Source organism: Salmo trutta, chromosome 6 (assembly GCF_901001165.1).
Source record: "Salmo trutta chromosome 6, fSalTru1.1, whole genome shotgun sequence".
Classification (NCBI taxonomy): domain Eukaryota; kingdom Metazoa; phylum Chordata; class Actinopteri; order Salmoniformes; family Salmonidae; genus Salmo; species Salmo trutta.
This window is the reverse complement of record NC_042962.1, coordinates 21051897-21301980: the sequence shown is the minus strand read 5'-3', so window position 1 is coordinate 21301980 and position 250084 is coordinate 21051897. Positions and strand designations below refer to the sequence as shown.

Sequence of the window (250084 nt, the reverse complement as noted above, 5' to 3'; positions counted from 1 at the left end):
AGGATACTTTTATCAATATATTCGGCTCCATTTAATCTGACCCGAAAAATGCTAATTAGAATAAAAGTAGAAATCATGGAAGACAAATCCCTGCTAGCTCCTGCACATCATCTCTAGCTGATACCTTTGCTAACAGGTATTGTGTCAATTTAAAACTTGCACAAGACCGTTCACAGAATAGTCAATTTTAAAGAAATGTAGCCAATATATACATGAATACATTTAGCTAACATTAGATAGTTAATCCAGAGATTCTTACCTTCACCTCGATTTGGCAGTCTCGTCCAGATCATCATGACAGTGGAAGATTTGAAGGGGTGGCAGGTAACCTAGTGGTTAGGAGCGTTGGGCCAGTAACCGAAAGGTTGCTGGATCGAATCCCCGAGCTGACAAGGCAGTTGACCCACTGTTCCCAAGTAGGCTGTCATTGTAAATAAGAATTTGTTCTTAACTGACTTGCCTGGTTAAATAAAATAACAATAGCCACATTAGCAGATAATTAGCATTTCATTTTTGGGGGGTTAAATACAGGTGAATGAATATATTGATAAAGTCACCTTGTCCTAGAGAGATTTACATGGTTATCAAAATGTCACACCAGGTTTTATGGGTATTATAACTCATACTGCGCCACTCTATTAGCCTTTCATATACAAATCAAATGTATTTATATAGCCCTTCTTACATCAGCTGATATATCAAAGTGCTGTACAGAAACCCAGCCTAAAACCCCAAACAGCAAGCAATGCAGGTGTAGAAGCACGGTGGCTAGGAAAAACTCCCTAGAAAGGCCAAAACCTAGGAAGAAACCTAGAGAGGAACCAGGCTATGAGGGATGGTCAGTCCTCTTCTGGCTGTGCCGGGTGGGGATAACAGCACATGGCCAAGATGTTCAAATGTTCATAAATGACCAGCATGGTCAAATAATAATAATCACAGTGAACAGGTCAGGGTTCCATAGCCGCAGGCAGAACAGTTGAAACTGGAGGAGTTGCACGGCCAGGTGGACTGGGGACAGCAAGGAGTCATCATGCCAGGTAGTCCTGAGGCATGGTCCTAGGGCTCAGGTCCTCCGAGAGAGAGAAGGAAAGAAAGAGAGAAAGAGAGAATTAGAGAGAGCATACTTAAATTCACACAGGACACCGGATAAGACAGGAGAAATACTCCAGATATAACAGACTGACCCTAGCCCCCTGACACATAAACTACTGCAGCATAAATACTGGAGGCTGAGACAGGAGGGGTCAGGAGACACTGTGGCCCCATCCGATGATACTGCCGAAAAGGGCAAAACAGGCAGGATATAACCCCACCCACTTTGCCAAATCCCAGCCCCCACACCACTAGAGGGATATCTTCAAACCCCAACCTACCATCCCGAGACAAGGCCGAGTATAGCCCACAAAGATCTCCGCCACGGCACAACCCAAGGGGGGGCGCCAACCCAGACAGGAAGACCACGTCAGTGACTCAACCCACTCAAGTGATGCACCTCTCCTTGGGACGGCATGGAAGAGCACCAGTAAGCCAGTGACTCAGCCCCTGTAATAGAGTTAGAGGCAGAGAATCCTAGTGGAGAGAGGGGAACCGGCCAGGCAGAGACAGCAAGAGCGGTTCGTTGCTCCAGTGCCTTTCTGTTCACCTTCACACTCTTGGACCAGACTACACTCAATCATAGGACCTACTGAAGAGATGAGTCTTCAATAAAGACTTAAAGGTTGAGACCGAGTCTGCGTCTCTCACATGGGTAGGCAGACCATTCCATAAAAATGGAGCTCACAGCTGTATACAGCTGTTAAGTAGACTTCTCTGGCCTTGTCAGTCCTCTCCTCTTTCTTTCTCTCCCTCTCCACTTCTGGTGAGGGTTGGCTTTCCACTGGGTGTTCTTTTTACTACCACCCTCCAAGACCATTATCTTAATGAGGAAGTTATTGAGCCAGCAATTTGTTTACAAACAGTAGTTCCACTTGCCCATTGAGGAACTCATGCCTTTGGTTCTGGGGTCTGGGTGGAGAATGATACATTATATTTGTCAGGAACACAATAAGGAAGGGATCTATTCACTGTTTTCTGCCAAATGACCGTTGGCTCATAAGTCTGGGAGCTGGCTACACATGATCTGTTCAAATTCCTTAAAAGTGGATCTTTCCTCCCTTCCTTGAAGTAATCACTGATTACACCTGATTGTACAGGTGAACGCAAGGCCTTCACCTCATGGCATTCACCTGTCCAGCCATTTCTAATGAGTAATTACTTAAAGGAATGAAAGAAGGATGCACTGTAGCCGCCAGACTTGTTTGACACTATATAAAACTTGATACGTTGAAGGCTATTTCTTTGGGAGGAAGATATTCACTCCAGCCTGATGTTGCCAGTCTGAGGGAGGTGATGAACAGCTATGGAGCACAGCTCTGTGGTGAGTGCAATGAAATGATATATGACTATTTATATAAGCCTTCTTATTTGGTCTGGTTGTAAAGTGTGGTCTCGCTACTTGAAATATGCCTATACCAAGTATATATTTATTTTTAACCACTTTATTGGCCTATAATATTGTAGCCTACTATTCAGAAATGTCGGCCTAATATGAAATAGCAAAAACTGGCACTCAAATCAAAACATAAAATATTTAGAAGGGCACCAATGAGACATCTCAATTAACTTGTCAGAGAAATGTTGCAGTGGATTTTCTACCAGGCCCGTTGTGTTAATTGAGATTTAAATGTCGAAATATTTCAAAGATGGTATACTTATCTAAATTCATCTTGTGTTGAGCGTCTTAATTGATGTTTCCAGAGGATTAGAAGTTCTGACTGACTGGGAAGCTTTTAATGACAAATGGGTAGTGTAATTAGTTTAATCAAGTTGTTAATCAAAGTTGTTGTTATTTAAGATTTCGCTATGGAGGTGCAAACTTAATTGAGCCTAAACATTTTTGACAACGCATGATGGCAGTCCTACCTAATTAGGCCTATTCAAGACAATTCGTCTCAAAGTTAACCCATCCCTCAAACTCCATTATCATGCGCTGTAGACCTACTGTATATTTTGCTAATGCATAATATTAAGCCTAGTTCTAAACTTCAACGTTAATTCAGGGGTCAGCCAATCATTGTTGTAATTCAGTCTGAGGATTTTTCTTGTTGTGCCAGAGCAATGTGTATTATGCATCTCTCACTATAACCATGCAGAGGGGACTGGTGTAGAAACACACCTTTCAGAATGCTGTCGTTAATGAAGCATAGCACCAATTACACAATGAACATGGAACAGAATAATTGTTGTGACAGACAGCTTGACAAGCTTCCCCTCCAACAGCTATAGTCTACATTCGAAGACATGCACCCCCATATTAACTGTCTCTCTGGAAGCCGTTCCAGGTCATTTTGAGTAACTGATGCATATTGATGGGAAGTATTGCAGGGCTGTCAAGTAGTTCACATTCAGAGAACTGGTTGGTGCTGCATTCTGGAAATGATTAGGTTAATCTGCACTGATGTGGAAAAATATGGAAGAAAGCAATATGGTGCATGTCTATTTGTAGGTTTTGTAGCAGAGGTGGTTCGCTGAACTATGCTTGAATGAGTAACCTTGCCTGAGACCTGAAGACTTGCGTTAGCTCCCCTGAGCTAATCCCTAGGCTTTCGTTCAGTTGGTTGACACTGTCTTGCGGTGCACAGACGGCCCAGGTTCAAACCCAGTTGGTCAAAGTTTCACAGTTCTTTCACATCAGTGTAGATGAAGGCAAGGAAACGAGTAGAGGGATCATCTTTAGGCTACTGACATTTCTGACGTTTCTACTGCGATTTGACTGAACAATTATTTTTCAATGTCACTGAAAATATTGTCCTGTAGAGGGCAGCATAGCCTATCACGATGTTCAGACTGTATCTATCCTATGTCTGCGGTGTCTATTGTCTGAGGCCAATAGCACAGGCTTACAGAAGGAAATTGGGTGGGTTGTGATATTTACATTTAAATTTAGTACATTTCCTTGGAAACTGGTGGAAAAGGCTTTCATCACAAGGGGAAAGCATGTGACATGTAATCACTGTGGAAAGAACTGGCTCGGACACAGGTTCTACTAAATCCAATCTGTCCTTGTCATTGGACCTGGAAATGACTAGTAGAAAACCCTATAGGACTACTAATCGAAAACCCTCTGGAAATAGAACCAAATGATGGGTCATCAGTATTATCAATCAGTAGCTGGTATGCATTTCCTTCCTTTTCGTTTCGATTGGACTATAAGTTTTCCATTTCTCTGTGCCAGCTCTTTGCAGATTTTAGTGGAGTGGCTCCATGATATGGACAAGCTCTCTGGTAACAACACATTGACTGAGAGTTATAACCCATAACTACCAAATCATTGTTATTCGGTCGGGATAACAACTGAAATGGGAGACAATGAAAGATTAAGGGAGTGCTTTCTTTGTGCTCTCTCTCATCCTGTTTTTCCCATTAGCACTGTCTGTGTTGATGCTCCTGCAATTCAATCACACAATCAAATTAAAATTGCAGCAAACCACTGAGTCCATTCCAATGGGCAGAACTCAGATCTTTCTCTCTCTGTCTTCCAAATGCAGCACCGGTTTTCTAAGTAAACAATTCTTCAAAACAACACCAGAGCCCTTTTAGTTCACTTTTAATCAATTATTTATTTAACTAGGCAAGTCAGTTAAGAACAAATTCTTATTTACAATGACAGCCATACGCTAACGATGCTGGGCCAATTGTGCGCTGCCCTATGGTACTCAAAATCACAGCCGGTTGTGATACAGCCTGGAATCAAACCAGGGTCTGTAATGACGCCTCTAGCACTGAGATGCAGTGCCTTAGACCGCTGCACCACGGGAGCCCAATTACACAATTAAACGTGTCCAAATGCATTAAGCCATCTGTTATTATTGTTGTTGATATCCCTTCTCTAGCAGGATCCCAGGGTTTTGTTCATTTGACTTTGTCAGGGCCGGCTCCAGGCATAAGCGACATAAGTGGTCGCATAGGGCCCCCAGCTGCTAGGGAGTTAATAACATGGCTAACTTAGCTAACTAACATACATTTTGAGAAAACAAGTTATATTAAGCAGCTAGCTAGCGTTAACAACATATAGTCGTCAATGAGGCTGAGAGATAGCTAACAAGCTAACAAACAATGTAACAAAAGTGTAATTTTGGATTTGAAAAATACTCCAACAGGCTTTGCATTTCAGGAATCACAGTAGAAAGTGTGATTCCTGGTGCACTCTTCAGTTATTTAAGCATTTAAACAATATGTTTGTTTTTTTAAGAAAACAGTTTTTCCCACTTCCCTCATTGACTTTCATGTGTTTCAAACATGAGCTTGTCAGAGGTGTCGGACTTGACGACAATTGCTATCGATTGGAGTGCAGCAATTGGTTGTCCAAAAATCTGGGGAGGGGCTTAGTGAAGGGTCAATTAGCTGACCATTAGCCATGTACATTTATAGATTGGTAGTTAGTCTAACCAGCTATCTAAACTTGTAATATTCATAGTCGAATAAAGACCATGCATGGAGACAGTTACCTAGGGGCCCTGACCTCCAAGGGGCCCCCATTGATTTTGTAAGTCATTCTCACTCAGACATCATATTAACATGGCATGAGTCATGTCAAAGTGTGTAGAATTGTAGGAAATTGGCTTTAAAACTGCAAAAACGTCTATCTACCCCATGGCAAAGTGATGAGAATTGCAGGAAGTAAAACGGCACATTTTTTCTCATTGTTCCATGGCCAAATGAGTAGACTTGCATTACATTTGTTATAAAATTGCAACATTTTCTCTCTGCTCCATGGCAAAAATATGTTGAATTGACAGAAATTAACTTGTGTATGTATTTCTCTCCGCCGTCAAGAGGGGGGCTACAAATGTTTTGCCGCGAGGTGGGGGGCCCCAACCAAATCTCACTTAGGGCCCCCAAAAGACTAGAGCCGGCCCTGGACTACACAGTTTGCAGGGAAAACTAGCTTGACTTGCACCAGATTCATAAAGGCCCTATTTGCATAATAAGAATAGCCTTCGGCTTAGTTCGAAACCCCTTCAGCATATAAAAGAGGGCCAAGACAAGAGAAGGCAGTGGTCTGATGTCTTTAGTAATGTTCTTAGTCTGACCTAGTGTTCATGCCAGCCACTGTTGTTGTGTTCCACAGTGTCTCAAGGAGTCTGTCCCAAAAAAGCAGTATTCACTCTGTGTCCCCATACTCTAGTATGGCTGGGCTCCAATTCTGCTTCCATCATCATAAATGTAGCAACAAATTCTATGCCTGTGTGTTTTCCTCTCTACTTTACAATTTCTTACCCATTGCCATGACAACTAGCGATATCACTCTGAAAGGTCTGAAACAGTCTGCCTCGTGCTAAATTCTCTAGACTGTTTAGTTCCACATGCTGGTGAATTCGAACTGGTGTTGCACAATGGCAGGACTGCGGGAGGTCCCTGGTTGTACCCTACAGAGTTGACTACACAACTCAGCCTGTCGCCTTTGATACAACTAGGGGGCCTCATCACTGGCTCAATGGGGGGATAATTGTTGCCTTTGAGGCTGACTGTCTGCATTCAGTACTGTAGCAAGGCGGACCAGAAGGCAGGAACTTTCTTTCCCCGGTGGCACAAGCTATCCCGTACCCTCGCCACAGATGGTGTACTCACAAGTCAGATTGAGGGTATCCTAAAATGTGCACCGTACCATACCACTGGCCAGAAGACACACTACAGATGGGATATGTCATGTACTGTAATAAGATAGTGTAACATCACTCACGGTAGGATGATGTGACACAGAGAATTAAGCAAACTGTACAACAGAGAAGGGAGGCAGGACTTCTCCCCCAATTACAGCGTAGAACACTAGGATGTTTGACTGAATGGATGTCATTTGGAGCAAATGATGAGACTGAAATTGAATTTGTAGATTCTCGCTGCTGACTCCTTGGTGAGCTTGGCCCACTGTTTCAGAGTCGGCTCAGCTCAAAGTTCATTTTGAGCTGTTTAAGGTTCCCTTATACTCACTTCCCAGATGTCAACCTCCCAACATCAAATACGACCCCACTACCAAAAGTCTCTTAACCTCTACTGGGGAAAAGTCAGATCTACTCCTGGCTGGGCCAATCAACTGACCAGGCTTTACTCAGGATTTTGGACTATTAGAAGAAAACAAATCGTACTCAGGCCCATTGTTGCATGAGGAACAAGGTCACCAATGAGGATCAACCTCTCAAGTGAACTATCATTTGGGCAGTCTTTTGTCATTCCAGGAGAAGCTGATGTTCCTGTATCTGAAATGTCTACTTGGTACATATCGGCATGTGACAATAAACTGTACAAGGTTAATGTCTGGAGGTGGATCAAGGGGTGGGTGGAGGGGGATGTATATTCTAACAAATGGGCTAAGGTCCAATGTACACAAGCAGCGCCCGCCTCCAAGCAATGTCCAGGACCCCTGGGGTTAATCAGGGCTTAGTTTGATGGTTGTTGTTGTGTACTTTTAAGCTTACCCTTATTAGCAAATATTTCCTATGATGGTTATGGCTGTCAGACTCAATCTAACATGATCCACGTGTTAGTCTCTTGACAGACATTCAATATTTGATTATGGATTCTTAGATTATACCCTTGCAAACCCAGTCAGTGGGAGATTTGAGAAAAGTTTTGAGTTATGCGCATTTCACGTTAGGACACATGCCGTTTGTGATAATTCCGAGGTTGGGGGTTTTCTAGGGCAAGGTCGAGGTCTTGATCTAGCCTGTAATTGGTTGTGTGACAGCAGGATCACAGCGACGGCTACGGAGGAAGGCTGCTATCGCTCATTTTCATCACATTGCAGCCCTGCAGGTAGTCCCCAGTTGCCTGGCAATATTAGAGAGAAAGAGAACACACCTGACTCCCTGGAGTGAATGGATACAGTGATACTGATCAAATATGATGGGGCTGTGTGGAATGATGCTATCGAACACAGGGGGATGATTGGGAAATGTGAGGGTAACGTGGTGAGTGGATATCTAATCACCCTGCCGCTGTTTCCTCGTTGTTATAGCAAGGCACATCTTATCAATGCCCTGTATATCACATGCTTATCCTGTGCTATGTTCCTCCACACTATCCTAACGATGGGGTTAGGTGTAGTTGGCTATGTTGACAACAGAGCAACAGTGACACTATAGCCTACCCCCATTATGTATCTACACAAATCTATAGGATGGATGTTGTCATTAGCTAGTTTTCTGCGGCTAATGTCAATATCCTTTTTGTCCCTGCTCTTCCACTGACCTTTCCTGGTTAATAACCCAATTCCACCAACTCCTCCACAAATAGTACCCTGACTTCACCACATTGTACAGAGTGTAGACTTCAGTGTCTATCTCGTGGGACTTATCCGACCGATGTGTTCATTTTAATGGATCGTCCTTATTAGTGTGGCACAAAAGCTTCTGTATAACAAGCCTTTAAGGAAGGGCTTCCATCAAAGGCTAACACAACAGATATCTTTCTCTCTCTACCCCATCCTTCCCTTCGACCCCTGCTGCAACCCGCCCCTTCCAAATCACGTCTAAAGACAGACTCTCATTATGGAACGTGAGTTAAGGCCACAATGCTCTCTCCGGCTTAAAGCATCCCTCCACGGTAACGGTTGATAAGCAGGCACACTTTTCCACACCACTGTGATTTCCTCCTGCTGTAGGGAGGAGGCTCAGATCCCAGGCTATGCAGCATGGGTGCAGCAGGGGTGCTGGATCTGAGCACGGTTTACTCTCACCGCCAGGAGGGAGAGGAACGACCGTCTCCTCAAATGAGATGATCAGCTCTGAGTGGGGACCCAGAAAGATAAGGGGTTTAGAGCACTGCGAGGATTTGTGTCGATTTCGCTAGATTTGAATGCATGTCTGAGTCTAAGTCTCTCCCAGTCAATATTACAGTCTCCGAAGACATGCTGTTTTAACTGCAGCTTCAATGGTGAATCTTATAGAACCCACTGACCGCAGATGTAATTAGTTAGATTCATTTCATAATTCAAAGGTTATAGAATGACTCCATTTCAAGCACTGGATTTAAGATAATTTATTCTGACTTTTTTATTCTGGCTTTGCACTGTGTTAATGAGAATAAGATGCACTGATGCCGAGACTTTGCCATAGGAGAAAGCTTGGGAAAATGCACTGCAGAAAAACGTTTTAAATGCAGCGTCTGTTTGTAAGAACAGACAGTAGGTAGCATCTATAATTCAGTAAGACAAGACAGAGACCAGTGTTCTCAAAATTGCTTGACTGACAAAGTTCACATTGAGGCCAAGTCGCTCTCTTGTATTGTAGGACGCCGCAGCTTTCCATCTAAAATCACAAGTTATTACATGTTTTTAGGCTAGAACAAATCCTATGTGAGAAGCTTCCAGATAAAATTATTGGACGATTCTTTCCGAATTTCTCCTTGCATAGATACCCAGAGCTTGATAGTTACTATCCAAATGTGGATGGGTCATCACATTGTAGAAGAACTTAATCCATTTAAGAAGAATTTAAACGGATGAATTGAAAAATGTAGAGGTTTTCATGTTATGTAAAAAGAAATCTGCTTACAAATGCTGATTGTCCTTGTAGAAAATGTATGACCCAATTCATGATATCCAGACTCTGATTGTGTGGGAAGACAATATGAGCACCATTTTTACTGTCCTCTTTGAGGTGGAGAAACGGTGGAGTGTGTTGTACATGTCGAAAAAAAGCTCAAGCTTTCGCTCTGGAATATAGCAGCCAATATATTGTAAATGGCTGCAGAGATGCCATTTACCTGTTTCATAACTCACGAGAGCCATTAAATGGCATTACTGCAGCCTGATTCCAGACAGCAATTGTATAAAAAGTAACAATTACCACATGACAGTATAACAAGAGAAGGAAACTGATGTGGGGGAAAAGGGTTGGAGCTGTATGCAGTCTAAGTACTTTGACAGGGAATCTGTCAAGCCACTCTTTAGATTTGCAGGTCATCATTCTCCTATTTTGCCATTTACGTTTTCCAAATGAGCATGCTGGTTGTCCTGATGGTTGATTGCAATGTGTTTGTGTTACAAGGCTTTTATTGTTCACCGCAAGTGGTCCTGTCAAAAAAGGCATTTGATGGCCTACATTTATGCACTGATTATGTGCTGTATATGAGGCTGTAGGCCTACACCATACCAAATCACATTTATTTGTCACATGCACCAAATACAACAGGTGTAAACCGTACAGTGAAATGCTTACTTACAAGCACTTAACCAACAATGCAGATTTAAGAAAAAGAAGTGTTAAGTAAAACAATTGATAAGTAAAACATTGAAAATAAAAGTAACAAATAATTAGTAAGCAGTAAAATAAGAAGCGAGGCTATATACCGGGGGTACCGGTACAGAGTCAATGCTCGGGGGCACCGGTTAGTCGAGATAATTGAGGTAATATGTACATGTAGTTAGAGTTAAAGTGACTATGCATAGATAATAAAGAGAGTAGCAGCAGCGTAAAGAGGGGTCTAGGTAGCCCTTTGATTAGCTGTTCAGGAGTCTTATGGCTTGAGGATAGAAGCTGTTAAGAAGCCTCTTGGACCTAGACTTGGCGCTCCGGTACCGCTTGCCGTGCGGTAGCAGAGAGAACAGTATATGACTATGGGTGGCTGAAGTCTTTGACAATATTTAGTGCCTTCCTCTGACACCGCCCGGTATAGAGGTCCTGGATGGCAGGAAGCTTGGACCCAGTGATGTCCTGGGCCATACGCACTACCCTATCTAGTGCCTTGCGGTCGAAAGCCGAGCTGTTGTCATACCAGGCAGTGATGCAACCAGTCAGGATACTCTCGATGGTGCAGCTGTAGAACCTTTTGAGGATCTGAGGACCCATGACAAATCTTGTCAGTCTCCTGAGGGGGAATAGGCTTTGTCGTGCCCTCTTCACGACTGTCTGAGTGTGTTTGGACCATGATAGTTTGTTGGTGATGTGGACAACGAGGAACTTGAAGCTCTCAACCTGCTCCGTCGATGAGAATGGGGGTGTGCTTGGTCATCCTTTTCCTGTAGTCCACAATCATCTCCTTTGTCTTGATCACGTTGAGGGAGAGGTTGTTGTCCTGGCACCACACTGTCAGGTCTCTGACCTCCTCCCTATAAGCTGTCTCATCGTTGTCGGTGATCAGGCCTACCACTGTTGGGTCATCAGCAAACTTGATGATGGTGTTGGAGTCGTGCCAGGCCATGCAGTCATGAGTGAACAGGGAGTACAGGAGGGGACTGAGCATGCACCCCTGAGAGGCCCCCGTGTTGAGGATCAGTGGGGCGGGTGTGTTGTTACCTACCCTTACCACCTGGGGGTGGCCTGTCAGGAAGTCTAGGATCCAGTTGCAGAGGGAGGTGTTTAGTCCCAGGGTTCTTACCTTAGTGATGAGCTTTGAGGGCACTATGGTGTTGAACGCTGAGCTGTAGTCAATGAATATCATTCTCACATAGGTGTTCCTTTCGTCCAAGTGGGAAAGGGCAGTGTTCAGTGCAATACAGATTGCATCATCTGTGGATTTGTTGGGGCGGTATGCAAATTGGAGTGGGTCTAGGGTTTCTGGGATAATGGTGTTGATGTGAGCCATGCCAGCCTTTCAAAGCACTTCATGGCTACAGACGTGAGTGATACGGGTCGGTAGTCATTTAGGCAGGTTACCTTAGTGTTCTTGGGCACAGGGACTATGGTGGTCTGCTTGAAACATGTTGGTATTACAGACTCAGTCAGAGACAGGTTGAAAATGTTAGTGAAGACCCTTGCCAGTTGGTCAGCGCATGTTCGGAGTACACGTCCTGGTAATCCGTCTGGCTCTGCTGCCTTGTGAATGTTGACGTGTTTTTAAAGGTCTTACATCGGCTACGGAGAGTGTGATCACACAGTCATTAGGAACAGCTGATGCTCTCATGCATGTTTCAGTGTTACTTGACTCGAAGCGAGCAAAGAAGTAATTTATCTCATCTGGTAGGCTCGTGTCACTGGGCAGCTCGCGGCTGTGCTTCCCTTTGTCTGTAATAGTTTGCAAGCCCTGCCACCATTTCTTTTACCATTCGGCCATCAGAATTGCCGCCAATGCTCCTTATAGGATACATCACTGCACTCTGTACTCCTCTGTAAACTAGTCATCTCCCTATACCCGTCGCAAGACCCACTGTTTGATGCTTATTTATAAAACCCTCTTAGGCCTCACTCCCGCTATATGAAATATCTACTGCAGCCCTCATCTTCCACATACAACACCCGGTTCTGCCAGTCACATTCTGTTAAAGTTCCCCAAAGCACACACGTCCCTGGGTCGCTCCTCTTTTCAGTTCGCTGCAGCTAGCGACTGGAACGAGATGCAACAAACACTCAAACTGGACAGTTTTATCTCAATCTCTTCATTCAAAGACTCAATCATGGACACTCTTACTGACAGTTGAGGCTGCTTCATGTGATGTATTGTTGTCTCTACCTTCTTTCCCATTGTGCTGTTGTCTGTACCCAATCATGTTTGTGCCATGTTTTGTGCTGCTACCATGTTGTGTTGCTACCATGTTATTGTTATGTTGTGTTACTACCATGCTGTGTTGTCATGTGTTGCTGCCTTGCTATGTTGTTGTCTTAGGTCTCTCTTTATGTGGCGTTGTGATGTGTGTTTTGTCCTCTATTTACTGTAACGAGTGCACTGAGAGTCGGGAAGCAGTTTCAGGCAGTGAGTGTTTTAATAAATAAATAAAAGAAAGAATGAACACGATAAGCAAACAACGCACCGACATGAAAACAGAGTCAATAGCACCTGAGGAAAGAACCAAGTGGAGTGACAGATATAGGGAAGATAATCAAGGAGGTGATGGAGTCCAGGTGATTGTCATGAGGTACAGGTGCGCGAGACGATGGTGACAGGTGTCATAAGCATAAGCAGGATCATAAGCAGCCTGATGACCTAGAGGCCGGAGAGGCAGTATACGTGACATTTACACTGTATTTTTTTTATTTTTTATTATCCCAGGCCCCGTTACCCAGAGGAGGCCTTTTGCCTTTTGGTAGGCTTTCATTGTAAATAAGAATTTGTTCTTAATTTATTTGCCTAGTTAAATAAAGGTTCAAATAAATAAACATCCGACGAGCGTCGGAGCTTTTATAGTACGATTAAGTCTTAGTCCTGTATTGACGCTTTGCCTGTTTGATGGTCCATCGTAGGACATAGCGTGATTTCTTATAAGCTTCCTTGAAAGCGGCAACTCTACCCTTTAGCTCAGTGCAGATGTTGCCTGTAATCCATGGCTTCTGGTTGGGGTGTGTACATACGGTCACTGTGAGGACGACATCATCGATGCACTTATTGATGAAGCCAGTGACTGATGTGGTGTACTCCTCAATGCCATCGGAAGAATCCTGGAACATTTTCCAGTCTGTGCTAACAAAACAGTCCTGTAGCTTAGCATCTGCTTCATCTTACCACTTTTTTAATGACTGAGTCATTGGTGCTTACTGCTTTAGTTATTGCTTGTAAACAGGAATTAGGAGGATAGAATTATGGTCAGATATGCCTAATGGAGGGTGAGTGGAGAGCTTTGTACGCGTCTCTGTGGGTGGAGTAAAGGTGGTCTAGAGTTTTTTTCCCCCTCTGGTTGCACATTTAACATGCTGGTAGAAATGAGGTAAAACAGATGTAAGTTTCCCTGCATTACAGTCCACGGCCACTAGGAGCGCCGCCTCTGGCTGAGCGTTTTCCTGTTTGCTTATGGCCGTATACAGCTCATTGAGTGCGGTCTTAATGCCAGCATTGGTTTGTGGTGGTAAATAGACAGCTACGAAGAATATACATGAAATCTCTCTTGGTAAATAGTGTGGTCTACAGACTTCCTTAGATTTCTTGCACCAGCTGTTGTTTACAAATATACATAGACCGTCACCCCTTGTCTTACCAGAGGCTGCTGTTCTATCCTGAAAAAGCGTAAAACCCGCCAGCTGTATGTTATTCATGTTGTCATTCAGCCATAACTCTGTGAAATATAAGATTTTGCAGTTTTGAACATTGCTGTGATTTAAAACAGTCTAAACAAACATGAATCCCATGTTTATGTTGTAAAGTAAACAGGACTATGTATTTAAATTTATATGCACAACACAGTGGCAGCCCATTAAAAAAAAAAAAAATTGTAATTGGTCTTTTGACATATCAGATCAGCTCTTTTGGCATATATTGGGCAAACTATGTAAACGCAGCAAACTGTGTAAACACAGCCATAGAGAAACGCATAAGTGTTCTGTTTAATTATATGAATTTTAAAGTCTTATGTATATGTATATGTTTTTCACGCTCCTGATAAGATCAGTCGAAGAGAACATTTTTAGGACAAGGCTATCCCATCCAATCACACATGACTAATAATTCAAGGTTTCTTCCTTGTACGAGTTAGGCTACTTCAGACATCATTCCAATTACAAGACATTGTCAAGCCGACAAAGTGGTTGAAGGCAAGATGGCGTCCATTTATCACAGCCAATGATCCTCAGTCATTACAAAGACAGGCCAATTAAACACAAGAGGTGTGTTGTGAAACAGCATCATCGTTGCCACTCTCTTTTCTTTTCTTTTAGATGAACACTGCTTCCATGACAACGGACATTGGTGAATACACCAGGGGGAGAAAAAAAAACTTCTGCTTTCACCTGTCTTTTTTTCTCTCTTTTGAAAACTATTTTTACTTTCAGGTTGCTAGACTGTGCCTGTATGCGAGAGACAAGAAATAAGTATTTTGTTCTTATTCTGCAACAGTAGAGCAGAACAGAAGAATGGTCCCTTTTATATAAAGTGCCACTAAAACTATAAGTAGGTAGGCTACAGTGTACCCATTGTAAGTAGTCTACTTGCAACTGTTCAAATACTAGCAAAAAGAAACTATGGAAAGTGAAATGACCATGTAAATCTAGATGGAGGGGAGTTAAAACAAGTGTTTGTACACCCAATTCATCAGGGCATGGTCTCTACAAGGTGTCAAGCGTTCCACAGGGATGTTGGCCCATGCTGACTCCAATGCTTCCCACAGTTGTGTCAAGTTGGCTGTACGTCATTTAGGTGGTGGGCCATTCTTGATACACACGGTAAACTGTTGAGCGTGGAAAAACTCAGCAGCGTTGCAGTTCTTGACACAAACCGGTGCGCCTGGCACCAACTACCATACCCCGTTCAAAGGCACTTAAATGTTTTGTCTTGCCCATTCACCCTCTGAATGGCACACATACACAGTCCATGTCTCAATTGTCTCAAGGCTTAAAAATCCTTCTTTAACCTGTCTCCTTCCCTTAAAGTGGATTTAACAAGTGGCATATATAAGGGATCATAGCTTTCATCTGGATTCACCTGATCAGTCTATGTCATGGAAAGAGCCAGTGTTGTTCATGTTTTGTATACTCAGTGGTATATTCATCATAATAATCACATAGGATCGTAAAGACAAGCACTCTGGTCACTTTGGATTGGATTATTGTGTGGTTTTTACTGCATTAGTCCTTTTGGGACAATGTATGATACAGTGTTGTGCCCCCCTCCCTCCTCCTTTGACAGTCCTGGTTGCATTGTAAACCTAAAATAGACTGTAGGATCTTTCTACTATACTAGGCTACTGCACTTCCATGAGATGTCAGAGAATCTGATTATTCATAATAGTTACCATATTGTATATATCATATTTTAGGACTAGGCAACAGTAGATATCGTATATAATTAGTATTCTAATTTCCCAACAGGGAACCTTTTGATTCACCTTATTTGAGTCACCTTAGCGGAATCTTCGGGTAGCTTAATCAGCGAAAAGGGGAGTGGGTTAGTCGTTCTTACCGCTAATATTATCTTTCTTTGGGGCAATTTGCTTCAAAAGAAACACTTCTCATGCCTATTCTTTGAGGTTATCTAGTCGCGGAAACAATGCCACTGACCTAATAGGGACTCAAGCCGACATTGGGCTGTCACTGCTCCCTGCTCCTATCCCGCATTGACAGCGGGGCTACTCGAAGGCTTGCAGGTCGTATGCTTTGCTTTGTGTGATACGGGAAGCTGCTCAACGTTTTGTAGCGCTATATGAAATCGACATTGTGATAAGGACTTTTTTTTCCTTCCATCTTTCCTTTCAAAAAGCGGAGTTTATAATTCGCAAGTAGAGATGAAGAATCTACTCCCTTGGATAGTCCTGACGTTTTGGATATTTTTAGAGGTGAGCAGTCCTTTAGTTGTCACTAGAAAAGCCGATGTTGTCAAACGGGCGTTTTATGGGATAACGTTCTACATTTTGCTAAAATTATTATTTTAATGGTCAATTATTTCATTTTTGGTGAATATGGTGTTTTTGTTTGCCCCCTTCCTCAGATGGCATGCACTGTAGGCTACAGTATCATTTGGATATCCTTTGTCTTTTTGTCCAACATAAATCTTCATGTATGTAAAATTAACCAAGGCAAGATGGAAATTATTTTATTGCTGCATAACCATACGTGATACTGTCTGGGTTCCTAACTTTATCAAGCCCCAACAATATAGGTTTAAAAAAAATAAACAGTAGCCTATAGGCTCTTACAAACTCTTCAAGGGCAACACATTTGTTTTCTTTGTACTTGAGAAACATACATGGGGAATTATCCTCTTAAACCACTGAAATTCACAATGTGGAAGATTGTTAAAAAATGTGACAATTTTACCGATTTGTTGTTGTTGCAAATAACCATTTCTATAATTGTTTTCTAATAATCTGCCATGATTTGTAAAACGTTTTCTGTGCACTTGGACTATCATAACACTGTAAGAAGTCTTTGTTAGGGATTCTGCCAAGTGCTATTGCTTGCATTACAATATATATTTATTTCCCTTTTGAATTATGCCATGCTTTTAAAGTCTGTTGAACCTTGTCCTTGCTCTGTGGAGGATATCACGCTGTCCTGTACTTGGCTTTGTATGGATGCTCATGTCCTATAATATTTTATTTCATTCGTGTTATTAGAGTAAAAACTAGTGTAATAGGTTTTGTTTAGTCCATCAGTAAAAGACTGTATTTCACACACACACCGACACACACTCTCAGTTCAAAATCAAATCAAGCTTTATTTATACAACACATTTCAGACATGGAATGCAACACAATGTGCTTAACAGGGGAAAAACAAATTAAAACAATAAACAAAAACTGAAATATTTACTTCACAACAAACACAAGACAATAAAAAAAAAATATAACAATAAAAACTGAATGACTAACAAGCATCCTAAGTAGAAGCAAAGCTAAAAAGGTGTGTTTTGGGGGCATAGTAACTAAAGGCTGCCTTGTGATCCTAGGCATGAAAAACAGTCCCACATCAAGTTGAATAGATTCCAAGTTATACCATGTTCACCAATCTGCTTTCACCCACCACCAACCTACCTCCCAAAAAGTGTAAAATCGTGGATAAGAAATACATGATTACCACTGAAAATCTGACTACTTATTTGATTTAATAAAGTGAGAGCAAATGCATAAATTCTAGCCTAAGCTGCAATTACTAGGCTTTGCTTGCTCATGAAGATCCAGAAGTGGTCTGCTTTACTAGTAATAGTGAAATATTTGGGTGCATGGTTGGAAAGGCAGATCAGTTGATTTGCTTGGGCAGATGTAATAGCTGTCCAGAGAAGTCACCAGTGTAACAGATTTAATCGTACTTTGTGTAACTCTTTTGCATTGTGTTTTTTAATGACAGGACTGTCCAGCCAGCGATCCCAGTTGATTGGTGTTTATTCTTACGATAGACACTAGGTAGCACATTAGATGTGCAGGACAATCGTATGTTGATGGCTGTAGAGTCGTGATTCGTCGCTTGCATGTCAATATCAGACTGGGTATTTTGTAATCAAAGACAAAAATAGTACAACATATAATAAATGCAGGTAGGTACCTGACGAAAGACAAAAGGTAACACAATACATGTGCAGGACAACAGTATGTTGATTGCTGTAGATTCGTGATTCGTCTGTTAGCATGGAAATAGCTCCCTGCTAATTCAGTTAATGCGACCATTACAATTAGAGCATGCTAGCCAACTCACTCTTACGGCAATAACATAGAAAAGCACATCCTAAGATGCCCCAATATCTCAGGTACCATACACATATATGACCGACCGGGTCGTTTCGGTCTTATGTATCAACATTTTAAATGGTGTTTTTATATTGGATAAAAGTAGAGATATAGAGCTAGAAAATACACTACAGTTGAGGAACAATGGGAAAGTAATTCTGCTTTGAAAGTTGATAGACTTGTAACCCCACTTTTGAGAAAATGGCCCCCCTTGAATGTTTTGGTACACCCTCTTTGTCTACACCCATTCAGCATTGTTCACACCCTCTTAAGCCTTAGCCCCACCCATCTCTTTAAGAATTCACATGTGAGGCCATGTGCTAAACAGAGAGAGTACGGTAGTGTACTAAACAACCAAAGATTTCAAGACTAAAGGCTGGTTTTTTTCTACGTCTATCGACATGTCTGTAGACAGTTGTCGCAGTGACATTATGAACATTCTATTGTCGTCCGACATCAAACTTGTCGTTGTCATTATGAAAAAGTATAAACACAAAAATTATAGGCTGCATGGTATCGGCAGCCTGGTAGTCCAAAATAGCACAAATGGTGTATTTTAACATCAATAAACCCATCCGTTTAAAAATGAATTTAGTAAATGTCAATCTAGCAAACCAGGCAACTAAAAGTAATTTTGTAAACAATGTTTTGGTTTGTAACAAGCTCGCTAATGTTAAGTTAGCTGGCTAGCCATTTCAAATAATGACCATATCATATAGCTGACAACGTCTTTACTTTAGCTAATTTGTATTCTTTATTACAGGAAAATAAGTGAAATGGTTACTTGCATAGTGGAGTCTTTGTTTAGATATGTAGCTAGCTAAACAATTAATCATAATCCCAACTCAAAACGTTACTACCCTGTATGAATTTGCTTGTAGCTAAAGCTAGCCAACTAGCTAGTTTCAATGTAAGCTAGCTAGCTAACATTAGGCTGTAACTAGCAATGCAAATGGCACTTAGATACGAATAATATTACTACACAGATCATACACTTAAAACTACATTGGAGGTGGCTTATGGTAGAGAAATTAACATTACATTCTCTGGCAACAGCTCTGGTGGACATTCCCGCAGTCAGCATGCCAATTGCACACTCCCTCAAAACATGAGACATCTGTGGCATTTGTGTTGTGTGACACAACTGCCCATTTTAGTGGCCTTTTATTGTCCGTAGCACAAGGTGCACCGGTGTAATGATTATGCTGTTTAATCATCTTCATTGATATGCCACACATCTCAGGTGGATGGATTATCTTGGCAAAGAGAAATGCTCACTAACGAGGATGTAAACAAATTTGTGCACAACATTTGAGAGAAATACGTTTTTTTTGTGCATATCAAACATTTCTGGGATTTATTTCAGCTCAGAAAATATGGGACCAACACATGTTGCGTTTTTAGATTTTTGTTCAGTGTAAATTCAACCAACCAATAGGAATACATAAACCATCAAATATGTATTTCTTCAGTGTCAAGTGGAAACTTAACCAACCCTGTTATACATAGCCACCTTTCGACAGCGAGAGAGACTGGTTATAATGTAAAGTGTCATGTCCTCATCCGGCTCGGGCCGGCTCACTGGCAGCGGAAGGCTCTCCAGCAGTTATGTGACCAGAAGCTTCTGTGAAGTGGTTTAATGTATGGTTCTGTGGAGATGGAGGTTTAATGTAGGGATTGCGGTTCAGCGACCCTGTGAGTACAGAGTCTGCCTCGCCATGCTGGGAGGCCAGGATTCACCGTCCACCTGGGGTGCAGCTTGCCAACGATTGCATTAACCTCCCTTTCTCTCTCCTCTTCTCGCTTTCTCTCTCTCTTCCATTTGTGCTTAGCTGGCAGCTCTGTGACTAGGAGAGGGCTGGATAAGAGCTGTAGTATAGATAGACTGCCTATGGGCTCCTCTTTGTGTAAGATGCTGTTATGTTTATGTTTTGTGAACTTTCGTTAATGCACTGCATTAACTCAGCTTCTATCTCCAGGACATCAGACTGTTAAACAGTCCCCAATAGCCGGCCTCCTCCCAGTACCCTGGCCTGAACCTTAGTCACTGTTACTAGCTGGCTACCACCAGGTACTCTACCCTGCACCTTAGAGACTGTCATTGAACACTGGTCACTTTAATAATGTTTACATACTGTTCTACCCACTTCCTATGTACGGTGCATTCGGAAAGTATTCAGACCCCCTGACTTTTTCCACATTTTATTACATTACAGCCTTATTCTAAAATTTACTCTGTTTTTTTCCCTTATCAATCTACACACAATACCCAATAACGACAAACAAAAAGGTTTTTAGAAAATTTATTAAAAACAAAAAACTGAAATCACATTTACGTAAGTATTGACACAAATCGCTCAATACTTTGTTGAAGCACCTTTGGCAGTGATTATAATGTAGCCTCAATTCTTCTTGGGTATTTTTTTATTTTACCTTTTATTTAACTCGGCATGTCAGTTAAGAACAAATTCTTATTTACAATGACAGCCTAGGAACAGTGGGTTAACTGCCTTGTTCAGGGGCAGAACAACATTTTTACCTTGTCAGCTCAGGGATTCGATCTTGCATCATTTCGGTTACTAGTCTAACGCTCTAACCACTAGGCTACCTGCCGCCCCTATGACGTTATAAGCTTAGCACACCTGTATTTGGGTAGTTTCTCCCATTTCTTCTCTGCAGATTCTCTCATGCTCTGTCAGTTTGGATGGGGAGTGTCGCTGCACAGCTATTTTCAGATCTCTCCAGAGATGTTCGATCGGGTTCAAGTCCGGGCTCTGGCTGGGCCACTCAAGGACATTCAGAGACTTGGAGCAGGTTTTCATCAAGGATCTCTCGGTACTTTCTCTGTTCATCTTTCCCTCCATCCTGACTAGTCTCCCAGTCCCTGCCACTGAAAACATCCCCACAGCGTGATGCTTCCACCACCATGCTTCACTGTAGGGATGGTGCCAGGTTTCCTCCAGATGTGACGCTTGGCATTCAGGACAAAGAGTTCAATTTTAGTTTCACAAGACCAGAGAATCTTGTTTCTTATGGTCTGAGAGACCTTTAGGTGCCTTTTTGGAGGAGTGGCTTCCGTGTGGCCTCTCTACCATAAAGAACTGATTTGTAATATGCTGCAGAGATGGATGTCCTTCTGGAAGGGTCTCCCATTTCCACAGAGGAACTCTCGAGCTCTTTCCGAACGACCATCGGGTTCTTGGTCACCTCCCTGCGCAGTTTGGCTGGGCGGCCAGCTCTAAGAAGAGTCTTGGTGGTTCCAAACTTCTTCCTTTTAAGAATGAAGGAGGCCACTATGGTCTTGGGGACCTTCAATGCTGTAGAAATGTTTTGGTACCCTTCCCCAGATCTGTGCCTCGACACAATACTGTTTCGGAGCTTTACGGACAATTCCTTCAACCTCATGGCTTGGTTTTTGCTCTGACAAGCACTGTCAACCTTATATAGACAGGTGTGTGCCTTTCCAAATCATGTCCAAACAATTGAATTCACAATAGGTGGGCTCCATTCAAGTTGTAGAAACATCTCAAGGATGATTGACGGAAACAGGAGGCTCAATTTCGAGTCTCATAGCGAATGGTCTGAATACTTATGTAAATACGATTTTTTTAAATATGGGGTAATCCATTTTAGAATAAGGCTGTAACATAACAAAATGTTGAAAAAGGGAAGGGGTCTGAATACTTTCCGAATGCAATGTATATACTGTATTCTGGTCATGGCTCATCCTATATAACTACTGCTGTACATACCTTTTCCTATTAATATGCTGTCTATACATACCATTAATCATTTATATTGTTTGTTTGTTCCCCACTCTGTTGCTCTTTCTGATATTATTTGTTTTAAACTTCTTGGATGATGTGTGTATTACTGCATTGTTGGAGCTAGAAACACATGCATTTCACTGCACCTACAACAACATCTGTGTACGCGACCAATGAACTTTGATTTGAGCTGAAATCGAGTGTACATGTCTTGATGTATAAGATTTGGTAGCCTAGCAGTTAGAGCGTAGGGCCAGTAACTGAAAGGTTGCTGTTTCCAATACCTGAGCTGACAAGGTGAAAAATGTGTTGCTGTGCCCTTGAGCAAGGCACTTAACCCTAATTTGCTCCAGGGGTGCCATACTACTATGGCTGACCCAGTAACACAACACACCTATCCAGTGTATGTGACAAAACATATTTTTTTGTCCTCCATCGTTTGACCTTTTTAGGCCACTGTACGCCCTATATGTGTTAGACAGGCATTGCTCTGTGCTCTATGCAGTCACCCAAGAAGTTAGTTTCGAGGCTTAGTGGATGCGGCCTGTCTGAGCGTAATTCTTTTGCAATTATATTTAGCATGCCTTTAAAGGACGAGTGCACGTCCTGATTTTGGCCTTGTTTTTCATGAATCCTCATTAAGAAGTGCTAGCGGACATGACCGAAGGCAAACAAGAGTTGTCTAGGGTGTGGTTTGATGTGGGTGTTTCTTGGGTATGCCTTTTGCCATTCAATCACAAAAATGGCAGTAGAGCAATAATACATTTCTTGACAGCAAGATGCCCAAACACACACAGTATTTGACTAAAACAATAATTTCTCAAACCTTGCTTGCATTTGTATACGATCAGTGTCTCTGTTATACATAGAAATTAAAATCACTTAGAGCTGATTTCCTGGTGTTTTTAAAGTCTTTTATGTAAAAAGGGCCACCAGTTGGAACCCGGCAATAGTAAGTACAGCGAGGTAAGTAAGCTAAGCTAGCTTTGCTATGGAGAGAACGATTCACCATCTTAAGATGGTGATCTAATTCAGTTATTTGTGTATGCTAAAGCCTGCTCTGACCTTGTGTTTAGCCAAGCTGACAGCAGCTAGCGAGCATAGCTTGGAGATATCAGCTGTCTAGCTGATATTTCTCTGTTAAATCAGTTATGACAAGAGCCAATGGCTGGAATGTGTTTTCATAAAGACACTACTATAGTTCTACAACATCTTGCTACGAAAGTAGCATGCAACTTAATTTCAACGTTTCATCACATTATGTAAATGCAGGTTATCATGGAAATGTTGTCAACCATGAGTTGAATGCCCAGTCTGGAGATAGCTACCCTACAAAACAATATTCTATAACTGGCTATTTTTGCCTCTTCTCGTCTCTCCTTATGTCCGCTGTTAGATCTTTCCCGGGGGACAAATCCCACAACAACTAGCTAATATTCCTACAAAAGGTGTAGACTACATGTGGACAGTGCACAAACATCGCCCAGCTTGAGTGTACATATTTATCCACAAAATCAATGTGTGTTTGTTACAAAGACAACATCTTATGCTGTAAATATCATTTTGATATGCTTATGAAGAAAGTATGTCAAACGCTTATTTTATTGAACCTTTATTTTCAGGGAGTCATCCTGAGACCAAGGTCTCTTTTTACAGATGAGCCCTGGATTACAAAAAATACTATCATCGAAATATAAATACAAAATGCAAGCAGAAAGAAAAACACTAACACATCAGTAATAAGATCCTCAATCATTTTAGCAGACACGTTTATCCAGAGTGACTTACAGGAGCAATTAGGGTTAATCAAGGACACATCGACATTTTTCACCTAGTCAACTCGGGGATTCAAACCAGCGACCTTCCGGTTACTGGCCCAACACTCTTAACCACTAGGCTACTTGCCACCCTCAATCAATTTGCTGAATTGCCCTAGAGGTACCAAAACATCCAATTTAAGAACATTTTGAATATTGTTCTACAAATATGATGCAAGGTAAATCGGCTTTTAGTTAACTCGGAGACCAAAGGAATTTCCAGAGTTGGCCATCCCTGAGACCGGGTGTGGTAACTCAAAGTCTAAAGTTTTAGTAATGATGTTCAATACAGTGGGTGTTAGTATAAAGGGCTTTATACATGAAAACATAGCAATGTATCAGCCTACATGATATCAGAGGGCCAACCAACTTTCTGGTAGAGAATGCAGTGATGAACACTAAAACTGTCGCCGATTTAAAAAAGGGAAGTGCACGATTATAAACTGCATCGTACGGCTTTAATGAAGTGACATTTGCGTTCAAATGGATGTCGCCATAGTCTAGCACCGATAGGAACGTTGACTGAATAATCTGCTTTCTACTATTTAGCGAGAGGCATTACCTATTTCTATAGAAGACCATTTTTTTTCTCAGCTTAACTAACTCATCAATATGCTTTTTAAAAAGACAGCTTGTCTTCTTTCCAGATGCCCAGATATTTGTAAGCAGAGGCACGATCAATAGGGACCCCATCCAAAGTACATAGGTTTAAATCATCAGTTATTTTTATGCGCTCTAGAGAACAGCATGTACTTAATTTTACCTGCATTCAATACTAATTTCAGGTCAAAGTTTTTCTGTAGTACAATGAAGGCAGACTGTAGTTCAGATCGAGCCTGGTCAATCGCGGGGGCAATAACATACACAACAGTATCATCGGCATACAAGGACAGGTAAAAACAATTTTGGACAGAAGTCAATATTGTTCATGTGAAAAGTACAGGACCCAGAATTGACCCCTGCAGGACAGTTTTCGTTATGTCCAGAAAATCTGATTTAACACCAACAGAATGTGTATCTAAAGTGATTTCTAAACCAGTTACATGCGGCCTGGCCTAGGCCAATTTGAGGAAAGCCTCTGCATTAGCAGTGAGTGATCAACAGCATCGAAGGCCTTTCACAGGTCAATGAATAGGACAGCGCAATGTTGCCTTTTATTCATACTGTTAACCACATTTATAACTAGGAATGCTGCAGAGATGATGCTATGACCTGGTCTAAAACCTGACTGATGTACATTTGGAATACATTTTAAAGATAAATATCTTAGCTGAGAATTAATCAAGGATTCTAATATTTTAACTAGGCAGGAAGTTTAGAATTAGGGTGATTTTAATTATTTAGGTCACAAGGTTCAGCACCTTTTGTGAAGGGGGAACACATAGGCCTTCCTTCCAAACCTTGGGGATTCAGCAATCGGGGGGCAGAGTTGCAGCAAAAATGGTTCAAGCAAATCAACCCTAGAATATATATATTTTTTTACATCAATCTTAAGCAAGGCGTCTAGCACATTTCGGGCAGTAAATTGTTGAAATGAAAACAGATTCACTGGAAGTTGACGGGCTAACCGTAGAGTCAGCTAGAGGCTGGCAGAGGGAAGAGAAATTGATTAACTGACCAGGCTCAATTAAACCAAATAAAAAGCCTGCCGAGATAAAAATTATGCTTAAGAGCATAATTTATCCCATTCTTCTCAGTTTAGATGACTTAGTCAAACGGAAGTTGCTTAGGCAGGGAAGAAGAGAAATGTGTACGCTTCAGTGCATTAACTGTTTTCCAAAATGTTGAAGGATCACCAGCAGAGAGCGGAAAAAAAGTAGCTTACCTAGCAAATAAAAACAAGTTGTGTGTAGAGTACAACTCCAGCTGTCTTCAAGTCTCCAGTGGGTAATGACGTTCTTTCCATCTATACTGAACAAAAATATAAACGCACCATCAGAGGAGGCTGGTGGTAGGAGCTATAGGAGGACAGGCTCATTGTAATGGCTGGAATGGAATTTATGGAACGGAGCCAAATGTGGTTTCCATGGGTTTGAAACCGTTCCAGCCATTATCACGAGCCCATGATCCCATGTTTCATGAGCTGAAATAACACATCCCAGAAATTGTCCATTCGCACGAAAAATGTATTTCTCTCCAATTTTGTACACATCCCTGTTAGTGAACATTTCCCCCATGCCAAGATAATCCATCCACCTGACAGGTGTGGCATATCAACAATCTGATTAAACAGCATGACATTTACGCAGGTGCACCTTGTACTGGGGACATTAAAAGGCCACTCTAAAATGAGCCGTTTTGTCACACAGCACAATGCCACAGATGTCTGAAATAATGAGGGTGCGCACAATTGGCATGCTGACTGCAGGAATTTCTCTACCATAAGCCGCCTCCATCATTTTAGAGAATTTGGCAGTACGTCCAACCGGCCTCACAACCACAGACTACAATTATGTAGCCTAATTGTCTTACTCCTGTCTACAGAAATAAATAAAACCATTCAAAATAGGCTACAACACCAGAAAGCATGATTTGGCCACAGAGGATCATTGGCTTAAAAAACAAAGAAACGGAGTTGTTTTAGCCTACAGTCGGAAGGGTCCGCAATTTGGGCAGCACATGCTGCAAATACCAAATGGATGATTGTTGAGTTGTAACTGTCAGTGAAAAGCAGAGAGAACCAGCCAGGCATATCACAATATTTTAAAATACAAATCGTGGAAAAACTGTTTGGAAAACAAATGGCTATTGCTGTAAAGAGATAAGAATGAAAAGACTCCAATCTGTCTTTATCAACATTCTTAACTTAATTGAGCGAACAGTAGCCTATATTATTGGCACCTGTGGAGAACAAACGCCATATCCCCGGTGAGTGTGCATATTCACTGTCTTTATCCTTGGGTCAGTGCCACAATATGATGGACATCATATTATAAACTCAGCAAAAAAAGAAACGTCCTCTCACTGTCAACTGCGTTTTATTTTCAGCAAACTTAACATGTGTAGATATTTGTATGAACATAACAAGATTCAACAACCGAGACATAAACTGAACAAGTTCCACAGACATGTTACTAACAGAAATGGAATAATGTGTCCCTGAACAAAGGGGGGGGAGGTCAAAATCAAAAGTAACAGTTAGTATCTGGTGTGGCCACCATATGTATTAAGTACTGCAGTGCATGTCCTCATGGACTGCACCAGATTTGCCAGTTCATGCTGTGAGATGTTACCCCACTCTTCCACCAAGGAACCTGCAAGTTCCCAGACATTTCTGGGGGAATGGCCCTAGCCCTCACCCTCTGATCCAACAGGTCCCAGACGTACTCAATGGGATTGAGATCCGGGCTCTTCGCTGGCGATGGCAGAACACTGACATTCTTGTCTTGCAGGAAATCAGGCACAGAACAAGCAGTATGGCTGGTGGCGTTGTCATGCTGGAGCGTCATGTCAGGATGAGCCTGCAGGAAGGGTACCACATGAGGGAGGAGGATGTCTTCCCTGTAATGCACAGCGTTGAGATTGCCTGCAATGACAACAAGCTCAGTCCGATGATGCTGTGACACACCGCCCCAGACCATGACGGACCCTCCCCTTCCAAATCGATCCCGCTCCAGAGTACAGGCCTCGGTGTAACGCTCATTCCTTTGACAATAAACGGGCCATCCGACATCACCCCTGGTGAGACAAAACCGCGACTCGCCAGTGAAGAGCACTTTTTGCCAGTCCTGTCTGGTCCAGCGACGATGGGCTTATGCCAATAGGCGACGTTGTTGCCGGTGATGTCTGGTGAGGACCTGCCTTACAACAGGCCTACAAGCCCTCAGTCCAGCCTCTCTCAGCCTATTGCGGACAGTCTGAGCACTGATGGAGGGATTGTGTGTTCCTGGTGTAACTCGGGCAGTTGTTGTTGCCATCCTGTACCTGTCCCGCAGGTGTGATGTTCGGATGTACCGATCCTTTGCAGGTGTTGTTACACATGGTCTGCCACTGTGAGGTCGATCAGCTGTCCGTCCTGTCTCCCTGTAGCGCTGCCTTAGGCGTCTCAAAGTACGGACATTGCAATTTATTGCCCTGGCCACATCTGCAGTCCTCATGCCGCCTTGCCTAAGGCATGTTCACGCAGATAAGCAGGGACCATGGGCATCTTTCTTTTGGTGTTTTTCAGAGTCAGAAAGGCCTCTTTAGTGTCCTAAGTTTTCATAACTGTGACCTTAATTGCCTACCGTCTGTAAGCTGTAAGTGTCTTAACGACCGTTCCACAGGTGCATGATCATTAATCGTTTATGGTTCATTGACCAAGCCATATCTTGGGTATCTCATACCGGTAAGAAAGGAAATCTACTTTCACCCCTGCTACAAAGTAATATGAAAAGAGTGCAATTGCTGAACTTGTGTACATATTCTAAACAGTGTTTTGATAACTTCCAAGTGTAACAGTTCCATGTAGAATAAACAATCCTTCACATAATACTGTAGAAGCAGTGTTCTGCTAATATAACATTGACGGTACCATTTTAATTAAATAACAAAAGACGATAAAGTGTCTTGTATAATTTTTCCGCTGAGTGCCAGGTCTCTCCCTATTCAGACATCGGTATCAACCGGTCTTTCAGTCAGAGGACTCCGTTTCAAAAGCATCTATTTTGCCCATCTGTATAAAAACGAGAGAGTTGATGAGTGACATGTATTGAAAGGGTGATATTGCTTAACACTTCTGATGTACTGTGTTATTAATAATCACCTTTTGTCCCCATCGGAGGTGTTTGCCAACGCCTGATGGGCATGGGAGTGTAGAGCAGATCCAGGCCCGTCTCGTCACTGATATTGGTCATGAAGGAGCCTGACTTCGGCTCCTATATCACGGAGGGGCATAGAGGGGAAAGACCGACACCACACAGTCAAGGAAGCCACCAGTAAATACACAGTGGAACATAGCCAATCATAGATGCTAATTCACAAGGGACACGTGGCAGCATGGGACTGGCTGGTTGGCATTACTCACTCGGGCCCAAGAGTATTCCATTGGCACAGTGGAAGGGGGCATCTCCTTACAACATACATGATGCACATATACGCACAGCACTGATTACATTATCAATGGTGGTTAGGTGAATTCCAGGACCGATAGTATTTTGACTAGATCAACTGTGACCAACCTGATTCAAGTGTCTTCCATTACTCTGAAGCGGGACTGGTGTCTGGCCACTGCTTCAGTCTTCTGGAACAGCTCTTGATATGGTAGGAGGTTCCCACGATGCTGTTAAACAACACATCCACCAGGTTTTATACGTAGCCTGTGAATGAAATGAAATATCATCACTCAATAAACATATAGCGGGGGGGAAATATATTTCTCTAGTTTGAAAGTAATTGATATGCTAATAGAGGGGCTAACTACAGAATAGATTCAGGCCGGTGATGATACGTTACTATGCAACCAGCTTTGTACGTTGCTGAATGCTTGCTGATACGTTTTGATATTTGCTGCCAGAGCTATGGCTATAGTTGTAGTAGGCAAGTACCATTCTTCTTTTATTTTTGACTTTAGAAATTTTGACACTGGAATTAATGTTTCTGACTCATATCGATGCCACAGGCCATTTTTTAAAAGCGGAGACGTTGGTTCAGTTGAATTTTAACCTGCGTATGATCAACAATGAATCTGTCTGTTTACATTCAATATCCAATTAATGATCTTAAATTAAACTGTTCCGCTTGCTGAATTGCTAAATTGTATTGCCTTTATTTTTGCGTAGTGATGTTTGAGAACCTCCTTTTTGAATGTTTTAGTATTGCAAGAGTAAGTGCACCCAATGAAATGCCTCTGGACTCGTGGTGCTTACTTGCATTTTCCCTATTGTTGTATCAGACTCTGTATTAACAATGTATTAGGGAAATTACTTTGACTTTGTGAGATCAAACATCCACCGTCTCTGGTTCTCTCAGTCTCACACTCAAACACAGACACAGGTGTGGATATAACAAAGGATTTTAAATGTAACACAACTCTCATTATTTTCTTGCATGCTGTTATTCACCATTCAACTGAAGAATCCCCTTGTACTTAAAACACTGGAATAAAACTAATTTTCTCTGTCAAACCATCCTCCTTCATATTCCCCTGTCCTGTTGAACTTCAAACATGAATGTATGTCCAGCCCTTTTCTGCTTGACTTTACTTAGTCTTTAAGTGGGGCTTTACATCCGGCTCCTCAGTAGTTTGTCTGAGGCCTAAGCACAGAGCGGCTTTGGGCTAAACGCAGTGACGTGGTGGGCTAGCCGAGCTAATCTGAGGAGAAAGTATTTTGAGGGATTAGCGTCTGCTCCCGGCTCCACCGCCACGCTGGATAGCCGCTGTGCAATGATCCTTTCTGGGGTTGTTTGTGCTCACTAATGGAATCGACATCCCTGTGGTTTGACATTATCGAGCCACTTGTGCAAGGGAGGGAGGTGGTGGGTCGGGGGGACGGGGGGACGGGGGGTGAAAAGCAAAGGACTTTCATCTGTTTCCTTTCTCATATCAAGTGAGCTAAACATGTTAATGTGTGCTTTTCCTCTGTAATGAGAATTGTCCTCTGTGGCAGTGAAGTTATACTTCCTGAAACAGTGCTGCAGCCTTGAACCTTCACAGGAAGTAAAATGAGCATTTCAAAATGATTTGAAGAGGCTAATGTCATTATACATATTCTGTTTTTCAACTGAACATGATGAACCATCACATATTTATGGTCGCTCCCCAGGTGCAAAAACGGGGAAAATGGTAGTAGGAACATGCAAGGTCATGCGTGGCTACATTTTAAAATGTGTCTTATCCCAAGCTAAACACTACACTACTATGTTAGGTTCACTGTGAGCCACACGGTATAGAATCAGGTTGACCATTATAATCTAATAGATTAAGTAGTAGCCTTACCATTAGGAATACGCCTTCGTTGTCTGATTTATAACCCAGCTACAGAAAAATGACATGAGTAATGAATACACACAGGTTGGATTAATGCAGGAGTTTAAAATCATTTAGTAATCCAATATCGTTTTGATGTAAATTGCCTTTTGTGATACACTGTGGTGGATTTCCCCACTGTTACTTTACATAAAACCAGCCAACATGGGGGGTGCTGTCCGGTGGCCTGCGTAAACTGTGGGTGAATAAAAGCTCTGGAGTATTCTATCACATTAAATGGTTTTAAATGTTTGAGGCTGATTGTAAAGAGGGAGTTAAAAAAAAAAAACTAAACCAACAACACATGTCCTTCCAATGTCCCGGCCTATCTGGGACAAATCTGAGCAGGACGCCACAGTTTGCCGTTGCATAGCGGTCACTCATTCAGTTGTCCCTTCAGCTGTCGCTCTGCTGGTCTACTGAGAATACATTTGTAAACTCCCTTGTTTTAATGAAGCTTGTCAGTGGGGTGGGAGACTAGTTGTTCTGGTTTGCTCTGAGGCTGGCCTGGATATCTGGAGTCTGTCAGTTCCTGATACTACAATACATGGCTGTGGACCCTGCTGTTGGCAGTGTCAATGTGGGTAAGTTGGTCCCACAAACAGACAGGCTGGGTGGTTGTCTCAACCATGGCGTCCCTCTTCCTGCCAGGGCTTCCCTGCCAGGGCGTCCCCATATTGTCTATCCCAACAGCCAACACGTTGACAAATGCTCCATTGTATGGCCCTAGTCTGTATGACCCAACCTCCCTCGTGACTGTCCTCCTTCTCTGGTGGCAAGAGCCAGGAAACATCCTAGGGTTGTGTTTAGGGGTTGAACCCCCATCTATTGTGCCCTCAGTGGGCACGCATTGTGTGAAAACACCCCCCCCACACCCCTTCCCTTTTTTTGGGCCCATGGCACAAACCACAAAAGGGATTCCTGGGGAGAAAATATCACCCCAACCTGCCCCTCATGGCTGGTGTGCGACTGGCGTGGTGCGGCAGAAAAGGTCTCCACTGATGGGAACTGTTAATTACGTGCCCATGACCTTTCCCCAACCCGTCGGTCGGTGCCCCTTTTCACTTCTCTAATGAAGCTGCTGTGGGAGTGGGTTTTTGTTTCAACCACACTTCTCGGAAGACAGACCAGGCTTCATTGTCTTGTTGACTTCATCTCTCACCTCAATGAGAGCTTTGTCTGTGGATGCATCTCAATAGTCTGAACTAAAGTGGCGCCTCTCCTCATCTTTTTCCAGGACTGAGCAGGTGTGAGCAGTAGGGCATGGGTGCCAATTCTGTGCAAGCCGCATTAGACTATTGAGATGCAGCCCAGGTGTACCCACATGATACCCATTTTATAGCCTTTATATGAATTATATTACTATACAGTGGACGGGGGATTACGCAAAGTTACACGGAAGAGCAAATAAGGGGCATCCATTTGTTTTATTTAGACAACACACAGAGCTTGCCAAATCGGTGAAAGTCAAGGAGAATTATGGAAAGGCAGAGTGAACAGCTTTGCAACATGTCCTTGACAAGGTGGTATCATTTAAATGACTCTGACAACACATAATTATTCAAATCAAAGACTCCCTTTTCAAGGACACAGCTGCAAACCTTTACTGAGGCTTCGGCGGAGGACGGTGTGTGTTGCACAAAGCCAAGGCTGTCTAGGAGAGAACCAGTATGTATGATTCAAAACAGCAAGACTATTTGCATGGGTTAACATACAGGGATAACATGTATGTTCATTTGCTCATGGGCAAACAGATAATCTTGACACTGAAAAGCATCCCAATTACAGTACTGTATGAATAACTAACATGTTTTCATATGTGAGCAGTGCTGTTTCATTTATCTTTAGAAGCTTCAGAGTGTCTCCTTTTTAATGAAAAGCATTACTTGCACATAAAGCATTCGAGGCTATGCCTGGCCTTGTGCATAACAGACTCCCAGTTAGTCTAGAACATATTCCCTTCTCGCTCTTTCTCCTTTCCATCTTTCATCCTCTTTTTCCTCATCTTACAAAGACTGCCTTCGGTCTGCGTTTTGATAGAGGGCAGTTGGCGGCAGCTGCGTAGTGTAGCCGGAAGGCGTATTGTTAAATGACAGTCCTGCCCAGATGAGCGAAACCCGGCATAATGGGATGCAGGCAGGCGGCCGCTGCTCTGAAATGGGTTTGTTGGTATGCTCTTTATCGTAAGACCGTCTCGAATTCCTATCCAATTAGACCGAGAACCTCATCTCTTAAATGGTGAAGCCCAGAGCATATGCTGATTCGTCTAGCACTAGGTTGACAGAGAAGGGAGGTTATTGACAGCATGGATGAAGCCTGAAATAACTGCAGACTTAGTTTAGAAGGAAGGCCTTATATACAGTCGTGGCCAAAAGTTTTGAGAATGACACAAATATGAATTTTCACAATGTCTGCTGCCTCAGTTTGTATCATGGCAATTTGCATATACTCCAGAATGTTATGAGTGATCAGATGAATTGCAATTAATTGCAAAGTCCCTCTTTGCCATGCAAATTAACTACATCTCAAAAAACATTTCCACTGCATTTCAGCCCTGCCACAAAAGGACCAGCTGACATCATGTCAGTGATTCTCTTGTTAACACAGGTGTGAGTGTTGACGAGGACAAGGCTGGAGATCGCTCTGTAATGCTGATTGAGTTCGAATAACAGACTGGAAGCTTCAAAAGGAGGGTGGTGCTTGGAATCATTGTTCTTCCTCTGCCAACCATGGCTACCTGCAAGGAAACACGTGCCGTCATCATTGCTTTGCACAAAAAGGGCTTCACAGGCAAGGATATTGCTGCCAGTAAGATTGCACCTAAAGTCAACCATTTATCAGATCATCAAGAACTTCAAGGAGAGCGGTTCAATTGTTGTGAAGAAGGCTTTAGGGCGCCCAAAAAAATCCGGCAAGCGCCAGGACCATCTCCTAAAGTTGATTCAGCTGCGGGATCGGGGCACCACCAGTACAGAGCTTGCTCAGGAATGGCAGCAGGCAGGTGTGAGTGCATCTGTACGCACAATGAGGCGAAGACTTTTGGAGGATGGCCTGGTGTCAAGAAGGGCAGTAAAGAAACCACTTCTCTCCAGGAAAAACATCAGGGACAGACTGATATTCTGCAAAAGGTACAGGGATTGAACTGCTGAGGACTGTGGTAAAGTCATTTTCTCTGATGATTCCCCTTTCCGATTGTTTGGGGCATCCGGAAAAAAGCTTGTCCGGAGAAGACAAGGTGAGCGCTACCATCAGTCCTGTGTCATGCCAACAGTAAAGCATCCTGAGACCATTCGTGTGTGGGGTTGCTTCTCATCCAAGGGAGTGTGCTCACTCACAATTTTGCCTAAGAACACAGTCTTGAATAAAGAATGGTACCAACACATCCTTCGAGAGCAACTTCTCCCAACCATCCAGGAACAGTTTGGTGACGAACAATGCCTTTTCCAGCATGATGGAGCACCTTGCCATGAGGCAAAAGTGATAGCTAAGTGGCTCGGGGAACAATACATTGATATTTTGGGTCCATGGCCAGGAAACTCCCCAGACCTTAATCCCATCGAGAACTTGTGGTCAGTCCTCAAGAGCCGGGTGGACAAACAGAAACCCACAAATTGTGACAAACTCCAAGCATTGATTATGCAAGAATGGGCTGCCATCAGTCAGGATGTGGCCCAGAAGTTGATTGACAGCATGCCAGGGCGGATTGCAGAGGTCTTGAAAAAGAAGGGTCAACAATGCAAATATGGACTCTTTGCATCAACTTCATGTAATTGTCAATAAAAGCCTTTGACACTTATGAAATGCTTGTAATTATACTTCAATATTCCATATTAACATCAGACAAAAATATCTAAAGACACTGAGGCAGCAGACTTTGTGAAAATTAATATTTGTGTCATTCTCAAAACTTTTGGCCACGACTGTAGTGTCTCCAATAGGCTTGGGCGGTATCCAGATTTTCATATTGTCTTACCGTCCTTCTCTTATCCCAGAAATGTACGATATTACAGGCCTAGCAAACAAGGGACACTAAAAACGCTAGAAATGCTAACAGAATTAGCACAAAATAATAGCGAAATCACATAGATGCTGTTAGCTAAATGCTAACAGCTATACAAGTATAGCTAGAAGCTACCGAATGTCATTTTCAGTGAGTGAGGACATTTACAAGAAAAAGAGAACTAAATAAATTGTGCAAATGAACGAAATTGCGATGCATAGTTTTCTGAAGGAATAGCAGCATGTGTACATGAAGGGGTAAAAAACGCTAGTAGGAAGCGCAGGGAAAAAATGTAAACCTATCCAGAGCTCTTTGACTTCTGGCAGAGAGCCATTATAAGATATCTGATGGCAAACATTTAGTAGTGAATTGCATACAAGTGTAACTTCATCACCTCATGTGTGATGCTACAACTCGCAGATAGATGTAGAACGCTACGGACTCTCCAGCTTCCGGTGTCTTCCGTTGTGCTATTACAAACCAGCACGTGACTGTCTCAATTGTCTGGGGTAACACGGAGCCTAAACTGGCTGTGCGCGTGCGCCATCATTCATGAATGTATTTTGTCCCCCCACACACAAACACGATCACAACACGCAGGTTAAAATATCAAAACAAACTCTTAAGCAACTATATTAATTTTGGGACAGGTCGAAAAGCATTAAACATTTATGGCAATTTCACTAGCTAGCTTGCAGTTGCTAGCTAATTTGTCCTGGGATATAAACATTGAGTTGTTATTTTAAAATGCACAAGGTCTGAAATGCACAAGGTCCTCTACGACAATTAAGCTGCACATAAAATGGTCAACCAAATTGTTTCTAGTGATCTGTCCTCCTTCCAGGCTTTTTCTTCTCTTGACTTTATATTGCGATTGGCAAATTTCATAAATTAGGTGCATTACCGCCACTGACTTCGTTTGTCTTTCAGTCACCCACGTGGGTATAACCAATGCGGAGATGGCACGTAGGTGTCTGCTTCTATAAACCAATGAGGAGATGGGAGAGGCAGGACTTGCAGCGCTATCTGCATCACAAATAGGACTGACTTCTATTTTATACCCTGACAACACCGCCCACGTCACGTGCACGAGCGTTGCAAAATAAATGTAGAAATCTATTTTATTCAATTATTGCACCCACATTGCTTGCGCGCGTCAACGAGCGTCTGCGTTGCCAAGGGCTAAAATAGAAGTCCTTTCTTTTTCTGACGCAGATCGCGCTGCAAGTCCTGCCTCTCCGATCTCCTCATTGGATAATAGAAGCAGGTACCCACGTGCCATCTCCTCATTGGTTATACCCACGTGGGTGATTGAAAGACGAACTGTGTTGCCGGTTGTCGTGGTAATACTATGAAAGTTTAGATGCCAATCACCATATAAGTTCGAAGATGAAAAAGCCTGGAAGGAGGAGAGATTAATTAAAACAATTCGGTTGACCGTTTTATGTGTGGATTAATTGTCGGAGTGAGAGCGGTGTGCATTTCAGCTAAAATAACAACTCAATGTTTATATCCCAGGACAAATTAGCTAGCAACAGCAAGCTAGCTAAATTGGACAAATTAGCTAGCAAGTGCAAGCTAACTAGCTAAATTGCCATAAATGTTTAATGCTTGTCGACCTGTCCCAAAATTCATGTAATTGGTTCAGAGTTTGTTTTGATATTTTAACCTGCATGTCGTGATCACGTTTGGTGTGGGGGGACAAAATAAATGTATGCACGATGGCGCACGCGCGCAGCTGGTTTGGGTTTCGTGTTAGCCCTTGGCAACGCAGACGCTCGTTGGCGCGCACAAGCAGTGTGGGTGCAATAATTGAATAATATAGATTTCGAAATGTATTTGGCACCGCGAGCGGTGTAGTCAGCCTATAAGCTTCATAATGTACAATAATGTGACTGGTGAAATGAAGACCGCAATCTGCTCTATCTCCTAATGTATTGCATAAGTTGACTGCAGGTATTAACTTAAAAATATTAAAATGTATTGATTAACAAATATTTTTGACGGTATTGAAAAACCATCCTGTGGCTTTTTCCAAATACCCCGGTATACCGCCCAAGCCTAGCATCCAACCCAGCTCCACAAGCATAAGACTGGGGCTCTATTAATTGCTGAAGACTGTCCTCTCCTTCCTTCATCTGCACTGACCGGAAAGGACATGAAGGGTGAAAACAACATGGTAGAAACTGGTCAAGTCTTTCAGATCAGTTCAAGGGCAGGAGAGGTGGCAAAGAGATTTTTTTACAGTTGAGAAAGAGCCAGCAGAGACACATCAAATAGTCCATTTCTGAGAAGAACCAGGTTCGCGCCTATTTGAAATCTCTTTTCCATTCCAAACTTCCAGTCCACCTGGTCAGTCTCCAGTCAAACAGCTGTGGTCCTTTCCCAGGACCTTTTTTGATTTGTTGTCATGTTACCTGGTCTGTTAGTGAAGTGGTTGTTTGAGGCCCATTTAAGAAAGGCTCTCTCCGAGCTACCACCCCAGGAAGTTGCGGAGGCCCTCTCGTACTCTGGATAGGGATGTATTTTGACAGACTTCTGCTGTTCCCGAGAGAGGTTTTCAGGCAATTTGCTCCTGTCAAACGGCAAAAGCTTCTTGGCCTCAGGGCCTCAGCAAAGTACTGCTCTTGGCGATGTACTGAACCCAATGTCAGGTCATACTTTGTGGGATAACTGGTCTGTGTTGGGGGAAGGGAGGGAGTCTTTTTTTTTTAAACAGTTTCCTAAAGAGAGAGAATGCATGGACTGACTTTTTTTTTCTCTCCCTCTTGCAGTGCGTAGAGGCCAAGAAGTCTTGCTGGTATTTTGAAGGTGGATACCCCATCTACTTTATGTAAGTACCACCTGCTACCTGCCACAACATGGTGTACAATGTCAGATTACATTTTGATTTTTTTTCTGTGGCATTGTGTTGTGACAAAACTGCACATTTCAGGGTGGCCTTTTATTGTACCCAGCACAAGTTGCACCTGTGTAATGATCATGCTATATCATCAGCTTGTTGATATGCCACACCTGTCAGGTAGATGGATTATCTTGGCAAAGCACCAGTCTCAACGTCAACAGTGAAGAGGCAACTCCGGGATGCTGGCCTTCTAGAGTTCCTCTGTCCTGTGTCTGTGTTCTTTTGCCCATCTTAATCTTTTATTTTTATTGGCCAGTCTGAGATATGGCTTTTTCTTTGCAACTCTGCCTAGAAGGCCAGCATCACCTCTTACATTTTAGTCATTTAGCAGACACTCTTATCCAGAGCAACTTACAGTAGTGAATGCATACATTTCCCGTGGGAATCGAACCCACAACCCTGGCGTTGCAAACACCATGCTCTACCAACTGAGCCACACGGGATGTTGAGACTGTTGACTGAGACTGTTCACTGTTGACGTTGAGACTGGTGTTTTGAGGGTACTATTTAATGAAGCTGCCAGTTGAGGACTTGTGAGGCATCTGTTTCTCAAACTAGACACTCTAATGTACTTGTCCTCTTGCTCAGTTGTGCACCGGGGCCTCCCACTCCTCTTTCTATTCTGGTTAGAGCCAGTTTGCACTGTTCTGTGAAGGGAGTAGCACACAGCTTTGTACGAGATCCTCAGTTTCTTGGAAATTTCTCGCATGGAATAGCCTTCAATTCTCAGAACAAGAATAGACTGATGAGTTTCAGAAGAAAGGTCTTTGTTTCTAGCCATTTTCATCCTGTAATCGAACCCACAAATGCTGATGCTCCAGATACTCAACTATTCTAAAGAAGGCCAGTTTTATTGCTTCTTAAATCAGCACAACAGTTTTCAGCTGAGCTAACATAATTGCATAAGGGTTTTCTAATGATCAATCAGCCTTTTAAAATGATAAACTTGGATTAGCTAACATAACGTGCCATTGGAACACAGGAGTGACGGTTGCTCATAATGGGCCTCTGTACCCCTATGTAGATCTTCCATAATAAATCTGCTATTTCCAACTACAATAGTCATTTACAACATTAACAATGTCTACACTGTTATTTTAATGGACATAAAATGTGCTTTTCTTTCAAAAACAAGGACATTTCGAAGTGACCCCAAACTTTTGAACGGTCGTGTACATACTTCAAATGATGGCGTCTTATCTATCAATAACAATCCATTTGTCGTATTAACACTTCTATTCAGAAGAAGCACAGTGTCTGTTGAAGCAATCATCTCATCTATGAGTGGACACAAGTGTCTTTGTCAAGGCTTGCCATATATTCTGTTTGTGGGAGACTGGCCTTTTCACAATGGGTCATCCTGCTTTTGCAGCTTAATGTCACACTCCAGCGAGCTAAGACATCTTGTATTCCCTTTCCCTCCGACCAGGGCCTTAATTCAGACCCACAGCACTTCTCCCTGGCTTAAGCCGCCCATCCATTCTCCCATTCTAACTACCAGTGTCGGCCGTTGTTCATTAAAATGAGAGCGTGCGCCTCGATGAAGAGATCACCTAGGTAATGGAAGACAACCAGCGTTTGACATCCTCCATCTCCCTGCATACTGTGGCATTGGCAGGAATCAAACTATTTCCAGCAGTTAGGGCACAGGAGTTATCCGTGATTTCCAGCAGTTATCCATGATAGGGCACAGGAAGAGAAGAGTCATTGCTGCTGCTGTGCTATCAGTGAAACTCCACAACCATCATTATATACAGGGCAAACTACAGGTAAATGCCATAATAAAGGAAACACTTGAGTAAAGGAGGGATACAAAGTATATTGAAAGCAGGTGCTTCCACACAGGTGTGGTTCTTGAGTTAATTAAGCAATTAACATCTCAGCATGCTTAGGATCATGTATCAAGTGTCAATAGGATACCTGCCGCCGTGTGTGTGTGTCACCAGATCTCAACCCAATTGAACACCCAATTGGTGTTTCCTTTATTTTGGCAGTTTACTGTATATCTACTGGGGAAAGGGGATACCTAGTCAGTTGTACAACTGAATGCATTTAACTGAAATGTGTTTTCTGCATTTAACCCTGAATCAGAGAGGCGCGGGGGGCTGCCTTAATCGACATCAATGGCTTCGGCACCCGGGGAACAGTGGGTTAACTGCATGCTCAGGGGCAGAACGACAGATTTTTACCTTGTCAGCTCAGGGATTCAATCCAGCAACCTTTTGGTTACTGGCCCAAAGCTCTAACCACTAGGCTACCTGCTAGTGGTTAGCGTCCAGATTACTTACATGAGGAAACAGTGGAGTGAAGAAGAGCAATGGGTGAATCACGTCATGCCTCCAAGCTGTTTGATGTCCATTGGTGTCTGGGTGAAAGGGGCAAGTCTTTGTCCCAGCCCTGGTTAGAGAGCAGCTCATCAGGGGCCCCAGAGCTCCTGATTAATGTACAGGCCTCTGACTGCTGACTGCAGGCTCTGGAAGGGATTTGCCTCTGCCCTCCACCCGTCTTCAGCAAGAGCTTTGTGCTCTGGCGTTAAGATGCAGGTGTTCACTGGGCAGGAACCAATTATAGATAGCACTGCGCTTTTCCGGGGCCTGGAATAAACATTGGATTTGCATTTCACCCCAATGTAGTGCTAATCATCCGACTCATCTGGATGTAATGCCACCGATCGCGTAGAGCGTGATATCCCTGGGATGTGGCAAGTCGTAGCCCCGGCACGGAATGATAATGCGGCAGTAATGAAATGAGGGGCTGTTGCGGTATTAGGAAAACGTTTGAGTGAAGCAAAGGAAGTATATGTGAGACTGGGAGAGGTGTCTGATGCTTATCTCTTTTATAATCACTGTCACACGCATACACACACACACACACATTCCTGATGGGCAGACCACAGGCTGTGAGGATCGGGAACATCACCTCCTCCACACTGACTCTTTACACAGGGGCGTGTCCTCAGCCCTCTGCAGTACTCCCTATTCACCACCGACTGCGTGGCTTTGCACGACACCAACTCCAAATTTGCTAACAACACCACGTTGTAGGCCTGATAACCAACAACGACAAGTCAGCCTATAGGGAGGAAGTAAGTGAACTGGCATTGTGGTGCCAGGACAACAACCTCTCCCTCAATGTCAGCAAAACAAAGGAGTTTGATTGTTGACTTCAGGAAGCAGAGGAGGGAACATGCCCCAATCTACATCAACAAGAACAGCAGACTATACTGCAGCCCCATGTTACTTGGCATCCACATCAACAAGGACTTGACATGGACCAACAACACCGCCACTCTTGTCGAGATGGCGCAACAGCGTCTATACTTCCTATGGCGGCTGAAGAAATGTCGCATGCCACCCTGGGTCCTCTCCAAATACTACCGCTGCACCATCAAAAGCATCCTGACCGGTTGCATCACAGCCTGGTACAGGAAATGCTGCATCTACGACCGCAATGCCCTCCAGCGGGTGGTGAAGACGGCCCAGTACATCACAGGTCCGTGTGCACACCCATCCAGGACATCTACTTGAAACGGTGCCCGAGGAAGTCCCGCAGCATCATCAAGGACCCCACACGCCCCAGCCACGAGCTGTTCAATCCCTTACCATCAGGCAGACGGTATCGGAGCATGAGGTCTGTTACCAACAGGCTTAGAGACAGTTTTTATCTACAAGCCATCAGAACAGTTTAACTGGACTGACCGCCTGCACTGACTCTCCGTACCTTAGCACACATGCACTCATTCATGCACACACCCACACAGACATACACTCACCCACACGCGCGCATATACATTCATGCTACACACACATCACAACTGCTGCTACCGGACTTGTATTTATTATTGCTAAATACTACACAACTTAAACACTGGCCCCCAATCCCCCCTTTCCCCAAAACACATGTAAATAATATAATTTGTACCTTCCTGTATTATACTTGTGCTAAAAATGTAATTCTATTCTACTGAGCCATTGTTTGTATACTTATCTTTTGTTTCAAATTGTTGTTTCATTGTTGCAGGAACCTACAAGTAAGCATATGTATCCTGGACGTACGGCTAATTAAAGTTAACTTGATACACACACACACACACACACACACACACACACACACACACACGTGCCTGCTCATTCCCACCCCAGCCCAAATAGGTGGTGAGCCATAGCAAGCTATCTGCTTTAGTTCTCCAGATGATCGATCTCTGACGAAGGGAGGAGCTGGTTTTTACGAATTGTGTATTTATTTCTTCTAAACACATTTCCGTTTGTTGGATTCTTGCACGTTTTTCAAATACTTACTTTAATGTTGGCTAGCTGGACAGGCAAATGCCACGGAGTACTAAACTGTAAAAAAAAATCTCAACTCGTGTACTGTCCATGGTACTATCTCTGCTGATCATGTCTACTATCACTTTATCCATATCTAAGGTAGTAGACAGCTGGTAGTAGACAGTTTGTCGATCTCCGTCCGACAAACTGCTATCAGGTAGAGTATATATATATATTTTTTTTATTTGTAATCTAACATCATGTTTCTATATTTAGTTATAGAAACGTGATGCTGTAAAATGACTCCCAACTTAGAAAACAGCAACCATGGTAATGTAGCTAGCTTGCTAGTTACAAGTAGATATGTTGGTAGCTAGTTCGAGAAGATGGCTGTATCGCTAGCATGCCATTCAGGGACAAGGAGCGTTTTAGCTATCAGTTTAATCCAAGTAATAATTTAATACCACAAAAACCGATAGGATAAGTAGTGTAAATCTAATATAGTCATCAAAGCAGGACCCACTAATTGAATTCATACTGACAAATAAGAAATGCCACATTTATCCCTGTCAATAGGTGGAATAGGATGATTGCAGAGCACCTTGCCTCAGACTGTCAGGATGTTCATTTTCTAGCTCACAAACTACATTCCTTTGCTGTGATTTATTTTATTCATTCTTGTCTCTCACTTTTATATGACAGGATCTATTCAACTCTCCTGTATCCTGCTCCCAGAGATCAACCAAGTGCTATTCACCAAGCATGGGGTCATTTACTCACCTGTGAGAAGAACCATTCGACTGCAGTTTCAACTATCACTATTTAGACATTGGGACCCCACATGCATTTGCCTGTTGTCTTTTCTTTGTGGGTTTTGTCTTACACAGTCTAGTGCCCTCAAACTCAACTCTGGACCTCGAAGCCCATTCCACTGCATTTGTTTAATTGTTGCCCTCTAACCAGGGACTGGTTTTAGACCTGGGACACCAGGTGCTTGCAATTAATGATCAGATAGAACAGAAAGAGCAGGCTCCGGACCTTGTACCTTGCAGGGTAAGACTTGAATACCCCTGATCTAGTGCATTTTAGAATGTAAGAACAGCCACTACAGATACAGATGCTTGTTTGAGCATCTTTATTCATTGTTTCTCATTTTTGACTCCAATGATCTATTCATCAAGCCCTGCAGTTTGAACTAGCCCTGCCGTCACTATTTAGACAAAGACCACGTATGTATTTGCCTGTAGTCTTTTCTTTGTGGGTTTTGTCTTACAGTCTAGTCCATTTTAGAGTTGAAGAACACCAACTACAGATGCAAGTGCTCGTTTGAGCATCTCAAAGACAAAATTCAATGTAGAATCAGTTTAACAGGTGACAAACAGAATATTTTACTATTGTAACATGCAGTGGGGAGAATTCTATTGCCCCTGCCAGGAGCCCAGGCTTTTGCTATAGATGGTAGTTCTCGTGTCTGGACCACACTGGCTTTAGATTGCATTCTGTTGAAGCCACTCTATATTGGTCAGCTTCATTGGTGACCAGGGTGGAATCCTTTCAATATGCCTATGGGCACACAAATGCTCCTAGAGAGAAGCGGAAATACTGAAGCATGCGTTGATGACAGATCTACAGACTCCATCAGAGGCCCAGGCTTTTGGCATAGATGGTTAAGCTCTAATTTCTGGACTGCAACATTGTAAAATTGTGCCCTCCACAGCACTTGATATGCAGTGCCCTCCTTAATTATTGGGACAGTGAAGCATTTCTTTCTTCTTTTGGCTCTGTACTCCAGCACTTAGGATTTGAAATGACACAATGATACAGTACATTCATGTGGATGCTACCATGATTACGGATAGTCCTGAATGAATCATGAATAATGATGAGTGAGAAAGTTAGATGCAAAAATATCCTAATCCCCCCCCCCAAAAAAATGCTATCCTCCCCTGTTATTGCAATCGTGAAAGGTTAGCATGTCTTGGGGGTATGATATTTGTGCTATCTCACTCATGGTCGCACCCAAATTAATATAGAAGTGTTTAGAAACATATTATATTCTTATTTACAATAAAAGTGACTCCAAAATGATACAATACATTATTTACCATTAATTTCTATTGGGCACTACATAGTCGTAAACACACCTGAAAAGAAACAGCAAATGCATTCAAAAGTTTGTAGTCACAAGCTTGATGTAATCATTGCGTGTTAGGAATATGGGATCAAATACTACACATATCACCTATGTAATGATCATGCTGTTTAATCAGCTTCTTGATGTGCCACACCTGTCAGGTGGATGGATTATCTTGGCAAAGGAGAAATGCTGGGATGTGAACAAAACATTTGAGAGAAATACAGTTTTTGCGTGTATGGAACATTTGTGGGATCTTTTATTTCAGCTCATGAAACATGGGACCAACACTTTATATGTTGCATTTATATTTTTGTTCAGTATAAGTTAATTTGCCCCAATACTTTTGGTCCCCTAAAATGGGGGGACTATGTACAAAAAGTGCTGTAATTTCTAAATGGTTCACCAGATATGGATGAAAAATACCCTCACATTAAAGCTGCCAGTCTGCACGTTAACCTCAAAGTCATTGTATAATTTCAAAAGTGTTGGAGTACAGAGTGAAAACAACAAAATGGGTCACTGTTCCAATAATTGCTTGGTAGGTTACACTATACTTAGATACTGCCTAAGACACCTTTGCTATTTGTCCCCGTACTCAATAAATGGTGAAACACTGTTTGCGATCGTGTTCTTCGTTCGAATGTACAGTGCCTTAAAGTATTCACACCCCTCCACATTTTGTTGTGTTACAAAGAAGAATTCAAATGTATTTAATTGTCATTTTTGATCAATGATCTACACAAGATTATCTAATGTCAAAGTGGAAGAAAGATTCTAACATTTATTAAACATTAATAAAAAAAATACAACACTAATATACTGTATATCTTGATTAGAAAAGTGTTCACCCTCTGAGAAAATACATGTCAGAAATGCCTTGTTTTTGGTGTAAGTCTCTAAGATTGTACAATATTTGCCCATTTTATAATTTTTTACAAATTCTTCAAGCTTTATCGAGTTAGTTGTTGATCATCGCTAGACAGCCATTTTCAAGTCTTGCCATAGATTTTTATGAAGATTTAAGTGAACTGTAACTTGGCCATTCAGGAACATTCAATGTCGTATTGGTAAGCAATTCCAGTGTATATTTGGCCTTGTATTTTAGGTTATTGTCCTGCTGAAAGGTGAATTTGTCTCCCAGTGTCTGGTGGAAAGCAGACTAAACCAGGTTTTTCTCTAGGATTTTGCCTGTGTTTAGCTCTATTTACGTTTTACATTTACATTTGTGTCATTTAGCAGACGCTCTTATCTAGAGCGACTTACAGTCGTGAGTTCATACATTTCCATACTTTTTTCGTACTGGTCCTTTTTCCTTAAACTCCCTAGCCCTTGCCAATGACAAGTATACCCATAACATGATGCAGCTACCACCATGCTTGGAAATATGAAGTGCTACTCGGTGATGTATTGTGTTGGATTTTCCACAAACATAACTTTTTTTGTATTCATTTCTTTGCCACATTTTTTGCAGTATTACTTAAGTCCCTTGTTGCAAACAGGTGTCACGTTCGTCGTAAGGATGGGACCAAAACGCAGCGGGAATGTGTATACTCATCTTTATTATGAAGAAAACCAAAATAAACACTTAATCAAAAGCAACAACGAAAAACAGTCCTGTGAACATAGAAATATACTAACATAGAACATTAACCCAAAAAAAACGAAACACATAAAACAAACACCCCCCCCCCCCCAAAAGGTTCAGACCCCGGATGCACCTCAAACAAAAAACACAAAAATAAACCCCAAAACAAAGATAATCCCAAACTAAAGCGAGGGAAAGGAGGGTGGCCAGGCTCTTGTGCTACACCCCCCTCCCCAATCCTCCTACTATGGAGGTGGCTCAGGCTCCGGCCTTAGTCCCCAACCTAACCTGTCCACCCCCGCTGAAGGCTCAGGGCTAAGGCGCGTCGCTGGAGACCTCGGACTGATGCGCGTCACTGGAGACCTCGGGCTGATGCGCGTCGCTGGAGACCTCGGGCTGATGCGCGTCGCTGGAGACCTCGGGGTGATGCGCATCGCTGGAGACCTCGGACTGGAGGGCGACTCTGGGAGCTCCGGACTGGAGGGCGACTCTGGGAGCTCCGGACTGGAGGGCGACTCTGGGAGCTCCGGACTAGAGGGCGACTCTGACTGCGCCGGTTCCGGACTGGAGGGCGATTCTGGCTGCGCCGGTTCCGGACTGGAGGGCGACTCTGGCTGCGCCGGACTGGCGGTCGATTCTGTCGGTTCCGGACTGTGGGCCGTCTCTGTCGGTTCCGGACTGTGAGCCGTCTCTGCAGGCTCCGGACTGTAGGACATCGCCGGAAGCTCTAGACGGGGAACTGTCGCCGGAAGCTCTGGACGGGGCACTGTCGCCGGAAGCTCTGGACGGGGCACTGTCGCCGGAAGCTCTGGACGGGGAGCTGTCGTCGGAAGCTCTAGACGGGTACTGTCTTCGGAAACTCTGGACGGGGACTGCGCACTGAAGGCCTGATGCGTGGGGCTGGCTTTGGAGGCGCCAGACTATTTTCACGCACCACAGGGCTAGTGCGAGGAGCAGGAGCAGGACAAACTGGACTGGGCTGACGCACTGGAGGCCTGGTGCATGGTGCTGGCTTTGGAGGCGTCAGACTAGAGACACGCACCTCAGGGCTAGTGCGAGGAGCAGGAACAGGGTACACCGGGCCATGAACAAGCACGGGAGGTCTGGAGCGAACTGGGCTGGAGCAAATAGCCCTGCACGGGCGGAGTGCTGGCACAGGGCGAACTGGGCTGTGCAAAGGCCTGATGGCTGCAGTGCGTAGAGCAGGCGCAGGGTAGCCTGGGCCTAGGAGACGCACTGGTGGCCAGATGTGCTGCGCAGGCATACTCCTACCTGGCTGGATGCCCACTCTAGCACGGCACTTGCGAGGGGCTGGGATCGCTCGCACCGGACTGTGCGTGCGCATGGGCGAGATCGTGCGCACTTCCGCATAGACCGGCACTCTTCTCCCCGCCAAACGCTCCCCATAATAAGCACGGGGAGTTGGCTCAGGTCTATTACCTGACCTAGCCACAGTCCCCATGTGCCCCCCCCAAAAAAACATTTATTGGTGGTGCCTCTCGGGTTTGCCCATCGGCGCGTATAATGCCTCATAACGGCGCCGCTCCGCCTTGGCTGCCTCCAGCTCCTCCTTAGGGCGTCGGTATTCCCCAGCCTGGTGCCATGGTCCTGCCCCATCCAGAATCTCCTCCCAGGTCCATGACTCTGTATAGTCCTCCTGTTGCTGCTTCCTCCGCTGCTTGGTCCTTTGGTGGTGGGTAGTTCTGTCACGTTCGTCATAAGGATGGGACCAAAACGCAGCGGGAATGTGTATACACATCTTCTTTATTATGAAGAAAACCAAAATAAACACTTAATCAAAAACAACGATGAAAAACAGTCCTGTGAGGCACCCAGCTACACACGGAACAACTACCCACAAAAACCCATGAAAAAACACCCCTACTAAATAGGACCTTCAATTAGAGGCAACGAGAAACAGCTGCCTCCAATTGAAGGTCAACCCAATAAACTAAACATAGAAAAACTAGAACGAACATAGAAATATACTAACATAGAACATTAACCAAAAAAAACAAAACACATAAAACAAACACCCCCTGCCACGCCCTGACCAAACTACAATAACAAACAACCCCTTTTACTGGTCAGGACGTGACAACAGGATGCATGTTTTGGAATATTTGTATTCTGTAAAGGCTTCCTTTTTCACTCTGTTATTTAGGTTAGTGTTGTGAAGTATCTACAATGTTGTTGATCCATCCTCAGTTTTATCTTATCACAACCATTAAAACTATAACTGTTTTAAAATCACCATTGGCCTCATGGTGAAATCCCTGAGCAGTTTCCTTACTCTCCGGCAACTATGTTAGGAAGGACACCTGTATCTTTGTAGTGACTGGGTGTATTGATACACCATCCAAAGTGTAATTAATAACTTCATCATGCTCAAAGGGATATTCAACATCAGATTTTTTTTAAAATATCTACCAATCTTTTTTATTCTGCAAACAAAATTCCACTTTCACGTTATGGGGGGTGTGTAGATCAGTGACACAAAATCTCAATTTAATACATTTTGAATTCAACAAAATGTGGAAAAAGTAAAGGGGTGTGAATACTTTCTGAAAGTACATTATGGAAAACATGTCTGACACACTCCTAGTTAGTAGAATAATGAATGGATTGGCAAGTTTTTGGCACCGTCATCCTTGAAGTTAGTAGGAAACAATTTAAATCACCTAAATATACTCACATTACTGATATTTGAAAATCAAACATTCATTTCCCAACTGCCTTTTCTATAACCCCAAAGGCTCTTTATCATTCTCCATACCTTATTGTAATGCGTGTATATGGGAGGCGAAGTCAAGTGCAGGAGAGCGGAGTATAATAAACAGGCACACTTTAATACCGGTTACCAACTGACAGCACATAACACATACAAGTGCCAAAAACACAGTCTAAAACAAAAGTGCAACGCCTGACAATCATCCATGTAACAAATAACAATCACTCACAAATACAACATGGGGAACAGAGGGTTAAATAATAAACAAGTGATTGGTGAGTGAAGCCAGGTGTGATAAGACAAAGACAGAACAAATGGAAAATGAAAAGTGGATCGGCGGTGGCTAGAAAGCCGGTGACGTCGACCGCCGAACGCCGCCCGAACAAGGAGAGGGACCGACTTCGGCGGAAGTTGTAACACTTATATTCCAATGCGTTCAACATTATGCATGCCCATCATGTTATTGGGTAGCTGCTATTTGAGAACTCATCTGGTTTAGAAATCAAACTGGTATCTTATTGCAGAGCACATTGTACAGCTGTTTTTAGATTGTATTGCAAGGTATGCTATATGCGTTGGCTATGCCATATGTATTGGCTAATATGCATATGCAGCTGTCGTTTTTAAACCTCCATTCTAGCATACATGACACACGCACACACATCTTTCTATCTACATGCTTTTATTTGGGTTTCTATGCAAAGTACATGACTGAGTGTTTCATTCAGCCTGCAGCTAGTCACTTGAAAGGAGACATATAATCATACCATGGTAAAAAATGTTGAATTCACTGAGATGGCTAATGAAACACATTAACATTTATAGCAGCTGGCTAGGCTAGTCTGTAACATTGGCTAGCTTTCAATAAATTGGCTAAATGGTCAACGGAATTGCCTCTTCATGCGATCAAAACAATTCGTATTACATTCTGCATATTTCAAGTGCACTCAAACATATTTATCTGATTTCAGTCTTTGGTAGCTAACTATATCTGTTCCTCTTCATCAGACAGCAGCTCGTGTTTTCACACGAGACTGTTAACGTCGTAGATGGAAGTAGGCCATTGGCTATCTTTGTCACGAGCGGTATGTACGGGAGTTCTGATAGGTTCCAAGTTTGGTCAATTTGCCTGAGCAGACACTGTTGAAATATACTTTTTATGAGAAAATGTGCAAGAATTAAAGGCGCCCGCCCAACAAATGTCAAAATATTTTAGTCATACAAAAAATCTGCTCCTCCCTTGACGGGGATCGATAAACTTCTTGTTTTCCGGCTTCGACCCACCACCTAAAATACTTTGTTCACAACAATCAGAGGACGATGGGGTGAAGGGTGGCTCCCTGCTGGTCCCTGATATCAACCCTAATGTCCTGATGATGACTGCCACATTTCTCTCCCACTGTTATGGAAAATGTTCATTGCCAATTGAGTGGGAAGTAATGTACCCATCCTGTACTCTTGGAGCAAGTGTTTTTAACGTGCAACTTTTTATGTGAGAGAAACTGTCTTCACTGACTTCTATGGCTGGTTCTGCTGCGTTAGATTTTATTCACAAGGCCAATAAATCAGAGTAAGGGCAGGAAGGAAAGAGGGAGCTGGAGAATGTTTCCAACATTCCTAATTCACAGAAACCTAATCAAATGTTCAGGGAACCTTTTGAAGAATGAATTCTGAATTGCTGCGAAGAGACGGAAGTGAAATGAAGAGACGGAAGTGAAATTGACTTATTACAGGTTTATGACCATGGGGGTTTTTCCACTCTTTTTCATTATTCTGTTTTCTGATGACTATTTTTGCGCTCATTCTCCTGACTCTCTGTCTGTCTCTCCCAGTCTCTCTCCCTGTCTCATGCCTGTCTACTTCTCTCTCTCCCTCTCTCTGTCATGCCTCTGTCTCCTTTACCCCACACCCTTTTAGATGAAACATTTGCATTGGGGTAAAATCCTGGGTTTAATGATTAGAGAGGACCTTGGATTGACTGTGCTGGCTCGTAAATCACTTCATCTCCCTCTCGGGTTCCTCTCATTTTTCTCTTGTTCCCTTATTCATATCCGACCATCGCCACGCGAGACAGGAAACAGCGGATTACAAATGAGACCGTACATGCATGTCTGTCTGGAGCCAGTCACGGCGCCACTTTCCAACCCCATCAATTGCCGCTTGGAGTGTCTCGTCACACACACACACCAGCCCTCCAATTACAATGGCTTTATAATGTAGGCCTGCCTGACTCTACTCATAGTATACCTTATCAATGTACTGTAGCTAGGGGCCCATTTTCAGAATAAAATCTGCCGAAGGCTGCTGCTGGAGGCATCAAATTTTACTTTGTTTCTGTCTGCACAGCAGGTGTACCTCAGAGAGGGGAATCGAGGATAGAATAGTGTGGAAGCTTAGTTTATTAAGAAAAGGAGTCTGCTGGAGCGTCTATATGAGACTCTTTATACCAGGGATGGGCAACTCCAGTCCTCGGGGGCTGGAGTCGTGTCACACTGTAACGGCTGTTGAATGGAGTAGACCAAGGCGCAGTGTGGTTAGTGCTTTGAAATTTAATGTAAAAAGAGAACACTTTACAAAATAAACAAAAGACAACAGTCAAACAGTTCTGTCGGGTAACAAATGACTAAACAGAAAATAACCACCCACAAAACCCAAAGGAAAACAGGCTGCCTAAGTATGGCTCCCAATCAGCAACAACGATATACAGCTGTCCCTGATTGAGAGCCATACCCGGCCGAAACAAAGAAATACCAAACATAGAAAAAAGGACATAGAATGCCCACCCCAACTCACGCCCTGACCAACCAAAATAGAGACATAAAAGGATCTCTAAGGTCAGGGCGTGACACACACTTTTTCACACAGTTCATTTAAACTATACTGAACAAAAATATAAATGCAACATTCAACAATTTCATTGATTTTACTGAGTTACAGTTTATATGAGGAAATCAGTCAATTGAAATAAATTCATTAGGCCCTAATTTATGGATTTCACATGACTGGGAATACAGATATACATCTGTTGGTCACAGATACCTTTAAAAAAATGGGCCTCACAATGGGCCTCAGTTTCTCGTTACAATATTTTTGTGCATTCAAATTGCCATCGATTAAAATGCAATTGTGTTTGTTGTCCGTAGCTTATGCATGCCCATACCATAACCCCACCGCCAATGTTGACCTCAGCAAACTGCTCGCCCACACAACATCATGCACGTGGTTTGCTGTTGTAAGCCCAGTTGGACGTACTGCCAAATTCTTTAAAACAACATTGGAGGTGGCTTATGGTAGAGAAATGAACATTGAATTCTCTGGCAACAGCTCTGGTAGACACTGCAGTCAGCATGCCAATTGCATGCTCCCTCAACTTGAGACATCTATGGCATTGTGTTGTGTGACAAAACTGCACATTTTAGTGGCCTTTCATTGTCCCCAGCACAAGGTGCACCTGTGTAATGTTCATGCTCTTTAGTCAGCTTCTTGATATGCCACACCTGTCAGGTGGATGGTTTGTCTTGGCAAGGAAAAATGCTCACTAACAGAGATGTAAACAAATTTGTGCAGCAAATTTGAGAGAAATACATTTTGTGTGTGTATGGAATATTTCTGGAATGTTTTATTTCAGCTCATGAAACATGGGACCACACTTTACATGTTGCATTTTATATTTTTGTTCAGTGTAATTGCATTCTAAACTGAAGATCATGATTAATTGATTATTGGAGTCCGGTGTGTTAGCTGCGGCAAAAGTGTGTCACCAAGCAGGCGCTGAGGACTGGAGTTGCCCATCCCTGCTCTATATAATGTAGTCTAATTTATTATTGATTGGATGGGTCAGAAAAGTATACTGCTTAAGAGACTCCATATGTAAGGCTGCCACTCACCGTTATGCTGCATCCCTGTAATGATGGTGCAGAGTTGGGAAACTGGGGAGGGGGGCTGTGGCTAGGGAGGAAGGGGTCAGGGAAGGGGGGAAATGGTTTACAGGGAGTTTTTTCTGGGTGGAGAACGACCAATGGGTGGGTTTCCCTGTGGGTCCTGCTTTTCTTTACACATCCATGTGCTTATCAACACTAAATATAACAATTTATATCGTTAATATTAGAGGTCGACCGATTAATCGGAATGGCCGATTAATTGGGGCCGATTTCAAGTTTTCATAACAATCGGAAATCGGTATTTTTGGATGCCAATTTGGCCGATTTAAAAAAAAATATATATCTATATATTTTTTTACCTTTATTTAACTAGGCAAGCCAGTTAAGAACACATTCTTATTTTCAATGACGGCCTAGGAACGGTGGGTTAACTGCCTTGTTCAGGGGCAGAACGACAGATTTTTACCTTGTCAGCTCGGGGATTCAATCTTGCAACCTTACGGTTAACTAGTCCAACGCTCTAACCACCTGCTTTACATTGCACTCCATGAGGAGTACAATGTATGCGAATGCAGTAAGAAGCCAGGGTAAGTTGCTAGCTAGCATTAAACTTATCTTATAAAAAACAATCAATCAATCATAATCACTAGTTAACTACACATGGTTGATGATATTACTAGTTTATCTAGCCTGTCCTGCGTTGCATATAATCGCTTAGGTACACGTTGCTCCAACCATAAACATCAATGCCTTTCTTAAAATCAATACACAAGTATATATTTTTAAACCTGCATATTTAGTTAATATTGCCTGCTAACATGAATTTCTTTTAACTAGGGAAAATGTGTCACTTCTCTTGCAAACAGAGTCAGGGTATATGCAGCAGTTTGGGCCGCCTGGCTCGTTGCGAACTGTGAAGACTATTTCTTCCTAACAAAGACAGCCGACTTCGCCAAACGGGGGATGATTTAAGAACAGCGCATTTACGAAAAAAGCACAATCGTTGCACGACTGTACCTAACCATAAACATCAATGCCTTTCTTAAAATCAATACACAGAAGTATATATTTTTAAACCTGCATATTTAGCTAAAAGAAATCCAGGTTAGCAGGCAATATTAACCAGGTGAAATTGTGTCATTTTGTGTTCATTGCACGCAGAGTCGGGGTATATGCAGGGGCGGAAATCCCGGGGGGGACATGACCCCCCCATCCTGGGAAAAATATGATTTGTCCCCCCCAATATATCACTGAAACATAACTATGTAATTTAAATAATATTAATAATACGCAATGAAAGCAATTGTGCTGATTATAGACACTTAATAGCGCGTTTTTAAGTTTCAAAAGATTGCAACCCCCCCACCCTTTGCCTCACAATGGTTTGATCCACTGCCAGTTCCTTACCTTGCTACGTAACAGAGAGGTCGTATCTACTGTCTGAAAGCACTCAATGCACGTAACTGACGTGAGGTTAATCCAGTCAATCGCGCACACACACTAGCTGAATATGCAGAGCTAGCGTGCAAATATGAACTATTAAGCTAGCTAGTACCTATTCCATTTATGTGGCGTCGTCAAAGATGGAATCAGCATGCAGATGATGTAAGTTAGTGCTTCAAAGTCCCTGTGATAAGGTTAGCGATAAACTGAAATCCAAACTGAACAGAACTACACTCTCTTCTACCATTGTCTTAAATATATTTAATGGTCTCGTTGCAAAAGCTAAATTGACGCAAGGGAACTTTAATTTATTTTATTTCACCTTTATTTAACCCGGGTAGCAAAGATTATAGCAAACACCACTGAAACTGAATTGGTGCTCGCTAGCTTTGCAAATTCAGCTATTGTTGGAAGCCAGCCAATATGAAATAAACTATTAAAATTACAAAAGGTTGCAGCATATGTTGTGTAAATGGTGAACTCATACAGCTGTCAACTCTTGTCTTTTTAATCCGTTTCACATTTGCTAGCTACCTTTTAGATCGAAGCCCAAATAGAATGATTGAAGATGATAGAAGCCCATCTCCTACTGTAAATAACCTACACACTGTGTGTGTAGCCAGCCAGCCAGCCAGGTAGAAAAATGGCAGAAAAATAAAAGACGGACATCAGAGTATTTTTCAATACACCAAAACGCATAGTAAGAACCCTAGTAGCCTAATATCTCAAAGACTAGTTGATAAAATGTTCATAAGAAAGAAATTAAATTCTAATGGAAATGTTTCACAATGATGTCATTAGGCTGAGCAGGCAACCGATGGCACACAGACAGCAGAGTTGGGGACAGATATGCAGGGACAGACTGGCAGAGACAGGGAGTCTCAGGTAAGTTTGTTGAGTCTTTGTTTGGCAACATTATGAAAGGTTCTCAATTTTTTTGACTTGTAAAATAGGAACATAATTGGAAAATGCCATGGATACCCCCACTCTCAACTTAAACTGGTGACTGAACTAAGATTTGTTGAAGGCAATGGTATTGCTGTTGTGATTAGTTGTGTAGTTTTGGGTACCGGTAGTTAGGAGTACAGCAAACACCTTATTTCTTTGGTTCCTCAATATACATTTACCATATTACAATGTAGGCTATGTGTTACAGCACTACTTTTGGTGTCCCCCTCAGGAATTGCTCTTGAGAAAATTTCATGTAATTGTCCCCTCCAAAGTTGATATCAGATTTTCGCCAATGGGTATATGCAACAGTTTTGGCCGCCTGGCTCGTTGCGAACTAATTTGCCAGAATTTTACGTAATTATGACATAACATTGAAGGTTGTGCAACGTAACAGGAATATTTAGACTTAGGGATGCCACCCGTTAGATAAAATACGGAACGGTTCCGTATTTCACTGAAAGAATAAACGTTTTGTTTTAGAAATGATAGTTTCCGGATTCGACCATATTAATGACCTAAGGCTCGTATTTCTGTGTGTTATTATGTTATAATTAAGTCTATGATTTGATAGAGCAGTCTGACTGAGCGATGGTAGGAAGCAGCAGGCTCGTAAGCATTCATTCAAACAGCTCTTCGCAATGCATTGCGCTGCTTATGACTTCAAGCCTGTCAACTCTCAAGATTAGGCTGGTGTAACCGATGTGAAATGGCTAGCTAGTTAGCCGGGTGCGCGCTTATAGCGTTTCATAAGTCTGCATGTGTAACGCTGCTTCGAGGGTGGCTGTTGTCGATGTGTTCCTGGTTTGAGCCCAGGTAGGAGCGAGGAGAGGGACGGAAGCTATACTGTTACACTGGCAATACTAAAGTGCCTATAAGAACACCCAATAGTCAAAGGTATATGACATACAAATCGTATAGAGAGAAATAGTCCTATAATTCCTATAATAACTACAACCTAAAACTTCTTACCTGGGAATATTGAAGACTCATGTTAAAAGGAACCACCAGCTTTCATATGTTCTCATGTTCTGAGCAAGGAACTTAAACGTTAGCTTTTTTACATGGCACATAATGCACTTTTACTTTCTTCTCCAACGCTTTGTTTTTGCATTATTTAAACCAAATTGAACATGTTTCATTATTTATTTGAGGCTAATTGATTTTATTGATGTATTATATTAAGTTAAAGTAAGTGTTCATTCAGTATTGTTGTAATTGTCATTATTACAAATAAATAGATAAAAAAATCGGCCGATTAATCAGTATCTGCTTTTTTTTGGTCCTCCAATAATCAGTATCGGTATCAACGTTAAAAAATCATAATCGGCCAACCTCTAGTTAATATAACATTCCTTTCTGATAAACAATGACACTGCTCACTAATCTTTTGGAATTTGAAAGGTCTAAATTGTTATTTTAAACGTTCCAGCTGTCTTGATATCCAAGCAAGAAAGAATATTGATTTAGCAATGCTCCAAATAACACACTGGCTCCAAAATTATCCACATAGAATACAGAACCATTTGTTCAAGCTGGTTGCTTTTTAATCAGCTCTAAACAAAACTAAGGGTGTAATCCTAATGATACATAAGAAACTCAAAATCACTATCCTTGGTAAAGGCGAAGACCGAGAAGGCAGAATCACTTTCCTTAAATGCATCCATAATGTAAAGAAAATTGCCTTTTTATTAATGTTTCACATGTTTCCAAATTCATATGATCCTACATTTTTTGATTCTCTGAATTGCAAATTGTTGGAATTAACTTAATTCCAACTCGTTATTGGGACAGACATGAATGCCATTTTGGACATGCGGGTCTGTGGAACGGTCGTTAAGACACTAACAGCTTACAGACGGTAGGCAATTAAGGTCACAGTTATGAAAACTTAGGACACTAAATAGGCCGTTCTACTGACTCTGAAAAACACCAAAAGAAAGATGCCCAGGCTTCCTAAGACAAAACCATTTCTACAAACTTTAATAAAACTCTCAAATTAATTAAATTGGACCTCAGTAGATGGACTAACATCCCAGTTGCTTTAACCGGCAGAATATCTATTGGCAAAATCTATTGCCACGGCTGAATTCAATGCTTCCCATATCTCCCCCTTCTGGCTATTGGGATACAATTCCTAGTGTGTTTTCAATTCAAGGTAAAGTTCCCGGATAAAATGAACAAACTTACAAAGAGGGAAAGATGTAGGAGGACTATCCATACCAAACTTTAAATTGTATTTCAGGCACTAGCATTTCGCTTCATCCTAAATTGGTTTAGACATGATTCTTCCACCCCCTGACTGAGTGTATTTAAATAAATATGGTGTTACTATTGCTTTGGAAGAGATGGTCTTGACTGATATATCCCTTAAATGTAAACTACGCTTTATCTATTATTGCTCACACAATTTCTATTTGGCGTAAAATTGAAAAATGTACTCCATTATTTCGCAATAATGCCTTGCGATTTGGAGGGAGGTCTTTTGCATACCCCCAATGGTCCAAATGTAGAATCCATACACTTGCCGATATCATGGATGGTTTGAGAACATTCCAAGATTTAAAAGATGCATAACATTACCAGGCAACTCCTTTTTAATATATTTACAATTTAGGTCAGCTATGCTGTTCTATGGAGTCCATTGAGAAACAAAGCTACCGAACCATGCAGTGATGGGATTTATAAATAATCTGGAAAGCTCATATTCTGAGCTAGCCATTTTTTTTAAAGTATGGTTCACAGATCTACATAAGTGAATCTGAGCAACCCTTTAACTGGAACAGAATATGGAAAAATATGACCTTGGCATCACATAATCCGAACCATTAATTGATACATTTTAAATTTGTTCAGACTGTATTTGACACCAAGGAAAGGTTTTACGATGAAACTGTTCATTGTGTCCCCTAAATCAGGTAGGCACATTCCTTCATATGATGTGGAAGTGCCTTGCAGTTAAATGGGACAAAGTAAAAAAATATATATTTCAAAGTGCGTAAATGTAAATATTCTATTTTACTCAACAATGACAGCTCCTTGAATCTCCCAATCAGAGATGATCACTGCGGGCAGGCAGCACTGCCGCAAAAAAAGATGTTGGCTCATAAATCGCAAACACCCCACTCTCTCCCAATTTTCCAGTGGATACAGTTACTATTAGAAGTTATAACATTAGAATTATCGACAGTGAGAATGAATGGTGCTAGTCCAATAATGAATGGTGCTAGTCCAATAATGAATGGTGCTCGTCCAATAATGAATGGTGCTAGTCCAATAATGAATGGTGCTAGTCCAATAATGAATGGTGCTAGTCCAATAATGAATGGTGCTAGTCAAGGAACAATTGAGGCATGGACAAATATACTTGACTCTAGATATAGATATGAGGGGGTGTGGACTGACAACCAACCTGTCTTGCTAGGCAGGGTGGGAAGGGGTGGATTGCAGGGGGTTGTGAAGACCTGTTGGGCTGGGGGGAATGGAATGGGGAGTTGGGGGTGTAGGCCCACCTTTTTGTTTATTTTTCTCTACATAGCAATTTTATTATTATAAAATCCTGTGTGATCAATATGATTTCTCTGTATTTCTTATACAGGAAAATCTACGGGTGCATGTGCATGTGGTATAAACTAAGTGTGTAAATTGACATGAATATGGTAACCAAAGCAAATCAATTATGGATTACGCTGTATATGGAATCAGGTCCCTTAATGAATGTATATATATATTGTGTGCTTTTATTATTGATGGGCATTTGTACTGTATGTGTAACAACAGTAAATATGTTTGTGTTCTTAGGGACACTGTGTGGGACAGCATTCCCATTGATATTTGTTATGATATCGATATTGGTTGTGGAAGCTGAGAGCAGGGAAGGAAAGGGCAACATTAGCTATATAGGTGCACACTTAGATATATACACTGAGTGTAGAAAACCATTATGAACACCTGCTCTTGACAAAGACTGACCAGGTGAAAGCTATAATCCCTTATTGATGTCATTTGTTAAATCCTCTTCAATCAGTGTGGATGAAGGGGAGGGGACTAGTTAAAGAAGGATTTTTAAGCCTTGAGACAATTGAGACATGGATTGTGGGAAGCATTGGCGTCAACATGGGCCAGCATCCCTGTGGAACACTTTCGACACGCTGTAGAGTCCATGCCCTGATGAATTGAGGCTGTCCTGAGGGAAAAGGGAGGGGAGCATAAAAATCCTTCTTTAACCGGTCTCCTCCCCCTTCATCTACACTGCGTTTGAAGTGAATTTAACAAGTGACATCAATAAAGGATCATAGCTTTCACCTGGGTTCACCTGGTCAGTTTTTCGTAAAAAGAGCTAGTGTTCCTAATGTTTTTTACATTCAGTTTATATCTCATGAGAAAGAGAGACGGAGGCGGAGGCAGAGGAGTGCACTGAAACGCACCTCTCCCGTGCCAGCTCTTTTCATCTTTCTCACCCTTCTGTGTGATAGAAGAGAAAGATGAAAGGAGCTGACAAGGATAAGGCTTTCACAGAGAAGACAGCCCTTTCAGTGCACTCCTCTGCCTCCGCCCAAATGAAGTCCTGTCGGTCTGGCAGCCTTCTTTAGCATCTGCTGCATTGCCTCTAGTGACGAGAGCAAAGACAGAGTAGGAAGATGATAGGCTAAAACTGCTTCTCCAATAGAAATCTCCGATCAGACTTGTAGGCAATGTCATGGCGACGTTGGTTAGCTAAGCGCGTGCGCGGAATTGCGTCATCGGGTCTAACGGTTGTCTCGCGCTGCACTGTGCATGTGCAGGCTTTCAAATCAAAGGCTTCGATATCAAGTAGTTTTTTTTACTAAAATGAAAACGTGTCAGTTTGTCACTTTCACAAGGTTGGTGTAACAACATGTTCAACTGGCTTGAATCTAGGTTCTAGCTTTTAGATGTAGAAAATTCTTCCTTAGTTTTTCCTTCTCTCATTGACTAGTCATTTTCTATTAAGTTATCATTACTTTTACTCAAGTATGACAATTGGATACTTTTTCCACCTGGTCATTTATGCAACTTTAGTTGTGATACAAAAGTTAGGCTATATGTTTAGATATTTTTTATACATACTAAGGCTGTATGATGCGACTGATAATGATTTGAAAAAAGTATCATGAAAGGCATGAGCTGCACACACTTCATCAGTCTCTTATTCACAATTTGAGAAGCACTTGATAATATTCTCACCCACCAGACTATTCTTAATTGAATCTGGTCTTTACACATAGCCTACTAATATATGTGTTGTATTATTTTTGATTTAGAAGGGCCCACAAAAAATATATAATAATGAATGGAGGTTCTGTGTGGTTACATATTTTAATATGCAAGCATAAGGTTGTGGGAGCTTTCCCCAAAGTATATTGCTAAAATTATATAGGCTAATTAGCCTACCTGTCTATACATAAATAAAATCTTTCAAAATATGCTACTTAAGATTGATTTGGCCACAGAGGATCATTGGCTTCTTAAAAAAAAATTATATATATAAACTTTTAATCACATTGCCTACAGTTGGAAGGAAAGGCAGCCAGCGCAATTTGGGCAGATTATTGTTGAGTTGCGACTGTGTGTGAAAAATAGAGGGAGGCCAAGCCAGGCATATCGCAATATTTTAAAATACAATCGAATCACAGTGCTAGCTGTGCCACCAGAGACTCTGGGTTCGAGCCCAGGCTCTGTCGCAGCCGGCCGCAACCGGGAGGCCCATGGGGCGGTGCACTATTGGCCTAGCGTTGTCCGGATTAGGGAGGGTTTGGCCGGCAGGGATATCCTTGTCTCATTGCGCACTAGCAACTCCTGTGGCGGGCCGGGCGCAGTGCACGCTGACCAGGTCGTTTGCCCACTGACAAAGAAATGATCAGTCTATAATTTTAATTGTAGGTTTATTTGAACAGTGAGAGACAGAATAACAACAAACAACGCATGTCAAAAATTGTATAAAATGATTTGCATTTTAATAAGGGAAATAAGTATTTTACCCCTCTGCAAAACATGACTTAGTACTTGGTGGCAAAACCCTTGCTGGCAATCACAGAGGTCAGACGTTTCTTGTAGTTGGCCACCAGGTTCGCACACATCTCCGGAGGCATTTTGTCCCACTCCTCTTTGCAGATCTTCTACAAGTCATTAAGGTTTCGAGGCTGACGTTTAGCAACTCGAACCTTCAGCTCCCTCCACAGATTTTCTATGGGATTAAGGTCAGGAGACTGGCTAGGTCACTCCAGGACCTTAATGTGCTTCTTCTTGAGCCACTCCTTTGTAGCCTTGGCCGTGTGTTTTGGGTCATTGTCATGCTGGAATACCCATCCACGACCCATTTTCAATGCCCTGGCTGAGGGAAGAAGGTTCTCACCCAAGATTTGACGGTACATGGCCCCGTCCATCGTCCCTTTGATGCGGTGAAATTGTCCTGTCCCCTTAGCAGAAAAATACCCCCAAAGCATAATGTTTCCACCTCCATATTTGACGGTGGGGATGGTGTTTTTGGGGTCATAAGCAGCATTCCTCCTCCTCCAAACACGGCGAGTTGAGTTGATGCCAAAGAGCTCCATTTTGGTCTCATCTGACCACAACACTTTCACCCAGTTGTCCTCTGAATCATTCAGATGTTCATTGGCAAACTTCAGACGGGCATGTATATGTGCTTTCTTGAGCAGGGGGACCTTGCGGGCGCTGCAGGATTTCAGTCCTTCACGGCGTAGTGTGTTACCAATTGTTTTCTTGGTGACTATGGTCCCAGCTGCCTTGAGATCATTGACAAGATCCTCCCGTGTAGTTCTGGGCTGATTCCTCACCGTTCTCATGATCATTGCAACTCCACGAGGTGAGATCTTGCATGGAGCCCCAGGCTGAGGGAGATTGACAGTTCTTTTGTGTTTCTTCCATTTGCGAATAATCACACCAACTGTTGTCACCTTCTCACCAAGCTGCTTGGCGATGGTCTTGTAGCCCATTCCAGCCTTGTGTAGGTCTACAATCTTGTCCCTGACATCCTTGGAGAGCTCTTTGGTCTTGGCCATGGTGGAGAGTTTGAAATCTGATTGATTGATTGCTTCTGTGGACAGGTGTCTTTTATACAGGTAACAAACTGAGATTAGGAGCACTCCCTTTAAGAGTGTGCTCCTTATCTCAGCTCGTTGCCTGTATAAAAGACACCTGCGAGCCAGAAATCTTTCTGATTGATAGGGGGTCAAATACTTATTTCCCTCATTAAAATGCAAATCGATTTATAACATTTTTGACATGTGTTTTTCTGTATTTTTTGTTGTTATTCTGTCTCTCACTGTTCAAATAAACCTACCATTAAAATTATAGACTGATCATTTCTTTGTCAGTGGGCAAACGTACAAAATCAGCAGGGGATCAAATACTTTTTTCCCTCACTGTAGGCCTATGGGCTAGGCTACATGTGTGACTATGATTGAAAAAAAGTCCCCCCCCCCCTTAGACTGCACATGCTGGGCATCATTCACAAGTTATAATATTGTCACCCATCAGACTACCCTCAATCTTGTCTTTACCTATACTAAATAATATATGTGTGAAATTAGTTTTGATTTATAATGGACCCTTATCATGCACCTGTCGGAACGGGGGCAGGGGGAAATGCATTAAAATAGCAAATGGATGACGCTTTTCGTGCGGCTCATTTTCATGCTAGCCAGGTAGGCTACACCTGTTGAAAGCGAAGCAATGTGCTTAATATTTCATTAAATATAGTAGACCTAGCCTATAGAAAGCTGATGGGATCCTCCTCTTTTTATTAATAATAGAGGCCATCAAAACTCTGTTGCGCAACATGTGCTCAAATTAGATTTTCGATTGCAATGTCAGAGTGATTAGAGGGACATTGGAGCGCCATTACTGGCCATTAGCAAGTTTGGTTGGCTACTAATGACCATCAGCAGCATCAGAGCACAGTTTTGGAGAAGCTTAGTTACCATGGAATTGAACTGCCCGGTGTGGCGGTAATATGCCTTTACATTCACATTTTAGTCAGTTAGCAGACGCTCTTATCCAGAGCGACTTACAGTAGTGAATGCATACATTTCATATATTTCATGCATTTTTTTTGTACTGGCCCCCCGTGGGAATCAAACCCACAACCCTGGCATTGCACACACCATGCTGGAGTTGCAAACACCATGCTCTACCAACTGAGCCACAGGGAAGCTATATGGTCCCCCTAACAGCCCTAACTCCATATAGACACAGTTTATGTGGGTTTTGGCTTTAGGAGTCACTTTGCAATTTAGTTATTTTTCACGCAAATTGATTTTCAGACAACATTTGTATGGAAGAGTTTGATCTCAAATTAGGAGGTTGTTTATGCAATGCACTTATTAAACTCATAATGTTTAATTCTCTTTTAAAATGTGTTCTCTCTTTTCGGGCAGGGTATTATCGTGCTTTGAAGTTACTCTGGCTTAGTTGGCATTTCTAAATGTTTTTCTTCCATCATAGGGATGGAATTCTTAAGGATACATAAAGTGGAACAAACTTCACAATCTTGAGTTGTAAGTAGGACCGTTTTGGTGTAATTATGGTGTTATTCGAACTCTGGAGAGAAATAAACTTTAGAAAATGACATTGGGCAGAAGTTCCATGTTTTAGTCAAATAGAATCGATCTTTGTGACAACAAAATTAGCAGTGCGTTGAAGATGGAAAATAGATGACCTATATGAAAATGACTCATTGGTGTCTGCTCTTCAAACAAAAAGGTCATCTTTTGTTTGCCACTAATGACAGAGTGCAATTAAACGCAGTCTGTTTAAAGGTTATCATTAGTTTGTAATTATCCACATCACAACAGTGGCTTATTTTCATCAGCAAGCTCATTCCATGCAGGACTACAATGTGTGTTTTTTAAGCCTACGTGTCCCCCACTGCCACATTAATTCACTACTTCACAAGTGCATTAAATAAAGTACTTAACAGATACTTACAGTATGTGTAATGCATATGTGTAACATAATGTGTAATGCATATGTATCATTTATTTTTATAGGAAACATTAATGTGTGGAAAATCCCAAATTGTTTTCATAGTCAATTTACACACAGCTCTGACACACACACACACGCACACACACACTCACACACACACACACACACACACACACACACACACACACACACACACACACACACACACACACACACACACACTCTTACCCCATCAGACATGCCACCAGGGGTCTTTTCACAGTCCCCAAATCAAGAACAAATTCAAGAAAGCACACAGTGTTATAGAGCCATTATTGCATGGAACTCAGTTCCATCTCATATTGCTTAAATGAACATCAAACCTGGTTTCAAAAAACGGATAAAGCAACACCTCATGGAACAACACCTCTCTCCTATTTGACCTAGAAAGATTGTGTGTATGTATTGATATTTGGCTACGTGTGCCTTTAAAAAAAAATTATGTAGTTCTTTCCTTGAGCAGTTCTTGTCTATTGGTGTTCTGTATTATGTCATGTTTTATGTCATCTTTTGCAACAGCTAATGGGGATCCTAATAAAATACCAAATACTAAACGTGTGCTAGCACTAGCAGCTAATTAGCCATCAATGCATAGACAATTAGAGTGGGCAATATTAGGCTAAGCTATACTCGGATGAAGTACCAGACCATTCACAGTATTTTGATGAGCTCTACAATGTTACCCACAAGAGTACAGCAAAAAGTGCAAACTCAATTTAGGATAAGAGGGATATCATACATTATGTATGTTACCTCCGTCTCCAGAAATAGGTTTATGTTTGTTCCTCTATTTGCTGTGTTACTGTGAGGCTTAACAAACCCACCCAGTTTCCCCACAGAGCGAGGTGACGTCTGTGTAAACGCACGTCATGGGCCTGCGCCTCATCAGTCACAAAACCACTTGTCACAGACAGCACCGTGTCTCCCTCAAACCCAAGGCGAATTTTAACATGTGTACCGGGACAATATCATTCCTATAACTGATTCTAATAGATTGGTTCTTTACCAAATACACTGTAAGCGAATGTTTCAGTTCCTTCGATGGTTCCAATAGTTTTTGATTACTACTGTGTACTTTGATACTGCATTGACACCTATCTGTTATTCCTATAAGCATAGGTTCTGAATAGTGCACTATGATGTAAATCGAACATAGTACACTGCATATTTGGAAAAAGGGTTGATGGGCACAAGGCCAGTGGAGGCATTCCTCCAGTGGGATACCCAGCACAGGATCTCAAAGCCCTTGACATCTTGACACTTACTCAAAGCAGAAAGAGGTTGTTGCAGAGTAAGGCTTTCCATGCCCTGGTCTTTTAAATGGCTTTTGGTCCTAGCAGAGATCTCTCTTACGTTGCACTCTTGCTGAGTAAGAACATTAGCCTGTTATATTCAGACTTCGGGCTTTGTTTGAAATGCTCAAAAGGGTGTTTGATTGTCTTAGGTTGGTTAGAAATGTGTGTATAGTACTTGTATGGGTACTTCCATGGTAACGGAATTACGCTGAGACTCAGATTTCACTTTAAAGTGTATACCAAACAAAAACCATTGACTTCAAAGTTTAACAAACTATAGAACTCTATGTACAAGGACTACTTTCAACAATTGTAACTGAACAATTTACAAAAACACATTTAGAGGAAGAACTGTGTAAATACAAAGTTTGGTAACAAGAATAAAAAATCTATTTTAGAGTAATTCTGTTAACAAACTTTGCATCTGCAGTTTCACATAAACATGTATTTTTTTACTGTGTCAGTTGTTCAAAGCAGTCATTGGCATAGTTGTCTGGTGTGTTAAATGTCGAAATCAACGTTTTTTGTTTGGCATACATTTTAGTGGTCTCAGCATAATTCTGTTACTGTGGAATTGCCCTTTAGTTTATGAAAAATAATGGTGAGAATGCCTTCAGAAAAATACATGTTAGAATCACCTTTGGCAGCAATTACAGCTGTGAGTCTTTCTGGGGAAGTGTCTAAGAGCTTTCTAAACCTGGATTGTGAAACATTTGCCTATTTTAATATTTTCTAAATTCTTCATGCTCTGTCAAGTTGGTTGTTGATCATTGCTAGACAACCATTTTCAGGTCAAAACTTAAACTCGGCAATTCAGGAACATTCACTGTCTTCTTGGTAAGCAATTCCAGTGTTTATTTGTCATTGTGTTACTGTCCTGCTGAAAAGTGAATCAATCTCCCAGTGTCTGGTGGAAAGCAGACTGAACCAGGTTTTCCTCTAGGATTTTGCCTGTGCTTAACTCCATTCCGTACATTTTTTTATCCTGAAGCCCTCCCGCCCCCGAGCCTTAAAAATTACAAGCATACCCATAACATGATGCAGCCACCACTGTGCTTAAAAATATGGAGAGCGGTACTCAGCAATGTGTTGAATTGGATTTGCAACAAACATAACAATTTGTATTCAGTAGTTTACTTTAGTACCTTGTTGCAAACAATGCATTTTTTTAAATATTTTTTTATTCTGTACAGGCTTACTTTTCACTTGTCAATTAGGTTAGTATTGTGGAGTAACTACAACTAAAGATGGATCAACAAAATGTTCTCCTAAACTCTGTAACTGTTTCACCATTGGCCTCATGGTGAAATCCCTGAGCGGTTTCCTTCCTCTCTGGCAACTGAGTTGGGTAGGATGCCTGTATCTTTGTAGTGACTGTGTGTATTGATACACCATCCAAAGTGTAACCTCACCATGCTTAAAGGGATATTCAATGTCTGCTCTTTATTTACATTATTTACTCATCTACCAATAGGTGCCCTTCTTTGCGAGGCATTGGAAAACCTCCCTGGTCTTTGTGGTTGAATCTGTGTTTAAAATGCACTACTTGAATGAGGGACCATACAGATAATTGTATGTGTGACGTACAGAGATGAGGTAGTCATTCAAAAATCATGTTAAAACACAGTCCATGCAACATATTATATGACATTTTTCCATTTTAATCCCACTTTGTAACAACAACATTTTGAAAAAGTCAAGGGGTGTGAATACTTTCTGAAGGGACTGTATGTGCCATAGCTCTTTCCAAGAATTGCTTGAATCGACCGTTGACTGTTCAACTCCAACAGGTCCTCAAACTTATTTGAATTTCATCCATTCCATACACTTGAAATGTCCTACTAAAATAACCATGGCAGACAGAAGAAAATCATTTCCCCAGAGGCTTTCCTTAGAAAAAGCAATTTTGACTGTTATTGAGGGTGTCTGGGACTCTGACCAAGGCATAAAGAGCTTAATTCTACTTTGGTGGATGTTATTGGCGCTATCTCAGAGAGTGGACCTCAGAGGAGGGTAACTACTCCTAGACTCAATCCAGCCTAACCTGGCAACACTGCAGTTTGAGTCTGATTTAGGGGATGGCCACTTTTCCTGCCTGTCTAAAGGGGCATTACTCTCCAAAATCCAACATTTTCAGACCTCAAATGTCAAGATGACCCAGGCCATCGGTTGTGTAGATCTAGCTATATGGTTCAACCCCAAATTAATGGAAAGGATAAGCACCATAAATCAGAAAAATCTTCCATTCATTTTGGATTGTGGTGTATAACTGCAGCTACAAAACAGATGGCCAGGGATGTGGACTTGTTTTGATATTACACGAATATTTATTTTTATTCATAGAAAATCTTAAACATTTTCCTCAGTTGAACAGAATTCATTCCACCAAAAATTGGTCTCTGACTTCATCAAATGGTGAGCTGTCTCCCACCATGCACCAGTGTATTATGTGTCATTACCCTGCAGCTTTGATTGCATTGCTTCAATTTATATGGCCATTGTTCCCATATTCTATTTGGCTCTCCTAATGTCATTGTCAGTGTCTCCCTTTTACATTACTCATTGACTATGTTAATATCTCCTCTGGAGGTTAATTCCACTGGTCCTTAATGTCATATCTATGTGTTGAAATTAAGTGGAAGGTATTGCACTTTTAAGGATTGGTTATGAATTTCAAAGCCCTTTGGAGACGTTATATCTTACCGTATACATTTATTTCATGCTTGTTTACAAACGTCTTTTTCCAAATACTGAGAACAAAGTCTTGTTATCACCGGTTTCGCCATCAGTTTCCCTGGCAACGGGGATTTATTGTGCTCTCTTTACTCCTGGGTTCATTTTGATGACTGTCTGCGTCCCACATGGCACCCTATTCCCTATATACAGTAGTGCACTACTTTCGACCAAGGCCCATAGGGCTCTGGGCAAAGGTAATGCACTATATAGGGAATAGAGTGCCGTTTCAGTCAATGTCTTAGGCACCTACCGGTGGAGTAAACCTCTAAAGCAAATCGGTCTTTGATGTAGCCGACTTGTCATTTCGTCAAGTTCATGAGCTCACCAGGAGGGAAGCGTTGCAACCATTCAGCCCTGCTTTATCTCGGGGTACCGCACTCCATTTGTGAGCAATCGTGTCTCTGGCGTTGAATACAAACAAGGTACCATTGATTAAATATGAGGTGGGATTGTGTGAGGTGCCATGGGAGCCTACAGCTGTGGAGTTTGGATTGTTAACGGAACAAGAACAAACACGCATGCTGACACACACACACACACACACACACTCAATTTGTCTCTCTGACTCTTTTCTGTGTGTGTGTGTGTGTGTGTGTGTGTGTGTGTGTGTGTGTGTGTGTGTGTGTGTGTGTGTGTGTGTGTGTGTGTGCGTGCCTGTATGTGTAATAACTCAACGAATTGTCACTTGTGTATCTTAATCACTGTCTTATCAGGTAATTCCTCCATAAAGGGCTGGAGATAAGTCTATAGGGCCATACTGTTCTGGAGATGAGGAGAAGAGGTAAAGGAGAGAAGAAAGAGAGTGGGAGTGAGGGGTGCATTCCAAACAGCTTCAGGTATCTCCTGACCTGGCCCTGGGGAGGGTCAGGATAACCTGTCCACTGATGACAGATTTGGTCTGTGTGTTTTGTCATGCGGGCAGGGGGATAGATGGGTGTCTAATAAAGGTTTTGCACTTTGTCCCGCTGAATCTATCGATCCACCCTGCCTCTGACCCTCTCTATCCCCCTGCCAGCGAAAACAATACCAAGCATGACAACGGTAAGAGACCTCTCCCCTCAGGGTCATCCACCATAAGCTGTAGATTCATAAAGCCTCACACAGCTCTATTCTTTCAGCTTTATCAGGCGCTTCACCCAATGGTAATTTCCATAATTTCTACTTCCCATATCATAGTCATGTAAGTGCCCCTGTGTCCTCTGTCTTTAATCTCTCTATGAAAACCCGAAGCCAGCACTTTTCCCCTTTGGTCTGGGAGGAAGTCAAGGCAGGCGTTTTTATTATCTGATTAAATGTAAACTGGAAGGTCAGTGGAGAACAAGTTGTCATTTTAAATGATGGCAATATGAGGTTACATTTAATATTCAAGGTTCTAACCACCAACTGTGCTGTAAGGGCTACATCCCAACTTGAGAAACATGCATGTAACTTGAATTTGTGTGTAAATCATGCATTGATGCCAATGTAGGATTTACAAGATCCATTACTAGGGCTGTTGCGGTGACCGTATTACCGCCACACCCGCTCTCACCAGTCATGAATGCAGTCAAATTCCACGTGACCATTTAGTCATGGCAACTAGGCTTCTCCAACCTCTGATGCTGCTGATGGTCATTAGTAGCCTACCAAACTTGCTAACTGCCTGGTAATCAGCACTCTATTGTCCCTCTAATCACTCTGACATCAATGCAAATGTAGGCGAAAATCAAATCAAGCACTTCATAAGAGCCCATGAGCTCATGTTGCGCAACATTTCCATAGGCTATGCAATTGCGTGAGAACAACACAGTTTTGATGATCTTATTAAAAAGATGAGGATTCCTTCAGCTTTCTATAGGCTTGGCCTACTATAGTGATTTCTCAACTTTCCTAATGTTAAGCACACTGGTTCACTTGACAACAGGGGTATAGCCTACCTGGCTGGCATGAAAATGAACCACGAGAAAAGCGTCCCGCATTCGCTATTTAAGTGCCTAGATGGCATTTATTTTTTTCCCCTGTTCTGAGACAGGTGCAAGATAATGGTCCATTCTAAATCAAAACTAATTTCACACATACAGTATATTAGTTATTATATGTAAAGACAAAATTAAATTAAGAATAATCTAATGGGTGACAATATTATCGCTTGTGAAGGATTTCCAGCGTGTGCAGCAATGGCAAGAAAGAGCCCATGCATTTTTTTTACTTTTTCAAATCATAGTCGCATACCTCATGTAGCCTAGCCCTTAGACTTATGTTTTGATAAGATTGCGCTTATAATTTGAAGAAATAGCCTAATAGTTGATCAACATTTTAAGCTTAATGATCTGATCTGTTGCATCAGCCTCATTGCTTTTAAAAATGTCTTTGATGTGAGTGGTTGTATTAATTTGGGATCTATCGCATCCCACAACTGTCCCAAAGTATGTATGGAATACTTATTTCTCGCACAGGACAAGTTGACCAATAGAGTAGGCCAACTTTTGTACAATGGGGGATAGTAAAAATGTAAAGTAAATGTAGACAGTTCTAACATCTTCAATATGCACCTCGGAAGGACACGCGCAGTTGCATCTCCGATGTGTCTGTCTAAATTTGTAGCCTATTTTGGAGCTGAGATGCCTGTGAGAAGGACCCAATCACGTGACAGGCATTGGCTAATAAGAATTGAGACATCTGAGAGAGCCATGTGAGTGAGAGGTGTTTCGGAGCACGGTGATTGGCAGCCGGAAGAAGGGAATTATAATGATTATATTCAGCCCAAGGACACAACGGCCACACAAGGGGGATGCCACCGGGAAATTCGAGGCCTGGTGAGAATATTATCAAGTGCTTGTCAAATTGTGAGTGAGAGACTGATGAAGTGTGTACAGCCTGCGCAAAAAACTAAGCAGAGCCTATGCCTTTCATGCAACTTTTTTCAAGTCATCATTAGAGTCGCATCATGCAGCCTTAGAATGTATTACAATTCAAAACATAGCCAATGTTTGTATCACATCTAAAGTTGCATAAATAACTCTAAATTAAGCATATAGGAGGACCTGTTTCTTTGCTAACCGCTCAACACAAAATAGCCGCATGTGCGCCCTCCCTTTGAAATCTTTTGTTGAAAATATCCTTTCTATTTTATTCAGCTATGTTCAATTTTATTCTTCATACTATAAAATAATGCCACAGAATTCAAAGCAAATCTTGTCTGCTAAATGAACTAGTGTAGCCCATAGCCATATGGCATATTCAGATCAAGGCCTAACATAATGTCTGAGTACGCTATTATGTTCTTCTGAAATAGACTACATTTTCTTCATATCATGTTTCTTTAGACGTATCAAAGATAAATAATGGATTTATTGTGATGGTGTAGGCTATATTAAATGGCTTCATTAGACTTTTTAAAATGTCGATGGTCTGCGTCAGTGGCATGTAGGCTATGCGTGGAAGCCAGGAGATGCTAAATGTGTTTATGTTCATTAACGGTCGATTACTGTGAGACCAGCAGTTATTTGCTTGACCATCACCGGTTGACAAAATGTCATGGCCGCCACAAGCTTATTCATTACAAAGGCGCCACATCCTTTGTTTTTCCCCTGGTCTGCTTTACATAGCATACCAACTATCTAGGCCTACCTCTTTGAGGAGTAGGTCAGGGGTTTTCAAACCTCATCGGGGACCCCAGCCGTTCCATGTATTTCAGAGCTATCACACCTGATTCAACTTGTCAAGTAATTATCAAGCCATTTGACTACTTTAATCAGGTGAGCTGGTTTAGGGCTACAACCAAATTGTGAAACGCCTCAGAGTAGAGTTTTGGAAACCACTGATGTAGGTGAGAGCAGTAGATGGGTGATGGAGGTGACATCAGAAGAGCGGTGACGTAGCGACTGGGGCAGAGGGGTGATGGAGGTGACTGGGTTAAAAGGTCAAGAGAGACGATGTCGTTGACAGGACCAGAGAGGGGTAACTGAGGTGACAAGGGCAGAGAAGTTTGTGTAAATGTGACAAGGCAGCGTCCCCCCCCCCCTTCTAAAGGCAGTGAAAGCTAAAGTGACCCAGGAGGTCCGTTATTAATGTGAACCAGATGCCCTGTTACCCAGAGGAGCGCTGACAGATGCTTTGTAAACAACAGAGGCTGTGTGATGATACAGAGCCTGTCATTGGGAATGAACTCACCCCTTTGTTTTGGCTGCTTTTTGTGAGCATGGTGACAGTATTAGAGAATCCGTTGATGTTTTCATCTGACTGCTAGAGAAGGATGTATGAAACAATTTGTCTGAACTGCCAGGAGGCCGACCGTCATTATCTCTCGTGTTATGTTGAATCAAATAAAATTTTATTTGCCACATGTGTCGAATACAACGCATGTGAAATGCTGTGAAATGCTTACTTACGAGCCCTTTCCCAACAATGCAGAGTTATAAAGTAAGAAACATTTGCAAAAAGGAAATGGTAACACAATATAACTATAACTATACTATATACAAGGAGTACCGGTACCGGGTCAATGTGCAGGAGTACAATGTTGTGGAGGTAATATGTACATGTAAGTAGGGTTAAAAGTGACTAGGCAATCAGGATAGATAATAAAGAGTAGCAGCAGTGCAAATAAAAAGAGGGTCAATGCAAATAGTCAGGGTAACCATTTGATTAACTGTTCAGCAGTCTTATTGCTTGGGGGTAGAAGCTGTTAAGGAGCCTTTTGGTCCCAGACTTGGCGCTCCGGTACCGCTTGACGTGTGGTAGCATAGAGCACAGTCTATGACTTGGGTGGAGTCTTTGACAATTTCTGGGCCTTCTTCTGACACCGCCTGGTATAGAGGTCCTGTATGTACTTGGCAGTATGCACTACCCTCTGTAGCGCCTTATGGTCGGATGCCAAGCAGTTTCCATACCAAGCGGTGATGCGTCACTGGGCATCTCGCGGCTGGGTTTCCCTTTGTAAGCTGTGATAGTTTGCAAGCCCTGCCATATCTGACGAGCGTCAGAGCCGGTGTGCTAGGATTCGTTCTTAGTCCTGTATTTAAGCTTTGACTGTTCAATGGTTCGTCGGAGGCCGTAGAAGGATTTCTTATAAGCATCCGGATTAGTGTCCGGCTCCTTGAAAGCAGCAGCTCTAGCCTTTACCTCAGTGCATATGTTGTCCATGGCTTCTGGTTGGGATATGTACGTAGGTCACTGTGGGGACCTTGTCCTCAATGCACTTACAGTTGAAGTCAGAAGTTTACATTTAAACTTAGTTTTTCACAATTCCTGACATTTAGTCCTACTAAAAATTCCCTGTCTTAGGTCAGTTAGGATCACCACTTTATTTTAAGAATGTGAAATGTCAGAATAATAGTTGAGAGAATGATTTATTTCAGCTTTTATTTCTTTCATCACAATCCCAGTGGGTCAGAAGTTTACATACACTGAATCAGTATTTGGTAGCATTGCCTTAAAATTGTTTAACTTGGGTCAAACGTTTCAGGTAGCTTCCCACAGTAAGTTGGGTGAATTTTGGCCCATTCCTCCTGACAGAGCTGGTGTAACTGAGTCAGGTTTGTAGTCCTCCTTGCTCGCACACGCCTTTTCAGTTCTGCCCACAAATGTTCTATAGGATTGAGGTCAGGGCTATGTGATGGCCACTCCAATACCTTGGACTCCCCATTTTTCCTCCAAACATAACGATTGTCATTATGGCCAAACAGTTCTATTTTTGTTTCATCAGACCAGAGGACATTTTTCCAAAAAGTACGATCTTTGTCCCCATGTGCAGTTGCAAACCGTAGTCTGGCTTTTTATGGCGGTTTTGGAGCAGTGGCTTATTCCTTGCTGAGTGGCCTTTCAGGTTATGTCGATATAGATACTTGTGTACCTGTTTCCTCCAGCATCTTCACAAGGTCCTTTTCTGTCATTCTGGGATTGATTTGCACTTTTCGCACCAATGTACGTTCATCTCTAGGAGACAGAATGCGTCTCCTTCCTGAGCGGTATGACGGCTGCGTGGTCCCATGGGGTTTATACTTGCGTATTATTATTTGTACAGATGAACGTGGTACCTTCAGGCGTTTGGAAATTCCTCTCAAGGATGAACCAGATTTGTGGAGGTCTGCAATTTTTTTTCCTGAGGTCTTGGCTGAGTTCTTTTGATTTTTCCATGATGTCAAGCAAAGAGGCACTGAGTTTGAAGGTAGGCCTTGAAATACATCCACAGGTACACCTCCAATTGACTCAAATGATGTCAATTAGCCTATCAGAAGCTTCTAAAGCCATGACATAATTTTCTGGAATTTTCCATGCGGTTTAAAGGCACAGTCAACTTAGTGTATGTAAACTTCTGACCCACTGGAATTGTGATACAGTGATATAATCTGTCTAAACAATTGTTGGAAAAATGACTTCTGTCATGCACAAAGTAGATGTCCTAACCGACTTGCCAAATCTATAGTTTATTAAAAAGAAATTTGTGGAGTGGTTGAAAAATGAGTTTTAATGACTCCAACCTAAGTGTATGTGAACTTCCGACTTCAACTGTATGGCAAATCAAGGTTTAGTGCACAGGATACAGGGTGTAAACGGTACAGTGAAATTATTCTCCTTTTGTGACTGAGGTAGGTTTTAAGTCATGCCAGCCACAATTTCAATTAATTTGTTGTTTCTATAGGAATTTAGATTCTTCAATTGTATACATTGTAGCCTGGACATCTAACCTGTGAGAAACATTATCAATAAAACATTTATTCCTTGGTCGCCTCTATGGGACTTTGTGAAGTATGTGCTGCAGTCTGAATCAGATATCCATAGTTGATATGTTTCATAAGGCCTAACCTCAGAGCGACTGCTTTGGAAATTAGAACTTAGAAAGTTATATTGCACAAAAACTTTGAGTCAAGGGTGAGGAAGTTAGATGGTAAGACTGGTCAGACAAATGTTGAGCCTCAGAGAGAGAATGAACTAGAAAAAGTATTCTGTCTTTTCGAAGAGATACTCGACTTTGTTATAGAAACGAAAAGGTCAGTTAAGGAGTCTCTGGCCTTGGAATGGAGTGAGTGAAAAAGCGACGTAATGAAAACATAAAGAACAAAGGCATTCATCACTGTGTGTACGGCAGGGATGAAAAAGAAAAGGAATCTTTAGAGCAGTATTGATATAGTTCTGCTTGGTGCCATGACTCATTTGTAGAGTTTGGAAGGCTTGCAGCTTTCTTCTACATCAGCGCTGGAACAGAATCACACCCCAAATCTATGGGGGCATCGCTTCATTGAGGAACAATGAATAATTCAAACATGCAGTATTGGCAGCTCCAATCACCTACTTTCAGCCAGGTAGCATCAGAGGGCAAGGGAATGTATAATTTGATACGAGATAGTAATATGAGTACTTTTTTGGTATCTTCAGAGGTTCAAAAGCTGTTTTGAAAAATGTTACTTTATTTTTGGAACGTATGGTAGTGTCAGACATCAAGGGTGCTGATGCCACAGAGATTACAGGCCTCTCTGCATTATTTTGTTTTATATAATGTATGTGTGTAGCAAGTCAGTTAAGAACAAATTCTTATTTACAATGATGGCCTGCCCCGGCCAAACCCTCCCCTAACCCAGACGACACTGGGCCAATTGTGCGCCACCCTATGGGACTCCCCATCACGGCCGGTTGTGATACAGCCCGGGATCAAACCAGGGTCTGTAGTGACACCTCTAGCACTGAGATGCAGTGCCTTAGACGCTGCGCCACTCGGGAGCTCCAAAAGGCCATGTCTATGCCTGATATTGAAACTACGCTTTTAGATCCGATTACAAATAATTTGGACAACAATGCTTTGAGGCCACAAGGTGTTCAAAAGTATCCTATCCTAGTTTTTGAAATAGACATGTCTGAAAAGCAGTCACATTTAGTGACCCATTCGCCTTCACAACATTGACACATTCATGTCCTTGTCCAGAAGTGCTCACAGCCAGATCTGATCACGATTGGATCACAATCTTTTGCTCGTATACTCCTGACATTATGACATAAGTGGGCACATTCTAAAAATACCAAACAATTTAAACCACCAAATCTCTAACCTATTCCTTAACTTTTCATTACAATAAAACAGAATCAGATTAAATACTGCTATGCTCAAGAAGCCATTCTGAAACGATTATGCTATTTTCAAAGAATGAATCTGTCACCACATTACGCCCTAGGCACCAGACTCACCAGGCTCTCTGCTGTCTCTACGCCTCTTGTTGAATCGATGGTGAAATATGTCCCCGTGCTGAGCCCTGTGAGCCTTCACACCCCGCGACCTTTCCTCCTCTCATCTCCTTTGTTGTCAATCAGCTAGGGGACACTGTGGCATAGTCGCTGGCCGCAGTACTGTCACCAGCTCGCTCCCCAGACAGCCAGGACATTGTAAAACGCCGGGCTCGGTCAGCACGGGCTAATTGGGTGGAGTGTAGCATCAGGAGAGAGGGAGGTGACTGCTGCTAGCCTCACTGTGTGACTCCATTACATGTTGCTGTGTGGAGAAATGGACAACGGCCCGTGGAGTTAAGATACTGACGCGTCTGTTAACTGCATCTAACAATTATATACTGGAGGCTACTGGAGGCTACTGGAGGCTACTGGAGGCTACTGGAGGCTTGCTGAAATGGAAGTTGTTTTTATGTGGCCACTTTTTAATGCAATACATGAACTGTATTTAGAACCATGTCTTGTAAAGTGTGCTGTTATTTCAAGATTCAACACTGAAGCTGCCTGGTCAAAAATAGAGATTGAATGGAAATGAAAAGAAATGCTGATATGGTTTGGGTTTACTGTAAATGACACATTCCACTCTGTTTCTACATGTGATTCGAAGAAATGTGTTTCGCCAAGGTTGCTTTGTGTCTCATTTCAGATGCCGCTCGTACGAGGACTGCTGTGGCACGCGCTGCTGCGTCCGAGCCCTCTCCATCCAGCGGCTATGGTACTTCTGGTGAGTCCTACCTACCAGGCTGTCCTTTCCAATGGATCAACATTTACTCTGCCCTCCCCCTCTAACTCCCCTCCTTCCCTCCATGACAGTCCCAAGGCTACATCCGTCGTTATTGGTATTCAGGGCCCCAACTCAAGGGTTCAGGGGGTCAGGCAGCCAAATCAATACCCCACTCCAGAGATGACTCTGCGGTGTTAGCATACAGATAATCCCCTGCGACCATCACCCCTGTGACCTCTCTAAACAAGGTGTTTTGTGAAATGGCCCTTGGCTCGTGATGAAGAATAGGAGCCTTGTAGTAAGTAAGGGTTAGATGAACTGTGTCTGTGTGGAGCGATATAGGCTGCTCAATACTGAGCATTGAATATGTTGTAGTTAAGCTCTTGAGTCAATGGGGAGCTGATGTGTTGAGACGAAGAGCTTGTTTAGGATAATTATGACCAAAACAATGGCATGCTGAGGACAAGGACATCATGAAACCGTTAGGAACCCAGAAAGAGAAATGCAGCGCACTGGGCACGATCCTGTCAGGCATTGTCTTATACGCCTATTGTGGGATATGCAATTAAGCATGAAATAGGCCTCTCTTTTCAATGATTAATGCATGTTAGTGGTGCAATTAGCCATAACAACCTCTTGAGTTACAAGAGTCTAGGGTCACTTATTCTCTCCTTCATCAGCCTTTGTTTTTCCAGTTGAGCCGTGTGGCATCACTGCTTTGCTTTCGCAATCCAACTGCGAAAACAGAACATGGAACCGCTACTCACCATGGAAACAAAACCATGGTTTCATGGTGCTCTAGCGGGCTTGGGTGAAGGGTTTTGATCCGCGACTGCCTGGTCTCTGTTACCTTTCACTGAGCTTGTGGGTCGCGGCTGGTGTCAACTCAATTGCGAGGTTCTCAAGGCCCACGTGGAAGGTTATGTCCTCGCTCCCCCTCTCAATTTAATGGACACCTGACCTTGTCTGTTTGGAGCGATTGGAGAGATTGGTTCACTCTACTGGCAGGAACTGTGGATATAATGGTTGCTTATTCTGATAGTGCCATGTCAAGGCAAGCTGACTATATAGAGCCAGTGGCAAGTTGAATGCAATTCTCAAACATATGAGGAAAGTGAACAGGGGTTACTTGTTACACTTCACTCCTGACGAATGTCACTAATGACAGTACACTGGCAGGGATGTCTCTCTAGCATTCATATATACAGTTGAAGTCGGAAGTTTACATACACTTAGGTTGGAGTCATTAAAACTCGTTTTTCAACCACTCCACAAATTTCTTGTTAACAAACTATAGTTTTGGCAAATCGGTTAGAACATCTACTTTGTGCATGACACAAGTAATTTACAGACAGATCATTTCACTTATAATTCACTGTATCACAATTCCAGTGGGTCAGAATTTTACATACACCAAGTTGACTGTGCCTTTAAACAGTTCGGAAAATTCCAGAAAATGATGTCATAGCTTTAGAAGCTTCTGATAGGCTAATTGACATTATTTGAGTCAATTGGAGGTGTACCTGTAGATGTACAGTCATGGCCAAAAGTTTTGAGAATGACACAAATATTAATTTCCACAAAGTTTGCTGCTTCAGTGTCTTTAGATATTTTTGTCAGATGTTACTATGGAATACTGAAATATAATTACAAGCATTTCATACGTGTCAAAGGCTTTTATTGACAATTACATGAAGTTGATACAAAGAGTCAATATTTGCAGTGTTGACCCTTCCTTTTCAAGACCTCTGCAATCCGCCCTGGCATGCTGTCAATTAACTTCTGGGCCACATCCTGACTGATGGCAGCCCATTCTTGGATAATCAATGCTTGGAGTTTGTCAGAATTTGTGGGTTTTTGTTTGTCCACCCGCCTCTTGAGGATTGACCACAAGTTCTCAATGGGATTAAGGTCTGGGGAGTTTCCTGGCCATGGACCCAAAATATCGATGTTTTGTTCCCCGAGCCACTTAGTTATCACTTTTGCCTTAACGGCAAGGTGCTCCATCATGCTGGAAAAGGCATTGTTCGTTACCAAACTGTTCCTGGATGGTTGGGAGAAGTTGCTCTCAGAGGATGTGTTGGTACCATTCTTTATTCAGGGCTGTGTTCTTAGGCAAAATTGTGAGTGAGCCCACTCCCTTGGCTGAGAAGCAACCCCACACATGAATGGTCTCAGGATGCTTTACTGTTGGCATGACACAGGACTGATGGTAGCGCTCACCTTGTCTTCTCCAGACAAGCTTTTTCCGGAGGCCCCAAAAAATCAGAAAGGGGATTCATCATCAGCAGTCCAATCCCTGTACCTTTTGCAGAATATCAGTCTGTCCCTGATGTTTTTCCTGGAGAGAAGCGGCTTCTTTGCTGCCCTTCTTGACACCAGGCCATCTTCCAAAAGTCTTTGCCTCACTGTGCGTGCAGATGCACTCACACCTGCCTGCTGCCATTCCTGAGCAAGCTCTGTACTGGTGGTGCCCCTATCCCGCAGCTGAATCAACTTTAGGAGACGGTCCTGGCGCTTGCTGGACTTTCTTGGGCACTTTAGGTGCAATATTACTGGTAGCAATATCCTTGCCTGTGAAGCCCTTTTTGTGCAAAGCAATGATGACGGCACGTGTTTCCTTGCAGGTAACCATGGCTGACAGAGGAAGAACAATGATTCCAAGCACCACCCTGCTTTTGAAGCTTCCAGTCTGTTATTCGAACTCAATCAGCATGACAGAGTGATCTCCAGCCTTGTTCTCGTCAACACTCACACCTGTGTTAACAAGAGAATCACTGACATGATGTCAGCTGGTCCTTTTGTGGCAGGGCTGAAATGCAGTGGAAATGTTTTTTTGGAATTCAATTAATTGCAATTCATTTGATCACTCTTCATAACATTCTGGAGTATATGCAAATTGCCATCATACAAATTGAGGCAGCAGACTTTGTGAAAATTAATATTTGTGTCATTCTCAAAACTTCTGTATTGCAAGACCTACCTTCAAACTCAGTGCCTCTTTGCTTGACATCATGGGAAAATCAAAAGAAATCAGCCAAGACATCTGAAAAAAAATTGTAGACCTTCACAATTCAATTCATCCTTGGGAGCAATTTCCAAATGCCTGAAGGTACCACGTTCATTTGTACATACAATAATACGCAAGTATAAACACCATGGGACCACGTAGCCGTCATACTGCTCAGGAAGGAGACGCGTTCTGTCTCCTAGAGATGAACGTACTTTGGTGCGAAAAGTGCAAATCAATCCTGGAGGAAACAGATGCTGGAGGAAACAGGTACAAAAGTATCTATATCCACAGTAAAACAAGTCCTATATCGAAAGGCCGCTCAGCAAGGAAGAAGCCACTGCTCAAAAACCGCCATAAAAAAGCCAGACTACAGTTTGCAACTGCACATGGGGATAAAGATCGTACTTTCTTCCTCTGGTCAGGAAGTTAAAGCTTGGTCGCAAATAGGTCTTCCAAATATATAATGACCTCAAGCATACTTCCAAAGTTGTGGCAAAATGGCTTAAGGACAACAAAGTCAAGGTATTGGAGTGGCCATCACAAAGCTCTGACCTCAATCCTATAGAAAATGTGTGGGCAGAACTGAAAAAGCGTGTGCGAGCAAGGAGGCATACAAACCTGACTCAGGTACACCAGCTCTGTCAGGAGGAATGGGCCAAAATTCACCCAACTTATTGTGGGAAGCTTGTGGAAGGCTACCCGAAACGTTTGACCCAAGTTAAACAATTTAAAGGCAATGCTGCCAAATACTAATTGAGTGTATGTAAACTTCTGACCCACTGGGAATGTGATGATAGAAACTAAAGCTGAAATAAATGATTCTCTCTACTATTATTCTGACATTTCACATTCTTAAAATAAAATTGTGATCCTAACTGACCTAAGACAGGGAATCTTTACTAGGATTAAATGTCCGGAATTGTGAAAAACTGAGTTTAAATGTATTTGGCTAAGGTGTAAGTAGATTTCCGACTTCAACTGTATGTCAATGTTTGTATATTTACATTAAAACAGAAATGGCGAAATGAGTAGGATATTAAATGTGGCACTGCACAAATTATTTGGTATAATTCACATCACATGTTTTGTCAATATTAAAATGGTTTAATATATTTTTGTATAATAATTTAAAAACTGGTGATTCATTCACAATTTACAGTATTCACAATAGAGATCGTCACCGCCAACATTATTGACACCCTTGATAAGGGTAAGCAAAAAATACATACAAATACTGAGCTATGCAAAACAATTTTTTAAATTATATTTTAAACTAATACAATTGTTCAAAATGTTTTCTTATGAAGATGTATCAAAATGATTGGCACCCCTAAAGATTCGTATACATAAAATCAAACAAAATGTATTAACGTTCTACTTTTTTGTGTAATGCTCGGGCGTCGTGGGTGAGGAATCAAACGCAGGAAGCAGCGAGTACAGGGTAGTGGCTTTTAATGGGCCAAGAGGTGAACAAACACAAGCCACCCCAAACAGCGATAAGCGCGCACACAAAACAAAGTGCCCCAAACACAGGGGAAAACACAGTCGGCGCAAAACCAACGTACAAGCGCAAACACAAGCAACAACAGAATAAACAATCCCGCACAAAGAGAAGGCGGGCCAGCTAATAATTATAGCCCCGCTAATCACCCCCACTACGAACAGGTGCAAACAATCACAAAAGGGGGGAAAACAAAAAGGGAATCCGTGGCAGCTAGTAGGCCGGTGACGACGACCGCCGAGCGCCGAGCGCCACCCGAGCAGGAGGGGGCGCCACCTTCGGTGGGAATCGTGACATTTTGAAAGCATCTCAGCTTAAGGAACTGTATAGTAGCCTTCCATAGTTTCACTAGGGTATAAAGAGACACGTAAGACACATGTAAAATCCATTTGTCATCCATCACCATGGGGAAAGGCAAAGAACTCACAAACTAAAAGAAAAATGGTTGTCAGCCTTAGTAAATCAGGCAATGGGCATAAAACAATAGCTAAAATAACTAAATGTACCTCTATTAGGTCAATAAGGAAGAACTTTAAAACCACTGTAACAGTGCTAAACTTGCGTGTTAGAGGACACGTGTATCTTGTCCACACGCACGGTGAGGAAGTTGGTTCTGGAGGCAAAGAAAAATTACAGAACTTGGTCGCATCTTGGTTACCAAGTCTCTTACAATAGGCTCTTTGGAAGGGTTGACAGAAAAAAAGCCTTTTATTGAGAGCAACCACCAAATGTAAATGCCTGGTGCTTGCTAAACAGTAGTGGCACTTGGATATGAACCAGGTGTTATGGACATATTAAACAAAAAGAGGTCTTTGGCCACACAGTGGTGGGTTTGGCATTGAAAGAAAGATGCATATGCAGAAAGGTACCTCATACCTACTGTAAAATATGGTGGAGGATCTTTGATGTTATGGATCTATTTTGCTTCCACTGGTCCTGGGGCCCTTGCTGTGGGCCAAAAACTCCATCCAACCTGATTTATTTTTTTCAAATAGCTCTTACGTTTAAAAGGGCATTATCATTTTCTCAATTTCATAGTGTTATTTTGACCTCGTAGTGTGAAAATATTGTTTTTAACTGCACTGCCCTTTAAGTCAATAGCATAACTTGGCCATAAGTCCATCTTTCAGCAAGACAATGACCCCAAGCACACATCAAAATCCACAAATATATGGTTAATTTACCATATAATCAACATTCAGTCTCCGGACTTAAATCCCATCGAATTGAAGAGGGCAGTCAAGTGCAGACTGAAGGATATCAAAGATCTGGAAAGGTTCTGTATGGAGCAATGGTCTAAGATCCCTCCCAATGTGTTCTCCAATCTCATAAAACATTATAGGAAAAGGCTCATTGCTATTTTCCTTGCAAGGGGAGGGGGTACAAAGTATTGAAAATAAGGGTGCCAATAATTGACTTATCTTTTTGAAAAGAAAAAAATGATCTGTTAAACAGGCTCTTTCTCTGAGCAATTTTATTAATATAAACCAATACAGTATAATTCCCTTTTTTGGAGCGTACAATATAGCTATATTGTATAAACATCTTTGTGTTCTGTAATCACATGAATGGAGAAAGAAATGAATATTAAAGATATCCTCAATCTAATCAAGAACACATACATTGATTGAGGACAGTATGGTCTGTCAGTTGGTAGATCAAAACACAAAGATTGCCACACACATTCTTGATAGACACAGGCTTCTCTGCATATGTTACAGTGGCCTGTCAACTGCCAGCTACCTAGGCAGCACAGGGCTGGCGATTGGGATTAGGCTGACAGCGTTCTGCCACTGCGTCAATCTCCCCCACCTGTAGACCTCGGTATAAGCCCGTCACTGTGGTGGTATGGACAGTGCCGTCAGTGTACTCTTTAGACAGTTGTGCGGTGAACGGGATATCAATCTTATACTTTTTTCCTGCCATTTTCACCGTGCAGTGATGGTTGGCTGGGACAGCCACCTCTACACTCATTGAGTGGCTGACGGTTTCAGTCACAGAGTTGCCGTTGGTGTGGGTTTTCTCAGATGTGACGCCGACATTAACTGTAGCAGAGATTAGTGGTATCCCTACTGTTATGGAGGTGGATATGGTCAGGGAGGAGGAGACGCTGGTCTGCCAGGTGCTCTGTCTCTCTGTCCTCTCCTCTAGCCGCACCGTCTGCTTCACTGAGTGGCAGTTGTTGTTGGTGGCACTGTACTCTCCCAGCGCCACCGGTGTTTGGGAGAGTGTGGCCAGTTGATCGACATGGTACTCTACGTTGAAGATTCTCTGTGTGTATCTCTGCCTTTTCAGTGTTAGCAAATCAAAGTCCCTTTTGTATTTTAACTCTTTGCCATTCAAAGGAAGAAAGAAAATGTTTTTGTAAACGGATCCTATTCCATAATGATTTTTTGCAGAATAGGCTTTGTTCTTGGCATGGGGTGCGATTGAGTTTGTTGGAATAGACCTTGAGAATGCTCTCCATTGCAAAAGCTCAAGGTTCTGCTCGTTAACTAGCAGATCAAACTGGGTGCGTCGGTCCTCCTTCCCATTGCAGGGGTTATAGCAGTATGGTCCTTTGGAGGGACTATAATGACCAGTGGACCAGTTACAGCCCTCGAGGGGGACGCAGATATAGTCGAGGCGTTTTGCTGCCTGGTTATAGATGCTCACTGTCCAGCTTGGCAGGGACCCGGTCCATCTGACCCACTTCAGATATTTGTTTTCTCCGAAATTGGGCCGGATCAAGCTCCGCAGCTTGAAAGAGGCTTTTGCTTGAGTTTCTGGCTGGGCTTCTGTGGAGAAAGGTTTGTTGATTATTTAGCGTTGATTCTTGAAGAATACGAAAGCCTCTTGTATTCATTAATGGTGCATTCAGAAGAATGGGGAAAGAGCTCTATGTTCTTCGCGCTTTCCCAATCCTTTTGAATGCACTGCTAATTGATACAATGTGTTACCACTAGCATTGCTACATTTTCCAAAAATGCTAGCAAGATTATTCTGGACATTTCTAAACCAGAAAATGTATATAAAAATTATTCAGCAGAAAAAAATACCAGAGGGAATTCAAAAATAAGCTTGACCAAACAAACTGAACTATCCCTTTAAAGAGTCCTTCCAGGTGACTACCTCGTGAAGCTAGCTACTTTGAAGAATCTCAAATATAAAATATATTTCGATTTTTTTAACACTTTTTTGGTTACTACATGATTCCATATGTGTTATTTCATAGTTTTGATGTCTTCACTATTATTCTACAATGTAGAAAATAGGAAAAATAAAGGAAAAACCCTTGAATGAGTAGATGTTTCCAAACATTTGACTGGTACTGTATATCATTAATTTAAAAGTGCAGAAATGTATGTACCAATCATAGATTTCCCCTTTTAAAGCTAAGGAAACATCACACATATTTTCCCATAGAGCCCCACAGTGGAGGTCTCATAATACCCATAAAACCTAGCGGTCAAACAGGGAAATGGTTACAATCATTTTTCCATCATTCATTTTTCCCATAAATTTTAGAAACACATAAAATATGGGCTGTGTTTCGTGTATTCTTACCCTGACGTGACGTTTTGATAACCATTTAAATCTCTCTCAGATAAGGACACTTTTATCAATATATTTGGCTCTATTTACACTCAGATTTGAAAATGCTAATTAGCATCAAAGTAAACATCATGGAAAACTACAAATCCCTGCTAGCTCCTGCACATCATCTCTAGCTGACACCTTTAGTAACAGGTATTGTGTACATTTAAAACTTGCACAAGACAGTTTTTTCACAGAATTGTCAATTTTAAAGATATTTTGCCAATTTATTAATTACTACGTTCAGCTAACATTAGATAGTTAATCCATAGATTCTTACCTTTGCCTCGCTTCGTCAATCTCATCCAAATCATTATGGCATTTATATTGCTTTGTGATAGCCACATTAGCAGGTAATTAGCATTTCATTTTTTTTTGGGGGGGGGGGGGTAAATACAGGTGATTATATTGATAAAAATCACCTTGTCCGAGACAGATTTACATGGTTATCAAAATGTCTCGCCACGGTAAGCCTACACGAAACACAGCCCTTATATGAAGTGGTTCTAAAATCCCCTATGGAAAAATGAATGGTTAAAAAACGATTGGAAACATTTCCGTGTTTGACCGCTAGGTTTTATTGGTATTATGACTAATACTGTGGTACAGGGAACATACAATTGGCATGCCGACTGCAGGAATGTCCACCAGAGCTGTTGACAAATCATTTCATGTTAATTTCTCTACCATAATGCCAGACTTTGGCAGTATGTCCAACCGATCTCAACCACAGACTACGTGTATGGCGCTGTATGGGCGAGGGGTTTGCTGATGTCAACGTTGTGAACAGTGTGACCCATGGTGGGGTTATGGTATGGGCAGGCATAAGCTATGGTCAATGAACACAGTTGCATTTTGTCGATGGCAAATTGAATGCACAGAGATCCTGAGGCCCATTGTGAAGCACATATTTTTTAAGATATCTCTGACCAACAGATGCATATCTGTATTCCCAGTCATGTGAAATCCATAGATTAGGGCCTAATGAATTTAGTTCAATTGACTGATTTCCTTATAGGAACTGTAACTTTTATTCAGTGTTTATATAGTATTCATTTTTTTTATCTGTCCATAATGTCCATGAGTTTCTAGTGGATAGACCACCAGCGATAATCTGAAGTACCCAAAAAGGCCACTAGATGTCATCTGATAAAATTCCCTGAAAAACATGAAAGTGACCAAGATTCTGGTAAACTTAAAGTTTCCAGTAGGGGCTTCCCGAGTGGTGCAGTGGTCTAAGGCACTGTATCGCTGTGCTAGCTGTGCCTCTAGAGATTCTGGGTTTGAGTCCAGGCTCTGTCGCAGCCGGCCACGACCAGGAGATCCATGGGGGGGCGCACAATTGGCCCAGCATTCTCCGGGTTTGTCTGGCAGGGATGTCCTTGTCCCAATGTGCGCTAGCAACTCCTGTGGCAGGCTGGGTGCAGTGCACGCTGACATGGTCGCCAGGTGTACAGTGTTTCCTCCGACACATTGGTGCGGCTGACTTCCAGATTAAGTTGGCATTGTGTCAAGAAGCATTGGGTTGTGTTTTGGGGGACGCATGGCTCTCGACCTTCGCCTCTCCCGAGTCCATACGGGAGTTGCAGCGATGAGACAAGACTGTAACTACCAATTGGATACAACGAAATTGTGGAGAATTTTTTCTTTTTATTCCAGTAATATACCCTCCCTTTGCAACCATAGTATTAGCAATCACTTTGGTAGTTATCAATTGAAAGTTGAAAACCATTATTCAAAACCAAAAATACAAAATCTGAAACTATGCAGCTATGAATAGCCAAATGCACCATACATAGACAGAACACATCACTCACCGTCCACTGCGGTCACAATGGTCTGAGTGACATGGTGTGAAAGCTGCATGTTCATCAGCTCTGGGGGTTCCATACCAAGAGAACATTGCAGCAGAAAGGCACAGGCTACAAAAGCTGTCAGTATCATCTGAAGGATAAAGAGGATGCAGATAATACTCACAAAGAATTAGACCTGACATCAATCCATATTGATGGAAGTTTGAAACATATTTTTGTAATGTAAAATAGACATGTTTAGATGGAAAGAACTTCCTCTTGAACAGCACTCTGCATCACTCACCTTTACAACGGAAGTCTTCATTCCTCTCAGCTTCTTGTCAAGATGGGGTTGACTCTCCGCAATAACTCCACAGCTTTTATAGTATATTGTTGGATTAATGATTTGCTATTTTATTGGTTTGTTATTTAGGTTAGGAAAAAAACTCAGTTCCAATGAAGTCACTTTTGAGTCCAGTCTAGACATCATTAAGATTACGTTATCTGAATTTAATTCCAGAGTTTCCTTGTTGTATTATTTACACTGATAAGCTGACATGACACCCAGCCTAAATGTACATCTGTATCATAACAGTGCACACTGTTCCTGTCATACTCATATGGTTAATCTGAGATGAATACATACATTTTATTAATTTTAAATGAATGGTTTATAGCTATTTATGCTTGAGGAATATAACTTATAAATGCTTTTGTTTAACACTCTTACTCCAAAACGCCAATATAATTGTAACTAACATTGCATAGCTTCAAAGCATGGTGGTTAAAACTCATTTTTATCAAGGATGGTCAGTCCTTGCAACCGCAGGTCTGTCTATGAATAAGCCTATTAGAGTCATTACATCTCTAAAGAAAAGTGAATGGTTATTGTTTGAATCCCGGATTGCATTTCAATCAACTGTGGAAGCGAGCCAGAACATTTACCAGCTGTTTGCTTTCCCGTCTTCATACACACCCTGCCACTCCTAGGTAATCTGACTTCCTTGTTCGTCAATCTATTTTCCAGTGAATTCGTGAAATATTAACCATTGATAATAAAACCCATCTTTCCAATGAGCACAAGTGACACCAAGGCAGCGTTTAGACAGCCAGCCCAATTCTGATCTTTTTTTCACTAATTGGTCTTTTGACGAATTACATCAATTCTTTTTCAGAGCTGATCTGATCGGTCAAAATACCAATTAGTGAAAAAAAGATCAGAATTGGGCTGCTTGTCTAAACGCAGCCATAATGCTCCTTTCAAAATGCTTTATTACATCTTGAAGTGAGCCGGAACTTTGTCTGAGGTATCAGTCCTCATACACCCACACACATGATTGTTTTTGTTGTACAATCTATTTTAAATGTTAATCATTGATCGGGAGAGCATCACTCTCCTCAGGCAACAATATTTTCTCATTTTTATTTGGAAAATTAAAATATGCTTTAACTGAACAACTTTGTATATAAGGGTGTTTTCACACAAGTTTGTTTGCTATACAGTAGTTCAAATCAGAGTTTGATTATTTGTCACGTTGTATTTTTTTCATTTGGTCTGGTTGGCTTCACGTTGTCAAATGTCAAACAAATTAAATGCCTAAACAATACCACGTATTTTAATGCGAGTAATTTATTTATTGGACAAAAATGCTCACATTAAATCCATATTTGATCCGGAGGCGAGCATTACTTGTGTCCCAATCTTCATATTACTTTAGCAATAGCAGCTGTAATAACTGCTATGTGCAGTGAATAGAGGAGACCCTTATCTGCTTCAGATATCAAGTTATGTTACTGTGTGCTGCATTTCATAAAATACTCAGTCAAACGACCAATAATACTGTGCGCCTTTGGTTCTTTTCCTTAGTTTGGTCCAGACTACGTTTTCCCCTGCAGCGAACTGCACCACCAACCTTTTTTTGCGCGAACCATGGTGCATGTTTGGCGCACACCTGAGTGTGGATAAAGTGTTCACACCTGTCCAAACGAACCAAATTTAAGCTCCAAACAAACTAGGTGCAACGGCCGCCTAATTTAACAACATGATTGCATCAAAAGACGTGCACTGTGCCATGACTGGAAATGATCATTTCAGAGACATATATAGATTGTTATTTCTGTAGATGGCTCTTTGTAAGACCTAAAAGTATTCATATTTTGATGAACAAAAATCTCTTGGGTTGGGGTTTCTTGTTTGTGCTTCAATGTGACGAATTAAACAATTAGGCCTAAGCTGTGAGTTTTGCTGTGCTCATTGGGACATGACTTGCTACAACTAGAACTCTAAAGGTAATCAATACCGAACAAACTGAGTGGATTTGGTTCAATCCGGTGTATTGTGAAAGCTCAGCACAGTGTGATTCTATTGCTTCCAGGAAGTACATGCAGTATATACTTCTTGATTATGCTGATGCTTCAGATTCCCTTCCTTCAAATGAACTCACAGCAAACCACTGATTGTGGCTCATATAGAGCCCCCTTGTTGTGCTGAGACACGATTTCCATTCAGAATAACTGTAAGCACCATTAAGAAACGCATGGTTTTATTGAAACATATAGTGCAGTATTGCGTTTAAAGGGGCAATCTGCAGGTGCTTTATCCATTTTTGGACTTCTGAAATAACTAAATGTACCCTGAATTAATTAAATGTAACTTATAAATGCCTCATGAGCTTAGTTCAACTGTCATACCCCATCAGAACCCAAAATATATAAGCTTGTTTCACTCCAATATTTGTAAACAATGTTTGCCTTCAGAAAGTATTCATACCCGTTGATGTTTTTTTGTTGTGTTACAGCCTGAGTTTAAAATTGATTCAATTGAGATTTTGGGTCACCGGCCGACACACAATTAATACATTTTAAGCTAAAATGTCTTGACTCAATAAGTATTCAATTTCAACCACTTTCTTATGGCAAGACTAAATAAGTTCAGGATAAAAAATGTGCTTAATCTCTATGTGATCGGTGTCCCTATACCGGGACGGTTGAGCTAACGTGGGCTAATGTGATTAGCATGACATTGTAAGTAACAAGAACATTTCCCAGGACATAGACATGTCTTATTTGGGCAGAAAGCTTAAATTATTGTTAATCTAACTGCACTGTTCAATTTGCAGTAGCTATTGCAGTGAAACAACAAAACAATTATCACAGCACCAGGTTTGATACATTCACATCTGAAGGTAAATAATGTACTTACATTCAGTAATCTTGCTCTGATTTGTTATCCTGAGGGTCCTAGAGATAAAAATGCAGCATAGTTTTGTTTGATAAAATCAATTTTTATATTCAAATGTAGGAACTGAGTTTGAACCCCTGCTGTCTATGGCTCCACACCCACCCCACGCGGCCATCTACAGTAGATGTGTGAAAGTTAGTGTATAAGCTAATGATCCATCGTGTATGACATTCTTAAATTGTATTACCATATAATCTTTGTATGTTCTCCTATAGTTATGTATCAATTGACCAGTTTGGCACATTTGGGCAGACTTGATACAAAATATTGTACAGTATGGGTATGTTTCACTGGATCAATCTGAAACTTTGCACACACTGCTGCCATCTAGTGGCCAAAATCTAAATTGTGCCTAAACTGCACTATTGTATTATGGCCTTTCTCTTGCATTTCAAAGATGACAGAGAAAAAAAAAACATTTGAAAACACATGCTTTTTTGTTTGTATTATACTTTACCAGATCTAACTTCAAAGTGTTTCCTTTCAAATGGTATCAAGAATATGCATATCCTTGCTACAGGCAGTTAGATTTGGGTATGTCATTTTAGGCAAAAATTTAAAAAAAGGGTTAGATCCTTTCAAGTCACATAAGTTGCATGGCCTCACACTGTGTTTAACATGATTTTTTTAAATGACTACCTCATCTTTGTACCCCACGCATACAATGATCTGTAAGGTCCCTAAGTCGAGCACTGAATTTCAAACACCGATTCAACCACAAAGACCAGGAAGGTTTCCCAATGTCTAGCAAAGAAGGGCACCTAATGCAGACATTGAATATCCCTTTGAGCATGGTGAAGTTATTAATTACACTTTGAATGGTGTATCAATACACCCAGTCACTACAAAGATAAAGGCGTCCTTTCTAACTAAGTTGCCGGAGAGGAAGGAAACTGCTCAGGGATTTTACCATGAGGCCAGTGGTGACTTTTTAAAACATTTACAGAGTTTAATGGCTGTAATAGGAGATGATGGAACAGTTACAGGATGAATCAACATTGTCGTTACTCCACAACACTAACCTAAATGACAGAGTGAAAAGAAGGAAGCCTATACAGAAGAAAAAATATTTAAAAAAAACATGCATCCTGTTAAAAATACGGTACTAGAGTAAAACTGCTAAAAATGTATTTAGCTTTGTCCTGAAACAAAAACGTTATGTTTAGGGCAAATCCAACACATCACTGAATAACACTCTTTTTTTTCAAGCATGGTGGTGGCTGCATCATGTTATGGGTATGTTTGTCATCAGCAAGGACTAGGGAGTTTTTTAGGGGGAAAAAAGGGAATAGAGCTATGCATAGGCAAAAACCTAGATGAGAAGCTGTTTCAGTCTGCTTTCCAACAGACACTGGGAGACGAATTCACCATTCAGCAGGACAATAACCTAAAACACAGGGCCAAATCTACACTGGAGTTGCATACCAAGAGGACATTGGATGTTCCTGATTGGCTTAGTTACAGTTTTGACAAACTGTTTTTACATCCATTGAGAATGACAATAGTTCCTCAATGTATTTGAAAATCTTTCCAGCTCTCTCCCTTCTGATAACCATTCAGCATGATAGGGGAAAATGTCATGCTCTGATCCAGTGGAAACGTCATAAAATAGGCCTACCTGATGTCCTCTTATCCCTTGTGCAAATAGCCTACAGCTGTGTCTGTCTTGAGCTCACAAGCCCTGGAAACTCTGAGGGCCCAGAATATTCTATTCAATGCTGCAGGTTTTCTAGCTGGAGTTGATTCATGTTCGTTGCAGACAGGCCATGCGTAGCCAATGTGATTTCTAGGATATTTATTTTAATCAGGATATTTTCTACCTGCAGGCTGCATTGTTTTTATTTGTTGGCTTTATGTAGGCTATTTTTACGGAGTTGACAATGGCAATAAAAGTTACTTTTTAGGTTTGTTTCATTTTCATTTAGATTTGGATAGAATTTTGATTAACCACATGACAATTAATTTGAGATATGAAGACATTATTATAAATTAAATGAAACTGTGCCACGAAAATGTGCATATGAAAACCATAACTGGCACGCAGATCGGTATAAATTGTAAGATAAATTGGCATTCCACACTCGAAAGGTTGCCGACTCCTCGTGTAGCCTATACCGGCAACTTCAGGAGAGTAATGGCAGAATCTGCAAAAGCCAGCAAGAGCGAGAGGAGGATGGTCGGGTCAGGATAAGCTTTGAAGGGGTTTTCTTTATTTTTACTGTTTTCTACATTGTAGAATAATAGTGAAGACCTCAAAACTATGAAATAACACATACGGAATCATGTAGTAACCAAAGGAGTGTTAAACAAATCAAAATATATTTTAGATTCTTCAAAGAAGCCACCCTTTGCCTTGATGATAGCTTTGCACACTCTTGGCATTCTTTCAACCAGCTTCATGAGGAATGCTTTTCTAACAGTCTTGAAGGAGTTCCCACATATGCTGAGCACTTGTTGGCTCCAACTCATCCCAAACCATCTCAATTGGGTTGAGGTCGGGTGATTGTGGAGGCCAGGTCATCTGATGCAGCACTCCATCACACTCCTTCTTGGTCAAATAGCCCTTACTCAGCCTGGAGGTATGTTTTGGGTCATTGACCTATTGAAAAACAAATGAATGTCCCACTAAGCGCAAACCATATGGAATGGCATATCGCTGAAGAATGCTGTGGTACAAATGCTGGTTAAGTGTGCCTTGAATTCTAATTAAATAACCCAACAATGTCACCAGCAATGCACCCCAATACCATCACACCTCCTCCTTCATGCTTCATGGTGGGAACCACACATGCGGAGATCATCCGTTCACCTACTCTGCGTCTCACAAAGACACCACTTTTGGAACCAGAAATCTCAAATTTGGACTCAGCAGAACAAAGGAGAGATTTCCACCGGTCTAATGTCCATTGCTCGTGTTTTTTGGCTCAATCAAGTCTCTTATTCTTATTGGTTTCTTTGCAGCAATTCGACCATAAAGGCCTGATTCATGCAGTCTCCTCTGAACAGTTTGATGTTGAGATGTGTCTGTTACTTGAACTCTGTGAAGCACTTATTTGGGCTGCAATTTCTGGTGCAATTAACTCTTAATGAAATTATCCTCTGCAGCAGAGGTAACTCTGGGTCTTCCTTTCCTGTGGCGGTCCTCATGAGAGCCAGTTTCATCATAGCACTTGATGGTTTTTGCGACTGCACTTGAGGAAACTTTCAAAGTTCTTGACATTTTCCCAGTTAGACTGCATGAATCAGGCCTTCATGGTCAGATTGCTGCGAAGAAACCACTAATAAAGGACACCAATAAAAACATGTCTTCACTATTATTCTACAATGTAGAAAATAGTAAAAGTAAAGATAAACCCTTGAATGAGTAGGTGTGTCCAAACTTTTGACGTGTGTGTGTGTGTGTGTGTGTGTGTGTGTGTGTGTGTGTGTGTGTGTGTGTGTGTGTGTGTGTGTGTGTGTGTGTGTATATATATATATATATATATATATATATATATATATATATATATATAGTGTTCACAAACTATAGTTTTGGCAAGTCGGATTGGACATGTACTTTGTGCATGACACAAGTAATTTTTCCAACAATTGTTTACAGACGGATTATGACACTTATAATTCACTGTATCACAATTCCAGTGGGTTAGAGGTTTACGTACACTAAGTTGACTGTGCCTTTCAACAGCTTGGAAAATTCCAGAAAATTATGTCATGGCTTTAGAAGCTTCTGATAGGCTAATTGACATCATTTGAGTCAATTGGAGGTGTACCTTTGGATGTATTTCAAGACCTACCTTCAAACTCAGTGCCTCTGCTTGACATCATGGGAAAATCAAAAGAAATCAGCCAAGACCTCAGAAACAAAATTGTAGACCTCCCCAAGTCTTTGGGAGCAATTTCCAAATGCCTGAAGGTACCATGTTCATATGTACAAGCAATAGCACGCAAGTATAAACACCATGGGACCACACAGCCATCATACCGCTCAAGAAGGAGACGCGTTCTGTCTCCTAGAGATGAACGTACTTTGGTGCGAAAAGTGCAAATCAATCCCAGAACAACAGCAAAGGACTTTGTGAAGATGCTGGAGGAAACAGGTACAAAAGTATCTATATCCACAGTAAAACGAGTCCTATATCGACATAACCTGACAGGCCGCTCAGCAAGGAAGAAGCCGCTGCTCAAAACCGCCCAAAAAAAGCCAGACTACAGTTTGCAACTGCACATACGGACAAAGATCGTACCTTTTGGAGAAATGTCCTCATGGTCTGATGAAACAAACATAGAACTGTTTGGCCATAATGACCATCGTTATGTTTGGAGGAAAAAGGGGGAGGCTTGTAAGCCGAAGAATACCATCCTAACCGTGAAGCACGGGGGTGGCAGCATCATGTTGTGGGAGGTGCTTTGCTGCAGGAGGGACTGGTGCACTTCACAAAATAGATGGCATCATGAGGGAGAATAATGTGGATATATTGAAGCAACATCTCAAGACATCAGTCAGGAAGTTAAAGCTTGGTCGCAAATGGGTCTTCCAAATGGATAATGACCCCAAGCATACTTCCCAAGTTTTGGCAAAATGGCTTAAGGACAGCAAAGTCAAGGTATTGGAGTGGCCATCACAAAGCCCTGACTTCAATCCTAGAGAAAATTTGTGGGCAGAACTGAAAAAAGCGTGTGCGAGCAAGGATGTCTACAAACCTGACTCAGTTCCAGCAGCTCTGTCAGGAGGAATGGGCCAAAATTCACCCAACTTACTGTGGGAAGCTTGTGGAAGGCTTCCCAAAACGTTACACCAAGTTAAACAATTTAAAGGCAATGCTACCAAATACTAATTGAGTGTATGTAAACTTCTGACCCACTGGGAATGTGATGATAGAAACTAAAGCTGAAATAAATGATTCTCTCTACTATTATTCTGACATTTCACATTCTTAAAATTAAGTGGTGATCCTAACTGACCTAAGACAGGGAATTTTTACTTGGATTAAATGTCAGGAATTGTGAAAACTGAGTTTAAATGTATTTGGCTAAAATGTATGTAAACTTCCGACTTCAACTGTATATTGTGTGTGTGTGTGTTAATGGAACTATTTCTTGAGTTGGAGTTGGTATCCTGTCGGAAGGAAGCAGGATGTTTTAGACTATTCCTGATATAATGTATAGTGCCCCGTCTACTCAGGTTCCTCAAATGTATATTACACACGTGTAATTGCACATTTTACCTAATCATGTCTTTTTATCCTTTTTCAGATGGAGGTTTTAGGTATATGTGATGTACTTGGTGTAATCACAGACATAATTCCGCTGCTAAATCACGCTCCTGCTTTGCCGTTTTGTCTGATCAGCTGTCTGGCTGCGGCGTTGACAAGTCATTTAAATCTTCGAGATTGATGGTGATACGTGTTTTACAATTCATCTGCACTGCCTCAATATCCTCTCTCTCAATTGAGAAGTTACAGTGGCTCCTAACTAAGCTGCTAAAATGAGAAATTCATAGGGTCTTTTGGTGCAGTCTTTAAGTAGATTACTGCTGGACTGTTTGGGATGCTGGTCCCCTTCCCTCCCCTTTCTGTTTTGGGATTTAAATCTCTGGCTGGCACACTATAATCCCAATGAAAATCGGTGGGCAAACTCTCATTGCCGGTCGCAGTGAAAAAAGTAACATTGAAAAATGCTTTTTCTGCAAAAGGTGCAAAATATAAAAGTGAGTATAGTGTTTACGTTTATTCACCCTCCACTGCTCCCGCCCTCACGGCTAATCGGTGGCTCCAATTGGTCCAGCAGCAGTGTCTGTTAGGGATGTTACTGTATGACCTTATGACCTCAGACACTTTGATCAGTGGAGGTCACAGTGCATCCAGGATCTGTGCTTATCAAAAGATCTTGAACTAACTCTCTCTCGCCAGGCTGATGCTGATGATGGGGGTGCTGTTCTGCTGCGGAGCGGGCTTCTTCATCCGTAGGCGCATGTACCCCTTGCCCCTCAGTGTCGAGCCCGCCTTCAACGTCTCCTTCACCAGGCAGCCTGTATCCACGCCAGGTCAGTAGACAAAGACACACACGTGTCAACATCACACTGCACTTGATTTTCAAAAGTAATTTACACTTGCGCTTTGTTTTAGGAGTTTTATCCCTTAGATATTTGGGTTATAAATGGATTTAGTCTTAAGCCCTTAATGTGTACCTGTATGTGCAACTTTGTGCAATGTTGTTTTGTTGGTGGAATATGCTGATAGTAAGCCTGTTGTTTTGCCATGTTGAACAAGACAAATAGATCTGTCAGTATTGGAATATCAGTTTTCTAAAATCCAATGAGGTTTCATTCTGATGAATGTCTCTGAAGTAGACCGATTCTAAGTGCCAATTACCCCACTGAGCTATCTGCAGTGACAGCTTTACTGGCCTTCACAGTGCTACAGGTGATAATATACCCAGGTGTGTGTGTGTCTGTGTGTCTGTCTGTCTGTCCTAACTTCTATCAAATAAAAAGTTGGCGGAGCCGCAAGGGTATTTATTTACATAGTGAATCCGGAAGAAAAACAACCGTACTGCCATCCAAAGTATACATTATGTGGACATATTAAAAACAACGCTGCCCCATCAACAGCTCAATCCAAAATGGTGTCCCCCCCCCTGATTACCGTAGCTCTGGTCCTTATCCCAGCATACCCGGAAGCTACAGAGACGGAGAGAGTGGAACAGAACCAAACAAACAACGCGCTCATCCATAACATTGATAAGTACATTAAACGTTGCTTAAATGAAAAATGAACGCTTGTCTGTATATCCTTCCAGGCTTTTTCTTTTCTTGACTTTATATTGTGATTTGCAACTTTCATAAATTAGTTGCATTAACGCCACTGACCTCGTTCGTCTTTCAGTCACCCACGTGGGTATAACCAATGAGGAGATGGCATGTGGGTACCTGCTTCTATAAACCAATGAGGAGATGGGAGAGGCAGGACTTGCAGCGCGATCTGCGTCAGAAATAGAACTGACTTCTATTTTAGCCCTTGGCAACGCAGACTCTCATTGGCGCGCGCGAGCAGTGTGGGTGCAATAATTGAATGATATAGATTTCTAAATTTATTTTGCAACGCTCGCGCACGCGACGCAAGCGGTGAAGTCAGCCTGTAAAAGTACACGGCCATTAAGGCCAGATCATTCTTCAAGATGTTCAAATGTTCATGGATGACCAGCAGGGTCAAATAGTAATCACAGTGGTTGTAGAGGGTGCAACAGTTCAGCACCTCAGGAGTAAATGTCAGCTGACTTTTCAGATAGAGAGACAGACAGACAGACAGAGAGTCAGACAGAGAGTCAGACAGAGAGTCAGACAGACAGAGAGACAGACATAGAGAGAGAGAGATGGACATAGAGAGAGAGACGGACATAGAGAGAGAGACGGACATAGAGAGAGAGAGAGAGACGGACATAGAGAGAGAGACAGACAGACAGAGAGAGAGAGAGACAGACAGAGAGCGAGACAGACAGAGAGCGAGACAGACAGAGAGCGAGACAGACAGAGAGCGAGACAGACAGAGACAGACAGACAGAGACAGAGAGACACAGATGGCTCCAAAAGCTTTTTGGAGTGGGTCTGTGGACTTTTCCAAGTGAATATTGAAGTCATCAAAAATGTGAATGTTATCTGCCATGACTACAAGGTCCGATAGGAATTCAGGGAAGACCTGTAAACAGTAGCTATAAAAAGTGATTGAGAAGGCTGCATAGATTTCATGACTAGAAGCTCAAAAGACAAAAATGCATTAAGTTTCATTTTTTTTATTTTATTGAAATTTGCTGTTGTAAATGGGATGCGTGGGGGATATGGTCTCTAGTGTAACCAGGAAGAGGCGCCTCATTTAACACAGTACATTTATCAGGCTTGAGCCATGTTTCAGTCAGACCAATCACATCAAAGTTATGATCAGTGATTCGTTTATGACTGCCTTGGAAGTGAAGGATGTAACATTAAATAGTCCTAACATTAAGCAGGCAAGGCTTTGTCCTGTTTGTGGGGGATTCCCAGAAAGAGGGCCAGTTTTCTACAAGTTCTATCTTTTGGGAGGGGCAGTTTTCAACCAGCGATTGAGTTGTGCGAGTCTGCTGTAGAGCTCATCACTCCCCCTAACTGGGAGGGGGCTAGAGAAAATGTGTCGATGCCGACCATTCTTTCTAGATAAGTTACATGCTGAAGTTATGTTGCGCTTGGTGACCTTTTGACTCTTTCACCCTAACATTGTTGGTGTCACCGTGGATACCAATATCCCTATACTCTCTACACTCGCCAGTTTTAGCCTCAGCCAGCACCATCTTCAGATTAGCCATTACGTCGGTAGCCTTGCCCCCTCGTAAACAATTTATGATTGCTGGATCAACCTTTTTAAGTCTAATACTGCGAGTAATGGAGTTGCCAATGACTAGGGTTTTCAATTTGTCAGAGCTAATGGTGGGAGGCTTCAGCGGCTCAGACTCTTTCACAGGTGGAGGAGAGACCTGCGAAGGCTCTGGCTCTGACTCCGACTCACTGCTTAGTGGGGAGAACCGGTTGAAACTTTCTATCGGCTGAATGAGCGACTCCGGTTGAGCATTCCGAAAGCATTTCTTTCCAGAAGCCTTGAGAAAATTGTCTGGCTGCGGGGACTGTGCAGGGGGATTAACACTACTGCCTGTATTTACTGGTGGCACAGACGCTGTATCATCCTTTCCTACTCTTAAATTGCACTTGCCTAACGATTGCATCTGAAGCCGAGCTTGCAACTCGGGTATCCTCCCCATAAGGCGATAGTTCTCCTGTATATTAAGTGTACAGCGATTGCAATGAGAGGGCATAATGTAACTTAGCGTTCTTTTTTCCGGCCGGAGGAGGTCCTGCAGATCTATGTCCAGATAACGCGTCCGGGGTGAAAAAGTAGAATAAAAAATGTAGTGAGGACAAAACTAAGACCTTGGTAAACTTCTTAAAAACAGTTATTAAGAGTAAAAAGCGAAAACGTTTGGCAGGTAGCCAAGTAGCAACAAAAAACACAGCAGTACAGAGACAACACAGAAGTGCCTTGTGTGTCGTGTGTGTGGTCATTTAATCAGGCCTAATTATGTTCATTTCATGTGCAGTGAGATAATTAAAATGGCTGCTGATGAGATTGTGTGCTGGATAACCAACAGATATACACACACACACACACACACACACTCTGAATCCAAGTAATGTATTTAGGCTAAATGAATGTGTATGGTTTTAGTTTCCAAGGCTGCTGATTGCGAACTCTGCAGCATGGGTTGGAGACAGACTGTTATTTTCTCCTAGTACTTCATTTCAATTCCCATGGCAACTTTACAAATTGGTGTGTGTTCATGCTGCATAATGCATTGCAGAATGTTGGTGTTCACCAGGATACACACACACATTTTAAATACTTTATTTCAATCCACCAATCAAATGTACATAAAAAAAGGATCCTAACATTTCAAAGGTCCCTGTATGCATAGACACTCAAGGGTACAGAAAGCATCTCCTCCTCCAAACAGCTAGGCTGCCCACGACAGCTGAAGCAGAGCAGTACCTAGACAACTGGTTTGCCCTAGCCTTTGGCAGGCCCACAATCTGGAGACACGTGCACATGCGCACACACAAACACGCACGTTTGATTTACTAACCTTATGGGGACCAAACAATTGATTCACATTCAAAGTCCTATTTTCCCTTAACCTAACCTTAACCCTAATTGTAACCCTAACCCCTAAGCCTAAAATAGCCTTTTTCTTTGTGAGGACCGGTGAAAAGGCCCCACTTGTCTGAAATTTCCTTGTTTTACTATCCTTGTGAGGACTTCTGGCCCCTACAAGGACAGTAAAACCACCCAAAAAACACACACTTGATGTCAGTGTTGTCTCTTAGTTGTGGGAACAGTGTGTGGGATGTTTGTTATAAATATTTGATGTGTTGCTTCCTGTGACAGAACACAGTGGGGGCTGTGAGCTGTTTAGAAGGAGGCTGAAAGAGAACTGCTGTCCTAGTGTCAGACCGTTTTACTTTCTGAAGGCATTGTAGATGATTGTATTGGTACCCTTGACTTATTTCACATTTTGTGTTGCAGCCTGAATTAAAAATGGATTAAATTGATTTTTCTCTCACCCATGTACACAAAATGCCCCCATAATGACAGTGAAAACATGTTTTTAGAAATGTTTGCTAATTTATTTCAAATTAAATACAGAAATATCGAATTTACATAAGTATTCACACCCCTGAATCAGTACATGTTAGAATCACCTTTGGCAGCGATTACAGCTGTGAGTCTTTCTGGGTAAGTCTCTAAGAGCATTGCACACCTGGATTGTACAAAAGTTTTTTTTTTCGTTTTTTTTTTTTTAGCATTGCTAGACGGCCGTTTTCAAGTCTTGCCATAGATTTCCAAGCCGAATTTAAGTAAAAACTGTAACTAGGCCACTCAGGAACATTCAATGCCGTCTTGGTAAACAACTACAGTGTCTATTTGGCCTTGTGGTTTAGGTTATTGTCCTGCTGAAAGGTGAATTTGTCTTCCAGTGTCGGTTGGAAAGCAAACGGGAGCAGTTTTTTTTGTTGTTGCCTGTGCTTAGCTCTATTCAGTTTATTTTCATCCTAAAACCTCCCTAGTCCTTGCCAATGACAAGCATACTCATAACATGATGTAGATACCACCATGCTTGAAAATATGAAGTGGTACTCTGTGATGTGTTGTTAGATTTGCCCCAAACAACGATGTGTATTTAAGACATAAAGTAAATTTCTTTGCCACATTTTTTGCAGTTTTACTTTTAATGCCTTAGTGCAAACAGGATGTGTGTTTTTGTAGATTTTTATTCTGTACAGGCTTCGTTTTCAGTCTGCCATTTAGGTTAAAACAGAGTTTAATGGCTGTGATTGGAGAAAACTGAGGATGGGTCAACAACATTGTAGTTACTCCACAACACTAAAGTCACCATTGGCCTCATAGTGAAATCCCTGAGTGGTTTCCTTCCTCTCCGGCAACTGTGTTAGGAAGGATGCCTTTTTCTTTGTAGTGACTGGTTGTATTGACACACCAACCAAAGTGTAATTAATAACTTAACCATGCTCAAAGAGATATACAATGTCTGCTTTTTTTATTACCCATCTACCAATAGGTGCCCTTTGCGAGACATTGGAAAACCTCCCTGGTCTTTGTGGTTGAATATGTGTTTCAAATGTACTGCTCAACTGAGTACCTTACAGATAATTGTATGTGTGGGGTACAGAGATGAGGTAGTCATTAAAAAATCATGTTAAATACTATTATTGCACACAGAATGAGTCCATGCAACTTATTATGTGACCTGTTAAGCAAATGTTTTACTCCTGAACTTATTCAGGCTTGCTGTAACAAAGGGGTTGAATACTTATTCACTCCAGACATTTCAGCTTTTCATTTTTAATGAATTTGTAAAAAATTCTAAAAATATAATTCCACTTTGACATTATGGGGTATTGTGTGTAGGCCAGTCACACACAATCTCAATTTAATCCATTTTAAATTCAGGCTGTAACACAACAAAACATGTCAAGGGTTGTGAATACATTCTAAAGGCACTGTACATGTACTGTAGGCAAAATGTCTTGGTAATGGTTTGTTTGTGTTGAATGTAGGCGTCTGTACTAAGAATCGAATTATCTAACATTTTTTTGATAACAAAATTGTGGAACAAGGTGAAGGGTGTGAATTCTTTCTGAAGGCACTGTATATTTGTTGTTATGCTCCATGACCGTCCTCTTCAATGATGACGGCCAATGATGCAACGCCCGCAGTGAAGTGGAAATAGCAGCCAGGGTGGGGGATGTGTTCCTTCATGTCAGAAAAGTTTTTGGTGTGTTGTTGCTTCCTCAGTGTGATGGGAGTGTTTAGAAGTGAGATTCAAACCTTCTGGTTCTGATGAGATTGTGTGCTGGGTAACCAACACACACACACACAGCTGCTCTAAATCCAAGTCATCTATTTAGGCTAAATTAATGTGTATAGTTTTGGTTTCCAAGGCTGTTGATTGCAATCTTGGCAGCATTGGTTGGAGGCAGACTTTTCTCCTAGTACTTATTTTCAATTTCCATGGCAACTTTACAAATTGGTATGTATGCATGGACACTCAAAGGGTCAGAAAGCACTTCCTTCTCCAAACAGCTAGGCTGCCCATTACAGCTGAAACAGAGTAGTAACTAACCAACTGATTTGCCCTAGTCTTTGCCAGGCCCGCAATCTGGAGGCCATGCACTGCAAACCTGTGTACGTGGCCGAGACACAGACACGCACGCACTCACTCACATAGACGTTTGCTTAACTAACCTTGTGGGGACCAAACAATTCATTCCCATTCAAAATGCTATTTCCCTCACCTTAACCCTAAACCTAACCCTAATTCTAACCTTAACCTTAATTGAAACCCTAACCCCTAAGCCTAAAATAGCCTTTTTCCTTGTGGGGACCTGCGAAATGTCTCCACTTGTCCGAAGGATAGTAAAACCAAAAACACACATACTTGTGTGACCATTGAGAGCTTCAAGTTCCTTGGTGTCCACATCACCAACAAACTAGAATGGTCCAAACACACCAAGACAGTCGTGAAGAGGGCACAACAAGCCTATTCCCCCTCAGGAAACTGAAAAGATTTGGCATGGGTCCTCAGATCCTCAAAAGGTTCTACAGCTGCAACATCGAGAGCATCCTGACTGGTTGCATCACTGCCTGGTACGGCAATTGCTCGACCTCCGACCGCAAGGCACTTCAGAGGGTATTGCCTACGGCCCAGTACATCACTGGGGCAAAGCTGCCTGCCATCCAGGACCTCTACACCAGGCGGTGTCAGAGGAAGGCCCTAAAAATTGTCAAAGACCCCAGCCACCCCAGTCATAGACTGTTCTTTCTACTACCACATGGCAAGCGGTACCGGAGTGCCAAGTCTAGGACAAAAAGGCTTCTCGACAGTTTTTACCCCCAAGCCATAAGATTCCTGAACAGGTAATCAAATGGCTACCTGGACTATTTGCATTGTGTGCCCCCCCAACCCCTCTTTTACGCTGCTGCTACTTTAGTCACTTTAACTATACATTCATGTACATACTACCTCAATTGGCTCGACCAACCATTGCCCCCGCACATTGGCTAACCGGGCTATCTGCATTGTGTCCCACCACCCACCACCCGCCAACCCCTCTTTTACGCTACTGCTACTCTCTGTTTATCATATATGCAGTCACTTTAACCATATCTACATGTACATACTTCCTCAATCAGCCTGACTAACCGGTGCCTGTATGTAGCTTCGCTACTGTCATTTTTCACTGTCTTTTTACTGTTGTTTTATTTATTTACTTACCTATTGTTCACCTAATACCTTTTTTTGCACTGTTGGTTAGAGCCTGTAAGTAAGCATTTCACTGTAAGGTCTACACCTGTTGTATTCTTAGTTGTGGGAAAAGTGTGTGGGATGTTTGTCATAGATAGTTGATGTATTGCTTCCTGTGTCAGTGGAGGCTTTGAGCTGTTTCGAAGGAGGCTGAAAGAGAAAATACTATCCTTGTGTCAGACCGTCTTACAATCATGTATATTTTTTGTTATTCTCCATTACCATCCTCTTTAATGATGACAACCAATGATGCAACGCCCGCAGTTTAAATAGAGACAGGTTGGTGGTGGATCTGTTCTTTCATATCAGAGAAGTGTTTGGTTTGTTGTTTTCGCAGTGTGATGGGTGTGTTTAAAAGTGAGTTCCAAACCTTCCGCTTCCTAAACCTTTCATCCGACTGGTCTCAAGACAACTGGGTCACAGTTGCCACCCTTATCCCACAAATTAGTTGAATTAGTTGTCAACAAGGTAGAAAATCACCTCACACAACATCTCAGAAATAGTGTATAAATATCGCTGACTCTGGTCAACTTGAACAAATCATCATCACTATCATTTGGCCTTTTCCCCCAGACTAAATCCTACTGATGGCAAAACTCCAGTCACAGCAGTTTCCTTCGCTTCTCTTTTTCTGCTTATTCAGAACGAAGTCGACTGTAAACAAATAGGATGCCAGCAATATGACCTCTCAACTTCCAGCTGTTGCAGAATGACCAGTAGGAAAGATGTCTGGTGACATTTAATTTGCACATTCAAAATGAGCTAGTCACGCATTACCCGGAGGGGTCCAACCAACCTGCTTGTACTGTAGCTTGTCTATTTTTTACCACCACCTTTCCTTCCCTAGTTAACCATCTGGTATAGAAATAAAAGAGCTAGAGATGGTGCTTTCGTAGGTGCTCTGTCATTGAAAGTGAGTTTATTGAGGCTGCTTCAAATCATGTATGATATTTTTTTACAATTTTATTTCACCTTTATTGAAACAGGTAGGCCAGTTGAGAACAAGTTCTCATTTACAACTGCGACCTGGCCAAGATAAAGCAAAGCAGTGCGACAAAAAACAACAACACAGAGTTACACATGGGATAAACATGAAGGGGCGCATGGACCTTGTAGCTGTAAATCATGATTGACCCAGGTTAGAAAGGCCTCTAGGTTTCTCCTGGATCTATCCAGAGAGGAACAGAACCCGTCCTCCACCTTGGCCTGCCGGTGTAGCAGCACGATGTGTTGCTCGTCGTTATCGGTGTCCCCCCAGGAGTCACTGAGAGTAGAGAACCGCACACTCTTTCGTTACCGTGAAACGTTTTATGCTTCAACCCCTCCATCTGCTTTACACAGAAGATTTGAGGAGGGAGGATGAGTAGAAGAGTGGATGAAGTTAATGAAAGAGAGATGTTTCCAGAATTCAGGGCTTTGTTGAGTTGAGACATTAGTAGAAATGTTAAGCGAATCAGCGAGCTCCACAGTCACTGGCCCTTTGACTCCTAAACTTTTCCAAGAGACTTCAAACTGCTATTCGGACTGAAAAGTAGGTCACCTAATCACACTGCCAGCTTTCCCAACGAAAGCTATTTGAAAGGGCAAAAATAAATGGGATCGTTCATTATATCATTCAGTCATGCAGAAAATTGTATTCAGTGCTCCAATAATATCTGGACGTTTAATTTCATTCTTGAGTTCGATGGCTATGGAGTTCCAGACACTGGAGAAATGAACATGAGGGAGAACACTGTCATTTCTTTTGTTTTGCTCTCACTGGGTTGTTGTGCGTCACAAAGCATCAATAAACCTATTAACGTGGCTTATTCCTTTCATGTTTATATCAGGGAACATGGAAAACAAATTGTAAGTGTTCATTCAGAATGGGTTTCCAAATTGAATCATGTGTTATTTTCAATCAGTTCAGAAATTGACTTTCAAGTAGTGGTACAGATGATTGGGCTGCCAAGTGTATTATGCTTCATCTCCATTTTGAAAACAATCAAAAGACAGCTTTTTGTACAGCAAAGTTTGATTGTAATGGCAATGATTACAGTAGTGCCTGGTGCACTGTTGTGTTTTTTTAAGGAAACAGGAAATGCAAATGAGCATGCAATCACCAGACCCACACACATTAAGTAGTTCCACAAATCACATCACACACACACACACACACACACACACACACACACACACACACACACACACACACACACACACACACACACACACACACACACACACACACACACACACACACACACACACACACACACACACACACTTTTGTTCACAGAATGTATATTTGTACCACACATTTGTAAAAAGATGATTAACAGTTATCGCTCTCTGTCTTCCCCATGCAGTATCCCAGCAACCTGGCATGGTGGGCTACGGTGACCCTGGCATCATGACATCACCCCTTACCCCCACCTACCCCATCCAGCCCGGCCCTGCCCACATGAGCGCCTACCCTCCACCGCCCTCGTACTGCAACCACCCACCTCCGCCCTACGAACAGGTGTTCCGGACACCAGAGAAGAGGTAAAGGCTGCCAGTCACTGCGGCGTCCCCTCCGTTTCTTCTCCTTCATGGTGACCTCATCACGAGCAGAACAGACAGGACAAGGAGAGGAGGGGACATTTTACAATCTGTCTGCCACTGTTATACCTTCACCATCAGCCCAAGTCCTAGGGACAAGATACAGACAACCACCTTTAGAGACAAACTGCCTTCTGGGGACCTGTGCTGCAGGCGGTGGTCTTCTGGACAAAGACGGGCTGAATTTATCGCCGTATCTCCATGGCTTGGATTTCACTGTCATTCACCCTTCCTCTATCTTGCCCACTTTTTTCACAAAAGCATAACTTTCCACCTCAGTCTTTTCTGCTGGCAATGCCATCTTGATGGGCATGGTCTTGCCTGTGACTATGATATGTACTGAGTCGCTCACAGACTCCTGTAGATGGGTGTTCATGCCACAGACACCAAACTGTGGAAGTTGATGCCGAAAGCTTACCCAAGATCAGCACATTGCTTTTAGATGAATATCGATTCAAGTAAACATTAGGGTAGAGAAACTGATCCAGGAACAAGGGCATAAGACCAACCACTATCTAAACTGTACAGGAGCAATAGCAAATTTGAATTGAAAGACACCTTGGAGAAGTTGAAAACAAAAGGCGTTTATATGGCTTAAAAGGTTCAAAGACTTTCCTATTATGAGGCTGAATAATTGGGCTTCTCTCTGTTGCTGCCTGTGTTCGCCTAACACTGAGAAAATGTTAGACAATAAACACTTGTCAGGATGCGTTGCGCAAATTGTGCCCATTTGCTGTGAAGGGAAAGGAAACCGACCTGGATTTATCAGACCTATTATGTGCGCTGGAGAGAGAGGTAATTATGAGAGGCCGATTTGTTTGCAGCGTTTCATTCACATTGTGGATGCATGTGTGTATTCCTGTGGTGCTGACTGTGGCGATTCGGCGCTCTGGATCAGGACACCACAAAGTGGCAGGGAATGCGTAGTTCAGTTGGTAGAGCATGGCGCTTGCAACACCAGGGTTGTGGGTTCGATTCCTATGGGGGACCAGTACAAAAACAAATGTAGGAAAAATGTATGGACTCCCTACTGTAAGTCACTCTGGATAAGAGCGTCTGCTAACTGACTAAAATGTAAATGTAGAATCAAATCAACCAGACGGACCCCCAATTGAGACCAAGTCACGTGGTTTCAAATGACAATTTCAGTCAGTGGCTGCATGGGTATGGTGAAACCTACCACAACTCTACCTACGCCATATTCTCTAAGCATCCATTTCCACTCGAAGCGAGATGTGATCCCCATAGAAGTTCAGCCATGGTTCTCAGAGAGACTTGAGTTTGTACAGTAAGGAGCTCAACCAGAATGAGGATTATCCCAAAACTATATGTTTGTTTCACACACGCACGCAGGTTGCAACTGGATTACATTTTGCATATGGGAAGCTTTTCTGACTGATGGCCCACCCCAGTGACACTGCTTACTTATGGATTCTCAATTTCTGTGCTGCAATAATCTCTAGACAAAGTAGTGGTAGTCACAAAAGCTATCTGTACTCTTTCAGTAGCCTAGTTCCTCAAACACGATGTACCATCTGTTCGCCATTTAAACATCGCACATTAGAGTGTTAACGGCCAACTGGTTCTGCGTAGGTAGGTACAGCGCTGTACACATTTACTGTGGTAAAAATGGTTTCCATGTATGAATCTGAAACCCTTTTGCATTTCAGAGAATACAAAATGGTTTGCTTTCACATAAACAAGCGATCAAGCTCACATGTAGAATGTGTATGTGTAGTAGAGTGCCCATGTCCCAATGGTTGACCAAGTCCTAAAGCTGGCACTGACCATTTGGGTGAAAGTACCAGGATATGTTCTTCTGTTTACACTTATTTGTCAGAGTGGATCAGGCACTCAACCCCTCCACAAAGGCAATCATGTGGAAGTGTCCTAAGATAGGGAGTTGACTCTTTTCTGAGCAGGATATGGGACATTACCATCTGTTAAAACAGATCTTAACTAACCACCCAGTGTTAATGATACAACTGTCATTGACTTGGAATGTCCTTGAGGTTAGCCGGCAAACTGGGTACGTAGACACTATTACAGCAGAACCAAGGAAGGAGATCTAATTTATGGTAAGTGTTACTATTGGATGTTGTGTATAAGTTTGGCTAATATGATCATTTAACTATGCAACCAAGGTTTAAAATGTAATTTGTAGAGCTAGAGTTAGGATTTGCTTTTACTGTTGTACCAGACGGTTGGTTTTTGCCATTTTACATTCCAAAAAAATAGAAATGATCCATCCATGAAATGGTTAATAAAGTTTCCTTCCGATAGAAGTTAGTGTTTATTTATTCACTTTAAAGTTGTCCGTGACTGCCTTCTCACTGTTCAGTCGTGCTTTGAGATGGAAGGTTTTATACTTGGATGTCATATTTGTTTAATGAAAATATTATCATCTGGAAGGAAAACTGTTCCCCTCAGATAAAATGTAGACCAAGTGAATGAGTCACTCCCTAAACATTCTATAGAATGGTATCCTCCTCTCTTGCTTGTATTCTTACATAAAATCAGCCAGAAGCCACATTTCTCCTCATTAACTTGTATTGCACCGTTGTAGTCATGTAGTTCAATACCACTGCAGATAGAAATACTCAAACACCGAGTCATCCCAGAATGTTAGCTTTGGGTGACTTAACAGTACATATAACTCCAGGCAATGGCAGTCCTAACTTGGAAGTGATAGGTGGGCGTAATTAATATTTATGTAACACTCACATTGGCCTGAGGTGGCTTTCTAAAGAACACTAATTGGCCAAACCCCGTTAGACTTCCTCCTACTCATATGTTAAATAAAGCCATCTGTTCGGTACCTCATATTGAGATGCACCACTTTGACTATTGACCATTGTTTTCCACCCCCAAAACCAAACCTAAGCAGTCAGTCCTCTAAAAGGCAGGTAAGAATGCATTTTATTTAAGACGTTGTACTGTAATCACTCGGTAAGTCAGCAATTGAAGCCCAGTTTATTGTACAACATTCATAATGTAACGCTGTTCGCCTGAGGGAAACAATATCCATGGGAAAAGGTCAAAGCGGCATTTAACAAAAGTCCTCTCTTCAGCACATTAACCAAATTGAAAATGGGACAAAACACAGTGACATACAAAAAGCCACTCCAATTTACTGTTAGACATTAACATTTGACTGACACGCACATTCCAAGGCAAATACATGTTTTCTGATGTCCCCATGCAAAGATAATTAGTCTCTAGGGAAGAGGGAGTAGCACTAAAAACTGGTGTGAGACAAAGATTAGACATCACATACAGAGAAGGAGATATGGATAGGCATGCAGAGGCAAAGATCCACTAACAAAACAGCATTTTCTTCCCATTCACAACAAAACCCCAACACACACACACACAGCGTTTACAGAGTTAAAGGCCTAGGGCTTTGGGGTGTTTTTCCTCCGTCCATGTGTCTGAAAAACCGGAGCAGGGGACAGCAGCCCTCCACAGGTTGCAGTTCTGGGCTGAGGGTTCCCTTCGTCAAGACGCCAGGGGTCCATCACACCCCAAACCCCCTCATCCAAGAGCCCTGCTCATCGCACTCTCCCAAATGTTCAGAATGAAAGGGGGATGAGGTCCGTCTACGACCCAAAGGTTAAAGTTCAAATGCAGGGAAGCAGGAAGACTCAGGCTGGGTCAAATCTGACAGGTAGTGGATAGCCCCGGCCATACCTGGATAAGAGAGAATGGTTTATTTCAAATTCAATAAGGCGACGTTACATGGTATCAACAGCAGCTAATGCTGAATTATTTCACAATTTACAACAGTCAAATACACAAGAAATCAATCAGCAAAATCTAGAACTTTAAAACACATATTTGCTGTGAGTAAGGATGGAGAAAGAAACCAGGGTCTCATTACAACCTAGGGTTGGGCCGTATACTGTATGCCAGGGTATTCTGAAATACCCACTGATTTTCCAATACAGTTTAATCAATTAAAATGTGTACATTTTAAATAAATACCTGCAGTCAACTTGTGCATTAGGTAATAGATAAAGCAGACCACGTTAATCGCTTCGCCTGTTAGATTATTTTCTATTCGTGAGGTGAGTCACTCCTGCAGTGCAACTTAAGTGAGGTGATCAAGTTACACTTGTAAAAATACAAAACTGAAATACCACATTTACATAAGTATTCGGACCCTTTACGCAGTACTTCGTTGAAGCACCTTTGGCAGAGATTAGAGCCTCGAGTCTTCTTGGTTATGACGCTACAAGCTTGGTGCACCTGTATTTGGAGAGTTTCTCCCATTCTTCTTTGCAGATCCTCTCAAGCTGTCAGGTTGGATGGGGAGCGTTGCTGCACAGCTATTTTCAGGTCTCTCCATAAATGTTAAATCAAGTTCAAGTCCGGGCTCTGGCTGGGCCACTCAAGGACATTCAGAGACTTGTCCCGAAGCCACTCCTGCGTTGTCTTGGCAGTGTGCTTAGGTTCGTTGTCCTTTTGGAAGGTGAACTTTCGCCCCAGTCTGAAGTCCTGTGCGGTCTAGAGCAGGTTTTCATCAAGGATCTCTGTGTACTTTTCTCCGTTCATCTTTCCCTCAAATCATGACTACTCTCCCAGTCCCTGCCACTGAAAAACATCCCCACAGCATGATGCTGCCACCACCATGCTTCACCGTAGGGATGGTGCCAGGTTTCCTCCAGACGTGATGCTTGGCATTCAGGCCAAAGAGTTCAATCATATTTTTATCAGACCATGGTCTGAGAGTTCTTTAGGTGCCTTTTGGCAAAATCCAAGCAGGCTGTCATGTGCCTTTTACCGGAGGAGTGGATTCCATCTGGCCACTGTTCCATAAAGGCCTGATTGGTGGAGTGCTGCTGAGATGGTTGCCCTTCTGGAAGGTTCTCCCATCGCCACAAAGGAGCTCTGTCAGAGTGACCATCGTGTTCTCGGTCACCTCCCTGACCAAGGCCCTTTTCCCCCGATTGCTCCGTTTGGCTGGGCGGGCAGCTCTAGGAAGAGCATTGGTGGTTCCAAACTTCTTCCATTTAAGAATGATGGAGGCCACTGTTCTCTTGAACCTTCAATTATGCAGAAATGTTTTGGTACCCTTCCCCAGATCTGTGCCTTGACACAATCCTGTCTCGGAGCTCTACGGACAATTCCTTCGACTCATGGCTTGGTTTTTCGCTCTGACATGCACTGTAAACTGTGGGACCTTATATAGACAGGTTATATGTCTTTCCAAATCATGTCCAATCAATTGAATTTACCACAGATGGACTCCAATCAAGTTGTAGAAACATCAAGGATGATCAATAGAAATAGGATGCACCTGAACTCAATTATGATTCTTAGAGGAAAGGGTCTGAATACTTATGTAAATAAAGTTAAAAATAATGTAATATACATTTGTAATGGGGAATTGTGTATAGAATGAGAGTTTTAGAATAAGGCTCTAAGGTAACAAAATGTGGAAAAAGGGAAAGAGTCTGAATACTTTCCTGAATGCACTGAATATAACTATTAACTTAACTATCTACAGTGAGGGGAAAAAAGTATTTGATCCCCTGCTGATTTTGTACGTTTGCCCACTGACAAAGAAATGATCCGTCTATAATTTTAATGGTAGGTTTATTTGAACAGTGAGAGACAGAATAACAACAACAAATATCCAGAAAAACGGCATGTCAAAAATGTTATAAGTTGATTTGCATTTTAATGAGGGAAATAAGTATTTGACCCCCTCTCAATCAGAAAGATTTCTGGCTCCCAGGTGTCTTTTATACAGGTAACGAGCTGAGATTAGGAGCACACTCTTAAAGGGAGTGCTCCTAATCTCAGCTTGTTACCTGTATAAAAAGACACCTGTCCACAGAAGCAATCAATCAATCAGATTCCAAACTCTCCACCATGGCCAAGACCAAAGAGCTCTCAAAGGATGTCAGGGACAAGATTGTAGACCTACACATGGCTGGAATGGGCTACAAGACCATCGCCAAGCAGCTTGGTGAGAAGGTGACAACAGTTGGTGCGATTTTTCGCAAATGGAAGAAACGCAAAAGAACTGTCAATCTCCCTCGGCCTGGGGCTCCATGCAAGATCTCACCTCGTGGAGTCGCAATGATCATGAAAACGGTGAGGAATCAGCCCAGAACTACACGGGAGGATCTTGTCAATGATCTCAAGGCAGCTGGGACCATAGTCACCAAGAAAACAATTGGTAACACACTACGCCGTGAAGGACTGAAATCCTGCAGCGCCCGCAAGGTCCCCCTGCTCAAGAAAGCACATATACATGCCCGTCTGAAGTTTGCCAATGAACATCTGAATGATTCAGAGGACAACTGGGTGAAAGTGTTGTGGTCAGATGAGACCAAAATGGAGCTCTTTGGCATCAACTCAACTCGCCGTGTTTGGAGGAGGAGAAATGCTGCCTATGACCCCAAGAACACCATCCCCACCGTCAAACATGGAGGTGGAAACATTATGCTTTGGGGGTGTTTTTCTGCTAAGGGGACAGGACAACTTCACCTTAATCCCATAGAAAATCTGTGGAGGGAGCTGAAGGTTCGAGTTGCCAAACGTCAGCCTCGAAACTTAAATGACTTGGAGAAGATCTGCAAAGAGGAGTGGGACAAAAACCCTCCTGAGATGTGTGCAAAACCTGGTGGCCAACAACACGTACGCTCCCTTTTCCCATTCCTGCCTGAATTAATCTTCCACTGATAAACAGTCTAGTAAAAAATATTGCAGCAGTTTAATTTTATTAGTAATATATGGGCCCATGTTGACTCTACAACCTAGACGTGGCAGCAACTGGTTGCCATGGAGATGTGGCGGTAAAACGCCAGTCAAGACATTTCATGTGGCTGCACACAACACGTGGAGGGGATGGGGGGACAAAGCTGGCATAGGGAAATCTCACCAGTGGACCAATGGCAGAACCAAACAGAGGCCAATCATTGCCAAACTGAAGGTAACCTACAGTGCCTTTGGAAAGTATTCAGACACTTTGACCTTTTCCATATTTTGTTACGTTACAGCTTTATTCTAAAATTGAGAATCATTTTAAGGATGATCAATGGAAACAGGATGTACCTGAGCTTGAGCCTCATAGCAAAAGGTCTGAATACTTATGTAAATAAAGTATTTTTGTTTTTTTGAATAAAAAAATGTTTTTGCTTTGTCATTATGGGGTATTTGTGTGTAGATTGCTGAGGATTTGTATTTATTTCATCAATTTTAGAATAAGGCTGTAACGTAACGAAATGTGGAAAAAGTCAAGGGGTCTGACGTCTGAATACCTACCGAAGGCACTGTAATTGCCACTCTCAGATTATTTGGACTGTGCCCGTTGACAAGTTTTATGATGTAAGATCAGCCTTTCCTGACCAGCTGCTAAAGTTATCAAAGTTGACTTCACACCCTCACACAACATTTATCAGATTATAATTATAGGGGGGAAAAATGATGATTAAAATATTAAGTCAATTGTCACCCAGTCATAGTGAGGCAGAGAGCTTTAAGTCCCAGGAAGGTTCAGAGAGGTAAGAGCAAAAGCCTCACTAGCTCATTAAACATGACGTAGTGCAGAAGTCGTTTAGAGTGCACTTTTATTTCCTAAATACATTGTTGTCAAATAATTCCACATGCCATGGAACATCAGAATTGCTAACAATGTGTTAATCGTGTGTGAAATTTCCAGTATTGGGTCAATCTCTCAATTGTATTAGCAGACAGCATGTGTGACATCTCTCAGTTCAATTACAATGAGAGAGCAGGGCTCCTCAAATCTCATTAATAGAGAGGTACAGAGGCTCCTCTCTTATCTCCCTATTTTACTACACTGAATGAGGGATGAGTCTAGTGGTGGAAAAAGTACACAATTATCATACTTGAATAAAAGTAAAAAGTTAAAGTATATGTAATAAATCAAATTCCTTATATTAAGCAAACCAGATGGCACGATTTTATTTAATTTGTAAATGTACCGACACAGAGGGCCACACTCCAACACTCAGACTGTCACGCCCTGCTCCCGCTCTCCCTCTCTGGCGCTCGAGGGCGCCAGGCTGCCCTTCATTACGCACACCTGTCACCATCATTACGCGCAGCTGCACTTTATTGTACTCACCTGGACTCCATTATCTTGTTGATTACCCCCTCTATATCTGTGTGCTCCTCCGTTTATTCCCTGTGTCAGCATTGATGTCGGTATTGTTCCCCTGTCCAAACGCTGTTCCTGTTCTGTTTCATGTCCGTTGTTTCATTAAAATGTTCACTCCCTGTACCTGCTTCTCGTCTCCAGCGTCGGTCCTTACAGAATGCTGACACCACTAAAAGAAGCAGCAGGGAGTTTTGGTTTTTATTTTTGGTTGGTGATGTTGGGTCCGGGTGCCGTCGCCGATGGAACCAGGGGTGCCTCAGCTAGCTAGTGGGGCTTCCACACTTTAGCTAGCTCGAGAGGTCTTCTTTCCTTGGTGGGCTCGGCAGGCGCCCACCCCACGTCATGCTTCAGCCGGTCCAACAGTCTTGAAGCAGTTCCCACATATGCTGAGCACTTTTTGTCTGTTTAACACTTTTTTGGTTACTACATGATTCCATATGTGTTATTTCATAGTTTTGATGTCTTCGCTATTATTCTACAATGTAGAACATAGTAAAAATAAAGAAAAACCCTTGAATGAGTAGGTGTGTCCAAACTTTTGACTGGTACTGTACATATGTAAAGCAAATTCAGTCTGCATTTTCTCTTAAATTACAGAGTGGTTATTACATTGATTGAATGGGAAGAAGAGAAGGTAGGAAAATGTCACGTATTTTGGGGATGTTTCTGTCTGCTTAAGGGGTTTAAACATAAGTTTCACCTTCAAACAGAGAGTACGGTCTGTCTGGGATTCTGCAGCCGTGGGTTCCGTAGTCCAGACACCACTCAGCAAACTGGGAAAAAATGAGGACCAATGTGATTACCGGAACATAGGGTTGAACATGAAAGACAATAGACTATACTGTATGTTACCATAATTGGATAAATGAATGAATAAGTAAATATGTGAACCATGCATGCAGTAATTCTAAAATCCTGAGGATCGGATAAACGAATGCACAAATGAATTGATCAAAATGTAATGACAAAGTCATTCACCGACAACCGGATTTCACACCGAGACAATACATATCGACGCAAGCAAGCGACAACGCAGACATAACACCATAACATGAAATCCGACTGAATGACTCATCATATACTGATTATTTGTCAGTAAGAAGAATGGCCTTCAATATTGGCCAATGGTACAATACATGTCACGATAAAGACTTTTGTGTCACAGAGTGTAGTCGTGTCTTTAGCAGGCTTGTTTAGGGCAGGCTGCCTACGCTGTACTGCATGTGTGGGCGAATCCTTCCTTCCCATCTCATTCAAACAGAGGAAGAAGATCTGAAGGAGGACAACACTGCTGGAGCAACCAGGAGCTCCACAGCCCCTCTTCACACACACACACACACTGCAGTGTGTTGTGTTACCTTGCAGGCGCGGTAGAGGTACTTCTTCTCCTGGGTGAGCTGGTAGAGGGTGAGGAAGGAGTAGGCGTTGCCCGCCGTGCCGTGACAGATACCGTAACCTTTCCTCAGCAGGCCTCTCTGCCAGATCACCTCCCCACACTCCACAGCATCCTTCAGGTACTTCTCATCCTTAAACACCTGGAGGGAGGGAGGAAAGGGGAGACATGACATTAGACTCATGGCCAATCCCAAACCCCATCTGAAATCCAACCCCCAACTTCCCACACCCACACACACATACATACGTGGGGATCGGAAAGGATTTGATGTAAGAAACATGGTATTAGAGTACTTTCATCGTGCCCTGCTATTTAGAAATCTGTAATGTTCTTCATGTACACCTAATCAATTGCCCTTACATTACATAGTGAGACTGAAATAGCCAAAGATACAGTTCATTGATTTGATACTGTATTTCATGAAGCCCATTTTAACTCATCATTTCTAACAGTGCTTTACGGATACCAAGCCTAAAACTCAAAAGAGAAAGCAATGCAGATGCACATTGGCTAGGAAAAACGTCCTAGAAGGCAGGAACCTGAATACAGGTGATACGCACATTGTATTCCTTCATGAAGTTAATGGACCAAAGAGACATGAAATGACCCTGCACTGTGTGTGTGTGTGTGTGTGTGTGTGTGCACCCCCCTGAACGTGAGTGTGTGTATTCATGCCACACTACAACTGATGAAATGCATGTTGTTTGTCAAGAGATGAAGCGTTTATCCGGGGAAATCTCCTCTCCTCAGACAACACATGCTCAAAATGCTCACCACATGATCTCCATTCCTTCTTTCGCTCCTTCTATTAGTCATTTCAAAGGGAGAGAGTGTGCGTTTTCAGACCTGCTGTGAGAGTCTTGAAAGAGGCCACGCTGAGCACAGCAGAAAAACAGCCCATTACTCAATAAGACCTCTTGAAATTGACTGCGGTATTAAACCAGCGGACTAGCATGTCAAACCTGGGATGTAGTGCTTGTTTAAATTCAGTCGGTAATCAAAATGTGACACCGGGGCCCATAGTGATCCTAGTGCTGATCTGGGATCAGGCCTCCACTGTCCGTATAATATCATGTATCCTACTGTGAGACGCTTTGTGAAAAGGGGCCTTGGTCCTACAGTGCACCTGATATCCACTAGGCGTCACTGTGGGTTGTGTATTTCTCCTAGGCGACGAGCCACGGCGCCGGAGCATTGAGATGCAGCAGGAGCTGTTAAGTTCGTTACCTCCAGCTATAGATTTAATTCTCTTTCCTGGGTGATTCCATGCAATTATTTGAGAGTGGCAGAGCTGGAGGCATTAGAGGAGAGGGCCTGGTTCACTGCTATCTCTCAGTCCTCTGTATGGGAGAGTAGCTGAGTGCTATAATGGAACTCATGGGGTTAGTTAACGTGATATTGATATTAGGAAAACAAACGAGCCCTAATATCGTGAGAGTGTATTAATGAGGTTTAGAGAGCTGTGCTAGAGAGGAGAGAGAGAGTGGTGTTGAGTGTTTCTATCCAAAATCCTTTCAGATCTACTTGAAGAGACATTACTATCGTGCGGTGTGTGTCCCTCACCTTGTGTGCCATGATGAGCATGTGCACCACTCCTGGCGCCCCGTGGCACCAGTGCACCAGCCGGTCCGTCTCGTTGCTTAGCGACGACGGGTAGTTCCCAGAGCGGAACTTTTTGTGGCGGACGTAGTCCACACTGGGCCGCACCAACTCAGATAGGACTTCCTGGTTCACCTTAGCACTGGGCTGAGAGAGTGCGAGCAAGGGAGAGAGACAGAGAAAGAAAAAAGACCAAGAGAACGAGATAGGGGGAGAGAGGGAAAAAAAGAGGGAATAAAAGAGAGAGAACGAGAGAGAGATAACGAAAGAGAGAGAGAGAGAAAGGGAGAGACCGAGAGAGAGAGAGGAGAGGGGAGAGAGGTATAGGTACCAAGTAAATAAAATCCATATCCACATCCTTTGTAGAAATATCATGGTAACAATATGGAGGCACAGGGCCTCCCGGGTGGCGCAGTGGTCTAAGGCACTGCATTGCAGTGCTAGCTGTGCCACCAGAGATTCTGGGTTCGAGCCCAGGCTCTGTCGCAGCCGGCCGCGACCGGGAGGCCCGTGGGGCGGCGCACAATTGGCCCAGCCTCGTCCGGGTTAGGGAGGGTTTGGCCGGCAGGGATATCCTTGTCTCATCGCGCACTAGCGACTCCTGTGGCAGGCCGGGCGCAATGCAGGCTGACCAGATCGCCAGGTGTACGGTGTTTCCTCCGACACATTAGTGCGGCTGGCTTCCGGGTTGGATGTGCACTGTGTCAAGAAGCAGTGCGGCTTGGCTTGGTTGCGTTGTGTTTCGGAGGACGCATGGCTCTCGACCTTCGCCTCTCTCGAGTCCGTACGGGAGTTGCAGCGATTAGACAAGACTGTAACTACTACCAATTGGATACCAATAACAATATGGAGGCACAAGTTCAGGGGACATGAAGACAGGTGGTGTAACTATTGTGGAATACTGACATCTGATGATATGCATATCACAATCATCCTTCTCGCAATGAACAATTAAGACACAACATATCACCTGGTCAGAAACATCCCAGGCGGTACACTTCAGCTTTACATGCAGCAGGTTAGTCAGATGTTACACTTATGAGAGAATGTCAGGCATTTTAAAGTGCGGGCCATTTTAACTGGGTTTCATTAAGAGACTAACTAAACTTAGAAGAATCGAGTCAAATCAAATAGAAATCCCAGATTCAACAGTCATTATCCCAAATAGCACTCAGCAGTGTTGAATATGCACTTGATGGTTTTTACTGCACAGAGAGAGATGAATTAGAGGCAAGTGTCAGAGAGAATTTATGACAAGGAAAATCTTTTGATTTGGCTCGAGAGAAAGAAAAGAAAAACCATGCTGAGAAACATGGCCTACGGGAGAGAAGACTGCTGTTAGATAATAATACAGCCAGAGACAGGGAGGGAGGGAGCTGTTGGATATGAATACTGTCAGAGAGGAAGAGAGGAGGAAGGAAGGAGAAGAAAAAGGAGAGGACTGCTGTTAAAGAATATTACAGCCAGAAAGAGAGAACTGCTGTTATAGAATATTACAGCCAGAAAGAGAGAACTGCTGTTAAAGAATATTACAGCTAGAAAGAGAGAACTGCTGTTAAAGAATATTACAGCCAGAAAGAGAGAACTGCTGTTATAGAATATTACAGCCAGAAAGAGAGAACTGCTGTTATAGAATATTACAGCCAGAAAGAGAGAACTACCGTTAAAGAATATTACAGCCAGAAAGAGAGAACTGCTGTTATAGAATATTACAGCCAGAAAGAGAGAACTGCTGTTATAGAATATTACAGCCAGAAAGAGAGAACTGCTGTTATAGAATATTACAGCCAGAAAGAGAGAACTGCTGTTATAGAATATTACAGCCAGAAAGAGAGAACTGCTGTTATAGAATATTACAGCCAGAAAGAGAGAACTGCCGTTATAGAATATTACAGCCAGAAAGAGAGAACTGCTGTTATAGAATATTACAGCCAGAAAGAGAGAACTGCCGTTATAGAATATTACAGCCAGAAAGAGAGAACTGCTGTTATAGAATATTACAGCCAGAAAGAGAGAACTGCTGTTATAGAATATTACAGCCAGAAAGAGAGAACTGCTGTTATAGAATATTACAGCCAGAAAGAGAGAACTGCTGTTATAGAATATTACAGCCAGAAAGAGAGAACTGCTGTTATAGAATATTACAGCCAGAAAGAGAGAACTACCGTTAAAGAATATTACAGCCAGAAAGAGAGAACTGCTGTTAAAGAATATTACAGCCAGAAAGAGAGAACTGCTGTTATAGAATATTACAGCCAGAAAGAGAGAACTACCGTTAAAGAATATTACAGCCAGAAAGAGAGAACTGCTGTTAAAGAATATTACAGCCAGAAAGAGAGAACTGCTGTTATAGAATATTACAGCCAGAAAGAGAGAACTACCGTTAAAGAATATTACAGCCAGAAAGAGAGAACTGCTGTTAAAGAATATTACAGCCAGAAAGAGAGAACTACCGTTAAAGAATATTACAGCCAGAAAGAGAGAACTGCTGTTAAAGAATATTACAGCCAGAAAGAGAGAACTGCTGTTAAAGAATATTACAGCCAGAAAGAGAGAACTGCTGTTAAAGAATATTACAGCGAGGGAGATCAGACAGAATGGAGAGAGCGTCTGTAAGACATTATTAGACAGAAAGGAAAGGAGGAAAAAGGATGAAGCAGGAGAGAGGGAAGAGAGAGAGCCACTGTTATTAATCGGAGGGAAGAGGAGAGAAAGAAAGGAAGGATGGATGAGTGGAAGATGGGTGTGTGTGTGTGTTCTGAGTATAGGTGTGTAGCAGAGCATGTCCATGTGCGTCACAATGACGCACCGCACTTATACACACACGTGCTCACACACATGCACGCACACACACTGCATTGCTCTAACACAGGGAACATAATGCATATACACAATCTATTTACTCAAAGCAGCTGGGTACACACACGCGCGCGCAGTAGTGGTTATCATCGGACAGAAAAAGGAATCAAGTTGTATCCATTGATAACTGTGTGCCCTGAGAGTGAGTTGGCAAAAACATTTTGAATTGTAGCCTTTTAGAGTGAGAAACACAGGCCTAAATGGAGGTAGTCCAACAGCTTGGGGATTACTAAATAATTGATTTCCTGTTGGGTTCGGTCCAGGCCGCTATCGGGGACATTTGCTGGGCAGCATTCTCGCGGGGCCGGGTATGCCAATGCCAGATTGGAGTTGTTACAAGGCAAAATCTATATGAGCTTTCAGTTGTGCAACAGGGGACAACAATGCATCACAGGTAGTGGCAGAGATGCTCTGGTCCCTCGTTCACATATGAGGGCGGGTGGGGGGGTTATTAGCAGCACCTTCAACACACACCTACTTCTCACGGTTATGCTTTCACATTTCTAAGAGTGATCGATAGATAGATAGATGGAAACAAACTTTCATAAGTTCCAAATAAGACGTGTCCAATTTTGGATTGGGAGCCCCTTGTAAATGCTCGGGGGAGAAATACTCACACGAACGAACGCACAAACGGGCGTACTAGTGTACATACACACACACACACACACCTTTGTAATTTAGCAGACACTCTTATCGAGCGACTCACAGTTAGATGCATTGATCTTAAGGTAGCGAAGAGAGACAACCGCAGTCATAGTAAGCCAATATCTTCCTCATTAAGTACCTATCAGCAAAGTCAGTGCTAGTACACACTGTACACACACAATTCCCAGGCCTGTGGTTGTTTACATGCATTTCCTAGTTTGGCTGGTGGCAGTCCTTCCTCTGTTCATGTTTTAATGAGGGTCGTGTGGGTCTCAAATATTTGCAAAGCTGTAAACGCCTACGGTGTGTGTGTGCCACAGCCCTATAGAGTTTGAAAGGGGGAAGAGGTGGGGGTGCAGAGCCCTGTGGCTCCAGTCATCGGGAGCATTTCAATAGTCTAACGTGGCTTCCTCTCCTCGCTTCCTTCCCTTCTACTGGTAGTTGAAAGCAACACGGCAGGTCCGTTGCGTGTTAATGATTACCTTTAGAGCCGTCCTGTATGGCTCAGTTGGTAGAGCATGACGCTTGCAACTTGGATTGCCATCCATATGTAAAATGTATGCACATGACTGTAGGTGGCGTTGGATAAAAGGGTCTGCTAAATGCCATATATTATAGACCTAAAAAAGGTCCCCAGTGCAACCTGGGAACTGGTTATGGGCGGCATCATTACTCCCAATCACCGCTCCTCCCAAGGGACAGATGATGCATGGCCAGCCAATCCCAAGAGAGGAGAGGAGAGGAGAGGCATGCTGATTGTGCCAGCACTACAGGAGGATCATCGAAACATTTCTAAAAGAGAAGCACATGCCCCAGCACAGATAGAACGCTGACTACTCTCCACTGGGGATCAAAGATAAGCTACTTTCCTCCACTTTGGCCTTTAAAAACTCTCAGAGGCAGATTACATATCCAACACATGGTCCCATGGCCTCTGACAGACTCTGGAAGCCTCCAATACTAATGGGTGAAGATAGGGATTAGGACTAGCTAGCCTCCATATGTGGCTGGTCTCATAATGGAATCTTCTATGGTGGCTTGTAAGCGCTCATTGACTTACTTTTTGTCATAGACACCATTGAGTTACATGGATGTTTTATTTACTGGTTGTGTAATTTACATTGTAAATACACAGTAATTAGGCTATTTTGTATATATATTCATTGTACAACTGAGTAATGATATTCTAGTTACCAAATAGCTGCAGAGAAACTAGATAAAAAGTTAGGCTAATGTAAAGGGTTCCCTTAACCTACATAGTTACTCTGCATGTGCAGAGCCGTGGTGTAGTGGTAACACCTACATTATATACTCAGAGTGCACAAAACATTAGAAACGCTTTCCTAATATTGACTTGCACCCTATTTGGCCCTCAGAACAGCCTCAATTCTTCGGGGCTTGAACTCTACAAGGTGTCGAAAGCGTTCCACAGGGATGCTGGCCCATGTTGACTCCAATGCTTCCCACAGTTGTGTCAAGTTGTCTGGATGTCCTTTGGGTGGTGGACCATTCTTGATACACACGGGAAACTGTTGAGCGTGAGAAACCCAGCAGCGTTGCAGTTCTTGACACACTCAAACAGATGCGCCTGGCACCTACTACCATACCCCGTTCAAAGACACTTAAATCATTTTGTCTTGCCCATTCACCCTCTGAATGGCACACATACACAATCCATGTCTCAATTGTCTCAAGGCTTAAAAATCCTTCTTTAACCTGTCTCCTCACTTTCATCTACACTGATTGAAGTGGATTTAACAGGTGACATCAATAAGGGATCATAGCTTTCACCTGGATTCACCTGGTCAGTCTATGTCATGGAAAGCAAAGGTGTTCCTAATGTTTTGTGCACATATAACGAAATCTTGTGCGGAAATATATTTTTTAAATCCATCATAAAGCTTCTCCTCCCACACTAATTTAACTAATGAGCCACATCAGTTTTACAAGCACCATGGGGAAACAAAACAACTCGCAAATGATTTTAAATAGGTTATTTATCCCTAAAATATAAAAATGTATCGAGGTACACCCGCACCTGCCATAAAATCCAAGAACACTGATCATTAAAAAAGCACATTAATCCATATAAAAAGCGAATTAATCCATATTCATTCACCGTGGTAATGGGAGCGTAGGAGGTTGATGCCACTCAAGGATCTCATTATGGGATGTTGTTGTTTGGATCCTGAATAATTGATCTTATTTTATTTCCTGTGATCAATGATTAATCAACTCAGGTGAGGGCTAATCCATCTCCTGGGTGAATTTAGATTACACATCATAATCATAAACAGCCTCTCGCTGAAGCAAAACATGGATATAAGCCAACCAGGAACCAGCGATTTTAGCACGAGTCCCAAATTCCCGGGAGATACTGTGAAAACCTGCAGACTCACGGATAGGGAAATGGGGGATACCTAGTCAGTTGTACAACTGAACGCATTCAACTGAAATTTGTCTTCCGCATTTCGGAGCATCAGAATGAAAAGATCTGATATCGGATTAGGAGCAACTCCCTTAAGGAAAAGCGGTAAATAAATGATATATTATTAGAAACATGGCCAAAGAAACTTACTACAGTGCTTTGTATGCTATACTGTAATATCTTGTAATATGCATTAATGAGACAGCAGTCAAATCTACTCACTGATCAATATCACATACTATAATGTTTAAAGATAATGTGTTCAACTCACCTGCATCAGCATATAGTAGATGCCCGCCAGGCCATGGGCAGCGCCAACATACTGCTTCTTGTGCCACTCGTAGAGCAGTGGGCACTTCTCCGCTTTCTTCTCCTCTTTGGCCATGTTCTTCCCCGACTCCAAGATGGCCGTCACCACCTGCAAAGACACCAACAGGAAGTGGGTTAGCCTCCCTCCCGTCTGTTTCAATAGGTTTGGAAGAGATACTGTATATGCATGCGAGACCCTGTCCGAAGACACTAACTACCGTAACTACCAAACAGCAAAGTTCAACGGGTCAATTCTCATTTGCATTCCTGTCAGTTGAATTGAACACGACAGCTTCTCCATGGGAGTGCAATTAAACCCCTGAATTGATTGATATCTCCAAGAGAGAGACGGAGAGACAGAATGAAAATGTGATTTGACAGATCTCTGCTGCTGCTCCCTCTACCCTGCCGTTAGTATGCAGACTAGAGGTTGAGAAAGAAAGAGAGTGCGTATGTCTGAACACACGTGTGCACGCACCTTGGTATGCACTAGTACCCGTTGAGAGGCAGATTGAACAGACCTGCCTGTCCTGGTGTTTTTACACACACACACACACACACACACACACACACACACGTCCAGGAAGTCTAAACTCTGTACAGGAGACTGTCTGTAGAGCACTTTAAAATCACTTCCTCTCTCACATTCTGGGCTGAGGACACACACACACACACACACACACACACACACACACACACACACACACACACACACACACACACACACACACACACACACACACACACACACACACACACATATCCTGGGCTGAAGCCCTCTCCTCCCACAGCCAGACACCTAATGCCAGCACCCCCCTATCCACATCGATGGGATCGCAGCGGAGAAGGTGGAAAGCTTCAAGTTCCTCGGGGAACACATCACTGACAAAGTGAAATGGTCCACCCACACAGACAGTGTGGTGAAGAAGGAGCAACAGCGCCTCTTCAACCTCAGGAGGCTGAAGAAATTTGGCTTGTCACCTAAAACACTCACAAACTTTTACAGATGCACAATTGAGAGCATCCTGTCGGGCTGTATCACCACCTGGTACGGCAACTGCACCGCCCGCAACCACAGGGCTCTCCAGAGGGTGGTGCGGTCTGCCCAACGCATCACCGGGGGCAAACTACCTGCCCTCCAGAACACCTACAGCACCAGATGTCACAGGAAAGCCAAAAAGATCATCAAGGGCATCAGCCACCCGAGCCATTGTCTGTTCACCCCGCTATCATCCAGAAGGCGAGGTCAGTACAGGTGCATCAAAGCTGGGACAGAGAGACTGAAAAACAGCATCTATCTCAAGGCCATCAAACTGTTAAATAGCCATCCCTAGCACCTTAGAGGCTGCTGCCATATATACATAGACTTGAAATCCCTGGTCACTTTAATAATGGAACACTAGTCACTTTAATAATGTTTACATATTTTGCATAACTCATCTCATATGTATATACTGTATTCTATTCTACTGTATCTTAGTCTATGCTGCTCCGACATTGCTCGATCAAATATGTATATATTCTTAATTCCATTCCTTAACTTTAGATTTGTGTGTATTGTTGTAAAATTGTTAGATATTACTTGTAAGATATTACCTCACTGTTGGAGCTAGAAACACAATAATTTCTCTACACCCGCAATAACATCTCTTAAACATGTGTAAGTGACCCATAAAATGTGATTTATACTCCATACTGATCAGGGTGGGGATTTCACGATGATGACTAATGATTGTCGAGCAGATAAAAAGACACGGCTTTGCATAATAACTGATTCATATCATTCTAGGTTTTATGAACATGCAGCTGCAGTATTTACGTCTCTTTGCCAGGTGGCTTGGCGTATTAGACACTTTACTGACAGGGGGAAAAAATGGTTTAATACACCGTATCATTTTGGAGGGGTTCTGTAAAAAGGTAGAATAAAAAGGTAGCCTGGCATTTACACAAGCGTGTTAAAATGCTTTCCCCACACACACACACACACATCAAATTGTACTTGTCACAATCGTCCGAATACAACTGGTAGACTTTACCGTAAAATGCTTGCTTACAAGCCCTTCCCAACAATGCAGTTTAAAAAAATAATAAAAATACAAGAGATATAAAATAAAATACACAAGAAGAGATTATATATATATATATATACACATACACACATACATACACACACACACACACACACACACACACACACACACACATACATACACTGCTCAAAAAAATAAAGGGAACACTTAAACAACACAATGTAACTCCAGGTCAATCACACTTCTGTGAAATCAAACTGTCCACTTAGGAGGCATCACTGATTGACAATAAATTTCACATGCTGTTGTGCAAATGGAATAGACAACAGGTGGAAATGATAGGCAATAAGCAAGACACCCCCAATAAAGGAGTGGTTCTGCAGGTGGAGACCACAGACCACTTCTCAGTTCCTATGCTTCCTGGCTGATGTTTTGGTCACTTTTGAATGCTGGCGGTGCTTTCACTCTAGTGGTAGCATGAGACGGAGTCTACAACCCACACAAGTGGCTCAGGTAGTGCAGCTCATCCAGGATGGCACATCAATGCGAGCTGTGGCAAGAAGGTTTGCTGTGTCTGTCAGCGTAGTGTCCAGAGCATGGAGGCGCTACCAGGAGACAGGCTAGTACATTAGGAGAGGTGGAGGAGGCCGTAGGAGGGCAACAACCCAGCAGCAGGACCGCTACCTCCGCCTTTGTGCAAGGAGGAGCAGCAGGAGCACTGCCAGAGCCCTGCAAAATTACCTCCAGCAGGCCACAAATGTGCATGTGTCTGCTCAAATGGTCAGAAACAGACTCCATGAGGGTGGTATGAGGGCCCGACGTCCACAGGTTGGGGTTGTGCTTACAGCCCAACACCGTGCAGGACGTTTGGCATTTGCCAGAGAACACCAAGATTGGCAAATTCGCCACTGGCGCCCTGTGCTCTTCACAGATGAAAGCAGGTTCACACTGAGCATGTGACAGACGTGACAGAGTCTGGAGACGCCGTGGAGAACGTTCTGCTGCCTGCAACATCCTCCAGCATGACCGGTTTGGCGGTGGGTCAGTCATGGTGTGGGGTGGCATTTCTTTGGGGGGCCGCACAGCCCTCCATGTGCTCGCCAGAGGTAGCCTGACTGCCATTAGGTACCGAGATGACATCCTCAGACCCCTTGTGAGACCATATGCTGGTGCGGTTGGCCCTGGGTTCCTCCTAATGCAAGACAATGCTAGACCTCATGTGGCTGGAGTGTGTCAGCAGTTCCTGCAAGAGGAAGGCATTGATGCTATGGACTGGCCCGCCCGTTCCCCAGACCTGAATCCAATTGAGTACATCTGGGACATCATGTCTCGCTCCATCCACCAACGCCACGTTGCACCACAGACTGTCCAGGAGTTGGCGGATGCTTTAGTCCAGGTCTGGGAGGAGATCCCTCAGGAGACCATCCGCCACCTCATCAGGAGCATGCCCAGGCGTTGTAGGGAGGTCATACAGGCACGTGGAGGCCACACACACTAATGAGCCTCATTTTGACTTGTTTTAAGGACATTACATCAAAGTTGGATCAGCCTGGTTTTCCACTTTAATTTTGAGTGTGACTCCAAATCCAGACCTCCATGGGTTGATAAATTGGATTTCCATTGATTATTTTTGTGTGATTTTGTTGTCAGCACATTCAACTATGTAAAGAAAAAAGTATTTAATAAGATTATTTCATTCATTCAGATCTAGGGTGTGTTGTTTAAGTGTTCCCTTTATTTTTTTGAGCAGTATGTTTGAGTGAGTAATGGTTTGTGTATATATATATATATATATATATATATATATATATATAGTCTAGTGAGTGTGCATAGGGTCAGTCCAAGAGAGTCAGTGCAGGTAGTTTGGGTATCATTAATTGACTATTTAGCAGTCTGGCTATTTAGCAGTTTTATGGCTTGGGGGTAGAAGCTGTCTCGGAGCCTGTTGGTCCAAGAGCCGATGCTCTGGTACCATTTGCCGGATGGTAGCAGAGTGAACAGTCTACGGCTTGAGTGGCTGGAGTCTGGCAATTTTTCGGGCCTTCTGACACCGCCTGATATAGCGGTCCTGGATGGCAGGGAGCTGGGTTGTCGTGATGTACTAGGCTGTCCACACCACCCTCTGTAGCGCTTTGCGGTCAAGGGCGGTGCATTTGCCACACCAAGCGGTGATGCAGCCAGTCAAGATACTCTCGATGGTGCAGCTGAATAACTTTTTGAGGATCTGAGGGCCCATGCCAAATCTTTTCAGCCTCCTGAGGGGAAAGAGGCGCTTGCTGTGCCCTCTTCACAACTGTGCAGGTGTGTGGACCATGTTAGGTCCTTAGTGATGTGGACGCCAGGGAACTTGAAGCTCTCGATCCGCTCCACAACAGCCCCTTTGACATGGATGGGGGTGTGTGCTCCCCTCTTTCTCCTATAGTCCACGATCAGCTCCGTGGTCTTACTGATGTTGAGGGAGAGGTTGTTGTCCTGGCACCACACTTAAGTCTCTGATGTCCTCCCTGTAAGCTGACTCATCTCAGTCTGATCAGGCCTACCACCATCGCGTCGTCAGCAAACTTGATGGTGTTGGAGTCGTGCATGGCCACGCAGTCGTGAGTGAACAGGGAGTACAAGAGGGGACTAAGTACACACCCCTGAGGAGCCCCCGTGCTGATGGTCAGCGTGGCAGAGGTGATGTTGCCTACCCTCACCACCTGGGGCCGGCCGTCAGGAAGTCCAGGATCCAGTTGCAGAGGGAGGGGTTCGGTCCTAGGGTCCCTAGCTTGGTGATGAGCTTGGAGGGGACTATGGTGTTAAACGCTGAGCTGTAGTCTATGAACAGCATTCTCAGTTATTGTCCAGGTGGGAAAGGGCAGTGTGAAGTGGAATTGAGATTGCGTCATCTGCGGATCTGTTGAAGCGGGAGGGGAATTGGAGTGGGTCTAGGATGGTGTTGATGTGTGCTATGACCAGCCTTTCAAAGAACTTCATAATTACAGATGTGAGTGCTACAGGGGGATAGTCATTTAGGCAGGTTACCATGGATGTCTTGGGAACAGGGACAATAGTGGTCAACTTGAAACCTGTTGGAATTACAGACTGGGACAAGGATAGATTTAAAAATGTCTGTGAAGACACTTGCCAGCTGGTCTGCACATGCTTTGAGAAAGTGCCCTGGTATTCAATGTGGCCTTGTGGTTGTAAACCTGTTCAAATGTTTTGCTCACATGGGCCCAGAGAGCGAGATCACAGTCATATGGAAAAACAGGGGCTTTCACGCAAGGCACAGTGTTATATTCCTCGAAGCGAGCATAAAATGCATTTAACTCGTTTGAGAGTTCTGCGTCGCTGGGCAACTCATGCCTGGGTTTTCCTTTGTAATCAGTTATCGTCCTGGAGCCCTGCCATATACGACAAGCATATGCCGCCGGTGTAATAGGATTCCACCTCCTATATTGTCTTTTTGCATGTTTGATGTCTCGGAGGTCATAGCGAGCTTTCTTGTATGCGTCCATGTCCCATTCCTTGTAAGCAGCCTTTGGTCCAGCGAGGATATTCCCTGTTTTTGGTTAGGATACGTTCTTATAGTCACTGTGGTGACAACATTGTCTATGCATGTATTGATGAAGCCAATGACTCGGGGTAAACTCCTCAATGCTATTGAATTAATCCCGGAGCATATCCCAGTCTGTACTAGCAAAACAGTCTTGTAGCCTCGCTTCTGCTTCATCCGACCACTTCCGTATTGAGCGCATCACTGGTGCGTCCTGTTTGAGATCTTGTTTGTAAGCAGGAAACAGAAGAATGGAGTCCTGGTCAGATTTGCCGAAGGGAGGATGAGGGAGGGCCTTGTGTGCTTTTCTCTGGGTAGAATAAAAATGTTGTAGAGTTTCTGCTCCCTTAATGGCGCAGGAGACGTGTTGGTGGAAGTGAGGTAGGACGGTTTTAAGTCTCCCAGCATTAAAGTCTCCACCCACCAGAAATGCTGCCTCTGGTTGAGCATAAAGTTCATTGGGTGCTAGTGTGGTGTAGGCTTGGGGCAGGATGTAGACAGCTGTGATAATTACAGATGAGAACTCTCTTGGTAGATAAAAGGGTCTGCAGCATACCATTGAGGTATTCTATATCAGGAGTACAAACGCTCAAGATTTCCTTCACACTAGAAGCAGCACACCAGTTGCTATTTATGACAGAGAAGAAAAAAAACTTTTAAAAAACACTCCACCTCCTTTAGACTTCTCCAAAGCCGCTGTACGATCTTGACGCTGCATGGAGAATCCACCAAATAGTACGTGCATAGCGTCATCATCCAGCCGCGTTTCAGTAAGACATAATATTGCAGCTTTTCAAATCTCTTGACTCTCGAACATAGCTCATCCATCTTCTTCGCGAGTGACTGGACACACACCCCCCCACCTCCTCTACACACACACACACACACACACACACAGCAGAATGACAGACAAGTGCACCCCCCCACCACCACTCTTATTCAAATGAGGTTCTGTCTTCTTTTGAAAGGAGAAAACGGGTGTGATATGGATTTCCATTAAGTGAACTGGAGCTGTTGGCCAGGGAGCTGCTGAGCTATGGATAAGCTGCTGTATAGATCTGTTTCAATAGAGGGAGGGAGGGATGTGCTGAGGGAGCACTGTGATGGCAGTATGGCTCTATGGGAGTGCAGAGCCTTATAAAATCTGTGTTGCGGAAAACCCGGATGGCGTCACGGAATCCAGACATTAAAACGGAATTCAACTATATATATATATATATATATATATATATATATATATATATATATATATATATATATATAAGAAATCAACTAACACTGCTAACCAAAGAACGGTCTCTGGCTCGTGCCCAGTTGAATTTAAGGGTAACTACACCCAGACCTCAAAAGTGGTCTCCTGATGTGGTTTAACCATTGTGGACAAGCATTGTTGTTCTCCAATAAAAAAAAAAAAATTCAGAGTGAACACCTGAAGAAAACAGAAACCTGGAAAAACAAAACGAAGGGCATTGGGGAAAAACGGAATCAGGCAACAAAAAAATACTGATATTATAGGGCCTAGGAGTGAGCAAGTGTGTGTGTGTGTGCGTGCGCGCGCTCGTCGTAAATCCACCTCGTCATAAAGGGAAGGGTTGCTGCAGTACTCTCTCTCTCCCAACTCCCTCCCTTCCTCCCGCATAGTCATATCCCTGGAGACGGTGAACTGGGGGCTGCACAGGGGGAAACTGCAGACTCAGGGCCATTTCTGCTCTGTGGCAACCACACTCAGCGCTCTGATCTCCCCCTAGGTCCCCTGGGAAGGGCTGTGTCAGTGAGGCAGGAGAGAGGCAGGCAGGGCAGGGCTACACTGGAGAGGAGGGACCGATAGCTCAATGGTCCTCACTAACCAAACTTAAAAAAGACAGAACTTCTAATAGGGTATCACACTGACCAGCAAATAGCTATGGATATAATATAGCTCCAGCACCATCAGATTGTTCCATCAACGTAGAACAGTAGGAATAGGTCTGTTCAGGTCTGTCTCAAGAACGACCAGAGAGACAAGTGCTGTGCAATCACAGGTTCCTAGAGCCACAATCATGGCATTACTGTCAACCATAGTCTCCCAAGCAACCTCCATTCATTACCATCCATAGTCTCCCAACCAACCTCCATTCAGTACCAATCTTAATGTGTTGTGAAAAGTGTTATGAAATGTAATGTCATATTTTAAACTGTATATAACAGTCTTAATGTTGCTAAACCCCAGATATAGTAGCTGCTGCCTTGGGAGCAGCTAATGGGGATCCTTCATATATACAAACCTTACAGTCTCAACCAACCTCCATTCAATACCAGCTTTTCTCTGGAGGCCAGGAAGGAGCTGGTACGATGTACATTACTGGCGGTTTAAGATTTTAGTGATTTATATATATAAAAATACACACACACAGTTGAAGGAGGAAGTTTGCATACACCTTAGCCAAATGCATTTAAACTCAGTTTTTCACAATTCCTGACATTTAATCCTAGTAAAAATGTCCTGTCTTAGGTCAGTTAGTATCACCACTTTATTTTAAGAATGTGATATGTCAGAACAATAGCAGAGAGAATGATTTATTTCAGCTGTTATTCATTTCATCACATTTCTAGTGGGTCAGAAGTTCACATACACTCAATTAGTATTTGGTAGCATTGCCTTTAAATTGTTTAACTTAGGTTAAACGTTTCGGGTTGCCTTCCACAAGCTTCCCACAATAAGTTGGGTGAATTTTGGCCCATTCCTCCTGACAGAGCTGGTGTAACTGAGTCAGGTTTGTAGGCTTCCTTGCTCGCACACACTTCTTCAGTTCTGCCCATGTAACCAATGTGAAATGGCTAGTTAGTTAGCGGTGGTGCATGCTAATAGCGTTTCAAAATCAGTGATGTCACTCGCTCTGAGACTTGAAGTAGGGTTTCCCCTTGCGTTGCAAGGGCCACGGCTTTTGTGGCGCGATGGGTAACGATGCTTCGTGGGGTGTCAGTTGTTGATGTGTGCAAGGGTCCCTGGTTCGAGCCCAGGTTGGGGCGAAGAGAGGGACGGAACCTACACTGTTACACCCACAAATGTTCTATACAATTGAGGTCAGGGCTTTGTGATGGCCACTCCAATACCTTGACTTTGTTGTCCTTAAGCCATTTTGCCACAACTTTGGAAGTATGCTTGGGGGTCATTGTCCATTTAGAAGACCCATTTGCGACCAAGCTTTAACTTCCTGACTGATGTCTTGAGATGTTGCTTCAATATATCTGCATAATATTCCTACCTCACGATGCCATCTATTTTGTGAAGTACACCAGTCCCTCCTGCAGCAAAGCACCCCCACAACATGATGCTGCCACCCCCGTGCTTCACGGTTGGGATGGTGTTCTTCAGCTTGCAAGCGTCCCCCTTTTTCCTCCAAACATAACGATGGTCATTACGGCCAAACAGCTCTATTTTTGTTTCATCAGACCAGAGGACATTTCTCCAAAGAGTACACTCTTTGTCCCCATGTGCAGTTGCAAACTGTAGTCTGGCTTTTTTATGGCGGTTTTGGAGCAGGGCCTCTTCCCTACCGAGTGGCCTTTCAGGTAATGTCGATACAGGACTCATTTTACTGTGGATATAGATACTTTTGTACCCGTTTCCTCCAGCATCTTCACAATGTCCGTTGCTGTTGTTCTGGGATTGATTTGCACTTTTCGCACCAAAGTACGTTCATTTCTAGGAGACAGAACGCGTCTCCTTCTTGAGCAGTATGATGGCTGTGTGGTCCCATGGTGTTTATACTTGCGTACTATTGTTTGTACAGATGAACGTGGTACCTTCAGGCGTTTGGAAATTGCTCTCAAGGATGAACCAGACTTGTGGAGGTCTACAATGTTTTTTCCGAGGTCTTGGCTGATTTCTTCTGATTTTCCCATGATGTCAAGCAAAGAGGCACTGAGTTTGAAGGTAGGCCTTGAAATACATCCACAGGTACACCTCCAATTGACTCAAATGTTGTCAATTAGCCTATCAGAAGCTTCTAAAGCCATGACATCATTTTCTGGAATTTTCCAAGCTGTTTAAAGGCACAGTCAACATTAGTTTATGCAAACTTCTGACCCACTGGAATTGTGACACAGTGAATTATAAGCTAAATAATCTGGTCTGTAAACAATTGTTGGAAAATTTACTTGTGTGTCATGCACAAAGTAAATGTCCTAACCGACTTGCCAAACTATAGTTTGTGGAGCGTTTGAAAAACTAGTTAAGGACTCCAACCTAAGTGTATGTAAACTTCCGACTTCAACTGTATATATGCAGGCCTCAACCACTACCCTGAGAGCACTTGATTTAGTATATCATGCGGCCCTCAGGTTCATTACCAATCAAAAACATCTAACACATCATTGTGATCTCTACAGCGCTGTTGGCTGGTTGTCATTGACCTTGCGTAGGCTTACAACACCGGTATACACTGATTTATAAGGCCATATGGGGTAAAATGCCACTTTCTCTGTTCTTTTTTTAGTCAGGTCGGTAAATAAATATCAACTACGGTCCCATTCTCATTTGCTTTTAACGGTACCAAGAATTAGAACAGGTCATGGTAGAAATAGTTTTAGTTACTCAGCTCCGTGGTCCTGGAATTCTCTCCTGAACATTTAAAAATGTAATGATCTAGTCACGTTGGTGGAGTATAAACACTTGATTGATGTAAATACCATAGAGTGTAATTGTCTTTAGGACAGCTTTTTTGTTGTATGTGTGTCTATAGTTTTGATTAGTGTTGTGTTAGTGTATGTAAGTTGTTTTGTCTGAAACTTTGTTCCCCCGCTGCTACTGGAGCAGGTCTCTCTTGAAAAAGAGATGTTATCTCAACAAGAAAAAACGGTATAAATAAAGGTAAAACAAATGTATTTGTCTCAACCAACCTCCATTCAATACCAACCTTAAAGTCCCTCAACCAATCTCCATCCATTCACAACTCACAACTCTCATTCACACCATTGTAACTCCTCTCCAAACCCCTCGCCTCTAAAACACACAACACATTCATTCACAGGGCCTCATTCATAAGCCATCAAATTGTTTCACCCACAGGGAAGGCTATGTAATTTAGTGTGAATTAATTTGTTTATAGAACTAATTAAATCATAGCCTAGCACATCAAACAAACGCCGCAGCTGTTTGGGGAAGACGTCACAGGGAAAAATTGTTGTGACTAGATTGACACACCGCTCTAGGCTATGTGGTCTGAGAGATAGGAGCTGTGTCTGTCAAGTCTTCATCTCGTGTTGCTGTACAGCTATGGCAAAATGGGATTAGTTAAGTAAGCTCTCGTTTGGCTAGAGGCAAAAAGTGAAGGCAAAAAACAGAGCAGAACATTTTGGAATAGAGATAGAGAGGGGGTGGTAGGTGTGCGTGCGTGCGTGCGTGCATGGACGTGTGTGTGACTCATGAACATATCAAGCGTGTCTCTTCTTTCTAAGACGGGGTGGCGCCTTGGAAGCAAAGGAACTTTTCCACCTTTTCCCCCTCATTCTGATGTTTTTCCAAAATGAATGTCACAAGAGTAGGTGTAAGGCAATGTGCAAAATAAAACGAACATTTGAAAAACACAAACGCTGCTCTCTTTCCCTGTAAGCTCAGACTACCTCGCCACAAAGCTGTCAACTGCAGAATGAAATGAAGGAATGTTCAAACACAAGAAAAGGAGAGCGAAAACAACAAGAGGGAACTGGAGACATGTCGAGAACAGCCAGTCAGCAGATTGTATATTTGTCCTTTCATTCTGCAGAAGAAAACCCATCTCACAACTGAAACAGAACCAGCAGATCATTCATTTTACACAAAGCACCATAAACTGAATGTAAAAAATAAAAAAAATGTAAAAGTGAAACAAGTAGTATTAACCCACCAAAAGAGCAGCTATCAAAGTCACAGTTTTGTAACCGATGAAGGGCGTGTGTCTGTGTATAAAACACACATTCTCCTTGACAGGCACCTCATCTAACCCTATGATGCTGTGATGAATTGCAGGGCTGTACCTGCCCAAAAACATAAAATACAAATATTAAAACTAAATTCGTGACAACTTTATTCCTATATTTGTCCTAATAATATACCTGTCCGATCGTGGCCCCAGAAATGTGCAGGCCATTTGTCAACGGTGTACTGTAGCATTGCTTAGTTGGTATGCTGGAGATGACAGGTGCGGTAGTGAATAAATTCACTCTCCCAGTTGTGTTCTGCAGTGGTGATTCAGCTACTATACTGTATTTATAGGGCTGGAGGCAATCCATCATCATTTGGAAGATGCAAGGAAACCAACAGTATGACAGAGGACAGGGATGGGATGAGTGTGACTGTGTGCATGCAAGTGCAAGAAATCCACATAACATGTGCAAAACTGTGCGATAAATAACGATAGAACAAAAAAAATATAGATACCTGCTTCAGCTCATGCACATGGGTGGAGGTTCTGAAATCGCTCTCTGTGGGTTACAGTGCACTAACTGGTGAATTGATATACAGTACGTGGACAGTGGGCACTAGGGCTGTCCCCTGCTGCAGCTACAACCACAGAACATTAGTGTTTATCGCGCTGTCCGTTTTGCTGAAGCCGTAACAATTACAGCCATTTCTGACTGAAAAGTTATGTTGCCAAAATCCCTTATTCCCTCAACCTTTACGTGACAAATGTATGCATTGCATGCATGTAACCAATAGTGTCTGACCTATAGCATAGTAATTACATCAATAAATTGGTTATAACAAACTACGAACACGAGACAGCAAAATGGATGCAGAGGACGTGACATATAAACTCGAAATGGGGGAATGTTTACTGTTTAAGGTAAAGGGAATGTCAGATGTGTGGAATAAATTGGACTAGTTGTGGAAAATACTGGAGATCAAGAAAAAGAAGGAGCAAGCACTGCATGCATATTAAGTGTACCAAACAGGTGCTGTTAGATTACAATACCATTTTTCTGAACGTTTGGAACAATGTACTCAACACTAAATTATAAGCATACCAGAGTCTGTTGTAATTATATATATATATATTTTTTTTGTTGTAAAGCCTTTATTAATGCAAAGACTAAAAACAGTCGCATTCATTTCCTGAATGCAATTTCAAGAAATGGGAAGGTTTATTTATTGTTTAGGAAAATGATTCAAGGGTCCCTTTGTTATTTTATTTGAAAAACTAATATGCTTGATTGCATTTCCAATCATGAATGACTTGTATGCTGTGTGATGACATTAACAAATGAATGACTGATTGATACAGTAGCCTATATAAGTATTGAAATATAGGCTGAAGTAAGTTACGGTATTAAGACTAAACTGGATGCGGTCGAGCCTACAGCTCGATGGTGGTTATACAAGGCTGCTATTCTAAGCCTACTAATGATAATGACATAACTTATTATTAGAATGATGATCATAATAATATCAATAATGAGAAATATAATTTGAAAGTGTAAACACTATATAAGTAATAAAAACATACCTGAGGCTGTTCTAACAACAACAACAAAAAGTGTAAAGCCTTTATTACAGCATAGCAAAGATTAAAAACAGACGATTGTGAAATTGTTTCTCATGTTTTGGTTGCATGAGGTTTGGTGCACACAGTAGGCTATTAAAACAAACACTCCAACAGGCAACAGAAGCAGGATCTGTCTTATTTCTGTAGCTATACAGTACCAGTCAAAGGTTTGGACGCCTACTCATTCAAGGGTTTTTCTTCATTTTTACTATTTGATACATTGTAGAATAGTGAGAAAAAATGTGAAAAACTATGAAATAACACATGGAATCATGTAGTAAAAAAAGTGTTAAACAACTCAAAATAAAATGTTAGATTCTTCAAAGTAGCCACCATTTGCCTTGATGACAGCTTTGCATTCTCTCAACCAGCTTCATGAGGTAGTCACCTGGAATGCTTTTCCAACAGTTTTGAAGGAGTTCCCACATATGCTGAGCACTTGTTGGCTGCTTTTCCTTCACTCTGCGGTCCAACTCATCCCAAACCATCTCAATTGGGTTGAGGTCGGGTGATTGTGGAGGCCAGGTCATCTGATGCAGGACTCCATCACTCTCCTTCTTGGTCAAATAGCCCTTACACAGCCTGGAGGTGTGTTTTGGGTCATTGTCCTGTTAAAAAACAAATGATAGTCCCACTAAGCGCAAACCAGATGGGAAGGCGTATTGCTGCAGAAGCCATACTGGTTAAGTTTGCCTTGAATTCTAAATAAAATCACTGACAGTGTCACCAGCAAAGCACCCCCACACCTCCTCCTCCATGCTTCACAGTGGGAATCACACATGTGAAGATCATCTGTTCACCTACTCTGCGTTTCACAAAGACATGGCGGTTGGAACCAAACATCTCACATTTGGACTCATCAGACCAAAGGACAGATTTCCACCGGTCTAATGCCCACTGCTCGTGTTTCCAAGCAAGTCTCTTCTTATTGGTGTCCTTCAGTAGTGGTTCTTTGCAGCACTTCGACCATGAAGGCCTGATTCACGCATTCTCCTCTGAACAGTTTGATGTTGAGGTGTGTCTGTTACTTGAACTCTGTGAGGTGCAGTTATTTGCTGATTTCTGAGGCTGGTAACTCTAATGAACTTATCCTCTGCAGCAGAGGTAACTCTGGGTCTTCCTTTCCTGTGGCGGTCCTCATGAGAGCCAGTTTCATCATAGCGCTTGATGGTTTTTGCGACTGCAATTATAGAAACTTTAAAAGTTCTTGAAATTTTCCGGATTGACTGACCTTCATGTCTTAAAGTAATGATAGACTGTTGTTTCTCTTTGCTTATTTGAGCTGTTCTTGCCATAATATGGACTTGGTCTTTTACCAAATAAGGCCATCTTCTGTATACCCCCCTACCTACTTTGTCACCACACAACTGTTCTCGTTTCCTAATGCCGCTGCTGCCTCCGCCGCATTGTTCTCAACACCAACATGCTGGTTAACTTTGCTATTATGCACATAGCAACATGGTCTAGGAAAAGGCGCCAATTCAACAGCGCACTTCAACCACTATCCAATGAGGGAGAAAGTGCATTTGTTATGAAATAACACCATTTTATTTTTGCACCATAGCTCTTACATAATTTAACCATATACAATTTCAGTAGCACACGTCTTAGTGACGGACTGTGCCATCTTCACAGCCTCAGCAATGGATTAGTGCACTCAGACAGGCACGAATCAGACAGGTGTCTTTTACACTATGTACACTACTCGACTAAAGAAATCTTGGTCGACCAACTGCCTATCGACTAAATAGGGTCATCCCTAGAGGTCACACACTAACCAGTGAATTGATATAGGGGAATGACGTGGGCACAGTCAGACAGTAACTGGTGAATTGATGGGAGGGCGACGTGGGCAGTGGGCACAAGCTCAAGTGATCCATCCATCCCGGCCTACCCTAAACCCTACGGGCCAGGCCCTCGCATGAACCTTCACTCCCCATCCTGATGGAGCACGAAGGGGGCTGATGCCTACCCTCTAGCCTGCACTGGGGCTCTCTACCGGGGCTAAGAATAGCATCATCTTGAACCTGCACAGTGAGAGTGATCGAGAGAGAGAGATCGATAGAGAGAGAGATGAAAAGGGGAAAAGACTGAGGGAGAGAGAAGACGGAGAGAAGGAGAAAAGAGAGAAAGAGAGTGGGAAAATATAGATGACAGACAGAGAGGGCAGTAGTGGTAGAGACAGAGAGAGAGAGCGAGCAGCATACAGATCTTTCCTAATGAGCTGTTAATGTAGTGGAAGACAGAGGCATTGGAGCCCTAGAGGAACGGAACTTCTAAGGATTAGCAATTAAGGTTCAGATAAAAGAGGTGATATGATCCTTGAAAGGCAAACGGTACATTTAGGCCAATGGGATTAAAATGGGGCCAATGTTTCCGAGTACAGTAGTATAGACGTAGTGGAAAAGTCCCAGCTGTATCCACTAAGGTTTTCCTCCAGCGGGAAGAGAATAGTTAAACTATGCATATTTTTGTGACTGGGGACATTTTTCTCCGTTACACCTCTGTGTGAAATACAGCTCTACAGGGAAGGTGTCCCATCGCTGCGCCAATAACCATCTGTCTACCAGAAAGACAAGGGGACGGACTGGGGTTGGAGAATACCCACTCCTACGCTACACAGTGCACACACCCGCGCACACGCACGTGTGAATATACACATACACCACACGAGTACTGGACAGCAGCCAGAGCGTATGTTAGATACTGTCCCCTCTGTGCTTTGCAAATTAGTAAATTATGATTTGACTTGGTCGTTTTTTCCCCCGGTTGCTAACCAGAATGTTTATGCCGTGTTAGAGATGACGTGTGTTGTTGCACTATAATTGACACGGTGGCCCGTCCACTGTGTGTACTGTACGTGCGGGCGAGCGTGATTGTTGCTCTAACCCTGGCAATGGTGGTCTCATCCACAGTGTCTGGTCCTATCTCCTTGTTGACATAGAGCAGGGCGTACAGGTAGCCGGCCCGTCCGTACAGCAGCTCATCCGGCATCTCAGAGTCCGCAGACACCACTCCACGCTGCAGCTGGAGCAACCTGGGGGAGGGGAGACACGTTAACACAGAGTTAGACAGGCACACACAGGCAAACACACAATACTCAGAAAAAAAATTGTACTAACAGAACTATTTCTGTAATAAATGCACAAAAGAAAATTTGAAAGACAGCCAAAACAGAAAGGTGGATTGAGTCACAGTCCATAATTATATTAAATTGGATCCCATGTACAGTGAATTCGAAAAGTATTCCGAATGCAATCTACACACAGTACCCTATAATGACAAAGCGAAAACAGGTTTAGACATTTTTGCAAACGTATTAAAAATTAAAAACAGAAATACCTTATTCACATAAGAATTAAAACCCTTTGCTAAGACTCAAAATTGAGCTCAAATGCATCCTGTTTCCATTGATCATCCTTGAGATGTTCCTACAACTTGATTGGAGTCCACCACGGGTAAATTTAAATTGATTGGACATGATTTGGAAAGGCCCACACCTGTCTATATAAAGGTCCCACAGTTGACAGTGCATGTCAGAGCAAAAACCAAGCAATGAGGTTGAAGGAATTGTCCAGAGCTCCGGCATAGGATTGTGTCGAGGCATAGATCTGGGGAAAGGCACCAAACATTTTCTGCAGCATTGAAGGTCCCCAAGAACACAGTGGCCTCCATCATTCTTAAATGGAAGACGTTTGGAACCACCAAGACTCTTCCTAGAGCTGGCCACTCTGCCAAACTGAGCAATCGGGGGAGAAGGGCCTTGGTCAGGAAGGTGACCAAGAACCCGATGGTCACTCTGACAGAGCTCCAGAGTTAATCTGTGGGAGAACCTTCCAAAAGGACAACCATCTCTGCAGCACTCCACCAATCAGGCCTTTATGATTGAGTGGCCAACTGAATGCCTTCACCTGAAATGTGTCTTCTGCATTTAACCCAACCCCTCTGAATCAGAGAGGTGCGGGGGGGCTGCCGTAATCGACATCGTCCAGTTGTCCGGTTGGAATATTATGGAAGATTTATGATAAAAACATCCTAAAGATTGATTCTATACATCGTTTGACATGTTTCTACGAACCGTAATAGAACTTTTTTGACTTTTCGTCTGAACTTACTGCGCGAGCACAGTGCTCTGAACGCGCGAACAAAAAGGAGGTATTTGGACATAAATATGGACTATCCAAACAAAACAAACATTTATTGTGGAACTGGGATTCCTGGGAGTGCATTCCGATGAAGATCATCAAAGATAAGTGAATATTTATAATGCTATTTGTGACTTCTGTTGACTCCAAAATGGCGGGTATCTGTATGGTTTGATGTCTGAGCGCTGTACTCAGATTATTGCAAAGTTTGCTTTCGCCGTAAAGCTTTTTTGAAATCTGACACAGCGGTTGCATTAAGGAGAAGTTTATCTATAATTCTTTGCATAACATTTGTATCTTTTATCAAAGTTTATGATGAGTATTTATGTAAATTGATGTGCTCATTCACAGGAAGTTTTGGAGGCAAAACATTTCTGAACATTACACGCCAATGTAAAAATGGGGTTTTTGGATATAAATATGAACTTTATCGAGCAAAACATACATGTATTGTGTAACATGAAGTCCTATGAGTGCCATCTGGTGAAGATCATCAAAGGTTAGTGATTAATCTTAGCTGCATTTCTGGTTTTTGTGACGCCTCTCCTTGCTTGGAAAATGGCTGTGTGGTTTTTCTTGTCTAGGTGCTGTCCTAACATAATCTAATGATATGCTTTCGCCGTAAAGCCTTTTTGAAATCGGACACTGGGGTTGGATTAACAAGAAGATTATCTTTAAAACGGTGTATAATACTTGTATGTGTGAGAAATTTGAATTATGAGATTTTTGTTGTTTTGAATTTGGCGCTCTGCTATTTCACTGGCTGTTGGCGAGGTGGGACGCTACCGTCCCACATACCCTAGTGAGGTTAACTGCCTTGCTCAGGGGACGAAAGACTTTTACCGTGTCAGCTCGGGGATTCGATCCAGCAATTTTTCGGTTACTCGCCCAACGCTCTAACCACTAGGCTACCTGCCGCTCCCGAAAGCCACGCCTTAGTAAAAGGCACATGACAACCCGCTTGGAGTTTGCCAAAAGGCACCTAAAGACTCTCAAACCATGAGAAATAAGATTCTCTGGTCTGATGAAACCAAGATTGAACTCTTTGTCCGGAATGCCAAGCGTCACATCTGGAGGAAACCTGGCACCATCCCTACGGTGAAGCATGGTGGTGGAAACATCATGCTGTGGGGATGTTTTTCAGTGGCAGGGACTGGGAGACTAGTCAGGAACGAGGAAAGGTTAATGAAGCAAAGTACAGAGATCCTTGATAAAAACCTGTTCCAGAGCACTTAGGACCTTAGACTGGGGTGAAGGTTCGCCTTCCAACAGGACAACAACCCTAAGCACACTGCCAAGACAATGCAGGAGTGGCTTCGGGGCAAGTCTCTCAATGTCCTTGAGTGGCCCAGCCAGAGCTCAGACTTGAACCCGATATAACATCTCTGGAGAGACCTGAAAATAGCTGTGCAGTGACGCTCCCCATCCAACCTGACAGAGCTTTAGAGGATCTGGGAGAAACTCCCCAAATACAAATCTAATTTTATTTGTCACATACACGTGTTTAGCAGATGCTATTGCAGGTGTAGCGAAATACAGGTTTGCCAAGCGCATACACTAGATGACTCGAGGCTGTAATCGCTGCCAAAGGTTCTTCAACAAAATACTGAGTAAAGGGTCTGAATACTTATGTAAATGTAATATTTGTTTTTTATTTTTATACATTTGCTAAAAATTATAAAAACCTGGTTTTGCTGTTTTTGCTGTTAACAAAATGTTGAAAAAGTCAAGGGGTCTGAATACTTTCGGAATGCATTTTATGTAAAAACATGTAGGCTCAGGGATCAGACTGCTTTGATGACAGCAAGAGGGCCTTTGGTGGGGCCTTTGTGAGTAGTAGGGAGAGTGTGTGTGTGTGTGTGTAATGAGGTTCAGACATTTAATCAGCCCCTTGCTGTGAGCTCCACTGTTAGTTCCATCAGCGTGCTAACAGAACCAGATAGTCCTAGAGGCAGGCAGGGCCAATAGGTTTCGCTACAACCTATCACGCCACTCAACATTACACACACCACTCCAGCCCCAGACCATGGGAGAGACATTTGTCCGTGATAAGCAGAGATTTGCGACTGAAAAGAATTTAGGGACAATTGACATGTTGGAAAGTGTAGGGATTAACTGAATGGTTCTTGATGAAGAACACAGTGCACCTGAGGAAAAAGGTGGATAGTAAAAATGACCAAGTGAGAAACTGGTAGAGAGAGTAAAAGGAGAGAAAACAAAGATCGTAAAAAAAGGTAAAGACGGTAAAAGAGTATTGGAGAGTGAAAGACAGTGTGAGAAGGTTGGAGAGCGTAAAGAAAACTAGGGAGGAGGTAGGGAGAAAGAGGTCACCAAGTTAACACTAGAACCGCCATAGGCCAACGGTCACGGACTTTTGACTTTGTCAAAAAAGATAATATGTCCTGCTCCCTCCCTGACTTTTCCTAAATGCTTGTATTTTACACTGCTCATTTGTCAGAATTTTGAAATCACAAACAGAAAAGTATTTAGAGCCTTTTAACCTGATTTCTTTCACACCTATTCCCAACCTAACCCGCTAAGACAAATGTGCTGTAGGACGTTGGTACCCAGCCAGGTGCTAATGCCTCTCTCTCTCTCTCTCTCTCCTCACTGAATGAATGAGCGATAATTGTGCACTTTTACTTCACAATTGAATTTAAATTAGGCCTAACTGAATGATAAAGAGGGTGAAGAGGTTGATTTAAATTTAGAAAGACAATAGTGGAATGATGAGTTTGTGTTATGCCTATTTATCAGCAGCAAATCATTTGACCGTGCGCCTTGCGGGTTGATGCCATAGTCTTTGACGTTTTATTTTGTAAAAATAATCTGTTATGGGGCTGTTTTATTTATAATAACTCTATTGCTAATGACATGAATTGTAAGGGAAACAAAAACATGCTATGTGTTGCAGATCCAATTTAATGCAGTCGGCCTTTAGAATAATGCAAAACATATCCTTGCCTCGGAGTTGATGAGCGGGGGGGAACGGATTCCAGTCAGCCCGCAAAGCCAGCCCATCGAAACTACACCTAAACTAATTTCACACATAACAGGAGTTAGCCTATTGACAAGATTAAATTGACAATAATCTGACGAGTGCCAATATTAGGCTTATCAGTTGTCAAATTCTACATGAAGAGATGGGCACATCTTTTAATTGACAGATGCAAGGAAATTGATAGTTCTTCATACAATTAATCCTTTATAATAGTTTATGCACTATTTATCAAGTGGTGGTGCTTATGTTTGCGTACCTTGGGGTTGATATGCATCTGATGCATATGCTAAAGGTGCGCCCGGCAACGTTCTCTAGCGGATACTTATAGGCTGAAAGGCCAGGAGGTTCTGGTGTTAATGCCAACAACAAATCCAGTATTAAAGAAAGGAGCTTTAAAAATAACAATATTTCTACTGCAGTCAGAGAGAGTTTTTAAAAGTTCCCTACTTGGTGAGGCACTCCTGACTCTCTGTCTGGTTCTTGAGGCGGTGGTGTACCACAGCAGCCACAGCCAGTGGCCCTGCATCCCCACACAGGAAGGTGACTTTGCGGCCGTTCAGGATCCTCAGGGTCCTCTTCACATAGTCCAGTGCCCTCTGGAGGTGGGAGGCCTCGCAGGTCACCCTGTGCAACTGCAGGTAGAGAAGGGCGATACCTATAGATGGGGAGAAAATGAATCTCGTTCATAACTGGCATAGGATATCGTTTCTTAAATCGGTTTAGAGGTTGATGCAGTAGCTATCTGAACACAGTTGTGGACAAATTCAAAACACGATCATAATAGGACATGTTTTAGTAGCAGGAGTACTAAACAGGGTAAGGGAAGGAATGGGGTATTTCTGTGCTGAGAATTTAACTTTCAACTACAGTTCACTTTGGCTGGTCAAATTGTGTTCCGTTAGCCATGAAATATGTAGGTTTATAGAGGCATTCTGACAGTCCACTTAATCAAAATATCTCACTCACTGGAGCAATAAATAAATCTTAGGCTAGATACAAAACAAAAATTCACAGGGATAGCACTATGGACGAGTACCCAGCCAGTATCACTTCCCCTAGACCTAAGGCTTAGGTAAAATGGTCACAACAACGCCTACACACCAGCTGTCACAAACGATTGCCACAGCTGTCTTGTATCATTACCGTAACCGTACATTTGGCATGTCATTACTGTAGGAATGTCATTACCGTAACCCTCAAGATGGACTGTTCATGGTAAATGGAACGGCTCAGGACTGACATCATCCATGGTCAACCAGGCCATGCACCCAGAGGCTATGGTCCACAAACGCCTGCTTCCAATATTTAGCAATAATAGCAGTGCACTGGGAGTCCTGTGTTTATGAACATTTCGACATTCAAGCTTTTCAGTGTCAACATCCTTCACCCTTAGATCAAACAGTGGGTTATAGCCCTAAATCAAATCAAATTGTATTTGTCACATACGCCGAATACAACAGGTGTAGACCTTAACATGAAATGCTTACTTACAAGCCCTTAACCAACAATGCAGTTCAACAAATAGTTAGGAAAATATTTACTAAATAAACTAAAGTAAAAAAATAATGTAATAAAAAGTAACACAATAAAAAACAATACCGAGGCGATATACAGTGGGTACCGGTACTGAGTCAATGTGTGGGTACAGACTAGTCGAGGTAATTTGTACATGTAGGTAGGGGTAAAGTAACGTTGTATAGATAATAAACAGCGAGTAGCAGCAGTGTAAAATCAAAGGGGGGTTTAATGTAAATAGTGCGGGTGGCCATTTGATTAATTGTTCACCAGTCTTACGGCTTGAGGGTAGAAGCTGTTAAGGAGCCTTTTGGATCTAGACTTGGCGCTCCGGTACCGCTTGCCGTGCGGTAGCAGAGAGAACAGTCTATGACTTGGGTGACTGGAGTCTGACAAAGTGTCAGAGATGACTGAGTAGGATGAATCAGAGGTTAGTTTTTCTACCCTTGAGACATGATTAACCGTCTCTCACCTTCAATCCCATTGAGGTCTGTAATCCTAACTGAAGATCAGTCTACGCAACACTGACCTGTGGTCTGGGTCACTGACCTGTCCAGCCCGTATAGGTGGAGAAGTCGTGGGGGTCGGCCGTCTTCAGGCCCTCCTCCATCTGCTGCAGCAGGTCCTTGATCTTGTTCTGCAACTTCTTCTGGAACGCCTCGCTGATCTGTGGCGGGATAGAGGAGGAGGGTAAGAGAACACATGACCACACCATATCTTCCTTGTGTCTTCCAGTTCCAGTCCATGAAACCGCGTACAAGGGAGACAATGGCACACAAATGGAACAGACAGCCCTTTTAAAACACAAACCGCTCGGAGGAGACCACACCTAAAGGACTCAACTAAATCCAGGTAGGCCTACGTTAAAAATCACATCAAGGGCTAGGGTTAGGCTAGGGTGTGGGAAGGGGGTTTAAAGTCAAACTGGAGTTTTGAAAAGAGCTTGCGAGCCAGAGCCAGTGTTATAGTCTTGAAAGGAAGTCGAGAGCCATGGAATTGTGAAGAGATATGCACCTTTGCATTTACAGCTTGTGATCCCCAATACAAAGCACTCAGGCGGGCAAGTTGCTGACTTACAAGCCCTTAACCAACAATGCAGCTCAAGAAATAGTTAAGAAAATATTTACTAAATAAACTAAAATAAAAAAGTAACACAATAAAATAACAATACTGAGGTTATATACAGGGAGTACCAGTACAGAGTGGAGGGTGTAGGCCTAACTGAGTGATATTCTGTAACTCCTGCAAATTGCAGAGACATTCAACTCTTACCCTACGAGGTCTGGAGCCTGCTGTTTTTCTGTTGTAACTGCTAATTAAATTGCACCCACCTGGTGTCCCAGGTCTAAAACCAGTCCCTGATTAGAGGGGAACAATGAAAAAACACTGAGGTCCAGAGTTGAGTTTGAGGGGCATAAAGCCCTATAAGAAGACTGGGTTCAGACAGTTCTGCTTTGTCAAAGCCAAAAGAGCCAAAGCAGTGAGATCCCATGGTGATTACGATCTTCTGTGGCAGGACTGTATGTGTGTGTGTGTGTGTGTGTGTGGGGGGGGGGGGAATGCTGATTAGACGCACACCTCTGCTCTGAGCCAGAATGTGTGTGCACCAAAGCACACACGTACACACCTAGGCTTACACCGTACAGCGCTGTTCTGCTCTACTGAACAGGGGCTTAGGGTGGGAGACGTGCACAGACTGGGCACACAGACAGCTGCTCACTTACACACACGCACAGTTGAAGTCGGAAGTTCACATAAACTAGTTTTAGTGACTCCAACCTAAGTGTTTCAACCACTCCACAAATTTCTTGTTAACAAACTATAGTTTTGGCAAGTCGGTTAGGACATCTACTTTGTGCATGGCGCAAGTAATTTTTCCAACAATTGTTTATACAGCTTGGAAAATTGCAGAAAATTATGTCATGGCTTTAGAAGCTTCCGATAGGCAAATTGACATCATTTGAGTCAATTGGAGGTGTACCTGTGGATGTATTTCAAGGCCTACCTTCAAACTCAGTGCCTCTTTGCTTGACATCATGGGAAAATCAGAAGAAATCAGCCAAGACCTCAGAAAAAAACATTGTAGACCTCCACAAGTCTGGTTCATCCTTGAGAGCAATTTCCAAATGCCTGAAGGTACCACATTCATCTGTACAAACAGTACGCAAGTATAAACACCATGGGACCACGCAGCCGTCATACCGCTCAGGAAGGAAACGCGTTCTGTCTCCTAGAAATGGACGTACTTTGGTGCGAAAAGTGAAAATCAATCCCAGAAGAACAGCAAAGGACCTTGTGAAGATGCAGGAAGAAACGGGTACAAAAGTTTCTATATCCACAGTAAAACGAGTCCTATATCAACATAACCTGAAAGGCTGCTCAGCAAGGAAGAAGCCACTGCTCCAAAACCGCCATTAAAAAAGCCCGACTACAGTTTTCAACTGCACATGGGGACAAAGAGTGTACTTTTTGGAGAAATGTCCTCTGGTCTGATGAAACAAAAATAGAACTGTTTGGCCATGATGACCATCGTTATGTTTGGAGGAAAAAGGGGGAGGCTTGCAAGCTGAAGAACACCACCCCAACCGTGAAGCACGGAGGGTGGCAGCATCATGTTGTGGGGGTGCTTTGCTGCAGGAGGGACTGGTGCACTTCACAAAATAGATGGCATCATGAGGGAGGAATATTATGTGGATATATTGAAGCAACATCTCAAGACATCAGTCAGGAAGTTAAAGCTTGGTCGCAAATGGGTCTTCCAAATGGACAATGACCCGAAGCATACTTCCAAAGTTGTGGTAAAACGGCTTAAGGACAACAAAGTCAAGGTATTGGAGTGGCCATCACAAAGCCCTGACCTCAATCCTATAGACATTTTGTGACAAGAACTGAAAAAGCGTGTGCGAGCAAGGAGGCCTACAAACCTGACTCAGTTACAGCAGCTCTGTCAGGAGGAATGGGCCAAAATTCACCCAACTTATTGTGGGAAGCTTTTGGAAGGCTACCCGAAACGTTTGACCCAAGTTAAACAATTTAAAGGCAATGCTACCAAATACTAATTGAGTGTATGTAAACTTCTGACCCACTGGGAATGTGATGAAAGAAATAAAAGCTGAAATAAATCTCTACTATCATTCTGACATTTCACATTCTTAAAATATAGTGGTGATCCTAACTGACCTAAGACAGGGAATTGTTACTAGGATTAAATGTCAGGAATTGTGAAAAACTGAGTTTAAATGTATTTGGCTAAGGTGTCTGTAAACTTCCGACTTCAACTGTATATGCTCAGTCACACAATCCATTGGTTGGAAGTGAGGAACGAAGGAGCACACATTCAATTCACAAAACAACACACAAACACCAAAAGACTGACACAAACCAGCTCCCTTTCCCAGGCCAAAAGAACAGTGACAGCTTGGGTAACTCCGATGGCCTCCATCCAGCACCCCAGAGCTACAATCTGCCTTAGCGGGTCGTCTTGTGTCTTTGAACGATATAAAAACATTTTTTTAATAGGCCACCTCAGCAATTCTCTTGTGATGCATTTCCAGAATGCATTTTCAATTTCACTGCTCCACTGGTTTGAGACGGTAAAAGAACAGCTCAGCATTGACAGTTAAGTCAATACAGACTTTCTTGGACTGTCACAATGCAAATGCCATTTGAGGCTACAACAGTGCAATCTCTTGTAGACAGACTACGTAGAGAAAGTGATACATGAATTTCTGACCAAATTACGGAAGAGATTAAAAGAAAAATAGAGTAGTCTACATAGGCCTATATACAGTATATATATATACATTTTTACTATTTTCTACATTGTAGAATAATAGTGAGGACATCAAAACTATGAAATAACACATATGGAATCATGTAGTAAGCAAAAAATACAAATAAAGTGTTAAACAATCAAAATATCTTTTAAATGAGATTCTTCAAAGTAGCCACCCTTTGCCTTGATGACAGCTTTGCACACTCTTGGCATTCTCTCAACCAGCTTCCAGTCACCTGTAATGCATGTCAATTAACAGGTGTGCCTTGTTAAAGGTTAATTTGTGGAATTTCTTTCCTTCTTAATGCTTTTGAGCCAATCAGTTGTGTCGTGACAATGTAAGGGAGGTAAACAGAAGATAGCCCTATTTGGTAAAAGACCAAGTCCATTTTATGGCAAGAACTGATCAAATAAGCAAAGAGAAATGACAGTCCATCATTACTTTAAGACATGAAGGTCAGTCAATCTGGAAAATTTGAAGAACTTTGAAAGTTTCTTCAAGTGCAGTCACAAAAACCATCAAGCACTATGATGAAACTGGCTAAGTTCATTAGAGTTACCAGCCTCAGAAATTGCAGCCCAAGTAAATGCTTCACAGAGTTCAAGTAACAGACACATCTCAACATCAACTGTTCAGAGGAGACTGTGTGGATCAGGCCTTCATGGTCGAATTGAAGCAAAGAAACCACTACTAAAGGACACCAATAATAAGAAAAGACTTGCTTGGGCCAAGAAACACGAGCAATGGACTTTAGACTGATGGAAATCTGTCCTTTGGTCTGATGAGTCTAAATTAGAGATTTTTGGTTCCAACCACGGCGTTGTCTTTGAAAAGACGTGTGGTTCCCACCATGAAACATGGAGGTTTGATGGTGTGGGTGGGGCTTTACTGGTGACACTGTCTGATTCATTTAGAATTCAAGGCACACTTAACCAGCATGGCTACCACAGCATTCTGCAGCGATACGCCTTCCCATATGGTTTGCACTTAGTGGGAATATAATTTATTTTTCAACGGGACAATGACCCCACACACACTTCCAGGCTATGTGAAGGCTATTTGACCAAGAAGGAAAGTGATGGAGTGCTGCATCAGATGACATGGCCTCCACAATCACTCAACCTCAACCGAATTGAGATGGTTTGGGATAAGTTGGATCGCATGAGTTGGACTGCAGAGTGAAGGAAAAGCAGCCAACAAGTGCTCAGCATACGTTGGAACTCCTTCAAGACTGTTGGAAAGCATTCCTCATGAAGCTGGTTGAGAGAATGCCAAAAGTGTGCAAAGCTGTCATCAAGGCAAAGAGTGGCTACTTTGAAGAATCTAAAATATAAAAATGTATTTAACACTTTTAGTTGGTACATGATTCCATATGTGTTATTTCATAGTTTTGATGTCTTCACTAATATTCTACAATGTAGAAAATAGTAAAAATAAAGAAAGCTCTTGAATGAGTAGGTGTCAGAACTTTGACTGGTACTGTATTTCAATCATATTGGAATCAATTTCATGTTCAACTGAGTTCTATTTAGCTAGGCTGCTACCCGAAATTAGTCTCAATTTCATGATGTGTAGGCCTAATGATGTGTGCAATGATGTGTCAAGTAATTGATTTAGTGCATAGCCTAAGCATTAGAACAAGCTGCCTCCATATGTACAACCATAGGTGATAATTTCCCTCTAGGAGCTGATCCGTTATCAGGCTCTAACATTAAGGTAAGATTTTAAATGGAAAATGCTGATCCGAGAGCAGCCCTGCCTTTCGGTCCTATCAGTATCGACCCATGCTCCAGCGACTCACTTCTTGAAAGTTCTCCCTACGTGTTATTTTGTAAAATGCATGCGTCGTTAAAAGTTCCATCGCTATTGAGAAACTGGGCCCTGGCTATTAATTCATAGACATGGCTATTTGCGTTTATGCAAAACATATGGATTCTCCCTTTAAAGAGTGGAGGGGGTGAATATCAACAGCTGCTTTACATTAAGTGCATACAAGTTGTGACTCTCAAAGTACTGAATAAATTGTCAGAGTGAGTATTTAGAAATAAATCCCCCCAGACGCACCTTTTTTACTTGTTGATGGCTACCAGACCGGGCTTGATTTCAATGTCCACGGATGGGACTCCCCAAAAAAAATGAAAACACTACGTCTATGCAAGTCAATCTCCTAACCTGCTACAAAAAGTATCTATACTTACCCTAACCCTTTTCCTAAACTTAACCAAATTCCTCTGACATGCTGCGTAAGATCTCCTAACCTGCTACGAAAAGGTCATAGCTGCATTGAAGTGGTGTGTTTTTAGGGAATCTCATCCACATCTGGTTCAGATTTGGTCCAATCTGGACTGGCCTTAATTTGGCCCAAACAAACATCTGTATAAAAAAAATTACCAGGTAAGTTGACTGAGAACACATTCTCACTTACAGCAACGACCTGAGGAAATAGTTACAGAGGAGAGGAGGGGGATGAATAACCCAGTTGGAAGCTGGGCATGATTAGGTGGCTATGATGGTATGAGGGCCAGATTGGGAATTTAGCCAGGACACCAGGGTTAACACCCCTACTCTTACAATAAGTGCCATTGGATCTTTAGTGACCACAGAGAGTCAGGACACTTGTTTAACGTCCCATCCGAAAGACGGAACTCTACACAGGGACTAAAGGGACTAAAATGGCGCCGTAAGAAATGGCAGCAGTTTTACGGGCGCCCAACCAATTGTGCTATTATGTGGGTTTATTTCGCGTTATTTGTAACTTATTTTGTACACAATGTTTCTGCAACTGTATCTTACGGCAAAAAAGAGCTTCTGGATATCAGGACAGCGATAAATCACCTCGAATAAGACAAAGATTTTTTCTACAACAAGGCCGACGCACAAGACATTCTCCAAACACCCCACAGGGCCGACAACCCCGTTATTTGCAAGAGGAAGCGACGCAGGTACAGAGGACAAAGAGCCGAATGCCTGGTCAGGACCGGGAGAAGGCAACTGGGAAAGCTGCTGTTACCGTCAATACTACTCGCCAACGTGCAATCATTGGACAATAAATTAGACGAGCTACGATCACGAATATCCTACCAATCGGGACATCAAAAACTGTAATATCCTATGTTTCACAGAAACGTGGCTGAATGACGACATGGATATTCAGCTTGCGGGATATACGCTGCACCGGCAAGATAGAACAGCACACTCTGGTAAGACGAGGGGGGCGGTCTGTGCATATTTGTAAACAACAGCTGGTGCACGAAATCTAAGGAAGTCTCTAGATTTTTGTTCGCCTGAACTAGAGTATATTGTGATAAATTGCAGGCCACACTACTTGCCTAGAGAGTTCAGCTATACTTTTTGTGGCTGTTTATTTACCACCACAGACAGATGCTGGCACTAAGACCGCACTCAGTCAGCTGTATAATGAAATAAGCAAACAGAAAACCACTCACCCAGAGGCGGCGCTCCTAGTGGCTGGAGACTTTAATGCAGGGACACTTAAATCATTTCTACCAAATTTCTATCAACATGTTAAATGTGCAACCAGAGGGAAAGAAATTTTAACTCACCTGTACTCCACACACAGAGACACATACAAGCTCTCCCTCGCCCTTCATTTGGTAAACCCGACCACAACTCTATCCTGCTGATTCCTGCTTACAAGCAAAAATTAAAGCAGGAAGCACAAATGACTCGGGTTATAAAAAAAGTGGTCAAATGAAGCAGATGCTAAACTACAGGAATGTTTTGCTATCACAGACTGGAACATGTTCCGGGATTCTTCCGATGGCATTGAGGAGTACACCACATCAGTCACTGGCTTTATCAATATGTGCATCGAGGACGTTGTCCCCACAGCGACTGTACGTAAATACCCCAACCAGAAGCCATGGATTACAGGCAACATTCGCACTGAGCTAAAGGGTAGAGCTGCCGCTTTCAATGTGCGGGACTCTAACCCGGAAGCTTACAAGAAATCCTGCTATTCCCTGCGACAATCTAGAAGAAAAAGAAACGCACACCTATTAAGGCGAGGTGCTGGCTAACGGAGTAGAAAACTTGAAAATAAGAGAGAGCCGCACACTCTAGGAGCTCAGATGCAAAAATGTAATATCCAACGTTTCGACAGCCAAGCTGTCTTCATCAGGGTATGATCATAAACACTGCGAGATGACTCGTTTATATATTAGTATCAAAAGACACACAGGTGTCTGTAATCATGGCCAAGTGTGGCCTAATATCGGAACAGCATCAGCTGTTCCGGACGACTGTGTGATCACGCTCTCCGTAGCCGACCTTTAAACAGGTCAACATACACAAGACTGCGGGGCCAGATGGATTACCAGGACGTGTGCTCCGGGCATGTGCTGACCAACTGGCAGGTGTCTTCAATGACATTTTCAACACGTCCCTGATTGAGTCTGTAATACCACCATGTTTCAAGCAGACCACCATAGTCCCTGTGCCCAAGAACACAAAGGCAACCTGCCTAAATGACTACAGACCCATAGCACTCACGTCCATAGCCATGAAGTGCTTTGAAAGGTTGGTAATGGCTCACATCAACCATTATCCCAGAAACCCTAGACACACTCCAATTTGCATACCGCCCAAACAGATCCACAGATGATGCAATCTCTATTGCACTCCACACTGCCCTTTCCCACCTGGACAAAAGGAACACTTATTTGAGAATGCTATTCATTGACTACAGCTCAGCGTTCAACACCATCAAAGCGCATCACTAAGCTAAGGATCCTGGGACTAAACACCTCCCTCTGCAACTGGATCCTGGACTTCCTGACGGGCCGCCCCCAGGTGGTGAGGGTAGGTAGCAACACATCTGCCACGCTGATCCTCAACACTGGAGCTCCCCAGGGGTGCGTGCTCAGTTCCCTCCTGTAGTCCCTGTTGACCCACGACTGCATGGCGAGGCATGACTCCAACACCCTCATTAAGTTTGCAGACGACACAACAGTGGTAGGCCTGATCACCGACAATGACGAGACAGCCTATAGGGAGGAGGTCAGAGACCTGGCGGTGTGGTGCCAGAATAACAACCTATCCCTCAACGTAACCAAGACTAAGGAGATGATTGTGGACTACAGGAAAAGGAGGACCGAGCACGCCCCCATTCTCATTGACGGGGCTGTAGTAGAGCAGGTTGAGAGCTTCAAGTTCCTCGGTGTCCACATCAACAAAAAACTAGAATGGTCCAAACACATCAAGACAGTCGTGAAGAGGGCACGACAAAGCCTATTCCCCCTCAGGAAACTAAAAAGATTTGGCATGGGTCCTGAGATCCTCAAAAAGTTCTACAGCTGCAACGTCAAGAGCATCCTGACTGGTTGCATCACTGCCTGGTACAGCAATTGCTCGGCCTCTGACCGCAAGGCACTACAGAGGGTAGTGTGTACGGCCCAGTACATCACTGGGGCTAAGCTGCCTGCCATCCAGGACCTCTACACCAGGCGGTGTCAGAGGAAGGCCCTAAAAATTGTCAAAGACCCCAGCCATAGACTGTTCTCCCGATTACTGCATGGCAAGCGGTACCGGAGTGCCAAGTCTAAGACAAAAAGGTTTCTCAACAGTTTTTACCCCCAAGCCATAAGACTCCTGAACAGGTAATCAAATGGCTACCCGGACTATTTGCATTGTGTGCCCCCCCAACTAGAGGTCAACCGATTAATCGGAATGGCCGATTTCAAGTTTTCATAACAAAAATCGGTAATCGGCATTTTGGACACCGATTACATTGCACTCCACGAGGAGACTGCGCGGCAGGCTGACTACCTGTTATGCGAGTGCAGCAAGGAGCCAAGGTAAGGTGCTAGCTAGCATTAAACTTATCTTATAAAAAACAATCAATCAATCTTAACATAATCACTAGTTAACTACACATGGTTGATTATATTACTAGTTTATCTAGCTTGTCCTGCGTTGCATATAATCAATGCGGTGCATGTTAATTTATCATTGAATCACAGCCTACTTCGCCAAACACCAATGTTTACCTAACCATAAACATCAATGCCTTTCTTAAAATCAATACACAAGTATATATTTTTAAACCTGCATATTTAGTTAATATTGCCTGCTAACATGAATTTCTTTTAACTAGGAAACTTCTCTAGCGTTCTGTGCAAGCAGAGTCAGGGTATATGCAACAGTTTGGGCCACCTGGCTCGTTGCGAACTGTGTGAAGACCATTTCTTCCTAACAAAGACCGTAATTAATTTGCTAGAATTGTACATAATTATGACATAACATTGAAGGTTGTGCAATGTAACAGCAATAATTAGACTTAGGGATGCCACTCGTTAGATAAAATACGGAACGGTTCCGTATTTCACTGAAAAAATAAACATTTTGTTTTCGAAATGATAGTTTCTGGATTTGACCATATTAATGACCTAAGGCTTGTATTTCTGTGTGTTATTATATTATAATTAAGTCTATGATTTGATATAGCAGTCTGACTGAGCGGTGGTAGGCAGCAGCAGGCTCCTAAGCATTCATTCAAACAGCACTTTCCTGCATTTGCCAGCAGCTCTTCGCTGTGCTTCAAGCATTGCGCCGTTTATGACTTCAAGCCTATCAACTCCCGAGATTAGTCTGACAATACCAAAGTACCTATTAGAACATCCAATAGTCAAAGGTATATGAAATACAAATGGTATAGAGAGAAATAGTCCTATAATAACTACAACCTAAAACTTCTTACCTGGGAATATTGAAGACTCATGTTAAAAAGGAACCACCAGCTTTCATATGTTCTGAGCAAGGAACTTAAACGTTAGCTTTTTAACATGGCACATATTGCACTTTTACTTTCTTCTCCAACACTTTGTTTTTGCATTATTTAAACAAAATTGAACATGTTTCATTATTTATTTGAGACTAAATTGATTGATTCATGGATTATATTAAGTTAACATAAGTGTTCATTCAGTATTGTTGTAATTGTCATTATTAGAAATATATATATATTTTTTTTTTATTATAATTTTTTTTTAAATATATTTATATATTTTTTTTTTATTATTATTATATAAAAAAAAAAATGTTATTTTTATATATATATATTTTTTTTTTAAATAATTTTAAATCGGCCGATTAATCGGTAGCGGCTTTTTTGGTCCTCCAATAATCTGTATCGGGGTTGAAAAATCATAATCGGTCGACCTCTACCCCCAACCCCTCTTTTACGCTGCTGCTACTACTCTCTGTTTATCATATATGCATAGTCACTTTAACTACACATTCATGTACATACTACCTCAATCAGACTGACTAACCAACGTCTGTATGTAGCCTTGCTACTTTTATAGCCTCGCTACTGTATATAGCCTGTTTTTTTTTCTTTACTTACCTATTGTTCACCTAACACCTTTTTTGCACTATTGGTTAGAGCCTGTAAGTAAGCATTTCAAGTAAACTTTGATTTGATTATATCCGCAACCACTGCCCTGGGGCATTGGGATATTTTTTTTAGACCAGAGGAAAGAGTGCTTCCTACTGGCCCTCCAAAACCACTTCCAGTAGCATCTGGTCTCTTATCCAGGGACCGACCAGGACCAACCCATACTTCGCTTCAGAGGAAAGCCAGCAGTGGGATGCAGGCTGGTATGCTGCTCGCTTGTTTGGTTTAGATTTGGTCCGGTCCATGAAATCCATCTATTCCATCTACACCCAATTCAACTTGTCAACTCATCCTCAAGCTCTTGAATCTCAACAACCTATTATAAAGATGAATGCACTAACTGTAAGTTGCTCTGGAAAATACATGTTCTGTATTTAATAGTTTTGCTAAAATTTCTAAAAACATGTTTTCACTTTGTCATTATGGGGTATTGTATGTAGATTTGTCAGGGGAAAAAAATCAATTTTGAATTTAGGCTGTAAAAAAACTAAATGTGGAATAAGTAAACGGGTATGAATGCTTCTGAAGGCACTGTAGATATGATGGTAGGGAGATTTTAATTTAACATTGACCGACACGACTGTAATTAACAGTATTGCACTTTTCATGTAGCCTACTTTTGGCCAGCTAATAGCCTAACCACCGATCATGCAACATTATGGACTAATCCTGTTGTGAAATTTAAATTGTAGTTTATTTTGCAAGAGGTAGGCTATTTCACAAGTCTTCACCCAATGTAGGCCATCCTGCCTTTCCCTCCATATTCAGCCTTCATTGATTTAATTTGGGCTTAGCGTATAGCCTAGCCTAAGCCCCTATAAAATGTGTTTATTCTGATAAATCAGGATAAGTCAAGATTACTCTTTATCCTGTGTTTATTTAGAGCGTGTCTGCTAGATTTGACTCAAGGCCATGAACAACATCAGTATTATGCTAACGAACGCCTCACGTAGGCCATTACTTTGACATGCTTGGCTTTGTGCAAGACACTGTAATAAATAGCTTTTCTCTTAACCAAGCTTATTATGTTACTGTTCATTATTTTAGATGTCAAATAATGAGTTGACAACATTATTTTAATGGATTCACAGTATAAAAATAACCCTAAAGTGTCAATATTGAGGTGAATGAAAGGGAGACGCTTAGAGCCCGAGGCACCAAACCCCAACACTGATGAATAGATAAATATAAGAGCGATATCCAGGTCTAAACATCCAAATGAAGGGAATCCTGTATGAACTGAAGCTTGAGGCAGAGAAAACAAAACATCAAGCAAGCATCAATACTACCTAAATCAAATGGCTGGAGGCCGCTGCTGCCACAACACCAACGACTAGGTCAAACTGTGATATCAACAGAGCTTGAGAAGATGGGGAAGCAGGAAAAGGGTTGGTTCTAGAAGCAGACATGTCTGTGTGAAAGATGGTTCCATTTCTGAGAGGATATAGGGGAGAGCCAGATGGATGAGGGTGAGGCCTTGAAGAAGCCCCAGGAGCCAGGAGGACTGAGCCAGAAATGGACAGACAGACACACAGTAGGCTTGGGCGTTATCCAGATTTTCATACCGTCCTTCTCTCATATCAGGATTTACGGTATGACAGTCAAAGCACACAAGGTGGCGCCATAAATGCAAGAAAAGCACATTGGGCCTCTATTACCAGAATGCTAACAAGATTACCACAAACTAATAGCGACATCACATAGACGCTGTTAGCTAAATGCTAACGAGATACATTTTTTCATTTTTTTTCAGTTTGTTATTTATTTCACCTTTATTTAACCAGGTAGGCCAGTTGAGAACAAGTTACCATTTACAACTGCAACCTGGCCAAGATAAGGCAAAGCAGTGCGACAAAAACAACACAGTTACACATGGGATAAACAAACATACAGTCAATAACACAATAGAAAAATCTATGTACAGTGTGTACAGATGTAGTAAGATTAGGGCGGTAAGGCAATAAATAGGCCATAGTGGCTAAATAATTACAATTTAGCATTAACACTGGAGTGATAGATGTGCAAGTAGAGATACTAGGGTGCAAAAGAGCAACAAAAAAATATATATCAAAATGGGAATGGAGTAGTTGGGTGGGCTATTTACAGATGGGCTGTGTACAGGTGCAGTGATCAGTAAGCTGCTCTGACAGCTGATGCTTAAAGTTAGTGAGGGAGATAGAAGTCTCCAGCTTCAGTGATTTTTGCAATTCGTTCCAGTCATTGGCAGCAGAAAACTAGGAGGAAAGGCAGCCAAAGGAGGGGTTGGCTTTGGGGGATGACCAGTGAAATATAACTGCTGGAGCGCGTGCTACGGGTGGGTGTTGCTATGGTGACCAGTGAGCTGAGATAAGGCGGGGCTTTACCTAGCAAAGACTTATAGATGACCTGGAGCCACCGGGTTTGGCGACAAATATGTAGCGAAGGCCTGCCAACGAGAGCATGCAGGTCACAGTGGTGGGTAGTATATGGGACTTTGGTGACAAAACGGAAGGCACTGCGATCGACTACATCCAGTTTGCTGAGTAGAGTGTTGGAGGCTATTTTGAAAAGGACAGCGCCGAAGTCAAGGATCGGTAGGATAGACAGTTTTACGAGGGTATGTTTGGCAGCATGAGTGAAGGAGGCGTTGTTGCGAAATAGGAAGCTGAGTCGAGATTTAATTTTGGATTGGAGATGCTTAATGTGAGTCTGGAAGGAGAGTTTACAGTCTAACCAGACACCTACAGTTGAAGTCAAAAGTTTACATACACTTAGGTTGGAGTCATTAAAACTTGTTTCAACCACTCCACAAATTTCTTGTTAATAAACTATAGTTTTGGCAAGTCGGTTAGGACAACAACTTTGTGCATAACAAGTAATTTTTCCAACAATTGTTTACAGATTGAAATAATCTATTTATAATTCACTGTATCACAATACCAGTGGGTTATAAATGTACATACACTAAGTTGACTGTGCATTTAAACAGCTTGGAAAACTCCAGAAAATTATGTCATGTCTTTAGAAGCTTCTGATAGGCTAATTGACATCATTTGAGTCAATTGGAGGTGTACCTGTGGATGTATTTCAAGGCCTACCTTCAAACTCAGTGCCTCTTTGCTTGACATCATGGGACAATCAAAAGAAATCAGCCAAGACCTCCACAAGTCTGGTTCATGCTTGGGAGCAATTTACAAACTCCTGAAGGTACCACGTTCATCTGTAAAAACAATAGTACGCAAGTATAAACACCATGGGACCACGCAGCCGTCATACCGCTCAGGAAGGAGACGCGTACTGCCTCCTAGAGATGAACATTCTTTGGTGCGAAAAGTACAAATCAATCCCAGAACAACAGCAAAGGACCTTGTGAAGATGCTGGAGGAAACAGGTACAAAAGTATCAATATCCACAGTAAAACGAGTCCTATATTGACATAACCTGAAAGGCTGCTCAGCAAGGAAGAAGCCACTACTCCAAAACCACCATAAAAAAGCCAGACTACAGTTTGCAACTGCACATGGGGACAAAGATCGTACTTTTTGGAGAAATGTCCTCAGGTCTGATGAAACAAAAATAGAACTGTTTGGCCATAATGACCATCGTTATGTTTGGAGGAAAAAGGGGGAGGCTTGCAAGCCGAAGAACACCATCCCAACCGTGAAGCACGGGGGTGGCAGCATCATGTTGTGGGGGTGCTTTGCTGCTGGAGGGACTGGTGCACTTCACAAAATAGATGGCATCATGAGGAGGAAAAATACGTGGATATATTGAAGCAACATCTCAAGACATCAGTCAGGGAGTTAAAGCTTGGTCGCAAATGGGTCTTCCAAATGGACAATGATCCCAAGCATACTTCCAAACTTGTGGCAAAATGGCTTAAGGACAACAAAGTCAAGGTATTGGAGTGGCCATCACAAAGCCCTGACCTCAATCCTATAGAAAATTTGTGGGCAGAACTGAAAAAGTGTGTGCGAGCAAGGAGGCCTACAAACCTGACTCTGTTACACCAGCTCTATCAGGAGGAATGGGCCAAAATTCATCCAACTTATTGTGGGAAGCTTGTGGAAGGCTACCCGAAACGTTTGACCAATTTAAAGGCAATGCTACCAAATATTAATTGAGTATATGTAAACTTCTGACCCACTGGGAAAATGATGAGAGAAATACAAGCTGAAATAAATCACTATTATTCTTCTGACATTTCACATTCTTAAAATAGTGATCCTAATTGAACATAAACAGGGAATTTTTACTAGGATTAAATGTCAGGAATTGGGAAAAACTGAGTTTAAATGTATTTGGCTAAGGTGTATGTAAACTTCTGACTTCAACTGTAGGTATTTGTAGTTGTCCACATATTCTAAGTCAGAACCGTCCAGAGTAGTGATGCTAATCGGGCGGGCGGCTGCGGGCAGCAATCGGTTGAAGAGCATGCATTTAGTTTTACTGGCATTTAAGAGCAGTTGGAGGCCACGGAAGGAGTGTTGTATGGCATCGAAGCGTGTTTGGAGGTTTGTTAACACAGTGTCCAAAGAAGGGCCAGAAGTATACAGAATGGTGTCGTCTGCGTAGAGGTGGATCAGAGAATCACCAGCAGCAAGAGCGACATCATTGATATATACAGAGAAAAGAGTCAGCCGGAGAATTGAACCGTGTGGCATCCCCATAGAGACTGCCAGAGGTCCGGACAACAGGCCCTCCGATTTGACACACGGAACTCTATCAGAGAAGTAGTTGGTGAACCAGGCGAGGCAGTCATTTGAGAAACCAAGGTTATTGAGTCTGCCGATAAGAATACGGTGATTGACAGAGTCAAAAGCCTTGGCCAGGTTGATGAAGACGGCTGCACAGTATTGTCTTTTATCGATAGCGGTTATGATATCGTTTAGGACCTTGAGCGTGGCTGAGGTGCACCCATGACCAGCTCGGAAACCAGATTGCATAGTGGAGAAGGTACGGTGGGCTTGAAAATGGTCGTTGATCTGTTTGTTGACATGGCTTTCGAAGACTTTAGAAAGGCAGGGAGGGCAGGATGGATATAGGTCTGCAACAGTTTGGGTCAAGAGTGTGTCCCCCTTTGAAGAGGGGGATGACCACGGCAGCTTTCCAATCTTTAGGGATCTCAGACAATACGAAAGAGAGGTTGAACAGGCTAGTAATAGGGGTTGCAACAATTTTGGCGAATAATTTTAGAAAGAGAGGGTGCAGATTGTCTAACCCAGCTGATTTGTAGGGGTTCAGATTTTGCAGCTCTTTCAGAAAATCAGCTAAGCGGGGGGGGGGGGGGGGGCTTGGGCAAGTTGCTGCGGGGGGGTGCAGAGCTGTTGGCCGGGGTAGGGGTAGCCAAGTGGAAAGCACGGCCAGCCGTAGAAAAAAATGCTTATTGAAATTCTCGATAATCGGTGGTGACAGTGTTTCCTAACCGCAGTGCAGTGGGTTGCTAGAAGAGGAGGTGCTCTTATTCACCATGGACTTTACAGCGTTCCAAAACGTTTTGGAATTAGTGCTACAGGATGCAAATTTGTTTGAAAAAGCTAGCCTTTGCTTTCCTAACTGACTGTTTATATTGGTTCTTAACTTCCCTGAAAAGTTGCATATCGCAGGGGCTATTCGATGCGAATGCAGTACACCACAGGATGTTTTTGTGCTGGTCAAGGGCAGTCAAGTATGGAGTGAACCAAGGCAAAATATCTGTTCTTAGTTCTACATTTTTTGAATGGGGCATGCTTATTTAATATGGTGAGGAAAGCACTTTTAAAGAACCTGGCATCTTCTACTGATGGGATGAGGTCAATGTCCTTCCAGGATACCCGGGCCAGGTCGATTAGAAAGGCCTGCTCGCAGAAGTGTTTTAGGGATCGTTTGACAGTGATGGGGTGGTCGTTTGACCACGGACCCATTACGGACGCAGGCAATGAGGCAGTGATTGCTGAGATCCTGGTTGAAGACAGCAGAGGTGTATTTAGAGGGCAAATTGGACAGGATGATATCTATGAGGGTGCCCATGTTTACAGATTTAGGGTTGTACCTGGTAGATTCCTTGAGAATTTGTGTGAGATTGAGGGCATCTAGTTTAGATTGTAGGATGGCCGGGGTGTTAAGCATATCCCAGTTTAGGTAACCTAACAGTACGAACTCTGAAAATAGATGGGGGGCAATCAATTCACATATGATGTCCAGGGCACAGCTGGGGGCTCTATAACAAGAGGCAACAGTGAGAGACTTATTTCTGGAAAGGTGGATTTTTAAAAGTAGTAGCTCGAACTGTTTGGGCACAGACCTGGATAGCATGACAGAACTCTGCAGGCTCTCTCTGCAGTAGATTGCAACTCCGCCCCTTTGGCAGTTCTATCTTGACGGAAAACTAATTGCAAAGGCAGACAAATCCAGCTCCGAAAGTTAAACAAGTATAGCGAGTAGCTACCTAATGTCATTTTCGGTGAGTGTGGACATTCACAAGCGAAAGTGAACGAGAGAAATTGGGCAAATCAACTAAGTTGACGCATGCTTTTCTGAAGGAAGAGCAGCATGTGTACATGGAGGAGAGAAGAACGGAGGAGGGGAAGCGCAAGGAAAAGATGGCAACTCATCCAGAGCCCTGACTTCTGTCAGAAAGCCATTAGAAGATATCTGATGGCAAACATTTAGTAGTAACATCATCCCCTCATGTGCACCGCACAACAGAGACTCGCCGATAGATATAGAATGCTATGGACTCACCAGCTCACTTTCTCCCGTTGTGCTATTTACAAACAAACACGTGACTGGCTCAACTGTTCTGGTGAACGATGGAAACTGCATAATTTAAAATAAATGTGACAGGTGAAATGAAGAACGCAATCTGCTTTATCTCCTAAGTACACTGCAGGTAATAACTTAAAAGTAGCTACAAATATTCACATTTATAGAAAAACGTCAAAGAAATAGTTGACGATATTGAAGGTATTGAAAAACCATCCCGTGGCTTTTTCCAAATACACGCCCGGTATACCGCCCACACCTAACGCACAGCCAGATAGACCACAGACACAGCCAAGAACCATCAGCACCCTTAGCTATTGTATTATATTCAGCGTCAATACCATATACAGCCAATACAAGAGTAACCTGACTGTATGTGTAGCCTAAGATTACATAATATAGCCTAATTCTGCTAGCACCATGGACAGAGTCACAACGAAGGCTAAACTAAGCCTGGGTTAAGTGTGTGCTGCTACGCTAAAGGCAGCGCTACCGTGTTTAAGCATCTTGGACAGCGACACACAACCTTGACGTAAGGTTAATCCTGGGATCTATGAGGATTTAATTTTGACAACAACCAATCATATTCACAAAGAGTACTATTTGTCTGATCTAATGCAGGCCTTGTACATGGCCTCGTGATTCGTTCTGCACATAAAAAGGGTAAGGCCAACCCCTTTGTTTGATCATGGATATGCAGTCCATTCTCTTGGGAGCAATTTCCCATCAACAATATACACTGTAGGACAAGAGGGTACATGGCCTATGGAATGCAAAACAAACAATTGAGATCAATTTAAAGAACCTGCTCATATTACTGAAAGCATAGGCTTATGGAGCACAACGGGCCTGACTACTAACCACTAGGAAAATTGTGCTGGAGTTCACAATTCCCACTGCAGCCAGGCATGGAGAGGGATTGCTCAACAGAGGAACAAACATTCACTGTTTAACATAACAATAGGAGGGAGAGAGAGGGGGGGGCTGTGAGAAGTGCTACTGTATTGCATGCTGCAGTGTATTCTGCTGGAGAGCTGACATGTTGTTAAAATGGATAGTTCACCTCCAGAACGTCAATGTCTACCTACAGTAATTAGAAATTGTCTAAGTAATATTGTCATTTGGATGACTATCTGCTTTAACACCAATTTGGCTTAGATTCAGATAATACAGAGCATTCAGGAAATTATTCAGACCCCTTCCCCTTTTCCACAATTTGTTACACTACAGCCTTATTCTAAAATTGATTAAAAGTTCTCCTCATCAATGTACACACAATACCCCATGACAAAGCAAAAACAGGTTTAGTCATTTTTGCAAATGTATTAAAAACAACGGTACCTTATTTACATAAGTATTCAGACCCTTTGCTAGGAGACTCGAAATTGAGCTTAGGTGCATCCTGTTTCCATTGATCATCCTTGAGATGTTTCTACAACTTGGAGTCCACCTGTGGTAAATTCAATTGATTGGACATGATTTGGAAAGGCACACACCTGTCTATATAAAAGGTCCCACAGTTGACAGTGCATGTCAGAGCAAAAACCAAGCCATGAGGTTGAAGGAATAGTCCATAGAGCTCCGAGACAGGATTGTGTCGAGGCACAGATCTGGGGAAGGGTACCAAAAAATGTCTACAGCATTGAAGGTCCCCAAGAACACAGTCGCCTCCATCATTCTTAAATGGAAGAAGTTTGAAACCACCAAGACTCTTCCTAGAGCTGGCCGCCCGGCCAAACGGAGCAATCAGGGGAGAAGGGCCTTGGTCAGGGAGGTGATCAAGAACCCAATGGTCTCTCTGACAGAGCTCCAGAGTTCCTCTGTGGAGATGGGAGAACCTTCTAGAAGGACAGCCATCTCTGCAGCACTCCACCAATCAGGCCTTTATGGTAGAGTGGCCAGACGGAAGCCACTCCTCAATAAAAGGCACATGACAGCCCGCTTGGAGTTTGTCTGAACAAGATTCTCTGGTCTGTTGAAACCAAGATTGAACTCTTTGGTCTGAATGCCAAGCGTCAACATCTGGAGGAAACCTGGCAACATCCCTACGGTGAAGCATGGTGGTGGCAGCATCATGCTGTGGGGATGCTTTTCAGCGGCAGGGACAGGGAGACTAGTCAGGAACGAGGAAAGGTGAACGAAGCAAAGTACAGAGAAATCCTTGATGAAAACCTGCTCCAGAGTTCTCAGGACCTCATCAGACTGGGGTGAAGGTTAATCTTCCAACAAGACAACGAATCTAAACACACAGCCAAGACAATGCAGGACTGGCTTCGGGACAAGTCTCTGAATGTCTTTGAGTGGCCCAACCAGAGCCAGGACTTGAACCCAATCAAACATTCCTGGAGAGACTTGAAAATAGCTGTGCAGCAACACTCCCCATCCAACCTGACAGAGCTTGAGAGGATCTGCAGAGAAGAATGGGAGAAACTCCCGAAATACAGGTGTGCCAAGTTTGTAGCGTCATACCCAAGAAGACTCGAGGCTGTAATCGCTGCCAAAGGTCCTTCAACAAAGTACAGAATAAAGGGTCTGAATACTAATGTAAATATGATATTTCCGTTTTTATTTTATAAATTTGCTAAAATGTATAAAAAACATTTTTGCTTTGTCATTATGGGGTATTGTGCGTAGCTTGATGATGGGGGGGGGGGGGGACATTTGAATCATTTTTAGAATAAGGCTGTGACATGATAAAATTTTGAAAAAGTCAAGGGGTCTGAATACTTTCCCGAAGGCACTGTATCCCCAGAAAACACTTGAGGTGAAGGACCAAATTAGTTTACTTTATGGAGGGAAGGGAAAAATACAGCTGAGGAGAACCTATTTTGTCAAATTCTCCAAAAGAGTTATAGGAGGCAGGTAAGTTGCCCAGAATAAAGATTGATAGTAAGAGGGTGTTAGGTCATAAATCACGGCTAAAGATCTTCGCGTTTGGCCGCTGAATGATCGTCCACTTTATAGCACACAAACTCCTGCTTTGTGCTTTCCTCCTTTCAGACCTGCTTCCTAGCTGCAGCCTTTCTCAATGCAAAGCCTAACATTAAAAACTAGTAACTACTCTTTCTGAATTTATCAAACTCAGTTTAAAATATATACTGAACTAAAATATAAAAACTCAACATGCAACGATTAAAGATTTTACTGAGTTACAGTTCATAAAATGAAATGTACATAAATTCATTAGGCCCTAATCTATAGATTTCACATGACTGGGAATTCAGATACGCATCTGTTTGTCACAGATACCTTAAAAAAAAGTAGAGGTGTGGATCAGAAAACCAGTCAGTATCTGGTGTGACCACCATTTGCCTCATGCAGCTCAACACACCTCCTTCGCACAGAGTTGATTAGGCTGTTGATCTCGTCACGCTATCGCTGTGCATTCAAATGGATTTATGCCTGCCCATACCATATCTGCCACCATGAGTCACTCTGTTCACAGCGTTGACATCAGCAAACCGCTCGCCCACACAACACCATACATACGGTCTGCCATCTGCCTGGTACAGTTGAAACTGGGATTTCCAGTGGCCCTCAAAAGGTGAACATTTACCCACTAAAGTCGGTTACGACGCCAAACTGCAGTCAGGTCAAGACCCTGGTGAGGACGACGAGCATGCAGATGAGCTCCCCTGAGCCGGTTTCTGACAGTTTGTGCAGAAATTCTTCAGTTGTGCAAACCCACAATTTCATCAGCTGTCCGGATGGCTGGTCTCAGACCATCACACAGTTAAAGAAGCTGGATGTGGAGGTCCTGGGTTGTGAGGCCGGTTGGACGCACTGCCAAATTCTCTAAAACGACATTGGAGGCGGCTTATGGTAGCGAAATGAACATTAAAGTCTCTGGCAACAGCTCTGGAGGACATTCCTGCAGTCGGCATGCCAACTGCACACTCCGTCAAAACTTGAGACATCTGTGGCATTGTGTTATGTGACAAAACTGCACATTTTAGAGTGGCCTTTTATTGTCCCCAGCACAATGTGCACATGTGTAATGATCATGCTGTTTAATCAGCTTCTTGATATGCCACACCTGTCAGGTGGATGGATTATCTTGGCAAAGGAGAAATTCTCACTAACAGGGGTGTAAACAAATGTGTGCACAAAATTGAGAGAAACAAACATTTTGTGCATATGGAACATTTCTGGGATATTTTATTTCAGCTCATGAAACATGGGACCAACACTTTACATGTTGCGTTTATAGTTTTGTTCCTTATAGAAATACATTTTTCATAGAAGCCATATTGGCACCAAATGTTCCTTGACCTGAACACCTCAATTACAATATAAAAAATTAGTTTCTCTAGGGCTGTGTGGGAACTTTCATTGCTCCCTGGTTGCCCCCTCAATCTCATCCAAACCACGACCCACTCTGCAGGTAGCCCTGGGCCGGACAAGAGAGTGAGTGAGTGAGAGAAAGAGAGCGCCTAAGAGAGCTAAAGAGAGGAGGGGTGAAGTGTAATTCTGGTTTATTGGGTTATTTTATGGAGCCTTCTGCCTTTCTCTCCCCCGGGGTCTAGGCACTGTTGCTGACAGTGAGTAAACACACAACACCAACTCAGGAATTAAGTTAAGAACATAACTTATTTTAACTGCACAGGTGACTGATGATCCCTCTGGCTCTTTTACCGTGTCCCCTGATATTTCCCTCTCTGTTTGATTGATGTAACCCAACAAAATGTTGGCCTGAGGACCAGACTACAGTAGCCAAGCCTCTCAGGAGCAGGAAAAGAGATATGATGTCAGGCCAGGTCTAAGTGTATTAGGGCAGGCTATCCACTCAAAGTGCAGAACCTATTTGTCAATCCCCATAACAGCATCGAGGTTGAGAGGTAAGGACTCAACCTCTATGAATCTAATGCATGAGCTGCTGAGCATGACATTATCCCTGGTATCTCTTGTCACACTTGTGAATGATCTCAATTCAGTCCAGGGCTCTAGACTAGCTAGCAGCAGCCTGAAGGCCAAGTCATTAGACAGGCAGGTTTGAGGCTGTGGAGGCTTATGACAGGGTGACCGTGGCAAGAAGCATTGTGCTGGACAGAGAGGGCCAGAGGGAAATTCTAAAAGGCTTTAGGGGGAGGGTCACAACTCACAACACAAAATGTCTTGGGAAACCACTGGGTATTAATGAAAATAGCAAAAAGATGGAGACCAAATGGCCTACAGTCTCCTCTATTTTTGTCTTGTAAGTAATTAGCCTTGGCTTGTGCAAGCCGGCACAACTTATAGGAGCAGGCACTCTCCTGTTTCTGTAGCTTGATGTACAAGTACACCCCCGAGTGCCAAGCATTGTCGCATCGGGTCCCATTTTTACAGTCTTTGGTATGACTCGGCAGGGGAACGAACTTCCAACCTTTCAATCTCAGGGCGGACACATAACCACAAGGCCACCGAGTTGTAGTCTTGCATGACAAAATGATTTGTCTCCAAGGCTAGGTCACATGACTACATGATGTGTTATGACCATTATGTCGTAGATTTCAAGGCTGTGACGATACCAGTATCCCAATATTTTTTCCATGGCAAAAATGAAAACACGATGCAGATCAAACTCTTTGGTCCTTTAAAAACCTGCTGTATGTAAAATATTGTGTGCTATAGCTTGGAAAATAAATAAATGTGACTCTGTATGAAACAAAATTTACTTTGTTTCCAACATTAGGGCTGTTTTCTAAAAAGTAAAATGAGCTTTGTGTTTTGTTTCCTTGCCACGATACTAATGAGTATAAAGGCTGAGAGGGCATTAAATGATTAGCCACAATACCGGCCGGAGCCGGCCGTTACAACAGTTTCTTCAGTCATAATTGTACCCCACTGCCAAAACAGATCCACACGAAGGGCCTCATTAGCAGTTAGATGCAATTACTTTTCCTAGGGGGAGCTGCAGTTCAATGTCACAATTCAATCCATCACTGTATAAGGGCCATAGACCTCCTACACCAGCCTTGCTAATCGTCTAGATCGTCTCTAAAAGCCCTTTCCTCCAGACCACTCTTTCCTCCACGGGACCAGGGATTTGCTGCATCGGTGTGAGAAGTGGGATGGCACTACCATGAGACCATCTGTCACATTGGAAACGGTTACAGGTAAAATGAAGACATCCAAAGGAGCCTGTGGAAACTGGAAGTTGTGCCATTAACACAGTGCACAAGTAAACAATGTTACAGAAGCATGGACCATAGCACCATTAGCGCACGATAAAACAATGACAGCCGATCGCCAATTTCAACACCAGAGCCTCTGAACAGCGCAACACCCAGGTCACAGCTCATAAATTACAAGATTCAGCACACTTGTCCATTGGCAAACCATCACACTGTTACCATGGTTACTCCATAAACATCTGTCTAAACAAAGTCGCTGTAAAAAAGATGCAAATGTCTCTAGCTACAAAGCAGAATGTTAAATAAAATTATATTTACACTTATTCTAGTGTCCACAATACTGTGGACACTTGGTCCTTTTGGTGGTAGGAGGTGGAGATTGTTTAACCGACTTTTTGCGGCGCTGGTAAATTCTGTTGCTTGTATTTTCAATCTGTTGACAAATTGCATGTGATGCACAAAATATGTAAACAATAGCCGACCTAAGCATGTTTCCTCGCAATCAGCTGAAAGTGTTTGCTGTTAGACTCGACCATATTGTTCAAGGGTTTGTCACCTGGGATTGGAATTGCATCCGTGTTGAAAATAAAAAACGGAAATGCAAACGACATACAGACCAGCATACTGAAGGTCTGGTTGATAACACTACTCTGTGGATATTTTGTCTCACATTCATACCTGCAAAAAGACAAAAAACACAGACAACCTGTAAAGTACATTTTATTTAGCATTCTGGCTTGTAGAGGTCGTGAGAGGAAACTTTCCTTATCGAAACGCTCATTTCTGCCCTACATACAATTCTAAGCAATTCAACGTCGTTGGGTCTTCAGGCTAATAATGTGTCAGAGTAGTGTGGGCTCTGTGCAGGAATGGTCTGAGTGACTGTTATTACTGAGTAATATGGTGTTTACTGACTAATAACAGTCACAATGGGGCTAGAGTTGTCTAATACTGCATGCACTTTGTCTGAGTTAGAGCTCTTCAGAATGTCCAAGATGCGCTTCTGGCATGCGCAAGTGAATCATAACAGCTACGTTACAAGTTAGCCAGATACGGTAGCTACTTATGGAAAATAAATGTTAAACAAGGGCTCTTACCTTTCCATTTTCGCCGAAAGGCTCGTTACAGTCACTGTCCATTCCTGAATTGGAAGATGTGAAGACTCCTTGGTCCCAGTCGGGGTATGGGTTGATAAAAGATCTTTCCTCCATCTCCGCTTCCGTAGCCGACACTAATTTCAATCTTTTGGACATGTTGTCTCCCATTTTAACGGCAGCTCGTCAAGGCCAAAATGTATACGGACTCCCTGATGGTAGACAGTAAAGCGCGTTTCAAAATGAGGAAATCTAATTTTCCAATAGATTTCGCTTGTGGACCGTGTCTCTGAATAAATCTGTCTAGTTTAATATTGGCCTCTGTAGTGAGATATAAGAGATAAGTATTCTCATATAAAAGAAATAGGCTACATTTGGAGTCCAGACACCTGTGGAAAATCGATGCTACTAAACTAATGGTGGCTATCCCTTATCCATTCACCTTGGATAGCTAGTTTATGATAAGGAATTTATTCTCAGAACTCAAATAGCAATAAAAGGCAGTTCTTGAATCAAAAAAGTTAAGTTAATCTGAATCAGCGCAAGTGTATAGGTTTACTTTATATAAAACATATTAATTTACTATCAAATAATTAGCTAGACTTCTATAATGCATTTATAAAACTGCCGGATAAGTATCTATATTGGCTAATGACAAACAAACACGTAAGATATGAAAGCCTGAATACATAGCCTAGGCCTACTTTAACAAATGCAACGTGATCACACGTGTGGTTACATATGACTTTATCCTAAATATAACAATGTCACTAGGTTTTGTATAACTGTCCGTTACTGCAGCAAAGTACATTCTCAATGGACAAAATCAAACCCACAATTCAACACAAATAGCCCATTAATGAACATAAAAACGCGGCAGGCTCACCTATTTTTAATATCAAATAATGACCATGCAATTAATTGCGTTTGTCTTCAGCCGTTGCAAGCGCTTCATCGATGCAGGAAAATAAATGGACCACAGTCGTAGCAGCCTTCAAAGCATCCAGGATGATTTGAGCATTAACACATTAATGCAGTTTTGTGATAGGCTCTTCTCATCTAATTCAGTCCTGTAAGACGTTATCAATTCTCGGAAATTAAAGCAGTTATTGGATACAGATAAAAACATGTAAAATACTTTACTCTCTCAACGATATTAGTTCGCATCTTCTCTCATCATCATGTTCGGGCTCCCGCTTTCGCAGTGGGTGAGAGTGGTTTTTAAATTCAGAAATCCTACTGGTTGACGAGCTACGGGAGGCTACGGGAGACAGCCCACCAGTCCTGCAATAAGCAGCTGTCTCGCGCCGATCTGGACCAAATTTGAGTCCTAGCCTCTGAGGAAACAGATGGTGTTTCTGCTGTGCACTGATTTGCCGCACGCACACAGATTATACTACCACAAACAAATCTATAAACACCACTGTGTGCCTCCATCCCTTCCCTCGCTCTCCCTTCCCCTTAATTAATGGCTTTAGTTGTCCCCCACGATGAAATCGGGGAGGGGACTGTGGATCTGTCTCTATTCCTCCGTTTGTACGTTAGTCACACGCGATATCTCTGACAGCACTGGGCCGATTTTGACGAAACTTGGTTGAATAATGCGTTTTACCATAGAGATCCGGCATTTACAAAATTACACTAATTTGCCCAGGGCGTGAGCTATAGTAATTAACTGACATGTGTTAGTCACAAGTGATATCTCAATTGGTCCAAAGGGGGCGCTGCATCATTCGTGTGGGACTTGACATGTTTACTGTTGTTTTCATTGACAGGGGCACGTGATTCTGCTGAACAATACAATCCTATTCTCTTCTGCATCCTCTGTGCAATTCTCAGCCAAAATAAGTGACTTTGTTGAGTTTTTTTGTATTAGATAAAAAGGAGCATGCTCAACTTTCTTGTGGGTCAGGTTATTTCCACAGATGGATGCTTTGACAAACTATTACCTGGGAACAGTGGTGGAAAAAGTACCCAATTGTCATACTTAAGTAAAAGTAAAGATACAGTAATAGAAAACGACTCAAGTAAAAGTGAAAGTCACCCAGTAAAATACTACTTGAGTATAAGTCTAAAAGTCTTTGGTTTTAAATATACTTAAGTATCAAAAGTAAATGTAATTGCTAAAATATACTTAAATACCAAAAGTAAAAGAATACATAATTTCAAATTTCATATATTAACCAAACCAGACAGCATGATTTTCTTGTTTTTTTTTTTTTTAGTTAGCCAAGGGCACACTCCAACACTCAGAATTAATTTACAAATGAAACATTTGTGTTTAGTGAGTCCTCCAGATCAGATGCAGTAGGGATGACCAGAGGTTCTCTCTTTAAGAGCGTGAATTGGACAATTTTCCTGTCCCTCTAAGCATTCAAAATGTAACAAGTACATTTGGGTGTCAGGGAAAATGTATGGAGTAGAAAGTACATTATTTTCTTTAGGAATGTAGTGAAATGAAAGTCCTCAAAAATATGAATAGTAAAGTACAGATACCACAAAAATGACTTAAGTAGTACTTTAAAGTATTTTTACTTAAGTAATTTACACCACTGTCTGGGAGTAATACACCTCTTCTTTAATTAGGTAGCCCATGTCATCACCAAAGCCATTGCAGAAAGGATTAACATAAAACAAAGGAAACAAGTCTGAACACACTAAAGGCATTTGATTCGGCCATTTTTCATCTCGACTTGCCCTTATCTCTGCGCTAGTGCATAATGAGCATATTGATAACAGTGTGAAATACAATATTAGCAATTTGGCCACTCACACCTTCTACAGAAGCTATCAGTTAGTTTGTCCCTAGTTACAAAGTATTATATTTTGCTTTGTTCTACCAGCTATTGTTTCTTCCCCCTTCACATAGCTGTCAACCAGCAAAGAGGGATTGGAATGTCATGTATTAGGCCTATACATAGGCGACATGCGAGAGCAGGGATGTAAGTTAATACATTCAGCCAGTGGGCTTGTGAATGTATGCTTAATGTATGGCATATGTAGACGTGAGAATAATCAATACAGTACAGCACGTGGGTGTCCAATACAGTGCATTCAGAATGTATTCTGACCCCTTGACTTTTTCCACATTTTGTTACGTGAGAGCCTTATTCTAAAATGGATTAATAAAAAACAATCAATCAATCTACACACAATACCCCATAATGACTAAGCGAAAACAGGTTTGTAGAATTTTTAGCAAATGTATAAAAAATAAAAATCAGAAATACCTTATTTAGGTAAGTATTCAGACCCTTGACTACGAGACTCGAAATTCAGCTCAGGTCCATCCTGTTTCCATTGATCATCCTTGAGATGTTTCTACAACTTGATTGGAGTCCACCTGTGGTAAATTCAATTGATTGGACATGATTTGGAAAGGCACACACCTATCTATATAAGGTCCCACAGTTGACAGTGCATATCAGAGCAAAAACCAAGCCATGAGGTCGAAGGAATTGTCCGTAGAGCTCTGAGATAGGATTGTGTCAATGTACAGATCTGGGGAAGGGTACCAAAACATTTCTGCAGCATTGAAGGTCCCCAAGAACACAGTGGCCTCCATCATTCTTAAATGGAAGAAGTTTGGAACCACCCAGACTCTTCCTAGACCTTCCTGAAGGACAACCATCTCTGCAGCACTCCACCAATCAGGCCTTTGTGGTAGAGTAGCCAGACGGAAGCCACTCCTCAGTAAAAGGCACATGACAGCCCGCTTGGAGTTTGCTAAGCGTCACCTAAAGGACTCTCAGACCATGGGAAACAAGATTATCTGGTCTGATTAAACCAAGAATGAATTCTTTGGCATGAATGCCAAGCGTCACATCTAGAGGATACCTGGCACCATCCCTACGGTGAAGCATTTTGGTGGCAGCATCCTGGTGTGGCGATGTTATTCAGGGACAGGGACAGGGAGGCTAGTTAGGATTGAGGGGAGGATGAACGGAGCAAAGTACAGAGAGATCCTTGATGAAAACCTGCTCCAGAGCACTCAGGACCTCAGACTGGGGCAAACGTTCATCTTCCAATAGAACAATGACCCTAAGCACACAGCCAAGACAACGCAGGAGTGGCTTCGGGACAAGTCTCTGAATGTCCTTGAGTGGCCCAGCCAGAGCCCGGACTTGAAACCGATCGAACATCTCTGGAGAGAGCTGAAAATAGCAGTGCAGCGACGCTCCCCATCCAATCTGACAGAGCTTGAGAGGATCTGCAGAGAAGAATGGGAGAAACTCCCCAAATACGGGTGTGCTAAGCTTGTAGCGTCATACCCAAGAAGACTCAAGGCTGTGATCGCTGCCAAAGGCGCTTCAACAAAGTACTGAGGAAAGGGTCTGAATACTTATGTAAATGTAGTATTTCAGTTTTTGCTTTGTCATTATGGGGTATTGTGTGTAGATTGATGAGGGATATTTGTTTTTAATCCATTTTAGAATAAGGCTGACAAAATGTGTAAAAAGTCAAGGGGTCTGAATACTTTCCCGAATGCACTGTGTATGCTAGTTTCTTTCAACAGCGTGTCTATATCAGAGTCTAGAATCCTGGCATGTGAGGCTACCCACATCATGGTCTACCCCTTCGCTCTATAGGTGGGAGGATGTTTTTACCACAACCCCATGCCAGCACGCCAACACAATCCCATGCCAGCGTGTCCACCCTCATTAGCTTTGAAAGGTTACAGTGAGCTGAATTCATACCAACCTCCCACCTCCTGCCAAGATGCCCAGTGGGCACTGCCTGCTTGAAATCCAACCATCTGCCAACCTCCGCTTTACCCTTCTCGTCTGTGCCACACTGCCAGGAATCCCACCTCATTTTAGGGGTGCCAGCTGGGGTAATCCAAAAACCAGGTGCCCCTTAAATGTGATCAACGTGTAGATTATTAAGGATTACTAATCTGCTAGTGATTCATGTACCTCTGTGATTTGAGACCATGCTCATAACAAAACAAAGTATGATCATGGCGCACTGGCATTACCTCTGCCCCACTGGCATTACCTCTGCCCCACTGGCATTACCTCTGCCCCACTGGCATTACCTCTGCCCCACAATAGCCAAGGGATTTCTTGGTTGTGGGTTGTTATTAGCCTGGGTGCCAGTCTGTTTCTGCTCTCTTGCCAACTCCTTGTGAAATTGACATGCAAAACATGTTTGGCTTGACAATGAAGTAGGCAAAAGCACAAACAGATATGAGACCAGGCTAGGTGTTTGTGGCTTGTAATCCAAACTGATATGCTCCGTTTGGCTTCCAGGCTAGGTCTGTGGTGTACACCTTTACTAAACCAACAGGACAGTGTAAAGAAGAAGACACAGTGTGATGTCAGCATTCTGTGTGTTTGTCACATCAAAGAAGTTTAACTCACAGTATTTTTGTGCCAGTTCAGTTGCTGAAAGAGAAAGAAGAAAGGCTTGGATTTATGCAAATGCTGTTCTGGTAAGTGGAATTTTCTCTCTGTCATTTATGCGGATGGTACATTTCAAGGACATTGGAACTGTGTCTTGGAGGGAATTGTGTTGGCCTAGATGATACTACATTTGCAAAGTTTCAAGATGTGATAGTCCCACTGCAAAGACTAGGCCTACTAAAAAGGCTAGCTACATGAATTGCTCAAACAGAAATACGCAATGCAATATGCATTATGTGGCATTAAGGTCCGGGCTCGACATATTACATAGTACACATGAATCATGATCCTAGACATATTACCACGTTGGCATTTCAGCTGAAACATGTAATATTATCATCGTCATGGTGATAATGCTTACATGTGTGAGCAAATGGTCTGTCGAGAGATGGGACTCTTGCTAGGGCTGCCCATCATGATTAATTCAACAACGTCCCATTGCGTCGAACAAGCAGGAGAAATCGAGCAGAAATAAAAACCACTCAAAGGTCATTAAAGACGCTATAACCAATCCTGCCCTAAACCCACAGTGTGGTGAATAAGGCGACTGTAAATGGAAGCTAAATGTTGGACAGCACCCCTGAGAGCAGAGACAGACCAAGAACACGAATGGGAGATGCTGGCACAACACATCACCAGTACTACTAGTCACTATCTGGCCATAGAGGATGGAGACACTGCTCTATTGTAACACAGTACATTACGTAGGCATTGCGCTTTTTTCTGTATTGTGACTGCACCATAGGAGCTACGGTTCGAGTCCCCACTGCAGCTCCCTCTCTCGCTTTCTTGCGACACTGGTGGCAGCAGTGGGATTATCCCTGTGTTTCCTATTGGTGTTGGGGAAGTGTGCTTGTTGGCATGTTGGGCTTCATGCATAATGACGGTTCTTGAAACACGGAGAATAGGCCAAGGCCTACTGTAACACACTATGTGAGTGGTGTACTAGTTCTACTTAGTGGCCTGGGCTTTTATAGTACATTGGGTGCTTGACTCTGCACCATGGGAGCTACTGTTTGAGTCCCTGATGTAACAAACAGTAAGTAGGGGAGCATTTTAGCCTTCCCCTTCCAGACTTCTTGTCTCCTGGATAAGCCTACTACCACTTATCCTCAAAGATTCCGTCAGTGGTGAGTTGTCGCTGTATAAGATGGCCGCTGTCCACTGGCCATTAGTGGAACTTCAAAATGATGTCGCTGTCCACTTTAACGGTGCTAAATCGCTGCTATTATCATCTTTGTTGAATAGGTCATTAAAGCAAAAATACACACCTTAGTGCTCTTAAAGGCAATGATCAAAAAAATAGTACATGTATAGTAGCAGGCCTGTTGTTTTCTTCAGCATGGCTGTCTATACTAACATGTTGAACTGTTTGGCATGTAATTCTCTGTTTCAACTTGTCTTGTAATGCCTAGAGAACCCTTCCATCTAGTGCTGTTTTTAATACGGTTTATTGCCCCTAGCATGACATTTTCATATACATACGTGACAATGAAATGTCATGTGATTTGGCACACACATGCAATCTGGTGAGGGTATTCGCTTGGCAAGATAACAGAATCAACCTATCAGTGCTCCCTATATGCGTTTAATATCTATAACATAAATTGCCTCTCCTGCATATAACTCGTCATTGGAGATATTACTGGCTTTCAACCATATTTGGGGCATTTTCTGTTTTTACCCGATGATGCATCATGACGATGTGGCTGGTGACACGTCTTTTACATGCCGTTTTCCTGACATCAGTCTCTGTCTCGCTGGGTTGACTCTCGCCACCCGCTCTTCCCGCCATCCATGGGACTATAACCCAGTCTTTTTTTTTTATCATGATTCCTGCGAGATATCAGTATTACTGTCACTTCTCCTACACCCCAAAAGGTCACAGTTAGTGATTCAGTTGGAGCTTTGGGCCATCACTGTTTTTAATGGACTGAATTTGCCTTCGATTTTACATAACAATGGAGAGACATTTACTCAGGGAATGCTATTAACGCAAGCTGTCTGAACCGGGCAGGGCCTATCTCGCTACTTTCAAATGAACCATATTCTCATATTTCATAGGTGAAAATAATGTGAGGATATTGCATTACATAGAAAAGTGCTATTTGAGTTATTGTTCCACTTCGTGAGCCTGTGACACATCGGTAGTTCGATCGACCAATCATGCCCTCTGCAATTTGCGAATGGCAGCACGCCGCCAAATACAGTATATCTGCTCTTAAATTTGCTCATTGCCCTGGTTCATTTCAGACTAATTTCTCTTAGCCTCATTACGCAAGCACAGCACACCCTTGTGTGAGCTCTTAGTCAAACTCACACACAGACACTCACACACTGTGCAATTGTGTCTTTGGATTCCCATCTTAATGAGATTCTGCCGCGCTCTGGAGGCCAGTGTCATTCTGAAGTCATTTGGATGATTTAACATGGCCGAAGGGCCTTCAATGAAGGCACAGCGCTTGAGCACCACATCGAGCACAAAACCAGAAAACTGTAAACTCTCTCCTGCCTCCTTCCAAACCTTAAACCTCAAAGGAGCCCTCTTTTTAAAACAATATATCACCTCGAGGGCCGATGGGTTGTTGTGGTAAACCAAAGCTTCTGTCTCCGTTCTGTCTCCAGAAGTGACTGCAGTTGTATAAATACAACATGGCGTCTAATTGTTTTCTATAAACAACCAGGAGCATCCTGATGTGGCCAAAGACAATATTGAATTAAGTGTTATTAAAGCTCTACTCCAGGGCCGTAAATCATAATACATCTGGTTAGTGAAAAGGGATGCTGCCTGGCGGTAGGGCCACAGTCTCATGGGAGACATTAACATGGCTCTCACTGACAAGTTTACACATCGTGAGCTACTGCCACCACAACCACCACCCATGCTAGCCTTGAACAATCCTACCACAAGACATAAGTGACTCAAATAGACAATACAGACTCAAACTTGAATCGACGTTCAACAACTCAGACTAGCGTCGCACGTGGCAAGGACTACAGAGCTCACAGACTACAAAGGCAAATGCAGCTGTACGGTACCCACCGAAGCCTCCCTCCCAGACGAGCGTAACACATTCTGTGCTCGCTTCAGCGCATCCAGGAAGACTCTCGCTGCTCCGGACGACCAAGTGCTTTCCCTCTCCGAGGCTGACGTGAGGAAAACTCTCAGAGTGAATACTCAAAGCCGCTGGTCCAGATGGCATCCCTGGCAGCATCCTCAGAGTGTGTGCTGACCAGCTGGTGGGCATCTTCTCTGACATCTTCAACCTGTCTCTGTCCCAGGCTGTAGTCCCCACCTGCTTTAAGGAGACCACCATCGTCCCAGTGCCCAAGAAAAACAAGGTGACAAATGACTATTGCCACGTCGCGCTCACCTTGGTCATCAAGAAGTGCTTCGAGAGGCTGGTCATGGCCCACATCAAGGCCAGCATGCCAGGCACACTGGACCCACTTCAATTTGCCTAGCGCTCCAACAGTTACATTGAAGATGCCATTTCCATCGCTATACACACGGCCTATACACATCTTGACAAGAGGAACACCTACCTGAGAATGCTGTTCATTGACTACAGTTCAGCATTCAACACTGTTGTTCCCTCCAAGCTCAACACCAATCTCAGAGCCCTGGGTCTGGACACCACCCTCTGCAACTGGATGCTGGACTTCCTGACAGGCAGACCACACGTGGTGAGGATTGGGAAAAACACCTCCTCCACACTGACCGTTAACACAGGAATTAACAGGGGTGTGTCCTCAGTCCTCTGCTGTACTCCCCGTTTACCCAAAACTGTGTGGCTTTGCACGACACCACGGTTGTAGGCCTGATAACCAACAACAAGTCAGCCTATAGGGAGGAGGTAAGTGAACTGGCATTGTGGTGTTATGACAACAACCTCAGCAAAACAAAGGAGTTGATTGTTCAGGAAGCAGAGGAAACATGTCCCGGTCCACATCGACGAGACTGCAGTAGAGAGAGTCATGAGTTACAAGCTCCTCGCCGTCCACATCACTGAGGACTTGTCATGAACCAACACCACCACTCGTCAAGAGGGGGCAACAGTGTCTTTACTTCCTAAGGCAGCTGAAGAAATGTGCCATGCCGCCCCGGGTCCTTTTCAAATACTTCCACTGCACCAGAGGGATACCTGACCGGTAGCATCACAGCCTGATACGGGAACTGCTCCATCCACAACCGCAAGGCCCTCCAGCGGATGGTGAGAACGGCTCAGTACATCACTAAGACCATGCTCCCACCCATCCAGGACATCTACTTGAAACGGTGCCTGAGGAAGGCACGCAGCATTATCAAAGACCCCACACGCCCCAGCCATGAGCTGTTCTCTCCCTTACCGTTGGGCAGATGGTATCGGAGCATGAGATCTGATAGAAACTGTCTCTGAGCCTGTTGGTATCTACAGTACAAGCCATCAGACTGCTGAACACTTGAACTGGATTGACCACCTGCTCTGATTTTCCACACTTTAGTACACTCACTAATGCACACACACACCCACACATACACTCATGATACACACACATCACAACTGCTGCTACCAGACTCTTATTATACTGCACAGTTCATACACTGTCCCCCATCCCCCCCTTCCCCAGTACACATGGAAATATTGGACCATCAATTGTGCCTTCCTGTATTATACTTATGCTAAAAGTGTTTATTCCATTCTGCTGAGACATTTACTTTTCTTATTTCTTATTGTTGTTGCATTGTCGACAGGGAACCTGCAAGTAAGCATTTCGTTGGACGTTGGATACCATGCTTATACCGTACGTATGACTAATAATATAATAAAAATACAATTGTAATAATAATAAAACGTGAAACTTGAAAATACCCCTTGACCTACTGTATAACCACACGGCTATAACCAGGCCACTAACACATCTCTATTGCTCACTGATGGTGTATCACTGCATCACAAGCATTGGGGTCTCCATAGACCAGGGGGGAGAGTGCCCCCTACTGGCCTTCCAACACCCCTTCCAGCAGCATCTTGGTCTTCCATCTAAGGATCAACCAGACACAATGCCACTTACTGTGCCTTCAGAAAGTATTCATACCCCTTGACTTATTCCACATGTTGTTGGGTTACAGCCTGAATTCCAAATGGTCTAAATAAATTTTTTTCCTCAACACACACTACCCCATAATGACAAAGTGTAAACATGTTTTTAGACATTTTTGCAAAATTAATTGAAAATGAAATAGAGAAATATCTAATTTACATAAGTATTCACACCCCTGAGTCAAAACATGTTAGAATCACCTTTGGCAGCGATTACAGCTGTGGGTCTTTCTGGGTAAGTCTCGAAGATCTTTGCACACCTGGAATGTACAGTATTTGCACATTATAATTTTTTACAATTCTCCAAGCTCTGTCGAGTTGGTTGTCGATCATTGTTTTCAAGTCTTGCCATACATTTTCAAGCCGATTTAAGTCAAAACTGTAATTAGGCCACTCAGGAACATTCAATGTCGTCAAGGTAAGCAACTCCAGTGTATAGTTGGCCTAATGTTTTAGGTTATTGTCCTGCTGAAAGATTAATTTGTCTCCCAATTTCTGTTGGAAAGTAGACTGAACCAGGTTTTCCACTAGGATTTTGCCCGTGCTTAGCTCTATTCCGTTTCTTTTTATCCTAAAAAAACTCCCTAGTCCTTGCCAATGACAAGCATACCCATAACATGATGCAGCCACCAGCATGCTTGAAAATATGAAGAGTGGTACTCAGTGATGTGTTGTGTTGGATTTGGCCCAAATATAATGCTTTGCATTCAGGATATAAAGTTAATTTCTTTGCCACATTTTTTGTTTTGTTTTACTCTAGTGCCTTGTTGCAAATAGGATGCATGTTTTAGAATATGTTTATTCTGTACTGGCATCCATTTCACTGTCAATTAGGTTAGTATTGGGGAGTAACTACAATGTTGTAGTTGGCCTCATGGTGAAATCCCTGAGCGGTTTCCTTCTTCTCCGGCAACTGAGTTAGGAAGGACACCTGTATCTTTGTAGTGACTGGGTGTATTGATACACCATCTGAAGTGTAATTAATGATTTCCCGATGCTCAGTGGGATATTCAATGTGTCTTTTTTTATTTTAACCCATCTAACAATAGGTACGCTTCTTTGAGAGGAATTGGAAAACCTCCCTGGTCTTTGTGGTTGAATCTGTGTTTAAAATTCTCTGGGAGATTGAGGGACCTTACAGATAACTGCATATGTGGGGCATAGAGATGAGGTAGTCATTCAAAAATCATGTTTAACACTATTATTGCACACATGCAACTTATGTGACTTGTTAAGCAATGTTTTACTCCTGAACTTATTTAGGCTTGCTATAAAAGGGGTTGAATACGTATTGAGTGAAGACATTTCAGCTTTTCATTTTGTATTAATTTGTAAACATTCTTAAAACATAATTCCACTTTGATATTATGGGGTATTGTGTGTAGGCCAGTGACAAAAAAATCTAACTTTTATACATTTTAAATTCAGGCTGTAACACAACACAATGTGTAAAAAGTCAAGGGGTGTGAATCCTTTCTGAAGTCACTGTAGATTAAGAGGCAATGCAGCATTGGGATGGTACGGCTGCTGCACGACTCCCGCCACCGCCTGTCCCTGTCAACAGCCTCATAGGGTCCTCTGTCCGTTTGTAGAGGAGTCAGTGACGCTGAGCACCACCATGCATCACTCATCTGGCACCAGAGCGTCAGAGGGAGCTTGCAGAGCACACTAGTTCTGATAGAGATTTCCCGCCTGACAACACCTGCACCACCACCACGTCCAGGTGGTGAGAGATGGGGGAGATTATCTCTGTGTTAACATGGCGATGCAGCGCTCTGTGAAGAAATGTAGGAAATATACTAGGGCAGCCAGGAGGAAGGGAAAACAGACAGATTGAACAGCTAAACGCTAAACACGTGCACACAGGTATTAATCAGAGAGGGGAGGGAATATAGGTCACACAAAGACAAAAGCCCGCATCTGCTCCAGGGTCACTGTTGTATAAAGATTACTTTTGCATACCTATTGTAGCCTCATGATGTTTGCTGAAGCAAATGCCTGATGGTTTTTACTAATGTAGTGTATTAGGCTTTTCAAGCTGTGATTAGTGTAATGGCCACGGTGCAACATAGTGTCTGACACCTCCTTGTGAGGTTCAGCAGTGAGGTTGTTTGACCACTACAGAGGATGTGCATGTCTTTAGCTGATTGGTTGGTACCAGTGTGTTCTGCTTGGATTTAATTGGTTAGTATTACATAATTGCAAGCAAGCACGCACACATACACACACCACGCGCACACGTCTTGTTTTGGTTAGACGTCCCCCAACGTGTACATGCGCCTTTTTCAGGATGATCTGAGGAGCCATTAAAATAACACTGCACTAAGGTTTTTACAAATAATTTGTGATAAAACCACTTGAAAAGTAATCTCAATTAATCTATTTTTCAGTGGAAAAATAATAATATGAAGTTTCCTCTGAGGTAAACCCGGGAATTTATCTACTGTGGATCTCACTTTAATTAGTGAACTATCAAAGCCTGGCAATGGAGGAACAGTAACAACAGGGAGTTGTGCTATTATCATAACAGACTTTAGCACGTTTAATTCCTCATCCCATCCCGAGCGTGTGCAAATGGGTGTTAATTCCTAGGGCGGCTTGCTAAAATGGGCACATGTTTCCGGGAGGTTAAATTGATTATCCTTAATTACCCTCAAATGCCTAACAACATTTGATGTGGATTAGAGAGTAAATCTATGATTGGAACACCAGGGGGGGGGGGGGGGGGGGGGGGGGGGCAGGCATTCTCTCTAGGCCACAGCAAATTGACAGTCTCTGTCTTAATGCTCCTACAATGCCTACCCAACCTCCCTGTCTATTTGAGGCTCAAGCAGTGCTGATCTTACAGATCTGAATAGGCTGTATGGATGAAAGCAAACTTGGTTGAATCTCCAATCCCACCTTCACATTGTCTTTATTTCTCTCACCGGTTTCGTGCTTTCTCAACAGGCAGTGATCAAGTCAATCGTGAATGGAAGGAATTACTGGGGGGACTAGTAAATGCCAGGTTATATTCATGGAGATCTATCTTTTGTGCACATATTATTTAATCAATGGGAAATGAGCCACATTTATGGTTGACTTAATGTTAAATATTCATCAACTGTAGAAAACTGTTGGCTACCTTGGGTCCTGAAATAATTACTTGCATTGATGACAAGACTTGCCTCAGGTCCAATAGATTTTGTATGAAACTTGTATCATCACCAAAATGTTACAAATGTAATATATACTACTTTATTTTGTGGATAGGATGCCAGACAATATTTGATATTTTATTTATTTAACCTTTACTAGGCAAGTCAGTTAAGAACAAATTCTTATTTACAATGGTGGCCTAATGGGGAACAGTGGGTTAAACTTGCCTTGTTCAAAACATCAGATTTGTACCTTGTCAGCTCAGGGATTCGATCCAGCAACCTCCAGCAACGCTACCTGCTGCCCCAAGATGAGTCTATATAACTGCCAATATCAATTTACTTTCAAAACATCTCGATCCTCAATCTTATATTAGACTGTCGTTCTACCGTCTATCTTGCTGATTGACATTTGTGCCCCTCTGATCGAAACATTTTAATTTGTTTTCCATCTTCAGTCTGCATAGGAGTTGACACTGATATACTTTGTACAATTAATATGCTATTTGGTAAGTATGGTCGATTAGGCAGCGAAACGTTCCAATATGTACTAAATTTCACAATGACAACATGTAGAAGGTAATTAAAATTCACATTACTACCCCCCTCAGATGTTTATACCCTGGGTTATGCATGATTCGTTTGTAGGCCCCCTAGACGCAACTTCTTCTGTTAAAATGGCAATTTTCATATCCTGTTTGAAAACATTTTGTCAGCTGGGGCTTGTGGATAAGATACGTGTAAAGGAGCACATCACAGCGGAATGCAGAAGATGGGGAACAAAGAAAGAAACTCGTCAACCCCGTCGCACACAGCAGTGGCTCAGAAGCTGGTTTGGTGGGCAACAGCGCCCTCCTCTGGTGGATTTATTGATGGTGAGACGTGACACCTGCTTGCGTTCTCTTCACCTTCATAAAACACAGCATTGGTCTTTTTATTTAACGTGTAGATTAAATGCACATTTACATATCTGTAAAAATCAGTGTGAGTCAAACTTTGGATTTTACATACTGATACTGTAAGCTTAAAAACACAAGATTCACAAAACCAGTTACCTGTATAAAATATTCCTGGATACGGTCCATTCTGCTTGACTATTAAATGATGCATCAGTTCTGTTACCTGCACTCAAAGACACAACATCTACATGCTGCCCGACTCTTGACTTGCTGTTCTGCTTCTTGTCAGCATGTTCTTCCCTTCTCCACCAGCTCCTGCATTTATACTGCTAAAAAGGGGAGAACAGAGAAAATAATTCACTCTGGATACTGTCTGACAATGTTTTATACCATGCAGCGAAGTGTGACTGTTTTGAGACATTAGAATGGGTTCTGTGAGTGTGTGGTTTTGTGTACGGAGAATCAGCCAATCACTGCAATTCCATTATACATGAAGTATCGTGTACATACGCTGACTATACCCAACATTAGGAACACCATCCTAATATTGAGTTGCACCCCACCACTCCCCCTTTTGCCATCAGAACAGCCTCAATGTCAAGGTATGGACTCCACAAGGTGGTGAAAGCATTCCACAGGGATGCTGGCCCATGTTGATTCCAATGCTTCCCACAGTTGTGTCAACTTGGCTGGATGTCCTTTGGGTGGTGGACCATTGTTGATAGACGGGAACCTGTTGAGCGTGAAAAAAAAAAAAAAACAGCAGCGTTGCAGTTCTTGACACAAACCAGTGAGCCTGGCATCTACGACCATACCTCATTCAAAAGGCACTTAAAATATTGTTGTCTTGACCATTCACCCTCTGAATGGCACACAAACACAATCCATGTCTCAAATTGTCTGAAGGCATAGAAATCATTCTTTAACCCGTCTCTTCCCCTTCATCTACACTGATTGAAGTAACATCAATAAGGGATCATAACAGACTGACCAGGTGAAAGCTATGGAAAGAGCATGTGGTCTTAATGTTTTGTGCACTCAGTGTATGTATTATGTGTGGTGTGACATGCGCTGCTAATGAGTCATTTTGTAGGAGTTATTTCCCATTGCCACCATGCAGCTAGCAGGAGATTGGTTCACGTCAGGCAGCTTTTGAGTGTCAATAGAGGCAGGCAGTATTGGCCGGAATCTACTAGCCAAGCCTATTAAACATTCAATGGGTGCATCTCAGTCTCAAGCTTCATCTTCTCCTCAACCTGCATTGAGCTGTAAAACACTGCAAGGTGAAAGCAATATGGTAGAGAATGCCTACACAAGCTACAGTATTTGCCATCACCAATCCAGTTCATCTACATCCATGTAAATGAAGAAACCTAATTTACACTATCGAGACACAGCCCATGGCTTTAGAATTATTTTTTACTGTGTGGCTGTTGTTGATGTTGTTGTTGTTATGGTTCTATTATTCAAGCCTTTACCCATTCTGTATTGACAAGTCTTCAGCTTGGTCTGAACTCCAGCACCACAGTGAAACGTCTGCATAGCGGCGAGACCGTGGTGCGGGGGTGTAGGCAGCATAGTTTGTGATTCACCCCATCGATTTCCTCATTTTGCTATTGATCCTTTTGCTCCGAGAGGCCTTGGGAGCTCCCCAGCGTCTCCACACATAAAACAAAGAGGATATAGCGGTGCGCACATCATTAGCTATTGTAAAACACCAGGGATTATGGTGAAGGAAATTCAGACTACATAGCTTTCCTACAATGAGAATGAGGCCCTAGTGGAGAGTTGCACGACGGCTGCTTCTAGGAACTGTACTGCACCTCGCACACAGGTACAATGGGTATTATGCAACGAAAGAACATTATGCAAAAGGTTTTAGATGCAGTATGTCAATATACTGCATCATAGTAACATCATTCTATAATGTTCAAACCATGGTGTAAATAATGTAATTTACGCTAGAATTTGCAACAGCATAAAGACACTAAATCCTTTATTCACATTGCAGGGGATCGACGTTCACACTTCTTTTACCCATGAATGCTCAGCGCTGAAATGAACAGCATCTTTCCCCTTGAGAAAAATGTCTCTCTACACTACTCTGTACTTAATGTGCGCCGAGAGAGAGAGGGGGCAGATAGAAAGAACAAATAAGAGGATCTGAACTATCCACCCCATTAAACTAGGATGCGGCAGCCAACTGAGCATTGGAGGGGGGGGAAGACAGCCCATTTCCATCGTCAGTTTGTGTTTGGCCCCTTTGGTTTCTAGTGGGCTTGCCGAGAGTAGGTGCCCATAATTGTCAGTGTCACAAAAATCAATGAGGGGCAAATAGATAGGCTTATACACTAACTGAGCACTGCTTGCCTAGACATCTTTAAAACACTTCACTATCAATGTTGCCTCAAATTAGATATTGGGGCCAGGAGAGCCAACGGTAGAGAGATCGATAGCAAAGGATTCAATTCTAATGTTGGCCCAATAAAAACCTTCAAACTATTGAAACGTCTATATCTAATTAAGATAAAGATACATCTCAGTATGTACACACATATTGTTGCTCAATTGGTAATGATCGTTTTTATTTTACATTTGACAATCTAAGTGGGAGACTAGACAGATGACTTCCATACACAAGTACAGAGAAGACTGACAGCAATTACTTATTCCTCTGTCAGAACAAATTATTTCTGATGGTGCCTCAAATAGACCGACACTGCAGAGCAGAACAGTACAGAAAGTACCAGTAATTTAGTTCAAAATTACATGGTGGACACTAATTGTGTTGAATTATTTGAAGTACCCGAAAGTATTCATTGATAGGACATCACCAAGTAAATAACATCTGATTAATACCAGTGGTATACTACAAAGCCGGATCAATGAGTTAGCCAGGTAACTTTGATAAACAAATAGAAATAACTATTGATTTTATGGTTCATTAAGAAATCTAAACTTAGATGTGTTTTTGGTTTTTGAGTCAATTAGACCATGCCCATTTCAAAATTATCAACAAAAAAAAGTTTGAATAAAAATAAAAACATTTCTGAATATTGATCCTGCTTTGTAGTATACCCCTCACATGCAGCAATACACTAAAACAATGTTTTAAAAGGTAGATAACAATACGCTGGCCCAGACAGCATTTTTTGTACTTTCTACATGTTCACCAGTGAGGCCATAGGCTACAAGCAGAGCTGTTCCTGGAGAGCTACCGTCCTATATTTTCTCACTCTGAACCATAATCTAGCACACCTGACGCTAATAATTAGCTGGTCGATAAGATTATTCAGGTTAGTTACAACTGGGGTTGGAGCTAAAAACCTACAACAGGCTAGCTCTCTGGGAACAGGGTTGGAGATCCCTGGGCTACGGGTTAGCCTTCAGCCAAAACCAAGAGAGTGTCTATTCCATTCTGTTTGATAGGAAGGTCTAATCATGCACTGGCACACCAGAACCCCCCAGCAGAAATGAAATACATGGTTCATTCCTTACACCGCCTGTGAATGTGAATCCAACACCAAACAAAACCATGGTCTTACAGAAACGTATTTTATTCACACCACTTTGTACTCCAACTATGTTAGAACTTAACATAAGCTATCCTATGTTGATCGTTCATTCTTCGGTGCACACTATTAAAAAAAAGTCAATACATATGCATTAGAAATAATCAGAAGGGGGCACAGGCGATTCTGAAATCGGTCACTCCTTGCAGCCTCCTTTTTGACCACTTAAAAAGAACAAGACATTTTTAACACAGCTCAGAGGGGCTTGGAAAAGACTACGGTTTTGACGTTGGTAAAGCATTTACATTTGGGACAGAACAGAGGTCAAATAGTGATAATGGCAAATAGAGGAATATACTGCTTGGGAACACCACAAAACACAATACCATTGACAAAGAAAGTACCATTGACAAAATGTGTATTCTTCATAGAAACAAAAAAAATCCAAACTAGGCGTAAACAAATCGTATATATACACATTGAGGTAAAAACACATTGGTCTTCAGAGGAGGTATTTTCTTTAGATTTGAATGACCTAATATCCTGTTAATTACACTTCATATTTTTTTCCCAGCTTTTTGTTTATTTATAAATCAAGTGATGCATACATTGGAACACAACAACATGCAGCTCGTCATTCTAGGTGGAAAAATGATAGAAGAAAGAATAGTCTAACTTAGGCACCAAATAAAACACGATAAAGCTTTCTTTTACACAACGGTCTCACTACAGCAGCCACATAGAACACACGTGGAGAGCACCACTATTGGCTTTTTATTTAGCAAGCAGGACCCTTTTGTGACCCAAACCATTGCTTTCTTTCCCGTGGGCATTAATTGGCAGTCTAAAAATGTCTCCAGAATGATGATGCCTGTGCTTTCTGACACTACTGAGCCACAGTACTGCAAAGAAAGGTCCAGATAGTAGCATAGATAGAGACCAGTAAAACTGTGCCCAAACAGGACAGGAGTGAAAAATGGAAAGCCAAGGGAACACGTTGACCAAAACATTTGCATAACCATAAGAGGAACCCATGTGTTGTGGTTTTGCATGCCAACTGGGCATATGCATGACCTTTGAAGAAATTATGCAAATTGTGCTCCGGTTTGCGGCATATCTCAGGAAAGGTAGAGCCATTTGAGTTTATACATTCACATCCATTTAATAAAAAAACATTTTTTGGGGGGGGGGGGGGTCATCATTTGCATATCTCCCTGGCCTCAAATAGATCACACAAAAAATCAAATAATTAAAAACTAATTAAATCAAATAAAAATTGCAACAATTAGTGTTGCTCCTTGCTTGGAACAACAGTACTGCGTTTCTGTCTGAGCAGACTGCATATCCAGCGGTGCCCTCTACACCATTCGTCTGCCAGTGATAAAATTACCAGATCATGTGGGTTTGGGTCACAAAAGGGCACATACAGCAAACACCGACCCTTTCAACCCTCATAACTGGTGCAACAAAGATGGCCGCTGGCGGTCTGCTGCATGGGACATCCTGGCTTGTGTCTCCTTTCTGCGTTTGGGTGGAAATAGATGAGCAGAAAGGAGGCACAGAAAAGTTTGGGGGGATATTGAAAAGGACAATGGTAGCACCTCAAGAGACCCCTAGGCAAACTAAATGCGCTTCGAGACCTAAAACCCCACTTTTCCACTCTAGACCACCCCGAAAGCAGCGACTGTCGCCCTACTTTTATGATAAAACCAGAGGTGCAAAGGTATGGTTGTTGTCGTTGTTTCTGTTAACTCGTAAGCTGGTATGGCCAGGAAAAATGTCCTGCGTATCACTGAGAGAGAGGAATACCTGGATATGTCATGCTTTTATTTTTTTTACAGTTAATGTAAGAATAAGTCACCTTTGATTTTGGAAACGAAAAGAAAGGCTGCTGGTGATTTTAAGACAGAAATGCGTCCGGACACAGAATGAACGTTGGCCCAGGGTAGACAACGGAGGCATAGATAGCGAAGTAGTCAGCTGAACTGCTGCTGTTTGAGTGTTGTTGTTGTTGTTGTTATGTCCCAGAGAATGGAGTTGACCTTGCCACAAACACAAGCTCTAAGATCTAGCATTATGTACACACACAGGGACCAAATTCAGCATGATGACGTTTCTGCTCTTTTTTTCTTTCATTTGTTCAACATGTGTCATAGCAGCGATATCTGTTACTCTCTTAATATTAGGGATAGCTTTCACTTCCTTTTTGTTCAAAGTATTTTTGCTGACCAACTGTGCAGGACAGAGCTTCCAGCCAGATATACAAGATGTAGGATCTTAAAATTTGACCAGTTCGCTACAGCAGGAAAATAATCATGCAGCAACAGGAAATGTAAGTTATTACGTGGATTATAATTAATGGACATTTTTGTAGGGGTTGGTAAATTTTTTGTAAGTGAAAATGGCAAACGTCAGAAGTCTTTTTAAACCACAAATACACAAGTTTAAAATGTCCTGCTGATTTACAGGAATGTTTTCCTGCAACGGGGTGATCAAATTAAGATCCTACATCAATAGTTGTATATATATATATTCCATTTCCCACCCTCTGTCCATTCATTTCCACTAACTTCATTCTTCCAAATGAACATTTTCACTATGTAGCAGGGATCACTAAGACCACTATATGGCACAGCATACAATCAATCTCCAAGGTTCAACACAATGTAAAGAACTTCATTTCCTGAAGCACACCTAATCAGAAATAATAAGAAAATGCTTAAAGGGCTACTTCAGCATTTCTCTACAGAATGAAGATTGACCTGATGCATCAGACAGACATACATAAACAGACAGAGACAGAGAGAGAGATCCCAGCACTCACCCTTGGGGAACACCAATGGTGAATCATGTAGAGACAAAAACATCATGGCACAGATCTAATAAGAGGCATGTGGGATATGTTATGTACATCCAATCGGGGCTCTCAGAGCATCTCTGACCTCATCTTGGTTTCTGAACAGAGGCAGGCATTTTGTAGCAGCACAGTGTCCCATAGATAAATACAATGCATCCAAACAGCAGACTGTTGTAGAGAAATCCAAAGGAATAATAAAAGAACAAAGAGAACCTTATTGCCACACAGGTTCACGTGCAGTTAGGTCAGAAGAAGTGCACTTATTGCCAAACACATATCTTTTGGGGTTCTGTTTATTTTTTGTGACGATTGACAACACAGTATTTCATTAAAAAAGAAGATTCTATTTTTTTCACACATGCTCCAATATGAGGTTGCTTAGTATGCTGAAATAGAGCAATAAGCTGCAGTGACATCAAGACTGTGGAAACTGAACATACCAAAACGAGCACAATCCAAATTGGTATAAATACGCAGCTTGCAGGTTTAGGTGTGTGGCAATAGGGTACCTTACAATACAAACAAAAACATACAATTGTTAAAGATGCACTACGCAGAAACCGCTCTGCCACTCCCTGGTTGCTAAAATTTTAATAGTTCGCCTAATTTCTGTTTGTGTGACAAAACAAGCAAGTATAGTTTAGAGAATCATTGTACCTAAACCACTGTGAAATTTCCCATAACCGAAAATAGTGTATTTTCGGCTGTTTGAAGCTGGTGCACAAAACCAAAAGTAAAGCAAAAACTAAACTTAAAAACAGGAAGCACAGAAATAACGCACATCGAACAGATCTACCGATTCTTAGACTTGCTTTCAAATGACGGGTCGCCCAAAAAGTTACATATTGCAGCTTTAAATCTGGTGCTATATTTACTTTTTTTTTCTTTATATAGAATATTGACCCTACTTTCTAATAGTTATTATTCATCTTACTTTTCACAAAAGCAATCCTGCCTCTCTCCTTTGGTCCCTTAAGATTTGCTAAACTGAAATGTGAAGCAGTTTACATGTTACAGATCATTTTTATCCGTAAATGTACATTCTTGTGGTAGTAGAAAAAGTTGCACAAAAAAAACAGAAAACCTATGGCTTAGTAAATATCCATTTGCTATATTTAAATGAATGTACCTCACCTTGTTTTTCTTTAAAGAGACATTTAAAACAATAAATGTGTGCCGTCACACACTCTGAAACATCCCCAAAAAAACTCTAATCCAATAATGCATGTTTATAGGGCAACTTCAGTAATGCTTGCGCTGTTTTTTCTTTCTCCTTAAAGCCACTTTGGAGGTGACCTGTGTAGTCCTGTGGGTACTAGCCCCACTATCAGTCTGGTATTCAGTTTCTATAGTCTAGAGAGCTCTCCCATACAGGAGAGAGAGAGAGAGCGCGAGAGAGAGAGAGCACGCGAGAGAGAGAGCGAGCGAGAGAGGAAAAAGACATCCCTTGTTGCTGTTTTGATGAGGGGGACTGGCAGAGGGGGGTAGAGGGGGGGTGGGTAGATGGCACCAGAGAGGCGGTGTTGTGGCTGCCCCTGGCAGTGTGGCAAGGCCACATGTGTCCTTTCATGTGCATTGGAGGAGGAACACTCCCTGCTGCTCACACAGCTCTGGGAGGGCTTCTGTCAAGACTCCATGTGATCTTACACACCCACCCACACCAACACCCTCACACAGTAACTGACATGAGAGGGGAAGAAGGGGGGTAGGTTTAAAGCAGTGGCACTTTCAGGTTATCACCTGGCTCGGAAGGCATGATGGCGACTGTCGAGCTGTTGTCGTAGTAGTAGCAGAGCAGAGTATATAAAATAGATACATTTTATCTATATTGCATATGCCATAGCATGTTGGCCAAGACTGAATGAGCTCATGTCCAGTTTGTTTGCAAACAAAAACCAATAAGTTAAACTGACCTGTAGACCCCCTGTACCGTGATACGTAGGGAGAAGTGAAAGAAATACTAAAACAAGATGCAACATTTTCTGGAGAGACGAGTCCAACAGCACACCAGCATCTCTCCATGGAAAAACACAAATAATAACTCAATTAATATGCTCGTTTTTAAGTACCAGACGGTAAAAAAATAAACAAACTATAGTTCGTTCAGTCATTTTCTAGGGCGGTTCTCGTCGAGTCCAAGTTACCTCGCCCAGTGACAGAACATTTGTTGTTGGAATGGAGGCATTGTCACCTGAATGTTATGACCAGCAGTCATGCAACCTTAGGGTTTTTCTTATGGGTTGTTGATGTTTCCTTTCCTCTGGTTTCCGCTGAACAGCATTGAGAGATGGGTCTATGGCAGGGTGGGACTACGTCGGTCTGTAATCACCCTGATAGGTAATTCACGAGCACTGGAGGAAGTGATCCAACCAATCTTGACAGGGGGGTGGGGTTTGCACTGGCAAACATCCCTCCACCAGATCCATCCTTCACCTCCGTGAGACAGAAAATAGATCCACGCGCCGGTTGGCGGGGCGACGAGGAAACGATGACAGCGTTTAGGGAGGGGTCGGGGGATATCAGAGTAAAACTTCACCGTGCCGCCTCTCCTTACAAACCAAGAGGAGGAGCAGCGGGGTGAGAACTAATGGTGGTAATAATAAAATAATACGATTATGAATAATAGAATAAGAGAAAGGGTGTCTCTACATCTTGATGCCCTCTGATTGGCTGAGCTGGGAAAGGGTCTTCTTGATGCGTAGCGCAGTGAGGCGGGCGGCTCCGTTAGCATACCAGCACTCCCTCATGATCTTAGCCATTACCCGCAGAGCCTGGAGGAAAGAGAGAAAGGTTGACTTGATGAAAAAAAAAACATCACTAAAGCAAAGTGTTACAACAGAGGTGTGTATGAGTATTTTTTATCATGACTATGATATTAGTAAACAGTGGTTTTGTATTCCCAGCAGAACAGAGAGAGGCAATATACCAGTGTGCATCACACACACGGAGAGTTCTTTCTCCCCCCCCTCACCCCGATCAAATGCGGAGGGGCAAGGGCCCTGATACACAAAACACTTTGTTTAAGGAGAAACATAAGAAATAGCGCAAGAACATTTCCAAGAACCTTTGAGGAATAGCAACTTTGCTTAACTATAGACTTATGAAGAAAGTACAGGGGGGGGGGGGGCAGTTAAGACAAAATGTCTTAAGAAGGTTGTGTGAACCTGGGCCCCTGGGCTCTTAACCACTTACTGATGTTATCGTTTCCACTGTTAGACTCCTAAGAGGCTTGGCTGTGGCCATTGGGTGTACAAGGTGACCCAATACCTACTTCAACAATAGCCCTGTTTTGCTCTCCTAAATTGAAAACCCTGGACCGATCTGATGCTCATTCCTCAAAAACTTGGGAATGAGCATGAGGATAGTCCGGGACTGTGGTAATGGTTCAAGATTGTGGCACCGAGCATAGTAGGTGTACCCGAAGTAGAGGTCGACCGATTAATCGGAACGGCCCATTAATTAGGGCCGATTTCAAGTTTTCATAACTATTGGTAATCGGTATTTTTGGACACCTTTATTTAACTAGGCAAGTCAGTTAAGAACACGTTCTTATTTTCAATGACGGCCTAGGAACGGTGGGTTAACTGCCTTGTTCAGGGGCAAAATGACAGATTTTTACCTTGTCAGCTCGGTGATTCGTTTTTGCAACCTTCCGGGTTACTAGTCCAACGCGCTAACCACCTGCCTTACATTGCACTCCACGAGGAGCCTGCATGGCAGGCTGACTACCTGTTACGCGAGAGCAGCAAGAAGCCAAGGTAAGTTGCTAACTAGCATTAAACTTATCTTATAAAAAACAATCAATCAATCTTAACAATCACTAGTTAAACTAGTAATATCATCAACCGTGTGTAGTTATCTAGCGTGTCCTGCGTTGCATATAATCAATGCGGTGCCTGTTAATTTATCATCGAATCACAGCCTACTTCGCCAAACGGGTGATGATTTAACAAGCACATTCGCGAAAAAAGCACTGTGCACCAATGTGTACCTAACCATAAACATCAATGCTTTTCTTTAAAATCAATACAAAAGTATATTTTTAAACCTGCATATTTAGTTAATATTGCCTCCTAACATGAATTTCTAATAACTAGGGAAATTGTGTCACTTCTCTTGCGTTCTGTGCAAGCAGTCGGGGTACATGCAGCAGTTTGGGCCGCCTGGTTCGTTGCGAACTGTGTGAAGTCCATTTATTCCTAACAAAGACCGTAATTAATTTGCCAGAATTGTACATAATTATGACATAACATTGAAGGTTGTGCAATGTAACAGCAATATTTAGACTTAGGGATGCCATCCGTTAGATAAAATACGGATTGGTTCCGTATTTCAAAGAATAAACGTTTCATTTTCAAAATGATAGTTTCTGGATTTGACCATATTAATGACCTAAGGCTCGTATTTCTGTGTTTTATGTTATAATTAAGTCTATGATTTGATAGAGCAGTCTGAGCAGTGGTAGGCAGCAGCAGGCTCGTAAGCATTCATTCAAACAGCACTTTAGTGCGTTTGCCAGCAGCTCTTTGCAATGCTTCAAGCATTGCGCTGTTTATGACTTGGAGTAGTTGTTCCCCTTGCTCTGCAAGGGCCGCGGCTTTTGTGGAGTGATGGTAACGATGCTTCGAGGGTGGCTGTTGTCGATGTGTTCCTGGTTCGAGCCCAGGTAGGGGCGAGGAGAGGGACGGAAGCTATACTGTTACACTGGCAATACTACAGTGCTTATAAGAACATCCAATAGTCAAAAGTATATGAAATACAAATGGTAGAGAGAGAAATAGTCCTATAATTCCTATAATAACCCCAACCTAAAACTTCTTACCTGGGAATATTGAAGACTCATGTTCAAAGGAACCACCAGCTTTCATATGTTCTCATGTTCTGAGCAAGGAACTTAAACGTTAGCTTTTTTACATGGCACATATTGCACTTTTACTTTCTTCTCCAACACTTTGTTTTTGCATTATTTAAACCAAATTGAACATGTTTCATTATTTAGTTGAGGCTAAATTGATTGATGTATTATATTAAGTTAAAATAAAAGTGTTCATTCAGTATTGTTGTTATTGTATCGGCTTTTTTTGGTCCTCCAATAATCGGTATCGGTGTTGAAAAATCATAAATCGGTCGACCTCTAACCCGAAGTCTTTGCGTGAAGCTAGTTAGCATTTGCTTGCAAAATTACCTGCAACTCCCTGCATACTGGATGCAGACATAAAACCACAAGTTCATCTGACTCTAGGGAAGAAGGCTTCATTGCCAAAATCCCCTTACTATCGTTTTAAGAAAGTAAGGGTATGTTTTTTGGGGAGCTGGAATGAGACGCTGAATAATTTTGTTGCCAGCCTTGTAAACAGCATCTGTTTTCTAACCATAATTTGTCTACATCACTCAGAAACCTGTCGAGGACATAATCTTGGAGATTTCCACCAGTGCTTATTAAGACAGAGTGCACTGTCTTAATAAGTAGGCACTCATTTGGATTAATGCTGACAAATACTCTTCAGGAAGCTTTCTGACAAGTAGGCCTCGCTGCCGCATCTGCTACGATCTCTCAGTACAACCCACGTCAGTGGCTATGTATATGCTCCAGTTGTGGGAGACGCCCACAATTTGAATGGCCGTGTTTAACCACAGAGATCACGTAATTCTGTGTGTGGAACTGTTCGGTTATGATTACTCATTTTGGTAATGTCCTAGCACTGTACTATCGACAACGTCAACAGTGAAACGCTTACATATTGACTTACACAATGCTCGATTTTACAAAGCATATTTGAATGACGTTAAAGTATTTAGGATCACATGATGAGACCTTGGGACGTTCAATACAGTTGGAACTCATAGAAAAATCCCCACTGATCTAAGAGTCTAGACTCTTCCCTATTCAGTTCAAAATATTTTGCTTCCCTATTCAGTAATAGTATTAGTGATAGCCTGGTTGTGGGAGAAGTCTGGCACAGTAGTAGCAGAGCAGCAGCAGCCCACCACGGTCCCTCACTCCCCCACAATCTGCTGCAGTCTGTTGACAAACATACATTACACTGAATCACATACAGCAGGGCCTTTTCAGCAGCTAGTCTCCACGCTGGCTACTGCTTTAAGAAGCATTCACAGCGCTCTCTGTTTTGTATGCCTGAATGGACTCAAGGCCAGAACACGGCCTAATCCACAATGGACTCAAGGCCAGAACACGGCCTAATCCACAATGGACTCAAGGCCAGAACACGGCCTAATCCTGACACCTAGAAATGACTAAGTGTGTATCTGACTGGAACGGTACCCTATTACCTACATAGTGGACTACTTTTGATATAGTGCACTACTTTGGACCAGGGAGCTCTGGTCCAAAGTAGTGCACTACATAGGGTGCCATATCATAGGGTGCCATATTAGACGCAGCCCAAATCTGTATCGACCAGACTTTTCATAACCAACGTGTGGTTCTGATGATACAGATGAACTGGCTAAGAGGATTCTTCTCCAGAGTGGGAAACAGGAGAGGGGTGAGTCATGTGAGAAGAACGCACAGGGGAGATGTTATCTGGAGAGTTCACAAGGCCACCTTGGGGCTGTGGGCTGGAAACCACAGGAACGCCCCAGTGACTAGCGGATAGCTAGCTAAAGAGCACAGAGGGATGTGTGTGTGTGCACACTTTACTGCACGTACGCACACACGTAGTATGCAAACCGAATCCACTCACACACAGTGTGCAAACTGACTAGACACACACACCTCCCTGAAACCATAGCTTGTGGTGAGACAGAGCGGTTTTTCAGGGTCATGCTGTCAGACACAAAACAAGGCCGGGAAGGCTCTCCACATGTCACGCTCTGTCTGACTCAGAAAACAAAGCGTCTCTCACAGAATACCAAAACTACCCTAGCAGCCCTGACTACCTGTATGAACATAAGCAGCGGTTTGGTCTGTCTGCAAAGGAAGTCCTCTGAGAAGTCATTACGAGGGTAATCTGTACCTCATCATAAACTACACCACTGTCTGTTTGGAGAGGGTGCCCCAAGGTGGTCCCCTCACTGTTCTCTGCTCTATCCTACCAGACAGACACACTCCTACTCGCAGTCCTCCTCCTCCTGGTCGTATTGTTGTTGGCAGGGTGTGGCTGACTCACCGTGGTGGTGCAACATGCCAGTCTCAACAAAAGGCATCTGTGTTTACGGCCTGACCTGGGAACGAGTGGCGGCCGCTGAGGCGCCATCTGCCCATTGGCACATTAAACCACTGCCCCCTCAGCCATAGCTAGCCTCAATTAAAACCCGGGAGAAAAGAGAATGACTTTCCTCTGGCTGTATATTTCAATTTTGGGTTGGTTTATGCTAGGCCTAGCATGTTAAAAATGGAGATTCTCCATTGAAAGCGTTTCTTAGTCCGAGATTTGGCTTAATCTATTTCTGGGAAACAAGACCTGTATGTCTTGACATGTTGTGTTAGTTGTACTGTACATGTGGCCAATTGGTACTGGCATGCTACATTGCTTAATATTTGTGTTGCCGTAGGTTGTATGTACGTATTCATCTAAATTATAAATCATTTTTTTAAAAAAGGTTTTCGGTATGGGGACAACTCAGCAAACAACTTGTTCTGGCCAAGGAAGAAATATAGACTATAGCTTAACAATATCTACACCCATTAGACTATTATTTTGGTATCAGGGACATCTATCTCTGCGGTTGATCGATCAGTGTCTTGTCACTGTGTTGTGTTGAATGGCAGGTGCAGCACAGTCACAACAGCTTGGCAGCCATAAAGACATGGCCGTAGTGGCCAAATTAGATTACAAGATTGTATTACTTTGGATTGGCTCTAATCGAATTGTTCAGTTTTACAGGCAATAGACAGGAACACCAATAAACAAAGAGGATGAAAGAAAGAGTGAAAGAATGAGCAAAAGAGGGAAAAAGAGCCTTGTAAACAGAGTGTGATGCTGTGATGGAGGGAAACCTGAGACAGAGAGGGGAGAGATGCAGCATACTTTCTTCCCCTCAGGGTGGATGGTTACTCTCTGAGGGAGGGACTGTGGTTCGACTGAGGAGAGAGGGGAAACACTAGCTTGTGAGACCAGAGTCTTACTGAGATAGATGGACACATGGGAGAGTTTCAGGTTTGTGGCTGTGATCGTTCTTGGTTTAAACGCACCATGTCACGTGGATTTTCAGTTGATGAAATTGGCTAGTTATTATGGCTGCAAAGAGAAGACACTACACATTTGTTAAGGTGAGTTGTACCTCAGAACTTGGAATGTGAACGGTTTAAAAACCAAAGCAATAAAAAGAAAAGCATTTTTAATGGTATGAAGGTCCTGTGTGTGTGTGTGTGTGTGTGTGTGTGTGTGTGTTTGTTTACGTACCTCACAGCTCTGCCAACGGTTTGGAATGTTGGGCCGTAGCTTCTGCTCACACACCACCCTCCTCATCTCCTCTACAGAGGGGTCTGACTGCACCAGGTCATGGTATGGCAGCTGGTAGTCTTCAACGATGCCTGACGCAAATCACGTCAGACGCGTTAAAATACATCACAAACCGCTGATGGTACGTACAACGCAATACAACAAACGTTTATTATCCCTCGAGGGAAAATGTGTTTGTCCTCCGCACAGTATATATCATAAACATCCCAGAGGAAGTAGCTCATGTACTTCAAAAAGGAAACGTATGTGATTTGTATATACACAGTGATAATCCAACAGAACCAGAGAATTAGTTCTTGAACTAATAAACTTGCTACGCGCCATCATATTACTCACCAACTGTTGTTATCGGGGCGCAACAGACAGTGAATTAATAACGGATTATCTACAGGGGGACCAACGCACGTACCTGCTAGAGAGCATCTACTGGCTATCTCCCAGAACACCAAGCCCATGGCGTAGATATCTGCCCTCTTAAATGACTCAAAATGCTTCATGTTTATCGAGTCGTCCAGCACCTCTGGTGCCATATACCTGGAGAGAGAGAGAGAGAGACGACAAGGTTGGTTAGACACTACAGTAGACTGACAGCGCGCACACACACACACACACGTTACGTCTTACGCAGCATTCAATTCACAAGTCTAATTCACAACCTTCCACACTGAGCAAAAATTTCTTAAATTGAATCCCTTGAGCTTCATACTGACAATAAAAACCATCAAAAGGCTTGGTGTCAATACACCTACAAACACCCCGTTCAATTGAGAGCGTTTCAGAAACGCACATGTCACAGAGCAGTTAGAAGCGAATCAATATTTGCCCAACACACTCCGAGCAATGAAAGATAAATTAAAAACAGAGGAATGATTGTAAAAGAATTCAAACAAAAAACGGATTCTATCTTCTGCTAGGCTGCCAGGCGTGTTTTCCCAACACAGCTTCTCAGAGAGATATGAAACATTATCCTCCACAGCATTTGTAGATGAACAACATTCTTGATAACCAGCAATTCTCTCTGGTTGGAAGTTTCTGGCACAGATCAACAGTTTCCCCTCCACCAGATTCTCACCTGCACCATTAGACCTCAAACCCAAAACTGACAGATCGGTGTCTAGGGTCAATATCTTTAATACTGTTGTTAGAGAAAGGAAATTTTGTTCCTTAAGGAGGGATTCCCAGCTAGAGATCAGAGCGAATGTTTTGGGAAGGGGGCTACCCTCTCCTCTGGAAAGTTGGGAGCCACAGGAAGGAAGGGTGTTAGCGCTGCGGCGCTGGGCCTAATCTCCCTTCACAGTCCACAGGCGTTCCAGAGGGTGAAGTCCCAGAGCCGTGAGCTTACTAAGCCCCACAGATTCCAGTGGGCCAGCTGAGCAGACAGACACACAGAGCCAGCCAGGACCACAACACAACCACCCGCCTGCCCCAAAGAGAAAGAAGGGTGTCTCCCGCGCTACGCCAGAACGGTAGAAAAACTCAAAAGGCGCTTGGACATTGTCTACCAGCACCAATGTGTCAGTGCACTAATTAATGCAGCTCCACCACCTAACGACAATGACTGCCCCTTTAAGGCTCTGTTGGAGGATGGTTGGTTACCCTTGGTAGCCTATAACATTTTGCAACATTGCAATTACAACCAAATACTTGTCTTTATAAAATAATTCCCTCCAAGGCTCGAAATAAAGGGCGTCCCGAAAAATAAATAAAATGTCTACAGTTCAAAACAGACCCTGGGACAGTTCTGGGATGAACCACTGCATATTATGAATATATTTTTGTAAAGCAAAGAGGCTGATAAAACAGAACAGACCGTTTAGCTTAAAATGTTGATCAAGTTTATTTCTTCATATTATAAGCTCAACAATGCGCACATGGCCGTAGACTACGCATGAACGTTCCAAAACGCAATTACTGGGAAAATGGCACGCGCCGGCAGTTTCACGTGACAGATATGAAAATATATTTTAGAAATTAAGAAAGAGGGGAGATCTAAAGATGCATCAACATGGGTTACTAATAGGACTAGGATTATGCCTTTGGCTGCTGGACAATAAAATAACGTTGATTTAAAAATGAAGCAAACATGAGAAAATGCTGGTTTCAATGGCATATTATGGGTTTATAAAATAATTCCCTCCACATTTCTATGGTTGTATTTTGGCCAGGCTACTTTGAAACAAGACATGTTTCACAAAACATCACTGTTGCTGCTGCAGTGAGGTAGAGACAGCGCATTTGTATGGGCAGCGTGTTTCCATGTAATTACTCACGCCGTGTGCTCCTCCTCTCCTTTCCTCCTTCTCTACCATCCGCCCCTCCCTCCCTCGCAGCTGCCCTCCCTCCCTACCTGCTACCGATTTCACTGCACCATCACCTATTACGGCCAGCGGTAGCTGTTGGAGCTGGGGTGATGGCTCCAGTCACTATGAATGAGGGACTCGAAAGAGGACGCCCCTGGGGACTCCAGTTACCTTTGAGTTTCACACTCTGTGGTTGGGGGCTTGGCATCATTCTGGAGCCAGAATGGACGACCAGTTTAAAAGGCACCTCCAACCTCCCATCACATCATTACAGCTCGTGGAGCCAGAATGGCCGCCAAAGGGCTCCTGTTATCTTTTGATTCCCGTTCCATCGTTGAGGGGGGAGTAGTTTGAAGTCGTCACTAACCACATCCAAGAGCCGGCATGGCAGCTCAGTCATATCACATCGCCAGCCCAAATAACAGGCATAAGTGCGCAGCGGAGCCCAAACGGGGAGTCCAGTTACCTTTTGGTTCCTACTCTGTGGTTGGGGGCGATGTCGATGGTGTCAGTGGCGGAGTCGTGGCGCACGGCCAGGCCCAGGTCAGCGATGCAGCACGTCCCACTCTTCTTCACCAGGATGTTCTTAGATTTCAGGTCCCTGTGGGCGATGGCCGGCTTCCCTGGAATTGATGGGGGGGGAGAAGAGAGAAAGGAAGAAGAGAGTGGGAGAGGAGAAGAGCGGAAGGGCGAAGAAAGAGTGGGAGAGAGAAAAAAAGAGATGAGAGAGTGGGAGAAGAGAGATGGTGGGTGAAGAGAAGAGGGTGGGAGGAGGACAGAGGGAAGAGGAGAGATGAGAGGGTGGGAGAAGAGAGGGTGGGAAGAGGAGAGAAAGAGGGAAGGAAGGAGAGCGAGAGAGAGGAGAGAGAGTGACAGAGGGGACAAAAAAAATAGAGAAATTAGATTGAGAGCTCACTGATGCAAAGGTCGGACAGTGAGGGGAGAAAAAATGAAAAGATAAAAAGCCTGCCTGTCCCCGCTGTGCCTACATGATTGTATTTGACATGGAGTGGAGAGAGTGGGGGTGCATCTCAATAGTCTTAAGTGGTCTCCTCCCCTTACTCCTTGTATCCGTACTGATCTGAAAGAACTGGACAGGTGAAAGCACATTCTTTGCATTTGCATATCCTGCATATTCAGATAAGAAAATAAAATAGACCCATAATATGGTCCTGTATATGGTACAGTTGAAGTCGGAAGATTACATACACCTAGCTTAGTGCCATTAAAACTTGTTTTTCAACCACTCCACAAATTTGTTGTTAAACTATAGTTTTGGCAAGTCGGTTAGGACATCTACTTTGTGCATGACAAGTATTTTTTCCAACAATTGCTTACAGACAGATCATTTCACTTATCATTCACTATATCACAATTCCAGTGGATCAGAAGTTTACATAGAGTTGACTGTGCCTTTAAACAACTTGGAAAATTCCAGAAAATAATGTCATGGCTTTAGAAGCTTCTGATAGGCTAATTGACATCATTTGAGTCAATTGACATCATTTGAGTCAATTGGAGGTGTACCTGTGGATGTATTTCAAGGCCTACCTTCAAACTCAGTGCCTCTGCTTGACATCATGGGGAAAATCAAAAGAAATCAGCCAAGTCCTCAGAAAATAAATTGTAGACCTCCACAAGTCTGGTTCATCCTTGGGAGCAATTTACAAATGCCTGAAGGTACCACGTTCATCTGTACAAACAATAGTATGCAAGCATAAACACCATGGGACCACGTAGCCGTCATACCACTCAGGAAGGAGACGCGTTCTGTCTCCGAGAGATGAACGTACAGCGAAAAGTGCAAATCAATCCCAGAACAACAGCAAAGGACCTTGTGAAGATGCTGGAGGAAACGGGTACAAAAGTATCTATAGCCACAGTAAAACGAGTCCTATATTGACATAACCTGAAAGGCCGCTCAGCAAGGAAGAAGCCACTGCTCCAAAACCGCCATAAAAAAAGCCAGACTACGGTTTGCAACTGCACATAGGGACAAAGATCGTACTTTTTGGAGAAAATGTCCTCTGGTCTGATGAAACAAAATAGAACTGTTTGGCCATAATTATGATTGGAGGAAAAAGGGGGAAGCTTGCAAGCCGAAGAACACCATCCCAACTGAAGCACGGGGTTGGCAGCATCATGTTGTGGGGGTGCTTTGCTGCAAGAGGGACTGGTGCACATCACAAAATAGATGGCATCATGAAGCAGGAAAATTTGGTGGATATATTGAAGCAACATCTCAAGACATCAGTCAGGAAGTGAAAGCTTGGTCACAAATGTGTCTTCCAAATGGACAATGCATAGTTCCAAAGGTGTGGCAAAATGGCTTAAGGACAACAAAGTCAAGGTATTGGAGTGGCCAACAAAGCCCTGACCTCAGTCCTATTGAAAATTTGTGACAAGAACTGAAAAAGCGTGTGTGACCAAGGATCCTACAAAACAGGACTCCGTTACACCAGCTCTGTAAGGAGGAACGGGCCAAAATTCACCCAACTTATTGTGGGAAGCTTTTGGAAGGCTACCCGAAACGTTTGACCCAAGTTAAACAATTTAAAGGCAATGCTACAAAATACTAATTGAGTGTATGTAAACTTCTTACCCACTGGGAATGTGATAAAAATAAATAAAAGCTGAAATAAATCACTGTACTATTATTCTGACATTTCACATTCTTAAAATAAAGTGGTGATCCTAACTGACCTAAGACAGGAAATGTTTACTAGGATTAAAATGTCAGGAATAGTAAAAACTGAGTTTAAATGTATTTGACTAAGGTGTATGTAAACTTCCGACTTCAACTATATATATATATATATATATATATATATATATATATATATATATATATATATATATATATATATATATATATATATATATATATATAAACCCTATCGGTAAAGTTTTAGAACACCTACTCATGCAAGGGTTTTTCCTTATTTTTACTATTTTCTACACTAAAATAATAGTGAAGACATCAAAAATATGAAACACATATGGAATCATGTAGTAACCAAAAAAAGTGTTAAATCAAAATATATTTAATATTGAGATTCTTCAAAGTAGCCACCCTTTGCCTTGACAGCTTTGCACACTTTGCATTCTCTCAACCAGCTTCATGAGGTAGTCATCTGGAATGCATTTAAATTAACAGGTGTGCCTTCTTAAAAGTACATTTGTGGAATTTCTTCGCTTTTTAATGCGTTTGAGACAAATCAGTTGTATTGTGGCACGGTAGGGTTGGTATACAGAAGATGGTATTTTACCAAATATGGCTAAGTCCATATTATGGCAAGAACAGCTCAAATAAGCAAAGGGAAACGACAGTCCGTGATTACTTTAAGACATGAAGGTCAGTCAATCTGGAAAATTAAGAACTTTGAAAGTTTCTATAAGTGCAGTCGCAAAAACCATCAAGTGCTATGATGAAACTGGCTCTCATGAGGACCGCCACAGAGGATAAGTTCATCAGAGTTACATTGCAGCCCAAATAAATCTTTCACAGGGTTCAAGTAACAGACACATCTCAACATCAACTGTTCAGAGGAGACTGCATGAAATCAGGCCTTCATGGTCAAATTGCTGCAAAGAAACCACTACTAAAGGACACCAATAATAAGAAGAGACTTGCTTGGGCAAAGAAACACTACAAATAGACATTAGACCGGTGGAAATGTGTCCTTTGGTCTGGAGTCCAAAATGGAGATATTTTGTTCCAACCACCGTGTCTTTGTGAGACGCCGTATGGGTGAACGGATGATCTGCGCACGTGTATTTCCCACCGTAAAGGATTGGGGAGCAGGTGTTATGGTGCTTTGCTGGTGACACTGTCAGTAATTTATTTAGAATTCAAGGCACACTTAACCAGCATGGCTACCACAACATTCTGCAGCGATACGCCATCCCATCTGGTTTGGGCTTAGTGGGACTATCATTTGTTTTTCAACAGGACAATGACCCAACACACCTCTAGGCTGTGTAAGGGCTATTTTACCAAGAAGGAGAGTGACAGAGTGCTACATCAGATGACATGGCCTCCACAATCCCCCGAACTCAACAAAATTGAGATGGTTTGGGATGAGTCGGACTGCAGAGTGAAGGAAAAACAGCCAAACAAGTGCTCAGCAGATGTGGGAACTCCAAGACTTTTTGAAAAACATTCCAGGTGAAGCTGGTTGAGAGAATGCCAAGAGTGTGCAAAGCTGTCATCAAGGCAAAGGGTGGCTATTTGAAGAATCTGAAATATAAAATATTTTGATTTGTTTAACACTTTTTGGGTTACTACATGATTCCATATGTGTTATTTCATAGTTTTGATGTCTTCACTATTATTCTACAATGTAGAAAATAGTAAAAATAAAGAAAAACCCTTGAATGAGTAGGTATTCTAAATCTTTTGACCGGTAGTGTATAGTGATATATATATATATATATATATATGTCTCTGTGGGATCGAGAGAGGTAGACACAGGGGAAGAATAGGGAATAATAACTAGGTAGGTAGTGTGCAGTCAGGAGATCAACTACAGAGGCCTGACAGGGATGATTTAACATCTATTTACAGATATAGAGTGGGGTGCAGACCTGCTTGTCATCATAGAAAGGGGAACTTGGAAGTTCGACTATGTCCATGATACAAACCTAATGTGTGAACATTATGATTAGAGAACAGATATACGTATGAAGTATTATATGCATGTCATTTAGTGCCTATGTTACACACAATTTGTAACACATTACTATTCTACGTGAAGCCAAAAGGCAAATGTTCCAACTCCCATCTCTTGACAAACAGTAAAGTCCTCAGTCGCTGATTGGTGGGTGTTGCTGTCACCAGTCACTGATTGACTGTGATTGGTCAATATGGCTGTCACTCACCTTGCGTGCCAACGATCTCCATGTGGAGGTGGGCCAGGCCGCTGGCAGTGGACAGGGAAAGTTTGATCATGCCCTCCACTGTGACGGTGTAGCGGTTCAGGTAGTCAAACAAAGAGCCATGCTCATGGTAGTCTGATACCAGCCACAGCTGGGTCCATGTCCCATTATCTGGAAAGAGAAGGGGGGAACAGAAAGAGGGAGGGTAGAGAGATACAGGTACAGAGAGATAAAGTAGAGTAAGATGAGTAATGGAGGAAAGAGAGCGAGAGAGAAAGACAGAGAGAAAGAGCGAGAAAGACAGTGGGAGAGAGAGAGACAGAGGTTAATGAACACAGTGAGTTGGTTCTCCTCAGAGCAATGTGATGTTACCTCCAGATGGCCAGAGAGCGCTCAGAGCAGCTGGACTGAGCACAACCACCACCCCAACTCTAGAAACACACACACCTACCCCTGGCTCTCTAGCCATGTTTCTGCACTAGACTGCATCCAAATATGCTGGAGTGACCCTTCTCATGATTATCAAACCGTTACAAGCCCACACCAGCACGGTCTACCTTATGCTAAACCCTAATAGAGGGGCATTACGAATCTTAAGGTCCGGCAAGTAAAGACAAAAATGCGCCCCTACAAAAGTGGTTCTGCTCTTTAGAGGTGAGCTGTGATTGGTTGTACCTTTGTTGTCGGCAGCGATGAAGCCCAGGATGTTCTCGTGACGCAGCATGACTGTCTGGTAGATCTCAGCCTCGCGGAACCACGAGCGCTCCTCACGGGACGAGAAGATCTTGACCGCCACCTCCTCGTCTCGCCACTTCCCCCGCCACACCTCGCCGAAGCGGCCCTTCCCGATGCTCTCCTGGAGTATGATGGTCCGGGCTATGGTCCTCTGAACCAGCAGGGGCAGACCTGGGAGGAAGAAGATGGTTTAGAAATGCGCTACAAGACGGGACTGGTCACTCGCTAGCAATGTACATAGTAACAACCGCTGCTTAAGATGAAAGCAATCCAAAGGATGACGTCATGAAAATGACCTGGAACTAACCTCAGTGTAAAAAGTGATTGGCTAATTGTCTGTGCTGCGGCTTTTTGGACAATATTCAGCAATTTTTTTAATATATTTTTTTAAAACCTTAAACATATTGAAACTGACACCGTCACAAACAGGCCAGAGTTGTGCTCCTGGGTAAATATATACATCGCTCTCTTTAATTTCACCAGCTGGACAGTCAGCTATTTACTGTGGGGCCTGCAGGGAGGGATTGAGAAGTTGAAAGCTGCAGGTACTAGCAGCAGCAGAAATAGCCAGGCTGTAGAGGCCGCAGAGGTCAGGGCCGTTAGAAGCCAAATGGAGCGTAGATTGTGGTGGGCTAGCTAGCTGTATGAGGAGAGAGGAGAGCAGGGAGGAGACAGATGGGGTCACTATGATCCTAGCAGGGTCTGATGTTCACTAGACGTGTGCCGTGACATCCTGGAAAATAATATTTTAGTCTACATGAGTGGACTGAGTGCCTTGGTTTTTCCATGACTATAGTAGGCCCCTAAATCGTATGCCGTGCTCCTCATCCTTTTTGTCAGTGTGTACTTAATTCAGGCAGACTGTGGATTTATCCACCTGCTTTGACAAAGAGCAAAACATTAAGCTGGGTAATTTAAGATCCCATAGTGAAAATGAAAAATCCACTCTAAAAGCCGGAAAAAAGGAGACACTAACAGGTTTGTCAAATTCAGTTAGACTGTGGACTTAGCTGGTCCTCCAGTTTTGATATCTTGCAGAAAGTACAAATTAACTGTCCTATACTGGAAAATCCTACAAACCATAAATCTATTCACATTTCGCGCAAAAAGTCCCAAGAAGTTGATTCTGAATCAAATCCAGCTATCCTAGAGGTGTGGATTTCTCTGTCAGTCCTGATAGTGAGCTGTTAATTGCTGGTCGGAACAAGACGACAAGGTTTCCGCGTGCCAGTTCTCTCACCACGTCTCCTGGCTGGCGTCTGGGGTTTAGAGCAGCTTCACAGCCGCTCTGTGTTAGCGCCGCCCAGTCAATAGAGCCACGGGCCGCACCGCTTCCATTACACCACAGCTAAGGCTGAGCCCATCTGAGCTAGAGATGGACCGATAAGATAACTGCTGCCTTCACTACACCCTCAATGAGGGCGGGAGTCACTTCTCCCTGGCTCGATCTCCCCCATCGTCTCACAGCGGAGTGTGTCTCTATGCACTGTTCTGTAGCTACACACACACACACACACACACACACTCAAGTTATTCACACAGGCACACACTCACACCTAGACGCATGCTGGTAAGCTCGCGCCCAGAACAGTCGCACGCTCATTCAATTGCACACACACAGCCAAACAAAGAAGCAACGCGAGTAGCCACGTCGGAGCAGATAAGGCACACACCAAAAGGATCTATTAATACTAAAAACAAACACAGAAAAAAAATCTATTAAATAATATAACGAAACATGAGCGGTCCTGCATGAGCAGAGACCCCCCCAACACAGTCACACACACACACCCTAACCCCATGGCTACCTAACCCACCAGAGCCGGAGCCAGAGGTGGTCATGTCGTAGATGAGGTCTTGGAGGGTGGAGCCCACGTTGAGGAAGGGGTGGTTCATGGAGGGGTCCTCCTCGTTGGGCACGCGGTGGTGGACGCCTGCACGGCTGTGGCAGATGTAGAAGACCAGCATCAGCACGAAGCACAGCACGCACACAGGCCCCGCGATGACTGCCGCCAGCGCCACAGGCCCCAGGGGCACCGGCTTCACAGTCGGCACTACGGGGAGGAGGGAAGAGAAGGGGTTAAAAGAGGAGCTAGATACAGGTGCTTTTCTTTTGACTGTGTTGGGTTTGGTTTTAGGCCCATCTCTGGTTGGACGTAGAGGAAAAGATGTCCACAGGCACATAAATTCACTGTTTTTTAAATACTGAGAATTTTGTTCACAATAAATAGTTTGTTAATTCACTTTGGTAACTATCAACATTCTTTACAATTGTTCCATCTAAATGAGTAACTATTTAAAAAAGGTCCAGTACAGTCAAAAACTTGATTTTTCTGTGTTTCATATACACACACACACACAAAAGTTTGGGGTTGCTTAGAAATGTCCTTGTTTTTGAAAAAGCACATTTTTTGCCCATTAAAATAACATCAGATTGATCAGAAATACAGTGCAGACATTGTTAATGTTGTAAATGACTATTGTAGCTGGAAACGGCTTATTTTTAATGGAATATCTACCTAAGCGTACTGAGGCCCATTATCAGCAAGCATCACTCCTGTGTTCCAATGGCACATTGTCTTAGCTAATCCAAGATAATTTTAAAAAGGCTAATTGATCATTTGAAAACCCTTTTGCAATTATGTTATTACAGCTGAAAACTGTTGTCCTGATTAAAGAAGCAATAAAACTGGCCTTCTTTAGACTAGTTGAGTATATGGAGCATCAACATTTGTGGGTTCGATTACAGGCTCAAAATGGCTAGAAACAAATAATTTTCTTCTGAAACACGTCAGTCTATTGAGAAATGAAGGCTATTCCATGCATGAAATTGCCAAGAAACTGAAGATCTGGTACAACGCTGTGTACTACTCCCTTCACAGAACAGCGCATACTGGCTCTAACCAGAATAGAAAGGGGAGTGGGAGGCCCTGATGCACAACTGAGCATGAGGACAACTACATTTGTGTGTCTAGTTTGAGAAACAGACGCCTCACAATTCCTCAACTGGCAGCTTCATTAAATAGTACCCGCAAAACACCAGTCTCAACAGTGAAGAGGCGACTCCAGGATGCTGGCCTTCTAGGCAGAGTTGCAAAGAAAAAGCCATATCTCAGACTGGCCAATAAAAAGAAAAGCTTAAGATGGGCAAATTAACAGACACCGGACAGAGCAACTCTACCTAGAAGGCCAAAATCCCGGAGTCGCCTCTTCCCTGTTGACATTGAGACTGGTGTTTTGCGAGTACTATTTTATGAAGCTGCCAGTTGAGGACTTGTGAGGCGTCTGTTTCTCAAACTAGACACTAATGTACTTGTCCTCTTGCTCAGTTGTGCACCGGGGCCTCCCACTCCTCTTTCTGTGAAGGGAGTAGTACACAGCGGATATCGGTATCGGCCAAAAATGTCATATCGGTGCATCACTAATTTGTTTATTCTTGACCACTTTAATTGCAAAATAATAACAGTATGGTACTTAAATTGTTAAAAACGTCTGAATTGGACCTAAGAGAATTTCAAACCAGCTGTGTGTGAAAAGGGGTCCAGGATAGAGTGGGCGAATGGGCCTTTTGGTTGACATGAAGTGAGCCTCATGTTGGGTAAAATAATGGGTGTACATCCAAGTGCTGGATTATACATATGGATAATCCTATAAGTACATTAAAAACAGAATACCCACACACCAGTGTTCCCCAACAACCTTTTCAAAAACGTCTGACCATTACAGTCTTGGCTCTTTGGTCCTTGTCTTCGAAAGGCATCAAATATATGAAAGCGATGACCGAAGGAATAGCATGGGTCGTCATATGCCCGTGTCACCAATGTCTTCACCAAGTCACTGGTTAATACGCTTTCATACGTCGACACAGTACGTACAGTATAGTCACATGCCTATAGGATGAATCACTGGGGCTCAAGGCTCTAGTTGTATCAATAGTGATGGAAGAGAAGCTGTTCTGACCTGAAGACCACAGTAAAATGTTGTTTTGACCACAAGACTGTATCTGAAAGGCTCCTACTGTGTTGGCCACTCAATCTCCTCTAATAGTTAGAAAACCATCAATAAAAAAAAAAAAAAAAAGGGCAGAAAGTGATCCTGCAATGACACACTATGAGCGGCTAATTATGTAAACATCGCAGGGAAAGCTAGGAAAATAATCAAACGAAAAGGGTCAAGTGTTGGGTGCGCTGAAGTTGTGCATTAAAGTCCTGGAGCAGTGCGTTCTCTGGTCCAAGGCTTTCGGCCAACACTTAAAAGGGCAGAGGTGGGCTTACTTGGTACGGCAACAGAGAATTGTTGAAGTTTGGAGAAAAATCTACCTTTTGCCAAAAACAGGGCCACTGGACTGCGTGGGCAACCATCTGTTGCATATAAATGTTTTAATTCCTATACAGAAAGCTATGCCAGAATGAAATGCTTAGTGTAGCAAGACGGGTATAGGTTAACCTAGGTCAATCCTTTAAACACAGGGATTTGGGTTGTTAAAGTCCTCTCCTCTACCTACATGGCAATCTCAGAGTTATTTCTGTCCTAATTCTATGATTTCTGTGCACAGAGGGCAGTCGTAATGATGTGTTTTATAACTGATGGGTAAGGCTATTTAGGATTGGCAAGGTAACAACATAATTAGGACTGAGGATTGTGTGTGTGTGTGTGTGTGTGTGTGTGTGTGTGTGTGTGTGTGTGTGTGGTGTGTTCGATGACGTTCAGAGATTGGGTGATTCATTCAATTGTACAGACAGACCGAGAAATCTGACGACTGTCGATAGGTACTTGGAACAGCTTCCTGTGCTTTCTCTTGCTAGAGCAAGAGACGTCCCTGCTGTGTACCGAACGTGTACCAACGACCCTGCCGTTTCTACTTCGCAATGTTTGTCAGTGGCCAAGAACTTGACTTTGAGCCAATCAGAGAGCACAAACCTCCACGTGGGGGACTAAAAAGAAGTGGAAAAAGAGGGCACTTCCCCTGATGTAATCCACCCCCTTTTCATAAGAATGGTTCTAACTAAAACAATAAAGATGCAAAATACAAGTCTTATATACTGCTCCAAAAAATAAAGGGAACACTTAAACAACAGAATGTAACTCCAAGTCAATCACACTTCTGTGAAATCAAACTGTCCACTTAGGAAGCAACACTGATTGACAATAAATGTCACATGCTGTTGTGCAAATGGAATAGACAACAGGTGGAAATTATAGGCAATTAGCAAAGACACCCCCAATAAAGGAGTGGTTCTGCAGGTGGTGACCAAAGACCACTTCTCAGTTCCTATGCTTCCTGGCTGATGTTTGTCACTTTTGAATGCTGGCGGTGCTTTCACTCTAGTGGTAGCATGAGACGGAGTCTACAACCCACACAAGTGGCTCAGGTAGTGCAGCTCATCCAGGATGGCACATCAATGCGAGCTGTGGCAAGAAGGTCTGCTGTGTCTGTCAGCGTAGTGTCCAGAGCATGGAGGCGCTACCAGGAGACAGGCCAGTACATCAGGAGATGTGGAGGAGGCCGTAGGAGGGCAACAACCCAGCAGCAGGACCGCTACCTCCGCCTTTGTGCAAGGAGGAGCAGCAGGAGCACTGCCAGAGCCCTGCAAAATGACCTCCAGCAGGCCACAAATGTGCATGTGTCTGCTCAAACGGTCAGAAACAGACTCCATGAGGGTGGTATGAGGGCCCGACGTCCACAGGTGGGGGTTGTGCTTACAGCCCAACACCGTGCAGGACATTTGTCATTTGCCAGAGAACACCAAGATTGGCAAATTCGCCACTGGCGCCCTGTGCTCTTCACAGATGAAAGCAGGTTCACACTGAGCACATGTGACAGACGTGACAGAGTCTGGAGACGCCGTGGAGAACGTTCTGCTGCCTGCAACATCCTCCAGCATAACCGGTTTGGCGGTGGGTCAGTCATGGTGTGGGGTGGCATTTCTTTGGGGGGGCCGCACAGCCCTCTATGCGCTCGCCAGAGGTAGCCTGACTGCCATTAGGTACCGAGATGAGATCCTCATACCCCTTGTGAGACCATATGCTGGTGCGGTTGGCCCTGGGTTCCTCCTAATGCAAGACAATGCTAGACCTCATGCAGCTGGAGTGTGTCAGCAGTTCCTGCAAGAGGAAGGCATTGATGCTATGGACTGGCCCGCCCGTTCCCCAGACCTGAATCCAATTGAGCACATCATGTCTCGCTCCATCCACCAACGCCGCGTTGCACCACAGACTGTCCAGGAGTTGGCGGATGCTTTAGTCCAGGTCTGGGAGGAGATCCCTCAGGAGACCATCCGCCACCTCATCAGGAGCATGCCCAGGCGTTGTAGGGAGGTCATACAGGCACGTGGAGGCCACACACACTACTGAGCCTCATTTTGACTTGTTTTAAGGACATTACATCAAAGTTGGATCAGCCTGTAGTGTGGTTTTCCACTTTAATTTTGAGTGTGACTCCAAATCCAGACCTCCATGGATTGATAAATTGGATTTCCATTGATTATTTGTGTGATTTTGTTGTCAGCACATTCAACTATATAAAGAAAAAAGTATTTTGGATGTGTTATTTTAGTGTTCCCTTTATTTTTTTGAGCCATCCATCCATCCATCCATCCTTTACATACTTTACATACTTTACATCTAGCTAAAGAGTTTTGTGCTTAAAGAAGGATTGTTTTGTTAGGTTCAGTGTAATAATGTCCAACTGCTCATTACTTAGCTAGCTAGCTAACTGAGCCAGGCAGTTATACACATTTCATATGAAACAAATGGTGCACAATGCACACAACAATAAATGCTTTGCCACGCTAGCTATCTAGCAAGATGAAGAAATGATTACATTCACTCTCCATTATCCCATAGTCAGGTTGGTTGTTTAGCATCAAAACCAACATGTGCGGAACTATGGGGGGAAAAAAGACAGTTGGCTTGTAAATATAATTTTGTCTCCAATGTTTACTGAAAACAAAATGTGCACTTGTCTTTCAAATACATCGTTACAGTTGATGGTTAGCTAGCTACTGAATTTTTACCATATTAGCATAGATGTAACAGTTAAAACCAGACATGTTATCAAGAACAAGATAAAGTTAGCTGAAACGAGCCACCTACGATTCCCCACATGGCAGCTTTTAGTCATTGTTGCTAGCCATCTCACCATCCAAAATCACAACACACAGACTTCTGCCACATTGAAGCGTGTGCATCATTTTCCTTATTACAAACCTGTAATAAAAATTATAGAAGATATCCATTTGTTAAACTATCCTTTAGTGAAAGGAGAATGTCCACAAGTATTATGGCTGCTGTTCACAAGGTCTGCAAACCAAACTTGTCCGTGAGGTGTTGTCACAGTAGTTTGTAAATATAATTTGTAAACAAAGTTTGAAAGTTAATCTTGAAAAGGCTGATGCTAATAAATTAGCAACAACATCCACCTTGAAGTTGATAGCAGCTGCTGCAGCCGCCGTCGCCATTGTCACACTACTACAACACAAGCTAGCTACCGTTACTTGCATTAGTGTGGGAAAACTACCGCTTACTGATTATTTTCTCTTGCGCTCTCTTCTTCAAAGTTTTATGGAAGACAACAACCTATTAGGTGTATTGCCACCACCTGTATTGGCTGCTTATCAGCCTCCTATTCTGTAATATGAATTCATTAGCTCTTGCGCTCTCAGTAGTGAGGTGTCTTGTCACTTAAAAAAAGCCACACCCATTGCAAGTCAAAATGTGATAGTGGAATGAACCTGTCGCTCTAAAAATCTGCTTTAATACAGTTGAATGGCAGAGGCCTTCTGTCCAGCTTCTGAAGGCCTAGCCAAAGGCTGGCTGAGCTAGCTAGATTTTTCTACCCAGAGACCAAAGAATATCTAACAGCAAAATTAGCACAGCTTGCAAGTTAGCTTACATTTGCGACAACAGGGGCAAGCCAAATAAGCTACAGCCACCTTGTGGACTGGAATATTTAAACCATGGATGCAAACTGTAAATAATTGCGCCAGAGGGGATGCCTGCCATTTTACGGGCTCCTAACCAATTGCTCTATTTTGAGTTTTTGCACATTTTTTGTAACTTGTTTTGTACATAATGTTTCTGCTACCGTCTGACCAAAACACGCTCCTGGATATCAGAACAGCGATTATTCATCTTGAACTGGACAAAGATGTTTTTTTTCTTGTTTTTTTTAAAACAAAGGATTTACTGCTGCTTCAGGACCAGGCCCAAATTCCCGTCATTCACATGAAGAGCAGAGGGCAATACAGTGGGCGATACATAGACCGCAGATTCGGGTGCCTTGTGAGACTTCATCAGCAAGTGGGTAATCCGCCTCTACCATCCATCCTACTGGCTAACGTGCAATCACTAGAGAATAAACTGGATGAGCTCCGTTCTAGACTATCCTACCAACGGGACATTAAAAACCGTAAGATCTTATGTTTCACCGAGTCGTGGCTGAACGACACCATGGGTAATATACAGTTGGCTGAGTTTTCCATGCATCGGCACGAAAGAACAGCTACCACTGGTAAGCTGAGGGGTGGTGGTCTGTGTCTATTTGTCAATAACAGCTGGTGCACGATCTCTAATATTAAGTTAATCAAGGTTTTGCCGATGTACGAGTACCTCATGATAAGCTGTAGACCCCACTATCTATATTATTCGTAGTGCTCTATTTACCACCACCATCCGATGCTGGCATTAAGACCACACTCAACGAGCTATTTAACTTGTTAGGGCTAGGGGGCAGTATTGACACGGCCGGATTAAAAAAACGTACCCGATTTAATCTGGTTACTACTCCTGCCCAGTAACTAGAATATGCATATATTATTGGCTTTGGATAGAAAACACCCTAAAGTTTCTAAAACTGTTTGAATGGTGTCTGTGAGTATAACAGAACTCCTTTGGCAGGCAAAAACCTGAGAAGGTTTCATGCAGGAAGTGGCCTGTCTGACAAGGTGTTGTTGTTCTTGCTTCTGTTTATTGAAGAGTCAGGATCTTAGTTGTAACGTGACACTTCCTACGGCTCCAATAGGCTCTCAGAGCCCGGGAAAAACCTGAACGATGACGAGGCAGCCTCTGGCTGAAACACATTATCGCCTTTGCCAAGTGGCCCATCAGAGGACAAAGGGCTTCGGCTCGTGCCCGAGTCGACCCAGTGATATATTTTCTTTCGGCTGTTTACCTAATTGCAGATTCCCGGTCGGAATATTATCGCTTTTTTACGAGAAAAATGGCATAAAAATTGATTTTAAACAGCGGTTGACATGCTTCGAAGTACGGTAATGAAATATTTAGAAATCTTTTGTCACAAAATGCGCCGTGCGCGCGACCGTTATTTACCATTGGGATAGTGTCTAGAACGCACGAACAAAACGTCGCTGTTGGAACATAACTATGGATTATTTTGGACCAAACCTACATTTGTTATTGAAGTAGAAGTCCTGGGAGTGCATTCTGATGAAGAACAGGAAAGGTAATCAAACTTTTCTAATAGAAAATCTGACTTTGGTGAAGGCTAAACTTGGTGGGTGTCTAAATAGCTAGCCCTGTGATGCCGGGCTATCTACTTAGAATATTGCAAAATGTGCTTTCACCGAAAAGCTATTTTAAAATCGGACATATCGAGTGCATAGAGGAGTAATGTATCTATAATTCTTAAAATAATTGTTATGCTTTTTGTGAACGTTTATCGTGAGTAATTTAGTAAATTGTTAGTAAATTCATCGGAAGTTTGCGGGGGGTATGCTAGTTCTGAACGTCACATGCTAATGTAAAAAGCTGGTTTTTGATATAAATATGAACTTGATTGAACAAAACATGTATGTATTGTATAACATAATGTCCTAGGTGTGTCATCTGATGAAGATCATCAAAGGTTAGTGCTGCATTTAGCTGTCTTCTGGGTTTTTGTGACATTATATGCTAGCTTGAAAAATGGGTGTCTGATTATTTCTGGCTGGGTACTCTGCTGACATAATCTAATGTTTTGCTTTCGTTGTAAAGCCTTTTTGAAATCGGACAGTGTGGTTAGATTAACGAGAGTCTTGTCTTTAAATAGCTGTAAAATAGTCATATGTTTGAGAAATTGAAGTAATAGCATTTCAAAGGTTTTTGAAAATCACGCCACAGGATTCAACTGGCTGTTACGTAGGTGGGACGAATTCGTCCCGCCGGTCCTAGAGAGGTTAACTTCTTAGGGCTAGGGGGCAGTATTGAGAATTTTGAAAAAAATATGTGCCCATTTTTAACTGCCTCCTACACCAATAATATGCATATTATTGTTCAGGTTTGGATAGAAAACACTCTGAATTTTCTAAAACTGTTTGAATGGTGTCTGTAAGTATAACAGAACTCATATGGCAGTCAAAACCCTGAGACAGATTCTGACAGGAAGTGGATACCTGATGTGTTGAATTACCTTTAAGCCTATGCCATTGAAACACACAGGGGCTTATTAATGTTTGAGCACTTCCTATTGCTTCCACTAGATGTCACCAGCCTTTACAAAGTGTTTTGAGTCTTCTACTGTGAGATCTGACCGAACAAGAGCCATGGAACGGTGATGGCCGATTAGACTCTGGCGTGCGAGTTCATGTTGGGTACTCTCGTTCCAATACGTTTTAAAAGAGAACGCAATCGTCCGCCTTGAATATTATTCATGTTCTGGTTAAAAAAGGCACTAATGATTTATGCTATACAACGTTTGACATGTTTGAACGAACGTAAATATTTTTTTCCCACTCATTCATGAAGTGAAGTCCGGCGGGCTTAGATCATGTGCTAACAACACGGAGCTTTTTGGACATAAATGAGCTTTTTCGAACAAAACTACATTCGTTATGGACCTGGGATTCCTGGAAGTAACATCTGATGAAGACAATCAAAAGGTAATGGATTATTTACATAGTATTTTCGATCTCTCCAACATGGCGGTTAGTCTGTATCGCAAAGCGTATTTTTCTGGGCGCAGTGCTCAGATTATTGCAAAGTGTGATTTCCCAGTAAGGTTATTTTTAAATCTGGCAAGCCGGTTGCGTTCAAGAGATGTAAATCTATAATTCTTTGAATGACAATATAATATTTTACCAATGTTTTCGAATAGTAATTATTTAATTTGTTGTGCTGACTTGACTGCCGGTTATTGGAGGGAAACGATTTCCTGAACATCAATGCCATAGTAAAACGCTATTTTTGGATATAAATATGAACTTGATAGAACTAAAAATGCATGTATTGTCTAACATAATGTCCTAGGAGTGTCATCTGATGGAGATTGTCAAAGGTTAGTGCATAATTTTAGCTGATTTTCTGGTTTTGGTGACACCTGTCTTTGAATTGACAAAACATTACACACAGCTATTGTCAATGTACTCTCCTAACATAATCTAACTTTATGCTTTCGCCGTAAAACCTTTTTGAAATCGGACAACGTGGTTAGATTAAGGAGATGTTTATCTTTCAAAGGGTGTAAGATAGTTGTATGTTTGAAAAATTTGAATTTTGACATTTAATTGGTTTCAAATTTGCCGCTCTTGAAATGCACCTGTTGTTGATAGGGTGCACCACGGGTGGCACGCTTGCGTCCCACATAGCCCCTAGAGGTTAAGAACAAATTCTTATTTACAATGACAGCCTAGGAAAAGTGGGTTAACTGCCTTGTTCAGGGGCAGAACGACATATGTTTACCTTGTCAGCTCGGGGATTCGATCTTAGCAACCTTTCGGTTACTGTTACTGGCCCAATGCTCTAACCACTAGGCTACCTGCCGTCCCCTATTAGCCTCTAATGCTAATAGCTAGCTAGTTAATAAATGTACTGAGTAAGAGCAAACATAGCTAGCTAATACAGCCTGATATTACCAGTGATGGTGTAGACCTAAAATCAGCATGTTGTTTGTCCAACAGTATCTTCTAAATCAAAAAGAAATATGCAAAGCAAGAATATGTTAGCCACATGAAGTAGCTAAGAGAAAAGATTGAATGTTATAGGGTCCCATAGGAAACACTTATCAACAGTTAGTTCCTACCCGGTCACAATAACGCCTCCCTGGCATTTTAATTTGTCGTCATCTCAAACACTGTATTCAAAGTGCCCACTATTATATTCTAACTATAGAATTAGAATAGTCATTCTATTTCCATGATTTCAACAGTTTTGCTCTAATCCGCAAGTCAAATCGCAATTGCAACATTTGGTTAAAAATAAGTCCTAGATTATTTGTCCATATCACTCAGCCCTACGTGGCAGTGTGTAAATTCGCAACTGGGCAGTGGTGTAAAGTACTTAAGTAAAAATGCTTTCAAGTACTAGTTAACCTGTTGGGGATAGGGGGCAGTATTTGCACGGCCGGATAAAAAAACGTACCCGATTTAATCTGGTTACTACTCCTGCCCAGTAACTAGAATATGCATATAAAGTTTCTAAAACTGTTTGAATGGTGTCTGTGAGTATAACAGAACTCATATGGCAGTCAAAACCCTGAGACAAATCCTAACAGGAAGTGGAAATCTGATGTGTGGAATCACTTTCAAGCTTTGCCATTGAAACACACAGGGACTTATTAATCTTATTAATAACTGACCCAAAGAGAGGCTTGGGAAGTTGGTCACAGGGGGAGGGCCATTACTACAATGACGCGGGAGCCCATGGGAACCCTTTTGTTCTGAAACGTTTAGTAAGACAATGCAATCGTCCGCCTTGAATATTATTGAAGCTCTGGTTGAAAAAGGCCCTAAAGATTTATGTTATACAACGTTTGAACGAACGTAAATATATATGTTTTGCACATTCGTGACGACAAGCCCCGCGCGCTTCAGTACATTATGAGTAGCCTTCGGAACGCGCTAACAAGAAGGAACTATTGGGACATAAATTCTTAACTTTTTCGAACAAAACTACATTTGTTGTGGACCTGGGATCCCTGGAAGTGCCTTCTGATGAAGATAATCAAAGGTAAGGGAATATTTACAATAGTATATCTGATTTTAGATGGTTTCAAGATGGCGCTAACATGTATCGCCTAGCCTATTTTTCTGAGCATACCACGTCGTTTATTGCAAAGTGTGATTTCCCAGTAAAGTTATTTTTAAATCTGGCAATGCAGTTGCATTCACGAGATGTTAATCTATAATTCTTTGAATGACAATTTTACATTTTAATGTTTTCGAATAGTAATTTTGTAAATTGTAGCGCTGATTCACCGGAAGCATTTGAGGGAAAATATTTTCTGAACGTCACGCGCCGATGTAAAATGCTGTTTTTATATATAAATATGAACTTTATCGAACAAAAAATGCATGTATTGTGTAACATGATGTCCTAGGAGTGTCATCTGATGAAGATTGTCAAAGGTTAGTGCTGCATTTAGCTGTGTTTTGGGTATTTGTGATGCATCTAGTTGCTTTGAAAATGGCAGTGTGATTTTTTTTTGGCAGGGTACTCTCCTAACATAATCTAATGTTTTGCTTTTGCTGTAAAGCCTTTTTGAAATCGGATAACGTGGTTCGATTCAGGATAGGTGTATCTATAAAATGGTGTAAAATAGTCATATGTTTGAGAAATTGAAGTTATAGCATTTATGAGGTTTTGTATTTCGCGCGACGCGATTCCACTGGCTGTTGACTAGGGTGTGACGCAAGCGTCCCACGTTCCCAGACAGGTTAAGTTGTTTTTTTGACAACTTTTACTTCACCACATTCCTACAGAAAATACTGCACTTTTTACTCCATACATTTTCCCTGGCGCCTAAAAGTACTCATTACATTTTGAATGCTTAGGACAGGAAAATGGTCCAATTCACACATTTGTCAAGAGAACATCCCTGGTCATCTACTGCCTCAGACATGGAGGACTCACTAAACACAAATGCTTTGTTTGTACATTATGTCTGAGTGTTGGAATGTGCCCCTGGCTATCCGTAAATAAAATAGTGCCATCTGGTTTGCTTAATATAAGGAATTTGAAATGATTTATACTTTTACTTTTGATACTTAAGTACATTTTATCAATTACATTTACTTTTGATACTTAAGTATATTTTAAACCAAATACTTTTAGACTTACTCAAGCAGTATTTTACTGGGTGACTTTCACTTTTACTTGAGTCATTTTCTGCTAATGTATCTTTACTCAAGTATGACAATTGGGTACTTTTTCCACCACTGCAATTGAGTGCAGGAAATGCAGAAATGATAAAAGTGCTGAAATTTGAATTTAACAGTATAAAACAATCAAAATGGAGAAACACTCATTGAAATCACTTAAGGAAGCTAAGGACTCTGGGGCCCTGGGACTAAACACCTCCCTCCGCAACTGGATCCTGGACTTTGATGGGCCGCAACCCCGGTACAAAGGGTAGGCAACAACAAATCTGCCACAGTGATCCTCAACATATGGGCCCCTCAGGGGTGAGTGTTTAACTTCTTTGGGATAGGGGGCAGTATTTTCACGGCCGGATAAAAAAAACGTACCCGATTTAATCTGGTTACTACTCCTGCCCAGAAACTAGAATATGCATATAATTAGTCGATTTGGATAGAAAACACTCTAAAGTTTCTAAAACTGTTTGAATGGTGTCTGAGTATAACAGAACTCATATGGCAGGCCAAAACCTGAGCAGATTCCATACAGGAAGTGCCCTGTCTGACAATTTGTTGTCCTTCTGTTGCATCTCTATCGAAAATAAAGCATCTGTGCTGTAACAGGACATTTTCTAAGGCTTCCATTGGCTCTCTAAAGCCGCCAGAAAGTGGAATGGGGTGTCTGCTGTCTCTGGGCAAAGAACAGCAGCAGAATTTGTTAGTGGTCAGCCTGGGGACAGTGAGACTGAGATGCGCGTTCACGAGACCACTCAATTTTTTTCTTTCAGCCTTTGAATGAATACAACGTTGCCCGGTTGGAATATTATCGCTATTTTACGAGAAAAATCGTATAAAAATTGATTTTAAAGAGCATTTGACATGCTTCTAAGTACGGTAATGGAATATTTTGAAATTTGTCGTCACGAAATGCGCTCGCGTGTCACCCTTCGGATAGTGACCTGAATGCACAAACAAAACGGAGGTATTTGGATATAACTATGGATTATTTGGAACCAAAACAACATTTATTGTTGAAGTAGAAGTCCTGGGAGTGCATTCTGATGAAGAACAGCAAAGGTAATACAATTTTTCTAATAGTAATTCTGAGTTTAGGTTGTCCCAAACTTTGGTGTCAAATTAGCTAGCCATGATGGCCGAGCTATGTACTCAGAATATTGCAAAATGTGCTTTTGCCGAAAAGCTATTTTAAAATCGGACATAGCGATTGCATAAAGGAGTTCTGTATCTATAATTCTTAAAATAATTATGTATTATTGTATTCTTTCAAAGACTGAAAGAACAAAATGGAGAATTCACATGAACACGCATCTCCAGTGTCACTGTCCCCAGGCAGGCCAGTAACAAACAGAGCTGCTGTACTTAGCCCAGAGACATCTCATTACACTTTCTGGCGCCTTCTGAGAGCCAATGGAAGCCTTAGAAAATGTCACGTTACAGCACAGATGCTGTATTTTCGATAGAGAGGCTACAGAAGGACAATAAATTGTCAGACAGGGCACTTCCTGTATGGAATCTCCTCAGGTTTTGGCCTGCCATATGAGTTCTGTTATACTCACAGACACCATTCAAACAGTTTTAGAAACTTTTGAGTGTTTTCTATCCAAATCTACTAATTATATGCATATTCTAGTTTCTGGGCAGGAGTAATAATCAGATTAAATCGGGTACGTTTTTTATCCGGCCGTGCAAATACTGCCCCCTAGCCCCACCAGGTTAATACTAGAGAAATGTGAAGTTTGAAATGAAATAGTTTGCTAATATGGGTGATCGTTACGGGACAGTTGATGGCAACAACCATCAAACTAGTAGTAATAGAACTTTAAAAGGATTATAAAAACAATGATGCATATTAACGTTAGAAACTTAACGTTCTAGTTATTGTTTTCACGACAATTTGGGCAACTTATCTCGATGTGGATTTTTTTTGCCATATCGCCCAGCTCTACTTTGCGGTCCAGATTTGAATTTGAGGACCCTAGATAGTACTCCACAGTAGAGTAGAACGGTCCATGTATAAATAACCCTGAGGCCTACAGTCTAGCCCTTATAAATGCAAAGGCTTGGGTTCTTCGTTTACTGTGTGCATTTATGAGACACCCACAGACAGACACACACGGGACGGACCTGGGAAGACGCTGAGGTCGGGGTTCTTGTTGCACCAGTCGGTGCCGCAGCACATGGGGTAGATGCCAGTGTCGTCCTTGGTGGAGGGCGCACAGATGAAGGGGCGGTCACGTGGGATCAGCTCGTTCTCTGGGACACACATGCTGCTCTCGGCGGTGATGCTGCTGCCAGACTTCCTGACGGACACGAAGCACACTCCTTCCGTGGAGCACGTGGAGTTGAGACATCGCTGGCAGTAACACTGCAAGGCTATAAGAGGGTGGAAGGAGAGAGGGAACATAGAGATTCAGGTAGAAAGAAAGAAAGAGTGGGAGGGAACATGAGGACAAAGGAGAGATTAACACCACTGATTTTCTTCCCCACAAAAGGAACTGAACAGAGTGCATGTTACAATACAAGAGCGCAATTTCACAGTGTGTGTGTGTGTGTGTGTGTGTGTGTGTGTGTGTGTGTGTGTGTGTAGCAGTTACCATAAAAGCAACAAATAAGTAGTTACAGTGCAGCACAGAAAAACCTCAATGCTGTCTGCTACACTAATCAAAAACAAGTCAACACTTCAAAACAACGCTAGCCCACTCTGAGGTGATGTGATCCACCTCACCACCCGCGTTCTCACTTCCCCTTAGTCAGCTTCCTTCCTGCTCAGCACGTTTGCTGCCAGAACACTTGCAGATGAAACGTGAGACGTCATCAAGAGCGAGCGTGCCAGACTTTCACCTTCTCACAACAACAACCCCAAGAGCTTTGTGTTGGTTAAGACCTACAAATTTACTATGAACCTAGCTGGGTCAGTTTAAGTTGCTTCCCCCTCTCCATTTGTCTATCCAGGCTACCTCTTCCCTCACTATGGTTACACTTCTTTCTCTATTTATTCTCTTCCTCTTCTCCTTTTCCATCTCTATTATTACACTTCTTTCTCCCTCTACGCCAAAGGTTCAGTCTAATGGTATGGTTGTGTTGCTAAGGCTGAGTGAGTATAACTTGGAGCAGGATGGAGCAGCCTAGGCCTATCACTCTGACTGAGACCTGTAGCAGTTCCAACTTCAAAATGAGACTTTGGGAATTCAAATCTGTTTTCACTTTGCAGCCCTCATTTATACCTGTCGATACAGACAAATTGCTCTTTAAACTCAGCACGGATGCCTGTCAGTTCAAAGCTTTCTAGCCACTTGAGGGATTCAGATAGATGCTGAACCAGGTCAGACATACAGACAGACAGCATGCATGGCCAGTCTAAACCGTCAGACCACTACTAGACATTGGGGGATAAATTATTTACTGAACAGATATTCATTACGCGAGGTGCCTTCCTACGCTTACAAGGCTGGTTGGTGGTGGTGGCGGCTCCAAAGGCAGGTCTGGGGTATCTATAGCTGACTAGGCTACTTCTGTGTGGCTTTTGGCCCCTAGCTCCCCAATAAACACACGCTCGCTATGGCACCTGGCTCACACGCACGCACACACACCCCACCTGGGAGTCAAACATCAAGGCAGGCAGACGCCAAGCCCTAACCTCTGTTTAGGTGTGTGTAATGACAACCGAGTGTGAGGAAAGGCTACTCAGGCAGAGGGGGAAGAAGGGGGGGACAGAAAGGGCAACTAAAAAAGGACAACTTGAGAGTGAGTGAAAAAGAGAGCGCTAGAAACAAAGTAGAAAAGAGAGACAAAGAAGGCGTGCGCGACCTAAATTATTTTTTGAATAACCTAGAGGAGCGAGTCTGTCCCTCCCATAACCCTGGTGCCTGCCCTTCAGTTTACTCTAAACAACTAGTCACTCAAAACCCAGACAACTATTATGGCAGCGGAGCATATCTCAAGTGTCTAGACAGTCTCCATACCTCCACCTTAACAATACTGCTTGGCCTCAGGGGGAGGAGGTGGATGGTGTGACTGTCTGTGTGTCTTTGGAAGGTTGCCACGTGTACGGCCCGTTGTCATGACAAAGACACCTCAACTCTAGAGCCCATTAGACATGAAAAGCGTCCAAGAATGAGAAATGGTGTTGTAATGTCAAAACAGCACTGATCTTTTTTTTATTATGTTTACATTTATTTTACAAGGCAAGTCAGTTATTGAAAATAAGAATTTGTTCTTGACAGCCTAGGAACAGTGGGTTAACTGCCAGTTCAGGGGCAGAATGACAGATTTTTACCTTGTCAGCTCGGTGATTCGAACATGCAACCTTTCGGTTACTAGTCCAACACTAACCACTAGGCGATCCTGCCGCCCCATCTGAACCAACGTGGCATGCAAAATTATTATGGTGGAAATCTAGGTTTCAATCATTTCGCCCATCAGTGACCATTGAGGAGAAGAGAAACCTAGGGAAGAGATTAAACGATTTTGAGACAAGTCTGTCATGTTTCAGTGTCTGCCGGCACAGCTGGAATGGCGTGGCAGACCAAGAGAGAAAGCGAGAGACAGACAGTCAGGGTTGGGACCACAAGAAGCTGCTGAGGGAGGACAGCTCATAATGGCTGAAATGGAGTGAATGGAACGGTATCAAACACATTTGATTTATTCAGTTCCAGCCATTACTATGAGCCCGTCCTCCCCATTTAAGGGGCCCTCAGCCACCCATGGTTTGGACAAGTTGTCTCGGTCACAGTCTGGTCCTATTTTGGATGTGGAGAGTGCGACTCACTGCCTACTTGGCATGGGAAAATTAATCAGACAGACACGCACGCAGCAACTAGACTAAATAAACACGTCTGTGAATGGGACAATACTTTTCCAGTGTCTCATCTGATCTCAGACCAGTATAAGAGTGAATCTAGGGGTAGTGGCAGACGCTCTCATCCAGAGTGAATTACAGTCAATGCATTCAACTAAGTTCAGTAGGAGAGAAAAGAAAAGTAGCTGTTCAGTATGAAAGCTGTCATAATCACACAGTGGTTTCCATCAACAGGTGAAAGCAGAATTCTAATATGAACCACCCATCTGGTTCACCCACTGCACTGTTCCCTCATCCCATCTTTTCATATCAGTTAGTTATCAAAGAAGAGAGAACATGAGGGGAGAAAGTCTCTTTAGGCTGCTGAGCATCCCTTTATACATGGGAACATTTAATTCCTTTGTAGTTGGGAGGTAATTGGGCAGTGGACACAGAGGCTGGCACACAGGGGGCATGAGTAAGGCAGGATGAGTCTGATTAGATCTGTGGTTTCCCTCAGCAGAGAGAGAGACAGCGATAAAACATTTTTTTAAAGTTTACAAAAAAGGAGGTAGGGAGAAGGACAGAGAGAGCGAGAGAAGATGGGCCTAGATAGCGAAAGATGAGAGCCGTTGCCAGGAGAGCAGAGCAGTTGTCCAACAGCCGGCGGATTCAATCTGCTCCCCTTTCCATCATTCCTCAGATATGACACAACAGCAGACACACACACACACACACACACACACAAGTAAATGGCAGGCATAAGGAATTCATCCTTCAATAGCACAGAAAGCAACTAATTTAACCAGGGAACAGGGGAGGAGTAGCTGGCACTGAAGAAGCAGGTAATTTATTTAGTCTGTGGCAAAGCACCATTTGTTAGGTGTCATAAAATGTATAGGGGAGAAAAAAAAAGTCCTCTCTCGCTTTCTCCAACCCCCTGATGTTTGCTCTACATCAAGTAAACAAAGTCTACCCGGTAAAACGGCTTGACAAAATAGGCACGATTGGAATTATTTACTAATTTAGGGGAGCGGACCTGGAGGACAGACAGAGCGTAAACAAAGCTCTCACAGTGATCTAACAACTCGACAAATACACCCAACCACACAAACACCAAGGCATACAAACTGTTCCATGCCTACCTCTAATCCCAATTGGGCCATGGTTATATATATATAAAAATAAATAAAATGTTTTTAAATCACACACACACACACACACACACACACACACACACACACACACACACACACACACACACACACACACACACACACACACCTAGAAAGATGGCGTAGAAGCAGTCCCAGTCATATTAAAAAGAAACACCCAGAGGGGGCAGGATCGGGGTACTAAGGGCAAGGACCACATACAGAGCCTTCAGAAAGTATTCACACCCCTTGACTTTTTCCACAGTTAGAGTTTTAATTAATGGCCGTGATAGGAGAAAACTGAGGATGGATCAACATTGTAGTTACTCCACAATACTAACCTAAAATGGGAGAGTGAAAAGATGGAAGCCTGTACAGAATACAAATATTCCAAAACATGCATCTGGTTTTTCATGGTTCGGGCTCTTAAAGCTACAACATACAATGACATTCTAGACGATTCCAACTTTGTGGAAGGCCCTTTCCTGTTTCAGCATGACAATGCCCCCCGTGCACAAAGCGAAGTCCATACAGAAACGGTTTGTCGAGATCGGTGTGGAAGAACTTGACTGACCTGCATAGAACCCTGACCTCAACCCCATCTAACACCATTGAGATGAATTGGAATGCTGACTGCGAGCCAGGCCTAATCGCCCAACATCAGTGCCCGACCTTACTAATGTTCGTGGCTGAATGGAAGCAAGTCCCTGCAGCAATGTTCCAACATCTAGTGGAAAACCTTCCCAGAAGAGTGCAGGTTGTTATAGCAGCAAACGGGCAACCAACTCCATATTAATGCTCATGATTGTGGAATGAGATGTTCGACGAGCAGGTGTCCACATACTTTTGGTCATGTAGTGCATTTCTGAATTTAATTTCAAATAAATTAGCTAAACTTTCTAAAGACAAGTTTTCACTTTATCATTATGTGTAGACAGGTGAGATAGATATATAGATAGATACACAGATATACACACACACTTTTCAATCAGGCTGTAAAACAACAAAATGTGGAATAATTCAAGAGGTGTTAACACTTTGAAGGCCCCTAGAGCATAGTAGACCCTGAATGATGCCAACTGATATCCTCCTCTCCTCCATCCCCCTCGTTCATTCTCTCGCTCTCTCTCCACAACGGTTAGGCTGTGTCAAATCCAAGTGAATACCAAAAAATGTGAGGGGAAAAAAAGGTTAAAAGAGAAAAATAAAGGAAAATTGCATATGAAAAGGTTATTTAAAAACACTATGCCATTTGTAATGACCAGAGGCAACGAGCCAACACATGGTCAATGCCATCAGCATCAAACAAGCTTCTTTGAAGATGATCTAAACAGGAACCAGAGTAGTTGTGTCGTCAGAACTAAACTCTCTCTTCCAGCTAATAAGAGTGAGCGGCTGTGGCCTTCCAGTCCCTACAAGGGAACAAGAAGGTGGTGTAAAAACTAACACACAGGCCTGTTTGTGCTGAGGCCAGGGGGACAGTTCCAGCAGGGGGTGGGGGGGGTAGGAGCCTACATTGAAGAGGGATGAGATGGCTCTTTCACTCAGCTGGCCTGACTTGGGCTAGGACAAGGGAAGGAAACCAACAATACTGTGTGAGGAATGAGGGACATCTCATCCGGCGCTCGCTGACCCAGAAGGGAATGAGAGAGAAACAGGGGGGGGAAGCGGGGGAGAGAGAGGAGAGGCAAACTGACAGAACCTCAATGTGGAGGAGAAAAGGGGGAGAGGAGAGGTCAGCAGTACAGAACACAACACACACCGGTTCCAGAGCAGAGAGAGAAAGGAGAGTTGGAAGAGGGCCTCTGCACAATCCACCTGACTGGCTGAGCTAGGGAGTGAAGGAGAGAAGAGCGAGAGAACAAGAACGCAAGAGCAAGAGAGGGAGAGGCCAGAAGAGTGCAAATATGTAAATACACGTTCCGTCACTGAGCCCCTGCTAGCATAGAGGCGGTGCCAAGAGAATGCTTTCTGGCACAGGGTTGGAGCACAGACGATGAAGGGGGGCCAGGACTTGAGGAGAAGAGAAGGGCGTTTTCAGTCATCAGACTCCAGTGGAGGCTCATCCTAACGCAAGGGGAGGAGAGAAAGAAGTGAGCAGGGAGTCAGAGAGGCTGATGTCTGGAGCGAGGCTGCCCTGGCCTGTGTCGCCCCGCCACGTTACCACACACAACACACAACACACAACACACAACACACAACACACAACACACACGCTTAGTGCCCAGAGAGCCCCAGCCTTTAATCTATTAAACACAAGACCATCCACATGCATGCCGTTACCAGGCAACGCACGAACAATGCATAGCTGTCAGTAAGCAGTTAGGGGGCTAAAATCCCCCTCCCCTCTTGTAACAGAGAAACAGAAGCAAGAGGTGTGAACAAATAGGCTAGATCTAGCGACAGCCAGGGCGCTCGAGTCAATACTTGAGCAGGGGGCATGAAATGAATTTGGTGTAATCTGCATCGAGAGTTCCGACGCATTTACAATTGCACCGAGGCCAGGATTTAATATCCCATTCCAATTGGTTAAACAATTTTGTCAGTAGCAGCAGCGTGTGCATCTAGTGTATCAAAACAATATGCAAATGAACCAGCAGAACAACAGTGAGAAACAGATGATGGCTGATCAGTAGAGAAGGTACGTTCTTCCTTGTTTTTCCCCCTTCGTTCCGTCTCCCATGGCGCATTAACCCGCCTTCAGGAACCGCCGGTTAAAAGACAAGCGCTGCTAATCATTACCTGAGGCAGCAGCAAGCAGACAGCTTGGGCATTACCACTCACATCTGGGCTGATGAGTAATTCACCCTACTACCCGACAAAATCAATGAATATATTACATCAGTCTGACAACCCCTTGTCTAAAGTACCAACCAAAAGATAACTGCTAAGTGTGAATGTGCTGATGGCAGAAACATGCTGCATAGCATGAGTGCACCGCATGACTAAGCTCAGGACTTGTACAATATAGTACAGAGGAGTGGCCAGCCTCCCTGCACATAGCCTCACTAGCCAGATTGTCACTAGTGCACTTAAATGGATTCCAGACAGGTTTGAAATTCAGGGTAGACCTGAGCATTCTACCCCTTCCTCCCCCCTCCTTCCTCCCCCCTCTCTAAAAGGTCCCCTTGTTTTCCCAGACTGCTGTTAAAAATGACCTGTTGGCATCAGGCCAGGAACAGTGGATCCATACAGCTCCAAATCCTCCACTCCTCCCCCTCCACTCCGCTGCCCCTCCATTCTCCCTGCCTTCCTGGACTGCATGTTGATTAGACATGGGCTAGCACACATAACAGCCAGGCACCGAGGGTACAGACTAGAAGCTCTGTATTCAAAAGATCCTGACCAGCAATGCTGCACCTGACCCATGCATACTGATGAGTGTTCCTATATGGGATTAAATGAAGGCGAGGACTACCAACATGTATCCCAGTAAGACTAGCTGTCGCCACTGATGTTGGCTAATGGGGATCCTAATATATTACAAATAAAAAAACCTGGCTTGTGTGGTCTCAATAACAACCTACAGAAACAAAATGTGTTCAAACAGTTGGGGTTTTAACACAACCCCATTCGCTAGGTGTTTGATGGATTCTCTAGGTGAGCTAGGCTGGAGTAGTAGCAGTGGAGCACCCATTGAGGCGTGATGGCGCGTTGCTTTACGAGTCAGCCCGCAGCCTGCCTTCGAGATCAGGGACACTGTGTACCGGCCAAGGCACGTCACACCTAATCTCTTATTGATGGTTTCAGCAGAGGATATTTTGTCTAGTGGAAATGTAGATTTGCTCACTTCTACTTTCCCAAGAAGGGAGAGAGCCTCTGGTCCTGGGTGGAGAAGAAACCTGATGTATCAGCAGCATACACTTCGAGAGGGAGCTGACCCACTGTCTCTACTCTGTTAACTACTAGGTAGAGGGAACAACAGTCATCCCCCATGCCTAAACCCGCTAAAGCGACCGAACCAGACCATAGGCAGGTGGACAGTGTAGGAGACTTAAGGCTAAAGCATGCTGCCCTTGACCCAGAGAGAGACAGTGGCTGGATACAGGCTGCCTGAGACATTAGGGTGAAAAGTAAACAAAGTTGCCCCCAGCCCACGGGGGAAAGTAAGAAGAGAGAGAGAGAGGGATGATAAATGAGGGTAGGGGGTATATTTGGGTAGGCTGGCATAGTCACATCAGTGCTGAAGGGTGCGGCCAAAATGGTTTTGGGGAGGACTGCTGCCTGAGCCCCAAAGCCAAGAGACTATTTTTGGACAGGGGTCAGCAAAGTGAGAAGTCTACAGAGTGCCGAACACCACCGCCCAAATAAAGTGGACAGATGACATGAACATCCAAAAGGGCACAGAGGTCCACACGCAGCCACAAGTGGGCCATCAACAGGGTCTAAAACTAACTTTTGGTCCATCAGCCACTGTGGCAGGTAGATTTAATAAATCTACCAGTCACAAACAGGCTATATAGGAGTCATAGTTTTGACTTTGTGCAAATAGTTTACTAGCTATGAAACAAAATGTCAGAAATACTGCAGCATTTATTTAGCTATAAACGAGATCATACTTGACAATTTTTTTTCTCACAAATGAGTGAAATGCTCGCACTGTGGAGCCCTGACCACCGGACAACAGTTTTGTAAAGTACTTTAAAATATTTTTACTTAAGTCGTTTTTTTTGGGGGGGGGGGGGGGGGGTTTGTGTACTTCACTAATTATATATATATATATATATATATAACTATTTTCACTTCACTACATTCCTTAAGAAAATATTGTACTTTTTACTCTATACCTTTTCCTTGACACCCAAAAGTACGCTACATTTTTAATGCTTAGCAGGACAGGAAAATAGTCAAATTCACACACTTATCAACCGAACATCCCTGGTCATCTCTACTGCCTCTGATCTGGCAGACTCGCTTAACACACATGCTTCATTTGTAAATGATGTCTGAATGTTGGAGTGTGCCTGTGTCTATCTGTAAATTTAAAAAACAAGAAAATGGTACCATCTGGTTTGCTTAATATAAGGAATTTCAAATGATTTATACTTTACTTTTGATAGTTAAGTATATTTTAAACCAAATACTTTTACTCAAGTAGAATTTTACTGGGTGACTTTTACTTTAGTCATTTTCTGTTAAGGTATCTTCACTTTTACTCAAGTATGACAGTTGGGTACTTTTTACACCACTGCCTGCCAATATGGCTGGTGAAAGACATCTTACCCGCATTTAAATTTTAAGCCCTGGCTTCCTACCACCGAATACCAGCAAGGAACAGCAACACGGCTGATAGGTAGCCAGCGACTGACAAATGGCCAACCCCAAAAACAATGGAGTGAAATAAAATAACATCTTCTACAGGGTTTCCCAAACTCGGTCCTCATGATCCCAAGGAGTGTAGGTTTTGGTTTTTGCTAGGAATGCACGATATATCAGTGAGCATATCGGAATAGGCCAATATTAACTCAAAATTCCAACATTGGCCTGATGTCTAGTTCAACGCCGATGTGCAAATCCGATGTTAAAGCTGACGTGCATACTTATATAACCTAACTAGATGACGCCACGAAAACTACAGCTCTACACAGAACAAAAGCTGAAAAATACGAAGCACACACTTCCAACAACTAAACAAGTTCCAAGTCGAGCAGTTATTTGAAAGAGTAAGAACATTTCAGCGAGACAACACAAAGGCGAAATCCATTGTCCGCAAGATAATGGAATTCATTGCCCTTGAAAATCAACAGGCCTCTGTCGTGGATGATGTTGGCTTTTGCCGACTGGTTGGGCCCGGTACATACCATTTTTCAGATGTTGCCCTACCAGAGATACACAGTATTGTTGAAACGTACATCTATAAGCTACTTGCTATGGGCGTCACTGCTATCAGCTTCACGACTGACATTTGGACCAGCGATGTCTGACAGCACAGAGGATTTTGTACTGAGATTTTGTACTGAGGAAAGCCGTATTGCATGCTCAAGAATGTGCTGGTTCTCATACCACTGCTGTCATTTCAATGGCATGAGAACATGTTTGAAACATGAACAAACTCCTAGCTCCATTCGAACAACTGACTCGAGAAATAAGCTAATCAACTGCATCTGCAGCAGACGTGATATCCCGTCATGGCATTGAAATGCCTGCTCAACAAAACTGCCAACCCAGACCGTGGGGTTAAAACTTAAAAATACTCGAGGCTGTGAACAAGCGATTCGGTGGCACTCTGAGCCTCTTTACAGTGTCGCCACCATGCTTGATGCTAGGTACAAGGACCGCTACTTCGATGCAGACAAGAAACAGGGTTTACGTGAAATGTTACATACACAGTTGGACAAGAATGACAAGATGGACACGGACACAGTGACAGTGCGCACCGAGAAAGAGAGGCCACAGACAGACCAGAAACTTCATTACTTGACATGTATGACGAAATCCTGGTTGAGAATGAAACGACTGAACAACAAAACAGCACAGCAAGTAAGTGAAAGATATAGGTTTTGATTATGTTTTACTGGTAATGGGGACATACGTAAATGCCAACAAAATACCTTTTTGGTCAGTGTGGTGCGTGTGTGTAACCTGTATTTAACTAGGCAAGTCCGTTAAGAACAAATTCTTATTGGCAATGACCGCCTACCCCGGCCAAACCAGGACGATGCTAGGCCAATTGTGTGCCGCCCTATGGGACTGACAATCACGGCCGGATGCAAAACAGCCTGCATTCGAACCAGGGACTGTAGTGACGCTTCTTGCACTGAGATGCAATGCCTTAAGACACACATGGACGCAGCAGTCTAACTATTTAACTGTACTAGAATTCTTATATCGGTATCGTTTTTTTTTGGCAAGGCAAATATCGGAATCGGCCAAAAATGTAATATCGGCGCATCCCTAGTTTCTGCCCTAGCACTAAACAGCAGATTCAAATAACCAACAAATCATAAATTCCAGATAAAGTTGAAAATGTGGCAAGTTAATCCTATTTCACACTGATAAGGGTCCATACTTGTCAGCGAGCCGCAGGGGGTTAACTTGTTTCGGAGGGCAACTCAACATATTTATGAATGACATGTGGTCATCAAGAACCCCCCCCCCCACCAATACATTTTTGCAACAAAGACCTTTGCAAATTACACTGGCATTTTGGAGAGCCTTATGAGGAGTCATTGAAGTCCTCCAACGCCTCCAATTAACTTAATTCCATATAGGCCTAGCACAATCTGATTACGACTAAATAAGCTATTTTTTAACAGTATTAGGGGGAGGGGAGTTTGCCAAGACCAGGCTTCAAGTGCCTGCTGCACCGACAAGCCCCCAGAGAAGCTTCAAATGAAAAGGACAGTAGAAAGTTTAATCTAATACACGGTGCACAGCAAAAAGCGAGTCAAAAGACAACCGCTTCATATTTCAGAAATCAATGGCAATTGGATTTCACATCTTCTGAGACCTCTAATGAAGTAATTGAATTATCTTGCACTCAACAGCAGAGGGGACAGTTCAATGGGTATGCAGCAGCAAAGAGAGAGAGAGCAGAGGAGATAAGAAAGCGTTTTAGTATGTTTGCGAGCATAAAGTGGTGGGTCTTTGGTGACCATTGTATAAAGGCAGATTGACTTTATCTGCAAATTGCAAAGCAGTTTGTCAGCATTTCCTTCAGTCATTAAAGCGCAGTAAGATGTACTGTCATGAGACTAAACAAATTAGAGAACTATAACTCACGTAGAAAAAGGTAATCTTGCGCTTATGGAATATTATTTCTTGACAGATGCAGTATATCATGTAAATCAAGAGCTATTGGAATGTGAACATGGGATGTCACTGGTTACATTTTTGTCGATGGTCCACTAATGACATGCAGCCCATCTTCCAGATTGTGGCTTTAACTCTCTTAGGAAATTCTCTTCAAGTCAGCCTAGCCTGTAATTACTGAGGTTCTTGTACTAATGCCCTTTTTTTATTATTATTCTCAGGGTTCTCTTGACAATCCACTGTCAGCTTTCTGCGTCATCGGCTCCGACTAGGGCTGTGGCAGTCAAGACATTTTTTCAGCTGGTTATTGTCATGCAAAAGACATTAATTAACAAACAAGTTTAGCATCTCCAGGCATACAAGCCTGTCAGGTCTAAAGAAACCTTATGACAATATTTATTTTTTTAGAAAAACATATCAGTTGGCCTACTGTATGTTATCTGGCTATACTCCATGACATAGGATTATTTATTTGACTGACAAGATATGCTGATAAAGTATATTGTCATAGTAAGAAGAATAGCATTCAATTTAGCTGAATAAAATAAAAAAGGATATCTTTCCCATTCCGGACCGAGCGTGCGCACATATGAAGTGGATATGTTGAGCGTAAAAGGGACATTTTAGAAAGTTCATATATGCTAGATTTAAAGTTATTATGCAACTTTAGTTGGGAATGATAAAAAAAATAAAAATACATTTAAAAAGTCTTACAAGCTAGAACATGCAAATGCCTGTTAGACTTTGAAACAACATCCAAAAGACCATATTTTACACTTCGTTTCAACCTGTTGAACTTCTTTCGTCAACCTGATCATCACAGTGAGGTGAGTTTTAAAAGCACTATACTGTTTTGATAAGAGTTTGATTTGATTTTCAATTGCATTTGCATTGATGTCAGAGTGGTTCGAGGGACAATAGAGCCCTGAGTACCAGGCCATTAGGACCTGAAGGTCATAAGCAAGTTGAGTACTACCAAAGCATGTTCGGAGTGCATAAAAAGGAGATTACTGTGAAGTAATATGGTCACCACGACAGCCCTAGCTCCGACCAACCTGGACAATGGCCCTCTGCTGCGGAGAGCACCCAGAACAAATCTGCCTATCAGGATAAACACTGAAGTTATGCATAGCCTACTTTACTTCAGCTCACTATTCTTGAAACATTTTTCACCTGGGGCAGAGAATTCTCTCCTGCTAATGAGTGTCATAACTACAAGGAGATTCAGCGATGTTTAGAGACCTAAAAAAAGAAAAGAGAAGATTACAGGCAGAAGAGTTTCTTTGCATGGGAGATTAAGCTCCAATCAAATGGAACTGAAGCACTGGCCTTTTGAGCTCACAATCCTTAAGCACTTTGAAATACAAATGTCTTCTACATGCCGGTGAGAAAGGAGACGGTCATTTCACCACAAAGCATCTAGGCTATATTTTGTGGCGGAATCATAGCAAAAGCACTTGACACTAGATGCTTGAATAGAACGGCATTGGATTTTGAAGTGTCTACAGGTGACGATTAAACGCATCTCCTGTAAAAGATCATTTGAACCATATTTACTGTGTGCAAAGCTAAGTCAAGTAGCCCATATGCATTTGGAATACTGGACTGCGCCCCCCGCAGTCGTCGTACTGTACGGAGGGAAGCGCAAGGTGTTTGGTTTTAGGGCGCCCTTTACTTCCTCCTTCAAATAAATAATTAGGCTACACTAATTACTCTCCCTGGTGTACTGGCGTGGGTTAAAACAGAAGCAAACGTATAGTCTTTGCACAAATGTAGTTCCATATCTTCAAGTTAATCATCAGCCAAATGACCGAGGTCACAGAAAATAATAATAATTATACATACATACATACATACATACATACATACATACATACATACATACATACATACATACATACATACATACATACATACATTTCTCCTCACCCAACACCATGTGCTGCTGCTACAGGGAGGGTAGTGTTGCCTTGGCAACCAAAGACTTGATTTCTAAAACACTTTGCTTGATTCAACAAAGAGCAACAAAGTTTCATCACGTTGTAGAGTCCATGTAACAGCAGAAATGAACTCAAGCGCACAAATGCCCGGCTGTCTCTCTGCACTATGTAAAATTGTCTTAGTTGCTGCTGTTCCTTAAAAAACAAAAACACACACAGAGCTTAGCTTGTGGCTGGGGTAGTCTGTGTGCTTTGCCACCACCCAGCCAGCCTTGGGGTAGCCCAGCTCAAATCAAAATTGTATTTGTCACATGCTTCATAAACAACAGGTGTAGAGTAACAGTGAAATGCCTACTTACAGTTCCTTCCCAACAATGCAGAGAAAATTTGAAAAATAGTAAAAACACAATGAGTAAGGATAAATACACAGGGTACCAGCACCGAGTCGATGTGCAGCGGTACGAGGTAATTGAGGTAGATATGTACATATGGTCAGGGTAAAGTGACTATGCAACAGGATAGATAATAAATCAGTATCAACTCATTCCCTAGGCCAGGTGGAGAGGAGTGGCAGAGGGTGAGGAGGAGGGGTGTGGCACGAAGTCACGTGGGTCTATCATCAATGCAACCCCTCATTCCAGCTCGTGCTCACCTTCATGCGCAATCAAATTAATTACTCCAGTTTCCTGGCAACTGCATTCCCTGTACCCCTGCTGGCTTCCAGTACAGACTTACCTTGAAAAGTGGTGTGGCACAGCATGTAGGTATCACATGGAATAAAGGGTGCACGCACACACATCTGGCAAGAGTACACACAAAAAACACACACAGCATGTTCCCCTGCCCCCACTCATCTACTTAAAAATCAGCCAGTTTGTTCTTTCCCCTTATTCAGCGAACACGGCTCCCCAGAGTCATTTCCATAGGTCACAGCCTGCCCGATCCCCGGCCCCATCTCCATCACCTCCATTATGGCAGGGCCTTTGTCCAGAACAGATGTGGGGGATGGGTGAGGTGGACCGTCCTCTCAGACCATCCCCACACAGACCAGAACCTCCCTCTGCAGCCTCACGGACAAAAACACAGCTGTGTCTGGCTGCTTAAGCAGAAACAAAGCACAAGCTTAGGGTTTAGGACTCTCAAAAAGGAACTGGAAGCATTTAAGCACATCCCTTAGTTCTCTCAATTAGACCTATGGGTCACAACAAATGGGCCATATGATAATTTACTAATATCAAATCAAATTGTATTTGTCACATACACAAGGTTAGCAGATATTATTGCGAGTGTAGCGAAATGCTTGTGCTTCAAGTTCCAACAGTGCAGTAATATCTAACAATTTCCCAACAACTACCTAATGCAGACAAATCTGAAGGGGTGAACGAGAATATGTACATGTAAATATATGGATGAGCGATGGCCGAGCGGCATAGGCAAGGTGCCATAGATGGTATAAAATACAGTATATACACGTCATATGAGTAATGTAAGATATGTAAACATCAATGTGGCATTATTTAGAGTGCATTGTATAAAGTGACTAGAGATCCATTTATTAAAGTGGCCAGTGATTGGGTCTCAACGTAGGCCGCAGCCTCTGAGTTAGTGATGCCTGTTTAGCAGGCTGATGGCCTGGAGATAGAAGCTGTTTTTCAGTCTCTCGGTCCCAGCTTTACGCACCTGTACTGACCTCGCCTTCTGGATGGTAGCAGTGTGAACAGGCAGTGGCTCGGGTGGTTGATGTCCTTGATCTTTTTGGCCTTCCTGTGACATCAGGTGCTGTAGGTGTCAAGGAGGTAGGTAGTTTGCCCCCGGTGTTGCGTTGTGCAGACCGCACCACCCTTTGGAGAGCCTTGCGGTTGAGGGCAGTGCAGTTGCCGTACCAGGCTGTGATACAGCACGACAGGATGCTCTCGATTGTGCATCTGTAAAAGTTTGTCAGGGTTTTGGGTGACAAGACAAATTTCTTTAGCCTCCTGAGGATGACGAGGCGCTGTTGCGCCTTCACCACACTGTGTGTGAGTGGACCATTTCAGATTGTCTGATGTGTACGCCGAGGAACTTAAAACTCTCCACCGCTGTCCCTTCGATGTGGATAGGGGGGGTGCTTCCTCTCCTTTTTCCTGATGTCCACAATCATCTCCTTTGTTTTGTTGACGTTGAGGGAGGTTGTTCTCCTGACACCACATTCCAAGTGCACTCACCTCCTCCCTGTAGGCTGTCTCGTCGTTGTTGGTAATCAAGCCCACTACTGTGGTGTCATCTGCAAACTTGATGATTGAGTTGGAGGCGTACATGGCCACACAGTCGTGGGTGAACAGGGAGCACAGGAGGGGGCTGAGCACGCACTTTTGTGGGGCCCCAGTATTAAGGGTCAACGAAGCGGGGACGTTGTTTCCTACCTTCACCAACTGGGGACGGTCCGTAAGAAAGTCCCGGACCCAATTCCACAGGGCGGGGTTGAGACCTAGGGCCTCCAGCTTGATGATGAGCTTGAAGGGTACTATGGTGTTGAATGCTGAGCTGTAGTCAATTAACAGAATTCTGACAAAGGTATTCCTTTTGTCCAGATGGGATAAGGCAGTGTGATGGCGATTACGTCGTCTGTGGACCTGTTGGGGTGGTATGCAAACTGAAGTGGGTCTAGGGTGGCCGGTAAAGCGGAGGTGATATGATCCTTGACTAGAGGTGAGTGCTACGAGGCGATGGTCATTTAGTTCAGTTCTCTTTGCCTTCTTGGGTACAGGAACAATGTTAGCCATCTTGAAGCATTTGGGGACAACAGACTTGGATAGGGAGCAATTGAACATGTCCGTAAACACACCAGTCAGCTGGTATGCGCATGCTTTGAGGACGCGGCTTGGGATGCCGTCTGGGTCAGCAGCCTTGCGAGGGTGAACACGTTTAAAATGTTTTACACACGTCAGCCAAGGAGAGGGGTGGGGCGCAGTCCTTGTTAGCCGGCCGCGGCGGTGGCACTGTATTGTCCTTAAAGTGGGCAAAGAAGGTGTTTAGTTTGTCTGGAGGCATGACGTGTCCGTGACGTGGCTGGATTTACTTTTGTAGTCCGTGATTTCCTGTAGACCGAGCCACATACGTCTTGTGTCTGAGCTGTTGAATTGCGACTCCACCTCTTCTCTGTACTGGCATTTCGCTTGTTTGATTGCCTTGGAGGGAATAGCTACACTGTTAATATTCAGACATATTCGCAGACCTCTATCCATGTTTAAATGCGGTGGATCGCGCTTTCAGTTTTGCGCAAATGCCGCCATCCATCCAGAGTTTCTGGTTAGGGTAGGTTTTAATAGTCAGAGTGGGTATTATGTACAAAGCATATGATTAGCGACTAATGGTGTAATCAGAACAGCGTACAGGAATTCAAGTCCTTTTGCTCACCCGATCTAGAATTCCGTACAACCAAGTGCCGCCCATTTTACCTACCAAGAGAATTCTCATCAGTCACAGCTGTGTACATTCCCCCTCAAGTAGACACCAAGATGGCCATCCAAGAACTTCACTGGACTATATGCAAAGTGGAAACCATACAGTGAGAGAAAAAAGTATTTGATCCCCTGCTGAATTTGTACGTTTGCCCACTGACAAAGAAATGATCAGTCTATAATTTTAATGGTAGGTTTATTTGAACAGTGAGAGACAGAATAACAACAACAAAAAATACAGAAAAACGCATGTCAAAAATGTTATAAATTGATTCGCATTTTAATGAGGGAAATAAGTATTTGACCCCTCTGCAAACATGACTTAGAACTTGGTGGCAAAACCCTTGTTGACAATCACAGAGGTCAGACGTTTCTTGTAGTTGGCCACCAGGTTCGCACACATCTCAGGAGGGATTTTGTCCCACTCCTCTTTGCAGATCTTCTCCGAGTCATTTAAGGTTTCGAGGCTGACGTTTGGCAACTCGAACATTCAGCTCCCTCCACAGATTTTCTATGGGATTAAGGTCTGGAAACTGGCAAGGCCACTCCAGGACCTTAATGTGCTTCTTCTTGAGCCACTCCTTTGTTGCCTTGGCCGTGTGTTTTGGGTAATTGTCATGCTGGAATAGCCATCCACGACCCATTTTCAATGCCCTGGCTGAGGGAAGGAGGTTCTCACCCAAGACTTGACGGTATATGGCCCCGTCCATCGTCCCTTTGATGCGGTGAAGTTGTCCTGTCCCCTTAGCAGAAAAACACCCCCAAAGCATAATGTTTCCACCTCCATATTTGACGGTGGGGATGGTGTTTTTGGGGTCATAGGCAGCATTCCTCCTCCTCCAAACACAGCGAGTTGAGTTGATGCCAAAGAGCTCCATTTTGGTATCATCTGACCACAACACTTTCACCCAGTTGTCCTCTGAATCATTCAGATGTTCATTGGCAAACTTCAGACGGGCATGTATATGTGCTTTCTTGAGCAGGGGGACCTTGCGGGCGCTGCAGGATTTCAGTCCTTCACGGCTTAGTGTTTAACCAATTGTTTTCTTGGTGACTATGGTCCCAGCTGCCTTGAGATCATTGACAAGATCCTCCCGTGTAGTTCTGGGCTGATTCCTCACCGTTCTCATGATCATTGCAACTCCACGAGGTGAGATCTTGCATGGAGCCCCAGGCCGAGGGAGATTGACAGTTCTTTTGTGTTTCTTCCATTTGCGAATAATCGCAGCAAATGTTGTCACCTTCTCATCAAGCTGCTTGGCGATGGTCTTGTAGCCCATTCCAGCCTTGTGTAGGTCTACAATCTTGTCCCTGACATCCTTGGAGAGCTCTTTGGTCTTGGCCATGGTGGAGAGTTTGGAATCTGATTGATTGATTGCTTCTGTGGACAGGTGTCTTTTATACAGGTAACAAAATGAGATTAGGAGCACTGCCTTTAACCTGTTAGGGTATAGGGGGCAGTATTGAGAATTTTTTGAAAAAAGATGTGCCCATTTTTAAATGCCTCCTACACCTACCCAGTAACTACAATATGCATATACTTATTATATATGGATAGAAAACACCCTAAAGTTTCAAAAACTGTTTGAATGGTGTCTGTGAGTATAACAGAACTCATTTGGCAGGCAAAACCCTGAGACAGATTCTGACAGGAAGTGGATACCTGATGTGTTGAATTGACTTTGAGCCTATGCCATTGAAAAACAAAGGGGGTGAATTATATTCTGGCACTTCCTATTGCTTCCACAAGATGTCCCCAGCCTTTACAAAGTGTTTTGAGTGTTCTACAGTGAGATCTGACCGAATAAGAGCCATGGAACGTGATGGTCCATCATTCACCCTGGCGCGCGATTTGATGGTGGGTACTCTCATTCCGAAACGTTTTAAAAGAAAACCCAATGGTCCGCCTTGAATTTTATTCATGTTCTGGTTAAAAAAGGCCCTAATGATTTATGCGATACAACGTTTGACATGTTTGAACGAACGGAAATATATTTTTTCCGTTCTTGAAGTGAAGTGAAGTCCGGCTGGCTTAGATCATGCGCTACAACACGGAGGTTTTTCGACATAAATGATGAGCTTTTTTGAACAAAAATACATTCGTTATGGACCTGGGACTCTTTGGAAGTGACATCTGATGAAGAGAATCAAAGGTAATGGATTATTTATATAGTATTTTCGATTTTAGATTCCTCCAACATGGCGGTTAGTCTGTATCGCGATGCGTATTTGTCTGGCGCAGTGCTCAGATTATTGCAAAGTGTGATCTCCCAGTAAGGTTAATTTAAAATCTGACAAGTCCATTGCGTTCAAGAGATGTAAATCTATAATTCTTTGAATGACAATATAATATTTTAGCAATGTTTTCTAATATTAATTAATTATTTTGTCGTCATGACTTGACTGCCGGTATTGGAGGGAAACGATTTCCTGAACATCAACGCCATAGTAAAACACTGTTTTTAGATATAAATATGAACTTGATAGAACTAAAAATGCATGCATTGTCTAACAAAATGTCCTAGGAGTGTCATCTGATGGAGATTGTAAAAGGTTAGTGCATAATTTTAGCTGATTGTATGGTTTTGGTGAGGCATGTCTTTGAATCGACAATGCATTGCACACAGCTATTGTCAATGTACTCTCCTAACATAACCTAACTTTATGCTTTCCCCGTAAAACCTTTTTGAAATCGGTAAACGTGGTTAGATTAAGAAGATGTTTATCTTTCAAAGGCTGTAAGTTAGTTGTATGTTTGAGAAATTTGAATTTGTACATTTATTTGGTTTCAAATTTGCCGCTCTTGAAATGCACCTGCTGTTGATAGGGTGCGCCACAGGTGGCACGCTAACGTCCCAGGTAGCCTCAAGAAGTTAAGAGTGTCTCAGCTCGTTACCTGTATAAAAGACAACTGGGAGCCAGAAATCTTGCTGATTTAATGAGGGAAATAAGTATTTGACCCTCTGTCAAATGCAAATCAATTTATGACATTATTGACATGCGTTTTTCTGAATTTTTTTGTTGTTATTCTGTCTCTCACTGTTCAAATAAACCTACCATTAAAATTATAGACTGATCATTTCTTTGTCAGTGGGCAAACGTACAAAATCAGCAGGGGATCAAATACTTTTCCCCCCCTCACTGTACATCCTGAGGCTGCATTTATTGTAGCTGGGGATTTTAACAAAGCAAATTTGAGAAGTCTACCTAAATTATTTCAGTATGTTGATTGCGCAAGCACAAGCGCAATACCCTCGACCACTGCTACTCTTCCCAGAGAGGTGTTCATCTCTGTTGGCGCGATGCATGGAGAAGCTCGGTGGCTGACCTGATTCCGAAAACATATCCTGAGAGAGCTATGTTTCCATAAAACAGAGAATGTTACAATCTGATGTCTCTCTGGAAGGCAACCCTTGCTCAAATTGTCTACCTTGTTGTCAAGAGACTGGACATTGGCTAGTAGTATACTCGGGAGCGGTGTGCACGTCTACGGAGCCTGGCCAGGTGGCCGCTTCATCTGACCCTTCTGCGGCATCGTTGTTCTACATCGCCTACTGCAATTCGCTCCATTGTCCTGGGTGGTGGTCCGAACAGAGGATCCAACTCGGTCATATTCCTGGTCGTAATTTTGGTAAGTTGACGTTGCTCTTATATCCAATAGTTCTTCTCTGCTGTATGTAATAAGCATTAAGATTTCCTGGGGTAACAATGTAAGAAATAATACATTAAAAAAAACCACAAAATACTGCATAGTTTCCTAAGAACTCTTAGTAGGTTAGAACAGAAAGTCAAAATAAGAAGGCCAATGTCATTCTTCACAGGTGCATCGAGGGAGCAGTGAGTTTAAATACAGTTAACGGCCAATTCCCAGTGAGCAGACATTCAATATCAACATGGGGATGGCTGAACGAGTACTCTAATGAATATGCATCAGGTTGATTTAAGAGAAAGCGTCTCCCGTTGATGCCAGCTGTTCGGCAGAGACCTTCAGCTCCAACAGCTCAGATGCTCCACTGACTCTCTGGGATGTGACAGTCGGTTAGCAACGGATGTTTTCTCAAAAGAGCCCACAAAATACCTCAAGGTAGTTGGAACTGCATAATGAATAAGAAAAAAAACAATTGGCCTTGAATTAAATAAAAGAGCTCTGGATTAGATGGGTTTGTTGCTGCTGTGGTTTACTCAAATTGGTGACATTTAACAACTTGCAGGTATGGGCTATAAGTCTGAGCATGGAGCTTAAAGGCTTTAAATCGTAACCATAACATGACAGAAAAATACACAATTATCTAGTTTCATTAAGAGATCAGACGATGTCTTAAGTGTGTTTAAAAAGCATAATTGCTGCATAAAATGGATGACACTTATTCATCCGAACAATGTGTAAGAAAGGCGTACTTTTCAACTATCAATACTGCAATGGGTTTGTGGGAGACCATATATTGTACAATAGCCTACAACAGTGTTCAAGATATATATGCAAGCCTGCAAGGCCTCTTCACAGCCGTTTGAAAAGTCTGTTTGTGTATGCCTGGCCTGCCCATGGCATTTCTGCTGATGTTTGCCACTATCCTGACGTGTTAATTAGACTTTAGACAGGAAAGGAGCAATAAGAGTCGCACAGAGAGTACCAGTCAATGCTGAAGTGCTAACTTTTTCGCCCCTCTCTTTGCCGGAGGCTGTACTAATTGCTGGTGTGTCAGAGCACATGACTGAGTGTTCTTTATAAATACCCAGCGAACCAAGCTGCCTTGGAGGCACAGGGAGGAGTTGTAAACCTACCCTTCTGTTGCTGGCCATTAGGCTAACCAAATGGTTACTGCAGGGCAGAAACACAGACTGACAAAAGTTGAAGAAACCCTAAACAAAATAATTCTGCTACAACACTGCTAGTGGTGAGACAAGGCAGGTGAGGCAGATGAATATGATAAACATTGAACTACTCAGTGCCATGGAGCTACTGTACCATGTGGTTATGTACACCGTTAAACTTTTCCATTGGTTTTAATCCAGGACAGGGGGCCATTAATCATCTCGTAATCTTGTCAGGGAGTGTTCAAAAGCACTGATTCAAAGGGCTGTAGACCATACCTTTACTCAAATTGATCTCTCCATTAGTTTAAAAAAAGCGAGTTCATAGCAGGTAGGCTATCCAAACCGTGCGCCAGCTGAGGTGATTGAGAAGATTGAAGAGACGGCCAACTCCAGTCGTCTCATTGAGGGACCAACTGCTCCTCTGACGTCTCTTCCAAGCACACACATACGTCTCCTCCAAGCAGGAAAGTAGTTCAGGCTGTGTGGATGAGTGCAGTGCATGGCACGCCATTCCTCCATGATGGGCAGGAGTTTTATGGGCTAGATAGGGGCACGCAGTTCATACTGGGGGTGGGGGGGGGGGTCTTTTCTGCCCTTGAGAAAGGTACTTAGCCAAAATTGCTTCTAAAATATTCTCCAGATGAAAAGGATAATGACATAAAAGCAATGCATACAGCTGCTTGATACGAGTGTCTGTAGAGCAATTGGAAGAGAGAAAGGCAGCAACCGATTAATAGAGATTGCAAGAACATGTAGGCCTAAACTATTTCCAATGGAAAAGCCATTATTCAGTTTCTGTATTTGTGTGAGAAGAATGATCAATGTACTTCCTTCCTGGCAGAATTGCTAGAGCATTTTAACTGAGAAAGAATGCTCACAGCTCTCTCAACATTTATTCAAAACCTGTAAGCCTAAACACAGGCAATTGGAGGGATAAGAACAGAAAAACAACAAAACCAAAAGCCCAGCACATAATAGGTCTCTTTCTGTTCTTTAAAAAGCTACCATCCCCGCAGAATTCTTGATGCCACCGAAAGCGGGCCATTGGAATGCATCACTGCCCATGAAACCAATCACAGCTGGCAAAAATACAACTTCTCATATTAGTTTTGGTCCCTTAAGCCAGGACAACAGGCAGTTTGGGGTAATTCGGATGCTTCGGATTCCTCTGACCAAAAGGTAGCGTTACTGTATTCACCGTAACAAACACCCCTCTTTGACTAGTGGGGAGAGCTCACTGTTTGTGGGGCTTATAATCGTCCATAGAGGTTCAGAGAAGAGGGAAAGGGTCGCTCCAGTAGAAAAAGGTTATAGATGTGACTGAGCTTCAGAAGTCTTGCTCTGTGCCATTCGAAGCCTGGAGTTGATCCCCCACTTGATATTCTGATGCCACGTCAACATGGTAACACTGGCAGTTAGAGCTTTTGATGTGGTTTTATTTTCAGACATGGCACCCCAGAGATGTCACTTAAACTAAGCTGCACATCTTTTTATTTCCCAGACGAAAATGTGCTGTTTCCTTGCACCGTCTGCAGGGAGAAAGCAATGCAAGTTTTATGCAGATCCAAAATGGAAAAGGGGGCTCCAGCACACAGAATTCTGTGAGCGTGTTGAGCACCACGGGAGCTCTGTGCTGGACAGTAATGAGGTTTTCAAAAGGTCACCGGAGGACGCAAAGGTCAAACACCAGCTGTCTCCACAGATGATGTGAAATGAACTGCTTGTGACTAACGTCCCATCCAATGTAGCTAAAATAAAGGTGATGTTGTACTGAGTCTGTTTAGAGGTCCCATGATGTAAACAGCATGGGTAGGAGGACCAATCTAATTGACAATTGATCGATTATTGTCTGCCCTCTGTGTGTCATACATGTTACCGACAGCATGTATGATGAGCACTAGGCTACTATCCTCTACAAGCCGAAGAAAGGACATGTACAATTTGAGTGCGTGTATTTACATGAACTATTTCATATCTGGTCTGTCTTGAAGCTGTGAATTATTGATGACAGTAGTGACGGCATCAAATATTCTGGGGTGGGGAACTGAGGATTCACCCCCTATCTTACACAAAAACACTCCCACGAAATGCACAGATAGCCTAATGCTAAGCTTCTTATGGGTGTAGAAAAAACGAACAGAAGTCCAGCGCCTTCAATTCGAGTAAGTGGTGGTCAGCTCCTTTAGCCATGGGATTATATGCATCAAGGTTATTGATTTCATTACATTCTGATGCAAATGATCCTGCCTCGTTTCAGCTCCCATGTCACCGGAGCATGTCAATGTTATATCAAAAAGAGAGACAGATCCTCTGCAGGGCAACATATCAATTGAGTATTAATAACGTTATTTAAGGACACGGGATAAACGTATCGGAACCTTTTGCCTTAATGGGTCTCTTTACATTATCAAGATACACCACTGTGAGCTGAGATGTATTCATGCTTGCATCGACTCTCCCTCTATCCACACAAAGGAATGTCACACAAAGGAATATCGTGAGGTTCCGAAGCAGAGGAATTATTCTATATTCTTGTAAAACAATATATATAATTAAGTACGTTTGTGGTAATCACAGGTTCACTTTCATACAAATAACGGTTGTTTTTTCAACAAAGCATCGAAAACGACATTTAGGACGAAGGAACCGTGTCAAGTGTGAATGCACACTGTCAGCCATATAGCCGCCAAGAAATGTACAATAATCGACATTAGGTATATAGAAAGCATAGAAGGGGGGTCGAGTATTTGTTATTGTGAGTTAGCTCGCGATGTTCAAATGGTCGGCAAATGTTGCAAGACAGCTGCCCAGCACACTAGCTATAGTTGTTGCTTAGCTTGTCTAGAATTTCGCGCAAAATTCATACAACTGATCAGAAAAAATGTAATAGATTAGCTGTTACACATATTTGGTCAACTACGGTTACCTTATATTGGCTATCTTGGGGGGGGGGGGGGTCCGAGTAACGTTAATGTTGCCAGTTCAGCTCTCAGCAAAGCTCACACGAGAGCACAGACAAGTTTGTAAAAAATGAGCATGACTTTATTAAACAACCCCTTGCTCGGTCACTAGCGTTAGCTAGCTTGCTTTAACTGTCAACACCTTTGAAACCGTAGCTGTTTTACAAGAAAAGCATGAGTAACTCGCGAATTCATACCGTAGCAACAATAAAAGACTAGCTGAATAGATGGATTTATAACCAACCGGAAAGCTATAACGTTACTATAGCTAGGTGTCAAATTAAACAAAATCCATCTCCTCTGTTGACTGAACAGGTAGTTTGTAGATATCTAACGTCAATTCTCCCTCAAAATAGACCGCTAAGTTAGCTAACTTAGTAGCTGCGACTATTTAGCTACACGGACACAAATGCAAAACATAGCCTCATGGCAGGACTGTCCAGGCCATGGCTTTCTTCAGCGCGCAGTCCACTCCTCCGTCCGTGTCCAGCACGAGAAATTAACGATTAAGGACGATAACAAACAGCTGTGCAGGACGCCAACTTTGTATTTTCTCAAATGAGGAATACTACTACATAAAATCAGTCAAAGCTCGAACACCGCAGGTTGCAAATGACTTGACCGGAGTGTATCCCGCTTTGTTCATGGACTAAAGCCGAAAGCCCTTGGAGGTGCATGAGACTTTTAGCTATTTTCGCTCGCTCTTTCTCCACCCCCCCGCAGACATTCCCCTAAACAATAAACATTCCACTGACAGCGCAGCTTGCTTTGACCTGCGCCATCTTTGAAAAGAGTCTTTAGGCTGGCACTTCTTGAAACAAAGAGCAACAACCGACGCCCCGAAATCAAACTTCGTGGCCAGAACATATTGGAGGAAATAAATAGCTGTCAGGGCATAGCCTCGCTCACTTACCATCATTTTCTTGAATCCTAGTCCCAAAGAACAGGACTATTAACACGAGACAACGAGTTATTGCATCCATCGTGGTTGAGATTTACTCCAGACTGCCTGTCTCAACTTCTGTCGATAGTCCACGGTTGAGAAAAAACTGTCTGATTGGCCGGGACCGCTACCACACCCCGCCCAGACCATGCAAGCCTTCTCGTGTTGGTGGTAAACATTTACTGACGATTCACAGAATTCTCCATTTTATGTTTTATTTGCCACGGGGTTTTATTAAATCATTTCAAACTATTTCAATGAACCGATGCGGTGTAGTTTATACAAGCCTCTCGCATCAAGTTTTACAACTTGCTTGTCTTCATAGGCAAAAAGCACTTATGGTGAAATTAAAATGACTAAACCAGGCATACAGCAGGCTTTTTGTGTCAATTTGAGCAGGCATGAACATGTCATGAATAGACAGGGATGTGGCCAAGACTTAGAACTCAAACACTGACTTGGCAATCCACTCATGAAAACCATGTTGTTCATTAAAAAAAAAATACTATGACATTTGGATAATTGGAGTACATTCATGAATCATGCTCTATAATGGGTTTGAGCAATTAGTCCTGAGGACACACAAGAACTCTAGGGACAGATTTCTGAGAGATGATTTTTAACTCTTGTTATCTAAAAACATAATTGTGTACTCTACCAAAACAAGAAGCAAGCATTGTGCCAGTATGGACAGATCAGAGTCTATTATGTTTAATATTGAAGTAATCATTACTGCTATCTCTATGCAAATCCTGAAAAGCAAAAAATGCTTAACACTTTGGTGCTTTATGTGCATTCATTAGAACAGACTGAAGGAGGAAGCTGAAAATAAGCCTTGTGACTTCAGAAACCTTCGGCCTGAGAACATGTTACACTGTCACTGGAAACATATGCTCTCAAATGACATGAACAATGGGCCAACGTTGAGGGTGCTGTCCTCAAAGACAGTGACATTAGCGCTGGCCTCAGATGTGACTGGCTGTTTTTGTGTCTGGCTGGACACACCCACCCTTCACACACACACACAATATCAAGCCCCCCCCAACACACACTCTCACTCTGCACCCCTCTACTGGACAAAGCCCCTGACCTCCCCTCCCGTACCTGTGGTTGAAGAGTGATGATGGTCCTTTGTTTGA

At 42.7% G+C, this 250084-nt stretch overlaps 4 protein-coding genes and 1 long non-coding RNA gene across 7 annotated transcripts; 1 reads left to right on the top strand and 4 right to left on the bottom strand.

The window, feature by feature from the left end:
• The first annotated feature begins 15604 nt into the window (after nt 1-15604).
• LOC115195642 (vesicular, overexpressed in cancer, prosurvival protein 1) lies at nt 15605-107893 on the top strand. Its single transcript, XM_029755720.1, has 5 exons — nt 15605-16231; nt 37423-37481; nt 76426-76503; nt 95537-95670; nt 105377-107893. Exons 1-5 carry the CDS (start codon nt 16181-16183, stop codon nt 105556-105558), a joined length of 504 nt encoding a protein of 167 aa, XP_029611580.1. The 5' UTR covers nt 15605-16180; the 3' UTR covers nt 105559-107893.
• LOC115195641 (natterin-3) lies at nt 80639-86800 on the bottom strand. The gene is made up of 3 exons (XM_029755719.1): nt 86691-86800; nt 86411-86537; nt 80639-83794 (listed from the first exon to the last, which is right to left on the bottom strand). Exons 1-3 carry the CDS (start codon nt 86709-86711, stop codon nt 82761-82763), a joined length of 1182 nt encoding a protein of 393 aa, XP_029611579.1. The 5' UTR covers nt 86712-86800; the 3' UTR covers nt 80639-82760.
• Nucleotides 107894-108507: 614 nt separating the features above from the next.
• Nucleotides 108508-171267, bottom strand: lancl2 (LanC lantibiotic synthetase component C-like 2 (bacterial)). Of its 2 annotated transcripts, none has more exons than XM_029755717.1 (10): nt 170728-171267; nt 169845-170053; nt 145268-145385; nt 143651-143858; nt 138947-139094; nt 122947-123093; nt 116705-116887; nt 115104-115280; nt 114446-114518; nt 108508-109301 (listed from the first exon to the last, which is right to left on the bottom strand). In XM_029755717.1, exons 2-10 carry the CDS (start codon nt 170010-170012, stop codon nt 109225-109227), a joined length of 1299 nt encoding a protein of 432 aa, XP_029611577.1. In that variant the 5' UTR covers nt 170013-170053; nt 170728-171267; the 3' UTR covers nt 108508-109224. The 2 variants fall into 2 exon arrangements, with proteins under 2 accessions (XP_029611577.1, XP_029611578.1); XM_029755718.1 differs by having other exon boundaries at nt 170985-171267.
• Nucleotides 171268-183888: 12621 nt separating this feature from the next.
• Nucleotides 183889-184857, bottom strand: LOC115195204 (uncharacterized). The gene is made up of 2 exons (XR_003878611.1): nt 184523-184857; nt 183889-184375 (listed from the first exon to the last, which is right to left on the bottom strand). It is a non-coding gene; the product is annotated as an uncharacterized LOC115195204 (long non-coding RNA).
• Nucleotides 184858-186934: 2077 nt separating this feature from the next.
• LOC115195639 (TGF-beta receptor type-1) lies at nt 186935-249048 on the bottom strand. 2 transcript variants are annotated; one of them, XM_029755716.1, is made up of 9 exons: nt 248916-249048; nt 223289-223537; nt 208892-209128; nt 207015-207245; nt 206343-206510; nt 201928-202084; nt 199571-199695; nt 199102-199220; nt 186935-193506 (listed from the first exon to the last, which is right to left on the bottom strand). In XM_029755716.1, exons 1-9 carry the CDS (start codon nt 248983-248985, stop codon nt 193381-193383), a joined length of 1482 nt encoding a protein of 493 aa, XP_029611576.1. In that variant the 5' UTR covers nt 248986-249048; the 3' UTR covers nt 186935-193380. The 2 variants fall into 2 exon arrangements, with proteins under 2 accessions (XP_029611576.1, XP_029611575.1); XM_029755715.1 differs by having other exon boundaries at nt 199102-199232; nt 248916-249046.
• Between the last annotated feature and the right edge of the window lie 1036 nt (nt 249049-250084).

Coding starts and splice junctions, on each gene's coding strand:
- LOC115195642 (XM_029755720.1), top strand. CDS start 16,181: ATGAAGAATCTACTCCCTTGGATAGTCCTGACGTTTTGGATATTTTTA. Junction 16,232..37,422: donor CGTTTTGGATATTTTTAGAG/GTGAGCAGTCCT, acceptor TCCCTCTTGCAG/TGCGTAGAGGCCAAGAAGTC. Junction 37,482..76,425: donor GGATACCCCATCTACTTTAT/GTAAGTACCACC, acceptor GTCTCATTTCAG/ATGCCGCTCGTACGAGGACT.
- LOC115195641 (XM_029755719.1), bottom strand. CDS start 86,711: ATGAAGACTTCCGTTGTAAAG. Junction 86,538..86,690: donor TGAAGACTTCCGTTGTAAAG/GTGAGTGATGCA, acceptor TTTATCCTTCAG/ATGATACTGACAGCTTTTGT. Junction 83,795..86,410: donor CATTGTGACCGCAGTGGACG/GTGAGTGATGTG, acceptor CTTTCTCCACAG/AAGCCCAGCCAGAAACTCAA.
- lancl2 (XM_029755717.1), bottom strand. CDS start 170,012: ATGGGAGACAACATGTCCAAAAGATTGAAATTAGTGTCGGCTACGGAA. Junction 116,888..122,946: donor TCTACTATATGCTGATGCAG/GTGAGTTGAACA, acceptor GCACTCTCTCAG/CCCAGTGCTAAGGTGAACCA. Junction 109,302..114,445: donor ACCGTACTCTCTGTTTGAAG/GTGAAACTTATG, acceptor TCTCTTATCCAG/GTATGGCCGGGGCTATCCAC.
- LOC115195639 (XM_029755715.1), bottom strand. CDS start 248,985: ATGGATGCAATAACTCGTTGTCTCGTGTTAATAGTCCTGTTCTTTGGG. Junction 206,511..207,014: donor CATCGCTGCCGACAACAAAG/GTACAACCAATC, acceptor TTCTCTTTCCAG/ATAATGGGACATGGACCCAG. Junction 193,507..199,101: donor ACCGTTGGCAGAGCTGTGAG/GTACGTAAACAA, acceptor TCTTTCCTCCAG/GCTCTGCGGGTAATGGCTAA.